Source organism: Garra rufa, chromosome 5 (assembly GCF_049309525.1).
Source record: "Garra rufa chromosome 5, GarRuf1.0, whole genome shotgun sequence".
NCBI classification, from domain to species: Eukaryota; Metazoa; Chordata; class Actinopteri; order Cypriniformes; family Cyprinidae; genus Garra; species Garra rufa.
In genome coordinates this window covers 24,985,336-25,225,335 of record NC_133365.1, presented here as the reverse complement: position 1 = coordinate 25,225,335, position 240,000 = coordinate 24,985,336, and the positions used below count along the sequence as shown (strand labels likewise).

At 36.7% G+C, this 240,000-nt stretch overlaps 7 protein-coding genes, 1 long non-coding RNA gene and 1 pseudogene across 9 annotated transcripts in view; 4 read left to right on the top strand and 5 right to left on the bottom strand.

Annotated features, from left to right (window-relative positions):
* ntrk2b (neurotrophic tyrosine kinase, receptor, type 2b) overlaps positions 1–12,377 on the top strand; it is a 37,422-nt gene extending 25,045 nt beyond the window's left edge. Inside the window, exons 16-18 of the mRNA XM_073840660.1 lie at positions 679–919; positions 6,964–7,122; positions 7,607–12,377. Of these exons, the coding sequence (XP_073696761.1) occupies positions 679–919; positions 6,964–7,122; positions 7,607–7,792 (586 nt within the window). The 3' untranslated portion in view covers positions 7,793–12,377. The remainder of the gene's footprint in view (positions 1–678; positions 920–6,963; positions 7,123–7,606) is intronic.
* An 8,568-nt stretch (positions 12,378–20,945) lies between these two features.
* On the bottom strand, positions 20,946–44,860 carry kcmf1 (potassium channel modulatory factor 1). Of its 2 annotated transcripts, XR_012355580.1 has the most exons (8): positions 44,665–44,860; positions 35,317–35,484; positions 31,403–31,542; positions 27,647–27,748; positions 24,365–24,542; positions 23,943–24,228; positions 21,488–21,803; positions 20,946–21,191 (listed from the first exon to the last, which is right to left on the bottom strand). XR_012355580.1 is itself a non-coding variant. In XM_073839771.1 (7 exons), exons 1-7 carry the CDS (start codon positions 44,678–44,680, stop codon positions 21,542–21,544), a joined length of 1,152 nt encoding a protein of 383 aa, XP_073695872.1. In that variant the 5' UTR covers positions 44,681–44,860; the 3' UTR covers positions 20,946–21,541. The 2 variants fall into 2 exon arrangements, 1 of the variants encoding a protein (XP_073695872.1); XM_073839771.1 differs by having other exon boundaries at positions 20,946–21,803.
* A 1,999-nt stretch (positions 44,861–46,859) lies between these two features.
* On the bottom strand, positions 46,860–119,262 carry camk4 (calcium/calmodulin-dependent protein kinase IV). Its single transcript, XM_073840670.1, has 12 exons — positions 119,104–119,262; positions 118,855–119,001; positions 95,422–95,500; positions 91,081–91,143; positions 90,753–90,835; positions 85,965–86,037; positions 58,365–58,455; positions 57,817–57,891; positions 57,569–57,644; positions 56,560–56,686; positions 51,694–51,846; positions 46,860–47,613 (listed from the first exon to the last, which is right to left on the bottom strand). Exons 2-12 carry the CDS (start codon positions 118,962–118,964, stop codon positions 47,449–47,451), a joined length of 1,095 nt encoding a protein of 364 aa, XP_073696771.1. The 5' UTR covers positions 118,965–119,001; positions 119,104–119,262; the 3' UTR covers positions 46,860–47,448.
* A 2,984-nt stretch (positions 119,263–122,246) lies between these two features.
* On the bottom strand, positions 122,247–143,019 carry wdr36 (WD repeat domain 36). The gene is made up of 23 exons (XM_073840355.1): positions 142,755–143,019; positions 140,797–140,824; positions 140,575–140,675; positions 140,092–140,209; positions 139,858–139,990; positions 138,857–138,911; positions 138,440–138,572; positions 138,173–138,348; positions 136,176–136,296; positions 136,009–136,074; positions 135,193–135,276; positions 132,674–132,828; positions 132,471–132,585; positions 132,214–132,379; positions 130,662–130,770; positions 130,455–130,534; positions 129,406–129,513; positions 128,257–128,354; positions 128,026–128,171; positions 127,799–127,915; positions 126,423–126,504; positions 126,132–126,319; positions 122,247–122,510 (listed from the first exon to the last, which is right to left on the bottom strand). The coding sequence occupies exons 1-23, from the start codon at positions 142,905–142,907 to the stop codon at positions 122,361–122,363; spliced, it is 2,682 nt and encodes an 893-aa protein (XP_073696456.1). The 5' UTR covers positions 142,908–143,019; the 3' UTR covers positions 122,247–122,360.
* Positions 143,020–150,761: 7,742 nt separating this feature from the next.
* Positions 150,762–162,149, bottom strand: slc25a46 (solute carrier family 25 member 46). Its single transcript, XM_073840315.1, has 8 exons — positions 161,707–162,149; positions 157,227–157,269; positions 157,052–157,109; positions 156,826–156,903; positions 155,347–155,447; positions 155,050–155,106; positions 154,652–154,709; positions 150,762–152,045 (listed from the first exon to the last, which is right to left on the bottom strand). Exons 1-8 carry the CDS (start codon positions 161,957–161,959, stop codon positions 151,458–151,460), a joined length of 1,236 nt encoding a protein of 411 aa, XP_073696416.1. The 5' UTR covers positions 161,960–162,149; the 3' UTR covers positions 150,762–151,457.
* A 968-nt stretch (positions 162,150–163,117) lies between these two features.
* On the top strand, positions 163,118–179,543 carry tmem150ab (transmembrane protein 150Ab). Its single transcript, XM_073840781.1, has 8 exons — positions 163,118–163,209; positions 163,956–164,204; positions 164,346–164,393; positions 166,069–166,155; positions 166,289–166,356; positions 174,193–174,320; positions 174,403–174,580; positions 176,218–179,543. The coding sequence occupies exons 2-8, from the start codon at positions 164,140–164,142 to the stop codon at positions 176,526–176,528; spliced, it is 885 nt and encodes a 294-aa protein (XP_073696882.1). The 5' UTR covers positions 163,118–163,209; positions 163,956–164,139; the 3' UTR covers positions 176,529–179,543.
* Positions 179,544–185,331: 5,788 nt separating this feature from the next.
* Positions 185,332–189,591, top strand: LOC141334797 (uncharacterized; annotated as a pseudogene).
* Positions 189,592–204,600: 15,009 nt separating this feature from the next.
* Positions 204,601–207,260, bottom strand: LOC141335889 (uncharacterized). Its single transcript, XR_012355640.1, has 3 exons — positions 207,133–207,260; positions 206,215–206,334; positions 204,601–205,945 (listed from the first exon to the last, which is right to left on the bottom strand). It is a non-coding gene; the product is annotated as an uncharacterized lncRNA (long non-coding RNA).
* A 1,532-nt stretch (positions 207,261–208,792) lies between these two features.
* Positions 208,793–217,550, top strand: fkbp6 (FKBP prolyl isomerase 6). The gene is made up of 8 exons (XM_073839332.1): positions 208,793–208,867; positions 209,647–209,764; positions 213,383–213,472; positions 214,131–214,333; positions 214,412–214,531; positions 214,629–214,826; positions 217,272–217,381; positions 217,472–217,550. The coding sequence occupies exons 1-8, from the start codon at positions 208,793–208,795 to the stop codon at positions 217,548–217,550; spliced, it is 993 nt and encodes a 330-aa protein (XP_073695433.1).
* Positions 217,551–240,000: the final 22,450 nt, after the last annotated feature.

Below are 240,000 nucleotides of genomic sequence, written 5' to 3'. Positions count from 1 at the left end.
AACTAGTAAAGTAATGCATTACTTTTTTTATTTACAAGAAATACCTGAGTTACTTTTTCAAAAAAGTAAAAACTTACTTCAGATTAACTAACATTTGTGCTTTATTTTTCTCATTGCTGAAGAGTGTTGAACTTCCTTTTCCTTTTCCTAAAAGGGCTTTTACGTTTGCTAAAAATGAACTTTTTGTATTAAAAACAAACAAGCAAGCCCTGCCCAGATTTAAAAAGTAAGGCAAAAGTAATGTAACACATAAAAACTTTAGCATTTACTCTCATGTCCTTCCAAACCTGTTTGACTTTTGTCCTTAAAGTTTAAGTTAGTGGTGTCCAAAACAAATCTCCTCAAAATGTCATCTTTTGTGTTCTGAAAGGTTTTTTGGAAAAAAATGCAGGTTTTTAAAAGTAGTGCACATTTTAATGTGAAGCTCTTATTTTTAAAAAGCTTGCATAGATTATTTAAATAAAGAAATTTTCATTTGATCTGTGAAGTCTAAGCTGTACGTTGTGTAAGACTGAATATAGCTTTACATAGTTAAATGATGATTATGTCACACTTAACCCATAAAAAGTCTTTTAGCTATACTTTTTAAATGCGAAGCAAAGTGTGTTTGTGTGTTGTCTGCTTCCTGATCTCTAAATTTATTAAATTTTACGTGTTTTCTCATACTCTCTCTTGCAGGGCTCATGGTCCAGATGCGGTGCTGATGGCAGACGGACAGCAGAGTTTGCTGGTGGAGTTAACTCAGCCTCAGATGCTCCACATTGCTCAGCAGATAGCAGCAGGCATGGTGTATCTGGCCTCACAGCATTTTGTGCACAGAGACCTGGCCACGCGCAACTGCCTGGTGGGAGAGAACCTGCTTGTCAAGATAGGAGACTTCGGCATGTCCAGAGATGTGTACAGCACCGACTACTATAGGGTAAGTGTGGGTCACCTTGGAAATGTTCATATTACAGTGGTCCCTAAAATGTACTACATATGTCTTCATTTGAAATATTTCATTTGAAATCTAAATGAATAACTACATTATACAGTATATGGTTTTATTAAAATGATATATCATACAGTAATCAAACAATTATATAATATGAAATAGTACATGTACATTGAGGGGACAGATTATTTGCTAATATGAGTAGTTCAACGATTTGCTCTTAAATTATTACATTTGTTCGTAATACATCTTCCAAAATCCTGAATATTACAGATTAGATTAAGTAAATCTCATAAATTCAGTAGAGTTACTGAAATGTGTTTATTGTGTGTTTGCTTATAAATATACATTTTAGGTCTTTTCTTTCAGTAAATTAAAATATCTTGATTATTACCGAACAGAAAAGCAAAAGGAAAGACAATGTTGCAATGTCATGCAGCTATAATAAACATACTGGAGTTGCATTTGTTGTCACTAATAGCACAAAAAGATAACCACTAGGGCTTTATGTGTTCAGAATCAGTAATGATATATTACAGATATGTATGATATATTTTCATTGGTTGCTCAAAGTCACTGAAGGGTGTAAACACAGGAAATCTCAGAGAAACCACAGAATACAATCCAGGGCCATGTCAAATTCTTTTCAGAGATCACACTCTCTGGAGAAAATATGAATGCAAACATGGCATTTATTTGATCCAAAGTACAGCAAAAACTGTCAAATTATGAAAAAGTTAAAAATAACTTTTTCTGTTTGACTATATTTTAAAATGTAATTTATTCCTGTGATTTCAAAGCTAAATTTTTAGCATCATTACTCCAGTCACATGATCCTTCATTCAATTATATAATAATTATTTATTAACATTTATTATTATTGTTATTATGTTGAAAACAGCTGGGTAGAATTCTTTTAGGTTTCTTTGATGAATAGAAAGTTCAGAACAACAATATCTGAAATAGAAATCTTTTGTAACATTCTAAATGTCTTTATCATCACTTTTGAACAAATTAAAGCATCCTTGCTAAATAAAAGCATGGATTTAATATTTTAGAAATTAATAATTTCTTTTCCAAAAAGAAGATTATACTGACTTCAAGCTTTTGAATGGTATGGTGTAAAAAATGTTTCTTAAACAGCAAATCAGCATATTAGAATGATTTCTGAAGGATCATGTGACACTGAAGACTGGAGTAATGATGCTGAAAATGTAGCTTTTGATCACAGGAATAAATTACATTTTAAAATACATTCAAATAGAAAGCAGTCATTTTAATTATTAAAAATATTTCAACTGTTTTTGCTGTGTTTTGGATTAAATAAATGCAGGCTTGGTGAGCAGAAGAGACATTTTTTTAAAACTTACTGTTCAAAAACTTTTGTCTGGTAGTGTATGATTTTATTAAAATGATATATCACACAGTAATCAAACAATTGTATAATATGAAATGCAATTATGCCTTTAAACAAATATTATGACAACATTTCCCACCATGTACGTTGAGGGGACATATATACACAGTATTTACAATATATACATACATACAATTACTTACACCCCTGACAAATTCTGATTTAAAGTTACTTTTAGTCAACCAGCAAGTTTTTTTGACTGGAAATGACACAGGCTTCTCCCAAAAGATAAGTTGATGTACAAGAGGCATCATTGTGGAAAAAAATATTTCTCAGCTTTTATTTACATTTGGACAAAAAGTGGCATGTCCAAAATTATTCATATCAAACTGTCACAGTCTATGGGAAAATCTAAAGTTCTATACCGTTCCAAATAGTCCAAGCTGTTCTAAGCCATCCTAATTACCCTGATTCATTGGGAACAGCTGTTTTAATCAACTCAACAGGTAAAAAACAGAAGCTCTCTGCTGTTGGTTTGTGGACAGTCATGGCTAAGACAAAGGAGCTCACTGAGGACCTGCGGCTGCGCATTGTGGCTGCTCACAAGTCAGGAAAGGGCTATAAGACCATATCTAAATGTTTTGAAGTTCCAGTGGCTACAGTGCAAAGTATTATTTAAAAATATAAGACGTTCCACACTGTGAAAAATCTCAGAGGACGTGGTCGGACGCCAAAAGTGACACCTGTGCTGGCCAGGAGGATAGTGAGAGAGGTAAAAAAAGAATCCAAGGATCACCACCAAGGCCATCCTGATAAATTTGGGCTCTGCTGGTGGGAACATCTCAAGGCAGACAGTCCAACAGACACTGCACACCGCTGGGTTCCACGGACGCAGACCAAGGAGGACACAACTTGTCCAGATAAGGCACACAAAAGCCCGCTTGGCCTTTGCAAAATGCTTATCTGGACAAAGAAAGATGACTTCTGGTCTTCTGTTTTATGGTCAGATGAAACAAATTTAATTGTTTGGCCACAATGATGTAGCCATCATTTGACATAAAGAAAGGAGAAGCCTTCAATCCTAAGAACACTATCCCCACTGTCAAACATGGTGGTGGGAACCTAATGTTTTGGGGGTGTTTTTCAGCCAGTGGACCAGGGACGTAATCACGGTAAACAGCACCATGAAAAAGGAGCAATACATGAAAATTCCCAACAACAACATCAGGCAGTCTTGCAGAGAAACTTGGCCTTGGGCACCAGTGGACATTTCAGCACGACAACAACCCAAAACACACAGCAAAAGTGGTGAAGAAATGGTTAGCAGACAAAAACATTAACGTTTTGCAGTGGCCCAGCCAGAGTCCTGACTTAAATCCAATTGAGAATCTGTGGAGGGAGCTAAAGATCAGGGTGATGGCAAGGAGACCCTCCAACCTGAAAGAGTTGGAGCTCATCGCTAAAGATGAATGGGCAAAAATACCAGTGGAGACATGCAAAAAGCTGATCAGCAATTTTTTCTGGTTGTTGCCACCAAACAGAAATGCAAAAGGAAAGACTGTTTTCAAAGAAAACTTTTGTTTGAGATAATGTTTCAATGTCATGCAGCTAAAATAAACATACTGCATTTGCATTTGTTGCCACTAATAGCACAAAAAGATAACCACTACAGTCAAGTCAAGTCAAGTCAAGTTTATTTATACAGCGCTTTTTACAATACAAGTTGTGTCAAAGCAACCTTACAGTATTAAAATAATAAGATAAAATGTCAATAAAAGTGCAAAAGTTCCATATTGCAGCAAAGTCAAATTGGAGAGGACTCATCTGGTTCCCATGGCTACAGCTTTATGTGTTCAAAATCAGATCAAAAAGGATTACAAATATGTAAAGATATTACAGATATATATGCTAGATTTTCATTGGTTAATCAAACAAAGCCACTGAAGAGTTTAACACAGGAAATATCAGAGAATTTCACACTCTGCAGGAAGAAATGTGATCATTTCCTGATCCCAACCTCTTCCTTCTGTTTCCTGACTTTTTCAGTCTGTTGAAGGCAAATAAATAAAACTAAAGAAAGAAACAAAGAAAGAAAAGAAGGAATTAAAAGTAGTCTGTGACCTAATATTATCTGTTAAACCTCCATTGAATCTAATCTGTATGAATCTGACAAATTCATATGGAAAGAATGAACACACATTCTTAAAAATAAAGGTTCTTAATTGGCATCAGTTGTTCTATGAAGAACCTTGACCATCTATGGAATCTTTCAAATGCAGAAAAGGTTCTTTATAGTCAAATAAGGTTCTTTAGATTTTAAAAATGTTCTTCAAAATGGTTCTTTTAATGGAACTGTTCACTGAATGTTCTTTGGGGAACCAACGGTTTTTCTATAGCATCACTGCAAAAACACCCTTTTTAAACCTTTATTTTTAAGAGTGCATGAAAGCAAAAGGCAGTTTGTGTATATGCATAATACATAATCTAACTGATATACTCTTATTATTATGACTAATGACTATTTAAATGTATGCATCTGAGCAGCTGATTAAATACTGTAAATATGAAAGTGCCTCAAAACCAACAGTTCCCCACAGTGAGTTCTTCCAGAAAAAGCCCAGACCATCTGACACTCAAGGGCTCTCCCAAACCTGCATCCTGCCAACACAGCCGGAAACACTCTGCTGTGTCAGCAGCCATGTGTGTGTATGAGATGAAGGACTATCAGCTCCCTCTGCTGTATAATAATAGAAAAAAATAGATTTTGTCATTGCGTGATCACCAGGAATCCCGCAATGCAATGTCATGATAATGAGAGGTCATAAACATGCATCGGTTTTATGTAGTTTTATGCTGTAAAAAACTCCATATGCTTAATCTGAAGTGTCTCACATTTAAACAAGATGGATACACCGATTTACAGTATCACAATTTCTATTCTTCTGGTACTGAATAGGTGGAAAGTTCATTCTAATTCATCTAATAAACTATTGAGCAACGCATTTTGCAACAGAAAAATTCCATATTCTAAGTCTTCTGAGGCCAAACAGTAGCTTTGAGTAAGAAAGACCCAAAATCATAGAAAATCTCATTTAGACTTCTGCACATTCAGTCCTGCTGACATCTGGCACTTGAGAGGTGTGATAGAGGGGAAGATTAATAATGAATTCATCCTGTTCCTTGCAAAGCTTTTCTATGTCTTGAAGCAACACAAGCGTGATTACATGACAATTTTTCTTTTTTGGAGCTATTCTGGTTGCACTATAAGTGTGTAAAGTAACTACTTGGGTTTACAGTTTGGTTCTAATTATTATACAGTTATTGTAATTAATTAGTAAGTAGGCCTACATGGTATTTACACTACCGTTCACTACCGTTACATTGCAGTACATACGATTTCACTTACCACATAAACAGAGTAAGGAGAGATGACGGCGAATGATTTACAGATCCTGATCACTGCTGACAGCATCTAAACTTGTCAAATGTGGTAAGTACTGCCTGTAGTATAACGTTACACAGAGCACATGCAATCACCGACCTCAAAAGTGAAACTAAAAAGTTATCGTGGATTCAAAGCAGTTTCAATGCCCCGCATATTAATAGCGGCTCGAGCTCCGTAATTAAATATATATTTTCTCCATGTATTTCCGTACAGCTGTGTTAGAGCGAGCTGCACTGTGAGACAGCCAATCAGAACAAAGCTGCTCATTTAATATTCACGGACCTTCCAAATAAGGCAATAACAGAGCATTTAATTCTAGGGACAAATCCTAGGGTTGTAATTAGACCTGTAAAACCATTTCTGGAGAATTTTAACCCTTTTCTATGCCATATACCTTCTATGTAGATCTCAGAGAACAATTTAAAATATTCTCTCAATGCATTCTATGGCACCTTTAAGGATTGTTTACGTACACTGTACAATGCTGCAATTCATCAGTGCTTGATCTGCATGGAAAGTCTGAAAAGTGATGTACTGGCTGTCAATTGGTAGTGTATATGCAGAACATGATTGCAAAATAGACTGTGAAAGTCTTTAGTCTGCAAAATAATACTGTTTGAAAAAAAATCTATTATGAATGTATTAATAGATATTGGTGAAGAAACATTGCGATACTGTAATATACCTAAAAAAGAAGAAGAAAAAAAAAAACAAATACCAAAGTAACCTTGAGACCAGACAATGAACACTGAACTGAAACCAACTTATAAAGACAGGATAATGATACAAGGACAGGTGATGGTGATTAACTAATAATGACTTAACTAGGACAGCGGAAATAACCAAATATGGGCAATGGAGGGAGAAACCAACATGAACAGTCCAAAGGGGTGTGACAATGGACACATGAGGGAAAAAACAACAAAACAGTCCAAAGAGGGTTAGACAGTATGGATATTCAATTTGAAATATATTAAAATATGTTAAAGATTATATTTACCAATGTAATTAAATCATTAGTGTTTTTAAAAATAAATATTAAGAGTATTAGTATTAGATAACGGCCGAGGTAAACTAAATGTAAAAATGCGCATGCACACAAGTAAAACTTTTTTTTTTTTTTTTTTGTGCATTATGGAGACTGAAGATGGAACTGAAATGGGAGGAGACTGATTTAACAGACATATGCTTCTACCAATCACTGTTAATCTGTATCTCTTATCTCAGGTGGGTGGTCACACCATGCTGCCCATCCGTTGGATGCCACCAGAGAGCATCATGTACAGGAGATTCACCACAGAGAGTGACGTGTGGAGTTTGGGTGTGGTCCTCTGGGAAATATTCACATATGGCAAGCAACCCTGGTACCAGCTCTCAAACAACGAGGTAAGACAGTCATAATCAGTCGTACCTAACGTGTATCTCATAAACTCAGAAATGTGACCCTGGACCACAAGTAATTTCCTACAGAATTTCCTACTGTAAATATATCAAAACATTTTTTGATTAGTAAAATGCATTGCCAAGATCTTTATTTGGACAATTTTCTCAGTATTTCGATTTTTTTGCACCCTCAGATTCTCGTACAAATATTGTCCTATTCTAACAAACCATACATCAGTTGAAAGCATATTTATTCAGTATAAAAACAAATTAAACCATTATGACTAGTTTAGTGGTCCAGGGTCACAAATAGGGATGGAAGTCTCCAAGTAATATATACAAATTATTCACTTAGTGATTAGTTTTTACTCAAAAGTACTCACTGTATCAACCTTCTAAAAAGGCTGTTTCTAGGCAGACTGATGCACCCTTAGTGAAGCCTGTGTTCAGTTATCATTCGGGACTGTGTTTCTGCTGCCTCCTGCAGGTGATCGAGTGTATCACACAGGGTCGGGTGTTGCAGAGACCTCGTACTTGCCCCAAAGAGGTGTATGACCTGATGCTGGGCTGCTGGCAGAGGGAGCCCTACATGAGACTCAACATCAAAGAAATCCACAACCTGCTCCAGAGCCTGGCCAAGGCCTCGCCTGTTTACTTGGACATCCTGGGCTGATCCGTTTGCCAGTATGGGTGTGTAATTGTTAGTAAGAAAAAGTGTGAATGCGTGGTATGAGTAAGGGATGGTTTCGATTAGAATGAGTGATTGAATATAGATGTGTGTGTGTGTGTGTGTCTCTGTGTGTGTTCATAAAAATGGCTTGTGCTTCAGCCTTCTCACCACATAGACTAAAGGCCTTAAAGTTGACTGTGTGCATTGCTTTGAGTTTTCCCACATTCGGACATGTCCGTATCTGTCATGCATCATGTTTTCTAAAAAGCCCAAACGGTCTACAAACAGAAATATCTGATTGTTGTAAATATGCGTCAGAGACAATGTAGACCTTTTGTTTAACAGCCTTTTTGAAAAAGGTCATTCGGTTTAGGAACTTTTACATTTCTGTTACTATTCGTTTTATCGAGATGGACAAAATTCGGACTTGATGAGGACCCAGTCATTAGCACAACTGGCGACATTCTGGCAGACATTACGCAGATCGCAATACTATTCATACCGCAAACTACCGAGTAACAATCACGGAACTGCCAGAGTCATGTTTCATTTGAATTGAATTTTTTTTAACACACCTGATCTAATTTTAGACTATTCTGTGCCAAGTTTTGATGTCTAATGCTGAGATCGATGAAAGGTGTTTTTGGACATCTCGGTGCGCCCCATCCTTACTCAGTGCGAACTTTGTAATAGAAGCACAGCGACAAAGACGCCTCCGTTTTTTCTTTTTTTTCTTCTTTTTTTTTTTCTTCGGAAGAGGCTTGAAGTTGGACAGAATGTTTGGAGTGAGCACAGAGGCAAAGTCACCAGCAGTGGCACTGAAGTATTTCCTCAGACTTTGTTTGGCTCCCTGGCCGTATGCGCTGAAGTTCTGATTCAAAGGGCACTTGTCTCTCTAACTGAGGTTCCAAGAACAATAAGAGAGATGCTGTTCTTGTGTCAGTCAATGGTAACAGTCTAATTTTTTTAACGTTAGGGTGCTTACACACTAGAAACATTTTGACAGAGCGTTTGATGGATTGATTGAAGGTGTTGAAAGACCCAGACTGGCCTGAGAGGCTGGGATAGGTTCCAGCAACCCTACGACCCTACATCGGACAAGCGGTTTTGGATTATGGATGAACGGACAGAGCCAGGGCTGTTTTGAAGCAAAGCAGAAATACAGCCAATTGGATTTCTGAAAGCACAACTGGACCCACCTCTTTGGGATTCATTACAGCCAAAGTACAAATTCCCTACTTTCGGTCGCATAACTGTGCATCAAAATCAACAAATTCTCTGAAGTGTCGCAAACTAGTGTGTAAGCACCCTTAATCGTCGTCAAGTTGCAATTTGATGGACTTTGCCTTTGCGAAGACTGAAGATTTCTTTCTTACCTGTTCCTGGGGAGTATATCCATAGATGTTGTCCATAACGCAACAGACCCGCCTAAGCAGCTGGATTTGATTTGCTCTCGGATTATTCATTAGTATCTGTTTATGTATCAACTGCGAAATAACTGCTAAATAATATGTGTATGTGATACTCTATGATCGATTTGTTTTCGATGTATTGTGGGCCGTTTCAAAGCGATGGGCTTGGTGGGCACTGTGAAGTGAATGTTCGTGTGAGAATGACACGAGTCGGACTGTCCCTGAGGTCACGACATGAAGACCCTATGAAGGGACCGTCCCGATTCAACCTGTGTGTTTCAACCCCACCAAACATGTTACCAGAGGAGGACGACTGACAACCGACAGGCTTAAATAGACCACAACGGACCGAATGGCAACTCAAAATGTCATTATCCTATGACATTATACAGTGCATTCAGAGAGTATACAGATCCCTTCATTTTTTGTAGTGCTGGGCATCGATTAATCACAATTTTTGTGTACATTATATATATGTGTGTGTGTGTGTGTGTGTGTGTATATTTATTATGTATACATAAATAAACACATGCATGTATGTATTTAAGAATAATGTTTATATATTGAATATATTTGTATATAATATAAATTATATGAATATAAATATATACAATACTGTATGTGTGTATTTTTGAATGCGATTAATCGTTGCCCAGCGCAATTTTTTTTTACATTTATATTCTAGCCCTACGCTAAAATGTATTTTTCATCAGTTTACACGCCTTATGCCATAACGACAAAGCAAAAACAGATCTGTGGAAACTGCAAATTTATTAAAAGAAAAAAAATCACAACTTAAGTACTCAGTACTTAGTTAAAGCATCCAATTACCTCCTCAAGTCTATTTGGATTCAATGTGGCAAGTTTTTCACCTGATATGGAGATTTTCCACCATTCTCTGTCAGATTGGTTGACAGAGATTTTTATGTTTGGGTTCAAGTCTGAGCATTGGCTTGGACACTTGAGGACATTCATAGAGTAATCCCAAAACTACTCACAATTATTTTGGCTGTGTGCTGTTTTAAGTGACTTAACAAAGAATATGAATAATGTTCATGTGATATTTGGTTTTTGCTTCATTATGAGGCAAGGCCCAGCATGTTTAAAGTCCACATGAAAGAACTAGTGGACGAAATTTACTCTGTTGTTGCCTGTGTTTGGGTCAAAATTTGAACAACACAAAGACTACAGCCAATGGCCAACTAGCAGGTAGTCTACTTTTGTCATTCAGAAAGGGAAAATGAAACTAGGACTGCGGATACACAAAAAAAGTAAACAAAGCAGAACTTGCTTACCGTTTAGAATATGAATCCTGTTGATCAATTAATCAGTCGTCATTTTCTTCATTCTAAACAGCCATGTCAAAGCCATGGCTCTGAGAAGCTTTGCAAAACCCATGTGACAGTTGTTTGTTTGTGATTTCAAGCTGAGCTTTTTTTGACCGTGAAAACTTTGCTTATGTGACTGCACCTAAACGGTGAAACAAAAACTGAAGGAGTCTGGGTGCTTTCTGAATCCACTGTAATCATTTCCTTAATCACAATTACTGTTGTTCATACTTAGGGCTTACTTGAATATTCCACGCAGTACTTATTTGATTCAGTCAAAACTAAATCTGCATTAGACTATCTTTACTGTTGACTAACTCCAGGGCCACAGTATTCGGACTTGTCCTCCTCTGCAGGAGTAAATGTTTTTCTCGATTCAGATGGACGGGGCTCTTCGGGGACCCCAGCAACACACGTTGCACCGACTGACTGATTCTTCGGGGTGTGAAGTACCGGAGACGTGTTGCTTTGAAAGCATCTGTATATATGCAATTAGACTGTAAATATACATGAGCAGGATCAATCATTCTTTGTACACTGATGTCAAATTCTTTCCAAACAGTACATTGGCAGGACCTACTTTTAACAGCCGACTTTCATGAGTTGTCGAACAGCGTCCAATCGAGTCAAGTGTCGGTCATTACGGTCATGATCTTTTGAGCAGTGACTTATGACCTCTTAGAGCTTTGCACTTTCTTTATAGATGTACTGCTCATATTTTTGTAGTTTTCACCCTACAATTGTAAGCACTGCAAAAAAAAAAAAAAAAAAAGAAAACAAAAGGAAAAAGAAAATGCACTGAAAGAGGTTATTTACATTTGCTAATGTTACTGATATCAAAGAAATGTATTCAGTCAGTTACGCTAAACAATTTTTCTTGTGTTGTGGCAAACTGACTATGTGAAGACTTTATTGAACAAACATGGCATTTTCTTGTTTTTTAATTTTTTTTTTTTTTGCTATACAGATTTCTGTGTGTTCTAATAGCCAGCCTGTACTTTATAATCCATTCTGTACAGTTCTAATAGATGTCTATATAAATAGTATGTTCTCTCTATATATTCTGTTTCAAACAGGCATCATGTCAAATGTGTGACATTATAAAGGGAAGAAAAACATGTCTAATGGGCCTCCGGCAATATGTGAGTGTAAATACAGTTTAATTTGCGTGACAATGTACAATTTTTTTCCCTGTGGTTGTTCATAATAAAAATATGATTCTTTTTTTTAAATATCTGTAATTGATCAACTAGCCTTTTCCCCTGTGTAGTAAACAATTTGATGTTACCGACGCTTACTGCGCCCTTTTTTTTTTTTTTTTTTAATACTGAGGGTTGATTCACGCCCAGGGGGAAAGAGCCAAGACAACCCCCATCCTCATTTGATTTCTTGGAAAGCTCTTAACATTGTATATGAATGAAGAACTGTGACTGAGTACTGGAACACTGTTTATGCATTATTTTGTAAGCCAAGATTTTATGCTCCATTGGGTTACACTTAAAGTGTTGAGAAATGTCCCGGTCAGCCCAAATTTAAAAAAAGAAAGAATACATGAAATTTTTTTGGGATTAACCTGGACATTTCTTTGTGAAATGCACCTGTTTAGGCAACTGGAATTAGACATTTATGTTCCCCTTTTTTTCTTGTTTAGCTGGATCACTAGTTGTGAGTGAATGTGTGTGTGTGTTCTGATGTGTGTGTGTGAGCGCGTGCTCCCGGCAGACTCAATCTCTCACGGCTTTAGGTGTCAGTACTCTATGCTTGTGCATCCTGTGAGAAGCTTCTCTGCAGTCAGTGGAAATGTTCCTTGTAATACTGTGCATTTAATAAAAGTGGTATGTCTTACTACATTGTTTATAATGTTGCAAATTATATTCATAACTATACATATGTGACCATGGACACCAAAACCAGTCTTAATTAGCACGGATATATTTGTACAATAGCCAAAAATACATTGTACGGGACATAATTATCAATTTTTATTTTATGCCAAAAATCATTAGGATATTAAGTAAAAATCATGTTCCATTAAAATATTTGTAATTTTCCTACTGTAAATGACTCTTACTCCTACTCTTAATTTTTGATTAGTAATATGCATTGCTAAGAACTTTATTTAGACAACTTTAAAGGTCAGGTTTTTTGCACCCTCCAGATTTTCAAGCTTTATCTCAATCAAATATCCTATCCTTACAAACCATACATCAATGGAAAGCTTACTTATTCAGTTTTCAGATGATGCAATAATTGACCCTTATGACTAGTTTTGTGGTCAGTATATATATATATATATATATATATATATATATATATATATATATATCAGTAAGATTTTTAAAGAAGTCTCTTATGCTTATCAAAGCTGCATTTATTTGATAGAAAATACTGAAAAAACAGTAATATTCTGAAATATTATTACAATTTAAAATACCAGTTTTCTATTTTAATGTACTTTAAAATATAATTCATTCCTGTATCATTACTCTAGTCTTTAGTGTCACATGATCCTTCAGAAATCATTCTAATATGCTGATTTATCATCAATGTTGGAAACGTTTTCATATTTTTTTGACCCTGTGATACTTTTTTCAGGAATTTTTGATGAATAAAAAGTTCAAAATAACAGCATCTCTTTTCTGACAATATAGTATTTACTATCTATTTGTATCTATTTAATGTAACAAACCCTTGCTGAATAAAAGTATTAATTTCTTTTAAAAAAGAAAGAAAAAAATACTTTTTGAATAGTAGTGTATATTGTTACAAAAGCTTTTTTTTTTTTTTTACTTTTTATTCATCAAGGAATCCTGAAACAAATATCACAGGTTACAAAAATAAAAACTGTTTCCAACATTTTTAATAAATCAGCATATTAGAATGATTTCTGAAGGATCATGTGACAATGATACTAAAAATGTATCTTTGCATCACAAACAAATTATATTTTAAAGTATATTTAAAACAGAAAACAATTATTTTAATTCCAATATTATTTCACAATATTAAAATTTTTTTCTGAATTTTTGATCAAATAAATGCAGCCTTGGTGTGCAGAAAAGACTTCTTAAAAAATAAATAAACATTATAAATCTTGTATACACACATTATTAATATATATATATATATATATATATATATATACACATACACATACAAAAAAGGTAACTTAAAAAACTTAAAAAGGCTGGATTTATTTAATCAAAAATACAGTAAAACAATGACATTTACCCCTGGTTTCGCAGACATGGTGACATGGCTTAAGCCTAGTCCTACACTAAAATGTAAGTCTGAGCTATTTCAACTGAAAGAAACTTGCACTGACTGATATGAATATATATTAGTGCCTTTGTTTTGTCTCAAGATGCACACCAGTAATGTTTTTTTCTGAGACACGTTTATAAAAATGACTTAAATGTCTTCATTGAACTATGGCCTAATCCTGGCTTAAACTAAACTCTGTCTATGAAACCGGGCCTTAAAGTTTTTATTTATTCCTGTGATGGCAAGGCTGATTTTTTAGCATTCTTTACTCCAGTCTTCAGTGTCACATGATTTTAAATCTTTACTGTTGATTTTGATCAATTAAATGCATCCTCGTTGTATAAAAGTATTAACAAAAAAAACCAAAACAAAAAAAAAACACTGCAGTTAAGTTTTTGGGTACATTAAAAACAAAAATATTAATCCTCCATGTTTAAGGACCAGTGATTCATCCTGTGGCTATAAAATAGCAGTATACATTCTTACTCTGTCATATCAGTGCAGCAAAATAAACTTTTTTTTTCTCCATTCTATTTTTATGTCTGTGAACAAAACACAGTTTTGAATTATGTTTATGTAGTTACTCACAAAGGGTTATTTTGGTAGAAAGGCCACTTCATGAAAGGCATGGAAGGCATCCCAAGGCTAATATTTAGGTCTAACAATAGCCGGTGAAGTGACAGGCCCAGCTGCTCCAAACCGATACATAGACAACCCATAGTAGTTGGCACTAAATTTCTTGTGGCAAAACACCCAAGCCTTGCAGGTAAAATGGCATCAGGTATCTTGAGGCTTGAGGCTTGAAGTATTAGCTGTGTTAGCCGTGATACTGTATTGCCTGTGGTGGACACTCAGCTGAGAAGTCAAGCTTTCTTGTAGTTGTTTTGATTTGTTTTAAAGCAGCAGCTTAATAAAGCGACCTAAATAAAGTTGACTTGTTTATATAAAGCTTACAGGAGGAGTGTGAATTGTTTTGACATTAAAGCAATAGTTCAGCCAAAAATGAAAAATGACTAAACACATACTCAACTTTAGGTAATGCAAGATGTCAATGAGTTTCAAACTTTGATAAATCTAAAATTGCATCACTTGCTCACCAGTGGATCCTCTGCAGCAAATGGGTGCCGTCAGAATGAGAGTCCAAACAGCTGATCAAGGCATCACAATAAACAAGTACAAAAAACCCACCGGCATATTTGTTTTGGACTGTTTTCACTACAGAAATATTATAGATGGTTTTGGGTAGTAACTGATTACATGTAATGTGGATACAGTAATTAGATTACATTACATTTTAAAATATTTGGAATGAGACTACCTACTTTTTTATTAATTACATAAAATTATTTACACAATAGCAATAAATTATTCATAAATTATCACTAATTCTTCTAAAAAAAATAGCCATGGTGCCTAAAATTTGTGTTTTCTCAACATTTTAGTACTGCATCAACTACTGATTAACACATTATGTTTAACTGAATTATTACTCAGTGGGTTACTTAAAAATGTATTACTATGTCTTTGAAAGGCTTTTGTTATTCAAACGCATTAAAATGCAGAAATTCATGTTATATCTTATAAGTACATGTAACGCAGGGATTCACAAACTTTTTTGTCAGCTGAAATTCCTTCATGGCAGTTTGGGAATACTTGATGTAATGTTTAAAAGAAAAAGTCACTTCCAGAACAAAAATTTGCAGATAATTTACTCACCCCCTTGTCATCAAAGATGTTCATGTCTTTCTTTCTTCAGTCGTAAAGAAATTATGTGTTTTGAGGAAAACATTTCAGGATTTCTCTCCATATAGTTGACTTCAATGGAAGTTTGAACTTCTAAAATGCAGTTTAAATGCAGCTTCAAGGGGCTCTAAACGATCCCAGCCAAGGAAGAAGGGTCTTATCTAGCAAAACGACCAGCTATTTTCTAAAAAAAAAAATTGACAATTTATATACTTTTTAACCTCAAATGCTCTTCTTGTCTAGCTCTGTGTCAACTCCGCCTATTCCGGTTCATAAAAGTTAGGGTATGTCAAAAATCTCATTTTCTCTCATGTCCTACATCGCTGTTTTACCTTTTTTGTTTAGGGCGTTTGATCTTCTTTGCACGTTCACTCTGGAAACACTGAGTAGGTACTTCTTCAGCGATGTAGGACGATTTTGAAGTCTTGAGCTGGAATACAGAGTTGACGCAGAGCTCTTTCTCAAATCGATTCTGAGCTTGAGTTTTGAACAGCAGATGGCACTGCTTGCTTTAGAAACAGGCATGCCTTTCTTGTTATCAAATCCTTACACGCACTTGAACCTAAAATAACCACTCATACAATTCGAAAAAGTTTAAGCGAATTACCATGGTGTTTACAGTGGGCTGTTGTTTACATTAAGCTAGCGTCATAAAAGCATTCTGAGGCGAGGTAAAATAACAGCCAAAGCACTTTTCTTCGTGAGCGTTTGTGTGCGCATAAAACTAGATTAGAGCGCCATCTGCTGCTCAGAATCGATTCCAAAGAGAAACGCGATGCATTCGGAAGATCTCGAATCGATTTATTGTCTTATCCCTAGTTAAAATGTAAATAAATTGTCAATTTTATTTTTCCGTTTCGCTAGATAAGACAATTTTTCCTCAGCTGGGATCGTTTAGAGCATTTTGAAGCTGCTTTTAAACTGCATTTTGGAAGATCAAACTCAGGGGCACCGTTAAAGTCCACTATATGGAGAGAAATCCTGAAATGTTTTCCTCAAAAAACAATTTGACTGAAAGAAGATAAACATCTTGGATGACAAAGGGTGGGTAAACTATCTGTAAATTCTTGTTCTGGAAGTGAACTTCTTTAATGCATTTCATGTTGTTAAGAACGACGAATATATTTTCTTTCTCTTAGTATTTTTATATCAGTATGATACAAGATTATTCTATTTAAATCAATGTGATAGCAAGTACCCATCACTGATTATCGATAGAGGACTTTATACTTACTTACATTGTAGCTGGAAGCAACAGCTTAAAGTTAAACATGTCTTGATGGATTTATTACAAACAACTTTTTCTTTCACAAGACATTAATTGACTGGAGTTGTGTAGATTGCATGTGGATTATTGTCATGTTTTTATCAGCTCTGATTCTGACGGCACCCATTCACTGTAGAGGATCCACAGGTGAGCAAACAATTTGATGCTAGATTTCGACTAATTTGTTCTGAAGAAACAAACTCATCTACATCTTGGATGGCCTCAGGGTGAGTACATTTTCATTTTTGGGAAAACTAATCTTTAGAATACTTCTCACTATTCAGTTCAATATGTCAGCTTCTGGTTCAACCAATGATGTGAGTTTAGGACAGGACTACCTGCTTGTCTAAAAAGGAAGACAGGAAGTACATCCCAATTTGCACACTATTTTGCCATTTTGTAGTATGAGAAGTGAGAGTGCGAAAAGTTCCAATGGGAAGAGTCCATAAAATACTGTGATGAATTTACTTGATTTACTTATTTAACAAACAAACAAAAAAAGTGTAGAAACCCCTTATAGCACCTTTGCAAACACACTGCAACACTGTAGTAGTAAATTGTGTGCAGGCAAGCATTTAGAATCTAGTTTTCATTCCATTTATGTCACAGACTCACCTGAGAACCTTGTGTGTGTAACAATATTTCTGGCTGAATAGGAAGTACGTAAAGTTTCTAAACAGGTTCATGTGACTAGTATTCAGACCACAGTCACAGAGAGTAAGAGGATGGGGTTTGGTTTTCATCAAAAGCTGTGCGCCGTTTTTATTGTAGTATTCTAAATTTACATTAAAAAAGAAAGTCTGCCCATGTCCTAGATCCATTATGAAAGTTAACGCACAAATTCCATATACATCTCATTGTATTTTACATAGAGGATAAGAGTATAGGCATGGAGGTGGCATGATCAATCACAAAGGTTAAAAGAATCAAAAGAGATTAAAAAAAAAAAAACCCTGAATAAATAGAAGGTGCTGTCTATTAGCAGAGAGTATGTAAGCATGTCACTCTTTTGAGAAGTTCAACATAAAGCCAGTAGCGTGGAAAATCTCGCGCCCTCCATTTACGGATGAAGAGAGAGGGGTTCCAAGCGTACTAAAGCAGAAATGTGAGGAGTAGAGCGAGATGACAATGGAGAGCCTAACTTGTCTGTACAGGTGCATAAGTTAGAGAGTACATCTGGTGGTTACACAGACACTAAGACATTGACGTCTAGTTAAAATGGTAAAAAGCAGGTTATCTTTTGCCGATACCTGTATTTTCTTTTTCTCGTAGGCAACAAGACATTAAGGTGTAAATTTGCCTCGGCCAATCAGGGCAGACCATTTGAACGTCCAATAGAGCGCAACAGTGGTGTTTCGGATGTAGAAAATCCCATTTAAATTCTCGATAAGGAATTGATTTCTAACAAAATCATGAAAACTTTTAAACAGATGAGAAACCACATGCTTAGTTCGATTTGAATATAAAAACTAAATAAATAAAAAAGCACTAAAAATGCTGTATTTACTGTGAGAAACTACACTACCCATAATCCTGAAGAGAGCTCCACCAATCAGAGGCTGTGCTGCTACACTCTTAAAAATAAAGGTTCTTTAATGGTTCTATGAAAAATCATGAACAGTCATGGAACCTTTCAAATGCAGAAAAGGTTCTTTATAGTCAAAAAAGGTTCTTTAGATTTTCAAAATGATCTTCAAAGTGGTCCTTTTAGAAGGCTCTTTGGGGAACCAAAAATTCTTCTATGGCATCACTGCAAAAACACTCATTTGGAACCTTTGTTTTTAAGAGCGTACAATGGCAAAAAAAAAGGCAAAAAGAGTTCAGTAATGACTACTTACTCCCATTAAGCATTGCAAATTACAACCAAGTAAATGCATGTTCACGTCAAAATAAATATATTTGTTTGGTACGGTAAAATTTTACACTTTAATCAACAGCTGTTAATGTGTCTGTTCCCAGATAGCACGCAAACATCTGCAAGATGTCTGTTAAAGATCTCTTGATCTGGAAAGCATCTGCTGTGTACAAATATCTGTAAGATGTCAGTTTTACATACATTTTAACATCTAGTAGACGTCTATTTGACATCTGAAAGGAAATGTCCAATACACGTATTGCAGATGAGCAAACTATGTCTTGCAGATGTAAATGCAGACGTCAAATAGACATTTCTGCGATGTACGTGTGCTATCAGGGTTCACACCATTATAGAAGGACATTCCAGACTATTTTCAAAAGGAACTGCAAATTGCATTTTCACCTGCGTTTTCCATATGTGGATGCATAAACAGTAGGTGCATTTCCATTACAGATTTGCGCAAAACTTTTGCGATATTTCATAAATGTTGATAAAAAAAAACATTTGCGAAATGACGGCGTTTCCATTAACCGATGTTTTGCGACTAAAACGTAATTTTTTCCTCTCGCTATAAGTCATGACGATGGATGTGGGTAGGTTTATGTACATACCAGCCCCCGCACTAGCCATTATTTTTAATCGTTAGTGACGTAGGTGTCTATAGTAGTAATAAATAGTAATGCTCCAAAGACTTGTGCAGTGTAAATAAGGGGTTATCCCAGTTTTAATGGCAAGGAAAGCCCCTACGTACGTAACATGACCTGTAAATGCTAAATATTCCTTTTCAAATTGCCTATTGCAATATATGGGAGTTTTTGCAAAATTGACGTGTTTCCATTAGGCATGTTTTCAATTCGCAATTTCAGTTTGTGCAAATTGAAAGGTAATGGAAATGCAGGTACTGATATAATTCAAACAACTGCAAAGCTTGTGTTACTGTTTGCATTGCGTTTTGCACAGTGCCAAATGTACAGTGCCAAACCTCAAGTTTGAATTCCATTGGCTTACATGGAAACCTGTCAAACAGTGTCAGGGGCGGGACTGTACTATGGGGTGTGTTTGTATTGGGAGGAGATGGATCATGCTGAATGAATGCTATTAACAAAGGAGATAATCGGCAAAGGCACCGCAAAGGCAGCTACCAGTCAGCCGATAAACACGTGTTAACGAACAGGTCTTTTTTTAACAAACAGACTCTGTTCTTAATATCATTGTTTTTCTGATTTACAGGCTTCCGTGTAAGGGATTGGAAATTCAAATGCTAAAGGAATTTCATTTTCATTTGAGATTTGGCAGGTTACAGATTATACGCGACGGAGCGAAAGTGAAAAAGCAGCCGTGGTAATTGATATTGCCATTTAAATATGACTCGTAACACTCGGAGAATAAAGTGGCAAATGGGCTTTGCTTTTCTATTTAAAATCTGGCAGTCACTCTGCATTCGCGAAAATTGAGTTTGGATCATCTCACAATTTATGCATCCACATATGGATAACGTAATATAAAATACAATTTGCAATTCCTTTTGAAAACTGTCTGGAATATTCTTTCATACACCAACCATGTGAATGGACTTTTTAACAGAAAGGTCTCTTTTCCACTGCACTGCAAAGAAAACTGGCCAAAAATTAAGATTATCATTTGCGGCCACATGTCAGAGCCACTGCTGTTACAATTCGAATTTGCATTATTCAGCCTGTCCTCCAATGTTTTACACATTGGTCTGAACAGACAATTTCATATTTCAATTCAAATCGAACCAAATTTGTAGCGAACACTTGATGTGAATAGGGTATAAATCTCCCTAAATCTTCAAACTACTATATATTCAATATATATTACATTATGTTGAAATTTACAAATATACAATTAAATGTTTTTATCCTATACTGACAAAAAAGTCAGTAATTGTAGCTTATTCGATTATTTAATTCACAATGCTAACGGGTAAAATGGTTCAATCTATCAATGAACGCATGCAACCTTGTGCCTATTTTGAAACTGGTCAGTTTAATTTTTGGCTTATGGAGAAAATGAATGGGAAAAACACTGTCACTCATAAAGTAGGCAGTCACTGTTGCACTCTATAACGTCGTAGATGAGGATTGGAGCCGAGTGACAAAAGCATTTAGCAGTTTTTCTCGCAAAGCTACTGCAGGTTCCAATTTTGCGGTCGATTTCCATATTAAAGAAAAAAGAAAAAGAAAATCCTAAATTTGTAGATATTTCACCCATTTCAAGTGGGCTCTGTTCAAGTAACCCTGGGAAAAAAGTTAAAGAAAGCTTTGGGATATTTTGCCTTTTTAATGACAAGGTCATTAAAAATCATGCACGCTGCAAATAACCTCATGCAGTAGTTATGGTAAACCATCCAAGCACTTTTTATTCATTAATATTCATAAATACACACAGCAGCTTCATTAGAGAAGGTCTCTTGTTTCCTCTTCAGTTTTTGAATGTGGAGTATTTATAAGGAGAGCCTTTTGCAAGACACAGGAAGCAGAGGTCTGCCACAGATACCTACGCTCACCTGCTAAAGGAAAAAAATTAGTTATGTGGAATTGATTATCAACTTATATATATTTATTTATATATTTATATTTCTTATTTTCTCTCTCTCGTTCCGTTTATCTGTCTCTCGGTTTCGCTCACTCTCTCACACGCCTGTTCTGATGTATTTTGATTTTTTTTCCTCTCGCTCTCCTTTCATGGATTTATACAATGTAACAAAGGTGACAGACCTGAAATTACAATCACCAAAAAAAAAAAGAAAAGAAAAAAAAAAAAGAAAAAAAAAAATTAGAGAGAGCTGTGTTTTTTGCCCACCGTCATTGGCAGTTACAGCACAGAGGACATTGTCTGCGTTGTGGTGGGATATCATCAAAGAGGAGGTGGTGGAGGCTCCTTGCCTGTGGAGCTCTCCTTCAGGTTGAGGCTCTCCAGAGCCACATCTAAAGGCATGATGTCCACGCAGCCCATGGCGCCGAAGTCAGCAAAGTCTCGCCTTTCGTCCTCGTCGGAAGACGAGCTCTCTTCTCGCATTAGTGTGGACAGCAGCAGCTCCTGCACGAACAGGCTGCGGTCCGCGCGCTCGCTCTCCAGCGCCTGCCGTTCTGCCTCTGACATTTTCGGCTCGTTCAACCTGGTGAAATTACATGGACAAATACAAAACTCAAACTGTAAATCTATGAAAATCCATAAAATTCTGAATTTTCTGTTGTAATTTCCCTAGAACCTGCTTAAATGGTTTAATTAAATGTTATTTATAAAAGAGCAAGGCTAATCAATTAAATTCATAAAATTTCAACAATTACAACAGTTATCTTTTCCGAAATTCTGTGTAATGTTTATTTTTTCTGGATTCTGTGTTTAATTTATCTTTAAAAATGTAATAAAAGGACAATAACACCATTACTTTTTTGGCAAACAAAGGTTTTATGTTAAATTATAACATTAACAAAAAATATTTATAATTCCTTATAAAAAATGTTTTAAATTGTATTATTGTTATCACTTTGCAAAACGCATGTACTGTACAAAATAAAGTAACATATTTTTTTTGCCATAATTGTAATAAAATCCAAACTTAAAAGACTTAAATTTGGAGTTTGAATTTGAAGTTCACACATTCATTTTCTTTTTTAAGCCGACTTTATGAGATTTTCCTCATAATTACATTTTTATTTCACCTTCATTAGGAAATCAGAACAGTTTTAGGACGTTAACATATTTGACTATGTACCAAAAAATATCTGAGTTGTAATGTAAAAAAAAAAAAATCTGAAATATTAAAGTCTGTATTCTAATTCAGGAACTAAAACATGCTTGTACTTATTTTTAACTAAATTAATAAATGAGATGGAAAAAAGCTTAAATTTGACAAATTGACTGACAAATTGACTAGGGGTATGCGATGACAAGAAATTATATTGTGATATTTTCTGGAATTTTGACGATAACGATAAATTACACAATATTTTGCTGAGCGTGTTAATTGTGTTGGTATTTTGGCAGATTTAGGACTGTCGTGGACAGCTGACTGCCAAAGCTTTTGATATTCTTCATATTCTGTGTGGTAGAAATTACCTTTTCCAATAAGTTTAAACAGATTTTTATCTCTTATAGGCATTTTTACCTTTATAAGACCAATTTTTCGAACCAAATTAAACGTATGCATCATTTTTTGTTAAATTCTTAGATTCTTAGATTTAATCAATAAATTAATAGTGTGAATAAATTGCAAGAAATTGCAGGGCTGTTAAAATTAAATGAAATCAGTATCAACAAACTATGTGTTTGCAATGCAGAGGTGGCACAGAATCTGCATCCGAAGTGCATTCACACAGACTGTTTACATGTCTTTACTGTTGACATGAATGCAATTAACCTGCATTTACAAATGCATAAAAATATTGTTTTGATGTTTAAAAGGAAATGTTGAATACTGACATATGAAATGATTTGGGGGGAAAAGGGAAAATATACTTTACATATAAACCTAAAATCACTAATAGGTGGCGGCAAAGCACTGCACAAGTAAGTCATTGAGTCATTTATTTCAACGATTCGTTTAAACGGCCAAATCATTCAGTCAGAAAACTTTTTTGTGTGTTGCTCAGAGACGCAAAGCAGTTCTGCTGTGGCTTTGTTTGGAACCACTTTCATTGAAGAAACAGAGCAAAAGCAGTTAACCTGGATCTAAAATGTAAGTCAATTAATATTAACTTCTTGTTTACTGAACTGTTTTATAAAATCAATATCACATTTTTGCTGATATTTTGAGAAAAACTGTACTCTTAAAGTGATATTAACTATAGCAGATGCTATAAATATATGTATATTATATATATTTTGCTCCCTTATCTGGAATTTTGTGGGGAAATCTAAATGTGTTTTAATAGACTATATCACGCAGTGAAAGCATGAAATAAATATGCTCGCACAGAAATATAACCAACATTTCATAGTGTATGCGTACAGTCTCTAGGTTTGTTTTTGGCGATATACTTGATAATGTCAAATCGCATATGATTTAATCGTAGATGATATATCACACACCCCTAAAATTGACTAATTTCATTAGGTCATTAAGTGTCAAAGCCGCAACTACCAAACACTTCTTTTTACTTGTATGGAAAAGAGTGGGTTTGACATTCTGCTAAATAACTCAAATTGTGTTCTATGGGGAAAAAAATAACAGAAGTCAACAGAGCTGATAATGTAAGAAAAATCGCTTTAACTCTTCAACAATCCTGAGTGTATGGTTCTATCTGACCCGTACCGTGTGAGAAGAAACTGGGAGCTGTGGGAGGCCAGTGGGTTGCTCTCAGTCATGGCTGTGTTTGTGGCGGTGCTGGGCGGCGGGATGCTGGCGCTGATGTTGCTAGGGTTGCTGCGTTGGCGTGTAGCGTTACGGGCCGTCTCCAGCTGCTGGCGCGCCGCCTGCGCCTGCTGGCGCTCCAGCTGAAGCTGCATTTGCAGCTGCTGCAGCTGCGAGGCCGAGGGGCCAGAAGAGTTTAGCTGTCCTCCCGCAGAGCGCCGCACACCCGACAGCTGAGAGAGCAACTCTGGTGATGTAGACACAAGGGGAAAAGAGAAAGACGGTATAAAAAGTGTGAAAAGACACTTAAAATGTCACTTGAATCAAGAAAATTACTGTATTGTGTAGATGCTCCCTACTTCCTGTTCTTAGACATTACACACCTGCGATGGGGTCCATGGCTTCCCTATTGCTTGGAGAGTAGGAGGAGCTTTGTGAAGAGGAGAGCCCACCAGTGGAGCTGCTGGTAAAGTGCATGTTAGTCCGGCGTGCCCGCGGACCGCCCAGTCCCCGTCCAGGGTGGAACATCCGACGCACGTGCCGCACGCCGCTGCTCTCATCGTGCACAGGCTGGTTAAGGAGCAACTTGTTAAAAATGTGTCACCACAAACCCAGTGCAGAAGATACATCACATCTTATCCTGAATCTCCTAACAATAGTCATTAAAATACTGAACGCATATGGCACAATGAGAACTGGCGTTCACGCAGAAAAATTAAGGTTTGAGTCGTAATTTTATTACCTTTTTTGCTCCACACTTTTTTTTGTCACTTTATCACTTAACTTTGTCAGGAAAAAAGGCAAAAGCCTGAAAATAATCATTAATTTTTAAACCTAAAAAGTATAAATATGCCTTACTAAATATGCCTGCTGGAATGATGAAATTTAAAAAAGTTCAATTCCAGAACAAATATATACAGATTATTTACTTATCCCCTTGTCATCAAAGATGTAATCATAAAGAAATGATGTTTCTTGAGGAAAACATTTCAGGATTTATCTCCATATAGTGATCCCAGTCAAGGAAGAAGGGTCTAATCTAACGAAATGATCTGTTATTTTCTGAAAAAAAAAAAAAAAAAAATTACATATTGTATTCTGGTTCAAGACAGTTAGGCTATGTCGAAAAGCTTCCAATCTACTTTATCCTTCAACTTCATAATTGCCCTACATCTTTGTTTTACCTTTTTTTGTAAAGGGAGTTTAATCTTCTTTGCATGTTAACTTTGTAAACACAGGTTTGGTACTTTTGCAACAATGGACAATTTTGAAGTTGGAGGAGAAAATGAGATTGGAGTTTTTTGACCTGTTTTTGACTCTTCTTTCTTGGCTGGGATCATTTAGAGCCCTTTGAAGCTGCATTTAAACTGCATTTTGGACGTTCAAACTCACGGGCACCATTGAAGTCCACTATACGGAGAGAATTCCTGAAATGCTTCCCTCTTTACGACTGAAGAAAGAAAGACATGAAAATCTTGGATGACTTGGATGAGTAAATTATCTGTAAATTTTTGTTCTGGAAGTGAATTTATCCTTTAATAAAACTTTGCTGTCTATGGGGGCCTTTGCATTGAAGGAACCTTTTCATACATTCTAAAATAAAATGGTGGAAGTTCCTGGTCTTTGGTGTGTTTACACCACAGGAAACTTGGAGCAAATTTTGTTCTAGGAATGTCTTTTGATGAAACTAAATTAGCTCCTACTTCAAAAGAGGTTCTAACCTAGAACAACACAAACAATCAGTTACATAAGTGTACTGTACGTTGATTTAGGGCTGTACTTTCATATTAGGGAGTTCCTCGAGCATCATAAATTATATTACTTCCAGTGTTGGGGGTAACGCATTACAAGTAACACGAGTTACGTAATCAGATTAATTTTTTTTTTTTCAAGTAACTAGTAACGCATAACTTTTAAATTTACAGGAAAATATCGAAGTTACTTTTTTACCCATCCAACATTTCCGGATAGATATGTGTTACCCATTCTCAATGGAGAAAGTGCCTAAGTAACATTGCTCAAAAAAAGTTTCACCACTTATCATCAGCCTAACTTTTGATGTGAAAAGGCTTTTAGTAGGGCTGGGCGATTTGGCCTAAAATCAAAATCTCGATTAATTGAACATTTTAACTCAATTACGATTAATGAACGATTATTTTATTTATTAATAAAATTATATTTATATAATATTTATATAGTATTTATTTTTTTGCCCTCGTAGTTCTACAAGTTTTGTACAGTAAATATGTTTACATTTTTACAAGTGAGAGATTTTTGAATGAAGGGTGCATTACTTGATTTTAAAATAATTGAAGGAAACACACACTATCTACTATCTATGATTATTTATTGAACATCAGTGTTGAACAACTGAAATTAAAGCACATGTTGCTTAAAACGAAAAGTCAATTTTTTCTAAAATTAGTGAAAATAAATAACTTGCTCTTTTGGAAACAAAATGAATTATTTTCAATGTTTTTATATTAAAAGTAGAAAATAAGCAGTATTTGTTCTAGATAAAATTACTCTTGTATATTCTGTAAATACTTTTTACTGTATTAATACTGTTTAAGCTCTACATGGACATGTCGGCGGAATAATGTAACTTATCGGAGCAGGGTCACGTGACTCCACACGCGGTAGTGTTTTTAAAGGGAAAGTAATTGAAATAATCGACCTGGCAAAATTTGACCGATTACAGGTTCTAAATGTCGATTTCGATTACTTTTCGATTAATCGCCCAGCCCTAGCTTTTAGTTTTGCTGATTTTATTAAAAAATAAACAACCAAGCCCAGCCCAGAAGAGAAAAAGTAATGCAAAAGTAACACAACACATTACTTTCCATAAAAAGTATCTAAGCAATGCAATCAGTTACGTAACGCAATACTTCTATACTATAGTTCAATTTGTAGTTTTAACAAAATCCCTGGAGCTGTCAAATGTTCACCAGATGATGCAAAGTGACAATTTTGTTGTTCACTCACACTCATGTCAATTCAAACTTGTATGTCCTTACTTTCAGGGAACACACTTGCCAGTCTTTTTAATGAATTTACGATGAACGGTGACTTAATTGTTTAAGATTCAAATTTGACACAAAGGCACCATTAAGGTTTTATAATAATTGTCTGAAATTCATATTTATATTCACAGAGAATCTTCAGTTCCAGTGAGCTTTTATATCCTGCAACCAGATCAAGTTGAGTGAACTGATCCAAAATCTGATCCTAAGGATACAATTCAAAATATCTTTTATATTTCATAAATCAGACATTGGCATTCCTTTTTGAAGCTTGAAAGCTTTTACTCTACTTGCACAGAAAAGAGCTAACAGAAGTATTTTTGAAATATTTTTTGTAATACATATAATTAAAACCATGAAGGTTTGGAGTGACATGAGGGTGAGTAAACAGAGTTTTTGGGTTCTGTGAGAAGAACCTTTACATTTTCTTAAAGATGTACAGACACAAAACCTCAATAAACCTTTGTAAGATTTTCTCTGAAATGACCCGAACATACACACACAGGCCTCGGTCAGTATACATGAGCAGAACCAATGTGTGTAAACTGTAAAATCGTTCTTACGTAAAGAATAAATTGAACACTGAATGGAAGTTCATTATATACTAGTACATATACACGTTAGGTTAAGATAAAAGGATATTAAATCTCTAGGTGCTCTGTGTTCAAGTGTGAGATGAGCAGCAAAGTCATCTGTCACATGATTGGGGTCGCCACCAGGCAAAGCTGCACAGATTGGGCAAATCTGAAACAGAGAATATGCACATGTTAAAATACACATGCTTATTCATGCTTAGGTTATTTTCATTAAAATCAAAGCTAATATTTATTCCATAGAAGAGGAACTGTTGATATTGTTATAATTATGTCATATCAGCGAGCAGATTCAAAAGATGTGATATAAAAATAACTGCAGATTATTATTACTATCGGAAGGCAACTATTACCATTATATTCCTACAATATATTCATATATCTCTCTATCAAATGATCCATTATCCATTTCAGGAAAGTAAGAACCTATATTTAACATTTTTAAAGTGATTCTGTCTGATTAGCTTCATTTTGCATTAAAAGCACATGAATGATTAGTTCAGGAATTTGACCTTTTCTCTCAGTGGTTGGTGAAAATTCACATCATGTTCTGTGTACATAGTTTTGGTGTAAATTCCTGCAGATGATCTGTGTTTGCTGTGAACAGACTTTATTTGAAGTACTACATCAAACTTGGATGATAAAGGTCTTGAGAAAACCTGACATTGCTGTACAATAGGGCTGGGTTATATAAAAAAAACAAAAAAAACAAAAAAAAAACACAATTCCTTGATTTTAATTTTATTCTTATTTTAATGAACAAACATTGATACTTAAATCCCAAGAATCGAACTATGCTGTTTCAGTCGATGTGCGAACAAAACTGTGGGAAACATTATTAGGGGTGCTCCGATTGATCGGCTACTGATCACTATTGGTCGATAATCGTTTTGGGATGTTTGATCGGCGGTCAAAACAGAAAGCTGTTCTGGGTTCATGCAAGTTTGTTTGCATTGCGGTCCAAGCTGATAAACGGTCAGCGCTGAGCAGCTCAAACATAGCGCCTTAGTTTCACTTGCCGTTTGATGTTTCTCATCTGAAACAGAAATGGCAGTGCTTATGAGTTGAACAATGTGGTGGTCGCGGCAGAAAAAAAATGGTCGCAGTCTGGAGCCCTGTAATATTACCGCAAGTGTCATGCGCGCTTCAGAACGAGTAGTAACCATTCAGTAACACAGAGACACAGAATTCATATTTAAACAGTCGTTTTGCGGCTTAATATTATGCTGCCTTCATGTGCTATCGTAATTATGGTAAATACCAAAATCCGACATCTAAATTGCACATGAACACCCACTCACGTTGTAATTTCCACTGGAAAGCTCAAAATTTTTTATGATACCCGAGTTGCCGAGATGGGATAAACTTTGACCTTTCAACATGGTGGACAGCAACGAATCTATACTGAATGATAAGCATTGCATGATGTTAAAAGTTCTCTGCTGTTTAGTTGGTTAGCTTGTAGCCCCCATAATGCTGGGGCATAAAGGATTTTAATAACGTCGCTATTTAAACGTAGTGTTGTCTTTAAAAATACCGTTAAGAGAAGATGCTAGCTTGTCGTGGCTCGCCTCCAGTAGGGTGCTGTGCGGTACAGTGTTCTGAAGGAGGCAATTTTCTCATGTTATTTTATTTGGGCTGTTTTACCAAAGTAGCATGTGAGGACAAATTCCGAGTCCACCATGTTTCTCTAGACTACGACAAAAAAAGCACCTGAACACGACACACTGGTAATTTCCATTTCACAAGTGGAAAGCATCATCTTTCCCATATCACATGAAGGCAGCATGAGTCCATATCATGATTTGATTTAAGTGTAATGACCTACTTTTGATTAATGCATCCAAACTTTGACAAATTCTGTGACATTCCGCGTTAAACTGTAAATTCCATTTTATGACTGAATTCCGCAATTCCGAAATCATAAGGCCCTACATATGAGACATGTCGCTGTTTTACTGAAATACTGCCAAACAGCAGACATACTGCTAGAACGTTTATATTTTTTCTTTGTGTTATAGATGCTAGAATTTTTTGTGGTAACGGTGGCATTTCCGAAACTAGTATTGTAATCGGAACAACCCTAATTGTTTGTGGTAAATATGAACAAGGATTGATACGAAAATGTCATAGTTCCACCATGAATGCATATAATTAAAGTCTACTGTGTTTCACAGTCAATGCATATGGGTTTTTGGCTAGGTTTAAAGGAAACAAGCATTTATAGATAAACAAGGCAATAATATATGGCACTTGTGGAGGTAGGAAAACAAAGCTCTTTATTAACAACAGGATTGCTTGTAATAAAGATTTAAATGCAAAAGAAAAGGCAGTAGAACTGATTGTTTCTGTTAATAGTAATTTTTACATTTAGAATGTTTGTGATCACATAAGCAGTTTAAATGTTTTGACGCTTGCTTGAGCAACTTAATATATAAATCTAGAAGTAAATGCAAAAGTAAAAAGCATTAAAAAATGTGTTGCTTGTATTTATTATGTTTAAACTAGTCTATGAAAGATTATTATACTGTGTAAAAAAAATGATCAAACATTTAGGTGAGATAAATATATATTTTTGAAAAATTCCTAAAAAATGCTCTGCTTCACCTCTCAAATTCAAAAACTGATTAAATGCCTAAAATCCTGATTGGAGTTTCACTATAAATTTTCACATGATAAAAAGAAGACTTCAAACAGATCGGTATCGGTGAACGGGTCAGCAGATACTGCTTCCTGTGATGGAAAATCGGTGATCAGTCTCAAAAATCCTGATCGGAGCACCCCTAAACATTATTTGTAGCGAGTCTACCATCCAATAAATCGGAAAAGGCTCTGTTACTTTTAATTTGAAAAAGTCTCATCTTTCAAATTCTGTCAATTTTTTTATTCAGTTTTGGCACTCCTTAAGCATGAAACATGTTCACTTATCTCTGAAATTTTACTAGTAGTTATAGCACAAAATAAACATCAGAAGGTATGTTGAAAGAAACCGAAATGTATAACATCTCATTACTCAAAGTTTCAACCACAGAAAGACAATGAAACAATTTGTAAACAATGTCATGTCACCTCAGTAAATCTGTTTAATGTAAAAAAAAAAAAAAAAAGAAGAAGAAGAAGAAGATTGAATCAAATCGAGATTAAAACGGAATTAAATCCTAAAATTCAGTGTCTCAGTACCCAGCCTTACTGCACAATAGTCATCATGGGATAAAACCATGTCCTAACCAGACACGACGCGACTCTGCAATGTGCAATTAAAGATTTCTTTATCCTGTTATCAAAGTTTTGGCCCTAACCAATTGAAACAGTGATACACTGCGCACAATAGGGACTCTATTTCTGAAACGTTTTCTATTATCTCACATATGGATTGTGATTTGTATAATCTTAAAATGATTTCATTTAATTTTTAGTTTATTTATCATTACAACAACATTTTTTAATGTGACTTTAAAAGTCAATCGTGACAATAGATTATTTACTTCAGATCTTAAAGGAAATTAAAAGGGACAAGTCAAAGCTGTGAACTCTATGTGAACAAACAAACTAGTGTAATATATGACAAAGATTGTATTAGTCAATGTGAATGTAGTTTTAATGTTTAAATGATTTAATTTAATTGATTTATGTATTTTTTGCTAGTGTAATACAGCAAACAGTCTTCTGATTGGCTTTTGCGGTTGATATCGTTATGTTTAATTTGGAGAGTTAATTTGCTTGTCACTGGAATCGTATTGCATCCCGTTTAGTTAGGACTCTGTCTAAAACACATGATTTCAACAAAGACAGCATGTGTACTCACCACCTCTGTAGAGGTCTCTGCATGCTCTGAGGTCACGTGCTCCTGTAGAGATGTTTCCGTGTAGCCCATTTTACCACAGTAAGGACAAGTAAACGATTGAGGCTGCTCTACTGAGAATGCCTCCCCCCCATAATACAAGTCTGCAGAGAGTTCAGATATAAGTCAAACACAGTCTCTTTATTTATCATCACCATCATTGCTAAGACCAGGGCTCAACAGTCTGGATGATCTGTTCACAGTCTGTAATGTTTTGAACAATACAATAAAGTTTTTTTTTTAGAAACAGATTTTCTTGTGAAACTGTACAATATAAAAAAAACTGACATAACTTAATTTTTCTGAAATATACACTGTTATATGAAAAAATACAGGATTGTTCACTAGATTTTGTTCTTTAGTGCAAAATACAAATTTGTACAAGTAAATTACTTTTATACAAAAAACCAACTAAAACACTAAACCATAAAGCAAACAGTTTAAAAAAAATATCTCCAACAAGTTTTTTTACAGGGCACATTCCTACTCAGGGTTCGTACAGATACTGTAAAATGAAATTCCAGGACTTTCAAGGACTTTCCAAGCACTACTTTTTTGTTTTCAAAGTCTTCAGAGATCTCATTTATGTCTTCTATTTCAAATTCTAAAAAAATATATAAATTTTGAAGCACATGCAAAGTATTACTACTTAAGTATTACTAAAGTATATTACACTTTTACTGTAGTAAAACTATGGTTAATTTTCTTAAGGGATCTGTATTTGTATATTTTCTTTTTTTCTTTGTTTTGTTTTTAAAACTGTATTGCCTTAAGAAAAAAAATAAAAATCAGAAAAAAGATTCGCGAAATCACTCCGAAATCCTGATATGAAACAAATGATTTGTGAACCTGCACTGAAGTCCCGATCTGAATCAAATGTTTTGCAATCCACTCCACGAAGATCCGATCCAAAGCAAAAGATTCGCAAACACACTCTGAAGTTCCGATCAAAAGCAAAAGATTCACGCCCCGCTCCGAAGTTCCGATCTAAAGCAAATGATTCATGATCCAAGCTCTGAAGTTCCAATTTAAATCAAAAGATTTGCGATCCACGTTCTGAAGTTCAAATCTAAAGCAAAAGATTTGCGATCCACGTTCTGAAGTTCCAATCTAAAGCAAAAGATTTGCGATCCACGCTCTGAAGTTCCAATCTAAAGAAAAAGATTTGCGATCCACGTTCTGAAGTTCCAATCTAAAGCAAAAGATTTGTGATCCGCACTCCAAAGTTCCATTTTAAAGCAAAAGATTCATGATCCACGCTCTGAAGTTCCGATCTAAAGGAAAAGATTTGTGAACCTGCTCCGTAATTCCGATCTAAATCAAATGATTCGTAATCCATGCTCTGATGTTCCAATCTAAAGTAAAAGATTCACGATCCACACTCTGAAGTTCCAATCTAAATCAAAAGATTCACGATCCACGCTCTAAAGTTCCAATCTAAAGTAAAAGATTCACGATCCACGCCCTAAAGTTCCAATCTAAATCAAAAGATTCACGATCCACGCTCTAAAGTTCCAATCTAAAGTAAAAGATTCGCAATCCATGCTCTAAAGTTCCAATCTAAATCAAAAGATTCACGATCCATGCGCTAAAGTTCCAATCTAAATCAAAAGATTCACGATCCACGCTCTAAAGTTCCAATCTAAAGTAAAAGATTCACGATCCACACTCTAAAGTTCCAATCTAAAGTAAAAGATTCACGATCCACGCTCTAAAGTTCCAATCTAAAGTAAAAGATTCACGATCCACGCTCTAAAGTTCCAATCTAAAGTAAAAGATTCACGATCCACGCTCTAAAGTTCCAATCTAAAGTAAAAGATTCACGATCCACGCTCTAAAGTTCCAATCTAAAGTAAAAGATTCACGATCCACGCCCTAAAGTTCCAATCTAAATCAAAAGATTCACGATCCACGCTCTAAAGTTCCAATCTAAAGTAAAAGATTCGCAATCCATGCTCTAAAGTTCCAATCTAAATCAAATGATTCGCAATCCATGCTCTAAAGTTCCAATCTAAATAAAAAGATTCACGATCCACGCTCTAAAGTTCCAATCTAAAGTAAAAGATTCACGATCCACGCTCTAAAGTTCCAATCTAAAGTAAAAGATTCACGATCCACGCTCTAAAGTTCCAATCTAAAGTAAAAGATTCACGATCCACGCTCTAAAGTTCCAATCTAAATCAAATGATTCGCAATCCACGCTCTAAAGTTCCAATCTAAATCAAAAGATTCACGATCCATGCGCCGAAGTTCTGAACTAAAGCAAAAGATTTGTGATCCATGCTCCAGATCGCTAATCATTTGACTTAGATTGGAACTTTGAGTATTGCGAATAATTTGACTTAGATCTAGACTTCAAATCGTGTATCGCGAATCATTTGACCTGAAAATCATTCAATTCATGTAATGATTCATGAACCCGTTACGATCTAAATCAAAAGATTTGCGATAACCGATTTGAAGTCCCGTTCTAAAACAAATGATTTGATTTACGCAAACTTCAGACCTAAATCAAATAATTAGCAATTTGCGAAGTTCCAATCTAAATCAAATGATTCGCAATACGTTATTTGAATTCCTGATATGAAACAAATGATTTACAATACGCAACACGATTGGAGTTTCGAAAAGCTTTAGAGTCTTGCAAAGCGCCGTTCCACCCATCACTATGTCTGGTTTTTGCTAGTGAACCGTTTGAATCAATTGGAGTGGTTCCAGAGTAAATGTATCAATTCATTTGGTTCATCTGTTCCTATTTTTGCATCTTCAGCCATGTTTACACAGCACTGTCAGTTCTACCACTTGTACCTTTGTACCCTATTGTTTTTCAACATTAACTGTAATAAGCAAAAAAAAAAGTATGTTGTTTTTTGAATTGTGTGAATTTTGCAAGAAAAGATGCATTTATTGACAAAATTAAACACTTAGATACATTATCTTTCAATAATTCAAGCACTTTCCAAATACCTCATCAGTAATATTGTTATTTTCAAGAGTTTTCCAGACCATAAATTTCAAAGCAGTTTAAGCACTTTAATCACCTTGTACGAACCCTGCATGTTTTTGATCAACCCTACAAAATAATAGAACTATAACATAGTAATAATAATAATAATAATAATAATAATAATAATAATAATAATAATAATGTGATTATTACTAGGGATGCACCGAATATTCGGCCACCGAAAATTTTCGGCCCAAAATGGCCCAAAAGTGCATTTTCGGTTGTTTTTTGAAGACTTAAATAAAACTCTTAATTTTCATTGTTGACTGCAGTGTTATTAGGGGTTAAGAAAGTCTTAATTATGATTTCAGGTGGTCTTAAATGTGGGGACTGAAAGACAAGAATTGCGATGAAACTTCAAAAGGCTATCCATTGAATAAATATTCTTTGAAACTTTAATATTAATTTATGCAATTGCAATGCCTTGATTTTAGTAAGATTAGTACACAGTCATAGCCATAAATGCAATGGTACTAATAATTGGCATAATTCTTTCGGTGTTTCGGTTTTCGGCCTTGGTTTCCTCTTTTTCGGTTTCGGCCAAGAATTTTCATTTCGGTGCATCCCTAATTATTACTACATAATTAGTTAAACAGAATAAAAATATATATTATAACACCGTAACTTCTGTAATGTAAAGAGTTTTAAAAAATAAGTCACTAAGTTTTTTACTTTTTTTGTTACATACAATAACATGCATCACATACAGATGTCTTAATTTTATCGTTTTTTAAAACATCAAGATTTTATTTTAACAGGTTATCTGCCAAGCATAATAACATACAAACATACATAGAGCAGTCGAGCCACATAAGAAATTATTATATGAAAAAGAGTAAAAGGTATTGCATTACTGGGCATTCCAACTTACCAAAGTCTACCCTGGTTAGTATGCACTGCATTGGGTGCTCCGTGGTGTGTCTAGTTGTTGTGGCTCCACTTTCGTAGCAAGATGCACAAAGGTCGTAGTCGTAGCAAATTAAACACTTGTATCGGCGCCCTCTGAAGTTCCCTTTTAAACACGCATCACAGCTCACACCTGCGGGAGAACACGGAGGCATTTAACACAGAACAACAGCAGAAGTCCTATGAAGACCCCGATCGCACTTATCACAGACAGTGCTCGCCTGGTTAGCTTCTATCCATTCTAAATAAATACAACATCAACATTTCACATGACTCACGGCAGACACCAGGGCAGAAAACTCATTCAAAGCAGTTTTGCCTTGTTATGGGTGGCGTGCAAAGCAGGAGGGAATCATATCACAGCACTGACCACTGGATTTTTTTGACATTTGCACAGTGGACTAAAAGAGGGTCAAATTTACACTGTCAAAACAAATGATTAAGGACATGGCATATGTTGTAACTCTCTCTCTCTCTCTTTCTCATTGAGGGAGAAATAATCATATATTCATAATATTTAGTAAAACTGGTCCAGTGTAAAAGTGAACCAGAGCTGAACTTCCTAAACCTCTGGATTCAAATTATGGGACAACATCAGCGAAACCTCTGAATACTCTGCAGTAACCATCCATATTAGCCCGAAGCAAAACACAGTAGAGCTGATCAAAGCTCAGATGATCCAAGTTCCACTGTGGTCTTCTGACCATCATCAACAGTGGTGAGGAGAAAACCAGACCGCTGCTAAATACACACTGAATCATTTAAACAAATATTCCCATCAGGCATAAACCTACTCCAATTGATTAAAGCCAAATGAAAAGAACGTCTCTTTATAATAACCAACAAAATTTCCAAAAAGACAGTGGAACTAGAAGATCCTGCAAAGCAACAATGAATCTTTTTGTAACCAGAAACTTATATTAGACCTCAGTGTTGACTGGGAAAAGCCTCTACAGTAAAGTCAAAGTGTTTCATGATGTAACGTCATACTGGATGTTTGCAAATGAAGTCTTGGACTGCATCACAATTTGCATATGTTTACTAAGCACACTGACTGTTTGGTAGCTCCACCCCGTTTTGGTTACTGATGTTCAAACAACTATACAGAACATCATGAACAATGTGAGTCTTTATTTATTTTGTCAAATGCAACTGTGTCTACTAACTCTTGTAGCTAGTGGTTCTCAACCAGGGGGTTGGGGCCCAAAAGGGGGCCTCAGCAAACATCTATGGTGCCTAAAAGATGACTTAAGTCAAAAATCAAAAAGCTAAATAAAAAAAAAATATTACTAGGGTTGGGTATTGTTTAAATTTTATCAATTCCAATTCTGCTTATCGATTCCTAGTTTTGATTCCAATGACAAAAAAAGTCAATTTTTATTCTGCGTTTTTACAAAGCTTTCTGTTGCAGCTGAATAACATGAGCAAAAATCAGCAACCTACAGAACACTAAAGCCCCGTTCACACTAGACGCGACTTCTGTCGCTGCATGTAGCCAGAGGCTGGCGATGAGGTCGCGAGTGGGCGTTCTCATTACTGGTTGCTTAGTAACGTCATTTAACAGACGTTTTTTATCCAAAGCAACTTTGGAAACAAAGACAAGCAGGTTACAATTCATTTTAATGCAGTTAACATTATTTTTGTATGTGGGCATGGACATGTCATATGAAACAGGACAATCACTGCTGGAGCTGAAAGGAGAATGATCAAAAGCACTATCGTCTTCTTTCCTATTGGCTGTCGCTCCCGAAAGTCGCTCTTCATTTGCATAAAGTTTAGAGATTCTGAACTTTGCCGCGTCGCTGGACATCCGGTCGCCAACGGTCGCTGACGGCCGCTGTCGCTCTCGTCGCCGGAAATCGCCGGCTCTCCATTGAAATGAATGGGATCGCGTCGCTTAGTCGCTGCATGTCGCGTGTAGTGTGAATGGGGCTTTAGGCCTAAGAGGAATTTATGCCTATGGTTTTAACAAAAATACCACAGCAAAAACAACTAGACCAATATAAATTGCAAACATTAAATTGTAAAAGCCAAGTAAACAGTCAGAAACAAAATAGGAACAAGCAAATAAATTAGCAATAGCTTAAATAAATACAACAGAACAAATTGCAGGTACAAAAATTTAAATCAAAAGCTTAAAAACACTGCATAGTTTTCATTAGTTCTCATAGTTTCATAACTAAAATATAGATTAATCCTCATCAGAGGCAGACAGTAGTGAAGTATTTTTACTTTACTGAAGTAACTGTAGTTTATCAGTGTTTTTATTTAGAAAACTTTACTTCACAACATTCCAAAGCATAATATTGTACTTTTTACTGCACTGCATTTCATATTAAATATGATTTAATACCAAATTTCATTAGAAATCTATTACTTTTTTTTAGTTTTACTGAAGTAAAAGCAATTCAGATTTACTTCAGTACAAGAAAGTACTACATTTTTAATGTTCATAAGTATTAAAGGTAAAACAAACAACAACTTTTATTTATGAAATGTAGTGCAGTAAAACGGTTGCATGCGTTTTATCGAATACCCTGTTCTTGGAAATTTGGAACTGGTTCTAAAATAAAGTCGTTTCTCGATGCTCAACCCTAATTATAACTGAATTACTAAAAATGTAAAAAAAATAAAATAAAAGAACAACTTTTATTTATTTAACGGGCCAATATATCAGTCCATCACTACTATTATGTATGGGTCACAATGGTCGACTAGATATCCAATAACTGACTAGTTAATTAGTAATGCTGTCTAATTTTCTCTTACATTTTAATTAGAGTTTAGGCATAGTTGTTAAAGGGATAACAACATTTCAAACAATTTTGGTAAGCAAACTGTTGCTGGTAGCCATTGACTTGCATCACTTCTTTTTTCCTTACTATGGAAGCCAATGGCTACTGTCAGTTTTTTAGTTAACAACATTGTTAAAAATATACTTTTGTTTTTGTTGTCAAGCTGTTCAAGTCTTACATACACAACCCTCAAGAAATGTTCTGATCAATTCTGAACAAAGCCCAAAACCCAAATTATACAGGGCTTTTTAAGACTAATTAGTTAAGGTATGTGAATTAGGATGCAGCCTCGATGAGACAAAGCAGACAAAAGCTTCTGACAATAATCTACACAGAAAAACTGCCGCCATGGACCGCTGGGAGGAATTAACACAGAGAACTAATTCCAGAATCAAATAATGAAATGTTTGCTTGTAAAATTGAATCAGATAGCCTCTTAAGTTCCCGAGAGGAAAAATGTAGCCTGAGAGATTTTCAATGTTGACTACTGGCCACACTTTTAGTCTGATATTGTGGTTCCACATATCTTTGGGTTAAAATGAGGTTTGGTGAGTTATAACTAGCATTTTCCTTTCTGACCTGCCAAATGACCTCTGCGGTCTTTTCACAGCAGAGTCCTGCAAACAAACCAAACTACACATTCAAACCAAACCACAAGAGGAAGATCTACATTTGCTCCAAATGAAAAATGCCCAGCTTTCTATGCATTTCAGTTTCCCTTTTTCATTGAGAACATCAAAGTTCTCAGTGTTTTTGACTCCAAGGTCCTCCATTGCCCACCATAATATCTTAAGGCTTGACACTACCAGTTTCGGTAAAATTTAACTTCAGGATTACAAAAGTTTTAGGAGCTCAATGTTTTTGCAAATAAATTTACAGTAGTTACTCGTGATTTACTGGATAATGATTAAAGCTAATGATTTTTAGAAATAGTTTTACTCAATTTCTACCTGATAAAGTATTTTAGAGCTTGGCATAACTAGGAATGTTTTATATATTCATTCAACATGTTTTAAGATTTTTCAATTAAAATGACTTTTTCAAAGAAAAAGAAAAAGTTCCTATAGGGAAAGAACTGAAATAGCAAAAGTAGTCACCATTTGAAGTGGATCAAAACCTTTCATCAAAGTTGTCTTAAAACCAAAACAATACCCGTTTTTGTCTTAGGACAACTTTGATGAACTTTGATCCACTTCAAATGTTGACTACTGTAGATTTTAGTTGTTACAGTTTAATGCCATTAATGTTTATTTTGTCCTACTTCAAACCATCTTCCGCCCCCTTAGGAAGTCTGAGGTCTCCTAGAATTCATCCTGCCATCACAAACTTTTGAAACCTGAAATTGTTAACCAAGTGCCATTTTAATAGCCTGGGTACTCGTAGTAATGGGTTGTCCGCCAATGAATAAAAAAAAATACAAGTAATTGTGACTTTTTATTTCACAATTCAGACTTTTGTTACAATTGCTAGTTTACATCTCACAATTCTGACTCAAATTCAAGAAATAAAGTCAGATGTGCAAGATATAAACTGAACTCACAATTCTGAATTCTTTGTAATGCAAGGAAAGTCTGAATTATGAGAAAATTTCGACAATATTGTCTCGCAATTCTGACTCAATTTCTCGGTCAGAACTGCAAGTTTATGTCTCTCAATTTAGACTTTATTTCTCAGAACTGTTAAAAAGTTTGTGATAGCCTACCTCTTAAAGGCTAAAGACTATGCTTCAATACTTTGCCACTTGCTTGAGCAATTAAATATATAAATCTACATAGAAGTAAAATAATTTGAATAATAAATTGTGTATATTTACTGTTTAAACATGAAAAGGTCTATGAAATATGGAACTACAGTACTGTGCAAAAAGACAATCTTAATGCTGAAAAAGCATTTCCAGTACCAATAATAGGACCTGAAATCAAAATAATGGACATGTTGTGTTTGTGGTATACAGGCATAGCAGCCCATCCTGCTTCTGCACTGTATGAGTACTGCACACGCACTGCAGATGCACAGCAAACAGTTTCTGAAACGGCCGTTAGAAATGAAAAGACAAAAATAGAAGTAAAACAGAAACATTCACTGATCAACATTTAAACCCTTTCCTTCAGATGCTGAAACCAAGTTTCTGTGACCATACGAAGTATGAATATTGAATGAGGCAAGCATTGTGCATGATTGGTTGGCTGTTACCCTTTAACCTTACAGATCTGCTTTACACTGTTAGCATGGTAAACTCTCAGAGATACTATGTCTCTAAATTCATTCTCTTAAAAGAATTACAGCTAGCATCAAAGCACGGACGTCTCTGGCCACTGCAACGTGCGGCAACAGCGCTGCGATTCATAGACAGCACGTCAAGTCAAAAATAGTTAACTTCTAAAAACATGTCACACAACCCACACTGGCTAGGTGATTATGAAAAGATGCCGTTTTAAACATTCATTGTCTGCCGTCTTGTTGTCTTATAGACTAGTGTGCTAACTTCAATATAGTAGTAACACTTTACAATAAGGGTCTTTTTTAAATATTAGTTAACTATTAAAAAAATACAGCATTTGTTAATCTTAGTTCATGTTCATTTCAACATTTACGAATACATAAAATCAAAAGATGTATTTTCACTTTATTTAATGCAGCTGAGCTAATATTAGCTAACAAAACAAAAAAAGATTTCTCATTGCTAGAATCAGAATGTTAACTAATAGGACTGTATTGTAACATGTTACCAAAACTGCCAGTACAATCACCAATACAGCAGTATTATGAACTTCAACTAATATTTTCTAAGTACAACGCAGACACTCAGCCCTGCCATCCACGTTTGCTTGCCTTTCAATTATAATGGCAAGTTACATGGCACGTTGGCAGAAGCTGCATCTGTCTCACCTGTTTGTGTCATTTTCCAGATCACATTTGATCTAGATGTAATTAAATCACCAAAAACGCATCATAGCAACTTGCCCCATAAAGCAAAAAAAAAAAACTAACTAAGAGTAACAGTGCAAAAATAATAAGAACCTGCCTGCGCTGTAGTGGACACGTCTCCTAAGAGAATCAAAACAGCACCATGGCTACAGGTGAGCTCGAGGGCCTTCCTTCATTTACTTGCTTATTTCCCAGTACAGCGTTGTGAGTTCAGTTCTCACTCAGAGCAAAAAGCAGCGTCTAACATTGGTGCCATGACCCAGATGAGGCACTGTGATGAGCATGGGAACCGGGTAATGGATCCTAACTAGTTTATCATATTCTGTGCACCGAACAGAGCAAGACACTTGTTTCATTGGGTATTATCTCAGCCTCGCATACCACAAATCCAAATTTTGCTTAATGCAAAAGTAAGGTCAGTCACATAAGGCATGACATCATCTCTTTAGACTTTCAGTGATCTAAATTATTCATGAAACACACAATTTAAATTCTGTTTTAATTTGATTCTGTATTAATGTGTTAAGTTTCTATAGCTGATTTAGTTGAACATAGTGCTAGCAGTGCCAAATGTCAATTCTCAGAAAATGGATAAACTGACAAAACTTTCAATTCAAAATTTGGATAAAAGCATCTGACAAATGTATAGCCTAAGTGGTGTCTTGGTATCCATAGACAGTCCACACTAAATAGTGTAACATAACCTGGTCATAAGGGTACTTTTTTTTTTTAATTAAGCTTTATACATCATCTGAAATAATAATAAATAAGCTTTCCATTAATGTATGGTTTGTTAGAATAGGACAACATCTGGTTGAGATACAACTATTTGAAAATCTGGAATCTGAGGGTGCAAAAAATCTAAATATTGAGAAAATCACCTTTGAAGTTGTCCAAAAATTAAGTTTTGATATATTTAGGGTAGAAAATACCTTCATGGAACATGACCTTTACTTAATATCCTAATGATTTTTGGCATAAAAGAAAAATCAATCATTTTGACCCATACAACGCATTTTTGGTTATTGATACAAATATACCCGTGCTACTTAAAAAATGCAATCATTTTGTGTAATAAAACATTTTTTTTTTATCAAATTGCTGGTGTTGCTGTCATTATAAAAGTAACAAGGTTCTAACAAGGCCTGATACAACCACATATGGCATCTAGGTTGTGGTTCTCAACCAGGGGCCACTAGGGGGCCTTAGCAAACTTCCAAGATGGGTTATATATATATTATTATTAATATATCACATTAATGAAACTGCAATCTAAAGTCAAGATCTTAATTAAAATATTTACTTTTCCCACTCAAAAACTAGTTTTTATTTAAGAACATACAGTTTGTGAAACTTATGAAATCATGAAATTGCATTACACCGTTCTTATTTTCACATATAACATTTAGTTTCTGTTACTAAAAAGTTTGAAAAGTTTTCATAATTACAGCAGAAATCATGGAAATGTATGTATACAGCCTGTATAGAAGAGTCTTCAAATATTGTGAGATGACTGAATCAAAACCATTGGTCTTGAGTAGAGAGTGAGCAAAAATTGAATATTAGTAATTATTAAGCATGCTGGGTTGGCAAAGGGACAAAAACATGTGTAAATAAGCTGCAAATAATTGATCAAATCAAAACAAATCTGTCTTATTTTCATGTAATAAAGAATAAATGATAAAATTTGTCATTTATTTTTGTATTTCATAACCCTATTTGCTATAATGATAATTGTTATATTTTTGCTTTTAACTACCTATTCTCCAACATCTGTTTCTCAAATCTGAACAAAAATTGATGTCTTTTGTAAAATAATCGCTCCAAAGAAGAAAAAACTGTAAATTTCTTGGCAGCTGACATGTGTTAATAACCCAAGGGGACTCCTTAAGTATGGACTTGTCTAGTCATATCTTAAATATCTACTGTATAAAACACCTTCGCTCTATGAGCAAATGTTAAGCATTAATTACAGAATCCAGATCCTCTATTCATACGTCAAAGCGAATCTGCCGTTGAGATTGTATCAAAGAATTGAGCAGCTGCCAAACGATCACCAATCCAGATATTATAACAATAATTATCTGAGGTGTTGCGCAGCACTAGAATCCTTTGATGGAAAGCTACTCTCAAGCACCATGTGCTGTTCGCAGAAACTAGACGCATATGTAAGCAGTCTTCATTCACAGGCAGGTGACAGCCGCCGTCTTGAAATCTAGTGAGCTGCAAACCCAGACAGCATATTTGGGAATCACAAGCACATATGATGCCTCACTAAGATTTGAGACGGACATCAAAAGCAAGCACTTAACAAATGCATTAACAAATTATACCTTTAATAGCCCAAAATGAGTTATTAGGAATTTGGTTTGATTTAAACATATATAAAGTAATATAACTATTACAACATCCCATGATTAGATACGCAAGGCATACTATGGTGTTTTTTTGGACATTCTTTGCAGTGTCATTAATACTATGGTACATGAATATCAAAATGTATAGTATTATTAGCACCTAACATACATAGGATTTTTAATAAGTGAAAAACAAAGGGAGAAACGCACAACGCTACTGAGGAAACCAAACGTACTGAGGAAATACCATGTTAAAACTCTAAAATTCCACAGTAAAACATAGTATTACCATTGTCCCATGTCCAAAAGATTATGGCAAAACAGAGGTAATGACTTACATTAAAGACAAAACTATGACAGACTGAAACCGATGTTTCAACGCAATGTCAGTGACACTTTATTAATTTGTTAAGCATTTCTAGCTTATTGGTTTTAAACTGACAGTCCTTACTGAGGTTCTGCCGAATTTTAAGTGCACTTAAGTGCACCCAAAGTGACTTTTAACAGGACAAATGTGTCTGAAGCCACATGATCAAGCCAAGAACTTGAATGCTGAATCTCTTCCTTGTATCCAAACATACTGGTTTGTCTAAATACTGAATGTCTTCACAAAGGAAGCTAAAAATATAAACGCGTTTCCAGAAATAATTGAGTAAGATTCGCAAGCAATCACAGCTATGGCTTCACTGACACCAGCTAATGCTAAATCCAGACGTGCAAGTCATTCACTTGTGCTGGCCTGAAACATGACATGACTCAAGACGGCTCTCACACACAGAGACACACTAACATGAGCTCCAGAGCGGTCAGACTGAGCTCTATGAGCGCTTAACCGACTGAGTTCATGCCTTCGGTCGTCATTCTAGCAGGGCAGGGTAACTTGAAGCAGAAAGCTTTAAAAATAAGTGTCTTAAATCAGGCCCAAGCGAAGCCCTGACCTCTCCACGGGCTACCTGCGGGAACACACTCGCACTCAGTCCCGCGGCCGAGCAAGCCGCAGCAGGCCCGGCCTAGCACACAGGCCCAGTTCAATATCACACTAAGCGGCTCCCAGAAAACGCCCTGTGCGCTAGCAATGCGGTGTAAGTACATAAAAGGTTGCAAAATTCACGGCGGCCGCCATGATGAGTCTTTCCCAGTGCATTTGAATTGAAAACATGGCAACCCCGCGGGTCAGCACTGGCCTACAATTCAAGGCAACGACGCAGCGATCGGCGGTTTTTTCGCACCTACCTTCATGTCGGGACATCCTACAGACAGTGACACAGCCCCTCCTCGGGCTCCCTAACGTCTATGAGTCGGAAAGGTGCCGCTAAAAACGAAATAAAAGTGGGACGCGGTCTTTCTTTCCTATTTTCTCTCTTGAAGATGGATCCGGGGCTTACTTCTCTCCGCTTCCCCCTCCCCGTCTGTCATCAAGCGACTGTGTGTGTGTGAGATGGACCGGGTGCATACGCGGACTGCCGCCAGGGGGCGCAGGACTCATCTACTTCTTCTTCTGTGGTGTTTGAAGGGCGGTAAACTCGTGGAGCTCTTGAATGGGGTTTCTGGTAGTGTTGACATCGCCATCTACTGTAGCTAAAGGATTTTTGTTTATTATTCACAAGAAGAAATACAGTGGAGCCAAACGTATGTGGAATTCATAAACGCGTAAATTTACTAAACAATAAAAAATAATACCTAATATAATCTGAAACCAGGTGGCATTTAAGTAAGCACAAACATACTAATTTCCTCAAAGAGGTTTGTTAGGTTTTACATTTAAAAACAAAACAAATCAATAAAAATAAAGCATTTGGACACATTGTGAGTTTGAGAGGTACTTACAATTGTGACCCTGGACCACAAAACAAGTCAAAAGGGTAATTTTTTAAACACCTTTTTTCTCAAAGCTGATTCTCAATAAGCTTTCCACTGATGTATAATATTTGGCCGCGATACAACTATTTGAAAATCTGGAATTTGAAGATACAAAAAGATGTAAATATTTAAAGTTATCCAAATGAAGTTCTTAGCAATGCATATTATTAAACAAAAAATACTTTTGATATATTTACAGTAGGACATTGACAAAATATCTTCATGGAACATGATCTTTACTTAATACCCTAACGATTTTTGGCATAAAAGAAAAATCAATAATTTTGACCCATACAATGAACTTTTGAATATTGCTACAAATAGACTGGTTTTGTGGACCAGGGCCACAATTAAAAAACACACAACTGATATTTCTAGTTCTGAGAAATAAGTCTAGCATTGTTTATTTAGAGATGGTTTGATATTTTATTGCAATGACTCAGACATTTGTCATCTCTTTAGGCTTAAACTTAAAAGACATAAACATTTGGGGCCACTGTAGATTGAAACTACAATATAGAAAATTAGTCATCACAATTAGTAAAAACAGGTCTTCCAAGTATACATTCATGGATGATAGGTAGGCCTATTTGGATTTATTTATTTTTGTTATGAGTATGTTTAAATGTATATGGAAACATGGAAAATCAATTTTAGTTTTTAACTACAAAAATGTATAGTTTTAACCTGCTATTTCAAAAAAAAAAAAAAAATGCTGGATAGAGTATTATATCAACCAGCTCCATATACACTCCAAAAAAATGCTGGATTAAAAAAAAACAGTGCTGGGTGAAGGTTGGGTTAAACATTTACCTCAACCACTGAGTCAAAACAACCCATTTGTTGGGTTTTTCCATATTTCACCCAGCATTTTTAGAGTGTACATACCATTCAGAGCGTACACAGTGATCCAAAAACAGTGATTTTTTTTTGCATTCTTTATTTCTGCAAGTAATATTTAGTGCTATCGTATTGGCATTTTTGAGTCCTTAGACATAGAAACAGGCAGATAAACAAAGTTGACACTCATGTACAAAGTGTCATGTACAAAGTGACCGTCAAATGGCCTCCAATATCATACTGTTAATTAGACAGCGAGATTTATCTGTAAAATACAGTGCATTTAAAAAGACAATTGCAGCAGTTAAGATAAACATTCCTACATGCAAAACATGAACCCCTGTATATCCACATTACATTCCTTACATGTGATTATCAGATTATCAAACAGCATTCCCTCATACCATACATTACAAGCATGCTTTAAAGAATATTAAATAGGTTAAAAAAACTCCTACATGTTCTTCTATGTGTTTAAATCACAGACTTCTTGGTAAAGCACTGAATTTCGAGATGAATTATATTGCCAGTAAATCTTTTAGATAAAAACCTGATAGTTTTGAATTATTTTAAAGGGAAAATCCTTCAAATGAAAAACATTTTGGCACAAGGGAGTGTTTTTCATTGCACTTTATGTGTGTTAGATAGGCCTAATATCTTGTTCTTAACACAAAATGAGATGAAAGATGAAATTACCACATCTGTTTAAACAAAGCACAATATATAAATACTTGTACTCTAAGTTTTCAACAAATATTTTAGTAGTATTTCTAAAATGTTAATTTTGACTCAAGTATAAAACATGGTATATGATAAGGCAATCTCAGTTGAAGCTTATGTAAAGGTTTAGTTCAATGTCCACATCTTTCTCTACCAGCGACCAATATTATGTAAAAAACCTTAATGGATAAAATTATTTTAATAAAAAGCAGCACAAATGTGATTTACCCAGCTAAAAAGCGAAATATGTCCTTTAATGTACTATGATAATTTGGTGATTATCTTAAAAAAAGCATGATAACATAAATATTAACTGCCATAGATGTAATGATCATCTGAAGACATTTGGTTCTTCTCATTACCATCCAATGATGTTCATTCACTGTACAAAATCCGAAGTTACGGACTTATCAGATGTTGGCATGGCATGGCAACTGGCTGAGTCACAATGTGGGACGTTTCTATAGACAAACAAGTCTGCATGCAGAAGAACCAAACAAAGCCCATCAGTTCTGTCCTTTATGAGGCCCACTGCAAAAAGCAACGTTCCTTTCATGAAGGGAAGAAGTCTGAGTTCCAGTGAGGCTCTGTGGAGATCTAAGAGCCTTCATTCTGAATCTGAGGCTGTTCAGTGTCTGGCTGATCCTCTGCTGTCTTCTCTTTGATAGAGGAGGGGCTGCTGTCGGTTTTGTTGCTGTCTGGGTTGCCGTGGCTTCCTGCACTGCCCAATCGAGACGAAGCTACCACAGCTTTGACCGCCGCCTTCGGAAACATAAACATAAACATAGGGGTGTGCATTGTTTAGAATTTCATAACATTATTATTCAAGCACATTTTGCTGTGTTGATTATTATTTGTTAATGTTTGGTTAAAGCCCTCAATGGTTTAGCTCCTCAGTACTTGAGCAAGCTCTTATCATATTATAGTCCCTCACGTCCGCTGCGTTCTCAAAATTCCGGCAATTTGATAGTACCTAGAATATCAAAATCAACTGCGGGCGGCAGATCTTTTTCACATTTAGCGCCCAAACTCTGGAACAATCTACCTAACACTGTTCGGGAGGCAGACACACTCTGTCAGTTTAAATCTAGATTAAAGACCCATCTCTTTAACCTGGCCTACACTTAATACATTTCATAATCCAAATCCGTTAAAGGATTGTTAGGCTGCATTATTTAGGTCAACCGGAACCAGGAACACTTCCTATAACACCTGATGTACTCGTTGCATCAGAAGAAGAATGGCATCTACGCTAATATTAGTATCTTTCCTTCTTATTCCGAGGTCACCGTAGCCACCTGTATCCAGATCAGACGGTCACTGCAGTCCCCCGGATCTAGTCCGTGCCCATCAGCACCCAGAGATATCCTCTACAGCCCTGAATGTCAGCAGAGACCACATCAAAGACAGATCATTAGTGAAGACCTCATCACCTAGACGGCCATTGACGCAAGACAGCGAAAACCAGATGAGTCCTCTCCAATCTGATTTTGTGGCAACTTGGAACTCTTGCATCTACATTAATATTAGTCTGTTTGTTTCTTATTCCCAGGTCACCATAGCCACCAGATCCAGTCCGTATCCAGATCAGATGGTCACTGCAGTCCCCCGGATCCAGTCCAAACCTAGAGCAGATGGTGGATCAACACCTACAGCCGAATGTCAGCGGATACCGTGTCAACTAAATGAGCCCCAGAGACAGATCATCAAGAAAGAACTCCTACCCTAAACGGCCACCGGCACAAGGCCATGGGAACCAGATGAGTCCTGCCCAATTTGACTTTGTTGCAATATGGAACTCTTGCATTATTATTGACATTTTATTTTATTATTTTAATACTGTAAGGTTGCTTTGACACAACTTGTATTGTAAAAAGCGCTGTATAAATAATCTTGACTTGACTTGACTTTTAACTGATGTTCAAGGAATAGTTTGCCCAAAAATGGAAAGTTGCTGAAAATGTACTTATCCTCTTTTTAAGATGTTAATAAGTTTGTTTCTTCAGTCATTTTTTTGTATCAGTCCAAACAGCTGATAAAAACCATTACAGTAATCCACATGTAATCCAAAAACATCAGTACATCAATTAATGTCTTGAGAAGAGACGAAGCTCATGACCTCAATGATAGATTATTGTAATGCTTTTTTGGGTGGTTGTTCTGCACGTTTAATAAACTAACTCCAGCTGGTCAAAAAAACAGCAACTAGAGTTCTTACTAGAACCAGAAAGTATGACCATATTAGCCTGGTTCTGTCAACACTGCACTGGCTCCCTATTAAACATTGTATAGATTTTAAAATCTTGCTAATTACTTATAAAGCCCTCAATGGTTCAGCTCCTCAGTACTTGAGCGAGCTCTTATCACATTATAGTCCCTCATGTCTGCTGCGTTCTCAAAACTCTGGCAATTTGATAATTCCTAGAATATCAAAATCAACTGCGGGCGGCAGATCATTTTCTTATTTAGCGCCTAAACTCTGGAACAATCTACCTAATACTGTTCGGGAGGCAGACAAACTCTGTCAGTTTAAATCTTTAACCTGGCCTACACTTAACACATTTCTATAATCCAAATCCATTAAAGGATTGTTAGGCTGCATTGATTAGGTCAACCGGAACCGGGAACACCTCCCATAACACCTGATGTACTTGTTGCACTGTAAGAAGAATGGCATCTACGCTAATATTAGTCTGTTTTGTTCTTATTCCGAGGTCATTGTAGCCACCAGATCATGCATCCAGATCAGATGGTCACTGCAGTCCCCTGGATCCAGTCCGTACCCAGCCCAGATGGTGGTTCAACACCTAGTGGATCGACCTCTACAGCTCTGAATGTCAGTGGAGACCACACATTAACTAGATGAGCCCGGGAGACGGATCATCATTAAAGAACTCCTCACCTAGACGTCCTTTGCAAATCTGATTTTGCTGCAACATAGAACTTTTGCACTATTGACACTATTGTCCTATTGACACAACCCGTATTGTTTAAACCGCTGTATAAATAAATGTGATTGGTTGATTGATGAAGCTGTGTTTGTGTTAAATAAATCCATTAAGGCATTTTAATTGTAAAATAATGCTTCTGATGAAAATATGACTCCATAATCTATAATAATGCTTCCTCCAGTGAAAAAGTCCATCCCCTGTTATCCTTTCACATTAAATAAGTCCATTGACATGTTTGTTTAGAACTGTTTTCGCCTGCAAACAGTGCATATTTCTCACCTGATTAAGACAAGATGACTTTTTCACTACAGAAAGCAATATTATGGATAGAGAACTCGTATTTTTGTAAGTTAAAAATGTCTTAAAGGAGAAAATCACTTCCAGAACAAAATGTCAGTCATAAAGAAATTATGTTTTTTGATGAAAACATTTCAGAATTTCTCTCCATATAGTGGACTTCTATGGTGCCCCTCAGTTTAAACTTCCAAAATGCAGTTTAAATGCAGCTTCAAGGGTAAGAGGAAGAAGGGTCTTATACAGCAAAACAATTGGTTATTTTCTAAAAACAACTGACAATTTCTATACTTTTTAACCTCAAATGCTAGTCTTGTCTAGCTCTGTGTCAACTGTGTGCATTCTGGTTCATGACAGTTAGAGTAGGTCGAAAAACTCCCATCCATTTTCTTCTCCAATTTCAAAATCATTCTACATCGCTGTTTTACCTTTTTTTGTAACCTTCCAAACCTTGAGTTTTTCAACCTACCCTAATTGTCTTGAACTGGAATACACAGAGTACACGCAGAGCTAGACAAGATGAGGATTTGAGGTTAAAAGGTATATAAATAGTAATTTACCGATCATTTCCCTAGATAAGATCCTTCTTCCTCGGCTGGGATCATTTAGAGCCCTTTGAAGCTGCATTTAAACTGTATTTTGAGAAGTTCAAACTTGGTGGCACCATAGAAGTCAACTATATAGAGAAATCCTGAAATGTTTTCCTCAAAAAACATATTTTTTTTTACGACTGAAGAAAGAAAGAAAATCTTTGATGACAAGGGGGTAAGTAAATTATCTATAAATTTTTGTTCTGAAAGCGAACTTCTCATTTAATGATGAATTTATTACAAACATGCAGATTTTCACTTCACAACAATTCATGGACTCGAGTGTTGTGGATTACATGTGGATTATTGTAATGTTTTTATCAGCTGTTTGGACTCTCATTCCGATGGCACCCATTTACTGCAGATGATCCATTGGTGATTGGTGTACAAAGATCCAAGTGATGTAATGCTAAATTTCTCCAAATATGTTCTGATGAAGAAACAAACGAATCTACTTGGATGGCCTGAGGGTGAGTACATTTTCAGCAAATTTTATTTTTTGGGTGAACTATTCCTTTAAGGCAGGGGTTCTCAATTCTGAAAAAACACTTTCATGCAGAGTTTAGCTCCAACCCCAAATCAAACACACTTGAATAAGCTAATCAAGTTTTTCGGGATTACTAGAAAGTTACCAGCAGGTGAGTTTGGTCAAGGTTTGAGGTCAACTCTGCAGGAAAGTGGACCTTGAGGGCCTGAGTTTAGAACTCCTGCATTAAGAAGAGGTGTGTTATTTCTAAGCCACAAGTGGCAACAAGCGCAATAAAATAACTCAATTTTTTACATTTTCTGAAGATGTGTGAGTGGTGTTTTAGGTTTTTTTTTTATTATAGTGATATGTGGCTACCTGGGTATTCTGGGTGGTTGCAGTCAATTACAATGACAGTCAAAACAGCTCATTTCTATGATATTCTCATCTCTTTTTAGTATAAGTTGTAAGGATGTTTGCAGAGCAACACATTGAGGTTTTTTTATGCATATTTAAGTGAACATATTTAGAGGCCTCAAACCTTGAGTTTTCTTCGAGCATTGAACTCCAGGAGTTTCTTCTGAGCCGTGTCCATATGGGTGAAGTTAACAGCCTTTCCAGTCACCCAGGGGTGCTGCAGTGCCTGCTGTGTCGTCAGCCGTTTCTTTGGATCCTGGACAATCAGTTTCTTCACCTGTGGAGAAAGATGAGTAATACTTTCACTAACACTTTCAGCATACAAATGTACAAACTGATGTACAACATCAGCATTCCTGAACATGCAAAATGACTGACAGGCAGAGATGTTTTTGATTGGCTAAATTTTTTATAAAGATGTGTTTTTGGTGATGAAATGGTCAGCTCTAAATACAGAGTGGGTTTTGTCATCTTTTTGTGTGTCAACTACTCTTTGTTGTTGCTGTTAAAACAATGTGTCTTTATTTGCATCTGTGGTACCATGAAAAACCTTTAACATCCATGGAACCTTTCCATTGCATAACATTTTATTTTTAAATTTAAAAAATCTTAAAATGCAACATTTAACATTTAAGTATACGCCGATCAAGCATAACATTATGACCACTGACAGGTGAAGTGAATAACACTGATTATCTCTTCATTAAGGCACCTGTTATTGGATGGTATATACTGGGCAGCAAGTAAACATATCGCCCTCAAACTTGATGTGTTATAAGCAGGAAAATGGGCAAGCGTAAGGATTTGAGCGAGTTTGACAAGGGTATCTCCAAAACTACAGCTCTTGTGGGGTATTCCTAGTCTGCAGTGGTCAGTATCTATCAAAAGTTGTCAGAGGAAGGAACAGTGGTGAACCAGCGACAGGATCATGGGCGACCATGGCTCAATGATGCACATAAGGAGCAAAGGCTGGCCCGTGTGGTCAGATCCAACAGACAAGCTACTGTGGCTCAAATTGCTTGAGAAGTTAATGCTGGATCTGATTTAAAGGTGTCAGAATACACATTGCATCACAGTTTGTTGCGTATGGGGCTGCATAGCCGCAGACCAGTCAGGGTGCCCATGCTGACCCCTGTCCACCGCCGAAAAGCACCAACAATGGGCACATGTGCACCAGAAGGTGGCCTGGTCTGAGGAATCACATTTTCTTTTACATCACGTGGATAGTCGGATGTGTGTGCATCACTTACCTGGGGAAAACATGGTACCAGAATGCACTATGGGAAGACGACAAGCCGGCGGAGGCAGTGTGATGCTTTGGGCAATGTTCTGCTGGGAAACCTTGGGTCCTGCCATCCATATTGATGTTACTTTGACACATACCACCTACCGAAGCATTGTTGCAGACCATGTCCACCCTTTTTTTATGGAAACGATAAGCCCTGGTGGCTGTGACTTTTTTCAGCAGGATAATGCGCCCTGCCACAAAGCAAAAATGGTTCAGGAATGGTTTGAGGAGCACAACAACGAGGTTTGAGGTATTGACTTGGCCTCCAAATTCCTCAGATCTCAACCTAATCGAGCATCTGTGGGATGTACTGAACAAATAAATCCAATCCATGGAGGCCCCACCTCACAACTTAAAGGACTTAAAGGATCTCCTGCTAACATCTTGGTGCCAGATACCACAGCAGGGGTCACGGCTGTTTTGGCAGCAAAAGGGGGACCAACACAATATTAGGAAGGTGGTCATAATGTTATGCTTGACTGGTGTAACACAGTATAGCAATATTTGATACAGAAAATTATAAAACCAATGTTAAACTATATATATATATATACAGTATCTCACAAAAGTGAGTACACCCCTCACATTTCAGTAACCATTTTAGTATATCTTCTCAAGAGACAATACTATAGAAATTAAACTTGGATATATTTTTGAGTAGTCAATGTGCAGCTTGTATAGCAGTATTGATGGACTGTCCTCTAAAAATAACTCAACATACAGCCATTATTGTCCATAGCTGGCAACAAATGTGAGTACACCCTAAGTGATAACAGCAGTATGTTGTTTAACCATGCAAAGCCACTGTCACAGCCGGTGCTGGATTGACGAGGCGAAAGTCAAAGTCAAATAACGAATACTTTTAATCTTGATTTCCAAGGAAGAGACAGGGGATTTCCACACACACACTGAACACATTTGACATCAAAATAACATCCAGGAACATTAAGGAGCATTGACATTAAATGACCGACAAAGGACTGAACTCAAAGACTGACTTATAAAGCAAACTAATCAAGACACACAGGTGAAAACGATAATCACTTAACAAGGGCTAAACCAAATCATACAAACTGACAGGGGGAGACAGAGGGAGAAACCAAATTTCAACAGTGCAAACATAAGGCAAAAGACAGGAAACATAAGGAGACATGTGACAGCCACATGTCCTACTCATCATGTTTATGTTTTTGTCTGCTTGACAGGACCATACAAAGTTTTGTATCTTGTATTAGAGCAGTTAAAAGTAGGTGCTTTAAGTACAATTCTCTCATACTGACCACTGGATGTTCAACATGACATCTCATGGCAAAGAATTCTCTGAGGATTTGAGAATTAGAATTGTTGCTCTCCACAAAGATGGCCAAGTCTATTAGAGGTTCAGTAACACTACAGTGGTCAGGGTCATACAGAGGTTTTCCAAGATGGGTTCCATTCGGAACAGGCCTTGCAAGGGTATATCAATGAAGTTGAGTACTCATTCTGTGCGTCAGGTGCAGAACCTGGCTTCAAAAAAACAGATGCATGAGTGCTGCCAGCATTGCTTTAAAGGTTGCAGAAGTAGAAGGTCAGGTTGTCAGTGCTCAAACCATCCGCTGCACCCCGCAACAAGTCGGTTTGCATAGGTGTCGTCCCAGAAGGAAGCCTCATCTGAAGCTGGCTCACAAGAAAGCCTGCAAACAGTTTGCCGAAGACAACCTGTCCAAGAGCATGAATTACTGGAACCATGTCCTGTGGTCTGATGAGACTATAACATAAACTTTGCTCAGATGGTGTCCAGCATGTGTGGCGATGCCCTGGTGCACAGAAAATTGTGTCTTGCCTACAGCCAATCATGGTGGTGGTAGCATCATGGTCTGGAGCTGCATGAGTGCTGCTGGTACTGGGGAGCTGCAGTTCATTGAGGGAAACATGGATTCCATTAAGTACTATACATTCTGAAGCAGAACATGATGCCTTCCCTCCAGAAACTAGGCCGAACGGCAGTGTTCCAACATGATAACAATCCCAAACACACCACTAAGATGACAATTGCCTTGCTGAGGAAGCTGAAGGTGAAGGTAATGGGGTGGCCAAGTATGTCTCCAGACCTGAACCCTCAAGTGTAAGATGGAGAAGAAGAAGAGGAAAAGGAAGTGGAAGAGGATCACAGCAACATCCTGCGCAGCTCTGGTCAATTTCATGCCCAGGATGATTAAGGCAGTGCCAGATAACAATGGTGCTAACACAATATATTGACACTTTGGACAAGTTCTCTTAGGGTGTACTCACTTTTGTTGCCAGCTATTTTGACAATAATAGCTGTATGTTGAGTTATTTTCAGAGGACAGTAAATCTATACTGCTATACAAGCTGCACTAAAATATATCCAAGTTTCATTTCTATACTATTGTGCCTTGAGAAGATATACTAAAATGGTTGCTGAAATGTGAAGGGTGTACTCACTTTTGTGAGATACTGTATATAAACCTCTAAATAATTATTCTACCAAGTTATGTAGTTCATTAGCATAACTGTAGGCAGTTTACTGTTGCCAAGCAATGTAGCGACTTGGTGTTCTGAAATAGAACTGAACTGATGTAAGCTCACAGGTGAGCTTTTATTTTACAGCAGTGAACACAGATCATCCAATTAGAAGTTAGAACTCAACTCATTTTTAACTATTTTAAAGTATAAAACATAATATACAGCAGAGAACAAAGTGACATAAAACACATAAAAAAAGGTTCTTCTGTCACTGTGTGTGTTCTGATATATATGTTTATATATCACAAATAGGACAAATGTGTATAATGACACGGGTATTAAAACGTAAACACTTTCATTGTCCTCGTAATCCAAATGGCTTAAAAAACATTCTAAACAATGTTTTTTGTTTGTTTGTTTGAAAAACTAAAAATGCAGAACATTTTGCGTGAGGGGTAGGTTTATGTGAAGGGTTAGAGTAAGGGGATAGAAAATACAATTTGTACAGTATAACTATTCCATAAACCCTTACACCTATGTAAACCACATATGCAAGATTGTGTAAAGAAATTATGTTTTTTTTTTTTAGGAAAACATTTCAGGATTTCTCTCCTTATAATAGAGATGTATGGTGGCCCCAAGTTTAAATTTCCAAAATGCAGTTTAAATGCAGCCGAGGAAGAAGGGTCTTATTTAGTGAAAGAATTGTATATTTTCTAAACAAATTGACAATTTATATACTTTTTAACTTCAAGTGCTCATCTTGTCTCGTCTCGGAAATCTCGTTTTCTTCCCCATCTTCAACTTTTTCGACATATCCTAACTGTATTGACCCGGATTACACAAACTACACATGCGAATCGCAGAGAAGAGACGAAATGAGCATTTAAGGTTAAAAAAAGTATATAAACAGTCAATTTGTTTCGAAAATAACTGATCGTTTCACTAGATAAGACCCTTCTTCCTCAGCTGGGGTCGTTTAGAGCCCTTTGAAGCTGCGTTTAAACTGCATTTTGGAAGTTCAAACTTGGGGGCACCATACATATCCATTATATGGAGAGAAATCCTGAAATCTTTTCCTCAAAAAACATAATTTCTTTACGACTGAAGAAAGAAAGACATGAGCATCTTGGGTGAAAAAGGGGGTGAGTACATTATATGTCAATTTTTGTTCTGGAAGTGTACGAATCCTTTCTAATTTAGGAATTTCTACTGTATCTATAAAGATTTACTCACAAGGTCCTTGGCATTGAGAGACACATTGTCCCACCAGGGGGAGACAAATTCATATTCACAGTTCAGGATGCGTTTAAACATGTACTGGTCCCCTCTGTCATCAAAAAAGGGCTCAAAACCACATAACCTGTAAAGAGAACGGAAACAAACACAGTGCTAGTTTTAACATCACATCTACAAATTGACATTAAACTAATTTCCAAAGCCAATGCAAATTACAAATACATGCAGCAGTAATACATGCAGCTAAATACTAAATATTAGTATATTATTATTATATACAAAAAGTATTAATATTACATATATTAAGGAAATTACTTTAGAGTTACTGCAAGCTACTAATCGCCTACAAGAGGGGTTTGCGTCTTATGACCATGTGCTCTTAATAGTAAAGATTTACAGCATCACTAAGATGTTTTCTGTTTTTAATTTGTGCGACGTTTCTTTTAAGATGATTTATATTTTTAATGTTTTTTTAAGTCTCCTATGCTTACCAAAGCTGCATTTATTTGATAAAAAATTCAGTAAAAAGTCATATTGTGACATATTATTACAATTTAAGAGCTTTTTAAACATTTTAAAATGTCATTTACTTCTGTGCTGAAAAGCTGATTTTTCATTATTACTTCAGTCTTTAATGTCACATAATTCTTCAGATATCATTCTAATATGCTATAATATCATTTAATATTATCATCTGTAGTCTGAAAGTGCAAAAATACAGACATAACTACCTAAATTTCAGTTAGTCCAGTTTCAGTTAGTTTTGAACAGAGTTTTAGTTTTGTTTTTTGTCAAACTTCCTTAGAATTTTTGTTTTTGTAAAAGAAACTACATCCAATTCCTGGAATTATACTTAAAAGTTCAAAACGTGCTTTACACTTTTCACCAGTGAGGCTGATCTGAGACAAAACCAGCATTTTGCGTTTGATACGACAGAGAGACTGAATGACTAAGCACAGCATTCTTGTGAAAGAATAACTTTAGACAAGTATGTTGTGTCACTCACAAAATGTACGTGATAACTCCCACAGACCACATGTCAACCTCAGGGCCATAGGCACATCCCCGCAAAATCTCAGGAGCTGAGGGAGAGAAAGACAAAACATCAGAAGAAAAGAATAAAAAGGGGAGGCGATGCTCTGCTGCACTGATGCTGTAAAAAGACTACATCTTTTCTGTAATTCTCTTTGTGCAACTGATGGCCACAGATGGTGCTCTGTAAAAAAAAAAAAAATCTTTAATGAACTCACTCACCACAATAGCCAGGAGTCCCACACACAGTCTTCATTGTTACCTGATCGTCTACAATTTTCGACAAACCAAAATCCGCTGTAATGATAAATCACACCATAAAGAGTTTTTACATTATCTGAGAAGGTGCTTGCTAATACAAAACTTAGACGTAGTAGAGCATCATTAAGCAGCTGATGGGGTGTACTGGGTGGTTGCTAGGTGTTTGCTCAAGTCTCTATGATATTCTGGTCCCCAGATAAGACTTTAGTCCCTTCTTCAGTGGAAGTCTATGGGGGTGTCGAGGGCAGTTAATATTTTACAGCAAAAAAGAAGTGTAATGAATTATTTTATGCTGATTTAAATCAAAATAGAGTATAAGATTAATATAAAACACTGTTTTAGTTTTTTTTATATTATTTATTATTATTATTATCCATTCTTTAAAGATGAAAGTGAAAGTTATTGTATAGGATCATGTTACTTTTTTTTTTTTTCAAATTAATTTGCCAAAAAGAGAAGTTAAGCTAAACTGTAGTTCCCATAACAGGTGAATGAAAAGCCAGCCTTACCTATTTTGAGCGGAGCATCTGGCGCTGAGGTGGCGTACAGCAGGTTCTCAGGTTTCAGGTCTCTGTGCACTACACCATGCTCATGCAGGTACTGCAAACAGACATGTAGACACAAGGGGTTGCCTCTGATTAATCTGAGGTGTACACAGACATGTTTGACTGTACAATATAGTGACACTAATTAACACGTGTTTCTTTCACCATTATATGTGTAATAATGTTTATAGTTTTCAAATTCATATGGGAATCTTCTCTGTGGAGATAATTAGGGCTGCATGATGAGCAAAATTAAAGTAAAGACCAAGATGTATTAAATAGGTTCCATAGGCCATTTTCATTTTACAATGCTTACAAGGCATCACCGTAGTGATATTCCTCAAACATATGTTTCTTTGATGTGCTTATTGTATTGTTAGTAGTATGTGTGCTGTTTTTGATGTTTTTGTTTTTATTGTTCATTTGTTTTTATTGTTCAACAGTATGTCACAAAAGTGAGTACACCCCTCACATTTCAGCAACCATTTAAGTATATCTTCTCAAGGGACAATACTATAGAAATTAAACTTGGATATATGGATATATATTGGCAATGCCTTAATCATCCTGGGCCTGGAATTGACCAGAGCTGCACAGGTTGTTGCTGGGATCCTCTTCCACTCCTCATGGAGCTGCTGGATGTTAGACACATGATGCTTCTCCACCCTACACTTGAGGATGCCCCACAGGTGCTTAACAGGGTTCTAGTCTGGAGACATACTTGGCCACCCCATCACCTTCAGCTTCCTCGGCAAGGCAGGTGTCATCTTGGTGGTGTGTTTGAGATTGTAATCATGTTGGAAAACTGCTGTTCTGCCTAGTTTCTGGAGGGAAGGCATTATGTTCTGTTTCAGAATGTACAGTACTTAATGGAATCCATGTTTCCCTCAATTAACTGCAGCTCCCCAGTACCAGCAGCACTCATGCAGGCCCAGACCATGATGCTACCACCACCATGATTGACTGTAGGCAAGAGACAATTTTCTTGGTACTCCTCACCAGGGCATCGTCACACATGCTGGACATTATCTGAGCTAAACGAGTTTATCTTAAAGTATCATCAGACCACAGGACATGGTTCCAGTACTTCATGCTCTTGGACAGGTTGTCTTCAGCAAACTGTTTGCAGGTTTTCTTGTGAGCCAGCTCAAGATGAGGCAGATATTCTTAATGAGAAGTTTCCTGACACAAGATTCAAGCCAGAACAACAACCACGAGGAGCTGGTCAAAATCACCAGCTCCCTAAGCTATGCCTTCACAACCCAGCTGAAACTGAGCGACAAGCACATCACCCACCTCCAAGAGGAGCTGTCTCGTGCTCAATGCCACATAGACAAGCTGGAAGTGAAAGTTCAAGATCAACTCAAAGCACCCAACGAGAGGGAGCAGGAAACAACGGAACAAGTTAGGAAGCAGCAGCTCAACTTGACCAACAGCAAGCAAAGGCTGCCCAGAGAGACCTGGTAAACAGACTAGAGAAAGCCAAGAATGACATCAGCGACAAGAATGCTGAAATCAGTGCCTTAGAAGACCGCCTTGAAAGGTAGAGCACTGAAATAGACAATCTGACCCAACATCTACATGATGCCAACGATGAGCTCTACATGGTCAGAAAAGAACTCAAATATGCTTATGAACCAAGAGAGGAGAAGCATACTTCAGCCTCACCACTGCTGAGCAGAGCTGAGTCTCACATCCAAGAATTGGCATCCAACGAAAGAAGCGAAGGGCCACCACCCCGAAACCTCACTGGCCTTCGCCACACAACTCTTTCCTGTCACTGAAAGCAGAGACCCCATCCAAGCAGATCTTGGAGCTGCACATGGGTTGACCATCAAAGACCTCAACAAGCTGTCTAAAAGCATCAGCCAGTTCAACCCGAACTCCAAAGAGGGCCACGACATCCAGGCCCACCTGCACGATATTGATTTTCATTTAGAAATGAGACCTCATGTGACTGACAGAGACAGGTTGTACCTCCTAAGAGCAACGTCAAGTGTCGAGGTACGAAACTTCATAGATCGACAACTCAGTCACACAAAGTCAAACTACCAGCTTCGTGAGGTCCTGATCATAGAGTTTACAGACCATGAGTCTGAATATGGACTGTTAACTGCCTTGGAGATCAAACAAGGTCAACAAGAGACTCCACAAGCCTACTTCAGCTGACTCCGAAAAGCCTACTTTGGTGCACACAACAAACCTGACCTTGAAGAAGAGGTTAAAGGAGAACTCCGGTGTGATATTGACCTAAAGTGTATTGAATCATGGTACCGAGTGTGAACGTACCTTGCATATTTCATCTCGGTTTGTGTCCAGCTGTCCGAAATCTGGGGTCAGTTAGCCGATGCTCACAACAGGTTGTCAATGAAAGTCAATCGGGCATCGAAGGAGCCATGTAAATAAATCACTGTTTTACGCCATTTACGAGGCACAAAGTAGCTCCACACTTCATCGGTAGACTTCCTAGGGCCCTGACATTTAAAACGAGACATTGAGAACTCAGAAAAAGCACCGGTAGTTTATTTACAAGAAGATTTATACAGACATCTTCCACCAGGAACAGAGCAGTCGCCGCCATCTTAAATGTAGTCACGACAAATCGAGTGTCGAGCACCAATGAATTTATCAGGTTATCAACGTATCAGGTTGTAGTTTCCTTCGTGCTCGACACTCGACTTATCGCGACTACATTTAAGATGGCGGCTACTGCTCTGTTCATGGTGGAAGATGTCTGTATAAATCTTCTTGTAAATAAACTACCGGTGCTTTTTCTGAGTTCTCAATGTCTCGTTTTAAATGTCAGGGCCCTAGGAAGTCTACCGATGAAGTGTGGAGCTACTTTGTGCCTCGTAAATGGCGTAAAACAGTGATTTATTTACATGGCTTTTCCGATGCCCTGTTCACTCTCATAGACAGCCTGTTGTGAGCATCGGCTAACTGACCCCAGATTTCGGACAGCTGGACACAAACCGAGATGAAATATGCAAGGTACGTTCACACTCGGTATCATGATTCAATACACTTTAGGTCAATATCACACCGGAGTTCTCCTTTAACTTCAAAACCTTTTTCCTAAAAAATCTTCACCCTGGAGTCAGTCGTCATCTCGGCGTCATGGCCTGTCCGCGCTCCATGACCATCCAACAGTTGCGCGATCTAATACAGAAGGCCTACACCAAGCAAAAGTTGGCCTCAAAGTAAGGTAACAAAACATCCACACTCTTGAACTCTGTCACCAAAGACTCAAGCCATGCACTGGACGACACCCAGTGGCATCACAACACCCGAGTCTTCCATCAAGAGCACAGGGAACGTGAGCCTCATGTCCACAACAGCTATCAGCCCAACTGCTGGGAAAAGCCATGGGACCAGCCAAACTTCTCAAGAAAACCAAAAGAAAGAATTAGCTGGAAACCTAACTGGACACGCAAAGCCAATCGACCGGCTCATCCAACAGCAACTAGAGTGGGTAAGCAAAGACAAAACCCACATCAGCACCACTCAAACATCCACAGCGCTAAGTTTGCACAAGAACAAGACTGTTCACCCTCAGAAGGCATGGAACCAGTCATGAAACAACTGAAAGAGTTCCTTGAAAACCAGCTAACCATGAATGACTAGAAACAGATGTCATGCTAGCTGTGACCAGCGACAGAACGGAAGGCCGGCGATCACCTGATACGCCACCATCTCAGAGATGACAAGCACCTGTTCAACAAACACCCAGAATTAACAAGTCTCTCATGGCCATCCGCTGACGAAAACTCTGAGGTACCAAAGAACATCACCTCAGTCACCCATCACTTACAAAGAAACTGTCAAATGAACTTCAACTCCAAGAACCACATTCATGTCTGTGCAACAGCAACCACCAAAGTCAGAAAGTCTGCCACAACCAGAAGGCATCACAAGTGGAATGCAACATAGGAGACAAAGTTTTGCACCCCAGCTTCACACAGCCATGCCAAACTACCTCCGACTGTCTGCAAAAGAACTTCCTGCCTAGCTGGACTGACCCCCATCTGGACACACCCTCATCTAAGCCAAGGATGCAGAGAGCATCTTCACTGACATACAAGAACAGGGGGGAGCCAAAACAGACTGAAACAGTTCTGACCATACATACACTACACAATTAACACTCACAACATTACCTACACCCAGAGGTAACCACACCCACTGATAACACATTCGACAAACATATTCTTCCCACGAGTAGAATTTTCAAATCTTAGCTTAACATAGTTTTACATCCACCATGAAGGAACCTATCCCTTTCCTTCCCCTCTTGCTTTAGCAGGTAAAACTCCTAGACACCCTACAAGGGTCAAAGGTCTGATATTAGGATTTACTTGCCACACCTAATATCCGCAAACCACTCTAAACTGAATGAGAGCCAGAGAGCTCCATGCAAGATAGGTCAAATCATTTTACCACAAATAATGTCACCAGAAACCAAGGTGAACGTCTCTAAATTTAAACTTAGAAGAAAGAAACAAATTTAATCACAAAATTTGATCAAAGAATCGTTATACCGAAACAAATTTGAACAACAATTTCTAGGTGAATTCGACCATTTTACCCGAATAACGTAATGCCCTGCACCAGTACAGTAACTGTCCTGGAAGTGTTGTCTTGTTTTTTGCTGTGTTTGTGTCTGCTTCTTCTGCCTTTGTTTCTCCAGCGCTCGTCGATGTCTTCTGCCAACAACACATCGCCTAGCGAAGGGGGGAAATATGTAGGATTTCAGCGCGAATCAGACAATTTAGCCGATTTGGTTAGAAGTTTTGAAACACTTCTACAGACCCAAATTTCACAAGAGACCCAGCATGACTAGACTCCTGTCGTAAAATTTGTCATTTGACACCCTGGCGCCAGCCAGCTTGAAGCAAACCTAACCAACTAGGAACTTGCAACATTAACACAAAAGGACACTTGTTGATCATTCCAAGGAAGGAGATTGTCAAATTTGGGGCAAGTAACCAAGATTAATGGTCAAAGACATGCACATCTTGAACATCACATGAGAATCATTAGAGATTTCGGTTAGTGAGCTCCCCCACACAGGGGACACAGACTGAAATTCCTTCTACACCCTTTTGACCTTTTTGACTCCTCACAGAACACATCCTTACGTTCACAGTATGGCACAGGAAACTGCCTTTTCACACATACACCCAAAGTGATGCTAAAAGGGACTCATGAGCAACTCATCATTTCTATGCACAACTAATGAAACATTTATGTAACCCACACATTTGCCTATTATGTTTTAATCACTTATTGTGTATGTCCTTTTTAATAACTATTGAATAGCTTAATGGTTTATATTGGTGTTTGGTATGCCTGAGCTCGAAATTGCATTCTCGAAATGTTTCTGTAATTCAATCCTTTGTAAAATGTATTATAGTCTTGTTATAGATATCACATCCAAATTTGACTCTACAAAGAGCAGGAAATTGGGACCACGGGACTGATCAGATAACATTGTGATTTATGGTTCGGGTGGAGAAACCAGCAGTACCCCGACTTAGGACAATGATTTAATTGGTCAGGACACCATTTGGGATGTGTCCAAAAGCTGAATTTAAATACTCAGGACACCATCAAATCTCTCTCTTACTCTCTTACTCTCTTCTATGATGAACGCTCCCTGGCCAGCATGCCAGCCGCTCCTCTAAAGGAAACATGAGGAGATTGTTACACTTCTGTCTTTTACTTTAATTCTTTTATTTCTTTCCGTTTAGAGTTTCGTGTTCTAGTTAAGTTTTGCCTCAAGCCGCGACCCAAACGTCTGTGCTGACCTGTACGTTAACCAGCACACAACTCCGCATCCTCAGCCAACGCCCAAGAAGACATCACATCGAACAACCACCAACCAATCAGCAACCTCGGGAAACCCCTTTCTGGAACGACGCGACGAAAGGAATTCCCTTAACACAAAGGCAACGTAAGTACAACCTCCAGATTCTAGCTGAACTGGTGCATCTGATATAAAGTTTAATAACCTCTTTGAGAGACTCAATACGAGGGTTAATTAAGTGATTGATGGTTGTTCAGGTCTAAGCAATTGCACATATTGCTAGAAACTTGTGACTTCATATTTTCATTCCTTTAAACTCATTCTTTCCTCACTTTCTCTTTCTGCAACCTATGTGAATGCGCGTGTTTATGTGTTAGATTAGTCTGTATGTCTTAGGTTCATCCAATAAATCTTATTTTAATAGAAAAGAGAAGTATCTTGTGTTTTGTGCTTACAAGTTAATGCCTTAAACTGCCGATTTTTGCTACTGTGCTAACACATAGTGTTTTCACTGTATTCTGGATTGTAATATCCATTGCAGAGTCATGTTACACGGCTGGTTCCATGAATCACGAGTCGACTCTGAACAGCCGTAAAACAGTGACTCTGTTCAAATTCCCTTTTGAATCATAATCGATTCCCTTTGAGCTAAATTAAATGTACATTATCACTACAAGCACCTAAGTGTAACTGCTCTAATACAACATACACATACTTTGTATGGTCCTGTCAAGAAGACAAAAACATAAACATGATGAATAGGAATGTGGCTTTGCATGGTTAAACAACATACTGCTGTTATCACTTAGGGTGTTCTCACTTTTGTTGCCAGCTATTTTGACAATAATGGCTGTATGTTGAGTTATTTTCAGAGGACAGTAAATCTATACTGCTATACAAGCTGCACACTGACTACTCTAAAATATATCCAAGTTTCACTTCTATAGTATTTTCCCTTGAGAAGACATACTAAAATGGTTGCTGAAATGTGAGGGTTGAGTTATTTTCAGGGGACAGTAAATGACAACATAGAAAAAATAATATTGTGTTTTTGTTTTTTTAATTTCAATAAGTTATGCATTAAGGGGTTGAAAATCTTAAAATGTGTACCATTTACAGTTTTGATGACACCCATGTACATTTGCTATTATATAATATCTATTTATATAATATTTGCTTAATATTACATGACATTTGTCTTCTTTCTTGTAAACTGTTAAAAAGATTTTTTGAAATTGCAAATAAAACTGATTATTGTGCGTTTGTACATTTTACAACACCATATGATTTTTACAAGACAAATACTTTAGATCTAAAGTGGTAATTTAAATTAGGGAACACATTTTCACTAACACATTTAACTAATAGTTTTACCTTAATAAACTTCTTATTTGCTGCTTATTAATAGTTAGTATCGTTAGTGTCATGAATGGTCGTGAGACGGTCGGATCCAAGTGCGAGCTTTTATTATCGAAAGGCATAGACATGGTCAAAAAACAGGCAGAAGGTCGATCAATAGCGAACAGGAACAACAAGGGCAAAACACAGAGTAAATCCTAAGAGCAGGCAGGGTCAAAAGGCAGGCAGCAATCAATCATAAAACGAGGTAGACAGTCCAGGTGAACAAACAGGGAAAATAAACAAGGAAAACACGTGACAGGACAGGCAGAGAGTTCATTGACGGCCCCCAAAGCCGTGACATGTCGAGCAGAGAGTTCATTGAATGAGGAAGTGTGACAGGGCGCTACCACCGTGCATGGAGCAAACGCAGCCGTCCCCATTTCACGAGGTTCCGCAGCCTCAGCTGCCACCTCTGGGGAAACTGCAGCGACCCTCAAAGTCGTGGAGGGAGCTGCAGCAAACGAAGCTGCCTCCAGAGGTTCTGCAGTGTGAGCCGCCACCTCTGGAGACTCGGTGGTGGTATATGCGGCCCAGACACATAGTAGAGTAATTCCCATGATGGGAAATTTTGTGGACGGAGGAATCAGTTCGTGGTTAGGGAGCGTGAGGTGAGTTGGCTCCGGGCGAACAGATGAGACGTGACTCAGCTCCAGAAGCCCAGCTGTGACGTGGCAGGACTCTGGGCAGTCAGCCGTGACGTGACTTGGCTCCGAACTCTCGGACGAGCCGTGGCTTGGTTCTGGATGCTCGGGCGAGACGTGACTTGGCTCTGGACGCTCGGGCGAGATGTGACATAACCTTGAGAGGCTGGTTGTGACCTGACCTGACTTTGAGGGGACGGCTGTGCTATGACTTGGCTTTGCTGGAACAGTTGTGGCGTGACTTGGGTTTGCTGGCACGGCTGTGACTTGACTTGACTTCGACGGAACAGCTGTGACTTGACCTGGCTTCGAAGGAGCAGCCGTGGCTTGACCTGACCTGGCTGGAACAGCTGCGACTTCACTTGGCTTTGCTGGATCATTTGTGACTTGGTTTGATTTTGCTAGAGTGGCTGCGATTTGATGTACATCAGGAGATGCTGCTATGTCTTGACATGACTGTGGAAGTGCTGCGGTGTCCTGACTTAGCTTAAGATGTGAAGCTGTGTCTTAGCTTGACTCAGGATGTGATGCTGTGTATTGGTTTGACTCAGGATGAGATGCTGTGTCTTGGCTTGAGTCAGGATGTGAAGCTGTGTCTTTGCTTGACTCAGGATGTGAAGCAGTGTCTTTGCTTGACTCAGGGTGTGAAGCTGTGTCTTTGCTTGACTCAGGATGTGAAGCAGTGTCTTTGCTTGACTCAGGGTGTGAAGCTGTGTCTTTGCTTGACTCAGGGTGTGTAGCTGTGTCTTTGCCCGACTCAGGATGTGAAGCTGTGTCTTGACCTGACTCAGGAAGTACCGCTGTGTCTTGACTTGACTCAGGAAGTGCCACTGTGTCTTGACTTGACTCAGGAAGTGCTGCTGTGTCTTGACTGGACTCAGGGAGTGCCGCTGTGTCTTGAATTAGTGTTGTGGTAGTAGCCACTTTGTGAACGGGCTCATCTTGTGAACTGACACTGGTGTCACAGCCATCTTGTGAACTGACACTGGTGTGGCGGCCATCTTGTGAACTGGCACTGGGATGGCGGCCATGACAGGTGCAAACTCTGGAAGTTCAGCTGCAGCTTGACGTGGCTCTGGAAGTTCAGCTGTAGCTTGACTTGGCTCTGGAAGTTCAGCTGTAGCTTGACTTGGCTCTGGAACCATAGCTAGCGGGCGCTGGCCTTGAGAGATTGGCTGCTCGAGCTGATCGCAGCAGTGGGTCCTCTAGGCTGGCTATTCGTCTCTGATGCGTATAAACTGATGTGACGTGAGGGAGCGGCACTGTAACCTCCATTTTGTAAACGTGCTCCGGTACGTCCGGCAAACAGTTCAATAGATTGGTATGTCCTGCGGCCACTGTTGCTGCGATGTAGCATTCCTCCTCCGCGACACCCACAGTAAACGACGAGCCGACACACAGTAAAGCATAGTCCATAAAATTGCAGAGTGATGAACGGGGACCCTCACGTCTCAACTTAGTCCTTAATGGTTTGTTTATGCCATCACAAAAAAATTTGATTAGTAAACAGTCCTCTAAGTCTGAGTAATTAGCGTAAGTATTCCCGAACATAGCCCTCAAGCGACCATGTGCCCTGCTTGAGGGCTAATAACTGTCTTGCAATGTCCATACCTGGTTCAGATTCATAGTAAGAGTCGCTGGATCCTGGTAAGGCCGAGTATTCTGTCATGAATGGTCGTGAGACGGTCGGATCCAAGTGCGAGCTTTTATTATCGAAAGGCATAGACATGGTCAAAAAAGAGGCAGAAGGTCGATCAATAGCGAACAGGAACAACGAGGGCAAAACACAGAGTAAATCCTAAGAGCAGGCAGGGTCAAAAGGCAGGCAGCGATCAATCATAAAACAAGGTAGATAGTCCAGGTGAACAAACAGGGAAAATAAACTAGAAAAATGCTTCGTAAGTCCGCTAGGCAAAACGATACTCGGCAGTTTGAAACCAGGAAGTCCCAGGCTTAAATAGTGTCTCTGATTGGTGGCAGATGTGAGGTGTAATTAGTGCAAAGGATACTGGGAGATGTAGTTCAGAAATGACATGTGAGAGTCAGTGTGGTGTGAGAGTCCATGTGATGAGAGAGTGACCTCATGTGGTGAACGAACGAAAGGCAACAGACCAGATTCGTAACAGTTAGTTGTTAAGTTTAGGTATTGGGTAAAATTAAGGGATCTATAATATGGTCATGGAGAACAAGACATTAATATGTGTTTTATAACTACTAATAAACAGCCAATGTGCTAGTAATATGCATGCTAATAAGAAAACAGTGAGAACTGGTCCTTAAAATAAAGTGTTACCAATACAGTCTTCTTCATTTCATGTTAAATTCAATGCATCATCAATACAGTGCTGTTTTCTTTGTAATTACTTGTGAAATTTACTAGCATTTTTAGTGAACATTGTTCCTACACCATGAGTACCATTTGCATAGCAGAAATGTGTTTGGTGCACAGAAGCCAGGTAATATGTTTGTTATCATGCACAGCCAAAAGAAACATTAAAAAGTAACACTTATTACTTATTGCTTTACTTAGTAATTCATTTTACTTAATAGTTATGAGTGGCTCTGATGTTGTCAGGCATTCACAGCAGCCACCACCACTTGTCACGAACACTGAAACTCCACCCACCAGATCATCATCACCCGAATTCTAAACACCTGTTCTCAATCACCTCACCTGTTTAAATAGACCATTCCTTCAGAGACTCTTTGTCTGGTCTACTGTTTACATACCCATGTCAACCACGGACGTCAGACCTCTCTTCCGGATATTCCTCTCTTCCAGCGAGATCGTTAAGGACTCATTTCCCAAGATTGCTAAAGGACCGTCAGATAAGCCTTACCTGCCTCCATTGACTTCTTTTCCTGTTCCCATACTCAGTCTGTTTAATAAAACACCATTACGTTTTACTTACCTCTGTTTCCAGTCTCATCTCTACGGATTCCTGACAGAAGACCAGACCGACTACAACAATGAGCACAGAGGAAACGGCTGTTCCAGATCAAACCTCGGAACTTGTGAATGCCTTAAGGGCGGCGTTTCCACCACCTCCACCGCCATCTGCCTCAGGAAGTCCCATGGCCATGCCGGCAATGTTTTCCGGCGAGGCGGCTGAGTGTAGCGGTTTTCTTCTACAAGTTGAATTATTCATCAAAATGCAACCTCATAAATTCACCACCGAGGATTCCAAAGTGGCGTTTCTCATCTCTCTCCTCTCCGGTAAGGCTCTACAATGGGCAAAATCCATATGGCAAGCCCTGAAGCAAGGTTTCATCCAACCCTCCACCTCACCAGCCGCTTCCAGCTTTTTCTTCGTGGGTAAGAAGGATGGAGGTCTCAGGCCCTGCATCGATTACAGACACCTAAACTCCCAAATCATCCAACAACCCTATCCGTTACCACTCGTTCCTGCCACCCTCGAAGAACTTCGTGGAGCCCAAGTCTTCACGAAGTTGGACCTGCGGAGTGCTTATAACCTCATTCGTATTCGGGCGGGAGACGAGTGGAAGACGGCCTTCATTACTCCGTCAGGGCACTACGAGTATCAGGTCATGCCCTATGGGTTATCCATCAGTCCCTCAGTCTTCCAAACGTTTATGAATGAGGTGTTCCGGGAATATCTCCATCGTTTTGTGGTGGTCTACATTGACGACATTTTGATCTATTCCCGGAACCAGGCCGAACATCGCCAGCACGTCCGACAGGTCCTCCAGAAACTCCGCCAACACCAGCTGTTCCTCAAACTTGAAAAGTGTGAATTCCATCAACCATCTGTACAATTCCTGGGATACAACATCAATGCCGAGGGTGTGCAGATGAATCAAGATAAAGTGAAAGCCATCCAGACTTGGCCCCAGCCCACTACTGTTAAGGAACTCCAACGTTTCCTCGGATTCTCCAATTTCTATAGACGGTTTATCCAGAACTACAGCTCCATCACCGCTCCTTTGACCTCCCTCCTGAAAGGTAAACCCAAACATCTAGCCTGGAACTCCTCTGCCCACGAAGCATTCCAACAACTTAAGAACATGTTCAGTACTGCTCCCTTATTACATCATCCTGATCCGGAACGTCCTTTCTTCCTGGAAGTCGATGCGTCAACGGTAGGAGTGGGAGCAGTACTCTCTCAAGCGGCTGGTGAATCCTCACTCCTCCGTCCCTGTGCCTACTTCTCGAAGAAACTTACTCCGGCGGAGCAAAATTATGATGTTGGCAACCGAGAGCTTCTAGCCATCAAACTGGCTCTGGAGGAGTGGCGACATTGGCTGGAAGGTGCAGTTCATCCATTCACCATAATCACTGATCACAAGAATCTGCAATATCTTCGTGAAGCCAAACGTCTTAACCCTCGACAGTCCAGATGGGCATTGTTCTTCACACGTTTCAACTTCAGAATTACCTACCGTCCTGGATCCAAGAACGTTCCAGCTGATGCACTCTCCCGACAGTTCACTACAGACTCTCCCTCCGAACCTGAATCCATTCTTCCTCCACAAGTCATTGTCAGTCCCCATCATCTGGAACCTGGATCAGGAGATTAGTCAAGCCACCCTCCAAGAGCCAGCTCCGCCGGAATGTCCAGAAGGAAGGATCTATGTTCCCAGTTCCCAACGTCCCTTCCTTCTGGACTCCATCCACCAGTCTCTGGGCTCTGGACACCCGGGCAGCAGAAGGACCCTCTCGCTTCTCCAACCTCGTTACTGGTGGCCGAGTATGCGCCGAGATACCATCAGGTACGTCCAAAGCTGTTCAGTCTGTGCCATGTCTAACTCCCCTCGACATCTCCCCACAGGAAAACTGGTGCCATTACCTATCCCACAGAGGCCCTGGTCCCACCTAGGAGTAGACTTTGTCACTGATTTACCCCTCTCCGACGGTAACACCTGCATCCTGGTTGTGGTGGACCGCTTCTCCAAATCCTGCAAATTCCATCCCCTGAAGGGTCTTCCCACAGCCATGGAGACGGCGGAAGCTTTATTCCACATCATCTTCCGTCATTTCGGTCTCCCGGAGGAGATTGTTTCGGACCGGGGTCCTCAATTCATCTCGCACGTCTGGAAATCCTTCTTCAAACTGTTGGGTATCTCTGTTAATCTCTCTTCTGGTTATCATCCACAGACGAATGGCCAGACTGAACGGAAGATCCAGGAGCTTGGACGCTACCTTCGGGCATACTGTTCCAACGATCAGCACAATTGGAGTAGGTTCCTCCCGTGGGCCGAGTACGCACAGAACTCCCTTCGCCAGGACACCACCGGATTAACACCATTTCAGTGCGTACTCGGGTACCAGCCTCCGCTGTTTCCCTGGACGGAGGAACCCTCCAATGTCCCCTCTGTAGACCACTGGTTTCGAGAAAGCGAGAGAGTGTGGGACTCAGCTCATCAACATCTCCAACGGGCTATACGACGACACAAGGGTTTCGCAGACGTCAGACGCCGAATCGCTCCTCCCTTTCGACCTGGAGACAAGGTTTGGTTATCCACCAGGGACATCCGTCTGCGATTACCCTGCCGCAAGCTGAGTCCCCGCTATATTGGTCCATTCAAAATCCTGAGGCAGATCAACGACGTTACCTTTCAGCTTCAGCTCCCTCCAAGGTACCGAATTCACCCCACGTTCCATGTCTCCCTTCTTAAACCTTTTTCTCCCTCTGCCACAGATCCCACACGAGCTGAAGCTGAACCTCCTCCATCCGAGATCTTAGACCAACCCTCCATCTACACAGTGCATGAGATCTTGGATTCACGACGTCGAGGTGGCCGCCTGCAATATCTCGTGGATTGGGAGGGGTATGGTCCTGAGGAACGTTCCTGGGTGGCAAGAGATGATGTTCTAGACCCCACTCTCCTACTGGATTTCCACCGTCGCCACCCGGATCGTCCTGCCCCTCGTGGTCGCGGCCGTCCTCGACGTCGTGTTGGGGCGTCGGGAGCCGCCCCTGGAGGAGGGGGTAATGTCAGGCATTCACAGCAGCCACCACCACTTGTCACGAACACTGAAACTCCACCCACCAGATCATCATCACCCGAATTCTAAACACCTGTTCTCAATCACCTCACCTGTTTAAATAGACCATTCCTTCAGAGACTCTTTGTCTGGTCTACTGTTTACATACCCATGTCAACCACGGACGTCAGACCTCTCTTCCGGATATTCCTCTCTTCCAGCGAGATCGTTAAGGACTCATTTCCCAAGATTGCTAAAGGACCGTCAGATAAGCCTTACCTGCCTCCATTGACTTCTTTTCCTGTTCCCATACTCAGTCTGTTTAATAAAACACCATTACGTTTTACTTACCTCTGTTTCCAGTCTCATCTCTACGGATTCCTGACAGATGTGGAATTTCATTCATGTAAAACCAAAGGTCAAAACCTGAACTTTTCATAATCTTAAATGCTATTTTTGCTGCCTTTCAAGCACTGCTATTTACTTTTGAAAATGCAAATATAGTTTATACACCCTGATTTGAAAGTCTAATTAAATTTACTTGTTAAAATCTCTAAAAGTTTCAAATGTCAAAGTATAACAGGGAGCACTCCAACAAAACCCATATCTCACACAAAACAATGCAAATCTCTTATCCGACAGAAAAAAAATGCTATTTTACTGCTTAAAGAATAGTTCACCCAAAAAAAACAATGTTCTGTCATCATTTACTCACCCTCATGTTGGTAACTACATTAGTTAACATGAACTTAGAATGAACAATACTTCAACAGCATTTATTAATGTTAGTTAATGTTAATATCAGCATTTACTAATGCATTATTAAAATCAAAGGTTGTGTTTGTTAACATTAGTAAATGCACTGTGAATTAACATGAACAAACAATGAACGACTGTTTTTATTAACTAACATTAACAAAGATGAATAAATAGTGTAATAAATGTACTGTTCATGGTTTATTCATGTAAGTTATTACATTAGTTAATGTTAACAAATTACGCCTTATTGTAAAGTGTTACCAATTTTTTCAATAACATTAGTAACTAAACAATTTCTGGTCACCTTTGACTTCCATTGTACTTCTTTTCTCATACTATGGGAAGTCAATGGGGACCAGCAACTGTTTCTTCCAAAACTAGAAGAAAGAAACATAGTTTGATTAAATGACAGTATTTTCATTTTTGAGAGAACCATCCCTTTAAGCATCATTTAAGTATTTTTCCCCAAAATACTTTGAAAACATTTGCATGATTATTGTGGGTGACAACCAAAGTCTTGCTATGCAGTTTCTAAAGTATCAAGAGTATTTTAGCACTATTAAATTGCTAAGGATTTCTGGGTATGAGGTTATTTCATATCCATAAAACATTGGAACAGTTGCGCCAAAGTTTAACACTTAGTGTTAGGACTTTGTTCAAAACGCTATTCTTCAGTATGAGTAATGCTAAAAGTGACGCTTTCCTTAGCAAACACCACTAATTAGACCAACATCCATCGTTCATAACAGATCTGTGTTTATAATCAGCCTAACGCACTTGCCAGTGCCTTGGTGAGTGTTACCACGGAAACTCATTAAACAGAGTAGCACGGGCCATAAGTCTGCCTGGTTACAGAGAAACAGCACGTGGCCACTATCTAACATGTGCTACTGAGTGAACTAATGAACGTGATAGAGAAGCAACCTGAGGAAGATGTGAGGAAGGTTTTTTAATTCCAGAAACAATAACAACAACAAAATCTTTTATTTATTAGCGAGTTCTGTTTAAGGCAAGTATCACTATTACGATTGGTCATATGTAATTGTTAAAGCAATTTTGACTTGGCCTGTAAGCAATTTCCTAGTAACCATGTAGAACAAGCAAGCAACTGTATGCTAGAGTTCAACAGTCTGATTCTGGAAGTACAAATCACATTCATTTTCATCATAGTAAAATATAAAGAATTGAGGCACACCTTCTGTGAGCTGTGAGGCTGTAAATGGAAACTTAAAGGTGCCATAGAATGCATTGATACAATATTTACATTGTTATCTACATAGAAGGTATATGGCTTAGGTAACGGTTTTACAAGTTCATTTACAACCCTAGGAATTGTCCCTAGAATTAAATGGTCTGTTCTTACCTTATTTGGAAGGTTCATGAATAATAATGATGAGCTCTGACATGCTCTGTGTATACTACAGTGGCAGTATACCACACATTATACAAGTTTAGATGCTTGTCACCGGTGCTCAGAATCTGCAAATCATTCGTCATCGTTCGCACAATCATCTCTTCTTAAGGTGCGTTCACACCGGACGCGAATGAAGCGGCAAGCGCGAGTGATTTACATGTTAAGTCAATGCAAAGACGCGAATAGCCATCCTGCGGCGCGAAAAGCGCGAATGAGGCGGCGCGAAACGCGCGAATAGCGCGAATGGCGCGGCGCGCATGAGCGTTTCAAGCGATTGCCGCGCGAAACGCGCGAGTTCAAAAATCTGAACTTCGGCGGAATTCCGCGCCGCGGTAACCAATCAGGAGCTTGCTCTAGTAGTGACGGAGGCAGAAATCCGAAACAACAATGGCGGACAAAATCACCGTTGCTGTCTGTGGTTCCTCGGAGCTGTACGATACATCTTTGGACTTTTGTAGAAACAGGAATAAAAGGGATCTTGCTAGGAATAAAGTGAGTGAAGAGGTCGGACAATCTGGTTAGTTTTAAAAAACGCTCTTTACTCAATTTGACCTACATATACATACATATTGAGACTACAAGCAAGCTAAAGCTGGCAAATTGAGCTCATTCACCTATTTTACAACTACTTTCCCGCTGACGAGTGGCAGAAGCCCCTCCCTTGACGCGAATTCGCGTCTGTTGTGAAGAAAATGTCACGCGCGAATGACGCGAATTTTACCGCGCGAATGGCGCGAGTAAACTCAAATGTTCAAGCGTTCAACCACGCGCGAATAGCGCGTTTTTTCCGCGCAAGTCGCGTCCGGTGTGAACGCACCATTACTCTGTTTATGTGGTAAGTGAAATCTTATGTACTGCAATGTAGCAGACTACCGCTAGCAAGAAGCTAACCATGTCCCTTTAGTGGCTCGTGTTATTTTATTAGAATGCATTATTTGTTTTCCGTGCCTTTCTGAGTACAGACACCAACCCATTTCTGCACTTAACATCCCTGCACAACCTGGAACATAACATTTATTCCCGTGATCTGCCATTTTCGCTATTGTCCTCGCTTTGTTTTTTCACAATAGCCTACCTGCAGAACTTCTGATGATTCAGCAATGTATATGTTGGGGGCGTAATTATTAATGATCCTGACTATAACGTCATAGTCGGTGTTATGTTAAGATTGGCTTCTTTTTTCAGTGGTCTTTTGCAAACACCAGATTTATATAAGAAGGAGGAAGTAATGGTTTTTGAGGCTCACTGTATGTCATGTCCATGAAGAGAACTGTTATTATTCAACTATGCCAAGTTGAATACAGTTTTCCACCTTTAAAAAGGTTTTGTTAAAGCATCAGCCCACAATATTGCAACTTTTGTTAAACAGTAGAATTCTAGCTAAAAGACTACATTACCCATGATTCTGCAGAGACTCTCCACCAGTCTGAGATTTGAAACAAGAAAATCACACCTTTAACTTCTACCCACACCTATGAAGCACTGCAAATGCAAATTTCAGGAAATTCCAGCAATATATGCCTTTTTGACACTCTTTGATATGGCATGAAAGATCGCTGTAGGTGCCTCAGTTTAAACTAGTGCAGAACACAAGTGAACGCAATCATCCCTTCCTTTTTACTACTAGTTATAGCACAAAATAAACATAAATTAACCTAAATAAATGACATAAATGAAGTCTAGGAAAGTTTATTTTGCTAAACATTAGTCTATTCATTATTCATAACCTGTTATTGATGTCTTAATGTTTTAATGCATGTTTAAAGTCTAGAAAACATGATAATATGTTAACAACAAATTAGATTTAGAAGTTAATGTAAAAATTTTCAATTTACATTTTTGCTTACAATTTGAGTGTTTATTATTATTCAACTTTTCCTCATTCTAGTTTAGTACACAGTCTTGTACTTTTGCATTTTTGTCCAAATGTAAAAAATAATGTTTTCTTAAATCAAAGTTTGTAATGTTGTGATTCATCTCATAGCTGGTTGATTTAGTTCATGCCTTAGTTCATTTTATGAAGATTTTTTATACCCTAATAGAAGTGCTCTATTAGCTACTCGGAACCAGTGTTGGTAACGCAAGTTACGTAATCAGATTACTTTGTAAGTAACTAGTAAAGTAACACATTACTTTTAAATTTACAACAAAAATATCTGTTACTTTGTTTTCCCATTTATTCACTACAGCTCTTCTGTCCTCTCAAGTGGCAGAGGCATTTCCTACTGCCTTACACTTATTAATTTCCCTTTTGTTGTGAAAGGGACTTTACAGTTGCCAAAAATATAACTTTGTTTTTTGTTTTTTGGTTGTTAAAAAAAATTAAACAAGCCCATCCCAGGTGACAAAAAGTAACATAAAAAACCAAATGCATTACTTTCCATAAAAGACTAAGTATTGCAATTGCAAAGTTACTTTTTATGGAGTAACACAATATTGAAATGCGCCACTTTTACAACTAACTTTCCCCAACACTGCTCTTAACATTCTAGCAACTACATACCAACACCCTGCCAGCCACTTACAACATTGTTGAAGTTCATATTACACACTTTTTTTAGTTTCAACATCTAGTTTTTTCATCATTATTTTGAGTATTTACTTTGATTTGCAATTAAACATGCTAAGCTAAAGCTTCTACAAGGCCCTGTCATCTCTAAACATGGATTGTCAAGTTCAAGTCCTCTCCCATATATCATTCACATGGGAAAAATCCAACTTTATACTGACAAATGCTTCTCTTAACTGTCAAACTAGTATGCACGACTGCCCATATAAAGGCAGAGTCACCACAGTCCCCAGTGTAAAAGCATTCCAACTGGTTTGTTTGCAATAGAGCCGCAGAATGATTCCTCAGAGGAGGAGCAGTACAGTGTGCCAGCTTCCCAACACCAATTATTATGGTGACATGAAGGAGTGTTATCTTTTACTGGGGTCCGAGGGGAATACATCCATCCTGTTCAAAACTCAGTGGAGCTGACACACATAAAGTACATCGTCTCTCTACTTCTCTTCCTCCTCTCATCTAACAAGAGCAGGAGGTCTGTAGCTCGCCACTGCTGCCATCTGTGTCCCCACGCCATGAAGATTATTTTAGCATCTAGCCTCATTATGTAGGTCCACACAGTTAAAGGTGAAGTGTATCATTTTTGTGCCACTAACGGCTTCAAATGAAATTGCAAAAGTAATGATTTTCAAAGTTAAGGTTTCTGGCTTTGTAAAGCCTATTTCACATTGCACCGACAGACGCTGACCAACGGCAACAGAAAAGTTTGGCGGGTTTTGTCTGAGCAATGTGTTACCCCTGTCTGCGCCTGTTAGCATTAGTCGTTGCTTGTTTTCACAGACTAAACAATTGCCGTTTGTCAGGTCGTGGAATGTGTGAGAAGTGAGGTACTATAATCTGGTGATTATTGGTGTTAGTTAGTGTCTGTCGGTGAAGTGTGAATTAGCCTTTATTCGTTTCAAATAACAGTTTTGCCAAAGGTGATTATCTCATTTCTGTGTGAATCTTTGTGAGTTTTGTGTAGGATGGTTGCTTTCTAGACACAACTGCTGGTTGGGACTGGGCGACAGTGTTTACACTTTTCAAGGGAATCACCTACAAATGGCTTACTTATAGGTAATAGTTTGAAAAATTACCAACACTATCAAGTGGTTCAAAGCTCAAGTGGACTTTCTTTCATTCATAGAACACAAAAAGAGATATCTAGCAGAATGTACAAACAGCTCTTTATTAAATAATGAAAGTGGATGTGGTCAAACAATATTGTCCCTATTACTTTTTTTGGTGCAAGACAAAATAAAGTCATATGGACATTGTTTGGAGTGACATGAGCGTGAGTAAATGATGGCAAAGAGGTCTGGTTTTCCAATTATAACATTTATTAAAAAATGCTCTTGACATGCTCATTAATAATGTAGATTAAAAAATGAGTTGTCACAAACCTGGTTTATTTGCAACTTTTTCTTAATTTCTTGCAATTGCAAGTTTACAGTGCCTTGCAAAAGTATTCATACCCCCCTTTTTTTTTACATTTTATTACATTGCTGCTTTAGGTTAAACTGTTTTAAATTGCTTTTTTCCTCACATCAGTCTACACTCTATACATCATAACGGCAAAGCAAAAAACAGGTTTTTAACATCTTTGCAAATTTATTAAAAAATAAAAAACTTAAATGATTTAATTGCACAAGTATTCATACCCTTATCTGAGAGAATTGAAATTTAGCTTAGGAGCATTCATATTGCTTGTAGATGTTACTACACTTCAAGTAAAGTTAACCTGTGGCAAATTCAATTGAATGGTCATGATTTGGAAAGGCACACTTGTCTTAAAGGTCTAACAGTTGAAAAGGCATATCAGAGCAAAAACCAAGCCCTGAGGTAAAAAAAGAAAAAGAAAAAGGAATGTCTGTAGAGCTCAGAAACTGGATTGCATCAACCCACACATCTGGAGAACAATTCAGAAAAAAATCTGCTCATGAAGCTTCACAGAAGCATGTAGTCTCCGTTACCCTTAATGGACGTAGTTTGAAACAACCAGGACTCTTCCTAGAGCTGGTCTCCTGGCCAAACTGAGCAAATCATGGAGAAAGCTAGAGTGGTGACCAAGAACCTCATGGTCACTCTAGATGAGGTCCATGATCATGGGCTGTTTTTCAGAGGCAGGGACTGAGGGACTTGTCAGAGTAGAAGAAAAGCTCAATGCACCAAAATATTGAGATAGCCTTAAAGAAAACCCATCCCAGAGCATTCAGAACCTCAGACTGCAAGTGTGGCTATAGACAACTCTGTGAATGTCCTTGAGTGGCCCAGCCACAGCCTGGGCCTGAACCCAATCAAACATTTCTGGAGAAACCTGAAAATGGCTCCCAGTCCCCATCCAAGTTGACAGAGCTTGAGAGGTGAAGAGATGAGGACAAGAATGGCAGATAATTGCCAAATGTTGATGTACAAATCTTGTTGCACCATACCCAAAAACACTTGAGGCTATTAAGATGTTTCAGCTAAGGGTATGAATACTTATGCAATGTACTTATTTCAGTTGTTTTATTTTTCATAAATGTATAAAGCTGTAACAATTCAGTTTTTGCTTTGTCATTATGGTGCATGAAGTGTAAATTGATGTGAGAAAAAGTAATTTAAAATAATTTACCAAAAGGCAGCAACATAATGTGAAAAATGGGTATGAATACTTTTGCAAGATGCTGTATTTCTCATAATTTTGAATTAACATCTCTAGTTATGACATATTTTTTATAGAATTGTCTCTCGCAATTCAGAGCGTTTTTCCAGAATATTGAGTTTACATATTGCAATCCCGACTTTTTTCTCAGAAATTTGAGTTCAACTTAAAAATGTGAGATACTCGTATTTAACTCATAAACTGAGATTACAAATTTTTTTTATTATAATAATCTTACAATTCTAGAAAAAAATATGAAATTGCAAATATAAACTGTCTGAATAGCAAGATGTTAACTTCAATTTGTGATATATAAACCTTTTTATAAATTTGTGTTATAAACTTGCAATTCTGAGGAACAAATTCTGAGATCTTCAGTTAAAAGTAAACTTGGACTTGTATTCTGTGAGTATTTTGAAGTCAAAATTCTGAGATAAACCTTTTTATCTTTTAATATGTGGTAGAAACAGGCTTCTGTAGTATAAAGTGTACGCTGCCTACAGTAATTTTAAGTAGTAAGTGAAACAGTGTGCACTATTCCAATACAACCATTTCAAACAGTAATATGTTACATGCTGCCACATGGCAAGGTACTATCATCTTAGAGGCATCAGCTAGTATCAAACCTTCTCAGCAGCAAAGATTCTCAATTCCAGCAATAAAAAAATACATCACCTTTGAGAGCTCCAGACTTCAAAAGAAAAACTGCAAAGATATTGCAAAGTCTCAAGCCACTGAGGACGTCCCAGCCAATCAGACTGGCAGAAATCTACAAAACACAGATCCAGAGGGATGCCACACAGCCAGCTGGCTTTGATGTGACAGACACACATATTCTGCTGTTGTGAGGGAAACTGTGAAACTCTTCACACAATAACACGTTAAAAAACGCTCCCTGAAAAGGCGGGTCACTTCAAAAGGTTCACGTTTCTGTTCCTCTGCTCCGTTTTATGCCCCGGTGGGAGCTGGAGAGTTGGCGTTCTCTTACTGCAGCCCACCAACTGAATCCAGCCCATAAGAAATTTGCCCACTTTCTTACTATCTCCTTGGCAACCGCCATCTTTGATGAAGTGAGAGCCAGTGGTGGAGAACACACTTTAAACGAAAATGCTTTTAAAATACATTCACACAGATGAAGAACAGGCCTACTTTCTAATTCAGGCACCCATATCACTAAGGCACATGGATACATGACAGATATAAACGGAAACTCTATGCACAAGATATACAGTAGGTGATAAAAATAAGCCTCATTATACATGAACTAACAAAAAACACAAGGAAGGGAGGGGGAGAGAGAGAGAGAGAGAGAGAGAGAGAGAGAGAGAGAGAGAGAGAGAGAGAGAGAGATATGGAGTGGCTTGCTCATTCCAGAAGAAAAAAACAATAAATGGTCTCCTGTGGTCTTTATATGCAATCTAGATCCACTTACGATGACTTCATACTGGAAAGAGGATTCTCTTTTCACTAATAATTCTTCACTGATGATCTAATATGTGCATATAAGGTCAATGGACACAACTATTAAAGCCTAAGATTTGCATGACATATACAGTATTACTAGGGTTTTCTGAGTGCTTTCAATATTCATGCATTCTAGCCCAAGTCAAACAAACCCACTACCCAAAAACCCAAAGTCTTCATGATTTTGGTCTCTAGAAAGAAATGACTCGCAGACTCGGGTATCCTAAGGTCTATTCACACCATAAAATAATTAACTCAGGGTTTTTCTAAACCCCAGGTAAATGGAATCCTAGGTTATCATGTTGCTCATAATTTACCCAGGGTTAACGATAAATCTCAGGTATTCATAAAGTGACGTTTCACACTGTACACTGTTCTGAAACCCTGGGTTAATATTCTTATTTGATTGGATGAATGCAGCATGTTTTCCATCACCATTTCACATTTTTCCTCTCAAACAATTGAACAGGCTGTTTATATAACGCACAGTGTTTCTGTAACTGTCCAAAAAACATATGAAAATGTGGACTGGGTGTATTTTGAATTTAACAGTAAAAATTCAACACTGTACAAGCTTGGCAAAAGTGGTTTCATAACCCTGGGTAAAAAGTGAAAATGTATGTGTGGTTATGTGTTACAAACATTTATTTTTGCATTATTTGCATTAATTTGCATTTTGTTTTAATTAGCCTTTTGTTTATATTTTAATTCTAATTTTAATTAAATTTTTTTTAAATCATTTTGGTATGTCACTTTTTCTGACCACTTTTTCCATATAACTCCTTACTAGGGATGCATCCGTCATCATCGTCTTCGCCAGTCTGGAAGTTTTTCGCGGTGGCAGAGGAGGACGATGCTATTGCTATTTGCAACACATGTTTAGCAAGGATTCTGAGAGGAGGTAAAAAGCCGTCAAGTTTTAACACAACAAATCTCACTTCAGAGGTCGTCATCGTGGTGAATCTGTTTTAGGGGCCGTTCACATGTCGCGCCTAAAAATGCGTGGAAAATGCTAGACGCACCGCTTTCTTTTTCTTTCCAAACCGCTCTGTAGCCTGCTCTGCTGTGGCATCTGCCGTTGCTAAGCAACCATGACCTGCGCTCTCCATAAAGACGCGGAAGTTTCAGCAAAGGATAAATGGATTTTCAGCATTAAAAATCGCTTGCAGTAGCTCTGTTATTAAATTTATTTAAAAATGGTTATTCCTGTACAGCTATGATAAGCTGTTTCTCCACCTTGGCAGTGCTTTCAATGTTATTAAGGGAACGGGTGAAGCTGATTGGTTGGTTCATGTCATATGACCTGCGTTGGGCTTGCGGCATTCTGAAAAGTTGATGTTTTTATCTCGATTCTGATGTTTTATTCCCCGCCTTGTACGATTTGGTTGCTGCACACATTCATAATATGATCAATAAGAAGCTTTAACGGACATTTGGACATCTGACCTTACTCCATGATGCACTTTTTTCCAGGTGATGCACTTTTTTCATTTTTTCCAGGTTGACAAATGTCAAAGCATTTTATTTATTTAGAATTGTGGTGCCTTACACAAAAAATAAAAACATTTTTGAAGAGTCAGGATGTTTGCTATGATTGTTAGACCCAGATATATACAGTAATATACATTTCATTAGTTTATCTCAGATTTTGTATTCTCCTGGGTGCACAAAATTATCATATAAATATATGAACGTATCGGTATCGGCCACAAGAAGGACTTAATTATCGGCTATCGGTATCGGTAAAAAATGTTCATATCGTGCATCCCTACTCCTTACGTTTACTTTATTTTTAGTTAATTTTTAGTTTACACTCAGGTAACATTTTTTTTTATTTCCATTTAGTAATTCAGTCTTAATTTAATTTAGTTTAATGTTTTTTTAATCCAATATTTGACTAATTTTCAGCTTTATTTTAATTAACAAAACTGTTTTAATACACTCCAAAATGCTGGGTTATTATTTTCTCAACCCAAATACTGGGTTTAGCCTTTTGGGTTAATTTATGGTGTTATTTTTAATATTTTTACCCTGGTGCTGGGTAGTTTTTCTGTAACTCAGCTGCTGGGTAATTTTTACTGTCAATACAAATGATACAAATACAAAAAAACCCTCACACACCTACCCAGCGCTGGGTGAGTGTAACCCAATGTTAGGTAGTCTGTGCCAAACTGGTTAAAACTGGACACATTTAGGTTTGTTATTAATTTTTTGTTTAAATGTACATTGCAGCTAACGTCTGCTTGGAACGCTAGCCTTCTACAAAAGCAGCATCCACTGGATCCACACTTGCAAATGACATGCTGACCCCACCATGGAAGTTACCTCCCGCCAAACAAATACGACGCGACATTTCGCTATTATATGTAACAAAGTTTCTGTGCACTCCACTGACTACAATAGGAGTGCTATTCTCACTTCTGCTGTAGGTGAAGCTGCATCATGAATGATTTGCGTAAACATAGCTGCATTGATGTAGATCGTCGGGCGCATTTCCTTCAAAATTGGAAGTAACGTTAATTCTCTGAGTCTTTAGTGGCTGAGAGGACAGTACAGCAGAACACCTCAATCGCTCAATCGGAGACATTCTTGTCTTTCCCTGCTTTGGGGTCGAAACAATGGCGGACAGTTCACAGCTCACTCAGAACGAGTCTAAGGTAAGACAGCTGTGTCAATCAACTATCGTAAGAGTGGCCTTGGTCTGTGTGATATCATACAGGAAAGATGCTTAGAATGGCTTGATTTGAAAAAAGGGGATAGTATTTAGTAAATATCACTGGGAGTATTTTTATCTATGTATTTGTGTGGTGTATTTTTATATTTTAGGGTGGTTGTGTACACATATTGCCAACACACAGTTATGTCCAAACATGTAAAAGTGAGTTTTGCAACCGATGACCCCTTTAACACTGAAAAAAAAAAATTGTATCTGAACTGTTCTTGTCCTATATATTAGAGTGCATTTCTATTATTATATATAAAAACCTTAAATAGGTTGACTGACCCAACATGTCAAAAAACAACCCAGCGAATGTAATTTAAAACTAATAATATAAATATAAAACCCAACAAGCTGGGTTAAAATAACCCAGAACCTACATGTGTTCTGCCCAATATTTAAACAGTGCTGTGTTGCCAAATAACCCAAAAATGGTTGATTTTACCCCGCATTTTGGGTAAGTGCGGTTTTAATTGTAGTTTACAATAAAAATATTGGTTACCAATTTCCTGGTGTCTTTGTAGTTTGGTCAAAGTACTAATACCAATATAAGTATTTAGTGGACATACATTTTGATTTTTCAAGGCTCTTTTTATTTATTAAATATTTGCCATATTTTTTTGTTGGTGAGGTCAAAGGTAGTGCATCCAATCAAACCCTACAGTATCATCTGTCACATGGTACAAGCTGGCCAAATTAGCCAGACGCCAACATGGACAGGTTGCATGGCATGCTCTGATCTTGAAAACCTTAAAAAAACTACACAAAAGAAAATATGAAAAATTGCAATAGGAATAAACACAGTTTAAAATAAACACAGACTGAAATCATCTTAATATGTTTGTGCTGTTAGCGGTTAAGCATTTCTCATGTTCAGAAGCGTAGCACAACATTTGGCCCAGTGTCTGTTTCATGTGTTAGGCTGGTAAATCACACCTCTGCTGTTGTTTATGCATTTACAAAACAGTCAGTTTTCTTATTTAGCTATGTCTTGTTAATAATTTTACACACAGTATAGTTCAGAGCAATATTATTGACAAACAATTTGTAACTTTGATGGGTTGCCGGTTGAGCCAGTTAAGGACCACTAGTGTCGTTACAAAGCAGTCACAAAGCTGCTAGTGTACAGGAAAAGCAAAAAAAGACCAGGGGCTGGATTCACGAATATCTTCTTAAGAAATAAATTAAGAAATTTCTTAAGATAAATTCTAAGAAGTTCGTAAGAATGTTCTTGTGCAATTCTTGAAAATATCTTAAGAAGTTCTCAAATATGTTCTTAAGAACATCTTAATTTTTTTCTTAAGAAAAAAAAATTATACATGAATACATGGCTGAAGACGCATTTATAAACACTTCAACGTCTTTTTTGACGTTTCGGCAGATTATCCTAATAATCATAAGCACGCACATTTTCATCACAACATTGACTGGCGCTCGGCTTTATGTTTTTAATGCGCCGTGTTTTTGAACCGTTACTTTTAAAGGGTCTGTCTTAAGCTTTGGTGATCAGTTTTATTCACTTTTGTGTTGTTTTTGTTCCCTCGTCCGAATGAACGCTTAAGGTATGTGTGTGCGCTGCTACAGCAAACGCGTCCTGCACATATGCGCTAAATACGGCCAAAGATTATGTCGTATTTATCGGCCAAGTAAAATAAAAAAATGTTTAATTAAATCTCCCTATCTGACTTGAATTTGTAGAGTTGCTACTAAGTTTTGATGTCGGCAAAAAGTAGGGTCATACACAGGCTAATCATGACCGATCATGGTTTACATTATCAGTCATTGCTGTCACTTCAGCGAACTCATGCTCATCTCTATTGATAGTCCTAATATGTATTATATGTAGCTAGTAGTGTTGCAATGCTTCAATATAACCGTTAATTTGAAATAACCCAATAAATTAATTAAATAATTATTACTATTTGGGATTTAAGACAAGTCTTGGGTTATCCTAACTTTAAGAAGTTATTTACGATGGTTTTAAGAAGATTCTTTTCAAGAATTAGAATTTTCTTAATTTTTGTCCTAAGAACAATCTTAAGTAAAAAGATAAGAATATTCTTAAGACAATTTGTTTGGGAATACAAAATATTCTTAACTTTTTTCTTATTTTAAAAATTAAGAAGAAAATGGCAGTTAAGAAGAAAATTCTTCTTAAGAATGTTTCGTGAATCTGGCCCCAGAAGTAGGAAATCTTTTCAGACAGAAAAAGTGAGACACTCACCGCGACTGCCTCAAGCACTTGTTTAACTGCATCAGCAGCGTCTCGTTCGCTGTAGTAGCCCTTCTCCACCACCCTGAAAAATTGAAGGCACCATTTGGTCTCCAGTGTAATTCCATATTGAGCGTACAAACACTGGTTGACTTTTTCCAAATTTCACTTCATTATTTTCCAGCCTTAGTGTGAGTCAACCACACCTCAGCACACAGGATGAATGGAGACGTTTCTATCGATTGTTCTTAAGAAGAGGCTTTCTTTTAAATGACTCATGTTGACACAACTGTATAGAAATAGGAAATAAGATAACCCTGAATGAGGATAAAATGGAGTGAATAACAGTAAAATAAGTGGGTTTCACAATAATAAGTGTTCCTCTATTAAAGCGTTGTTTTGCTTTGTGATTAGAATACCGAAAAGCACCGTTTATTCTGTAACAACTGATGAAGGTTAATTCAGGTCTTATCACTTTTACTAGATGTTTTTCACTAGACCAACATTTTGGAACATTTGATTGCCAGGATATGTTTGCTATGCGGTTACATGTGTTCTACACTGTAAAAACCTGCAGTTTTTGTTGCAACCTACAACAAAAATGAATGTTGTTGTTATAATATAATATAGGTTAATTCAGTAATGGTAAATAATGTTTTTGACTTGAATAAAACCAGTTAATTTAGGATTTAGATTACCATTTTTTCAATATGAGTGCTTCTTAGAATGCCATTATAGCAGGTTTAACTAAGGTTGCTTGCACAACTTTACTTATATTTCACTCAAAAATAAATAACTAAATAATAAGTCTATTTAATTTTGACAACCCTTGCTATATGTAATTTGCAATTAATCGCATCCTAAATAAAACGTTTTTCTTTACATAATATGTGTATGTGTACTGTGTATATTTATTATGTATATATAAATACACACGCATACATGTATATATTTTATATAATATTTATATATATATATATATATATATATATATATATATATATATATATATATATATATATATATATAACTATTATGTATATATACAGGTGTGCTCAAAAGTTTACATACCCCTTGCAGAATATGCAAATATGTTAATCATTTTATCAAAATAAAAGGAAATCATGAAAACTATTTTTTACTTAGTACTGTCCTGAATAAGCTATTTTACACAACAGATGTTTATATATACTCCACAAGACAAAATAACTGAATTTATAAAAAGTACCCTGTTCAAAAGTTTACATACCCTTATACCATATCCTTATACTGTGTGTCGTTTCCTGGACAATCCGCCAATGTTTTCATGTTTAGTGATTTTGAGATTCATCTTTTCACACTGAGAACATTTGAGGAACTACATAACTATTACAAAAGGTGAAAACATTTACTGATGCTTAAGAAGGCAACACAATGCATCAAGAGCCAGGGGGTGTAAACTTTTGAACAGGATGATGATGTGTCAATTTTTCTTTCATTTTGTTTAAAGATCATATTTTTTTCATTTAGTACTGCACCTCAGAAGCTACATAAATACTAACATGTTTCCCAGAAGACAATATGAGGATAATTTACTCTTATCATCCAATTCAAAAAGTTTTCACCCCCCAGCTCTTAATGCATTGTGTTGCCTTCTTAAGCAACAGTAAATGTTTTCACCTTTTGTAACAGTTGTGTAGAGTCCCTCAGTTGTCCTCAGTGTGAAATAATGGATTCTAAAATCATACATTCACTTTGGAATAGGTTCAAATATGCAGAAGATGCTAGAAAACCAAAGAATGTGCAAGAGCTGAATAACATGCCATTTTCATGATCCCTCTTACTTTGTTATAATATTAACATTTTGCATTTTCTGCAAGGGGTATGTAAACGTATGGGCACAACTGTATATATAAATATAACATATTTTAATTAAATATTTTCCTTAAATTTAGACAGTTCTCTTTCGTGTTTCAACTTACAAAAACACACAAAATTATGTTAAAATGCATCAGTTTTTACTGAGTGACCTCATAAATGCAGTCTTAAATGAGTTGAAAATGTCATGTGCATCAGGTTTTATAGAGACTGCTAGTGAGTCTTTGTCACTGATGTGAATCAAAAAACATAAAAAGAGTAATCACTCACTGATCTGCTCGCTAATTACCTTTTTTACTTAGAAAAAAACTTAAAGATTAATCTATATTCAGTTTATAGTTTATGCATATATATAATTTATAGTTTATGTGAAGATAGTTTCAAGTTCACTTAAATTAAAAGATGTTATATTTTTCGAAGCCTAACACATGTTAAAAACAATGGCTTTCAGTTATACTGTAATGTTGAATGGCTATAATTAATGGCTAAAAAGGGAAAATACATTCAATAGAGTCATCAGTAGCAGTATTAGGGCCTGTCCACACGGAGACGCGTTTCGCTGTATACGTATACATTTTTTATCGTATTGGCGTTTCATCCACACGGATCCGGCGTTTTAGGAGACTGAAACCGCTATTTTTTGAAACCGGGTCCCAAAGTGGATAAATCTGAAAACGACACCCTCGCGGTTTCGTGTGTACAGCCAATCCGTATATTTTGCGAAACGATGATGTCATCACATCACGTGTCGGCTGCGTCACACGTAACAGCAACAACAATATTGGCGGACTACATGATTGTGTGTTCGTGTTGCTACTAAGCCTACTAGCTTTATTACAGCAAAATCTATTGCTTCTATGCAACTGTTATGAGCAACAAGCGATAATGTTCGCATCTTCGTCTTCTTCTTCTTAGTTCGTATACAGCGCGCAAGGTTATGTGCATGCTCAAAGTCTTCTTCTCCATGTATAGTGTATCTCTATGGCAGAATTACAGCACCCCATACTGGTCTGGCATTTATACTACACCGTTTTCAGTGGTTTCGTGTTTACGGAACTTTTTTTAGAACGAGGGGAAAAAAATGATCGGATAGGGAACGCACCGGCTTCGTGTGGACGGAGCCTTAGTTGCAGTGATGCTGGCCTTCATTAATAATAGGCTACTTAGTAAAAAGATGCAATTAAACACATATTTAAAAACATTTATGTGACCCTGGACCACCAAAGCAGTCATAAGGGTCAGTTTTTTGATGTATCATCTGAAAGCTGAATAAATAAGTTTCCATTGATGTGTGGTTTGTTAGAATAGGGCAATATTTGAAAATCTGGAATCTGAGGTTGCAAAAAAAAAATATATTGGGAAAATCGCCTTTAAAGTTGTCCAAATGTTCTTAGCAATGCATTTTTATGGTAGGAAATTTACAAAATATCTTCATGGAACATGATATTTACTTAATATTCGAATGATTTTTGGCATAAAAGAGAAATCGATAATTTAGACTCATACAATGTATTGTTGGCTATTGCTACAAATATAACTGTGCTACTTTCAACTGGTTTTGTGGTCCAGGGTCACTTACAGTCAAGCCTGAAATTATGATGTACAAGAGGCATCATTGTGGAAAAAAATATTTCTCAGCTTTTATTTACATTTGAACAAAAAGTGGCATGTCCTAAATTATTCATACCCTTTGCAAACTGTCACAGTCCAGTGAAAATCCTAGAAAATCCAAAGTTCTATACCATTCCAAATATTCCAAGCTGGTGTTTTAGTGTAACGCTGTTTTAATCAACTCAACAGGTAAAAAACAGAAGCTCTCTGCTGTTGTTTTGTGGACAGTCATGGCTAAGATAAAGGAGCTCACTGAGGACCTGCGGCTGCGCATTGTGGCTGCTCACAAGTCAGGAAAGAGCTATTAGACCATATCCAAAATGTTTTGAAGTTCCAGTGGCTACAGTGAAAAGTATTATTAAAAAATACAAGACGTTCCACACTGTAAAAAATCTCAGAGGACATGGTCGGAAGCCAAAAGTGACACCTGTACTGGCCAGGAGGATAGGGAGAGAGGTAAAAAAGAATCCAAGGATCACCACCAAGGCCATCCTGATGAATCTGGGCTCTGCTGGTGGCAACATCTCAAGGCAGACAGTCCAACGAACACTGCACACCGCTGAGTTCCACGGACGCAGACCAGGGAGGACACCACTTCTCCAGATAAGGCACAAAAAAGCCCGCTTGGCCTTTGCAAATGCTCATGTGGACAAAAAAAGAAGACTTCTGGTCTTCTGTTTTATGGTCAGATGAAACAAAAATTGAATTGTTTGGCCACAATGATGTAGCCTTCATTTGGCATAAAAAAGGAGAAGCCTTCAACCCTAAGAACAACCCTTTTTTTCCATAATGATGCCTCTTGTACATCGTCTTATTATCTTTTGGGAGAAGCCTGTGTCATTTCCGGTCAAAAAAAACTTGCTGGTTGAGTAAAAGTAACTTAAAGTCAGAAATTGCCAGGGGTACGAATAATTTCGGGCTTGACTGTATACGTATACATTATATGATATGCGATTAATCGCAATTAATTACAGAAAAATGCGATAGCTGCTGTCGCATTAGCAAGGAATTAAATAAAATGTTTTCATTAGATTCACCATGAAAACTGAGTCAAGTAAGTGATTTTTTTCACCCATTTTTTTATCTAGTAAAAGTCAAAAAACTCTGTTTGCTTTGAAAAGTAATAACTTTGCTCTCCTCAACAAGGTATTATATCTGTAGCACAAACAAGTTAGGCCTCATGAGAAAGTGCTAACTCTAAGTATGAGCAGTTGAAATAGTGATTCTTGCCTTAGCAAACACTCTTAATTACAGTTCTGGGGAAAAGTGTCAATGCACAGCATGGAGTTCACAACTTAATCAGCCATTATTAGCATGTAGCACTGAACTGACCTGTCAAATAATTCTCCGCCGGTAACAAGTTCTAACACGAGACTAATCTCCGCAGGGGTCTCAAAGATCTCCTTCAGTTTGATCTGTCAGAAAACAGCATGAAAAAAAAGAGAGAGCATTTCACTGGAGGAATTCAAAAACATCATATGATTAATTATTGATGTTGACTATGGTAGCTATAATGTCTGACTAACATTTGCATAACTAGACCTTACTAAATCAAACACAGACAGCACTGCAGAGACAGGATGAACATCTAAGTGAGCGTTCTTGTAGATTTATGCATATTTTAGGCTATGAAACACTGTAACTGCCCCTTTAGACTTACTATATTTGGATGAGAGAGGCGCAGTAATACACCTATCTCCGTTCGTACAATCTTCTTGTCAACCTGCAAGAACAACCGAGTTATTGTATGAGTACAAAGTGAACAAGGTGCACAATTATAAAGCCATTACAATCAGGTAAAGTGTAATAGCAACATCAACTCATCGCAGAGGGAAAAACTTAAATTAAAAAAATGAAGTAAACCAAGCACTTTTCCACATTTGGAAGGGAATATTCTGTTCTGATTTTCTTTTATGGAACACAAAAGTTATTTTGCTGGATTTGCTATATATATTCAAACCAAAAATGATTCAGACACCAGATATAATTTTTTATTTAATAATTTTTTACAAGTTAGTGCAGGACACTATAGTAGTATGTAAGTGAGGATAGCAAAATAAAGTAAACTGTGACATATTATACCCAAAAATTCTTCATACAATGGACTACCAGTAAAATAGTTAAAAAATTTGGGACCAAAATTATTCAGACACTTTGACCTGACCATGTTTTGCTTAAGTGCTTTTTCTTTAATTGCTAATGCAACCTTTTTCACCATAGACTGAAGAAAATTAGGCACTGCTTGGTATCCACCAGTAACTAAAAAAGTGCATTACCATTTTCTAAACTATAGCAAAATAAACTGTGATAATGTGAGAAATGTTGAAGGTGTCTAAACAAATTTTGGTTTGACTGTATATGACATTAAAGGAGAAGTTCACTTCCAGAACAGATAATGTACTCACCCCCTTGGTCATCCAAGATGTTAATGTCTTTCTTTCGTCAGTCGTAAAGAAATTACATTTTTTGAGGAAAACATTTATGAATTTTTCTCCATATAGTACACTTCCATGTGCCCTGAGTTTGAACTTCCAAAATGCTGTTTAAATGCAGCTTCAAACTATCCCAAATGCAGCTGTAAACTATCCCAGCCAAGGAAGAAGGGTTTTATCTAGCAGTAAAAAAAACAAATACAATTTATATACTTTTTAACCTCAAACATTTGTCTTATCTTGCTCTGCCTGAACTGTTTTTTCCGTTTCAAGACAGTTAGGGTATGTCGAAAAACTCCCATCTCATGTTTTCCCTCAACTTCAATATCGTCCAACATTGCTGTTTTATCTTCTTTGCATGTTCACTGCAAACACTGGGTCGGTACTTCTGCAGCGATGTAGGATGATTTTGAAATGATTTTTGAAGTTGAAGGAGAAAATGAGAAGGGGGTTTTTCGACCTACCCTAACTGTTTTGAACCAGAGATGTACAGAGTACCCTATGCACTTTGCAGAAAGAGACAAGTATTTGAGGTTAAAAAGCATATTGTAATTTAAAAAAATATATAAATAACAGATCCTTTTGCTAGATAAGACCATTCTTCCTTGGCTGGAATCGTTTACAGACGCATTTGGGATTGTTTAAAGCTTCATTTAAACTGCATTTTGGAAGTTCAAACTTGGGGCACCATAGAAGTCCACTATATGGAGAAAAATCCTGAAATGTTTTCCTCAAAAAACAGAATTTCTTTAAACCTGAAGAAAGAAAGACATGGACATCTTGGATGACAAGGGGGTGAGTACATTATCTGTAAATGTTTGTTTTGGAAGTGAACTTCTCCTTTGACTTGTCAGTCACATGCCCGTTTAAATGATAAACTGCACTACTTGTGGTTGTTTTCAGAGATTGTAACAGATGTTTTATCCTTGTGCTACAATTGTATGGCTTGTGCTACAAAAATGATAACCTCTGTAGCACCAGTGCTATGTGCAAAAAAGGTTAACATACAGCCCTGCATTAAAGAATATTTTAGTTTACCATAACTGCTTACAGCACATAAAGATGTTTCAAGGACAATATAAGTTATTATGCAATTATATACAAATTTACTTATAAGTCTTACTCTAGTGGGTCAAAAGGCACTCTTAAGTTCACCTAAATGCTTTTAATATAAACATAAACTAAAATAAATTTTCATTTAATTTTAAATAACATGCAATTAAATATGTGAAAGTGTTACATTAAAGGGATAGTTCACTCAAAAATGATAATTTGATGTTTATCTGCTTAGTTTTTTAACTCAAATCACTGCAGTCTGTCAGTCATATAATGGCAGTCAATGGACTCCACGGCTTTGAGAGTCAAATAACATACACAGACAAAACCAAATTAAACCTTGTGGCTCATGACGATACATTAAGGTCTTAACATACGAAACAATCGGTCTATGCAAGAAACTGAACAGTATTTATATCATTTGTTACCTCTGATCCAGCACAATGTCCAACTGTTCTAAGCGCGTTCACAACAGATGGCGTGTGACGCGTCAACGTGCTCTGGCATAGTAGATGCATGCGCGGAAGCGATCTGTTGTGTGTATACGTCGCTCATTCTTTACACAGAGAGATTGTGGGTACGGCAGCTACTCAAACTGGTAATTATTTGTGCTTATCCTGATTTTTGCAACCGATTAAAAACGGAAAAGATTACGTTTGCGCAAACTCATCCGGGAAAGATTACTTTTTCAAGTAACTACCAAAGTAACGCATTACTTTTTAATTTACAAGAAAATTTTACTTTACCAAATAAGTAACACCAGTTACTTTTTCCCCAGTTATTGATTGAAAGATCTCCTGTCCCCATGTTGAGAGAAATTAGGAGTCAAATGATACTTTAGTTCTAGAATAAATGCGAACATGCATTAATTAATCTCACTCACAAAAAAAAACAGATTCAATATTCCCCAAAATGCATAAAAACCGTGAAATGCCACTCAGAATATGATGCAAACCTGCAATCATTTAATATGTTAAATAATACAAATATCTTTTATAGGGATGCATTCGGCAACCGAAATTATTCGGCCGAACATAGCAAAAAAAAGCTCTTTCGGTGTTCCTGTGAATAATGCCAAATAAATTATACCAAACAATGACGTGACGAAAACAAATAGAGGTGCGCACTAATGCAGCAACATGTCGGCAGTGTGGAAGCATTTAAAACTGTCTGAGAAAGACAAGCACAAGCACTGTTGTTTTGTAAAATAAAATAAAAATGTAAGACAAAAATAATGATAACAATCATTACAACAGCTTGATTAATACATTTATTATAACATTCTCCTTTGCTCAGCAAGGCTGCATTTATTTGTACAATCAAAAGCATATGCCTGATTCAAGAAGGGGGTCTGCAAAATGGCCAAAGAATATTATTTTACTAACTTGTTAATTTTAAGTTAAATTGTGCTTTGTTGGACGGCTATAATGTCTACTAGAATGTTAAAAAAGTTCAGTGTTAAGTAAATATTTTTTAAATTGTTGTTTTGTAATTGATTGACAAAACTTTAAAAAGCAAATATTGGCTATTTAATTTATGCAATGGTGAAATTTTTTTTGGCAAAATACATGGGGGATAAAACACGATAAACCTTGTTCGGTAATCGGCCTTTGGCCCAGTGTTTAATTTTATTTGGCTTCAGCCAAGAATTTTAATTTCGGTGCATCCCTAGTATTTTATGCACTCAATCCCATTTTATTAATCAGTGCTTTTGCTTCCGACCTTTGATGATCCAATGCAACCATACTAATAAGCAAAAACTAACATTTGTTTTTCTTTTTTTATTGATAGAACTTTTTATATTAAAAACAAACAAGCATTACTTTCCACAAAAAGTAACTAAGTAACGTAATTAGTTACTTTTTTAGGGAGTAACTCAATATTGTAATGCATTACTTTTAAAAGTAACTTTCCCCAACACTGGCACCATGTACGCTTCGTGACTTTTTTGATGTAAAATTTCCACTGAGTGGCACTAAAAGAGTTTTTTTTTTCCCCAGAACAGATTAATGTACATATGGTACGTTTTATGTGATGTTGGTTTTGTATGTGTCACCGCAGTTCTGACTAAAAAATCTGTTCATGTTGTTATTATTCTCATTCTATTTTTATCCTATCAGTCATCTTTACTAGTTCTTTCTTATATGCAGCACCTAACAATGTAATGCGTCATATAGTATAGCTCCTATAACATAATATAATTACACATGCATTACAGAGGCTTAAGATAGCCTTAGTATTCCCTACACAGGCACAAAAAGCACACATGACAGTGCAAATAGAAAGGTATACGGAGTACTGCTCTGCAACAGCTCTGGCTGACAGCAATTACAGTATTACCCATCATGCATTAGAGTGATGTAGAGAAATGGAAGACAACAACAGTGAGGTCTTTAAGATCTTAGCAGCTGGAAGGAAGTCCTGGCCAGAAACTCATTGGCTGTACGAGGCAGAACAAAGGCAAGAGAACAAAGCCTGGTAACATGTGGAGAGAAATGTGTCAGTGCACTTACTGTTTTTTTCAACATTTTCACAGCATAGTGCTTCTGGGTGCCTTTCTGACGACATCGGAACACCACTGATGTGGCTCCCCTGCAAGAGAGAAAAATACCAAATGACTCAGTTGTAAACAATTCAATTGTATTGCATGAATTATTAGGGCTCATTTATTCCCAATACACTACAGTTCAATCGGCTGGGGTTAGGTAAGATATTTTGATTTCTTTTTTAAAGAATTATTTTGTGCTTATGAAGGCACATTTAATTATTTGTTTAAAATACAGGAAAACAGAAATATTATTTCAATCTGAGACAAGCCTTTTCTATTTTATTATATTTTAATGCATAATTTATTTCTGTGATGGCAAAGCTAATTTTTTTGTGTTTTGGTGATCAAGAAACATTTCTTATTATCTAAGTTGTAAAGAACTGTGTTCAGGTTCTTTGATGAATAAAAAGTTTTGCCTCAATGTAAAAGTCTTTGATCAGTTTAATTTATCCTAATGCATTTCTTCAAAGTATAGGATAACTAGGTACAGTTACTAAAGTACTTTAGTGGCTTGTTTCCACTGAAAAAGTATGGTTCAGTACAGTACAGTGCACAATTATATCTGCTTTTGTGGTCAGAAGTTGTGTACATTTGATATATTTTACTCAAAAATAAACTGAATGCATCCTTGCTGAACAACACGAGTGTACATTGATATAAGTGCTGAAATATAAACTAAACCTTAAAATATTGTTTAAAAAAAGCTATGCATACAGCATACAGTATGTGACATTCTGTCAGGTACCAAAGACCGTGTCTGTTTTTAATTGTACAACAAAAACAAATATCAGCTCACATTTTTGTTAAAGCATTACAATCCTTTATCTCATACAAAAATGGTGTTTTAAGATGATGGAATAATTTGCTAAAGAAATGACAATATTAACAGTGCAAACAAGATTTTATATGTGACCCTGGGCCACAAAACCAGTCATAAGGGTCAATTTGAAATTGAGGTTTATACATCACATGAAAGCTGAATAAATAAACTTTACATTGATGGTTTGTTAGCACAATATTTGGCGGAGATACAACCAGTGGTGTAGTGGTGCCTGGAGAAGTGGGTATACGCTTTATTTTATGAACCCCCCCCCCCCCTTTTTTTTTACCGACGTTTTGGGGTAGGGGAGCGGCACAACCTAACACGATCCACGTGGGGTTTAGAGTACATTTTTATCCACATTATTTTCACACTGATCTAGTACAAATATGTGGCTTTGTTTTTCATATTTACAGTGTATACATTTTTCGTTATTTAGCTCAAAAGAAAGGAAGTGAAATGTGACAACATGCCCCGTAAGTGGGGTACATTGTAACATCCGAGGGGCACGTTGTAACACGACCATATGACAGCTTAAAATGTTATCTGATCGAATGAAAAAATGTACACAACAAACTAAAATATTTGTCAATAGAATAAATGCATTAACTTTTTCAAATAAAGTAATGACGTTTAATAAAAAAATCTAATTTTGGAGTTTGACAATGAACACATCGCAACCATGCTTGGAACGGCCCTGATTGCAACACACTGTACAGTAGTTCAAAACAATGTGGATAAATAGATGAAACACATTTAGACATTCAGAAAAACACTCCACACACAGCTCTCATGTATAAACAACCCGAACCCGACCGACGTTTTCAACTAACCCACCCGCAACTCGGATCGCAAAAAAAAAAAAAAAAATCATACCCGACCCGCGTGTTTAATATTTGCGACTGACACCAGCGATTATATGCGGCTATGCGGTGGAGATGCGTTCACTGTCAAACATCATTCGGCATTAATTAGGTAATTTTGTCCATTACAATCAATTGTTCTTGATTACAAGAAAAATACAGATTGTTCTTGTTGTGATTTAATTTGTCTTTCCTTTATACAGATTTAAATAGTTTCATTTTCGAAGTAAGGGCCTACTTCTAATTATGTCTGATTCTCTGATGTTAAATATGATCAAGAATTATTTTATTTCGATCTACAGTGTAATAAAAGTTAAGAAAAAGATTAGCCTATAGCCCTAAATATATAGACAAGCTAATTATTTTTTTCTTAACTTTTAACTTCTTCTAAAAATAATCAAGAATATTAAATCAACTTAAAAGGCTGGGTTAACGAATTTTCTTATACAAACATAATGAATGCACTTCAAAACGAACTTTTCATTTCTAAATTCAGTAATCACAAATATGACAAAATAATATTATTTTATAGGCCCTGTATATTAATTGTATAGCTAGTTGTATCAAATGAATAAGGAAATTATAGTGTCTTGAAATTATTAAGTAATGTTTAATTAGTTTTTAATCCGTGGTTTTAAACAAGCATATTCATGAGATAATTTATATATTATTGCTTGAATTAAACGTTTAAAAATAGTGCTAGAAATTTTATAATTAAGAAAATTAAACAGACCTAGGCATTTGAAAAGTCATAGTGAAATGTGTCTAATATTGTGTCTTTATTTCAAACGACCGCGACCCGAATATCATAAAAAAAATATTTTTGCATGACCCCTAACCGCGGGCACCTGCTCATTTTGGATCAACCCGCGCATCACTATACAGGTGACTGTCTTCTGATGGTTTGCGAAACTGATAAATAACAAATTGCAGATTAAAATAATAGCATATTTGTCTCATTTTAAATGAATACTTAAAACTGAATTGAAAAGTGTACTTTAGCCAGAAATTTAGGCTACTTTTTATTATGATAAAATAAATATTCAGCAATATCTTCAAAAGGCTTTTAAATTTTGGCGCACTCTTTTCTCTGCCTAGTGCTGCTATGGCAACTAGTAATTTTGGTTAAGCTAGCATGTGTGGAAATGTTTAAACCACGCATGTTACAACTAACCCCGCGTTAGTTTGTGCCCCGCGCTACTGGGGTGCGGCAGATGGAACGGGCGCAATCAAATATATTTCAAAGCAAGCCGACGCCACGGTCCTGACTGCAGCATTGCTGTCTTTATTGGGTGTTTTTAGCGAATATTTACATTTATTCACATATGACTGGATGTGGTGGACTCTCATGATTTTGGCTAATGCAGGACACTAATGGTGCGCATCAGAGGCGATTTAGAAGTGGGTATACGCAAATCCGCCTGATAAAGAAGTGGGTATACGCCGTATACCTGCGTATACCCTCCACTACACCACTGGATACAACTATTTGAAAATCTGGAATTTGAGGGTGCCAAAAAATCAAAAAATCTCTTTAAAATTGTCCAAATGAAATTCTTAGCAATGCATACTACTAATCAAAAATTACATTTTGATATATTTACAGTAGGAAATTTACAAAATATCTTCATGGAACATGATCTTTACTTTTGGCATAAAAAAAAAATCGATAATTTTGACCGATACAATGTATTTTTGGCTATTGCTACAAATATACCTGTGTTATCAACTGTATATTATCATTGTGCAAATTTTCATTGTGGTGCTATACATTTTCATTTTCATTCTTTATAATTCTACACGGACATCTTTAAATCATGATTAAAGTTAAGTATTGCTTTGGGTGGCATGGCCTGTCCTACTTAAACCTACAGAGCCGTGTTACACCTAGGCAACCATACATCTTGAATTACTTCCGTATTCCTTCCCTACAGACCCTAGACACTGAATAACTGATCCTCTGTAGAATATACATTACAAAATATACAGTGCCAAAACACAAATGATTCAACCATTCAAGCTACTTAGATGAGCATTACTTTCCAACTGGTAACTAGTGGCACACATTTAGCAGTGTTTGCTAACACAATTATTACTATTATTATTGCTCATACTTAGTATTATGTATATTGTTTATGACTAGTATACTAAGTAATAAACATGTAACCTATATTGCTTCACTACTGTTACAAGCACAACCTCACAGAACTGGAGATGGGCTCTTTTGACTTATCAGCAAGTAAGCAACTGCATAACAGCCTAGAAAACACACACACAACTCCTCAGCAATGAATTAACAAATAGTATAAACTGAAATAAGGAAACTGGAAACAGGCCCGGCTACAGAATCAAATCACTGAGAGTGCTTCTTAAATTAGTGTGGGTGCTCTAACCTCTAACCTAACCTGTGATTGTCTATATTGCTTAACGCTGCAAAAACACATTGAAAGCAATGTCCAGAGCACCAACCATAACGCACTGGATAGTTTGCCAAATCTGCAATGAAATGCCATTATTACAGTTTTAACTGAGGGTGCTATTGTTTTTGTTTGAGGGTGCTTAGCACCCTCTAGCACCCCGTAGTAATGGGCCTGACTGGAAAAACATCCTTCTATTAGGCCTGTGCAATAAATTGCATGCGATTGTCATGCGTATCTCATCAGTAAAGCCGGTTCTGTGATTAGTAGTAAATCTCCATCACCTGCGTTCAGATGGCGCGGTATTTAAAACACTAAGCCGTAGATCACTGAAAAGCAACGCAATATCGCGTTCAAAATCGAATGCGATTCATCCACGATTTTGAACGCGATATTGCGTAGCTTTTCAGTGATCGACGGCTCAGTATTTTAATTGCCGCGCCATCTGAACGCAGGTGATGGAGATTTACTACTAATCACAGAACCGGCTTTACTGATGAGATACGCATGACAATCACATGCGATTTATTGCACAGCCCTACCTTCTATCCACATACTGTCACAATCAGGCGGGGTTGAGGAGTGAAGATGGATGAGGAAAACCGGAGTAACTGAACAAAGAAAGTTTATTAAAACAAAACACTGAAACTGATACAAAAATAAACAAAACCGGGAGTAAGAAACGGGCATATGAAGCCAAACAAACAGAAGTAACATATACATTGACCGACAAACGGGGAGTGCAAACACAGACTCTTAAATATACTGAAACGGGGGCGTGGTCACAAACAAGATAACGAGGGGGAAATACAAATATGGGCAAGAACAAACCAAATGGACAAAACCAGGAGGGGGAGACAAAGACTAAACCAAAAGAACTGGAAACATAGGGGGGAAAACACTAGGAGAACAGAACAGAACAAGACATAATCCTGACACATACAATCAAACCAAAATTTATTCAGGCACCCTCAAAATTTCCCACATTATTACATTATTCGCTATAGTTTAGAAAATGGTAATAAAGTATGACAAGAACTCAAGAGTTAAACTGTGTCAGAACAAGTTTCATATTGATAATGTCAGATCACTTTGATAGAAAGGCATGTAACAAAACACAGTCAGGTAAAAGTGTCAAATTAAATTTTTGGTCTCAATTTTTTTTATCAATTTTACTGGTACACTCTTAAAAATAAAGGTGCTTTAAAGGGTTCTTCAAGTGATGCCATAGAAGAAACATTTTTGGTTCCACAAAGAACCATTCAGTCAAAGGTTCTTTAAAGAACCATCTCTTTCTTACCTTTTTATAATTTGAAGAACCTTCTTTCACACAAAGAACCTTTTGTGAAACAGAAAGGTTCTTCAGATGTTAAAGGTTCTTTATGGAACCATTTAGACAGAAAAGGTTCTTCTATGGCATCATGAACCTTTATTTTTAAGAGTGTAGTCTATTGTATGAAGAATTTTTGAGTATATGTCACAGTTTATTTTGCTATACTCACTTAGCAAACGCCCACGACATCCTAGCAAGACGTTAAAACTAGTTGTTGCTTAGCTTTGTGAGTTTTCAATCTCTTAATATCTGATTCATAATCAGATCACTTAATACGGTATTTCACTGGCACGGGACCAGTACAATATGTTGGAAGCAAGCGACAGCCAGCAGTTACAAACAAGCATCTCAGCTGGAAAGTGTCCAGTGTGCAAATAAATGAAATTTGGGAGGACAGCTTGGCTAATGCAATTAAAGCAGAGAGGCCACCTCAGTGTCCAAGAACTAGCATCTGGGTACTCATTAGGAGACCGGTGCCAGATCCACACAGCTATAGATCCCCTCCCTCTCTCCCTCTATGCTGACCGTAAACTCCCACTGACTCTACATGTGAATAGACATCAGGCGAGTGTAGGAACTGGCTTATGGCTCCAATCTGCTCCACATAATCCCCATGCAGGTCCCAAAAATATTGATTTCAGTTGGTTATATAACCACATTTGAAAGAATCCATATACCTGCCAACATCAGCTGGCAATCAGCAAAGTACCTCTGTGCATAGAGAACCGTGTTTAGACTTTCTCTAGATCCTTAGCAGAGACATAAAGTACTTGAGTAACTGCACTTAGCCTATACTTCGAAAAAAAAAAAAACAGCCTACTGTACTGTGTTAATATCAACAGAATTTTCCATATTTATTTTACAAAGGTGTTGCACCCATATTTAGAATTTTGCATTGTATTGTGTTTTGGTTTAGACTTGAAGGAAATGTCCATAAAATATATGGATTTCTTGTAGGATCACTTTGGCACATCAAAATTTTGCTATAATAGACTTTCAGAGGAGAGATAGAAAACATTGAAGCCTCTGATTCTTAGCCTGTGATTAGGACACATAATGCTTCAGTTCATTTAATCATTAAAAGTTCATAAATGGACATGGCAGAAGGATCTATATTAATGAGGATCCTCGGCCTGAGGGTGATGACAGGAAATGGACTGTCCACTTCCCCTCCTGATGCTAAGTGTCTGACATGGATTCATTCAAAACACAACACACATAACCTTAACACAAACATACAGATACAGCTGGATACCAGGTTTACAAACTAAGAATATCTTTGGTGACCAGTTGACGTTATACTCGTCCTTAAATTAACTGTACTTTACTGTGATAATATTACTCAGTACTTAAATGCAAAATTACACTGTAATAAGGACACCAGAAAGTTCTTCGGAAGTGAACAGGGCTAAGATTTTATTGAAAAATAAATAAGGAACTTACTATGCAAAATACTACCAGGAATGTGTTAAAAAAAAAAAAAAAAAACGTTAAATAGGGTCAATTTTGATTTCATTCTGTCAATGGCACAGCATTCAGGATTATTTTGACCCAGAGCATTTTTTATTATTATATTATATTATATTATATTATTATATATTTTTAACTTTTGAGAAAATGTTTTGAAAGCACAGTTAGTTTCAATTTCATGCAAAATTGTTTTATCTTTATCACAGGATAAATGATTAGTTGAGATCTTAATAAAATCTCCACAGATAAGTCACTCCATCTTTATTAATGTAGACAACCTCCTTCTATTGTAGCATTCACTCCTTGGAATGAGATGCTAGAGGGATTTCCATCTCATTACCTCCCAACTGGACTATTTAGCATTGTTTGATTAACCACTTGCATGTGATTAGAGGCATTTAATTGTAAGGTGATTAGGCAGTTTTGTAACACAGTTTTCCAGGAGCGATGGCTAATTTAGAAAATGCAGCTCACAACTAAATTATAAAAAATAAGGTATTTTGTGGCTGCCACTACTAGCACAAAACCTAGAGGAACAGAAACAGATGACAACTGACTATAGCTTTAGCTAAAAGGGGTCATATGATGCAGTTTCTTGTTTTCCTTTGTCTTTGGAGTGTTACAAGCTGTTTGTACATAAATAAGATCTGTAAAGTTGCAAAGCTTAAAGTCTCAAAACCAAAGAGATATTTATTTTAAAAGTTAAGACTCAGCCACACCTCCCTAAAACGGCTCGTTCAAACACGCCCCCACTGGTCCACGTCACGGGGTGAGTAAATTAGCATTACACCGCCCATATGTATATGGAAAGAAAGAAGGCATAACTTTTACCAGCTGTAGTAGTGTTGCAGCCGCCATGTTGTGGAGACGCAGTATGTTTCATTGCGAGAACGAAAGTAATTTGTTTTCATTCCAAACAAGGATACAACTAGAAATCAGTGGTTAAGTTATATTTACAACACTGTTCCGGAACAGTACAACACAAATATTTGTGTGGGTGATGCACATTTCACGGAGGACTGTTTCCTGAACCTGCAGCTTACAATGGCAGCTGTACACAAAGGGTTAAGGCTATAAAGTGGGGCAATTCCAATCCTGCAAGGACAGTCTGCGCTTCTGACTGACGGCCTGTAAGTACGTATTCATATTTAAAAAATTCAGTACTGACTATTCAAACGTGAGTTTTGAGCAGTGTAGAGTAGTGCTTGTTGTTTCTCGTTCTGCGGTCACAAATGCTGACATGGTGTTATGTTTACGCGGCATGACGCAAAGCAATGCATAAAAAGACAGTATGAGTCATTATAATCAGTAGTTATGTCCCTACTGGATTCAACAATTGCCTCGTTTATAATGGGTTTTATTGTTTCTGTCTCGTGAGAAATCATCACAACATGATAAGAAGCGTAACATTTCCTTCACACGCTTGAGGTTTTCGGCCAATCACAATGCACCGGATAGCTGGCCAATCAGAGAACACCTCGGTTTCCATCAACGATGAGTTTTGTAAAAATCGAACTGTTTTAGAAAGGCGGGGCAGAGAGGAGCAACAATAATGTACAGTATGTGGCAAATTATATGTTTTTTGAACCTCAAACTGCATAAACACATTGCATTACAACAAATACACAAAATAATGTTTTTTTAGCAACATCATATGACCCCTTTAATCTAAACTACCTAAATTAAAGGAGCACTATTATGCCCCTTTTTACAATATGTAATATAAATCTCAGGTGTCCTCAGAATGTCTCTGTAAAGTTTCAGCTCAAAACACCCCATATATAATTTATTATATCCTTTTGAAATGCCTATTTTGAGTGAAAGCAGAAACATCTGAGGTATGAGCTGTATTTTCATGCTTGTTTCTTTAAATGCAAATGAGCTGCTGCTCCCCGCCCCCTTTTCCAGAATAGGGCTGTGCCTTTACAGCTCATACCTCAGATATTCTGACAAAAATATCTGTTTGGTTTTGATTATCATGTCTATCACACTGAATTCATGCATTTTAAAGCCATATTAGTTTAATAGCCATCTGATATACGGTTTTCTAAACGCACATATCTGAAGCACGCACACAGAAAGCGGCTGTCACACGGCATGTGAGTACTAAACTTCTCTTTCATGTCTTATTACGCTTAAACTGTCAAATACACACAAGTGTATGTTAAAACACGAGTTACAAAAACAGTCGGTTATGTCTGTGAAGGTAAACAGCTGGGAAAAAAATTGCATGTTTATATTAGATATGTAGGGCAGCAATGTACTATACAGTAAATAAATCAATAAATCCACTGCTCTCATCTCCTCTGAGGCTGGGACTCCCAAATAGTGTTCTGTGCTCATCTGTGCAGCCAAAGACAGAACAGTTAGCATGCTTTGCTCAAACTGTTAGCACTGGTACACCACTGTCACTTGCGAAAACATAGTGGCGGCACCATGGGTGGAAACTTGTGGATTATAGGGCAGTAATATTATAATAAGATCCCCTTCCTAAATCATTAGGGGAGTGAAATCTGAATGGCTTTTTTTTCACAAGCTTGCAGAGAACAGAGAAAGGCCTACCAAAAAATTATGCACTGGGGAGCTTGTGTCACCTTTAAAATGTATTTAAATACATGACATACATAAGTTTTAATAGAAATGGCTTACTTTACCATAAATGCTTGTCAGTACTTTTGTTAGTACCATATTTTATATTTTATATTTTATATTCTAAGAAGTAATTATAAAATGACACATAAAGATGTATTTGTAAGTGGCTCAAAAAGTGGCACTCTAAAGTTTAACTAACTGCATTTCATATAAGTTTAAATTATAACACATTTTCATTTAATTGCAGTTAATATGCAATTAAGTGTCCAAAACATTTTATATATATATATATATATACATATATATATATATATATATATATATATATATATATATATATATATATATATATATGTATGTATGTATAGAATATTATTTTCATCATAATACCTCTTTTAAAAATCTCAAGGTCTTGCAGAAAAACTCTTGACTATCAGCATCAAGTCTGCCCCACATTCCAACATATTCTGGCCAAGAACCACCTACAAACCATAACAACTTGACAACTTGTTTTCCAGTTGGATAGATAAAAACTTTCGAGCTCTGATCTCCGGAAATTGCAAAAAATTAGACTGCAAATCAGATTTGAGCTTGCTGTTTTAAGAACATTTTTGCTATTTTTGTGTACAATATAGTCTATAAACTCTCTATGGATGAGCTATCCGAGGCTGAAAGTAGTTCAAATCCACCAAGCCTAAACTTTTTAAATCTTGTTCCAGGAAAAAGAAAATGAAATAACCTGTTGAATTGTAGTGCACTCCTTTTGAACGTAAATAAGATGGCAGATGGGAGTCCTTCCCATCATAAACCTCAATCACTATTAACAGCTCAAAATCAACCAATATTCATCAAGTTAATAATATCACATTGTGAATGGGGGAAAATGACTACATCCACCAGTTCCGGCAGATCATTATGAAACACGTATGAGGTGATGATGATTACTCTCAGGGGGCCTTAATTATCAAATCTGTCCACAGACTAGCACACTACAACACCATGTGTATGTGTCTGCCATGATTACCATTTTTAGATAATTTACAAAATGTAATAACATGAAGTGGTATGATTCGCACATGGAACTCGTACATGTCCAGGCAAAAAAAAAAAAATTAAATTAAAACAAAAAAAAAAAAAAAACCAGACGACCCATTTTATGCAAAGACAGTTCTGGTTTCACAAGTTCTGGTATCTTTGTCCTTTGAATTTAAATTCAATGGCCAAAAACTTCCCAAACAGTTTTTGTCATCTGAAACCCTTTGACAAACTTTGATGAACATTCAGATATTCATGGTTCACTGATATCAGTTAATGGTCACTTGACATGCAGGTAAAATATTTCAGAATTTGTAGTGTTTTATTTTGTCTGTTTCAATACACAGTGCCTTGCGAAAGTATTCACACACCCTCATTTTTTCATGTTTTGTTATGTTGCTGCCATATGTGAAACTGCTTTAAATTACCCCCCCCACACACACACACACACACCAATCTACATTCCATACATCATAATGAAAAAGCAAAAACGGAATTGTTACAACTTTGCAAATTTATTAAAAATAAAACACTGAAATAAGTCAATTGCATAAGTATTCATACCTTAACACCTTTACAGCCTCAAGTCTTTTTGTGTATGATGCCACAAGCTTTGCACATCAGCATTTGGCAATTATCTGCCATTGTTCTCCTCACCTTTTCACCTCTCAAGCTCTGTCAGGCTGGATGGGGACAGACCAGATTCAGGTTTCTCCAGAAATATTTGACTGGGTTCAAGCCCAGGCTCTGGCTTTACAGAGTTGTCTATAAGCCACTCTTGCTGTGTGCTTAGGGTCTTGTCCTGTCTGTCATTGTCCATCTCAATATTTTGGTGCACAGAGCTTTTTGGTGCACAGAGCTTTTTTTTTTCTACTCTGATGAGTCCCTCAGTCCCTGCCACTGAAAACAGCCCCACAGCATGAGGCTGCTACCAGCACACTTTACTGTTGAGATGGTACTGTGCCTGGTTTTCTCCAAACATGATGCTTGGAATTGACTATCAGACCAGAGAATTGTGTTTCTCACAGTCTGAGGGTCCTTTAGGTGTTTTATTTTTTGCAAATTCCAAGTGTGTGAAGAGGGGATTGAGTTTGACCACACCACTACAAAGCCCAGATTGGTGGAGTGTTGCAGTGATTTTTGTAGGTTTCGCCTATCTCCACATGTTATCATGGACCATCACGTTCTTGGTCACCACTTTAACCAAGGCCCTTCTCCATTTTTTTATGTGTAATAAATTTGCAAAGATGTTAAAACGCTGTTTTGTGCTTTACCATTTTAGTGTATGGAGTGTACACTGATGTGGAGAAAAAGTAATTGAAAGCAGTTTAACAAAAGGCAGCAACATAAATGTGAAAAAATTAATACTTTCGCAAGGCATTGTATTTAAAAATGGTGATAAAAAAGGTGATAATCCATGCATTTTTTACTCATTGATTGATCCTGAATAGTCAATGCTGTCATACAAAAATACACGACACAGCCAGAACTATATTCACAATATAGCAAAGCCTCTAATATCTTATTGCTTAAATAAGACTGTTTCAATTTCTTTAACTAAATTCAACTGCATCATGATTAAATTGAAACTATTTCATGCCAAAGGTTTGCAATCGTAAAGATACTGTGTGGATTAATGTAATCTTGATAGTGTATAACTGTAAATAATGTTTTGGATAAATGTGGCTCTCTCACTGAAACCGCATCCAACAAATGGATTCTTAACGGTAGCGTTCTTGTGCACTTAATGCACAGCTGAGTCAGTGTGGAAGTGTATGTTACACAAGCTGCTCCTGTTTCTGTTTTCTACTTTCCAAGCATTATATAATCACAGCAGAGAATGAGAGAGAGAGTGAGTGTGAGAGGGAGGAAGAGTAGCTCTCTGGGGAGTGTGGTAGGCTTCATTATTCAGCTCGCTCTGCCTTCTTCAGGACCTGGGCGGTTTGCATCTGGCCCCATTTTACAAGAGTCCAGCATCTATATTCACGCACTCCAACAAGATTGGCCAGCTATGAGCTGATAATGCTAATGTATGAACTTCTTTAAACCTCTATTCATGGCATTCTTTGTTTCAGATCCATTTTAGAGATTGATCTAAATCACAAATATTAGGAATAGTTCACCCAGAAATACAAATTCTAACATCATATAATCACCCTCATGTTGTTCTAACCATGTATACATTGCTTTATTTTTTTTAAATACAAAAATTTAAATAAATGGTTTGCAATGCAATGTTGCTAAGCTAAATTTATTAAAGGGATAATTCACCCAAAAATGAAAATGTGACGCTTATCTGCTTACCCCCAGGGCATCCAAGATGTAGGTGACTTTGTTTCTTCAGTAGAACACAAACAAAGATTTTTAGCTCAAACCAGTGCAGTCTGTCAGCCAAATAATGGCAGTGGATGGGCACCAAACCTTTAAAAGTAAAAAAAAAAAACATGCACAGACAAATCCAAATTACACCCTGTGGCTCGTGACGATACACTGATGTCCTAAGACAAGAAACGATCGTTTTTTGCGAGAAACTGAACAGTATTTAAATCCTTTTTTACCTTTGATACACAGCCACGTCCAACTGTCCTGAGCACGAGCTCATCATCCGGCTCGTTACATGTATACGCGCTCTGGCGTAGTATATGCAAATGCCGATCTGTCGAGTGTATACGACACTCGTTGTTTACACAGTGCACAGAGTTTGTGGCTATAGCAGCTATTCAAAATGGTAATTACTTGCGCTTATCCTGATTGTTCAAACCAATTTAATGCTAAAAGATTACATTTGCTTGTGCGAACTCATCCGGGACTGTTGACTTTTCACTGTTTTCCCCTTACGGCGTTTGCGTATACTACGCCAGAGCGCGTACACATGTAACGAGCCGGATGATGAGCTCTTGCTCAGCACATCTGGACGTGGCTGTGTATCAAAGGTAAAAAATGATATAAATACTGTTCAGTTTCTCTCAAAAAAACGATCGTTTCATGTCTTAGGACATCAGTGTATCGTCACGAGCCGCAGGGTCTAATTTGGATTTGTCTGTGCATGTTTTTTTTTTTTTACTTTTAAAGGTTTGGTGCCCATCCACTGCCATTATTTGGCTGACAGACTGCACCGGTTTGAGTTAAAAATCTTAATTTGTGTTCTGCTGAAGAAACAAAGTCACCTACATCTTGGATGCCCTTGGGGGTAAACAGATAAACATCAAATTTTCATTTTTGGGTGAACTATCCCTTTAACAATCATTTTCAGTCATTGAAATAAAGCTGAAAAAGAATTAAAATATAAATGTTATATCTAGAAAACACAAAAATTTGAATTGTGGCAACTAACTAAGATAAATAAGTTTAAGTTTAAGTATTTAAATTGTTAAAACTTGCAACGCTCTAACAACCATCCAGAACACCCTAGCAACCCCATAGAAATTGCTAAAAATGCCGAATACTTTGGCGTACACATACGAAAGGTCTCAAATACGACCATAATACTATGGTATTTTCAAAACCTTGAAGTACCATGCAAATATCATGGTACAATTATTTGAGTACCATGATCTGATACCATTACTGCTCTACTGTTTTGCCCTGGAAACCCCCACAGAACCGCTCACATTTTTTCAGCAAATGTAAAAATCTGCTTTCATTTGTAATGTTGTGCCTCAGCGCTGTCCGGTAAGTAATCACATCAACAGATATATTACACCCCCGTCAGCACAGATGCATGTGATTATTGTATTCCAAGATTAATTGCATTAACTGGATTTATCTTTAAGTGCCCGCAGATACGCATCACTCTCAGCTGAGCGGCTGGCAAAGTTGATTTGTCTTGCTTCCGCAGGCTGTACCAGCTCCATATGCGGGTGTTGTGCTCTAATTCGTTCATGCGCTGGGTTTCCGTTCCTCAAATTAGACACCTTGATTGCGATTGTTCAGCATCTGCCATAAAACCTCGGAAGATTGCAAACAGCTTTATAATTAGGCCTTGTTAATTTTCACCAAATGCCATTTTTACTTTTTAAAAAATTCATTCATTCATTTACCTTTATTTAACCAGGAAAGAAAACTCACTGAGATTAAAATCTCTTTTCCAGGGGCGTCCTGGCCAAGGTAGGCAGCCATTTAACAACAGAGTTGCAACAGACATTACAAAGAAAACAACTAACACATTAAAAACAATCACACACAATTTGGTTTCTCTCTAAATTACACAATAAAAACTTAAAATTATTATACGACACCAAGTTCTGTAACTTTATCTCCTTTTGGAGAAGATTCCAGTCTGAAGTGGCGGCATATTTAAAAGAAGTTTTACCAAGTTCAGTCCTGACAAAAGACACACACAGATTGTAATTTGATTGAGAACGTAGTGAGTAAATTCTAACCGAAGTCCTTTGTATAAGACAGCAGAGATAAATTGGTAAACAACCCAAAATTGCCTTATATATCAACAAATACCAATGCATTTTTCTGCGGATACTCAAAGAAGGCCATGCAACTCTTCTATATAATTCACAATGATGAGTTGAAAATTTACATCCAGTTATAAATCTTAGAGCTCCATGGTACAGAGCATCCAAAGATAGAAGAAGATAAGAAGGGGCATGCTGATAAACCACATCCCCATAATCAAGAAGAACCGGTAAAAACATAGCAGAAACTATTTCTTTCTTAACCTTAAATTAAAAACATGACTTATTTCTAAAATAAAAACCAAGCTGCTTCTTTAATTTTATTTGCAAATACTTAATATGTGAACCAAAACACAATGTGTTGTCAATAATAATGCCCAAATATTTGTATTCCAACACTGAGGTAACTTGACTCCCCTGATAAGTTTGGAGTACAATAGGGTTCTCTGAAGTTCTAGAATTTGAAAATAACATACACTTTGTTTCGTCAATATTTAAAACCAACTTCAAAGCACAGAATCTATTTTGAATAATGTCAAAATCAGACTGTAAAGAAGCCACAGATTGTTGGGAGCTGAGCAGTAAACAATAGTATCATCTGCATAGAAGTGGAACTTTGCATTGACAATATTAAAATCAAGGCAATTTATATATATATATATACTAAATAATAACGGCCCCAACACAGATCCTTGAGAGACTCCTTTAATAATCTCCAAAAAATCTGAACGAACACCTTCCACCTGAACACATTGGGTTCTACCCTGTAAATAGTTTGTGAACCATAAAATAACATTTTCTGATAACCCTACCTGTCGAAGCCTATCTAATAATATAATGTGATCCACGGTATCAAAGGCCTTTGATAGGCCAATAAAAACACAAGCACAATGTTGTTTATTATCTAAGGACTCCACGATATCATTCAGAACCTTTAAGACAGCTGTAGTGGTACTATGCCTTTTACGAAAACCAGATTGATTAATAGATAGAATATTATGACAATTTAGATACTAAGCCAACTGATTACTAACTAAATTTTCTAAAACTTTTGAAAGAATACAAAGTTTAGATATAGGTCTATAATTATCCATTAAGGAAGAATCTCCCCCTTTTGGCAAAGGAACAACAAATGCTGATTTCCAAATCCTAGGAATTATATTAGTTGATAATGAGAGATTAAATAAATATGTCAATGGAGGAGAAATCAATTCAGCCGCTAATTTTAAATACAGTGGGGCAATATGATCAGGACCTGATGATTTATTCACATCTAGTTCCTTTAAAGCCAAATAAACATCAGAGGAAGTAATCTGTTGAAAAGCAAACTCACTGGACCACAGATTATGTTCAGCTTTAAGGAAATCTAGGTCAAAAACTGTATTATTTGTTGGAAATATAGACCCTGATGCAATGAAATATCTGTTAAAACTATTAAGCATTTGTTTTTTTGTCTGTAATTTTGGTAGAATCTATTGTTAAACAAGAAGGAAACCCCGAATTGGATTTATTACCAGTTAACAGTTTGATATTCCTCCACAACTTCCAATTCCGTCAAATTTTCTGTGGTTTTATCAAGAAAGTAGTCAGATTTCGATTTTCTAATCGCAACTGTACATTTATTTCGGAGCTGCCTAAAATATAGCCAGTCAGAATTTAACTGTGTTTGTCTAGCCCTGGCCCATGCTGCATCCCGTTCTTGAATAAGTTTGCACAAGACAGTTGAGAACCATGGATTATCCCGACATTTAACTCTATATTTTCTCAAAGGTGCGTGCTTATTAATAATTGACATAAAACTATTATAAAAATATTCCCAAGCACACTCAACATCCGGTTATCCCAGTCAGGTTATCCCTGTCAGTTTGTGTGCAAGATCATTCAAGAATGCCTGCTCACTAAAATGTTTCATAGAAAGCTTAGTTATAATTCTCGGGTTCTGCTTGGGCAGCCGTGCATCTCTGACTACTGCCACAACACAGTGATCACTAATATTGTTTGCAAATACAGAAACTGAGGAATATTTATGTGGAACATTTGTAAGAACAAGATCTAATAATGTAGATTTTTCTTGAAATTTAGAATTTGGCCTGGTGGGTGTATCTACTAATTGAAAAAATTATGACTATCACAAATTTTTTTTAAATCATCGGATATTGCATGCATCCAATTCAGATTAAAATCACCCATTATGATCAATTCCTTATATTTTAAAGAGGTCAATGAATGCATTAGTGACTGTACAGCATTGCTAGTAGCCGAAGGAGGCTTATAACAACCAGCTATAGTAATCTGAAGGGTTTTGGACACAGAGAGATTCAAAGCTAATAGTTCATACTGTTTTGGTATTGAACCCGAAAGTAGCAATGATGCCTCTAGATGTTCTTTGACGTAGATTGCTACCCCCCCCCCCCCCCCACCCTTTTTTAATCTATCTGATCTAAAAACCTTATAACCAGTAATACTGATGTCTCTGTCTGAGATAGATTTGTTAAGCCAGGATTCAGATATAACTATCACATCCGCATTTGTATTTTTAGCCCAGATGTATACCATATCCAATTTAAACATTTAAATGTATAAAACCCAATCCAGATCTTGTTTTTAACTCAACTGGAGTAGTAAAACTTAAGGCAGTATAAGGTCCTGGATTTGGAGATACATTCCCAGACATTAACAACATTAGAACTATTAGAATCCTTCGTTTAACTGAATTACTCTACTTCCAGCCATAGACCCCAAACAAGTTACATTAGTCATACAATAATTTTCCTCCCTAGATAAAGTACATTTCATAAAATCCAAATACTTAAAATCCATGGGGTACAGCAATTCATAGTATTGTTCAAACATAACAGAGTTAGTAGATACTCCATATTGTGTCCGAATATCAAAATTTACAGTTGATGAATTGCATGCTGAAAATAAACCAGAGGCATACCTGCTGCCACTAATATGAACTTGAACTTGAACAAGATATCCAGAAGAATGAACTTAAAAATAACATGCATCCAAACGTTAAACACCACATGATGTACGCAAGCAATTTGTCGACCAAAGAGTCCAATATATAGGTCCATATAATAAAATAATGTCCAGGATCCCGGACACACAGTCAGATTCAGCTTGTAAACTGAATGCTTGTGCGCGATACAGCAAATGTGTGCAATGCAGCAAACCAGATTTAAATCCAGATTCCAATCTGAGGCTCAAACAGCGGCACACAATCACGCACACACAATGACTTGGACCGGATCACTTATAGTGCGGTGTAACAAGTCAAATTTAAGTCCTCAGTCAAATAAAAATAGAACTTCAGGATTCTAGCACTTATTGAACTTAAAACTCCAGAATTCCTGCTCCGACAACGACACACAATCACACTCATACGCAAGTACCTTGACCTTTAGACTTTGGTCCAGGTCTCTCTAAGCATCTAGAAAGTACAGACTGTAACTCTCATCTTGGCTGATATAGTAGTGTGGGGCAGCCATTGTTAGAGAGGCAAACAATTTATGGGCATTCAGCAGATCGATGAATGTTCCCCCTCCCACGCACCGTGCTGTGCCCAGTCCGGAGATGCTGAAACACCACAATCTGATTATCCAAGACAATTTAGGTTCAGCATGAACACAAAATCTTACATGTCAGATATTTTAAAACACCAAAACTTTGCTATATATCAACTAATATCATCACACTCACAAGGTTCTTTATCGGCATTGATGGTTCCATGAAGAACCTTAAACATCTATTCTTTCTAGTGGAAAAAGGTTCTTTAGATGTTCTTCAAAATGGTTATTTTACGAAGTGTTCACTGAAAGGTTCTTTGGGGAACCAGAATGGTTCTATGGCATCACCGCAAAAACACCACTTTGGAGCCTTTATTTTTAAGAGTGTAGTTCTAGGAACTAGCCAGAATGGTGGTTCCTAGAGAACTAATTTCTCCCATTTCCTGGTTGCATTCACACAGGCAGCAGGAACTCTGAAGTTGTTGATAGTGATGTCTTTATTTGCAGAATTTACAAACATCAAGAAACGATGAATGGAGGACAATGCGATCGGAGCTGTTTTTGTTGTGTGTCGTGGGTTTTGTGATAACAGAGATGGATTGTAACCACACAATTTACACGATTTAAAGAGCACGAAAATCTCTTATAACAACTTGAAGTGTTACTGTACATATCATTGAGGCTGAGAAAAGAGCACAGCTTTGCAGACAACAGGTAGCTAAATTCCATTATTATCGCTGTTTTCCATGTTCGTGGAGTAAATATTTTTACACAGCTTTTTAAAAATGCCAGATAGCTGGTGTTTCATATGCGTTTGGCCAATCAGCTACTTACGTCACTGGTACTTCCTATAGAACTGCTTTCGACCCTACTCTGAAGTAAGAGCTAATTTAGTTCCCCCCAAACGGAGTTTCTAGAACTAAATATGTTCCTAGTTTCTGCCGCGCCATTATACTTAAAGTATAAACTAACAGTGTATTATCAATACCTATAAACTAACATTTCCAAAATAGCTAGCCACTGTGATAGCAAAATTTTGGCTAAATCTTGTCAGTTGATTAAACAATTTTCAAGAATTTGGAAAAATGGTGTCTGAAAAGGCACACAAATCCCATATTCTTTGGATTGACAACTTAGATAGATTAGTACTAATGTAATCAATTTTACACACATTTTAGTGTTGATACGATTGTCAATCAAACCCTATTAGGTACCAAAATTAAACATTAATACTCTTTTTTTCTAGTAACTAATATTTATAAGAAACACAAACTAATCAATAACTATAAATCAACCGGCCACTACAGCGTGATAGCTTAATAATAGACGAAATCTGCAATCTTTATTCGAGGCATTTACAAACATCAACAATCGGTGAATGGAGGACACCGTGATCGCAGCTGTTTTTGTTGTGTGTCGTGGGTTTTATGATAACAGAGAGGAAATGTAAACACACAATTTGATTAAAAGAGCACTAAAATCTGACTAAATCTCTTATGAAACCTTGCAGTGTTACATATCATCGAGACTGAGAAAATAACACAACGCTGCATACAACAGGTAACGTTAGCTATTCATGTTCGTGGAGTAAATATTTTTACACAGCTTTTTAAAAATGCCAGCTAGCTGGTGTTTCATTTGTGCTTGGTCAATCAGCGTTATGGCACTGGTAGTTCTTATAGAACTATTTTAGACCCCACTCTGAAGTAGGAGTTAATTTAGTTCCTAGAACTAAAGACGTTCCTGCGATGCCAATAGTTCTAGGAAGGAACTATGAAAAAGTTCTTCCGGTGCGAAAAAGTTCGTAGAAGCATTTTTTTTTTTTTTGTCTTAGTGTGAAGAACATTTTAATAATCTAAGAATCTTTCGTTTTACTATGAAGAACCTTTTGTGATGTTAGATGTTAAAGTTTCTCCATGGAATCATCTAGGGATGCCCTCGACTAAAGATTTTTCTGGTCGAATAGTAGTCTTTCATTTTAAGCATTAGTCGACTATTAGTCACTCATTTATTAAAGCTGCAGTCTGTAAGTTTTGCCTCTTTGTTGCCATCTCTGTTTGAAAACCTGCAATTGCAACTGTGTGTGGAATTATTTCCTTGCGTGGATAGTGCGTTGACACAGCTCCAGCGCAGATGATACTGTTTTGAGGAGTATGTGTGGCAGTCATTCACCGTACCGGTGTGGGTACTGAATTTTCACGGTATATTGTCATCTAAACAAGTAAGTAATAAGTCTGCATTACAATACATCACAATAAATCGCGCTACCAATGGTGACTAAATCTAACGATCAGTTAGCTCATATCACATTAAACCCTGCAAATTATGATTATTGTTAAACTTTATTGTTATACTTTTCAGCATTGTGTGACTATGGGTATAGTGTGCATTAACATGTAGATTTCAATTTCTGTACAGTCTAATCTAATTGTCATACCATTCGAATTTCATATAAAGAAATTCTTTTAACCCAAAAAGCAAACTATGCACCCTTCAAACTGGCTCTCTTTAAAATGCAAGTCTTGCGTAATTTCCTGTGAAAACCTACCCGTGCCACTCAAATTAGAAAACATTACTATAAGGTAACCGTTGTGAATCGGACTAAAGTAAGTTAAAGTAAGGGATAGTTTTGAACTCTGGCCGATTATGTACTTGCTCAAATATTGATTTTGGATCATTTTTAACCAAAAAAAGTTATGGACTGCAGCTTTAATAAACCATATAAATCATAATAATGAGCCTTTAATTGCCTACATAGTCTACTAAGCGCTCAAGCTCACGCAAAAAAAAGCTTGCCACAGAACACCGGCAGATATAATAATTATAAATGTGTCAGGGAAAAACAGCAAGGAGACTGCGTTAACATTTTAATAACTTATTGATCAACTTATTGATGAAGTCAGTGACACTCATCATCTTCACAGTAGTGGATACAATTGTATGCATGTTTCATACGGATTATATAATCTGAGAATACTTGTTTTCCATTTAAATTGGTTGTAGAGATTTCGTTCTCTAATAGATATATTTTTCATGTCCGTAAGGCAAGTATACATTGAGTTTCGGAGTTTTACGCTCAAGTTCACAGAGACTGTGACGGCAGAAGGCGCATCTTGTTTGCTTCGATTATTTTACAAAAACTCAACGCACCTGTCATGCAATGAGCTATACTGTTCAGCATCCACACTCTGCACAGACACTTCAACAGCACATATTTGAGGTCGATGAATAAGTGTTTGGATGTCCTGCCCGATGTACTGTATTACTACACAGACCAGCCGTTACCAATCTGTCCGTCATGGACAGATTTTTTTCTGCAGCAAAACGACTGTTGAAATTTTGGTCGACCAAGCTTCTTCTTGTTGACTAATGGTTAGTTGACTATTAGGGGGCAGCCCTAGAATCATCAGTGTCAATAAAGAACCTTTATTTTTAAGAGTCTGAATACTGACATCTGTCACATACTGTATGTTGTTATTTAAACCTGTTTGCATAATCTTGCTAGCAAAAAAAAATGCATACATTATAAATAGATTTGTCTAATATCTGCCTAATATCTTAAAATTTCCAAAAAAATTGGAAATAAAAAACAAAACCTGGGTTTTTATTGCTAGGTTTAAGCAAATGGTTTCTGCATCCTGTCCTAGATTGCTTGCCAAACAAAGTGCACTATGAAGTTCTGCTGATTTAATGATACTGCCAAATGTTTCAGACTCTGTGTCCTGGAAACACTTTGTTCTATGAGGATGTCCTTTCCTATTACACATATTGCCTGGTGACAAATGACTAGGTGACAATGTAAACACCACTCAGGTTTAGACTAATGACACCTGTCTTAGACTAATGAGACTTTCTTCTAATTCCCATGACATTTCCCATGAGTTCCCATGAGAATATTTCAACAGACTGCAAATGTGTGACTCGTATATAGGAATTCATTATGACAACCAATAATTGGCCTGCCTAAGAAAGAAGGGAATTTGTGTTGAATCCAACTATACTAAATATCCTAATCCCTAACCAAATACAGAGCAAAAGCCTATATATAATAATATTATATATATTATATAATCATATAATATTCCTATTACAAATTTTAATATAGCACTTTCCAAGGTACAAATTGGTGTCCCAGTGTCCCAAATTAAAAAGGTACAAATTGAACTCGATTTTAAGAAAAATTGAGGTCCAGATCAACCCTGTTACCAAAAACAATTTTATAAAAACATATGCAAATTGATGTGGTTCACATTTTGAATTTAACACAAGTGTATCAAATAGCTAAAAAACAACATTTCTAAACTAACCGTGATGGCAAGAGACAGCATTTTTTTTTTTGCTAAATCATCCCATTTTTTAATCCACAAATATGGAACAAATTAGCAAAATTGTTGTCAACTGTATGCAAGCTCAATCCAAAGGAAAGTGTCAACACTTATAGTATTATTATTATTAACATTATAGGTGTATCATCAATACCTGAACTAGCATTTCCAGCAAGATTTTGGCTAAATCATCTCAGTTGATTAAATATTTCCAAAAATATGGAAAATCGGTGTCTGAATAAAGACAAAAATCCAATATTCTTTGTAGTGACAACTGTTAGATTAAGTACTAATGTCATCAATTTTACACATTTTAGTGTTTGCCAACTCTGTTACCAAAATTAAGCATTAATATACAAACTATTTTTCTAATAATTGATATTAAAAAAAAAACATAAGTTAATTGATAACTATAAACCAACATTAGGTCCCATACCACTTGGCCATAGCTTGATAGCTTAATAACAGGCGAAATCTGCAATCCTGTTACATATTCTGGTATATTTTCTTTGGGATCCCAGCAGTGAATATCGTCTTCAATAAGCGTGTGAAAGGTGCTTATTGACATTCACCACATCCACCCCCAAAACTCATCTGCACATACTGCTGCACTTCCACTTACCGTCCCAATTCAGACTCCAGCTCATAGAAGTCCGCCAGCGTCTCTTTCTTGGATCCATCGATCCAGTATTCAGGAGCGGCTCTAGAGGCGGGCATTGTCACTTTCAGCATCTCCAGCGCTTCAGTTCACTATCAGCGGAGCGCCGATCTATACACAGACAACAACATCAAGAAATGAGATGGAAGAAAACGAGCACACTGTCTGGAGGGGCAAATAATATACATGTTTGTCGAAAGAGTTTCATATTACCTGTAATGGGTGTTGGTGAGGTGCACTGGGTGGCCGTGAATGTGTAGCGTCAGTTGATCGCGGTTGTCATGTCGCTCTCTGAACGGGGAGCGCGGCTTCCACTGGGTCTTACTGTCGCCTATGTAGGGCGCTGATTTTCTGTGTGTGTGATTCACCTGGATTCAGTGGACGTCACATATTACATAACAGTACTTCGGTATATTTTTGACAGATGCATTACAATATTATTATTATTATGACAAATTTCAAGATATAGCTATTCCATTCGTTTTATTCATTTCCTTCACCCTTCTGGCTATATACAAAACTAACACATTACTGACACAGCAACGAGCTGGGTCTGTCTGTCATGGGTCTAATAATGGGTCATGACCACATTTCACAAAAAAATGGAGTTCGATTTATGGTTCAGGGTTTGATCTGCCTAATTATCACAAATGTAGTAAAAACAAACTATTTTTATCAAAAACAAAAATATTTTCATTGCTTATTTTTTTTCCCATTTATTATTTTATCGCATTTATTGATAATATAAAAACACGCTTAAAAATTGCTAACAGCTCTAGGAGCCCCAAACACGGGGCGTATAAATAAAAATAACACACGCTGCCGAAATAAAAGATTTAAAGGACTATTTAAGGATTGTATTGTTTTGTCATGGACATTAATTACGGTAAATAAATAAATACATACATAAATAAATGCACATTATGTATATTAATATTTGTATCCTTTTATTTAATATCTATCTACACACACACACACACACACACACACACACACATAGATAGATAGATAGATAGATAGATAGATAGATAGATAGATAGATAGATAGATAGATAGATAGATAGATAGATAGATAGATAGATAGATAGATACACGTACAGTCAAACATTTATATACACCTTGCAGAATCTGCAAAATGATAATTATTTTACCAAAATAAGAGGGAGCATACAACATGCATGTTATTTTTTATTAAGTACTGACCTGAATAAGATATTTCACATAAAAGAGGTCTAGTCCACAAGAGAAAATTATTATTATTATAATTTATAAAAATGAGCCCATTCAAAAGTTTACATACACTTGATTCTTCATACTTTTAGAATCAGAGTTATAATAAGTTCACACCCCTGACTTTTAATGCATGGTTTTTCCTTTTGGAGCATCAGTGAGCATTTGAACCTTCTGTAATAGTTGCATATGGTTGTCCCTCAGTTGTCCTCAGTGTGAAAAGATGGATCTCAAAATCATACAGTCATTGTTGGAAAGGGTTCAAATACACAAAAATGCTGAAAAACCAAAGAATCTGTGGGACCTGAAGAACAGCGGGCAGTTCAACTGTTCAGGACAAACAAGGAACTCATGAACAACTATCACTAAATAAAAGAAAAAAACAGCTGTGGATCATTCGGGTAACAACACAGTGTTAAGAATCAAGTGGATGTAAACTTTTGAACGGGGTAATTTATATAAATGAAACTATCATTGTCCCTTGTGGACTATATGTAAACGTCTTTTATGTGAAATATCTTATTCAAGTCAGAACTAAATAAAAAAATAACATGCATTTTGTATGATTCCTCTTATTTTGGTAAATTAACATTTTGCTGATTCTGCAAGGTGTATGTAAACTTTTGACTTCAACTGTATACACTTACACACACACACACACACACACACACACACACAGTCTCAGAATGATTTAAATGATTTAATTACATGGCATGTATGGTATATCCTTGATAGATTATATCAAAGTACCATGGCTTTACCATCTGATACCAAGTACTTTTTGAAGTTCTTCAGAAACACTGTTTTATTGAAACTTTACCCCCAGACATCTGAAGCATGCACATTTCTTTTAGTCTTCTTTCATTAGGATGACAGCAATTCCCTTACCAAGTTTGACTTAATGTGCATTATTGAGGAACTTTTTCTTTAATTTTTCAAATATGCCACTTTCAATGATGATTTGAATGCGCTAAGAGGAAGAAATCACCCACACTGAGTCCAAATCTGTACTGGCCTGCATGACTGGTCATCCTTTAAAGCTCAAGCAGTGCAGGAGTGTTCTGGGCTCCCACACAGAGAGACCCATCTGTTCAGTATCTGCTCAATGCAAAACAACCACAATCCCAGCTAACCACCAGCATCACTCTCATCTCACACATTCACTTCCTTGATGCTCAGTCAGACAAATAAGAACTGGGAGGCGATGTAGGATCATTTTTGTTGCATTTGTATGTAAAATAACAGAGGTGTGTCTATATATATATATATATTATGCACAGTGGTATGAATACTTTTTTAGTGAATAAACTATTAAATCAAACAAGGCCTACATTTGTTTCAAATGAATAGTTCACCCAATGTGTATGAGTTTGTTTCTTCATTGGAACAGATTTGGAAAAACGTAGCATTATATCACTTGCTCACCAATGAATCTGCAGTAAATGGGTGCCGTCAAAATCAGTCTAAAAACCAGATAAAAACATCACAATAATCCACAAGCAATCCAAACGACGAAGTGAAAATGCTGCATGTTTGTATTTAATACATAATAAATAACTGTTGCTTCCGACTAAAATACAACTCCTCTATTCATACTATAGTCATGTGGTCTGAACCAAAAGAGAAAAATGCACAAATCAAGCACAATTTACAAGCAAAAACTGTTCTAAACAGTCATGTTGGTGGATTTTGATATGACAGGACAACAGGGGATGAAAATTTTACGGACTAATATTTTGGCCAGAATCAATGGTTTTAAGTTAAAACATCCTAATGATGGATTTATTACAAACATGTGGCTTTTCACTTCACAAGACATTAATTGATGGACTGAAGTGGATTACTTGTGGATTGTAGTGATGTTTGCTTTCTTTTTTCATCTGTTTTCACTCTCTGATGGCACCCATTCACTGCAGAGAATCCATTTGTGTGCATGTGAAGTAATGTTAAAATTCTCCAAATCTGTTCTGATGAAGAAACAAATTCATTTACATAGCCTGAGTATATAGTAACTATCTTACTAACTATTAATAAGCAGGAATTAGGTGTTTTTTGAGTCATTGTTAATAGTGAGAATTGGACATTAAAATAAAGTGTGGCTAAAGAAAAATCACATAGAGTTGGTATACTTTTAATTTGTATTAACAAAATGGGACAAGAACATTTAGTCTGATACAAACATTCAACAACATCTCAGAAATGCAAATGAAGGTCTATGATGGAATGAGTGATGGACTACTTTACAGTAGTGCACTCTTGATATAAGACAACAGACAAATGTTCTGATTTAGGAGCGTCTGCATGGACATCCATGTCTCCTCCAGGTGTGCCGAGACACTCTGTGCCTCCTCCATCAGCTCGGGCTGGTCTGCGATGAACCGAAGATGGAGCTGAAACAGGAAGACAACGTTATTAGAGATAAAAATGCAAAAGATCTGCATCCTTACAGTCAAACGTCCCAAACTATGCTCTTACAAGATGTCATTAAACGACTGTATATAAAATGAATACTTTTAGTAGTAATGGAGACAGACCATGAAAGGTGCTGAACAAATGTTTTCATATACATTTGCTGCCATCTGCTGTTTAAAAACTAAATAAATCCAAAGCGTCCTATCCAGCAAAATTACAACTTTCATGCCTTATTTCTCCAGTGTTAGGGAAAGTTACTTTTTAAAAGTAATGCATTACAATATTGCGTTACTCCCTAAAAAAAGTAACTACTTACGTTACTTAGTTACTTTTTATGGAAAGTAATGTAGTGTTGTTACTTTTGCGTTACTTTTTTTTAAAATCTGGACAGGGCTTGCTTGTTTGTTTTTAATATATTTAATACAAGTTCTATTTTTGCCAAATGTAAAAGCCCTTTCACACCAAAAGCACCAGGCTGAAGGAAAAGAAAATTTATGTCTGTACAGTAGAATGCAAAAGAAGAAAGTTCAACACTCTTCAGCAATAAAAAAAAAAAAAATCTTGAGTAGCTTTTGTTTATTAGCATGGTTGAATTGGATCATTGACGGTCAGCAGCAAAGACACTGGTTAATAAAATGGGACTAAATACATAAATAATAGTTGTATTATTTAACTTTTAAATATTGCAGGTTTGTGTCATATTCTGTTTTAATTCATTTTGAGGAATACTGAATCTGAAGTGAATTAATGCATATTTATATTTATTCTTATTTCTCTCAAACATGAAGACTGGAGAGCTTTCATTCAATAAATGGGGGAAAAGGTAACTGGCGTAACATATTTGAAAAAGTAACTCAGTTATTTTCTTGTAAATTAAAAAGTAATGCATTACTTTACTAGCTAGCTACTAGAAAAATGTAATCTGATTATGTAACTCCCCGTTACCCCCAAAACTGTATTCATGTAAAAACAGTGACAAATTCATAATCAATCAAAACACATCACGTTTGTTGCAGCCCTTTTATAAATGTTAAAAAAGAGAATTTGTTAACATTATAAGAATAATGGCATTATTATACCTTATAAGTTCATACTGTATATTAAAAGATCACATTTTATATTTTTTAACAGCACATTTATTATATGGAACATATAATAATAACATATTGTGACGAGTCTCTCTGGGCTCATCAGCGTTGCCCTGGCAACAAACACACGGCCCCTGCACGTCCTCATCACGGGCTGATCGGTCACAGCTGCAGCTCATCATAAAGCGGCTTGAAAAGCCGCCACTGCTCTCATTTCAACAGACAACTGTCTCATGCTGAACGTGCTGGTACTAACCTTTTCTCTCTCGTCAAACAGAAGGCAGCAAGTGACCGACAGCCCGACTGAGCACGCCTGGACACCCACCTTCACGAGCACGAGGACTTCACAGGAGCACCAGCCACGAAGACAGCACTCACCTTATTTCTTCCCTCACCTTTTTAAAGTATTTAATAAATCCACCCTCCGGGGCTATTTCACTGAGCGACCTTGTTGTGTGATTTCTCACCCGTGACAATATTTAGATATTTCACTGGCACCAAAAGTTTAGTAATATTACAATTTTTAAATGTTTTAAAAAGAAGTCTATTATGCTCACCAAGGCTTTGACTTATTTGATCACAAATACAGTAAATACAGAAATATTGTGATGTAAATGACCGCAAGACCCTCCAGCGGACAGTGAACACAGCTGCAAAGATCATCGGTGCCCCTCTCCCCTCCATTCTGGACATTTTTCTTGCACGACGCTCCAGTAAAACCACCAGTATCGTGAAAGATCCCACCCATCCTTCCCACAGTCTCTTCCAGCCCTTGCCATCAGGAAGGCGGTACCGGAGTATTAGAGCCCGCTTTGCCAGACTACTAAACAGCTTTTTCCCCCAGGCTGTGAGAGCCCTAAATTCAAATCACCTCACCCCCCCTCTGAACTTTATCCACAACCCTGCCGACTGAACCCCCAACCCCCTCCCCACCCTCATAAACATTAGTGCAATTTTTGAGTGTGCTACACACAGGTGAGTGGGCTGAAAAAACCACCTGTAGAAAGCACACTCTAAATGCACCAGTGACTTTAATACAAACACGACATGTTTCAAAACACTGTGAAAATATATGCACCAGGCACTTTCTTACAAACACTCCATGTTATTAGGAATCAACAAGACAACACAAATGTTTACTTGTGAATACATACACCACCAGTCATATTGCACTACTTGCTCCTCAACCCGAATACCTCTTTTGCACAATATCTTGCACAAATATTGTATAGTATTATGTAAAGTACTTGTATAGTCTTGTCTTAGGTTACGTGTATAGTTAATTATTTATAGTTTATGTATAGTTAGATTACAGCTTCAGTAAGCTATATATAGGTTGAAAAATTGCTCTTCTTTAGTGTTGTATGTTTATATTTGTTTATTTATGTAGCACCGTGGTCCTGCAAGACACGACATTTCATTCCACTGTATGTCCACACATGTAGCGGAATGACAATAAAGCTCGACTTGACTTGACTTCACTTGTACATTTTTATGATCTTAAATAACTTATTTGAATATACTTTAAAATAGAATTTATTCCTGTGATAGCAAAGCTGAATTTTAGCAGCCATTACTTCAGTCTTCAGTGTCACATGATCCTTGAGAATCATTCTAATATGCTGATTTGGTGCTCAGTTGTTATTGGTGCTTAATTATTAATAATGGGTCTTACTATTATTAATGTTGAAAACCATTTTTGCTGCACAGTATTTGTGTAAAAACTGTGATACATTTTTTCCAGGATTCTTTGATGAATAGAAAGTTTGTTTGAAATAAAGTATTTTTGTGACACTGTAAGTGTCTTTACTGTCAATTTCAATTTAATCAATTTAACACATCTTGCTGAATAAAATAAATATTTTTTTTTTATTGTACATACCCCATACGTTATATGGTAGTGCTTTATGGTAAAAAAATTAAAAGCACAAAATTAGCATATATTAGAATGATTTCTAAAGGATCATGTGACATTTTGAAATATATTGAATTACAAATAGTTATATAAAATTGTAATGACATTTCTATTTACTGCATTTCTGATCAAATAAATGCAGCCTTGCTTTCAACAATTTCCAATTTTTACCATTTTTGGCCCTTCGCAATACATTGTCATTATATCCGAAACTGAATGATCAAATATGTTTGAATTTGCATCATAAATATTATATTACAAATATTTACAAGGAAAGCCATCTGGTGAAATTGGTGAAGTCCAAACCTAAAATTATTATTTGGAATGTGGATGCATGATTAATATGAAACAGGATTTTTAGATTAATGATGTTTGACGCTGAACAGGGGCTTCCCAGCATGTTTAGAAAGAAACAGAAACCAAGCAACCAACAACAGTCTTGTCATGGCTGGTTAGAGCAGAAACTAGCAGTTCTTAAAAGCTTTGTACTGGAATGAAAAGCCATAGCTATTGTGTTATAAAGTATATCTGAAAATGCTATGTGCAATTGTATGGCAATGTGAAAAATAAACATTGTGAGATTGCTCATATCGTACCTTAAGGAACAATGCTAGGTAGGCTTGAGCCAGGTCGAAATCTCTTTTGGACTGAAGAATGCTGCTGATCAGCTTGAGGAAGCTCTGCATAACTCTGACATCTCCACCCATATCTGGTGACAGGCTTCGAAGTTCTGTTTCAATGGCAGAAGGGCCCAACTCTCTCAACAGCTTTATTGGCTCTTCATCTATCATGAGAAAACAGACGATTAACACAGCGATCAATCACATCACAGCTATTGCAAATTCAATAGTACAGCCTCACTTCAAATAAAAGCATAAAGGGCTTACATGAGTTGTTGTCTGAAGCATTCTCAAGCTGAAGGTAAAAGGTGGACTTCTGTGCCAACACTCCCAAGTTGACAACTTTAGACTACAAAAGAAAAATACGCTTGTTATATAAGTACACAGTATTTATATATACACTGCAAGTCATAAGTTTTGAACAGTAATATTTGTAATTTTTATAAAGAAGTCTCTTCTGCTCACCAAGCCTGCATTTATTTGATCCAAAGTACAGCAAAATACTGAAATATTTGTACTATTTAAAATATCTGTGTTCTATTTGAATATATTTTAAAAATGTAATTTATTCCTGTGATTTCAAAAGCTGATCATGTGACTCCAGTCACATGATCCTTCAGAAATCATTCTAATATTCTGACTTGCTGCTCAAAAAACATTTATTATTACTATTATGCTGAAAACAGCCAAGTAGAATTTTTTCAGGTTTCTTTGATGAATAGAAAGTTCAGAAGAACAGCATTTATTTAAAATAGAAATCCTTTGTAAAATTATAAATGTCTTTATTATTACTTTGTATTAATTTAAAGCATCTTTGCTACGTAAAAGTATTAATTATAATAAAAGTATTAGTGTATAATGTTACAAAAGCTTTTTATTTCAGATAAATGATGATCTTTGAATCTTTCTGACTCAACTGTTTTAAATATTGATGATAATAGTAAAAAAATGTTTCTTGAACAGCAAATCAGCATATTAGGGGAAAAAAAAGCTTTTCTATTTTAATATGTTTTAAAATGTAATTTATTCCTGCGATGTAAAGTCAAAATTTAAGCAGCCATTACATATTAGGTGTCACACAGTCCTTCAGAAAGTATTCTAATATCCTGATTTGGGACTCAAGAAACATTTCTTATTATTATGAACACTGAGCATTTATTTTTGTAACATTTTGTAAACATTTTTGTAACAATGTAAAAGTCTTTACTGTCACTTTCTGTCTAGACTGTCTTTTTTCTAATGAAGCGTTACATAAAAAATATAAAGAAAGTTTTTTAAATAAATAAATGTGTTCTTAGTTTTCCAGTCAATATTTTAGATAAACTTAAAGCTGCTGTCCATAACTTTATGTTTAAAATGGACAAAATGTATATAAGGAAGTACATCATGAATCCATTTTTTGGGCTTATCCTGAATCACTATGATACACTTATAATAAGTTTTTATATTCTACATATTTTAGACTGGAGAGAAGTAGCTGCGGCTGCAATGTTCTACAAGATGCATGCCATTCTGTTAACTGCTAGAGCACCAAAAGTTATAGACTGCAGTTTTAATAATACATATATGTAATCTTAAAACTGACAAATAAATTCCCAACAACAATTAATACTATACCAAACTCAACAATCAAGAGTGTTTACCTTTTCCTCTGAAGGTGTGCTGGGTAGAGCAAACTGGGGCACCAGCCCTGGAATGGTGGGAATGAAGAAGGGTGCAGCTTTGGGTAGTTTTGGAGGTTCTTTGGGTTTATTCTTTTTCTGAAGATGAAGATTTTTCAAAATTTTAAAAGGGTTTGTAATGCCATTTCAAACACATCACTGTTAAGCACAGAAGAGAGTTTATTTTTCTCATTTTTACATGCACATACCTTGATGATGTCCAGATGCAGCAGGTTCTTCCAGCGTGAGTCAGGAAGCAGAGAGAGTGTGACCAGATGTTCATCCAGCTGTGCTGGTGAAATGTACTCAGCCATCTCAGAGCTTTCAGAATCTGAAATTTCTTCCTCTTCAGTATCTGTTCACAAACATACATTCAACAGGACTTAGTCTCAAGGTAAATGATTTTACAATTATAAATCAATATGATAACGTGCTTGCACCTTTGCTTGGGCAGCTGCCTGGCAGCATGATCACAGCCGGCTCATAGTCTGCAGGTAGAGGGCGCAATGATACCAAACTGCACAGTGTGTTATTGGACCTGGGAAAAAAAACAGACAGACAGCAAGGCTCAACATACAATATTATATAAAGCAACTTCTTTAAATTGTGACACTATAAACCAAAGGTCTGGCAGGCTATTCCTGGAACAGCATACTAATTAAATGCAATGAAGACTGAAAACCTAACCTGATTTAGTCAAGTAAGTGTTCATCTTGAATTGTAACTAACAATAAAAAATTATTCTTATGTGTGCTTCATAAAAATATCACAGCAAAAAGACCCTAAAAATACATTGTATAGGTCAAAATGATCAATTTTTCTTTTTATGCCAAAAATCATTAGGATATTAAGATCATGTTCCATGAAGATATTTTGTAAATTTCCTACCATAAATATATCAAAACTTAATTTTTGATAAGTAATATGCATTGCTAAGAACTTAGAACTTGCTTAGACAACTTTAAAGGCAATTTTCTCAATATTTTGATTCCAGATTTTCAAATAGTTGCAGTCTCGGCCAAATATTGTCCTATCCTAACAAATCATCCATCAATGGAGAGCTTGTTTATTAAATCTCAATTTCAAAATTTTTCTACAATATAAAGTATGTATAACACACAATGCACTTAACTCAACTCAAACTTGCATTTCAAGCATGTCATATACATTAATATAACATATTAACATATATAACATATATTTTCACAATTTACAGACTGCACTTTGTTTTCGTTTTCATCAGCCCCTGGTCACTGTTTTCCTTAGCAAGAAAAAGAGCAGCCTGAACATTTCTCAAAGCATCTGATTTTGTGCTGTATGGAAATAAGATCATGGTTTGGAAACAACATTAAAATGAGTAAATTAACTAAAACTCTTCCTTTAAAAAAACTTCATCTGCATTCATCTGCAGATTAAAGTTGCAAGAACTCAACCCACAATACCTTTTCTCTGTTCATGCAATGTCATAATGAATAAGATCATTGTACACAATTCTATTGTTCTAATCTTAATCTTAAGTGTGTGAAATAACTAATTGTAAAGTAAAAACAAGAGTTGACAGACACAGTATCTGCAAGGCAATCTCTTACCATAAGTAAATACCTAGGCCATCAACGTGCGACGAGGCCAGGAAGTTCCCGGTAGGGGACATACTGAGACTGACGGCTGCCGCTTCTACCAGGAAACAGTCAACCAAACTATAAAAGACAGTAAGAGAATGTAGAAGGGTATGAAAGTGCGAAAGGAAATCATTCAATCACTCAACTGGGCCAGAGGGGACTTCATCGCCTAGAGGAATCCCCGTTAAACAAACAAAAATATATCCGACATACTAAATGTCACTACGGCCACATCTTTGAAAGATAATAATTATCTCTGAATTTGGTTTTACTGGTTACTTTGAAAACTATCGGTGACTGAGTAAACAGAAAAGGTCATCACAAATATCTAACCAGTAAATAATATAGAAAGTGGAAAAGGTGTCACTGGACTGGCCTGGTCTTTCCCTCCTTCAAAAGGCTACTTTTGTGGGTTGTAGTAGAACAATGATGCAATCTCACTTAGCACTTTAAGCATTACCTGTGACATACATGTTGCAAGACACAAACGCAAAGATTTTAGGGTTATGCCTGAGTTCTACAGTTACTTCTTTTTGCCCAGGGCCAGACTGTCCAAAAAAAATATATAATCAAAAGGGACATTTTATTAGATCTTAGCCGCTTAGTAAACTTACACAAAAGTTAAATTAATATAGAAAAAAAGCAAGAATAATACAAAAGTATAAAACAAACATAAATTACAGTGGGATTCATTGCAAACAACATCCTAAACAAATTTCTTAAAAAAGTGAAAACGAAACAACTGCCGTGTATTTAACACGATATACAAATAAACACAAGCTGAAGTACCTCTGTGCTTTGTGTTTGTTCTGAGGACACTGTTGATTAGTGTAAACAATCAGTTATGTCTTAAGGACAGGACGAAACATCTGATATTTTTAAAACAGATCTGTGCATTAGTGTGAATGCAGCTTATCAATAGAGAAGATATCAGGCAGCTCAGCGATTTCCTCCCAATTATATGGCTAATTTTTGGCATACCAGCTGAACAGCTTTGGTTTATGCTCTAAACTTTATACCTGCCAGATGGAAGATCCCATGTTCTGATGGTGCAGTCCATAGATGCTGTAATCAGCCAGCGTCCATCTGGACTAAATGTCTGGACAGAAAGCATGAAGCGCATTTCATAAACACTTACTTACACACTTAGGTTCAACTTAATCTTAAAGATGTCAAAGAAATGTTTAAATCTCAAATGGAATTGGAAAATTGTCTCTTAAACCCACCATGTCGTTGATCTGCCCACGGTGTCCAGAGAATCTGCGGACAGTCCTCCTTGTCTCCATGTCCAGAATATGAATGGTAAAATCATCCAGGGCGATGGCGAGCATTCCGCTGTTTAAAGAGATCATTCAAACAATGTAATCTCTGAAATTTCCCTTCTCATAAACCTAGTGTAGTCAGGTAGATCCAAAATGATTTAGATTTCAATAAAATCTATTTAAGATAAACTAAAATCCAGTAAAAATCTAGGTGAAAATAAGCTTTTGTTTTGTCATATGATGTCAAGAATCACCAGTTGCTAAAAATACATTCAGAAAGAAGCTTCCAAATTTTGACACTGTTAGTGTCATCTGCTATAATAAAAATGTCATCTGTAACCAATAATCATGAGTAAAATGGTACGCCTTTAATCATCATATTCATTTATGCTGAAGAGCTCAGCCAAAGCTCAACTCCCATACACAATGTTCCTCTCAACCGGTAATCTTACATACAGTGAAAAAACGTTTTTAAAGTTTTTAAAACCTATAGTCATGCAAGGGATTTACCAAAATTCATTTATTACTGAAAACAAAATGTAAGTTTGGACGCACCGAAATGAAAATTCGTGGCCAAAGCCAAACAAAATTAAACACTGGGCCGAAGGCCGATTACCGAACATGGTCTTTCGCGTTTTTTCCTCCATGTATTTTGCCGATTTGTTTCACCATTGCATAAATTAAATAGCCAAAATGTGCATTTTACAGTTTTGTCTTGCTTTTCAAAAAATTAAATCAATTACAAAACAACAATTTAAAACTATTTACTTAACAATGAACATTTTTAACATTCTAGTAGACATTATAGCCTACTAACAAAGCACAATTTAACTTAAAATTAGTAAGTTAGTAAAATAAAATTCTTTGGCCCCCTCTTGAATCAGGCATGTGCTTTTTAATGTACAAATAAATGCAGCCTTGCTGAGCAAAGGAGAATGTTAAAATACATTTATTAATAGAGCTGTTGTAAGGATTGTTATCATTATTTTTGTTGTACTTTTTTATTTTACTTTACAGAACAACAGTAAAATTATAATGCTAACATTTATGAATGTTGACTTTTATTTTGGCGGAAACCCACAAGAAGACCTCAGTACTACTTTTTGCTGACAGCAGCAGATTTATGAATGATTCTCATTACTCTGTTTTAGCGCTAACAAGCTTGTGCAGCGCTGACAGAATGCATTAGACAAGATGCGTGCATTAGACAACATAGACAACAGGCCATTTCTAAAAAAAAAAAAAAAAAATAATAATAATAATAATTTTTTTCCGTCTTCGCCGAACACCGGAAGAGCTTTTTTTTTGCTATTTTGCTATTTTCGGCCGAATAATTTCGGTTGCCAAACATTCGGTGCATCCCTACCAAAAACCAAATGATGTAATAATTAAACGTCACCATTTCGGTCAATAATTTTAGCCCTCCGAAACCATTTCAGCCAAAACTAAAATTCATTTTTGGTCACCAATTCACACTGCATTTCAAATTAAAACTAGGGGGAAATGTCTCTAATACCTTTCCCTGTGAAGCTGAGATGACGCCGGGGCAGCTGGCAGGCTGTGTGTATGTAACAGCTCCTTGGATTTGAACCTCCATATTTTCAGAAGCCGATCTGCTCCCACACTAACTGTCAACTGGTTCAGCGCATCCACAGAGACGCCGCGCACAGGCCCTGCATGTGCTGTGCACACATACATGCAAAAAATAACACCACTGAGATCAGACTGGAAATGGCATGTATTTCACCCCTCATGTTCATTATGTTAACTCACCCTTGTCTTGTCCATACTGCCCTCGATGAAAACCAGACTGCATGTTGTACACGTCAATGTGTCCCGAAGACAGTGCAATCACTGCAAAGTTTCCGCAGGATGTGATATCAACAGCCTGGGCAACAAATGGTTAAATGGAATTTGAAATCATCTGTTATAAATCTAAATGATCATGTGAACACACACATTATTCGCAAACTTACAGTTGCATGGACATTGAGGCCACGGTTCTTGTTAAAGCGTTCAGGCTCCAGCTTGTGAGCACCAATCGAACCTTTCTGGTAGTTCCATGACGTAGTCACAAGAAAACCGCGGTGGCATGCAATAATGCCATCCCAGTCACTCTGACGAGCAGTTTCTATACATAAAAACATCAGTAGGTTTAAATGCACATTAGCAGCATTACACAGTTACAGCTTTTAGTGTATTTATTTTATTTACAGAGGTGAGCAAAATTATTAGAACACTAGTATTTTCATCAGTTAAAAATGGTTTTAAGTCAGTTATTCCTATCTTTTGCTGTAGTGTGTCAGTAGGAAATATCAGTTTACATTTCCAAACATTCATTTTGTCATTAATTGTAATAATCCAGTGAGATTGAGAGTCTGAAAACAGACAGTGGTCCAAAATTAGATCTGATCTCATCATCATCCAATCTCTCTGGAATGACATGAAGAAACCGAACAAACTGAGACGGACTAAATCCAGAAGAACTGTGGCAACATCTCCAAGATGCTTCAAGAAACCTACCTGCAAAGCTACAGTACTGTTAAAAGTTTTAGGCACTTTGTGGAAAAATGCTGTAAAATGAGGATGCTGTCAAAAATAATGTCATAAATACATTTTCTTTATCAATTAACTTCTAAATCAACTTTTTAACTAAATCAACAATTGGTGTGACCATTCTTTGCATTTAAAGCAGCTTTTGCCCTAGGTGCACTTGCGCATAGTTTTTCAGGTAGCCTTGCAGGTACACTATATTGCCAAATGTTTTGGTATACCCCCTTCTAATGAACAGGTTTGACTACTTTAGTAATTTCCACGAGTACAAATCTTAATATTTAAGCATATAATGATATTCCAGGGGATTGTGCGCTTCTAATTTTATAGCAACAGTTTGGACAGGAGCCTTTTCTATTCTAGCTTTGTACAAGGCAAAGTTCAAATCGAAATGATTAATTTAGCCAGTGTGGAAGAACTTGACTTGTCTGCATAAAGCCAAGTAATAAAAACCCAGCTAAACACCTCTGGTGTGTCTTTAAATGCAGACCTTGAGCCAAAAATCACGTATGGGTACAGTCATTTTAGACAAATCCAAAACTGTTGCAACAGAGATGGAAATACAATTTTTAAATACATTACTTATGTTTCCATATTTGTTGCCACAGTTTTGGAAGTGCCTTTTTCTGTTCTAAAGAAGGGGCTGTCCCTATACTTTTGTCCATGTAGTGCATGTACAAGTCATTGGTGTTTGGTGATGAGTTTTTGGCTCAAGGTCTGCATTTAAAGTCACTCCAGAGGTGTTCAGCTGGACTTGGCTTTCTGCAGACCAGTCAAGTTCTTCCATACTGACTGAATCAATCATTTCTATTTGAATTTTGCCTTATACACAGAGGCATTGTCATGTTAGAATAGAAAAGGGTCCTGTCCAAACTGTTGCTATAAAAATTAGAAGCACACAATTCCCTAGAATAACATTATATGCTTAAACTTTAAGATTTGTACTCATGGAAATGACTACAGTAGTCAAACCTGTTTATTAGAAGGGGGTGTCCCAATACTTTTGGCAGTATAGTGTAGGTCACTTGAAACATCTTGAGACATTGCCACAGTTCTTCTGGATTTAGTCTGTCTCAGTGTATCTCAGTTCTGTTTCTTCATGTCATTCCAGACAGACTGAATGATGATGAAATCAGATCTCTGTGTGGAGCACTGGCTGTTGTCAGACTTGTTGTGCAAACAAAAACCTCACTGGATTATTACAATAAATGGAAAAATTAATGTTTGGAAATGTAAACTGGTATTTCCTACTGACACAATACAGCAAAAGATAGAAATAACCAACTTAAAAAAAAAATTAGCTGGTGAACACTAGTGTTCTAATAATTTTGGCCACCACTGTAGTTATTTATATGGTAATATTAACACCATCTTGGCTAAACAAGCTATCTACAAGCTCAGTTTAAAACCATAAAGGAATAATTCATCGAAAAAATTTAAATTTAGTCATCATTCCAAACACATAATACTTTTGTTCAACTTCTAAACACAAATAAAGAATTTAAGAAGTTCAATATATTTAGGAAACCTAAACATGTGCACTGGAAGCACTAAGGTTTGTCCTTGTGTGTCATGCACGTTTATCCGCTTATCATATTTAATATGCTCTTTGTATGTGGGTTGTTTAACGTTTATATGTGAATAAAAGGCTAAATTCAAAGCCACCCTATATATTGAGATTTAGAATACATTTCTCAATTCAGATGGATTACTTTTACAATGTCTTTCTGTGCTTTTTGAAGATTGAAAATTTAGCTTGTGTGGACTTTCAAAGGACGAACAAAACTGACGAAATAATATTAAATAATATCTTCATTTGTTCTACAAACATGAACAAAAGTTTAATACGTTAGAAACAAAATAAGGGTTATGAGTTAATGATGACAGAATTTTAATTCTGAGGTGAACCAATTTAAAAATACGTTATAAAAAATAATCACACCTGAGGCAAAAGTTGTGATGGCTGGAAGTTTTGCTGTGTCATACATCACTGCTTTCTTTTTAGCCTTTGCTTTGTTGAGGGTGCCTGTTGGTAAAAATGAACAGAAATATTACATGTAACAAGAAATTGATTAGGTAGATTAAATGATGGAAATCTCAGGCAATCATCGTTATTACTAATAAACTGAACAACCTTTCAGTAATATACTGGAAAAAATAACACCCTAGCAAAGTATTAACCCTCTAATGCCTACTGAAACAAATTTGTCTCAAGATTATCAAAACAGTTTTTCAAAAGTATAAAAGTTATACACAATGAAGTACATGCTGTATAACATGCATTATGTCATCTGACATTTATACTTTTTTAACAAGTAAAAGGCATTTAGCCTATTTCAAAAATGGTCAGGTTGTGGTATACATGTCTTTTAGCTGTGAAATCTTTCATGATTTTTATAAAGTAAATGTAAGAATAACCTTTATATTGTTAGTAATACTTCAAGATGAACATTTACTGGACTAAAGCAGCCTAAATGTGCTTGATTATCTATACATCATTTTAGATCCATAATACAAAAAGCCTGATGTATCAAATATGATACTTAACAAAAACCTTTTTTACATATATATAATTTAGATTTTGCCTAGAGATTTAATTCTAACCAAATACATCATATATTAGGCTTTACAGTGTTAAAACCAATTTCAGAAAATGTAAAAAAAAAAATCGAATCCTTTTTTGATTCAATTCTGTTTGGGGCTGCTAATCACCTTTACATGCACTACCAACAACATGCCAAGTAGTTCTAGTTATTACCGTGCCCCAAACTCTTGTTGAATCTTTCATGAACAGTTGAAAATGACTGCAAAGTACCATCTTGACCTATTGTGAGAAGAAAACAAATTATGATCATTACACTTGAACACATTTATCTACAATGATTTCCCTTGTCCTCAATCTTCATAACTGACTTATAACAGTACCTGCACTAAGAATGTTTAAGCCGCTCTTGTCGTGGTGTTGAACCTTTGTTGGTGGGGCACTGTGACCATTTCGCTGTCTTAGCAGACGTCCTTCTCCTCCGGCAACATCAAAAATCCAAACCTAAATCACACAAGCCATTGTTTACTGCCATAATACACATTGGTATTCTATTTAGGGCTGAGAGATAAGTGATATTATATCAAGAACATGATCAAATTTATGTTGATAGTGATGATGAGCGCTGAGTATTTTTACTATCACACAGCAGACATAAACATGACAACAGCCAGTCAGTGCATGATGATAATAAGTTTGCATGTCTCTGTGAGAATGAATGTTTCGTTTTTCACGGTTTCTTCTGATACACAAAACAAACGCATGTGACGCTCACTGCATTTTCAGTGTTTGTCTCAATATATGAGGAATGAACAGATGAACCTTATCTCCAAAGTTGTTCTGAGAGTCACTTTACCAGCTTTACACAGCTTCATTTGAGAAAAAAAACTAGAGTCAAATATTGAGTCTGAAACTAAAGTAAAAAAAAAAAAAAATTCACAACAATCTGACAAAATAAATGTTTGGTTTAACCTGAAGAAGTTATGACAGAAACATATTACTATTGTATATTAAAATGTAATTCTTAAAGTAATAATATTATTTTTTAACCCCTTAACTGTCACCGTCCCCTCTGTGTGACGCCCAAGTTTACTTCACCATTTTACAAATAAATCCTAATCTAAGCATGACAAACTATATATTGTTGGAAAGGTCTAAGGCTTCTAAATAGATATTTAATTTTTTTGTTACAAATTATGTAGGAAAAATTATAATTTATGACAAGAGTGCACCTCAAAAATCTACTTCATAACAGGAGTTCTGACCTTTGTCACAAACAGACTAATTTGTTGCCTTTTTCCCTATTTCACTTTAGAAATCATAAGAAATTATATGAAATGAAGAAGACATTTTAAAATCAGACATTGCATTAACTTGAGAAATCTACATCAAAATCATATTAAAATGTTTTCGTTCATGAATTATAAAAATGTAAGTTTGAATTCTTAATTTTCTCATCTCTGTTCAAAAATGGGACAGTTAAGGAGTTAAAGAAATATAACTTACAATCAAGGTATTTTTCATGAATTTATACAGTTATCTTATACAGCATCTTATCTTTAAAAAAATACACATTTCCATACTAAAAAAAACTGTTTTCATTTGATTCTGTTTTAAAAGATTGTGTTATAGTTTTATTAATTAATTTTATTAGACACTATTTTTATAATAAATATGTATTGAATCATAAAACTAAAAATAAAATAGAAAACAGAATTTAGGGGAAAATAAAATGGTATTCCTGAGTCCCTAAATTAAAAGGCATCTTACTTTGTGGAGTTTAAATGTGAACAAATAAATTATTCTCATGGCCTAAAACACATTTGTGACCCTGGACCACAAAACCAGTCTTAAGTCGCTGGGGTATATTTGTAGCAATAGCCAAAAATACATTGTATGGGTCAAAATTATTGATTTTTCTTTTATGTCAAAAATCGTTAGGAAATTAAGTAAAGATCATGTTCCATGAAGATTTTTTGTAAAATTCCTACTGTAAACCTATCCAAATGTAATTTTTGATTAGTAATATGCATTGTTAAGAACTTAATTTGGACAACTTTAAAGGTGATTTTCTCAGTATTTTGATTTTTTTCACCCTTAGATTTCAGATTTTCAAATAGATGTATCTCAGCCGAATATTGTCCTATCCTAACAAACCATACACCAATAGAAAGCTTATTTATTGAGCTTTCATATGATGTATATCTCTCAGTTTTGTAAAATTTAACCTTATGACTGGTTTTGTGGTCCAGGGTCACATTTGGAAAGCATTTTCTTCCCTATTAATTGTAAATGAATATTGTGATAAATAGTAATATGGAAAAAATAGTGTGTTAATAATTCATATCATGAAAAACAAGCCTCAGCAAACAACACAAACCCGTATGGAATTGTCTGCTGCGTTGGTGATCAGGAGAGGTTCGCTTTGAAGAAACGTGAGGCCAGCGATGGCTGTTGAATGAGCATCCCGCATTTGACTGACTAGTTTCTTCTCTTCTAAATCCCACAGTCCTATGTGTCCGATAGGACTGCCAGATGCCATTATTGGATGTCCATCTGCATGGCAAGGACAAAGTAAGTGCAACACAATGGGTCAAAAAGTATAGTATACACTTGATGTGACGTGAATCTTGGGTAACAACATTACCTGTCCTAAAGGATAAAGCTGTGACTGGACCCCAGTCTTGCTGGAACTTCATCAGTGTTTCATCAAATTTGATATTGTGAATGATAATCTGCCCAGACGCTAAACCCACACCCACAACATCTACAGCCGGAGTCTGAAAAGAAACATTATGACAGAACACATTACACACTAGTTACTAGTGATCTGTTAAAGCAGGGACGGTTGATGGGTCATCCACCAACTAACTAGCAAGGCTGGAAAATGGATGAGGACATTCCTGCAAATGGGACGCAACATCTTGGGGAGAATTTTAGCATCTTTAAAAGTTTTGTGCAAATGATTTTCAGAGTATTTATTTGTTGAATATCTGTCAGTTACCATTTGAATGTACACAGGGTAATGAATAAATTAGGACTGAAATAAATTTATGAGACCAACCTGCTGAAGAACAGTAACAGCAGATGCCCAGCCAGGGAAAGTGAACAGGAGTTTGCTGAAATAAGAAAAGCAAAATCTGGTTTCAATTTTTGATTATCAACTAACATTGACTTTACTGCAATACACGTAACGCTACATAGTTAACGTAAAGGTTATTTCTCAAGAAGTCTGTTAAGAAATGCCCAGGTCATTTTCACCTAATCAAAAGATAAAATATAATTTATATTTGGCGTGAAGAAGATATAATGCCGACGTGGTTTTCATGATGATTATGATGATTAACATTTTCATGTTAATTCTCAATACTGTCATGTGGGAAAAAAATATAAATTAAGTCAAACTTTCATTATACACTACTGCTCAAATGTTTAATTAAAAAAAACAAACAAAAAAAAAAAACATTTTTTAAATGCACATTTTTTATATATTTTTTGTATTGTAAACATAAATGCTTTCTATTTTTAATTTAATTTAAAATATTTTAATAAAACATTTACAAAATATTTTCAGTTATAATTTAAACATCTTAAGATTTTAAATAAGTTATTTAAAATGCAATTATTTCTGTGATGGCAGAGCAGAATTTTTAGCAGCCATTACTTCAGTCTTCATCAATATACTTTGATGAGTAGAAAGTTCAAAACAACAGCATTTATTTGAAATAGAAATCTTTTGTAACATTACAAATGGCTTTACTGTCACTTTTAATCAATTAAACCATGATTATTGATAATTACATACAAAAAAAAAATCTCAAAATGAATAGAAAATAATGTGAATTTTACTGAAAAATAAAAGTATTTTTGTCTTTAACATTTTAAATGGAATATGAGTTGCATAGCATGTTTTAGTGAGATTAAACCCTTAAATAACACTACGGTTATACCAGTGCCAAAATGTTTTTAAAAAAGAACCTTCATAACATAATTCTATAATTTAACTGTTCATGCACAAACTTTAAATGTCACCAAGTATATTCAGAATCCATTAGAACTGCATACTTTGATTTGACGTTCCATAACTGAAGACTCCCTTGACTGCTTCCAAACAGGATTTTGTTCAGGTAGGTGCTCGGATGCATCAAAGCAGAGACTTCAAATGATGCTTTGTCATATGAAATCTGAAGGTATGTGTCTGCAGTGAGATTGACAGAATATATTACACACACTGTGAAGACATCCTTGATTCTGCTGCAAGAAATAAATGTAAACTAGCAAAAATCATTATAAACCGACCTTCAGACTCCACATCCCAAATAATGACAACATTGTCCTTGTCAACAGAAACCAGATGATCTCCGAAAGGCAACAGCAAGTGCACATCAGCTTGATGGCCTGTGTATGTGTGAACAACCTGAATGAAAGAGACAAAAACACATTATTACTTCTATATAATTCTTATTTAAAGCATTAGTTCTGAAATCTGTTGAAATCGTTTCGAGCACTCTGAAGCTGCATTTAGGCCTAAACTGCATTTTAAAACTCGTGAGCACCATAGAGAGTCTCTACATCACTATATAGAGAAAATTCCTGAAATGTTTTTTTTTTTTTCAAAAAATAATTTCTTTACGACTGAAGAAAGAAAGACATGAACACCTTGAATGACAAGGGGGTGAGTAAATTATCTGTTCTGAAAGTGAATTAATCCTTAAATGTAAGTCTCTTCAGAGTGATGCCCCTTTAAGAGCACAGTATAACTGTGGACACTTTATGCTTTACCTCTTTGTTTTTTGCAAAAGCAGAGATAAGTTTTCCATATGCGGCATAGACAAGCATACGATCTGCTGCCAGGGATGAAATGTCTTCTGGGAGGGCATTACCTGTACAGGAAGTTATTACAACTGTTTTAATCAAATGCATATGGAAACTATAATTGTTTGATCATGGATTTGCACAAAATGCACTTTAGTCACTGTAACAAATGCACTGAATCCTACTTACTGACTGCAACGATTCCAAGTTTCTTCACCTGCCAGAAAAAAAAGATGGGTTGATTTTATACTGCACAGAAAGAATTAACAAATTAATAAACCCCAACATTTTATCACTTATTATTGTTAATCACATGTTATTATATTATTATTACAACTACTAAGCACATAGTCTAATTTTAACACCTTCATATTTAGCTTAGATTAGTTTAGAGCAGGGGTCATCAAACTTGATCCTGGAGGGCCGGATTCCTGCAGAGTTTAGCTCCAAATTGCCTCAACACACCTGCCTAGAAGTTTCAAGTATACCTATCAAGACCTTGACAAGCTGGTTCAGGTGTGTTTGATCAGGGTTGGAGCTAAACTCTGTAGGACACCGGCCCTCCAGGACTGAGTGTGGTGACCCCTGGTTTAGAGTTTATTAATGCCCATGGGGCAATTAATTCAGGCTTCTGTGGTGCACCAATACACCAAATAGGAAAAAACAAAACAAATAAAAAAATAAAAAAAGTAAGTACATAAGTTGGTTATGTACTGTATTTGAAGTATGGGTTATACTTTTTTTTTAATAGGTCCTGATAAAGTTTAATTACAGAGTAATAATAATTAGCATCATGTACTTAGTAAAGGGTTACATTTTTTAATTTACTACAGTAAGTAATAATAATGCATAAAATGTGTAAAATAAAGTGTCACCAAAGTAGGCAAAGTTGCCAGTGGTGGTCCAGTGATGGACTCACATTAAAATACTATGGTATTTTCAAATGTTTGTTAAATCGCTTGTTTACATGGTACTCCCTTGCATTGGAACAGGTCCAAAGTATTACCTTGTATGTGGTATTATGGTACTACTACCAACATGTTCTGAAAAATTACAATGGTGGTGCATGCCATGGTGTTCTTGGACATATCATGATACATAAGCCTCCATACCACCACTGTACCAAGGTTGCCACCACAGTACTTTTTTAATAGAGGCATTTTAATACATACTACTGGTCAAAAGTTTTTTTTTGTTTGTTTGTTTGTTTGTTTGTTTTTTTGTTTTTAAAGTCTCTTCTGCTACCGGTCAAAAGTTGTTGTTGTTTTTTTAAAGACTCTTCTGCTCACCATGCCTGCATTTATTTGATGGTGCCACCACAGTACTTTTTTTAATAGTGGCATTTTAATATATACTAATATAATATTGTTCAAGAAATATTTTATTATTATTATTATTATTATTATTATTATTATTATTATAGGTTATTATAGGTTCATAGGTTTTAATTTATAGAAAGTACAAAAGAACAGCATTTATTGGAAATAAATATATTTTGTAACATTATTGATTTTTGACTTTTGATTCATTTAAAGCATCCTTGCTACATAAAAGTATTAATTTCTATCATTTCTTTCCCAAAAATAAAAAAAATATTCTAACTCCAAGATTTTGAATGGTATAGTGTGTAATGTTACAAAAGCTTTTTATTTCAGATAAATGCTGATCTTTGGATCTTTCTAATAATCAAAGAATCTTTAAAAATGTACTCAGCTGTTTGATATAGTGATATTAATAATAAAAATAATAATAACAATAATAAAATGTTTCTTTAACAGCAAATCGGCATATTAGGCTATAATGATTTTTGAAGCATCATGTGACACTGAATATACTTAAAATATATTCAAATAGAAAGCAGTTATTTTGAATATTAAAAAATATTTCACAATATTACTGTTTTTACTGTATTTTGGATCAAATAAATGCAGGCAAGAGAATAAAAACATTAAATATCTTACTGTTCAAATACTTTTGACTGCTAGAGTAAACAGAAATTTACCTACACTGTATTCCATGGTACGATCAAGAAAACACACGGTACGCTACCGAAACACATGGTACGCTGCGACGTTTTGGTAAGTTATGTACCATGGTTTTCAAAAGGTTCACTCAAGTACTTCGCCATTCATTTATTCTGCACTTACATTGAACGTGTGGAAACACTGTCCGACTGAAGTGATCACATAGAACTCTCTGTGTTTCTTATGGAAGCGAAGCACGTGTGCCAGATGATTAGAGTAAAGTCCCAGCGCCCTGAATCCAGAGAAGATCACGCTTCCTTTCTTTCCCGCCGACATACTGCTCTTGTACTTTCACCCGTGGAATCTTAAACTTCACTGACTGTAAATGGAATCCTGATAAATGTTTAATACCGTTTCCTCCACATTTCTGTACCAGCAGCCGCTGTTGTCAAACAGTGTTACACTAAACACGGCTCGTGTGGAAACTCTTTACAGTAGGTTCCTACTTACTTCTTCTTAGGTTTTAGCCGGTTGACAAGCCAGTTTAATCATCACATTTTTGTTTTTTTCTTTTGATTTTTCAAAAGGCGTTGTTGAATAAAATGAAATCTTTTATTGTCAAACTTTGTATAACATAGAGTCTGTTAATATAAAAATAAACACAATGACACAGTGCATTTACCAAAAGACAAAATATTTTAAATATTTAATTGTTTAACAAATAGTTGAAAATACAACATTGTACAATCATCCATCTATCCATCCATCCATTTTCCAAACTGTTTGTCATAGGATTGTGGGTATCCTAGAGTACATAGCCAACAATCAGCTTAGATTTTTAATAGGTTCGAATAACAGCTTTTTTTGGTTTGAATTTCTAAGATTTCTATTAATAAATCCACACCAGCATCTCAGGAAGGATATCTCAGTGCAGTTCCTAGGGGATTGTGGTTTATAGGCACACTTTTTCTAAAAAGAAAAGTGCATGCATATAATTACTTGACAGTTACAATTCTGCATTGTAATAACAGCATTATTTAAAAAAGAATGATAAAAAAAAAGCTTTTATTCGTAATGTTAATATTAGTAATCGTAATGTAACACATTTGTTCTTACACTGCTTTCTCTTATCATCGTTTGTATTTCCTGCAACTTTTCCGGTAAACAGTTACCAGTTAAAGTCCAGTTAAAGATGCATGTAGGATTTGTTATTTTATGCTTCTGGAAAACAAAAGATAAATGCAGTATAGAAAATATTATAATTTCTGCATTTTTTTTTTTACAATATTTATTTATTTAGTACTATGTACATAATATTTGTTTTTTCAGTGCTTCTGAGGGAAAAAAAGGCAATATTACATTTCTATTATCTCTTTTTTCAATAGTTTTTAGAGGAAAACATTAACGTAAACAGGTAAATAACTTACTATTTTGGCACAAGACAATCCATGTTTCTGGCAAAAAAATCATTTAAAGTCATTAAACAAGATTTCCAAAAATGTTAAACATTAAAATGACTTGCATAAGAAATATTAAAATTACCAGCATAAAGACATACCTGCAAATGAGGTCCTATTAAGTAAATGGCATCCTTCTGAAGAGCCTTGAGGCATTCTGTTTCTTGCCCAAGGAGATTTGACCTGACAAAGTGTAATGTGAGAACTACAAGCAAAAACTCTGTGAAAAAAAAAAATGTCAAAGAGATAAGAAAAAATTACGACACATGCTTAGTAGAATAATGCAAAGGAAATAGATCTTACCATAGAGCTTTCTGTTGTGCATCTTTGAACACTAGTGTAAAATCACAAAAGACACCTCTTTTTAAATCCTCAATGCCTCAAGCAAGTTCATGTGAGTGACATAAATGCTTACACGGACAAGAACTTATTATACACGATGACTCAGATCATTGGTTGTCTTCACCCCACACATTTTCGTAGGAATTCCACAGATGTGACAAAAATCATGTAGAAAGTGCAAAGCAGGTATATATGGATCTGTTTAATACAGTTTATATCAGTTACATCAAAGCATTTACTGAAGAACAAATACTCCAATGCAAATTTTTGGTCATGTATGGTTGTGGTGTTTCAAATCAGGTTTGATAAAGATCACCACAAAATAGATAAGAGTTGATACATTCTCATAAAAAACTTTTTTTTTTTTTTTTTAAGAAACACAAAATACTACTCAGGTGGGAAACTCTGACCCAAATGTTTAATGGCAGGTTCACGTAATAGTAACTTCACTGTGTGTGTGTTCAATCAGCTAGATCCTTTTCCTGGACGATAATTGTGCAATACTCAAAAATGCGTTAGGTAACCTTAACCGTAGGTATTGCGAGCCAATATACAGAGAGAAAGAAACTAAATAAAAATAAAAAAAACTCTGATAAGATACACTATTAAGTTAAGAGATACAACTTGTCCCAGTCGTTCCCAAACCTTTGAAATAATAATAATGGCAACAAACATTGGTAGGTCTGCTTTACACATTTGCTTCAAAATAATCACATTACAAAATAGACAAACAAATGACTGAATTAGAGGAATGTTATAAGATCAATTATTGTTCAAATACTTCAAAGAAAATAGTAACATTGAGAAGTGAATATAATTCTATTCTTGCTAAAAAAACATTGCTAAACAACTTAATCAAAGTCATTTTGAATTAGGTGAAAAACCTCACAAACTTCTAGCTCGACAGCTTAAACAATCCCAAGCATCTAGAGCCATTCATAAGATTAAGATAGAGAGTGGGGAAATAAAAACAGATCCAAAACGAATAAATAAATGTTTTGTGGACTTTTATAAAGTATACACATCCAAAGGAAATATAGATATAAATGAGATAAATACATTTTTATCTAATATTGATCTTCCTCGAATAAGTGAAGACGCTTAAAGGAGGTAAATGAACCTTAAAGGAGGTAAATGCAGTTGTTAATAACCTCCCTAATAATAAATGTGCAAAATTCTGGGAGCTTTTTGCCTCAGTGTTTCTTCGTATGATCAATCATTCATTCTCTCAATTGAAACTCCCACCAACACTGTATAATGCCAACATAGTATTAATACCTAAGCCCGGACGGGATAAAATGGAGTTGTCATCGTATCGTCCAGTCTCTCTTATTCCAATAGAGGCAAAAATCATTAGCAAGGTCCTAGCTAATAGACTGAAACAATATATATGTACAATCATAAATCAGGATCAGACAGGATTTATGCCAAATCGGCACATACAATCAAACTTGAGAAGACTTTATAATATAATATATACGAAACATAGAACAAAAGCATGTTTGATTTCCTTAGATGCACAACGTGTATTCGATCAAATTGAATGGCCTTATATATTAACAACTCTAAAAAGATTTGGATTTGGGGACAAGTTCATTCAGTGGATTCAAATTTTGTACGCTAATCCAAAAGCTGCGGTCCTTACAAATTTTACACTTTCAACCTCATTTCCACTATACAGAGGAACACGCCAAGGCTGTCCTCTCTCCCCCTATCTATTTGCATTAGCAATGGAACCTTTGGCAGAGAGTGTCAGGCAGAATGGTGAAATTGCCCCTATTTTAATAAATGATAGACCCCAGTATATATCTTTATATGCAGATGATGTACTTTTGTATATAGCAAAGCCAGACTTGTCTATTCCACCTCTTTTGAAACTTTTAGAATCATTTAATAACCTGTCGGGTTTTACAATAAATTGGGATAAAAGTGAGTTAATGCCCTTAACCCGAGGATGTTGACAAATTTTTTAAAAGTTCTATACCTTTTAAAATTTCTCATAATTCATTTAAGCATTTAGGAATCATAATTACAAGAAAACCAGATGCACTTCTAAAGGTGAACTGGCAGGCGAAAGTGAATCAGTTAAAAGATAATCTAAAATTTTGGAGGACTCTATGGCAGGAAAGATCAATGCAATTAAAATGGAAACGTTTCCTAGATTTCTATATTTATTTATTTCCATTCCAGTTCTGATACCAGCGAAACTATTTACAAAGTTAGAGTCTATAATTACTTATTTTATATGGAATTATAAAGCTGTCAGAATATCTAAAAAACACCTACACTCAAAAAAATGATTCTACCACACTGTACAGTTAATTTAAAAAAATCTTTTTAGGTTTCCCATTTAAACAATTGCATTGTGTTAAACTGATTTGAAACAGTTTCGTTTTGGTTCAACTCAATAATTTCAATTAAGTAGAGTTGAGAGTAGATAAATTATTTTACTTGTGTAACTAGGAAGTGGATTTCCCCTTCCCATTATGCTTTGCACACGGCTGGATAAGGAGAGTAAATGTTGAAATAAAATTTTATTTTATGCATTTTTTTTAATAAAACAATAAAATTGGGAGACTTGTTAATGTTTAATGTTCTTTTATGTTTGTATTTAAAACAGTTTCTGGTATGGTAGTGTTTTTGGGGGTTACCATTGTGGTGAATGCATAGAGCATGTGCTTGGGTTGAGGACCTGATAACATAAGTTAAAGTTGTTTTAATAATAAAATAAACAACTACTTTGGGCATGCCATGGATGCCATCCAATGACTTATTTTTTTGAGTGTATGCAAGCCAAAAGCACAAGGAGGATTCAGTCTTCCTTCTTTCAGATGTTACTACTGGGCTGCTAATTTAAAGTTCCTTTCTTGGTGGAGACAAACTCCAGAGAATAAAGTGGAACCTCTTGTAAGATGAAATCTTTAAAGGCTTTACTGAATAGTCCAATAAAAATTGAGACAAAGTTTTATAATGGAAATATAGTAATAAATAACTCTCTAAAGATTTGGAAACAGATCAAATCATTTTTGGATCTTCCACATATATTTTTGGACATCCCAATTAGTAAAAACCACGCCTTTACCCCTGGTTTGCAAGATAAGGTTTTCTCTCAGTGGAAGCAAAAGGGTTTAATTTCTATAAGAGATCTATATATTGATAATAAATTTTGCTCTTTAGTCAACTTAAATTAAAATATGACCTTTTATCTACAGATTTTTTTTTCGGTACTTACAAATGAGAGATTTTACTAGGAAACTTTTCACTGGTTTTGAAAACATGACTACACATCCAACTCTGGAAATTCGCAGTCCAATAGAGAGAGGAGCTGTTTCTTTCTTTTATGCTTTACTATTGGAAAAGGTGAATGTAAACACTGATCATATTAAGAAAGAATGGGAAAAGGAACTTGGTATAGAATTGTCTAGCGAGTCATAGGAAAATTGTCTCAATGAAATTCATGAATGCTTTATTAATGCAAGGCATAGTGTGATCCAATTTAAAGTTATTCATAGACTTCATTATTCGAAAACCAAACTACATAAGATTTTCCCAAACGTATCCTGAATATGTAACAAATGTAGAATCTTAGACGGAACGTTGTCTCATCTATTTTGGACATGTCATAAAATCAGACCATTCTGGCAAAGTATATTCAGATTTATTTCAGAAGCATATAAAATTGATTTGCCACCTGAACCAAAATTGGGCATTTTTGGAGACACCTCAGATATAGGAAGCAAATATGTGTCACAAGCTGTTTCTTTATGCTTGATCTTAGCAAAAAAGGCAATTTTACAGAAATGGATGTATGAAATTGTGCCTGTATTTGAAGTTTGGCTAAGAGACTTAAGTTATGTGTTACCGAAGAGCTGAGATATAATATAACAGATAGACAAAAAATATTTACAAGAATTTGGAATCCAATAAGATCCTTAATTAACAATTTTGAAATATAACTTCGTATCAGCATAGGGGTCAAGATTAGGGGTGCACTCTGAGTGTTTTAAATAATTTTATATATTGTTAGTTATTTTTCAACAAAGAATTGTAAGATATCTGACAATTAGGTTATTGAATTACCGCCTTTGTTTAGTTTTTAGTTAGTTGCCTATGTTAATGTTAAGGAATAAGAGACATATTTGGGTTGTAATCAACGCCTTCAAGAAGTTGTGGGTATACGTGATTGGTGTGGACATGTAAAAAGGGTATGTGTAAGAGGTTTGGAGGCAGATGTACCTTTATTGGTATGTTTATAATGTGGGAGTATGTGTATGTATGTATGTATGTATGTATGTATGTATGTATGTATGTATGTATGGGTATGTGTGTTAGAATGTGCGTGTATGGGGATGTACATGCACCTACATGTCAGCTGATTACTTTATACAATATTGTCAAAAAAAAAAAAAAAATCACATTACATCAAAGAATAATGAAAACAAAAAACAATGGTAGATCTTTCTAAACACTGGTTAACACTTAGCAAGTACAGTATAGATATACACCACCCTCTCAGAAAAAAGGTACAAAAGCCATTAAGGTGGTATCTTTTTAAGATAAGCCTTTGCACATTATTTACCCCTAAATATTGCATATAAGTACCTGGAAGGTATATATTTGTACCTAAAGTGCATATTACTACCTAAATAGTACAAGTTTTTAAAAAGGTACTGTCCCAGCAGTCTTACGCATTCTTACCCAAATGCCATAAAGCATACCTCTTACTTCCGGATGGTGTTATCCTTTAATGGCGAAAGTTACCGTATGACAACAATTAATTTCTACCTATTTCCTTGTTACTCTGAAAAAAAATACAACACATTTCAACATAGTAATCGAAAGGGTCAGCCTCAAGTCAGATGTCATTTGTCACCTAATTTCTGAACATCTCTTCTCAAGGGGAATTTTTTTTGGCATCATCTTTGGTTATTAAATTACATATTTTTATTCACAAATCAACATTGTCTATCACAGTTTTACTGTAAATTGAGAAAATATCAATGTTGCCATATGGCAACGCACTACCAGTGTACACAGTGGAATTGAAATAATGTATTTTCCCATTTGGGATTTTGTATAGATGGTAACATCAATAATATTTATTTATTTGAAGTAAAGCATGTAATTATGAGTGTGTTTGTGCATGTGCATATATGTCTGTATGTGAGTGTGGCAGATTTTGATGGAAATTACAATTGGATGCATCGATTTCTAAAAGAAATGTGCATTTGAACTGAACAGAAAAACTATGCTTTTGGACATTTTCCATTGTGGTACTCTGTTGCCATAATATTTGTATAATCAAAGCTATTCCATGTAATAAAAACTTATTCGAAAAAAATATATATTTTGCATACCATACATGTAATTAATCTGAGAGATCACCTGGGTTGTCCCTAAAATCTTGCTTGTACATTTGTATCATGAGATCTTCTTGACTAAAAATCATCAGTGTTCATAACCACCAAAGTTGACATCACATTATCTTTTTATACTTCCATGTAAACAGTTTGGAAAAATGGCATAATTCCTACAGCCAATTTGAAAAAGCTAGTCAAGAAAAAACTGATTTATTTGAAAATAAAACATTCATGCTGTGCATATTTTACCATCATCCTTCATCCATCCATCCATCATCCAAACGGGTTGTTGGTTGTGGGAATTCTAGAATATATAGCCACTTTAGACATATTTGTGAAGGTCCCTTACATAAAATTAACAAATATATTAGTATATTACAATTAATATTTGTATTATTAATATTAATGATGCATTTTCATTTAAATGTAATACATTTCTTCTAACACGACTGTCTCTTTTTATCTCTGCAAAGTTTCAGCTAAAGTTGAGTCAATATCTTTCTTTTTTCAAGATTTACAACACTACAGGAAAAATGGCAATACTGTGAAATATTCTATTTTAATATAATTCTATTTATTCCTGAGCTAATTTTTCAACATTGATTACCCCAGTCTTCAGTGTCACATGCTCTTATAGAAATTCTTCTGAGATGCTGATTTCAAGAAGCATTTCTTATTGATATCAATGTTGAAAACAGTTGTGCTGCTTAATATTTTTGTATATGACTCCTGTGATGCATTTTCTTACGATTCTTTAATAGAAAGTTTAAAATAACAGTGTTTATTTGAAAAAGAAATATTTTATGAAATCTTTATTGTCACTTTTGATTAATTATATGCATCCTTGCTATTCATGATTATTTATTAAAAAAAAGCTAAATAATAATCATAAACAAACAAACAAACTGACAGCATATTTCTGAACAGTAGTGTATATGATACAATATCTAGCAAATTCATCATCTTTTTTTATTTTATGCATTTCACAATAATAATGTATTATTTAATAATAACACAAGGTTTACACAAAACAGATTTTAGACATTTATTTTAAAGCATGGTGCCCAATAAATTAGAACTTGCTTATTTACTCACCCAGAAACCAGAGGTACATTAGTTCTACACATGCATTCTTGTGTATATAATGGCTTCCAATTCAATGAACTGAATTTGAATCTTTTATATCATGTTAAACCTGGCAAATAGAAACATTTTCACTGTTTGAAACACTGGCACAAGTTTCACTAAGGTGCAAATAATAAGTGAATGACATTATTTCTTTAAGAACTTGACACAGGTTTTAAAGCAATGTTGCCAAATGAAAAATCACATTCACACACCACATTATGAAACCTAGTGGCCACTGACGAAATGGAGAAAACAGTGTGGGAATATACTTACAAAGGTCGACGTTTCAGAAATATGATACCAGGTTTGGCGCTGGTGGATAGTCAGGGGTCACCATCATAATAATTTAAATCCAGTGCTAATGTGAAAGCATATTGACTATTTTGCATAAATGAGTCGTGCAATCAACAAGACAACCAGTGCTTTATGAAACAACGTACGCAAGTACACTGACACATCACAGGAGGAGGTAAAAAAAAACCCTCAAATATCTGCAATTATTAATTCATATTAGGACACATTTTTGGAATGTCCAACTCAACCAAAAAAGGACCTTTCAGTGAATTAGGAAGGAATCTGTGTTTTCCCAATCATTCTACTTAAGCGTTTCGCAGCAGCGTTGAGTAGATAATCTTGGTGATCTGCAGAACTGCGGCATGAAGTGAGTACTGCACCACGATGGAGCCAAAGCCTTTGTAGAAGCCCAAGGTGCCCTCCTCACGCCGAATAGCGTTAATACAGTCCCTCATGCCTTCGTATTGCGTGTTAATGGGCAACACTTCGAAACCCAGGTCAGTGTTGTCGATGATAGTGCGTGTTCCCTGGATATGCAGCCTGTGCAACACTGTTTCCAATGGAAACAGCAGCACATCTGCACACAGGCTGGCAGCAAAGCTGGCCATGAGCTCAGGGAAGTATGCATCCAGCATAGACTGGACCGCGTCCGATTGCGAGTCAGGGGACGAGTGCTTTGGTGAGCCGTTATTCCTACGCCGCAACAGATAAAGAACCAGCCGCTGCACGCTGGAACTAATAACATAGTGGAGGATGCCGTGGAGGACCGTGGGGAACACCAGGTTCCAGAGGGGAAGGAGACGCTTGCTGTGAGGCACTCCCATTCCCATTACACGCCCAATACCCTCTTTCACACAGTCAAGGATGCCGGGGTTGTCACGGATTATTTCACTCTGGTGAGGGAACAGAAAGAGGAAACAATAAATGAAGTTGGGCTGGGCGATATAACAAAAAAATATAAAAGATCTTTGACAGGATCTCAATAAATTTGTGTATATGCTAAAATGCATATATTAAAGGGGTCCTATTATGCTTTTTCACTTGTTGAATTTTAGCCAGTGTGTGGTGTGTATGTTTGGAAATTCGAATCGTTGGCGGGTGGGGAGGGACGAGGTGCGGGATTCACCTAAATGTATGTTATAGCATGGATAGCCGCTTCTGGGATGCTTTAGCAAGCCGCAGGGCCGCTTGTATAAACACAAACAATGACTAAAGTGTCTGCAAACTGCTCCGGTAACCATGCTGGTGTGTGCGGTATTGAGGGGCGAAACACAGTCAATGTAAACAGTCAAAGGTGATGTAAACATAAGCATTGACTAGAGTGATGGTCATCGAACCACGCCGTGTGTGGGGTGTGTTAAGAGATTTATTCATCATGCAGTATAGATAGCTTCACTAGCCTTATGCTGGAGCTAGTTTCGGGCATGTAAATAATTAAATAAATTAGCACAATAATGATAACCCTGCTGGAAAAAAAAACAGCTAAAACCAGACTAGGCTGGTTGGCTGGTCTTAACTGGTTTAAGCTGGAAGTTAGCTGGTGGTCTCCCATCCTGAACGTGGAAAGTGGCCAAAACCCCTCTAAAATCAGCCTGCTGACCAGCTATGACCAACTAAAACCAGCCTGGTTGACCAGCTGAAACCAGCCAACCAGCCTAGGCTGGTTTTAGCTGTCTTTTTCAGCAGAGAATATCATGTACCGGCGATCTTGCAGGCTGACGATAGGACCATCACCCTCCATGCATCCTAGGTGTAACTGACTTCCTTCTTTTAGTTGAATGCAATCAGAGTTATTTTAAAAATTATCCTGCACTCCCAAGCTTTAGAACAGCATAGACTCAACGGCATAGACAAGTGCTTTTCTCCATCAGTCCAAAAGTTGATCCATAATAAAAAAAGTGCCTCGCATAGCTTCAGAGGGGTCAGTATAAGCCTCCTTTAGCAATCCGATGTGTTTTTGTAAGAAAAATATCTATATTTAAAACGTAAGAATCACTTAAATCAGTTGTACATGGAACTTGCTGCTTTGAGAAGGGCGTGACAGTAAGTTGTTCGCCAATTGCAACTTAGTGAGACAGAAAACCAATCACACATTTCGTGTTTCGGAAGGCCGACCTTCATCAAACCTGGAACTAATCAAGCCATTTGTGCCAGCCTGGGGAGAAAGCTATTGTAATAATATGTAGTAAATTATGTAAAAAATAATGTGTTTTTTCTAAACACCAAGCATGAGAGCATGTTCTAGTGCACCCCCAAAACAAAATAAAGACTTTGTAAAAGAGCATAATAGGACCCCTTTAATATAACAATACATTTATGTAACCAACTGAAAACTCCAGGAAAGTCTTGCCATAACAGGAATAACTTCCTGTAATAATATTTCACAGCATTTTTGGTTTGACTGTATTTTGATTAAATAAATGCTCTTTTCATAAACATTCATAAATGTTAAATTATTAATAATTTGTCAGTAATACAGTCACAATAATCACAATATTACAGTTGTTTTTATTTAAAAAATACAGCCTTTGTGAGACTTCATTCTAAAACTTTTTTTTTGTTTTTAAATATCTCATCAACCTCAAATTTTTGAATGATGTAGGATTTTAGTAATCCACACAATATGATGTACCACCCGGCCCTAAATTCATTTTCTTGTACAAATGTCACAAAATCTTCTTGACTAAAAATACATACATTTTTATAGACAACTATCAAAATTAACTTAATTTTAAAATGTACAACCTCCTCTCTTTATACCTTCATACAAATGGTTTGTAATGTGCACAATAGTACAATTCCTACAGCAAATTCCAAACAGATAAAGTCAAAACAAAAGCAAAACAAATGCTGTTATCAGACTTTCCAACTGCAAGCAAATACAAACCCTCAGATTTTCCAATAATCATTAGACGTAAAATTGCATCAGAAACCTACATATTGGAGAGTTAGTCAGCCAAAACTGGTTTGCACATTTACCACAAGATTTAATCAAACTGCATTTCCTAAAGCTTGAATCTGATTGCAGTGCAAGGACTAAGATGTTGTCACAGGAAACTTTTTTTTTATCGTTGTTGGGAAATATATTTGTAATATTTCATTTTTAAGATGTATTATTCAACTTTATTTATACTTCAAAAAGTATATTTATAATCAAAGTTCTGTTTCCTGTAAAATTATCGAAACATTCTTAAACAAGACACATGTACATGAGATCAAAACTGCTACAGACAATTTATATTTTCCAAAGAATACACAAATATAAGAGTATTTTTTCTTGTTCTACTGGCAGATATTTTCACTTGATTTTAAGCATAAAATTCACTAAATTTATTATTTTATTCCTTATTTTTATTTCTGTATATAAAGGCCAAGACCATGAAAAAATAATGTTTAAACACACACACACACACACACACACACACACACACACACACACACACACACACACACACACACACACAATGCAAGCCAAAAATAGTGTATAAAAATCCATTACCTGTACAGTCTCTATGAGACTTGCTGAGTAAAATGGCATTGCAACCACATACGTCAAACTGGAAAAAAAAAAAGACACAATGATTTCACAAGATCAAAAGACCGCAGAAAAAGAGATAAGGAGAAGATCGATAGTTTAAATGTCAAGCCTATGGAATTCCCTTTCCGTATTCTTTGTGGGACTGTGTTGTATAAACAACGACCTGCATATTAAGCTTAGTCAGAAGCTTATTCAAATAGATCCCAGATATGGAAGAGCAAGGTAAAATTATGACTCATAAAAGAATCAAGAGATAAACAACTTTTTTCCTAACAATACAAAAAATGCAAGTCAATTTACTGCGCTTTCTACAAGAAACATAGCACTGTTAACTAAATTAGGCACATGTCTTAACTTACCCTTTGAGTACTAAGTGTCCCACAACTTGTTTAGGGTTCCACTTGTGTGATAGCTCCCTGTGAATATACATGACAATATAAGACAGACATAATTTACTTTCATGAGAACTGATCAAATAAATTCCAATCATGCAAAGTGCATGCTGCCATCATTTATGAAATAATTCAGACCTAAATGTAGAGGTTATTCTTGCTCTGTGTATTATAAGGCTTAGACTGTAAAACTGATTCCTCTTTAAAGAGGGCCTTGTCAAGGACACTTATCATCGATTGCTTACACTGTTTATGTTTCTATACCTTGGTAAAGGTGTGCATTCACTGATGATGCCCTCTGTTCCCAGCGTGACTCCCTGTACCACAAAAGTGCTGCCCATTCCTTTCCATAAAGCCTTTGGACCCTGTGAGACAGAGAGAGAGAGAAAGAAAGAAAGAAACATGCTTCAATGGACAAGTGACAAGCAAATATTAAAAATAGCACATGTATTAAACTAATTGTTTTTAATGGGATTCTTCCAGAGGTTTTCTGTTCTGAACTACAGTGGATTAGGGTAGTTTCAATTAGGGCTGCGGCTGCCCTGATATTAATATCAATTAATCTATTGACAAATTTATCGATGAATCTAAATTAATAATTTCCCACACAAAAAAATCCAACAATTTTACTTCAGAATATTTTATTTTTTGGTTAAATCCATTAATTAGAGATGTTTTCGATGATTAAAATTTAAATGGAATCTAGAAAAGTAATGAAAAAGAATTTGGTAAAAAAATAAAACTGTAAAACTCAATAAATTAGACAGGCTTTTTGATTAAAAATTTTAATTTAACCATTAAAAAAGTTAAAACAGGAAAAAAAAAAATTTGGAAATGAAACGGATTTAATCTTTTTTGTGGTAATAAAAATAGATGTAAGTGAACAATAGCCTTTAAAATTACTTAAAATACATATATAATAGCAATGAGGCAATATTAAATTAAGAAGAAATCATATGGTTTTATTAAACAAAACTGTTGAAATACATAATGTATCTCTATAAACAATAGAGATAATGTACGCATAGCAACAAAGGCCTGGCGATTGTTTTTACACTTCACTGCGCGACTAAACATTCAAGTCAATGTCCACTTAATCTTTAATATTTGGCCATATCTTTACCCCAGAAATGCTATAGCCACAGTAATTTAACGAATATGTGGACATGGAAATGTGTAATCTCAGAGTGAGGGTTTAAAGTTTTATTTTGAAATTACGATGAACACTGGCATAATAAAGATATTGATGTATTCTCCTGAGTTTGCATAGGTTTATAAATGATTTACCTTACAAATCTGATGAAATGGTGCACGTTGCATTCCCAGATAAATGTTATAATAAACCGAAACTCACAACGACAGAGAAAAGGTTTGAGACTCTCATGGATTCTCGTCTGTGGAATGTGCCACTTGGTATTTTGCGGGTTACTCGACGCAGGCAAAATGAAACCGAGGATTTAAAAACAAAAAAAAACAAACTAATAGTCAATTAGAATCGACAAATCACGACAGCCCTAGTTTCAATGGGACTTTGATTCTATATTCTATCTACTAGAATCTATACATAACAACATCTGGGTAACATCTGAGGCTAAATAACATCTCCAGCCACTTGTGAACGGATTTTAAGAAGAGGGAATGGACAAGAGAAGAGGTCCTGACACCGACCCTTGAGGTACCCCATGGCCCCGCATTTAAACCCTTCTTTAAAACAACAAAGCAAACATATCTGATAGGTAATACCTGAGTTTTGGTGACATTGTACATCACGCTGATGGCAGTCAGTGGAGACAAATGGTAACACCTGGCATGGTAATTCACCTGAAACACACAGTTCATTTTAAATGATGCATCATTTGTTTACCATCATGCAATGATGTTTCAGTAACACTTAAGTATTTACAATATAAGCATCTAAAAGGTTGTAGGATGTGCGTATTCAATGTTGTTCTGCCTGGGTTCAGCCTACCTGACACTGACGTCGAAACACAATGCAGGGATGGGCCAGGACATTTTCTGTGAAGAGGCTAATTCAAACCACACAAAAATGATTAGAAGTCTGCAAACATTATTTCGTACATCTTAATATAACTCTGCTTTCAACAGAACTCTACTTTAAGCTGTAATTACTAAGGGTTTATTACCTTGCAAGACCTATTCCAAACCCAGCAAATCTGTTTAGTTGTTCTGAAAGACAGAATTAAGAGAAGTCATTTTGGGAAGGAAAAGAAAAATACTTTATTTTAAAGGTCACTGGATGAGCCATTTGTTTGCTTACACCCAGTTCAAGTAAATAACTTGGAGTTTTTGCATGTGTGATACAATTTCATAAGTGCCTGCTTCATCAGAAGAGTTTATTAACACTGGCGTATAAACTGTAATGTTGACTCAGAATTAGTCACATGAAAAAAAAGACACTTGCATACTAATGTTAAACATCTATAAATAACCTTATAACTAGGGTTGGGTCGATAGACGATGCCATCGTCCATCGCCGATGGCCAAAAGACATCACGATGCTGAGCCGGCATCGCGATCCTCCACCCCGCCCCCGCAGCGCCAAGCCCCGCCCCCGCCGCAGCAGCAACCCGCTCACGGAAAACACACACTAAATCCCTATATAGCCAAATGAAATGCATGCTTTCAATTTCTGCATCTTTACTTATTTTATTATTATTATTATGAGGAAATAATAACAAGGAAGTTGTTAGTGATCACAATACAAATACAAAAAGCCTAGTTGGAACACTTGGATTTGTGCCGAAAAACAGAGGTGCGTGAGCCCAACGCGCTATTTTTAGTTTCGCTTTGTTTTAGTTTCTTAACTTTATATATTTTGTTTCATTTCTGTTCTGTTCTAAATACCTCTACATTTAAATAATTCGTTTTGGAGTCAGGGTAACTAACTTATAGCTATGTTTATAGTGTTTATAATGTTAATACATAATATTTCGCTTGATTTGGTATTATTTCTGATATTAAGCTTTCTCTCTAAACATTCCGCTGCTCATTAAATGCGTTTTGAGAGAGTGTGTTAAGCAGTAAGCAAATAATGAGAGCGTTATTGAACTTAAAAAAGCTGACTGGTCGAAAATATGTTAAGGACCAACACACATCCTCTAAATGCATTTATATAAACCCGCGCTTGATCTTGTCTCGTCTGCACGCATGCACTGTCATGATCTAATGCACTTGTTAATTCCGGATCTTTAAAAACAAATACCGGAACGCAAAAATCCAAAATCGGACATTTTCCAGAGCAGAATCCGGCTCAAATTAAGCACTCGTGGACATGGTAGGCTACAATTAATTAATTCGTTATGAATAAATTATTTAACAACAACCATCCCTCACCCCCGCCCCCCGCAGACGATGCCATCGTCCATCGCGATGTTTCACATTAGACATCGTACGATGCCAAATTGGTCGACATCGCCCAACCCTACTTATAACCTCACAACTGCGAATTTACGGTTTGTTTTGTGCAATTCTGTATTTATATAGTGCAAGCAGGAGTGTCAGAAAAACAAATTCATTAAAAACATACTAGTTCATTCATACGATTCACTTGATCACTTCAATGAGCCACTCAAAAAACAGCTTGAGTTAGTAATGTTACGTTAGAACCCTTAGCTTTGATACTACTTCTTTTTGTTTTATTAAATAGATATTTGGTGGTTATGACAGTCTCAATTAGACTGTATAGAGTGAGCTGTGTAATACCCAAGTCCTAAACAAAATAATAATACTATCAAATATGAAATATGTGACCCTGGACCACAAACCCAGTCATTACCAGCACAGGCATATGTGTAGCTATAGCCAAAATTACATGAATGGGTCAAAATTATTATTTTTTTTCTTTTGTCAAAAATCAAAGATCATGTTCCATGCAGATATTTTGTACATTTCTTACCATATCAAAACATTATTTTTCATTAGTAATATGCATTGCTAAGAACTTAATTTGGACAACTTTAAAGGCGATTTTCTCAATATTTAGATTTTTTGCACCCTCAGATTCCAGATTTTCAAATAGTTGTATCTCTGCCAAATATTGTCCTTTCCTAACATATGGCAATGGCAAGCTTATTCATTCAGCTTTCAGATGATGTATAAACCTCAATTTAGAAAAAAAAAAATCGACCCTTATGACAGGTTTTGTAGTCCAGGATCACATATAAGGCCTAATAACATAAAATACCAAAGTAACACCATATACAGGTCCTTTTCAAAAAATTAGCATATTGTGATAAAGTTCATTATTTTCTGTAATGTACTGATAAACATTAGACTTTCATATATTTTAGATTCATTACACACAACTGAAGTAGTTCAAGCCTTTTATTGTTTTAATATTGATGATTTTGGCATACAGCGCATATTTCATCCGGTTCATACTTGGTCGGGAATCCTTTTGCAGAAATGACTGCTTCAATGCGGCGTGGCATGGAGGCAATCAGCCTGTGGCACTGCTGAGGTGTTATGGAGGCCCAGGATGCTTCGATAGCGGCCTTAAGCTCATCCAGAGTGTTGGGTCTTGCGTCTCTCAACTTTCTCTTCACAATATCCCACAGATTCTCTATGGCAGCCTTTCTCAAACTGTGGTACGCGTACCCCTCTAGTGGTACGCAAAATAATACTTATACTAAAATAAAATAAAATACATTTAAAAGGTGAAACACGATTTAATATATGAGAATGTATGAAAAAAAAAAACTATCAACCGATGACAAAAAATGGAAGGAAATTAAGACAATAAATAAGTTAATAATTTTAAAAATCCGCAAGTGTTTCTGGGTAACGTTAGCTGAGAAACAAGAACTGCAGTTAGGCATAGCCTGTTTTGATTTTTGTGTTTTGTTTTTTGAAGTCAAGTACAGTAACATTTCAGCACAGCACAGTTTTATTTAAATTTTAAGTACAGTTTCAAATAACATTGAAGATTTGTTTTATATTTATTTTATTACAATGATTAATTTTCATATGCAGTGCATTTTAATTGATTTTTTTATTTAAGTTTATGATTTTCCAATTTTAAACACAGTGTTCCATCTGTGTATGATTGTTACCGTGGCCAACAATATTAAATAAACTTGTTAAATAAAACTTTTAAAATGTTTTTCATGAAAACTTTGGCCTACTCCGCTACTGTACTTTAATGTTGGTCATTAGGTGGTACTTGGAGAGCCAAGTATTTTCTCAGGTGGTACCAAGTGTAAAAAGTTTGAGAACCACTGCTCTATGGGGTTCAGGTCAGGAGAGTTGGCAGGCCAACTGAGCACAGTAATACCATGGTCAGTAAACCATTTACTAGTAGTTTTGGCACTGTGAGCAGGTGCCAGGTCGTGCTGAAAAATGAAATCATCTCCATAAAGCTTTTCAGCAGATGGAAGCATGAAGTGCTCCAATCTCCTGATAGCTAGCTGCATTGACCCTGCCCTTGATAAAACACAGTGGACCAACACCAGCAGCTGATATGGCACCCCAGACCCATCACTGACTGTGGGTACTTGACACTGGACTTCAGGCATTTTGGCATTTCTCCCCAGTCTTCCTCCAGACTCTGGCACCTTGATTTCCGAATGACATGCAAAATTAGCTTTCATCCAAAAAAAGTACTTTGGACCACTGAGCGACAGTCCAGTGCTGCTTCTCTGTAGCCCAGGTCAGGCGCTTCTGCCGCTGTTTCTGGTTCAAAAGTGGCTTGACTTGGCGCCTGTACACGGTGGCTCTGGATGTTTCTACTCCAGACTCATTCCACTGCTTCCGCAGGTCCCCAAAGGTCTGGAATCGGTCCTTCTCCACAATCTTCCTCATGGTCCGGTCACCTCTTCTCGTTGTGCAGCGTTTTCGGCCACACTTTTTCCTTCCCACAGACTTCAATGATGTGCAGTGTCAATGATGGCCTTCTGGACAGCAGTCAGGTCGGCGGTCTTACCCATGATTGCGGTGTTGAGTAATGAACCAGGCTGGGAGTTTTTAAAAGCCTCCGGAATCTTTTGCAGGTGTTTAGAGTTAATTAGTTGATTCAGATGATTAGGTTAATAGCTCGCTTAGAGAACCTTTTCATGATATGCAAATTTTTTGAGATAGGAATTTTGGGTTTTCATGAGCTGTATGCCAAAATCATCAATATTAAAACAATAAAAGGCTTGAACTACTTCAGTTGTGTGTAATGAATCTAAAATATATTAAAGTCTAATGTTTATCAGTACATTACAGAAAATAATGAACTTTATCATAATATGCTAATTTTTTGAAAAGGACCCGTATATAACGTCTTTGGTAATGCTTTGGTGATTTAGTTGGATGCCATTATGCTACTTGTCTTTGAAACCTTAATTGTTTTAATATTTACAGACTTACTAGATTTTCTATGAAAAAAACTGAACCGAATCGGTTCAACTGAATCAATAAATGATTCAAAAGAGTGATTCTTTATCTTATCGAATATCATTAGCTGGACCCACCTACCTCCTAGCTACTAAAAGTAGAGGCGGGTCTTGTCTAATATAAAGCTCATGACAGACATAATGATAGTTATTCGAATAATATTCCTTTCAGTAATAACATCTCACTTCAAGCACACTGATTATAAATTGTAACGTTACTCAGTTTTACCAGACGGTGGAGGCGCTGACTGCGCTTCGTCTGCTGCTCCAGGTGGGGCAGGTGCCGTCTCAAATTGGGGTGTGCGATCGCCAAAATGCAGGTTTCTGCTGCCAGGTATATCTGGAGGTGTGGTGACCCAGTGCTGGAGGTCAGAACTGGATGAATTATTGAATGACCTGCCCGAATAGCCCCCGCTGAATGACGGATCCTCTCTGCCCCTGTAACCCAAACCCTCAAAGCTGTCAGGCCGACGAGAAGTCATGTTGGGAATCGCTAGGACAACTACACTCAAATGACAAGCTATCTCAGTCTGACTTCCTACGACTTATAACCTATGTGATGTGATACGAGTTCATTGAAAATTATAAGCAATCGAAAAACGCGAGAATTAATTTCTGGTTGACCGAAGCTGCTAGCAAGGATAGTGCTTTAGCAAAACAACCCAGCACCCTCTTGGGTGACTTTTGTCAGTTGACAGTTTACTTCCGGTTTGAATGTGGACTTATGGGTTATGCAGTTTCTTGCATTTACAAACGAATAAAAACCCATACTGCGAAATGCAAAACGACTAGATACAATGCAACTTAATTTATTTACACTAAACTATTTATTTTGGGGCCTACATTATGTCAGAGTCAGTCTCACAGTTAAGAAATGAATAACAACCACCGTGTTCATTTGTACTCTATTGTGATGTGAAAGATAAGACAGAAATATTTTACATAAAATAACATTCAATATAACACAATACAAAGATAAAGATATACGCCAATAACAGATAAATACAAAGCCTGTAAAATAATAATAATATAAAACAAAAACATCAGGAATTATAAAATCTGTTAGTTTCTCCCAATGCTATAATACAATGTATTTATGTTTCGTTAATTCAAGTTTTTAACATATATGGTGTGCTGGCAAATACTTCATCCTGCAAAGTAGGGTTGAAATCACGAACCGATTCTTTTACATAAAGTTAATCTAGAACCGCAAACCATCTGAACGAATAAATGATTCTTATGAGCTGGTTCTTTTCAGTGAATCAAAAGTATCGCTTAACCTGTGTAGTCTGTTTCTGCAATTAATGATTCTTACGAGCCGGTTCTTTTCAGTAAACCAAAAGCATCCTGCTTAACCTGTGTAATCCGATTCTGCAATTAATGACTCTTATAAGCCGGTCAAACAAGCAGGTTCGTTTTAGTGAATATGATAAATCAGATAATATGATGAATCAGTTCGGTTGCTGAATTAATCTGTATATACTTCGAAGTCTTATTTTTGTTGATTGACTTACTGATTGAAATAAACCAGAAGGACGTTGTTTTGTAAATAAATAAATAAATATTTAAGAACTAAATACATAATGTTCTGAATTTAACCCTATAGAAATCCTCTATCCATTCCATTCAGACGCAAACGGAGATAAGGGCGCCCTCTGTTGATGAAAACTGTCCCTACAGGAGGTTGAGATGCAGCAGAAGCAGCATCCGCTCAGGAGCCGCGGGGCCTGCGGTAGGATAACGCTTTTACCTATCGAAACACAATATCTTAACAATGACACGCTAATTGTAGGGTAGTTCAAATGCTGTAGAAACACATATGTTGCGTATGTAGCTAGGCAAATACGCAGATAAGGAGATCTTTGCCGTCTTAAAAAGTTGTTTACTTGCAGTAGCATCTGCTGGATAGCTTGCAAGCTACACGATGTTGAGTTTTATCTTTAGAAATAATACCTTTTATTATTATTTACTGTCATTTTCGTGTAATTGTTATGTATCTTAAAGTTATAATTGTAAACAATCGTATGGTCAGTTTTGTCGTACTGTGTTTGCTGGTGTGACATTGAGGCTGATCTGGGCTGAAGGGGACATTATTAGTACGTGCGGCTGTCAGGTTGTTGATCTGACTTTGTGCTTCACAGGATCTTTCATCTCTTAGATTAACCGATTACAAATCTACCAGACATCTTTTGGTAGGCGTACCATTAACACATTTACATTGAGAAAGACTGGACCATAATATTAAATTCAATATATGAAGTCAGTGTAACTTAAATAAGAATTCACCCCACTAGGATTACATTATATAGCTTTAAATTGAGTTTAAAGCATTAATTAATTTATGCCTTTATTCTGTATACATTAAAAGCAAAAAAAAAAAAAATAAATAAATAGTGTTGCGTGTTAAGTCTTTTTTACTAAAATATTTTGTTGTGTCTTGGTAAACATCTATTAACAGTGTCTCTGTTTTTTCACTAGATATTGTTGGTTGTTGGTAATCGGCGAGTCTCCAGATGTAGTCGAAGGAGCATCACGTTGCCCCCACTGGTCCACATACCCCCCCACTGCATGGCTTCACTTGCTGGTGTCCTACACCGTGTCTCCATAGCCCCAGTCCTTCACACCCTCATGCTGGGGTCTCAGGCCTCTCACAGACTGACCAATGACTGCCTGGATTGTTCTGCCTGTCAGCCTGTCCGCCTTCTCCATCACGGGGATATGGATCGTGTGAGTGTTTATGTTACAGGGGTAGATCAAGTCAGAAGTTTTACGTTAAATTTTATATAGCTCTCCATCGTTTTTGTTTAACTATAAACAGACAAGTCATGTACTTATTAACAAATAACCATAAAATAATTTGTTCTATAGTTACGCCATGGCAGTAATGAACCACCATGTCTGTCCTGTTGAGAACTGGTAAGTTAACATTTACATTACATTTATCCAAAGCGACTTTCAAATGACGACAATAGATGCAATCAAAACCAACAAAAGAACAATAATATGCAAGTGCTATGACAAGTCTCAGTTAGCCTAACACAGTATGCATAGTAAGTTTTTTTTTTCACACTAAATAATTAGAAAACAAATACTGTATATAGAAAAAAGAACAAGGAACGCTAGTATTAGAGGGTCTTTTTTTACATAAAAATAAAACAAGTCAAATAAATAGAAAACAAATAGAGAATGTTAGCGTTAGAGGGTCATTTGTTATAATAAATAAAATGAAAGCAAGTATATAATATAGAAAAACAATAGGGAACTCTACTGTTAGAGGGTCTATTTCTTATAAAAAATAAAACAAGTCAAAAGAATAGAAAAACAAATAGAGAATTCTAGCATTAGAGGGTAATTTTTTTTAATAAATAAAATGAAAACAAGTAGACAGAATAGAAAAATAATGGGGAACTCTAGTGTTAGAGGGTCTTTCTTATAAAAATAAAAAGAGTCAAAAGACATTTTTGTACACTAAATAATTAGAAAACAAGTATATATATGTGTACACATATATATATATATATATACACTGTATATATAAAAAATAGGGAACGCTAGTGTTAGAGTGTCTTTTTTTATAAAAAAAAATACAAGTCAAATAAATAGAAAACAAATAGAGAATGCTAGCGTTAGAGGGACATTTGTTATTATAAATAAAATGAAGGCAAGTATATAATATAGAAAAAGAATAGGGAACTCTACTGTTAGAGGGTCTATTTATTTTATAAAAATAAAACGAGTCAAAAAAATAGAAAAAGAATAGAGAATGCTAGTGTTAGAGGGTCATTTTTTTATAATAAATACAATCTCTATAAAACTGTAACTCCATAAAGTCTACTGTATTATATTTCTTGCACAAATTTCTACAGCTATTCAATAATCACTATGATCAAAACTTTGCTGAGAAATGTGTTGCACACTATCCACTTCATGTCTTCTGTCATCTGATTGAGATTATACTTTTTTAACAGGTAAATTACATTTTAGTATTATTCTAAATGCATTGCATTTTCAGGTCAGGGTACACGCCTCTATTTGCTGTAAAAAAATTAAATTGTACTGATTTTTAAGTAAAAGTAAGAGTAACTTTTACATTGTTAGTATTATTTCTAGGTGAACACTTATTGGACTGAAGCATACATTATCCATACATTATTTCTAGAGAAATTATGTAAAAAATGTGAGCATTAAATATGATACATCAGGCTGTTGAGGATTTGTACATCTCTCAGTCATTAATTGTATTGCATTATAAACTTTACCCCCACAGTAAAAACAACAGGATTTTGATAAATGTAAAAGTATTTAATATCATCTTACTGAGACGTATTATAGGGAGCTATAGGGTGACAGCTGATATTTATATGCACTTTATGTAAGTAGCATGCTATACTGTTATAACAATTTCATTGACATACATTTACAAGCTATCAGAATTGACTTTTTGGCCATTTAAATATCAGCACCTGGACCAAGAAAAAACTCTATTAATTCATAATTCACACTTTACAGGGTTAAATCCTAAATTCCAAATCCAAAAAACCCACATACTGTTTAGGCTCTTCTTTCACGCTTGATTCTTTTTTTATCATAGGTCATACAATTTGACATGTACAGAGGAAACGGCTAAGAGGGGCTTCCCAAAGACCTGCTGTACTCTTCAAGACATCCCCCTCATCAGGTGAAAATTACTTTGAATTTATCTGGAAAACCACAAGATAACCACATTTTGGAGATGCCTCCTTTTACTATTACTGTTTTGCACCAATGTCTGAAAAGGTTGTCCAATATCTGATTTTCTGCTCTTTTAACAGTAAATGTGGTTGCTATCCACCAGAGAGCTGTCTCTTCAGTTTGATTGGCAATGTTGGGGCATTTATGGGTAAGAACTGCAGTTTGAAATGTAATAATAAAAAAAAAACTCCACAAAGAAGTTGATTACATAATCTGTTGCTTTAAGGTGTGTGATTTTTATTATTATTTTTTTACAATATTAAAATACTTATAGGGCTGCCCACGACTAAAGATTTTTATGGTCGACTAGTAGTCATTCAGTTTAAGCGATTAGTCGACTAATCGCACATTAATTAATAAACTATTTAAATCATAATAATTAGCCTTTAATTGCCTACATAGCCTAATGAGTGCTCAAGAAAGCACATAAAGCTTGCTACAGCACACCAGCAGAATTAATGATTATGAATAAATGATTAACAATGTAATAATTTATTGATAAACTGGTGCTTTTTTTGTTTGTTTTTGGTTTAAGAGATGAAGTTGATGACACTGACTCGTCATCTTCACAGTAGTTTTATATGGATTACATAATCTGAGAATATTTGTTTGCCATTTGAATTAGTTCATTTAAAAAGTAGACATTTCGCTCTCTATAGATATTTTTGATATCTGCAAGGCAAGTGTCAATTTTTTTGACATTCTCATGTTCACAGAGACCGAGACAGCAGAAAGCACATCCTGTTTCCTTTCATTATTTTACAAAAGCGCAATGTTTTGTTGTTATTGTGAGTGCACACAAATAAACGTAGAGTCTTTACATATTCAAAAGATGTATTACTTTTATCTGCATGACCAAAAATGATGGAGTATTTTAAGATGAATTTAGGCAAGGCAAGGCAAGTATATTTATATAGCACATTTCATACACAATGGTAATTCAAAGTGCTGTACATAAGAGGAGTTAAAATCACAATAGCATAAAAATCATAGTCATAAAAATTTAAAATAATAATCACACAAACAGATTTAAGAACATATCGAAACTCGTGACCCACACTTTCACTTTTAGTTTACTTCAGCGCGCTCTCTCAGTCTTGCTGAGAAAATTGCGGCAGCCTTCAGATAGGCAAACTGTACTTCGCCTTACCTGGTCTGCGCAATGTCTAGATAGACAAACTATACTTCGTCGTATCTACTTCAACAAATATTTAGACCGATAAACTATACTTCATCTTGTCTATTCACAACGAACAGTAATGTCACTAATCAGATAGACAAACTATACTTTGTCTTACCTGATCAGAGACATCACGCCGTGGTCACCAAATTGTAAGAACATTTTAAATGATTTTAAAATTGATTTAAAAATTAATTAAAACAGTAGAAATGGTTATCACACTAACAACAATAAAAACAGAGAATTTAAGAACATTTAAGATGATTTGAAAAATAGATTTTAAAATTAATTTGCACAGTAAAATGTTTATACATAAAATAATGCAGTCTGTTCGGACGTAGCACAGTGCTCATTCAATAAATGCACAACTAAACAGGTGAGTTTTGAGTCTGCATTTAAATGTGTCTAATGTATTAGCACATCTGATCTCTTCTGGAAGCTGATTCCAACTGCGGGCGGCATAATAGCTAAAAGCGGATTCCCCTTGTTTTGTGTGAACCCTTGATATTACTAACTGACTCGATCCTAGTGATCTGAGTTGTCTGTTAGGTTTGTATACAGTGAGCATATCTGCAATGTATGTTGGTCCTAGGCCATTGAGTGCTTTATAAACAAGTAAAAGTACTTTAAAATCTATCCTAAACATAACTGGTAGCCAGTGTAAGGACCTGAGGACTGGTGTGATATGCTCTGATTTTTTGGTTCTAGTCAGAATCCTGGCAGCAGCGTTCTGTATGAGCTGCAGCTGTCTAATGGTCTTCTTGGGAAGGCCAGTGAGGAGACCATTACAATAGTCCACCCTGCTGGTGATAAAGGCATGAACAAGTTTCTCCAAATCTTGACGGGAAACAAAACATCTAATTCTTGCAATGTTTTTGAGATGGTAGTATGCTGATTTAGTTACTGCTTTGACATGGCTACTGAAACTGAGGTCTGACTCAAGAATCACACCCAGATTCTTGACTTGATTTTTTGTTTTTTGACCCCTAGCGTCAAGGTACGCATTTACCTTATGAACTTCATCTTTGTTTCCAAATGCAATGACTTCCGTTTTCTCCTTGTTTAACTGTAAAAAGTTTTGGCACATCCAACTGTTAATTTCATCAATGCATTGGCAGAGAGAGTCAATGGGGCTGTAGTCATTTGGCGATAAGGCTAGGTAAATCTGGGTATCATCTGCATAGCTGTGATATGCAATTTGGTTCTTTCTCATTATTTGACTTAGTGGGAGCATATACAGGCTGAACAACAGCGGCACTAGAATTGAGCCTTGTGGGACTCCGCATGTCATGGATGTCCACTTAGACTTATGTTCTCCTAGACTCACATAATAGCCTCTCCCTTCTAAGTATGACCTGAACCAATTTAGAACCATCCCAGAAAGCCCGACCCAGTTTTCCAGTCTATCTAAAAGAATGTTATGATCGACTGTGTCGAACGCAGCACTGAGATCTAGTAGTACCAGCACTGATATTTTGCCAGAATCTGAATTTAGGCGAATATCATTTATTATCTTTATGAGCGCTGTCTCTGTGCTATGATGTTGTCTGAAGCCAGATTGGAGATGGTCCAGGTATCCATTTGAGTTTATGTAGTGATTCAGCTGATTGAAAACAACCTTTTCAATAATCTTGCTTATGAAAGGAAGATTTGATATTGGTCTATAGTTGCTCAGTATGGTGTTATCAAGATTTTTCTTTTTCAGAAGGGGCTTAACAACTGCAGTTTTCAGGGAGTTTGGAAAAGTCCCAGAAAGAAGTGAGGTGTTCACCACTTCTAAAAGATCTGCTTCTAAACAGTTAAGCACACTTTTGAAAAAAGATGTGGGAAGTGTGTCAAGGTGGCATGTTGACGATTTGAGGTGCTGTACTGTTTCTTCCAAAATGTTGCTATCGATTTCTTCAAAAGTAGACATAATGACTTCTTTTTGAAATTGTGGTCGAATCTGTCTGACCTCTGCATAACTTGAGGGTGTGCTAATTGTCTTTCTGATATTATTGATCTTCTCAGAAAAGAAGGAAGCAAACTCATCGCACTTGCTGTCAGAGAGCAGTTCACTAGGGATCTGACTAGGGGGGTTTGTTAGTCTCTCAACGGTAGCAAAAAGAGTGCGAGTGTTGTTTAAGTTGCTGTTTATAAGGTTCGAGAAGAATGTTTGTCTAGCTTTACCTAGTTCAACATTGAAAGCATGAAGGCTGTCTTTATAGATGCTATAGTGAATTTCAAGTTTTGTCTTCCGCCACATCCGCTCAGCTTTCCTGCATTGTCTTTTCATACTCTGTACTGCTGTTGATTTTCTCCATGGTGATTTCTTGCCAGTCATCTGTCTGACCTTCACAGGTGCAATGTCATCAATGACATTCTTAACTTTTGAGTTAAAGGACTCCAGGAGAAAATCAACAGAGTCTGCAGAAATGCTTGGCATTGAAGACATAGCCTTCATAAATAGCACACTAGTGTTATCGTTAATGCATCTCTTTCTGACAGAGACTGATCTAGATTCAGTGGTAGCAGAGATCAATATATCAAAGAAAATACAGAAGTGATCAGATAGTGCTACATCCTTGATAACAGTGGATGAAATGTTTAGACCCTTACTGATGAGTAAATCAAGAGTGTGTCCACGATTGTGTGTAGGCCCATGCACATGCTGAATCAGGTCAAACGTGTTCAAAACCGTTATAATTTCTTTTGTAGTTTTGCTTTCTGCATTGTCTATGTGAACATTAAAATCCCCTGCAATAGCAAAACAGTCAAACTCTGAACAAATCATTGATAGCAGTTCTGTGAACTCTTCAACAAAGGCTGGAGAGTATTTTGGGGGCCTGTAAATAATGATAAACAGAATGCGTGGAGCACCTTTCAGTGCAATCCCTAGATATTCAAAAGACAAGTACTGACCAAATGACATTTGTTTGCATTCATAGACATCTTTAAATAGGGCAGCTACACCACCTCCCCTTTTGACAGCTCTGCAGACATTCATGAAAGTAAAGTTAGGAGGGACTGCTTCATTTAGGACTGTTGCACTAGAGCTGTCTTCTAACCATGTTTCATTTAAAAACATAAAATCCAGGTTGTTTGTGGTTATAAAATCATTTATCAGAAGTGATTTATTTTTTAGTGAGCGAACATTTAAAAATGCTAGCTTGATGGCATCACTTTTTGTCTCTAGAGCAATCTTAGTTTGATGCCTAATAAGCCTCAGATTATGGCGCTTTTCCACTACACAGTACCAGCTCGCCTCGGCTCGGCTCGACTCGACTCGGCTCTGTTTGGTTTTCCACTGTGTAAAAGTTGTACCTGTACCGGCTTCCAGGTACTTTTTTCCATACCACCTCCGGCGAGGTTCCAAGCGAGCTGAGGCGAGCTGAGGCGATACTAAAATGTGACGTGAAAACACAGCAGACTGCTGATTGGTCAGAGAGAATCGTCACTATTCACTGCATCATCATTGCACGCGCCAGCAATAGTATCCAGAATAACCCCACCAATTTTAAAAAGTTTGGCCAGAGTAGGGATGTTAACCGATGACCGTTTGACCGGTGGTTGGTGCGTCTTTTACGCATTCTGAAGGTGCCTGTTTTATCCATTGGTTTTATCATGTTGCAGTCTATTAGGCAACATTCCGCATAAGATGGGCTTAGATTTGGAAATACATTACATCTACATTTCAGTGGTAACCGATAAGGTGATGATGATCATCATCTTTCTTTATTATGGTTAGCACTGTTACCTCAACTAAAGCGGCGTCTCTTCGGAGCTGTCATTTTCTTAAATGAGCCGTGGCAATGTTTCAAATGAGCTTCTAACCTAGACAAACGCCTTTATTTTCAAAGCGATCACCTTGTACCCAAACCATTTGAAACTAAGGAGCCATTTGTCCTACGATTACATACAACAAGCTCTTCGGCGCCGCGTTTGCGGGACTCATGTTTCGCGCTGTCGGGGATTTTAAAAAAGTGACGTGAGTGGCAGTGTGTGCGTGTGTGTGCGGGAGGCAGAGCGGCAGAGAGATGCGACAGAGTTGCGAAATTGCAGGCGCGGCTCGAAATGGCTGTTATTTCAAATAGCGTACCATATTTTAAACTAATCGGTTAACCGGTTTCAACCGGCTAATGAGGCTCGGTGGTCGGTCAAGAAATTTTTTAGTTTTCGCCATCCCTAGGCCAGAGATTGCGTGACATATCCAATCCATTACATATTATGGCAACTCGGAAGAATACGCCGTGGTCAAACGAGGAGGTGCAGACAGCGGGTGTGTGTCGCGTAGAAGATTACATCACGGCAGTTTCTTGCAGCGTCGCTATGACAACCAGGTACTATTGTGGAGGTACAGGTACAACTTTTACACAGTGGAAAACCAAACAGAGCCGAGTCGAGTCGAGCCGAGGCGAGCTGGTACTGTGTAGTGGAAAAGCGCCATTAGATGTGTGAACTGTACGATTTGAAAGGGCCTTAGACTTTCTATCACATATTAAAACAGAAATAGGGAAAGCTACAGTCACACTGGGTTACTGCTTGTTTTATAAACATTCCTGATTGTTGCTGCTACCGTAGCGGGGACCCCACACATATCACTGAGAGCTGTTATCAGTTGTTTTTGGTTCACTCACAGCAGATGCAGGAGGGTTTGAGCCCTGGCGTTGTGGCAACGGCCGGAGAGCTCTCACAGGAGGAGGAGGGTGAGCTGGGCCCACAGGCTTTGGTGGTTGTGGTGCCTGCCGTTTTTTAGTTGATAACTGGGGGCTTGCAGCAAAAGAGTGGGAGAGTCTGGTTCCAGCATATACCAGTTCCTCCATTTTCTGTGAGAAGCTTAGAAGTGGAGATGCTGGAGAGAGGGATAATGTGTCTGGTGAATGGAGCTCTGGCTCTGGTGTTTCCGGTGGCTGGAATATGTTGTTGTCCTGGCTTCCCTGACTGTTTACCAGAAAGTCATCCTTCGGTGCTGAGTCTTGGAGCTGTTGTAATACGTCACAGTCTGTCTGTGATAAGCTCTGTGAGCAGGGCTCAGCCAGGAAAGTGTCCATAAGCAGTGCTTGTTGTGGCTGCGTGGCGTTGTCAGTGTCCTTGTTGGTTGTGTTGGCCACATGATGACTCTGAAGCTGATAAGATGTCCTGTCGTCACTTTGTCCAAGTGTGTGTGTGCCATTCATGTTGGGTGGACTGGCACATTCTACTGAAGGATGCCGGAGTGAAAAATAGATATTGTCCTTAAGCACTCTCGCACCAAGTTTGTTTGGGTGAAGGCCGTCCAGTTTGAACAGTTGTCTATGGCCCCAGAAAAGATTGAAGTTGTCAATGAAGTTGACTCCTTTTAGACTGCAGGTTCTTTGTAGCCAGGTATTCAGTCCGAGCAACCGTGAAAACATGTTAATTCCCCTTGCTGGGAGTGGTCCACTGATGAACGACTGAATTTCAAGTCTTCGAAGTGTTTCAATGAGTTCACCGAAATCCTTCTTTAGGAGTTCTGACTGCTCTTTCCGAATATCGTTCTTTCCCACATGGATGATGATTCGATTTGCAGTCTTGTGCTTCATTAGAATGTTCCGAAGTTCCATGTTCACATCAGAGACGGTTGCTTGAGGACAGCAGCATGTAGTTGTAGTTCTGCTACTGATATTTCTGATAATGGAGTCACCCACTATCAGAGTCCTGGGCTCGGGTGCGCTCTGAGCTGAGTGCCGCTGTCTGCTCGACCTTGCGCGCCTGTTTATAGCAATGTTAGCAGTTGGCTGACATGATACATGTTCAGTCACATTTGGGGATTCCTCACCCACATTCATTAATGCTTCAAATCTGTTTTCTAGCTGTATAGGGGGTGGTAAAACACCAGTTTTTGCAAGCCTTGTCATAGCCATATCTGGGGTAGAGGATGCTACCGCAGCAATACGAGATACTCTTGACAGTCTGATGTCTCGAGTGCCTTTGGGTCTCGCTCCCTGTTTTTGCCATCGATTTGTGTGTCGATCAGTTTTGGCTTGTTCCTCTACATTTCTAAACTGTCGATATTGACTAGATTCACAGGACTCACCGGCTGTATGCTGAGGGGGTCCGTGATGATGATTCTCTGTGTGTTCCGCCTGTTTTGGAAGTCCAGCAAGTAACTTTGTTTCTAAAACCACAATCCTTTGTAAAAGTCTGTGGCAGTTTGTGCAGCAAGTAGATTCCAGAAGAGGCATTTTCTTTCTTGTCTGTTGAAAGTAGGCAGCTGTGTTTTCCCGTCTCCGGAATGTAAACTGCTGGCAGTGGGAGGCAAAAAGTCTCCTTTTTTCGTGATGTTTGTATCAAAAATGTGTTGTCTGAGCACTGTGCTGATCTGCTGAAGTTAAATATTAGAAAAATCGGAGAAAAGTTCAAAAGCAGGGAGCAAAGCGCGGAGCAGTAAGCAAAAGCGTCCGAACAGTAGCAAAGCCGGAAATCGAAGATGAATTTACTTCATCTGTCATGCAGTAAGCACGCTACTATTCAGCTTCCACACTTAGTCACTTGACATTTTTCTAGGTTAACATTAGATTGAGCTGCCATGTAAAGTTGCTATTACTTACAGCCATGTTTAAGGGCGATGAATGATAGGTGAGTGTTTGGATGTCCTGCCCGATATACTGTTTTACCACGTAGATCAGCTGTTAATGATCTGTCTATCACAGACCCCACTGTTTGTGGAATTTTAGCGACTAATGAAATTTTGGTCAACCAAGCCTCTTCTCATTGTCTAACAGTCAGTCAACTATTAAGGGTCAGCCCTAAATACTTGTATCCATCCAGTAATTTTGTCTGTGTGTGTCTGATGTATTCCTGCAGTGGTTATGGTGTGCATGCTGCGTTATGCCCAAGTGATTGAACACAGCCACCATTGCTGGACCAACACAAGTGCTTTGGTGTCTGGTTGCATTAATGCCCTGGGTTTGGTCATGGTGGGCAACTTTCAGGTGAGCAGGCAAGACTGGACTTGTCTCTTCAGCTCATTAATTAAATCTAGACTAACTTGTATTCCTTTGTCTTTTTTTGTAGGTTGATCATGCCAAGACGCTTCATTATGTAGGAGCGGGTGTAGCTTTCCCTGCCGGCTTGCTGTTTGTGTGTCTGCAGTGTGTTCTGACCTACCGTATAGCAGAGACAGCACTGGACTACTGGATGGCTCATGTCCGTGTGGCTCTCTCAGCTGGAGCTCTGGTATCGCTTGTCCTGAGTATCCTTACCAAGAGCTCATGAATGTTTCTGTACTTTGTGTTCGACCTGAAGGAAGACACTGGAAATCAGTCATAATCTGATAGATAAAAATCTAATTTAGACGGATATGTTTGAACATGGAGCCAAAAGCCAAAAACACTTTATTGTATAGTATCATAGTGGAGAACAGCATTGATTGGCTAGTAACAGTGGATGATGAAAGACACAGTGTCCAGTAAATAAGTATATTAATAGGGTTTACACAATACAAACATTCCAGCGCTCTGTAGTACCAATGCCAGAAAAAACATGCCATTGTGAACATGCAATATATAACCAGCATGAGTATATTTGTAGCAATAGCCTAAAATAAAATAAGAATTTTATTTTATGCCAAAAATCATTAGGATATTACGTAAATATCATGTTCCATAAGGATATTTTGTAAATTTCCTACCGCAAAAATTTAAAAACCTAATTTTGATTTAGTAATACGCATTGCTAAGAACTTCATTTGGATAACTTTAAAGGCCAGATATTTGCCAAATATTTCCCTAACAAACCACACATTAACGGAAAGCTCATTTATTCAGCTTTCAAAAAATGTACCCTTATGACTGGTTTTGTGGTCCAGGGTCACATATTTAAAAATATAAATATTAGTATAAACAAATTAAATTAAAACAGCATGTAGTCTTCAAGTACAGCATGTTTTTTTTTTATATATAATTATTTAAGTAAATGTTCTGAAATGAAATTAAGAGCATAAGTAAAAGAACAAAGAAAGAAAATAAACAGCATTAGAAGTCACTGTTAGAAGTTTAAAGTGATTTTTCAACAGTAAACAGTGTAAGTAAACAGTGCTAGAAGTTTTTAAGCAGACAGTCCAAAATAAAAAACAAAGAAAATAAAACAACTACAAAGAAAAAAAACAGTGCTTGATATTTTGAAAGTCTTTTTAAAATATGCAAGTAAAGAGTGTGCAATAAAATAAAGAACAAAGAAACAAACAGAACAGGCAATAGAATCGTTTGAAAACGGGAACAAAGAAAAACCAACATTGATTGGCAAGTGTCCAGTATCTAATAGCAGTAGACATTAAGTAAATGGAGAGACATGTAAACAAAATACAAGTTATTAAATGTAAAAAAAAGTAAAAAAAAAATTGTTCAAAATCATGCTGCTATTATACAACATGGTAAATGCAGAAAATTATAAAAACGTATCACTGTAATTGCCGTAATGTAGTCCTATGAAAATGTACAGCAAATAATTTTCCATGGGTTATATCACAAATTAATTAATTAAATTCTTTAATAATACACTAACTGTGCAAAAAGATCAATTACGGTAAAAAAGAAAGAATAGTTACAGTACATCACCAAAGGTCATGTTAAATAATGGGTAACACTTAATTTTAAGATGTCCTTGTTACGCGTTACACGTACTTACTATTATAATAACAATGAATTATGCATAATTACATGCAAGTAACCCAAATCCTGTCCCTAACCATGTAGTTAATTAATATTACTCAGTACTTAAATGTATAATTACACTTTAACAAGGACACCATAAAATAAAGTGTAACCAAATAATGGTATTAATGCTACAGTTCCGTGTACCCATTCCTTAACATCACCCTTTCTATTCAAGGTGGTATCTTCTTCGTCCATGAGAGTTTTGTATTGCAGCACGCCGCAGCCATCTGTGAATGGGTCTTCACGGTCTTGGTCCTGGTATACTATGGCACCTTCACCTATGAGTTTGGCACTGTCAACAGCGATACCATGATGGCGGCCTTAATGAAACGCAGTCAACATCATCATCCAGGGTCAGCGGTCATCATGGGGGGTATCGGGAAAGGTGTTGCAATGGGATGTGGTGCCCGCAGTCTCAAGTCACCAGGAGGCAGCAGCACTTCCACACACCTCAACTGTACACCTGAAAGCATTGCCATGCTTTAGGGGTTAACCGCTGCGCATTCTCTCAGACCTCAGCACATAGACTCTTCATCTGGCTCATGGAATTGTGAAACACTGGTACAAGCAATACACAATAACTTGTGAGGTTACAGTAGGTTTACAGACTTGTTGATTTGAATCCAATGACCGGTAAGGTATTTTGCATGATATTTTGCATTCATGTGTAAGATAACTCAAAGTACAGCCCTAATAACCAGCATAGACAATTCCTTCCCACGATTCATGGGGCCTCTGATAGAAATGTTTTAATTTTACTATGCCAAAACTGCAATAACCCATTTTTAAAGGCACATTCACATTGACAATAAATTGTTTAGGGTCAACAAGTGGATTGTTGGCTGATAGTAGGATTTCTGCATCAGGATCAGTCCTGCAGGGATTATGTATTATGTAGGCCTGGAAATTCGGAGTTAGCATTTTAACACTTCCTGTTCTATTGTCCCAAATCAATAGGTTTTTGGTTAAATGCCTGAAATAAGATACTGTATGTACACTCTTAAAGATAAAGATGCTTTAAATGGTTCTTCACAGCGATGCCACAGAAGAACCATTCAGTCAAAGGTTCTTTAAAGAACCATCTCTTTCTTACCTTTTTATAATCTGAATACCTTCTTTCGCCACAAAGAACCTTTTGTGAAACAGAAAGATTCTTCAATGTTAAATGTTCTTTATGGATCCATTTAGACAAAAAAGGTTATTTTATGACATTGTGAAGCACCTTTATTTTTAAGAGTGTAGTGAGCAAGCTCCAGATATTTTTATGTTTTATTTTACAACGTAAAATACATCAATAATACCCCCTTGTGATTTATTTATTTATTTATTTATACGTTTTACTTAAGGCAGTTGTTAACAAGTGGCTAAATGGGACTAAAGAGGTTGTCAGGAATAATAAACGCCATCCCGCCAAACAGGAAAACTCATCTACTCACTAGTCCACTTTTACTGCTTCGTTGTTTTTTTAATAACTAAGAAATTATTCTTACTCTGACTTTCAAGCAAAATGTTTTTTTTTAAAAAAGCTTTACTGTTTTTCTAATGATTACATTTAGGCTTTAACATTCATGAAAGTTGTGTTGATTTTTTAAAATATTAACATGATGACCAAAACGTTTAAGGATTATGAACTTTTGTTGGTCACAGGCAGTGTTGCCAAGTCCACGGTTTTCCAGCGGAATGTGCTGCTTCAACACTGTTGCTGCTTCTTGTTCGCTGTTTGAAGTGACCCCAGTGATGTGATATTTAGCACCTGGAATTTGAATTTTACGACCTGATCTCATGACGAAAACATACCTGTAGGATCTTTCATCTTTCAGCTCTTTCATCATGAGTCATGTTTTTCACGGGATTCGTACCCAAGGATTCCTTATCCGAAGTCCAGTTCCGTGCCGGCTGAGCTACCGAGCAAACTTGTTACGTGCGGTGTTGTGCCCATTTTGGACCCTCTTCCAAATTATTACCCCCTTTCAATGAAATTGCTTGAAATCGGATTTTACAACCTGTTCTCATGACGACAACGTACCTGTGAGAAATTTTTCGCAAGACACGAAATACGTAGTGCCATGTACGTTTCATGACATATTCGATGTGAAATGTCCACTGAGTGGTGTTAAAAGTGTTCTTTTTTCCCCTGGAACAGATGAACCGACATATGGTACGTTTTATGTGACATTGGTTTTGTATGTGTCACTGCAGTTCTGACTTAAAAAAAGGTCTGTTGAGTGGTGCTATAACTCTAATGCTTCATAGCCTACCTGATAGTATGAACAAAAAAGAATGTGGCGTAAAAACGCAGTCGCAAGCATGTTGTTTTAGCTTGTTTTTCGCTCTCTTATCTTTCATGTCTTTCATTGTAAGTAATGTTTTTCACGGGATTTGTACCCAAGGATTCCGCATCCTAAGTCCAATTCTGTGCCGGCTGAGCTACCGAGCAAGCTTGTTATGTACAGGGTTTATTGAAATCGCTACATGATTGCCTAATCCTAACCCCACACCTAACCTTAAACCTACCAATACTAGGCGGATAGTAAATCGGCACAGCACCGGAAAGCGAAACATATGGAGCAATAATCATAACTGTGTACGAAAATGCCTACAAGTGCTTGCTGTTTTACAGCCTCTAGTGTTCATTTCTGTTAGAAACTGCAGTGATATGAACTTTTTTTTTTTGTACGTATTTAGCATCTTGCGAAAATGTCATGAGATCAGGTAGGAATTTAACCAGGGGAACCCTGCCAAAAAACATGCCTTTGACCCCCTGGAATATGATTGGGATAGTTTTGAATAGCAATTAGGCGGATTTTGTTGTGAAAACCTGGCAATTCTGGTCACCGAGATTATTTTATGCAGTAATCCAAAAGCTTGAAAAAAGAATCCTGTTGGGCTATGTCGAGGAAACCAGGGTGATGCTAACTTCCAGAAATTCTGGCCTACACAAATACGTCATCGCTGCATTTCTATATTGGTGGTTGGTGCACTGTATCTCTGAAGGTGATTTGTCGTAAAACTCATTTGTCACTCATGTTGCCCTAAATCGCTATCTCCCATAGAAAACCATGTGACTTTGATCACTTCGTCAGTGTGAATCTGTTACACAACTGCCAGCAATACCAAGACACACGTTTAGACAAAGAAGATAATTGGCTAAACCGATCCAACCTTCCGTAACCTGTTTAATCTGTAGAAACTGTGATTACACAACAGGTCAAGCCATCACTGTAGCAATGAAGATGTTAAGTTGGTTGCACCAGCCATTGCTGCCACTAGTTGGGTTGCAATAAGGTTGAGGTTTAGTCACTTTAGTCAAACAGCGATACTTTTTATTCATACCTGAGATGCAGGTGGTCCATATTTATGTATTCATTCCAGGTGTTCACAGCTTAGTTTGATCTGTGGCACTGTTTTGGCATGATATCCGGTGCTGTGGACTTTCTGTCCTATAGCTCTAGATAAAATGTGGCTGTATTGAATAAGAACATCTCTGTGCAACCTTTTGAACATTTTGGTGCTTTGCCAAGTTTTTGCCATCACTTAATCTGAAAACTGCCTGTATTGATCAGTGGCATCCCAGGTATATTGCAAACAAGTTCCTAATATTTCAGGATGACAAGAAACAGGATTTTGTGTCCATTATTATATTTTGTTTTAAGCACAGTTGTTTTTCATTCATTTTTCACATTTAGAAATATAAGATGATATTAATTTGACTTTTTCAAGAGACGTTTTAATGGTGCTCTTGTTCCGTCATAACTATGATTAATTGAAAAAGCAAATAAGCTGTCTGTACTTGAGTTTCTTATTTTTATTAGCTCATATTGTACACGTGACCAAGGAAAAAATGATTCTAGTTGGGTATAGATTCATATTAATGTAACATTCGTATTGAAACCTACAGATTCACTAAAGGGACATGGTGAGGGGGAAACATTTTATTTCAATAATTTATATTTGCAAAATTCTCGCAGTCCCTCAAAAATTGGTCACAAAGTAAGTTTGTGCGGGAATCACAATACTTTTGAAAAATACACAAAAGCATTGAAAAAAAAATATATAACACTTTTTTGTGAGAATGCAAAAGTATTTTGCACGCAAAAGCACTGAAATAACATTTTTCCTCCTGTCCTGTATTTTTTTTCGTCTTTAAGTTCTAGACTTGATAAATGTATCTGCACAGTCTCAAAACAGGAAATGCTTTTCCAGGCAGGCTCGTATATATCTGCATTTGACGTGAATGTTTAGATGGAGAAGCAAACAACTGGTAGTCACACTAAGGTCTCAAACTAAATTAGATTATTTTAACTTTTTGGAAGTTGGAGATAGTGTATTAACAAAGACATCCATGTTATTTTTCCAACATTCTTTAATTTTAATCTAGCATTAAGAGAGAATCAGAGGTCTTAACCCGTTTTTTTGTTTTAGTGTATTGTTTTAAAACTTATACTATTTATGATATGCATTTGTTACGCAGAGCTGCTTGTAAATGAATGCCTTTAGCTGAGCATAATATTGCATAGAATATGAGTACTGCAATGAGACTGGGGTCTAGTCAATAATTCTGAAACGAAGAAAGCTTCCTTATCAGCATCACACCTTCGTTATAACCTCAGTTCCTTCACATGTCATTTTGTAATATATAGAACACTCTGAAGAAATTCTTTTTTGAGTAATTCATATATTGGAAATGATGTCGTGCACTAAAGGGGAAACCTGAGTATTTTTTTTTATGTGTTTAGTGGACCCAAAATGTGAAATCCTCCATAATAAGCTGTATTTTGACTACACAGTATTTTAGTTTTTAGATATTGCTCATTTGAAAGCAATATATTGAGAGTTATTATAGAAACCAATGAGAGTTGGTTATGTGTTGTATCTGTTCGTTTATAATTTATTCTTTGTAATGCCAGACAATGAAACCATGCAATATTCAACTTCTATTCACGTACTTGCAAACAAGTATACCTCTATGAAAATCCTACTGTGGTGAGATGTTCAGAGTTTCCTAAAGGAGCTGCTAAGACGTATGTTACTTGAGCTATTTATGTTGTTTCTGTTTTGTGTGAAAGGCCAAAATCAAACATCTGCAGATGTCCTGATGTCTCATGAAGCTCAGTCAAATCAATGCTATGTTCCCTTTGAATATTCATATGCATCCAATGAGACCATCATTGTAGCAGTTTGAATGAGGCCCTGGTCACCTTTTAGGCTACAATAATTCAGTTACTTTTTTGTTAAATGGAAAATTCTTAAATTGTTACCTGTCAAAAGGGAAAGAATTTGTAAAAACGGATTTTTTTCAGTGGACAGATTATCTGATAAACTTGTGAAATGGAAACTGAAATCCATTTTATCGACTTGTTACAGTTCATACTGCAACTTTCTGTTGAATTATGAGCCATTCTGCACGTTTCCTTATCTTTCACAAGGGTTTTGTTTTGTGAAATAAAATGTACCTTAATTTGAGAGACACTATTCACTGAGAAGGTTGTTTGCTGCCAGGAACAAACTGTTTACAGCAGTTATGTCATGTTTAATATAGAATTTAGGTGACAAATAAAACAGCTTAATGCAAAATAAATGAAATTTCACACACCATGAAAGTAATATTCATTCAAGTATACTCATTCAAAGGTTTGAAATGGGTCAGGGTAGAGACAAGGGGTTTGATGGTATATGATCCTATAAATCAGGGTATTGATATACAGTATGGTCAGTTTTGTGTAAAATGGATTATGCAAAATGGAATTTTATTCCAGTTTGTGGGTGCCTTGAAAGAGAATGCATATAATCCGCAATTATATGAAATATCAAACAAATATTGGAAAGAAAGAAAGAAAAAAAAGAAAAGAACAAACAATAAATGTGAAATATAAACGTCCATCGTGTGAGTTCTGTGGCTTTTGCCATTTTACACAAATGCTGCACTTGATAGGCTATCAGGGGAAGGAAGGAACATAACACTCAGAAAAAAAGATAAAGCTGTCACTGTTGCAGTATTTTTTCAGAATGTACACTTTTGCATCTTTTAGGTACTAATATGCAAGGACATAGGTTTGCTTTTGACATTAGTGGGGACATAAACCCAAGAACCGAAAACTGTGTATCTTTCCGCACAACCTTTTTTCTGTCCGTATGCTTTATAGGGAGCTAATAATAGCCATAGATTGAGCTTTCTGTTTTCTGTCTTTTGTCAAACACTGTGCTTCAAACTCATCAATGCAACTTTGTTAATTCTGGAAGTGAACTTCTATATTAACTGTTTTGGATTGCTGTCTTGAATTGGGTGCTATATCTTTGAGTTATTCTAAATGCAGCACTGCGCTTCTTGTCCGGTGTGCGATTACATTCCACCCATGTATTAATCGCGCGCTCTTGAAAGCGTGCAGTTTTCTAACATAGCCTATTTACTTTAACTTCCTAGGTAATATCAATGTTATGACGTTTTAGATGTGTTCGAAATTATGAAAACATTTACAAAAACACAAATTTAGTTGTATCTAATTTAAGGCCATAAAAAGTCGTACATTGTACAAGAACGTCTTAATTATGATTTTAAGAGGTCTTAAATTTGGGGAAGGAAAGACCAGAATTGCAAAATGGCTTAATGTGATGATTAAACTTCAGAAGGCTATGATTTAATTTAATAAACATGCCCTTACAGGGGAAACTGTTATATAACTGCCAAAAGCGTCACCTGCTGGCAGAGAATGAATGTGGATTTTCAATAAGCCTGATGTTTTTGTTCAGAGTTCAGACAAATAATTTTTTTTTACCCTGCCAACACACTTCCTGAATGAATCAACCACTTAAATGTTTCGATTTAATCGCAGTGACTCGCTTAACAGTGACTTGCTGCCACCTACTGGCGGTTTTAATTTCACATTTCGAGTATCCTTTCATTTTTTAAATAATTTCAAACATCAGTTTTCAACGTTTTTTTTTTTTTCTTTAAAATATTAAAACATTATTTATGCATTTGTAACTGCAGGTTAAAGCATTCCATGTCCCTCTGAACTGCATTAAACAGTGTGTAAATACATCTAAATGCCACAAAGATGAATTTTGTTGATACTAATTTAATTTGCTTGGTTTAAAAATTGCTTTATAAAGGTAATAATGCCCATAAAACTTATTGGAAAAGATTATTTTCTATCACTGCTGTGAATTGACCACACAGAATATGAAGAATATCAAAAAATTCAGGAGTCAGCTGTCCACGGTCAAAGTCTTTGCCACATTAGTCCTTAAGATATCAGTACAATAACACACTAAATATAATACATACGTTTGGTTCATCCAAAACTTGTATCTGACCTGTAAATACAGTTTTTACAGTCATTTTACAGTTTAATATTTGCCCTTTCTCACTCATATAGCTACGGTATTAGTTTTATTTGTGCAGGTCTTTAAAAGTCTTAAATTTGAGCTTAAAAATACCGCAGAATCCCTGATTTAGGTGGTGTATAGGCTAAACAATTCAGAATTTAGTCTCTTCGTGTTCAGCTGTTTACATCTTACATGGTTCTTCGAGTGTTACAAAGCGGAGCAATGGAACAGGAAACCCATCCTTCTCTGATTTGATATTTGGCCAAACCTTTTGCGCTGTTAGAGCAGCAGGTTGCGTTTCTATTCTAAATTAGTCTATAATGCCACCTAGTGGTGATGACTAAATTAAGTGAACATATTGTTCTTCATTTCCACACATGGATATTTTTAGACTCATTTGGCGTCTTTAATTCTTTAAACATGAACAAACAGCAGTAGCTATAGGCTGTAAATGAGCATTTCACTGGATGTATTTACTGAATCATTAATCTTATTCAACAAGGTCCTAAAATCGTAAACAGTAACAAAGCAAGCAATGGTTAAATATCCGTTTTTTTATTTGTTTCAAAATAACTGCATATATGTCATATAAAATATATTATGTATCACACATATAAATTGCATGCAAATTATGACACTAATCTGTTGACATGTGCAGATAATCCTTATTCTGGTCAGACTGTGTTGCCTTTAATTCTCCCTCATGTTTCTGAAAAAAAAAAAAAACTATAAGATTTGCATAGTGCTTGTTCAATTAAAAAATTCAATTGCACAGACTATTATTATTGCAAAAGCTTTGTTATTAAGTCTATAATATAGCCTACTGAATGAATCAGTTACAGCCTGTTCAACCTGTTTTGCGGCGGAAGAGTGGATGAGGAAGAGCTGTGAAAGGAGGAGGGATGAAAGTTTGCTGCTAAATGTATGCCTAATGAAGCCGGAACCGGATATGTGTAAATAATGAACGCACAGGGGGCTTCTCAATACTCAAATTGATGCTTCCTCGTTTTCTCGCTCCTTATTAGTCCTCGAGCTTATGACCCGGAAACCGATCAAAGTTAGCCTGGCTTGATATTAACAATCTTAAAAGGCATCTCAAAAAGTGATCAAGAATATTCCAATGTTCCTCCGTCCTCATTCCCTCGCATCCCAGGGGGCTAAAACGCGGGGAAAAGGAAGCAAGGATGCACAAATAAGAAATGAGAAGCAGCACTCTTCACAGACTAATGTGTATGAATAAATATTTGCATAGTTTAATATCAAATTTCTTTTCTGAAATGGTTTGAAAGACCATTATTCCTCTCACACATATAAAGTTGTTTAAATCAAGAAAAATGTCTTAGGCCTTAAAGAGGCCTAATGTTGTATGTGTGTGAGAGAAATAAAATAGATCATTTTATTTGCAAATAAATATTCAATAAATATGCACATGCACTTTTATTTGTATGCCTAATGTGTCAAAAATGTATTTGAGCCACATCTGGGAAAAAAAATGTAGAGTAGTGAATAAATGAATAAATAAATACATTACTCTCTGTTTAGCAGATAACTGAAGAGTTGTGAATGTTTTCTGTGTGATGGATACATGGATGAATTCAAGGTGAGATAAAATGTATGTTTGCTCTTATGTTTAGAGTAAATATTTTACTGCAATTAACGATTTTAAAATAATACATGTTGATTAATTGATATTATTAAGTGCATTGCTTATCTACTTGGTAGTAAATTGGTAATTCTGTAATAAGAGCAAAGAGATTGCTGGCTGCACACAAAATTAAATACAGAACGGTGAGCTAAATAAATAATTGATCAAGAATCTCAGAATGTAATATTTTGCTCATAGTTGTATTATATGATAATCTAAATATATGCAAACATAGAATGCATTGTTTTCTTAATCACAGCAACAATGTCATCAATTATTCAGCCCCACCGGCGAAACAGCAAGGATGTTCCTCCCAAAATGGCGTAAGTGATTGTTGTTATTCATTTACTCATCTGATACAGAGAATCAAAATAATTAGGTGTATAAACCAAAATGTGAAATATTTCACTTAAAATATGAATTCAATATTGTTCTCAGTATATGTATTCAACTTTGTTTAGAACTGAAACAACAATAACAGTCATAAACAACCATGATTCTGTCACTGCAAATCATCTTGACCCTAAAGACTATTATATAACTGACTGAGATCAAAAAATGTTGATGCTAAATCAATTCACTCTATTGTAGATCACATCATGAAGCCACCCTCATGTATGCAGGTCCTCCAGCACTTTACCAACTGAACACAGAAAGAAAATATATTGATGAGAATCAGAAAAAGGTCAGACGATGGACATATGGAAAAAGAGACAGAAACAAGCAGAACAAAGTCATCCTGATGGTGGGAGAAACTGGCGCTGGGAAAACCACCATCATTAACACCATGATCAACTACTTAATGGGAGTGAAGTTTGAGGATGAAAAGTTTAATCAAATCACTGAAGAAGAAAAAGAAGATATAGAGCAGTCATTAACCCAGACATCTGACATCACTGTTTATGAGGTGTTTGTTGAAGAAAACTCAACATCTCTGACCATCACTGACACTCCAGGACATGGAAATACTGATGGATACAAGAAAGACAAAGAGAATTCTGAGAATCTGCTCAAATTATTTTCAGATAAGGATGGGATTCATTATATTGATACAGTGTGTTTTGTGATGAAGGCGTCTCAGAATCGACTCTCTGAAAAAGACCTATACATATTTCATTTAGTTTGGTCTCTGTTTGGTAGAGATATAGAGAACAACATAGTGTTTCTACTCACACAGTCAGATGGACGTCATCCAAGAGATGCCATCAATGGCATTAAGAAAGCCCAGATTCCCTGCAGAAGAGACGGGAAAAAACAACCTATTCACTTCTTATTCAACAACCAGCAGAAAGAGAAAAGAGAAAAACTGTGTGAAAGTGTTTTGAAATCAGCCTGGGAATTGGGAGATGAAAGCATGACTGAGTTCTTCACACTCCTGGAAGAAAAGAACAGAAAAAGTGTTCAGATGACATTAGATGTTCTGAAAGAGCGAAGACAACTTGAGGCCTGTGTCTCTAATCTGAAGGAGCAAATCACTGAGAGGGAGTTAAAGATGAAAGAACTGACTGAGATTCAGGAAGCCATTAGAGAGCATAAAGACAAGATTGAGAAATGTGAACAATTTCAGTTTACAGTCAAAACAGCTGCCAAAGAGGAAGTCTCCACAGATGATGAATGGTGCGGTGGAGCAGAAACCAAATGTGCTGCAATCTCTGTGAGGAAAACTGTCATAAGAGCTGCTGGGAAGATCCTTCAAGCTGTCAAGTCATGAAAAACGAACACTGCACTGTGTGTACAGGAAAGTGTCATTACAGTAAACATGTCAGAGAGAATACAAAATATAAGGTGAAGACAAAGACCTTCACTATGCCATTTCTTGAGCTTATGATGGAGTATAAACGCACTGGTGAAAAGCCTAAAACCCACTTTGATAAAACAATATATGAAAACATTGCAAACGAACATGAAAGAAATACGAAAGAAACTGAGAATAAAACAGAAACAGAAAAAAAATCTGATCAGTGATCTGGAGAAGATTAAAATTGAAAAGTCCAAATGGCTGCAGGAAGCTTATATGAACATCATGAGTCTGTCTGAAATCGCATTAAAACCAGACAGCGTTTTCACTCTTCAGCATCTGGATTTCTTGATTTCCAGACTGAAGGAGGAGGGAGAAAATGAATGTGTGAAGAACCTGGAGGATCTGAGGAAATCTGGAGAAGAGCTGAAAAACAAGGGGGCTTTACAACTTGTGATGGATTTCACTGGGAAAAAAATAAACCAGTTTGACATTCGTGTAACAGGTAAAAATTTGTAAATATACAAGATGAAAAAAGCTGAACAGATTTAGATACAGTTGAGGTCAGAAGTCTACATACACCTTGCAGAATCTGCAAAATGTTAATTATTCTACCAAAATAAGAGGGATCATACAAATTGCATGTTATTTTTTATTTAGTAGCCTACTGACCTAAATAAGATAAAAAGATGTATAGTCTACACAAGAAAATAATAGTTGAATTTAGGAAAATTACCCCATTCAAAAGTTTACATACACTTGATTCTTAATATTGTGTTGTTACCTGAATGACCCACAGCTGTGCTGAAAAATGCTGGAAAACGCTGAAAAACCAACAAATTTGTGTTGGCATGGGCGTAAATTTCATTTAACAGTAGGGGGGGGACAAGAAATATAAAATTTCTCATGAGCAATTTTTGAAGGGGACACGAAATAATACAGTCAAATTGTACTTAAAGATACACAACAATAAAAACAAGGAATTAAAAAAGGTTTAAAATTTTATTTAAAATGAATTAAGACACTTAAGAACAGAATAGAAATTAATTATACAAAAAAAATTGGTATTGGCAACCGCGACGAGCGGGTCTCGAACACGGGTTTCTGGCACGGGAGGCGGATGCACTAACAAAGAGGCTAAAGGCTGCAACCACAAATGTCAGTCGCTAGTGCATCTCTTGAGATCAGGGGAGTGAGGCTTACCTGCACAGCACCTATAGCTGGCCTCTGTTACATAAACAATATGCTAATTGTGGCCATTAATGTTAAGTTAACAGTATGCCAAGTCGTCACAAATAAAACAATGCATGGGAAACGGCTTTGGCTTGTTAGTTGCAGTGCATTATGCAACAAGCTATGGTAAACAAGCTAACGTTAATTAGATAAGTAATATTTTAATCGCTAATATAGCAAATTCATGGAAAATTACATCGGTAATCAGCATTTTTGCCGCAACTAATTTATGAATGAGTCTGCATCAACTACATTAAAGAAAATCACTTTATCTTAAAGTGAATAAAATACCCTAATTACATTAAAGGTGCCATAGAATGCATTGAGAGAATATTTAAAATTGTTCTCTGATATCTACATAGAAGGTATATGGCATAGGAAAGGGCAAAAAATATCCAGAAATGGTTTTACAGGTCCATTTACAACCCTAGGATTTGCCCCTAGAATGAAAGGCTCTGTTTTTGCCTTATTTGGAAGCTTCATGAATATTAATGAGCTCTGCTCTAATTGGCTGTTTCACAGAGCTCAATAGCTCGCACATGGATAAAAATATATATTTAATTAGGAGCTCTAGCCGCTTTTAATATGTGGTTTGTTGAATCTGCCGACATTTTAGTCTCATGATGCTCATACTGTGATGCATGTGCTCTGTGTAAAGTTACAATGCAGAGACACAAGTACTTACCACACAAGTTGAGCTGCTCGTCAGTGATTCTCAAGATCTGTAAATCATTCGCCATCATCAGGCAGTTATTTCTCCATCATTCACCATCATCAGCGCAGTAATCCGTCTGTTTATGTGGTAAGTGAAATCCTATGTATTGCAATGTAACAGGCTAGCGCTAGCATTAAGCTAACCGTGTCCCAACCCGTTTATATTATTACTGTGTGACGATTCTCTTTTGAATCTCTCTAAGCTACAAAAAACTGTTTGGCTGGCCGGCTTAACTTCTGCAAAAAAACTGTTAGCGCAACACTGGCTTCCACCACATAGCCTGGATATGTATAAATGGTTGATACAACTTCAGGACATTATAATGCTTGAAATATCCACAGCTCGGGTGAACCTGGCACAAATGTCTACATTAAAGATCTGGACTATAGCGGCTGAGAAGATCTCCAAGTACATTGCAAAAAACATTGATCAGGGCTCAGTATGAATGTTTTTTATTTTTATTTTTTGCATTTGTAATGCTGGATTTTGTTTCATGATTCCTGTGGCTTTGATTTGCTGTTAACTTTTCTATTCATTAAATACCCCATTTACAGAGACCGCAAGGGAAGGGTGGGTGGGTGGGTGGGGGGAAAAAAAAAAAAAAAAAAAAAGCTAACCGTGTCCCTTCAGTGACTCGCCTTGTTTAACTGATGTGCTGACATTACCGATGATTGGGCGATGCAAATGTTGGAGGCGTAACTATTAACGATCTCGGCTGTAACAGTCGGTGTTATGTTGGAATTGACCTATTTTTCGGTGGTCTTTTGCAAATACTAGATTTATATAATAAGGAGGAAATGATGGTGTTTGAGACTCATGGTATGTCATGTCCATGTACTTGTCACACTCAGGCGGGTTGAGGAGTGTAGATGGAGCAGGAGAACCGAAGTAAATGAATATAATGAAGTTTATTAAATAAAACACTGAATATGAAACAAATAAACAAAAACCAGGAGCATCAAACGAGAACATGTAACGTTAACGACGGACACTGGGGTGTGATCAGACACAGACTAAATACACAGAAAACAAGGCGTGGTTACAAACGAGATAACAGGATGACGAGGGGGAAAATACAAATATGGGCATGACTAAACCAAAAGAACATGAACCAAAAGGGGGAGACAAGGACTAAACCAATAGAACTGGAAACAGAGGGGGAAAAACACTGGGAAAACAGAACAGAACAGAGACAAAATACTGACATTACACCCCCCTCCCCAAAAGGCGCGTCTCGCGCCATCTAACATCCATTGGGGAGGGAGGGTGGGCGCCAGTGTTGCCAGACGTACGATAATTATCGTATTTGTACCATAATTTTGACCTTTGTACGATGTACGATCAATAATACCACAATGTATGATAATTTCAGAATTTTGTGACACCATGGTCGTTGTAATTATAGAGCTTCTATTCTCAAAGATCTAGCTGTGTGGATCCTACGTCTACCTTCATGATTGTGAGGAGACGTGAACGTGGCATTACGCATGTCTTTCATCCAATCTTACGTCTTCTCAACCAATATCATCGTGGAGAATGGCTCTCTCTCACGAGCACAAGTTAACGTTCCTGTCGCACTTAGGTCAGTTTCAAAACTGAGGTTGTTAGTTTAACAATAAAGTATAGAAAATGAGTGCTGAAAAGGATAAATCGCTGTAACATCTAGATTATTAGCTGTATTTTGAACGTTTGACTCAGGTAAGATAATTAGTTTAGCATTGCAATAAAGTATAGAAAATGAGTGCTGAAAAGGATAAATAGCTGTAACATCTAGATAAATATCTTTATTTTGAACGTTTGACTCAAATACCATAATTTTCTCCCAAATACGATAATTTTGAGCTTCTGGTACGATAATTGGACATTTCCAATCTGGCAACACTGGTGGGCGCCCTGGAGACCACTAGACAGGGATACAGGGAACACAGGATACAGGGGCGGTCTCCAGGGCATACAGTCCAATAGGCCATGGCGGATCTGGGGGCTCAGGAAGCCATGGCCGGGTAAATAGTTCAGGAAGCCATGGCCGGGTCAATAGTTCAGGAGGCCATGGCGGATCTGGGGGCTCAGGAAGCCATGGCCGGGTCAATAGTTCAGGAGGCCATGGCGGATCTGGGGGCTCAGGAAGCCATGGCCGAGTAAACAGTCCAGGTGGCCATGGCCGAGTAAACAGTCCAGGTGGCCATGGCCGAGTAAACAGTCCAGGTGGCCATGGCCGGGTAAACAGTCCAGGTGGCCATGGCTGATCAGGGGAGCAGCCCCCCCCCCCCAAAAAAATTTTCTTGGGGGAACCTAGGGCATAGTCCACCCAGGAGAGCACGGAAGGGCGCGCAGGAGAGAGCTCCGGCTCTGGAGGGCACGCTGGCTCTTGAGGAGCGGGCTCTGGATGGCGCTCTTGAGGAGCGGGCTCTGGCCGGCTGGACGACCCCAGCGGAGATTCAGGAGGGCTGGGCGTCTCCAACGGAGACTCTGAAGGAGCAAGCTCTGGGCGAGCGGTCACTGGAGGGCACTCTGGCGGCGCGGTCACTGGAGGGCGCTCTGGCGGCGCGGTCACTGGAGGGCTGGGCGGAACCAGTGGAGACTCTGGGAGGCTGGGCGGAACCAGCAGAGACTCTGGGAGGCTGGGCGGAACCAGTGGAGACTCTGGGAGGCTGGGCGGAACCAGCAGAGACTCTGGGAGGCTGGGCGGAACCAGCGGAGTCTCTGACTTGGCGGTAGCCATCTTGGGTGCAGACTCAGGCTTGGTGGCCATCTCGGCCGGGAACTCAGGCTTGGCGGCCATCTCGGCCGGGGACTCAGGCTCGGCGGCCATCTTGGACAGGGATTCAGGCTTGGCGGCCATCTTGGCCGGGAACTCAGGAACGGAGGCCATCTTACGTGCAGACTCAGGAGAGGCAGCCATCTTGCTTGTAGACTCTGGCGTGGTAGCCATCTTGCTTGCAGACTCTAGCGTGACAGCCATCTTGCTAGCAGACTCTGGCGTGACAGCCATCTTGCTAGCAGCCTCTGGTATGGCAGCCATCTTGCTTACAGACTTTAGCGTGGCAGCCATCTTGCTTGCAGACTCTGGCGTGGCAGCCATCTTGCTTGCAGACTCTGGCGTGGCAGCCATCTTGCTTGCAGACTCTGGCGTGGCAGCCATCTTGCTTACAGATTCAGGCGTGGCAGCCATCTTGCGTGCAGAATGTGGCGTGGCAGCCATATTGCTTGTAGACTCTAGCATGGCGGCCATCTTGCGAGCTGACGCTGGCCTGGCGGCTAACGGGCTTGAGCGTGGAGAGGAAGCCGGCAGGCTTGAGCGCTGGGCGGAGGCCGGCAGACTAGAGCACGGGGAGGAGGCCGGTCGCATCGGGCTGAGGACAGCAGCGGAACTTTGGAGGATGACTGGAGATTTGGGACTGGGCTGGCGGTACGAACTGTTGGCACGGTATGTGGGGGGTCCCGGCTTATGGCAGGCCGGCGCGACGTGCTGTGTTTGTGAGGGGACTGGAAGATGAGACTGAAATGTATTTGGAATTTCTTCCACTTCAAAATCAGACACATTTAGAAACAGAATGAGATTGACCAGCTCGATCAAGGGGAATTTACTGGCTGGAAGATTGCAGTGGATAATCTCATCATCCAGTCCCAAAACAAACACAGCGGCAAGTGAAGCATCGTGCCAGCCTACCTGATGAGAAAGCTCGAGGAACTCCTCCACATATCGCTCCAACGATCGACCGCCTTGCCGCAGTCTCCTCAATGCTGCCTCAGCCCGACTCATCCTTTGTCTTGGTCCGTTGTTCTGTCACACTCAGGCGGGTTGAGGAGTGTAGATGGAGCAGGAGAACCGAAGCAAATGAATATAATGAAGTTTATTAAATAAAACACTGAATATGAAACAAATAAACAAAAACCAGGAGCATCAAACGAGAACATGTAACGTTAACGACGGACACTGGGGTGTGATCAGACAGACTAAATACACAGAAAACAAGGCGTGGTTACAAACGAGATAACAGAATGACGAGGGGGAAATACAAATATGGGCATGACTAAACCAAAAGAACATGAACCAAAAGGGGGAGACAAGGACTAAACCAATAGAACTGGAAACTGTCACGTGTGAGGGAAGGATGAGGTCAGGGTCCAAAAGCAGGTGAAGATTTTTTAATAAAGCAAACAAAACAGCCAACACGGCACAAACACGACTTGAATTACAAAATAAACCGAACTGAAACACGAGCTAGGAGACAGACTTCCAGAGACACGAGGACAGACATCTGAATACAATGAGACCAGGATGAGTAGTGGGAGATGGGAGACTAAATAGTCCATTAGTGATGAGAGACAGCTGTGGGTGAAATGAGAGTGATTAACACAGACAGGTGTGTACAATAAAGGAAGTGGAGTGAGAAGGAAGGGAAACAGTGACCTCTGGTGGGGAAGGGAAAAGTCCGCAGCCCAGAGTCATGACAGAAACAGAGGGGGAAAAACACTGGGAAAACAGAACAGAACAGAGACAAAATACTGACAAAAAATACTGAACTGTTATTATTTAACTATTCCAAGGTAAATTCAGTTTTCCATTCTATGGCACCTTTAATTGAGACTCGGGTGTGTAGAGCAGGTAGTGAGCCAAACCACTGTGAGGAAGGGGAGGGGGAACTCAACTGTTTGTAAATGCATTTTTTGAGTTTGTTTGTTTTTTTCTACTTACACAAGTATTTTAGGTATACATACATATATTTTTTTCACAATAGAGAGTGTGATTTTTTTTGTATATATATATTTTTTTGGGTGGGGGGGGGATTTGCAGATTCTGAAAGGTGTATGTAAACGTATGACCAGGGGTGCCGCTCGCAATTTTGAGCCCTATGAAAAAATATGAGGTTGGGCCCCCCTACCACACCAAAGCAGATCTCTGGGGGCCCCTAAAGGACATGGGCCCTTAGAATTGTCTTAACATTGTTATGCATTGATTCAGCAAAATTGGGTTGTTTTTAACAAAAAAATACATTAATATATTTTGGTGCAGTATTATTAAAATATCTTTTGAACTTACTTAACTTGAACTTACTTGATACACTGCCTACCAAATTGTAACATATAATTATAAGCTCTTAACATTTCTTTTTTCTAGAGCTGGAGTTATTCGTCTGAAAGATGAATTTATTGAATTCTATAAGAGAGATCACCCTCAGCTCCAGCAGTGCACAGAGAGACTGCGTCATATCATCAAAACATTTGAAAATGGTTACAAATGTGCTACTGAATTCTCTAGATTTGCAGGATGGGCTGGAATATTTGGAGGTGCTGCTATAGTGGTAGGATTAGCTTTAGCTCCATTTAGCTCATTTACTCTGGGAGTTTTTTGCTGTTGTTGTTGTTGTTGTTGTTGTTCTTGCTTTTGCTTTATGGACATTCCTAAGTGCTCGATCCATAAGTGTAAGCTGCAGCTCTGATAAAAGGAACCAGGTGACACAATTAAGAAAAGGCATTGAATCAGAACGGAAGGAATTTCTGGATAAAATCACCCCTATGGCTGCAAAGATGAAAGACATTTATGAGCAGTCTGAGAAAATATTGGGAGAGCAAGATGCCATACCGATAGAAGACGTTGCTGAACTGACTAAGCAGATGTCTGAAAATATGCTTTTAATTTCAGATGTTCATGGTGGGTTCAGCTTTGTGTATAACATGATCTCAGCTGAAAATACCAGGATGCTCAATGACATGGAAGAACTAGCAGAAACACCCATAGATGTAGAAATAGATGAAAGTGAGATGAACACAAAGGTCGGGAAAATCATTGTTAAAATAAGGAACTTGATTAATCAGTTACAGAACATTGTTGATAAACTTGAGAAAACAAAAAACAAACTAGCAGTTTATTAGGATATAAACTGAAAACTGCTAAGACACAGGTCGTTGCTTAATCCATCTGAATGAACAATTCAGTGTTGGTTCAAAATATAATGCTTTTAAACATTTAATTCATTGTACTACAAGAAAATTAGAATTATTATAATTTTTTGATATTTTGTTAATTAAATTCAATTGTAAAAATACATTGCTGTTGCTCTGCATTATTGATCCAAATAAGTAGCAACTGTTGCTTTCTGTTATTTTGTGAATTTACTATGGTATGTATTTCATGTCTTTCACATGTACTAATTATTAAGTCAAATTTTTTCAGGCCCAACCATTGCTAACAGGAGTTTAATAAGGATCAGTGTATATTAATGCCTATGCAAATCTTTACATTGACAGAAAAAAACAAAAAACAATACAGTCTACCCCCACCTGGTAACACTTTATAATAACTACACACTATGAGTCATTAGTTAAGCATTGGTAAATAGTTAATTAATCATTTATAAAGCATTATTCCTACATTAATAGACATTTGTAAGCAGTTTATAAATACAGCTATAAATGCTTTATTCTTGTTTTATAAGCATTTGTATAATATGCTTAATAATTGTATTTTCATACTTTATTAAGGATCAGTTAATCAATTCTAAATTAATCATTACATTATTTACAATCCAGTTAGTTAGTAGTTGTAAGTGGTTCATGAGATAATTTAGAAAGTGTTAATAAATGATTCATAAACCATTTGAATGCACATTTATACATCTTATTATTTGGACATATATTAACAGTTAGTGTGTTAATAAATGCTTTAATAACACATATTCCTACTGTAACTCATAATTACATCAGGCAGTTATAAAACATTTACTAGCTGCCAGTTAATGGTTTTTGTGAGCTCATCTAAAGTGAGGACTATTTATGCCTTGTAATGGGAGAAACCAACATGAAAGTCCGGGGGTGTGACATTACCTCCCCCTCCCGGAAGGCACGTCCTCGTGCCGACAAACAGACAAAAGGAAACAGTACAAAGTCTTAGGAGGGGGCTTAGGTGGAGGACGGACTCCCGGGAGGAGGGCACAAGATGGAGTCCAGGGTGGTGACGGAGGGAGGAGCCAAGGTGACAGGAAGGGGCTGGAGCAGGAGGAGCCAGGTGGGACCCAGAACTCAGCCATGATGGGATTCCAAGGTGGAGCTGATGGAGGGAGGAGCCATGGTGGAGGAGAGGCTGACGACTCCATGGGGCCGACCGACGGAGGCGGAGCAGGTGGTGGGAGAGCCCGAGGCGGAGACGGAAAGCCGAAGATCAAGGCTCTGGCGACCAAGGCGGAGATGGAGATCCGGAGGTCCGCGGCGGGCCGAGGCTGTGCTCACGGGAGGGAGGAGGTCCACCAAGCCGGTGGGACGGAGCGACAAGGCACAGACGGAGGAGTATAGTCCAGAGGCGATGGTGGGGCGACGACTGACCAGGGCGGAGCCGGAGGGACGATGGAGCCCGGTGGAGCTGGTGGACCGACGGGCGACAGCGGAGATGAGGGAGCAGAGAGCCGGGGTGGAGCCGCAGGGTCGGAGGGCCGAGGCGGAGTCCAGGACTCTGAGGCTGGAGGCGATGGTGAGGGATCCTTCAGCCATGACACCGATGGAGATTGGCAGACCCGCGGCGAACCCACCGCACAGATGGTGGGCTGAGGGTGAGCAAGGGGACAGACAGCAGACAACAGGGATTCATGAAGGCTGGGCGGAACCAGCGGTGACTCTGGACGGCTGGGCGGAACCAGCAGAGATTCAGGCTTAGGCAGAGGGAGGGTGGGAGGGAAATCCAGGCAGATGGGTATTTCCGTGAAACAGTCAATTAAGTCCCCAGAGTTGTGCTCTTGCTCACCCCCAGTGGCGGTGCAGTGGATGGGGCTCTCTACAGCCCTCTCTTGCTCCACGAAGCACTCCACTGTTGCGGATGTAATGGCCGGCTCACGCACCTGATCAGCCATACTGCTGTCGCTCCGGGCTCGGGCTTTCCATCTATGAAGGGCTCATAATCCGCGGTTTGGGGTGGCTGGCTGGGCTCTGGGTCCAGAGTGGCACTGGCGAGCTGCTCCTTGGAACAGGCGGGGAACGCGGGTCTGTTTCTCACCAGTGTCCACTCCACAAATGCGGCGAAATCCGCTCGAGGGCCATCCTCGGACGACAGCGCTCTGCACGACGCGTTGAGGCTAGCGTCATAGAACGAGCATAGAACAGAGCGCGTCGTCCGGGTAGCTGGTGGTGTTTGCTACAAGCTGGAACATGAGAGTGTAACCCTCAGGCGGTAAATCCCCCCGCTTCAGCCGGAGGAGGATGAATTCTGGACGTAGGAAGGAATCCATGGGGGAAACACAACGGAAACAAAAAGACTGGGAAAAACGAACGAGAAACAAAACAGAGGAGAACACGCCAAAAAAAATAAACTGTATCGGTCGGTCTTTCTGTCACGGATCAGACAGGAGCACACGAACAATGACGTAATAAAAAGACGTACATTTAATAAATCCAATGGGAAACAGGCAGACACAGGAACACGGAGTGGTAACATTAAAGACCGACCGCATTGAGGGGAAAACACACACACTAAATAGACAGACTGATTACACATCCAGGTGGAGACAATGAGGGAGAAACCAAAAACACTCTGAACTGCGGGGGAGAATGGGAGAAACCAACATGAAAGTCCGGGGGTGTGACACAAGCATACTTGGCAATAAAGCTCTTTCTGATTCTGATAAGCTTTTAATGAAGCAACTCAACGTTCCTTCATTACTAGTTCTAAAGTGACAGAGGCTTGGGCTCAGCTGTGAAACTGTCAACTTTAGATAGGAAGGAAGTAGTTCTGTACAAAAGAGGGCTTTTAAGACACTCCGTTGTTATTTTTAATAGTATTTACACCCTTTTGCCACAATATCACACTGGCAGCAGCTGGTACAGGAATCGCTGCAGGTGTTGTTAAAACTGCAGCTCTTGCAAGAGCGAATGGGGGAGGAATCACAGGATACAAAGCAGCAGAAGAAGCTGATTCTGTGCTTGATTCCATTGTAAATTCAACCAAAGTCAACTATAAGAACACAAAAATGGTTGTTTTAAGGGCAGAACAACTGCCACTTAATGTAAGAAGTTTAAATAGAATTCATTGTAATTCAAAATAAAACACTGCAAATTGAATGCACAAATCAATACTTTTCATGATTAATTATTTGCAATAAATAACCGTAACCCCTATCATGTTTTGTATGCAGCCTCATGAGTATAGTTACATTATACTGTTAAATAGACATTTTTACTTTTAATTGATATAAAGTATTGAGTAAATGATGGCACAATTGTGACTGGAAGTTTAGGGAAGTAATGGAATCCTCTACTACAACAAGTTGAATATTTAATGTCAGATTTAGTTGCTACCGGCACACTTAAAGGGGTCATCGGATACAAAACTCACTTTTACATGTTGTCTGACATTAATGTGTGTTGGCATTTTGAGTACACACCCACCTACAATGATAAAAATCCACCCAGTGGTATTTTTTTAATCTTTAAAATCTTTAATCTTTTTAAAATCAGGTCATTCTCAGGCCGCTCCTATGATAGTTGATTGACATGAGTGCCTTACCTCAGACCCGCCCTCACTGAGCTGAAACAGTCCGACTCCGATCGCCATTGTGTCGACTCAGGTGCAGGGGAAGACAAAAATGTCTCAGATTGAGCGATTGAGGTGTTTTGTTGTTGGATGTAATAATGAAAATAGCAGTAGTCATTAACTTCCGACATCTGAGACGCTGAAGACACAGAGGATACCGTTACTTTTGTTTTTTAAAAAGGAAAGTGCCGATCCCGATCTACATATGCATCTATTCGTGCGAATTGTTCCTGATGCAGCTTCACCCACAGCAGAAGTGAGTATAATTTTTGTTAATGCATCTTTGCAAACGGACTTTCTTAATTATGTGCTTGTTGGCAAGTTTCGCAACTAAACGTGGCTAAATGCGGCTAAATGCGCCTAAAGTAAACATTACGGCTCATAATCCCACATCAGAGAGGGGCGGGGCGAGCAGAGCTCATTTGTATTTAAAGCGACCATGCAATAAAATTAGTTTTTGCAGAGCTGATTTTGACAAGGTAAAAGGGTGTTTTTTTTTAAACTACTATTGAGAACTTTTTAACCAAAGTATATTATAGACTTTTCATTAAGACCCTAAGGAATCATATGAATTTGTGGAAAATGGGCATCCGATGACCCCTTTAAGTATTATTGTGATGTGAAGGATAAAAGCAAGCTATTTAAAAAATGAATCAAGATTTTTTTTTTTTCCTGCCATCTACTAAAGGCGCCCCAGAGTAAAACCAACTTTAATATTGTTTTCTAAACCAATAGATGGATTTTCAAAATACACCTGCAATTTTGGCTGACCCTTGATGCGATCCCGGGCAGCTGCGCAAAGTCGATTCTGTGGTTACATGATTAATATTTGACATTTTAAAAAATTTTGTAGATTTAAGTAGAAAATGAGAATCGCTAAAATTCTTCCTAATGATTTTCAGTTCTGTTTAAGATAATTAAAGCAACCGTTTTTAAATAACGAAAGAATATATAAAAGTATGGTATTTGGGGTTAAAAAGCACCCCTGATGTTGGGGCTAGAAGGCACAATAATTAACATGATAATTAATAGAAGGCTGACTTTTCTATTTTTTGACCTGACATTGTTAGATTCAGATGGTAAATATCATATATTATGTTGGGTGTCCATCTTAAAGATAATAACCATGTTCAGAATGAACCCATCATATTTAAAACATGCTATTAATCATATCATATAATAAAATAATTTGTTGTAACTACTGTAAATCTATATTAAACAACTGTGGGATCTTCTTGAATGCTTTCAGAATCTTTACATTTTAAAATGATTTTGTTTCTGTATTTTAAAATATATGTTTTATTTTAATGACAGTATATTTACTGAACAAAAATTAATTATTTTATTTATCAAAATAATCATACAAAAATAGTACAAGCTAGAAAATTGTACAAACTTTCCTAAAGTGATTGTTTTGACTAAGTATTAACTCAGACATTATTTAAAAAAAACATTTTATGTTTAACATTTTATTTTATTTTAGCTAAGGTATTTGTATCAATACTGTGTGCATTTTACCCCATGCTGGTGAGCCTTTTACCCCCTGTGTGGGGTAAAAGGCCCCCATTGCCACCTCATACATTTGTAAGATTTTTAAACAAAATAAACAACTTGTATGATTTATATTTGCACAAAATCTGTTGCTCCATAAATGTTCACAGTAAAAAAAGCAAATTTTTTTCTTAGCGTGTGCCTTTAACCCCGTTGTATCCTATATCCTGCACAAAGCTGCTATACTGTGCTACTTGTAGCACATGCGCTTCAACTGCACACACAATGCAACAGCGCACGATGAAACCTTTATTATTTCATATTAAACCACTTTAATATGGTTTAATATGGCCAACAGTAAGAAAAAACGGCTCCAACTCCTGACATGAAAAAGGACACGATAAATAATGTTTATGTTGCTGCTGCTGTTAACAAGTGAAAACATCTTAAAATATCTCCTCTTTGCGTAAAACAGAAATAATATACTAACCTTTTTGTCGAGTTATTGGTACATACAGTAGTGACTTTATTTTCCCATAATACTTTGCTGTTTACAGTAAAAAACTGTATACACATTTTATATCTTACTGTACACATGCAGTAAAATACTGTTCAAATTACAAAAATTGGTTACAGTGTACCTTTTTGAAAATGTACTGCCCCAGTGACAGCTTTTTTTTTTTTTTTTTTAAGAATAAAGTAGACCCTAGGGTGATTTAGGGTAATCAAATCAAATCAAATCAAATCAAATCAAATCAAATCAAATAAAATCAAATCAAATCATATAGAATCAAATAAATAATAAATCAACTAAACAAACAAATACATAAATATAGGCTGGATATAGCCTACTCTAGTGCCTACTGGACTGAACATGCTATCTCTTTTAGAGTGCTTTAGCTGAAAATATTTGTTTTTTTTTTGTCCACTTTTGACAATATGGGAAAGTTCACTTAAAAATCTGGTGTTTTTGCATAGGCTAATAAATTCATGCAGGCCATGAATCTGAAACAAGTTCACAGATTAGATGGTGCCATCTGCTGTTCATTCATGCTTTTTACATGTGCAGTTTTTTACAAATAGAAAATAAATTCTGCAAATTAAAAGGCATTTCAATTAAAGAAAGTTTCAAACAATATTTGTGATTTTGCATCGTTTTGAAGGCATTAAAAATTTTATTCATTTAGCCTAATACAGCTTTCAACCATGTTTTGCATTTCATCCAGCCATTCATTCATTTTCCATACTGCATTATCCTTCACAGGGAAACACTGAACGGATGGCCATTTCTCTATCTCTGTTTCTCACACACACACACACACACACACACACACACACACACACACACACACACACACACACACACACACACACACACACACACATGTTGGGTTTACATGTTTTATGGGGACATTCCATAGGCGTAATGGTTTTTATACTGTACAAACCGTATTTTCTATGGCCCTACACCTACCCTACACCTAAACCTAGCCCTCACAGGAGATTGTGCATACTTTTACTTCCTCAAAAAAACTCATTGTGTATGATTTATAAGCCTGTTTCCTCATGGGGACCTGAGAAATGTCCCCACAAGGTCAAAATCTACTGGTATTCCTATCCTTGTGGGGACATTTGGTCCCCATAATGTGATGAATACCAGGTACGCACATACACACACACACACACACACACACACACACACACACACACACACACACACACACACACACACACACACACAGTCTGGTTTGCTATCCTTGTGGGGACTTTCCATAGGAGTAATAGCTTTTCTACTCACACACACACACACACACACACACCTTTACTTAGGTATCTAAATGGGGACATTACATAGACTTCTATTGCTTTATATACAGATAGTTATACATTTTCTAACCTAAACCTACCTAAAACTTTCTGCATTTTTACAATTTAATAAAAACTTAGTTTACTTTATTTTTATACCAAACAAGGACATCCCCAAAGGGAGGTTTTTGGAGATTTTGTCAACCTTTGCTCACTTTTGGGTAAATCTGAACCCCAAAATATAGTTACGTACACTGTAAAAAGTTTTCACCAGATTCAACTTAAGAACTTAAGTTCAGCAGATGCTTTAAAATTTTAAGTTAAATCAGCTTAAAACTACAAGTCATTTTAACTCAAATAAAATAAAATGTGTTGATTTACCTTGAGTTGAAATGACTTAAGTTGATTCAACTTAAAATTAAGGCAGCTGCTAAACGTTTTTAAGTTGAAACTGGTAAAAACTTTTTACAGTGTAGGTACACACACAAACACACACACACACACACACACACACACACACACACACACACACACACACACACACACACACACACACACACACACACACACACACACACACACACACACACACGTTGGGTTTACATGTTTTATGGGGACATTCCATAGGCGTAATGGTTTTTATACTGTACAAACCGTACTTTCTATCGCCCTACACCTACCCTACACCTAAACCTAGCCCTCACAGGAGATTGTGCACACTTTTACTTCATCAAAAAAACTCATTGTGCATGATTTATAAACCTGTTTCCTCATGGGGACCTGAGAAATGTCCCCACAAGGTCAAAATCTACTGGTATTCCTATCCTTTGGTCCCCACAACGTGATGAATACCAGGTACACACACACACACACACACACACACACACACCTTTGAACAGTTTTTATAGTGTCCTGTTCACCTGTGTTGCCTGTTTTTGGACTGTGGGGGAAAGCAGAGCACCCAGAGGAAACCCACGCAGACATGGGGAGAACATGCAAACTCCACAGACTCCATGCAGTCTAAGCTGAGAATCGAACCAGGAACCTCCTTGCTGTGATCGAGGTGCTACCCGACAATGAGCTACCCTTAGCTTTTGTTGTCATCATTAAAAAAAACGTTGTATCTTTTATGTGTGGATATGAAAATAAAATAAAAACAATACATTAGTGGTTTCCACTACAAATACCATTACAAACCATCAACATTTATCTATTAAAACCATTAAAAAAATACTGTCCTGTGGTGTGTTTTGGGAGATATTTCATTAGGATTTAGTGGTTTTAACAAGTCACCAATAGAAGGCAGGGATACCAATAGAGACCAATAGGCACCATTACAGTTTCCATTAAAACAAGTACAATTCCTATTATAACCAGTTAAACCATTACAAATTATGTGATGGTGTCTAAAAAGTGAACAGTTGGATCAACTTAAAAAAATTACTTTTTCAACTTTTTCTTTAGTTTTTTCAACTTATTTTATTACATTTTATTAACTTAATTTTCCTAGGTCAATCACACTTACATAATTTTAGTTCATTTAACCCTAATATTTACATTAGACTAACTTAATTCAACTGCATGAGTGAACAGTTCGATCAACTTATTTTTTTTAGGTGTTACCAATTGAAGTATTTTTTTTCTCAAAGTTTCAAAGTTTTTTCAACTTAAGTACATTTTATCAACTTAATTCTCCTAAGTCCACTTGCATTCTTAACTTAATTGAACTTAAATAGAATTTATCATTGAACCTGAATGTATTCATTTTCCCTAACCATATTATTAAATTACCTGCAAATAAAAAATTTAAAACTTCCTGAAAATGCAATAGATTTGTCACCAAAGACTCAAATTGCTTTAGAAAATATTTGTTAACTTTAATTCATTTGCAAAACAAAGTTTCCAATGTAAATTCATTCACTTAAACTTAAACCAATCCATTCTACTGTTTTCTTACAGCCTTTTTGCAATGTACTTTGTCTTTGCACTGCACCAAACGTTTTATACCCAAAACTGAGCCACTAATATAATAATAAAAAAATAAAAACAGATCATTGAACTGAGGCAGGAAAAAAATTAACATATATGTTTTTTCAGTAGGGTTCTACCGAATGAGAAAAAGACTGTTGTCTTTTTTGCTGTCTATTATATTCTAGTGACTGTGACGTATTATCCATCATTTTATAAAGGATATATCTTAATTAGCCACAGTCTGTATAGCACATATGTAATATTATGGAAAAACAATGGAAAAGCATAGCAGTGGAGTACAAAAACTTGTTCTGGGTAAACAGCCCCTGTTGGTTATTCTCCTACTCCATTCTGCTTACTCAGAAAGGTGATTAAAATAGAGCTGAATGTTTGTTTTGAGTATTTTCCTCAACATAAATTGAAAATAATTTCAGAGCAGGACAATTCTATGTAGATTTATTGCATGGTTTGTATCAATATTTTGACCACTAATATCACAGTTTATTTACACAACATTCCAGTAGAAAATGACATGATTTTTCACAGGTGTTTTTCCCATATTTTGAATTGTGTTATGTATTAGGGTTGAAGAAAGTGTGCATAAATAGAACATTTTCAATGCATTTCTTTTATTACAGTGTACTAAAAAAGTTAAGTTGAATTATAAGAATAACATTTACATGGGATCATAAAATATGTTAATGCATGTTAATGTATGTTAAAGACAATGGAAACAGTGGCTATAAACAAATCACTTTTTCATTCTTTAGGAAGTCAAGTCATCTTTATTTGTATAGTGTTTATCACAATACATATTATGTCAAAGCAGCTTCACAGTAACTGGGTAAAATAGTAAAATCAGTAATGAAAACTCAGCTATGGAGATAGATTCTGCTGTAAAGCAGCTCTAAAAGACAACAGTGTCTCACTGTAAAAAGTTTTCACCAGTTTCAACTTAAAAACTTAAGTTTAGCAGCTGCCTTAAGATTTTAAGTTAAATCAACTTAAGTCATTTAAACTCACAAGTTATATCAACTCATTTTTATTGTAATAAGTTAAAATGACTTGTAGTTTTAAGCTAATTTAACTTAAAATCTTAAGGCAGCGGCTGAACTTAGGTTTTGAAAACTTTTTACAGTCTTTTTACAGTCAGTTTAGAGCTGGTTCAGTTCAAATCAATAACTGTAAATTTCATCACATTTTAAAGTGAGTTCAGTTCAGCTATAAGCAATTCTACAAAAGCTCATTACTTAGCTTTAGTCAGTTCAGTGTTTATATGATTCAGCTGTAGAGCAGCTCCACAGAAGACAATAGTTGAGCTTGATTCAATGCATGTATAGAAAGCGATGATTGGGCCGCCTGACTTCCTAAGAGCACCAATTTTTTCATTTAAGTAATTTAATGAAACTGATTTGTCAACACTTTGCTCAAGAGAACATAACGCACTGAAGCTGACTCGGTGATAATAGCTTTATATTAGATTTCCGCATTTATTTTTTGAGGTTCATCAGAATTTACATACAATTTTTGAACAAAACATTATGACAGCTTGAATTGGTTTCCAACATACAAAATCTGTTTGTGAACAAGAAACATTGTTAATGCTGATAACAGCTGTGTATATAAACTCTTTAGCCTAAAAAATGTATTTGTCACACAGTAGAATAACAAGGATTATGTGCACTTGACCTCAGAAAATGCCCTTGCTTTTAATCACATCTCCTTATGTTTACATACCAAACTATCAGCACAGTTTTTATGGGGAATGTGTTTCTTGATAGTCTTTCCTGCCAAGTCATGTTTATATGACAAAGTGAAACGAATGAACTTTAGTGAACAACCTTCATCGACTGGTTGTATACAACTGTAGATTGCTACAGTAACATTGAGTTAAAAACGTGTTCTTCAAGGGATAGATTACATTAAAAAGGCCCTAAGACTCACCTCACCTCACCAAGCCATTCCAAACCTGTAGGACTTTCTGTTATTTTGTCAGTACGGCTCAGTGTTGTTTTGGACAAAAGCTTTCTTCAGAATATAGAAAATCATACAGGTTTGAAACAACATGAGAGTGAGTAAATTCTGATAACCTGTATTTTGATTATGTTAGAAAAGGTAATGTCATATTAGATCAGAAAATATGATCTGTCTGAGAAACGGTCTAAAATGAAAAGATAGTTTTTATAAATAATCTTCATAAAGAAAATAAGTGCTGGTCAAACTGATTTATCCCACTAGTCTGCTGCAGTTGTTGTTATGGCATTTCTGTGACATTGTGCCCATGCGCAATGTGTTTTGCCTTGTGTGATGAATGACTGTGCCCATCTTCACTGGCAAGCATGGCAACAACAATAGCGAATATAATAACAGCTGAAATCAATACAGTAGCTACGAGTCCTTTATTAGCTCGCAGAAACTCCATCTTCTTGATCAATAGAGATTTTTTGCATTTTGCCCTCTGAAATTAAAAAGAAAATATGTATCAAGTGTATCAGTACTGTATCAGTTTCTCATTCCACAATAAGGCTTTGTTGATATTACAAATCTGAGGCAGAAGTCAAAATAAGGTTTCAAAGAATACTGTGAGTAATAATGTTTATATGTTCAATTTATAGTAATGAATAATATGACTGTCACGTGAATGAACACAAACAGACATCAGTTGTTTAGACTTTCTCAAAGCAAGCTTACATGAATCATGATACATTAAGAAGACAATTTACTTACTGTGCACTGAGGGTTTTCAGGTTTTTGATTGACAGCTTTGGGTTCTTCTACTTTATTTGCATTTTCCAGCATAGCAACTTTCACCTCCTCTGCCTCACTTTTAACGTTCTGAATATTATCCTAAAAGAGGGACAGAGAGTTATCAGCAAAATTTAGGGTGACATTCTTCTTTAGTGTATACAATATGCCTCTCTGGTGCTTTAAATACATTAAAACTATTAGAAACATAACTTGATTTATATATGACTGAATGAAGTTACATAATACAAAACAACTAATTAAACGCTATAGTTATAGTTAGTTATATTAACTACATTAACATCATATTAACTATAAACGTGATCCGCTAACATCTGACAACCATACAGAAACACAATCATTTTTCAATAATACATTTTTTTTTTGTATAGTGTGCTTTTGCAATCATTGTTTAAAATAAATTACTTCTGGTTTAATATTTTAATAGTTTAAAATATTAAAAAATATTTTAATATTTAATAGTTTCTAATTCAATGATATTCATATTGTTTAAGTGTCGCTTAAGCATCAAATTTGGGCCACTGTAATTCCATAAATGGTAGATGTATATTTTACTGTCTTAGGGTTCAAATGGTCAAATAATGCATTCGGTAATCTGTAATCTGTCAGCTGGTAATTGTATAACTTTATTGCACTGATAACATAATGTCTGGCCTACATATGAACAAAAATGAAAGCATATTGTCATCGCATATGCAGATAAACTGCATAAGGTTACCAGACTGTTTGCATATATCTGGTTGCATAACATGACATACTTACATTTCAAAACATTGTACAGTTTACTAGAATGTTAGACAAATGATCTATTCCTTAAACTGTATTCAACAAACTATACGCTGAATACTGTCGTTTTTATATTTGCAGGAATAAACTCACCATATTGTAGCAGTATCAGAGTCAGAGCCTGTATTTGTGCTTGATTCCGAAGATGCAGAAAGAGTGAATGAAAACAGATGAAATGAGAGCAAAGTACGAATATGGCACGTCAAGAAGGTATGCAGCTCCTCCTCCTTGCTCTACTTTAGCAGTGCTTCCTCCTTTATTTTCTTCAGTGTTTCCACTTCCACCAATCACTAGGTGATTCGCTGAAACAGACAGGCCATAAATAACAGTGTCATTCTCAGGAAACAGTGTCATTCTATTTATCTATTTACCATTTCATTTGAAAATGTTCCTGTTAGATTTTCAAGAAGTCATATGTTCCCACCTCAGGCCCAAATACACTCTGGTTGCTATAAATGATTTTTCCCAGACATGTTTTGTGCCATAGTTATTTAGCTATATCATATACAGATTATTCCGAGATTTAAGATCAATGGAAATAATAATGGTCTAGACTTATTGCACCCCAACACACTGTACACACTTAATGATTTTCCTCCATGACTAAAATATAGCCATTCACATATATAATATACTGAAATTACTGAAACAAACTTACCTCTGGTTAAATAAACGTGGATAAAGTCTTTATCTCAAACATTACATCATAAGCAAGTCACTTTGTCAGAATGAGGTCCTAAACAGTATCAAAACAGTAGGCCTGGAATATTATCTGGATTTTATCCAGATAATAATAAGAGTAAAATAATAATAAAAAAAACCTCAAACCATTCCATAAGAAAACGAATGTAAAGAATTTCTCGACTAAAAATTGCAGCTGCTCTATAGAAAATTTTAGAAAATCTTACCAAAAACGTATTTTCACCCACTAATGTGGTTCACCAAAACAAAAAAGATGATTCACAAAAAAATATCACTATAGGTTGTGGGATATCAAGAAATATTAGGCCTATACTTTTCCCTGAATTAATATAGCAGTGATTTCCAAAGCGTATTCTTTGATTCTTTCCATTGCATTACATTACTGTAACCTGTAGATTTCCTTAGCATGTAATGGTACAATTTATCAAATTAGTGATGAGAAGTGAACATATTTCATCGAATCGTCTCTTTCGAACATGACTAACTACGTCAGAAATTTTAGCGTGGCGTTTTATTAAGGTTTATAATGTAGTGTGACATAATTTGCATTAACATTAAACAACACTAATAATTATTTAAATAGCCGATTTTCTATTAATTAAACGTTTGCTTAATTTTTTATTCAGTCAAGTCATAACCATATTTGTCTAGCCTACGTTTTATTTGTAACATTTCTGATATTGGTTAACTTTTCAGCAGTCAAATCCTCTGTTCGAGTACAATCGTGCAGTCCATTTGGATAACACTTCCGGACAGGTTAGGTTAGGTAAACCAATTCAATCAGTTAAGATATTATTCACTAACGAAGCCTCTTTTCTCCAATCCACTTAGAACAGTTTTTGTAAAGTAGTGTAAATATATATTTACGCATGTGACCTAACAACACCTCTTGGTAAAAACCACATGCGTCTTGTGGCTTATTGCCAACAGTAATTGTAATATTATTAAAATGACGGCCACTAGTTGGCGCAGGTGTCGCCCACACTGGCAGAGACAGGTTAACCTACAGATTAACCGCTTCAAAAAGTTTGTGTCGCCCTAAAAACGTACAATGTCAACAAACGGCAAGACCTCGAGAATATTACAGTTCATGGCCCCAGATGAGCGCCGTCAATTTGGAATCGAGGTAACTGCACTGCAGTAAATGAGCTGGTTAATTTTCTAATGATGCATGATCTGTTTACAATAAAACGCGCCAGCAATAACATAATTGCTTCTTTTTATGTTTTAAATGAGGTCTATATTAACGTTAGTTGTCTACAATGTCACTACGACAACACATTCATGAACATGTAAAACAAACAAGAGCTTATTAACCTCCACATGTGATGTATTTGTGGTGGCCACAGGCTTGCAGTTGGCCTTGAGTTGATATTAGTTTATCCTCAAAATTTTAGCATGTTGGCTACCAGGGTACTACAAACCTGACCATGAAATAGGCATTCAGTATTTTCAGTGGTGTCTCCTCAGTCTGCATAAGATAACAAATTCCCTTTACAACAAAAAAGTACTGCTCAGATGGTAATTCCATGGTGTTTTTATAATGTAAATAATAATACAGAACAATCACATTTTCATGTGCCATCTGTTTATCTGCTTCACCAAGATACTTACCAAGGTTTTAACATGGTCCAACGTGGTACTGCATCAAAGTATTCTCACGTTACAGTTGTACCTCTTGGTGTTTTTTGGTAGTGGGGGTTCATGTTAAATGAAATATAATACTTAATACAGTTTAACTGTTTGTTGTGGGGGTTTCATGTTCAGGCAATTTGTCTTATGAACTGTCTTTTATACTGTATAAAATGAAATAAAAAAACCTTTATTATCAAATAAATTAGCTTTAACATGAATTCAGTCATTTGAATCAATTTTGTATTTATTTTTATGTATTTTTTGTTGTAGACTCCGTTCCAGCGTCTGGCTTGGCAAATGCAAGACATATTAGGGGATGGAGGAATTCTCAAAGAAGTTGTCCATTCAGGGGAAGGTCCACCCATACCCAAGCATGCCTCTGTATCAAGTAAATGACTCAATTTAACATGGTTTTATTGAGTTCTAGCTTCTCTCTTAATTATTACTAGAATACAAACACATTATCGTTTAAAAGGTTGGAGATGAGATTTTCTTTTTATGTTTTTAAAAGAAGTCTCATTGCTAACCAAGGATGCATTTATTTTATCAAAAATACAGAAAAAGTAGTAATATTGTGAAAATATTTTTACAATTTTGAATATCTGTTTTCTATTTTAATTAGGGCTGTCAATCGATTATTATTTTTTTTTTAATCGCGATTAATCGCATGGTTGTCATGAGTTAACTCGCGATTAATCACATATTTTTATCTGTTGTAAATGTTTCTTAAATTAATACTTTTTAAAGTGTTTAATACTCTAATCAACATTGGCATGGACAAATATGGATGCTTTAAGCAAATATGTGTTTATTATTAGTGAAACTACTGTTTACATTATTTGCAGGACAGGGCAGCTCTCTTCTTCTGAACATGCAAAATGTACATTAATTATTACATTTGTTTGCCTCTAGGTGCCCACATACTGTCATTTGATGAGGCCAAGTTCTCAACAAAACTGTTTCTATTGTTATAATTTAGTATTTCTGTTATCAGACAACCAAAGTAATATGAAATAATAACTGAAAAAAATCCTGAATTATGATCGTGATTCAATCGCTGAAAAGAATAATTTACAGGCATCTGGACATAAGTCACCATTCTCTGCATTATTATCGTTGTTTTTAACTTCCCGTTTGAATGCCTTCACAATCCTTTGACTTTTTAGGAGTTTACCCGTTAAAAGTTATGTGATCCCAAAAACCTGCTTCTTTTATTTTTTTTAAGGTATTGTTTTCGTTATAATGTACTGATTTGAGAGCCTGGTCTCATGAAAATGCGCACTAGCACGATTTTCTGTTTCTATTTGCCGTGCTATTAATAAGCTGAAATTAACTTTGGCGTGCATATGATATGCAATTATGCATGTGTTTGACGTGCATTTAATACGCCGTTTTCGCGTGCATACTCGTATGTGGCTTTACGCATCAACCCCACAGCACCAATCCTAACGTAGACCGACTCCGCTTGCATTCATTAAATATGGCAGAAGTGCCGGTACGCAAGTACGCAAAAGGATAAAATACAGACGTGCCTGCGTACCGGCCCACTTCAAGCACTGGAAGCAACAGAATATCTGGTTTAACTGAAAGCGCTGCTCCACTGCCGCTCGCTGAACAGAGCAGACACAGATATAAAGAGAGGGAGGTGTGCGCGCATTGGGAGACCTCGCGCTCATTCGGCAAAACTGGAGAGCCTCAGAAACTATATTAGGTTTGTCCAATTATGTGTTTATGTATTGTTGCTAGACACTTTTCGCTAGGTTGGCAACATTGTGCATCCATATCTTTAACTGCTAGGTAATGGGTCAAACAGAAAATGCGTGCTGCGTTAATCGCGCGTTAATAAAATTAGTGCCGTTAAAATGAATTTGTGTTAACGAGTTATTAACGCGTTAATTTTGACAGCCCTAATTTTAATATATTTTAAATGTAATTAAATAAAGCTGAATTTTCAGTCTAACACAATCTTTCAGAAATCATTGTAATATGCCGATTTGGTGCTTTAAGGGTCAGTTCACCCAAAAATGAAAATTAGCCCATGAATTACTCACCCTCACAGTGTCCTAGGCGTATATGACTTCCTTCTTTCAGGAAGCCGATGTCCTAGGGCAGGGGTCCCCAAACTTTTTTCTGAGAGGGCCACATAATTTTCTTTTTTTTAATGTGGGGCCGGGTCGGTTTATAAAAGAAAATGGCTACTAGTATTATTATTTTTTTATTATGATTTTACCTGCGTTTATTCTACCTTTTTAATGCTAGAATAGTTTATTTTGTTATGCACCACACAGACAAATTATAATTTCTTTTTTAAAAGATATACAGGTGCATCTCAATAAATTAGATAGTTTATATATTTCAGTAATTCAACTCAAATTGTGAAACTTGTGTATTAAATGAATTTTATGCACACAGACTGAAGTAGTTTAAGTCTTTGGTTCTTTTAATTGTGATGATTCGGCTTAAATTTAACAAAAAAACACCAATTCAACTCAACAAGTTAGAATATGGTGACATGCTAATCAGATTATCAACTCAAAACGCCTGCAAAGGTTTCCTGAGCCGTCAAAATGGTCTCTCAGTTTGGTTCACTTGGCTACACAATCACGGGGAAGACTGCTGATCTGACAGTTGTCCAGAAGACAAGCATTGACACCCTTCACAAGGAGGGTAAGCCACAAACATTCATGGCCAAAGAAGCTGGCTGTTCACAGAGTGCTGTATCCAAGCATGTTAACAGAAAGTTAAGTAGAAGGAAAAAGTGTAGAAGAAAAAGATGCACAACCAACCGAGAGAACCACAGCCTTAAGAGGCTTGTCAAGCAAAATCGATTCAAGTATCCACTGTGTTTTTTCAATCACACGTCAAACTCTGCCTTCATCCTTTTCAGCGCTTCCACAGACTTTTCAACTGGGAATGGGGCCACTGGTTTCTCCTGAAAAACTTTGGGCAACTGGGAGATGAATGAAGTTTTGCTTTTGCACCTGTCCCACAAGCAGTGCTAGTTTCACCTCAAATGCTATTGAGTCATTTTGTCATCGCTCTGAATTTTCTAGCTGGCTCACACATCACCTGTTCGATTGCGATGACACATTACATTGAATGTACCATTCTGTTGGTGAATTTAACAAATAATTAGGCTATGTTAATAACTAAGGGAAATTTTAGTTTGAAAGCCAACTTTATTATCAAATACCAATATGATAGAAGTAAAACACATATTTAAAATTTTTCATTTTTCATTTTCAAAATATGTCTCTGGCATTGTTCAGAGGGCCGGTCCAAATGTGGGGGCGGGCCGCATTCGGCCCGCGGGCCTTAGTTTGGGGACCCCTGTCCTAGGTCATCTGCCTGGAGATGCTTCCTTGTGTAACAGTGAGTGCAAGCTAGAGTAAAGTGATTATTGCATCTTAAATATGGATATTTTCTTACAATAGCAGGCATAGAATCGCTACAGGAGGCCTTTATTCACTATTTATTATGGATGGATGCACTTTATTTTGACCTGTTGATGAGAAACACCCACCTATTGCAATAATAAAACTTAAAAGAGCCAGGACATTTTGAGAAATAACTCTGATTGAATTTGTCTGAAGTCATATACACCTAGGATGCCTGGAGTGTGGGTAAATTATGGGCTATTTTCATTTTTGGGTGAACTAACTTTTTAAGAAACATTTTTTATTAACATTTCTTATTATCAATTTTGAAAAAAGTTGTGGTGCTCAATAAAAAGAAAAACAGATTTTTTTTAAAGATTCATTGATGATGAGAAAGTTCTAGAAGGTTTATTTTAAATTAATTTAAATTTATTTTAAATGAATAATCTTTTGTAACTACACTTTTCTTTGTGGTTACTTTTAAACAGTTTAATGCGTCTTTGCTGAATAACAGTATAAATTTCTTAACAACAACAACAAAAAAAACCCCTTTGATCAGTATTGTATATACTTTTATGTCATACATTCTCTTTGGTTTTTCGCTTCTCATAAGCTAATTTCATCCACAGTTCATTTCTCTGGTTTCATTGAGTACTCTGAAGCACCATTTGAGACAACCAGCCACCTTAAGTATCCACGAATGATGAAGCTTGGTAGAGGTAGGATGGAAACTGAATTCTCCCATTAGAATAATAATCAGCAATTTTTACTTGTTTACTCTTCTTTGTCTTCTTTGAGCAGAGTTGGAGGTAACATATTACAAGTAATGCAAGTTATGTAATCAGATGACTTTTTTCAAGTAACTAGTAACAATACTTTTTAATTTAAAAGAAAAGAGCTGAGTTTGTTTTTCAAATAAGTAACAACAGTTACTTTGTTTTCCCATTTATTGACTGACAGTCGGGGAGAAATCGTGAGTAGGCCGATTAGTGCATTGTGTGCTGTGTGTAAACATGATGTTACTGTAATTTTAAATGTGAACATGCATTTACTCATCTCATTTTCACAAAAACAGATTCAGTATTCCTCAAAATAAATAAAATATGTGAAATGCAAACTCAGATTATGACATTTCCCATTTTATTAACCAGTGTCTTTTTTTTAAACATGTCTTTCAACCTAAAGCTTATTAATTTCACTTTTTATATTTAAAAAAAAAAACATAACAAGCCCAGATGAGAAAAAAGTACTGCAAAAGTAACGTAACACATTACTTTCAATAAAAAGTAACTATGTAACATAATTGGTTACTTTTTAGTGACTAATGCAGATTTCTCCAACACTGTCTGTGAAACACTCTAACCTCTTTCCCCATAGATGTTACTTTGTATGGCCTGGAGCTAGGCCTTCTTACTATGAAGAAAGGCGAGTTCTCTCGTTTTCTCTTCAAGCCCAAATATGCCTATGGGGACCTTGGGTGCCCCCCGCACATACCTCCATTAGCTACAGTTCTCTATGAGGTGCAAGTTCTCGATTTCCTGGACTCAGCACAAGTGGATGAATTCTTGGATTTGAGTATGGTAAGAATTAATGCTATTAGCTTGTTCATTTAATTAATTTGTGGTGTCTGAGATATTAATTTCAACATTGTTCCATAGGAAGAGCAAAACAATGTTCCTCTGTCCACATTTATGAATGTACTGGAGACACAGAGGAGCTTTGGCAACCTCTGCTTTAATAAGAAGCGTTATGAAGATGCTCGAGAGAGATATAAGCAGGTTCTGTGCTCGAAAATGTCTTGAAACCTTGTAGTTTTCCCTAATAATACAGTGTGTTGTAGCATTTGTTTAACACTACTGTTGGTCCTCGGTACAGGCCATGATACTTTTGGAGAATCGTGAGCCGGTGGATAACGAAGAGAAGAAGTGTCTTGAGGACATGAAATTGCCTTTCCTGCTCAACCTATCACTCACATACCTCAAACTGGAGAAACCCCAGAAGGCCCTTTGCTACGGTCAGAAAGCGCTGGAATTCAGCCCTCAGAACACTAAAGCGCTCTTCCGTTGCGGCCAGGTTAGGCAACGTTTTGTCACTTTTATATCCATTTTTGAAAACCTGATCATTATTAACATGTTGCTCTATCAAATCTAAGGCTGTCAATTAAGTTAAAATTGTTAGTAAAATAAAGATGATGAATGAATTGAATTAATCACATTTATCAATATTTGCTGAGCAAATCACCCAAATCAAGAGTGGTTTCATATGATAATTTGCTTTGTTCCTTAAACAGGGGCTTAAATATTATAATGTTGTATTTTCTTCGTGGATTGGTTTACTTTTACCAGACAACTTTTCAAAGCATAACAAAATGCATTTATGCAAGTCACATGTGGGTAAAACTGTCCTCTCATTGGCAGGGGCGGAGCCAGACGATGTAAACATTCGGGGCTTAGCCCAAACCTAGGGGGGTCCGGGGGCATGCTCCCCCGTGTAGATTTTTTCCCAATTACGTCAGCTAAATGCACTATTTTTCAGGCTGTTTGAGATGATAGAATGCCTGAAAATCTATACACTATCTGGGAAAATGATGATAGTTAGGGTACTCAGTAAAAAAATAAAAAAATTCACCCAGTAGAGCCTACAAGAGGAAATGAAACAAAGTTGTTTTAAACAAGTAATAAAAACTCAGTGAGTGTTTTAGCGCAATTTTCTCACGTCATGGGATCACAACACTAAGAGATAGTAAATGTTTTCCTGGATTTTTTTTGTGCGTTCCCGAGATTAGACCTTCCTTAACATAATGCCGAAAACCCGAAGTCTCTAGGTGGTCTGGTTGAGGAGTAGATAGAAGTGCAAGATTGGTGCGCACAGACAGAACAGAAATCATGAGTTAACAATCGCAATTTTGTCCGGTGGAAATTTGCGCTAAAAACCTAAAAGATTCGGGGCTTTTGACAAAACATTCGGGGCTTAAGCCCAATTAGCCACCCCCCCGCTCCGCCCCTGCTCATTGGTCAGAGTGCTGCTGTTTATATTCTGGGATTCTGCCACTCACACGGTCATCCATCTGTTGGGTCAGATTGTCTGTTGAGCACATTGCAACCTGAAATTGAAAAAAATCTGTGAGGAACTCCAGATTGCACAGATTCCTATTTCAATGACTGGATTTTTCCCTCAAAATTTTGGTGAATGACAGTAAATCTGACCACACTATTAGGGGCTGTTCACATAGGATATGTTTAATTCTTTTTCATTTTTATTAGAGGTTTGAGCGAGTAGTGCGTTATTGTTAAAGTGGCCAAGGGTTGGCAATCTCCACATAAAACTGATCAGGCAGACCAAACCGTTAAGTCGTATAGTCTTGAAACTTTGAAGGTTGGTAGTACTCCCACCGTCTGCACAGTGTCACCAAGTCTCACCCCAATCTGCCTGACGGGGCGCTACATTGATCAAAAGTTCGAAATCGGTCATAACTCCTTAACCGTTTGTCGTAGGGAACCGCTGGTCGCAAAAGGAGCGCCAAAACTTTCGAAAGGGGCAGGGCCTTTACTAAAACGGCTATAACTTTTCTTCACTAAACTCACAATGTATATGTAAGAGCAGAATCTGAAGTCACATGAAAAAAGTCGAGGAGCTTGGCCACTTTGGTGGTGCTATAAGAGGGATAAAAAAAAAAAAAACATAACTATGCGACCGTTTTTCCTATCAACATGATGGTAACATGATCTTAGTCCAACGTGCCACAAGTGTCTAAGGACATTTGTGTATCTCAAATAACATGGCCGCCATAGGCCGATCAACTCTGACTCACGGCCCTAAAGGTCTGTGAGAAATTTGAAAGAAATCGGCCACTGGGGGGTGATATTGCATTTTTCAAGGGCGTAAATGATCGTATATGGCACGGTTTTTCACACATATGCGCGATATTCATATCATATGATAGACCTTCTCGTTCTGAGCAACTTTGCCGTTCTGAGCAACCACTGCTGTCAATCAAACTGTTTTTTAAATGCTTGAGAAGATGCCTACTTTTGCAAACTAGTCCTAGGTTTTTGCTTAATCTGGAAAAAAAAAATTCTTTGGGCTCAATAATTATATAAAAAAAATGTTTAAATTACCCTTTGGAAAGCTATAACGGGTTGTTTAGAAAAGGGGCCTGTCCAAATATACCTTAAAGCCTAAACGAAAACTCAAAAATTCACGAAACCTGGTGAGCACATGAGACGGGTGATTCTAAACAAGCATGCAAAGTTTAAGGGACATCAGACCACAGCTGCCGCTATAACGGTTATAAATAATAAAAACACCATATTTCAATGGCAAATTTGGCAAAAAACACTTTGTTAAATCATTGATTTATGTGGTTACAGGCTCACACTAAATTAGTTTATTTAGTGCAAATTAACAGGTTAAATTGACAGCCTAGGTTTTTATTTGTGTTTACTACTAAAGTAGAAGAATGTATGGTATGACTAAGATGATATTATTTTATTTATTTATTTATTTATTTTAAATGAGGCCTGTTTGGAGATGAGCGACTATGAGAAGGCACAAGATTACCTTACACTCGCTCAAACCAAAAAGCCATTTGACCCTGACATCAACACCTTGCTGAAAAAGCTTGCTCTGTAAGTTTTCCTTATTTGACAGTTTTGTAAAGTTTCCCTACAGTACATGTGTAAATGTGAAAGCTTAACAAATCTACTTATCGTCTACAGCTGCAACAAGGACTATTTGGACAGAGAGAGAGAGATGTGCTCCAAAATGTTCTCAGGTTTTAAGCAGAGGGAAAAGTGAAGCTTGCAGTGTCCATGGTGGTGGTCTTTACCATTTATCCATTTTTCACACCCTCCAGATTGACCACAAGTGGGCAGTATAAACCCAACAAATTGTAATTTTGGTTTGAGTGGCCAACATTGCTTTAAATGTTGTCATACTTTTAATTGATTATAGTTCACTTTTACTTTGCATTATTTTCAGTTTGCCAACACAATATGCATTTTTTTTTGTATTATGTTCTGTATGTTGACACAGTCAAGATTTTGCAGTGTTATGTTCAGTACTCTATATGGAGCATCAGGATTTCTTCCAAGTGTGTGGCTGGGGTTTCAGAAGTTATATAGAGTTGCTCATTATTTTTCAGGCACTTTGGACATTTCTTGTATTTACTTATAATTCTCCACACAAAATCCAGTCATCACTGGCAAGCTATTTTGTGTGTTAAATTTTGAAGTTAACATGTAAACAATAATTTGTTGTGCCCTCCTCAAAGTTTAGAATTTTCCTTAGATTTATATGGAAATGAATAATACTGTAAAAGATTAAAAATACACATACATTTTGTTTACTCTAATAAAAAGTGAACAAAAATGTCAATATATACTGTATATATAAAGTTTACTTTCATATCCTTATACGAGTCTTGTCATCTTGCTATGTTGTCTTGGTACATTTTACTGCCTAGACTGTACTCACAGTGCTGGACACTTATGCTCTCTGTCTTAGAACTAATTTCATTGATGTATGAAGTACACAGAGGTGTTTAGCAGAGTAACCACAGGTGTAGCTCATCACATTTACTGTTAAAAAAAATCTAGCTTGTTTCCCATCTAGGTTTTTACTAAATGTAGTGTTGCATATTGTGAGTTCCTTTGGATAAAAGCATCTGCTAAATGAATAAATGTTGGGGCCGGTTATCAACACAGCTTTGAATTTTTGTTAAAGGTTGTGCTTGAACTTTCCATGTGGATTAACTGAGCTCGCCTCAGTGTGGAGTTGTAAGGATGCCCTCTTTCAAGAGAGCCAGGCTTTTGACCACACTGACCTACAATATTTTAGAAAACCCCCACAATGATTTGTAGAGTGACATTCCACTACTGTTATATGTTATAACTGTTATGAAAAGCCTTTTTGTGCCTGGATGAACAGTGCAAACACAGTTAATCTTAAAGCAAACAACAGGTCTGTAAATCCTTGGACTACAGATAAAGCCATTGCTCAGTTTGGTTTCTCCATCCTCTGTAACTTCATTTCAGTGCTGTCCAACCTTTCTTGTTTTTGTTTCTTTTGAGTGTTGCTCTGCTGACATTTACCAGATGTGAAGATGTAATTATATGTGTACAAAGTTAAGTTTATTATTCTTGACCCAGACCTGTCCAGGTTCTTTGGGTTTTCTCCTGAATTAAACTCCTGGAGATTGGCAAGTTATTTTTTTTTTTAAAAAAAGGTCTTAAACTGTTTTTTTCCAAAGCAACATGAATAATATTCTCTAGATGTCTGGAATCCTGTCAAAAGTAGCCTTAAAGGGAAAGTTAACCCAAAAATTATGTCATAATTTACTCACGATTATACTACCAGTTAAGATTTGTAATGTTTTTAGATAAGTCTCTTCTGCTCACCAAACATTCATTTATTTGATCTAAAATGCAGCAAAAGCAGTAATATTGTGAAATATTTTGACTATTTAAAATGACTGCTTTATATTTGAATATATTTAAAAATGTAATTTATTCCTGTTAGCAAATCTAAATTTTCAGCATCATCATTACTCTAGTCTTCAATGTCACGTGATCCTTCAGAAAGTAAAGTATGAAAGGGGCGGGTTCAAGCATATAATAAAAGTCCAGCATACGCCTTTAGAGACAAGTCTGTTGTTTCACTAAAACATTGATTGAAAATTACCATGTATAAAAAATATTTAGGCATGCATGCCTGAATCGTTCACAAAAAAATCAATAACATGGATTATTAAAAAAAAAAAATAATAATAATAATAATGTGAATTTTCATTTCATACTGACTTTAGAGATGAAGTATGCATTTTTAGCACTAAATGCAGGAATATTGCTTATTTTCAAACAGATTTTCAATGCACTCCTACCACTGGAGTCATTCTACCAAACGGGTGCCGTTTGGGTCCGCAACGTTTGATGAGATGCTTAAGGCACAAAAAATGTCCTAAAGTGTGTTTTCAAAGCTTAAAGTTATTAATTCAAGTGTTCTTGCTAACATGATATATGATAGAACACTATTCTTAAAAAATAACATAGTGTTTTTTAATCATTTTTCATTATTACATAGCCAATTTTACATGTCCGTGTTGACCAACATGATATTTTGATCTAAAATATCACCAAATAAGTTATATATTTTATCAAACTTTTATTATTTTCAACATTATATGTGTGTCCCTGTTTACATAAGATATATTATTCAAAATAAAATATAATTTTTTTGTAAATATTTTATGATTTGTGTGTGTCCCTCAGTTTAACTTACCACCCCGTCACGCTAACTTGTTTTTTCTATAATTAATGTACTGTTGCTTTAAATGACATCACAAAGAGGAAGTGACATCATTTGAGCCTTACAGACACCAAGAACAAAAGCAGGAAAATACATTCTTTTACATTGTTTATTTGATGTTTATTTCATGTTAGACAGGGTCCGTCAAGCTTAACCCTACCACCCCGTCACGCAAAGTAGATAGGGAAAACTGTTTTATATTAATTCTTTTACATTATTAATGTAAAGAAAATCAAATTTCAGATTAAATGCATGCATGCTAGGTAAGAAACTTGACCACATGGGAGATCTGTGGCCATTTTGGGATGAAATTTACCACCCCGTCACGTTTTTTATTGTGACGGGGTGGTAATGGATGTGATGGGGTGGTCCTGCTTCCTGTTTGAATGAGAAAATGTGTGAAACTACTCTAATATAGGATTCTAATATAGGTATAGGGTGACCATACTGATGTTTGTTTTATTGGTTCGCAGCAATGCTTCAAATCAACTGAACAAACAGGTGCATTTGCATTGCTTTGATCGTTCTCTGTAGATCTCACCTGCTCACGTGCAACGCCACGATTGGTCGATTCTGCGCAATAACTTTATGTTATTGGTCAAATTACTTCAGGTGTTTTAGGCAATATTTAAACTGTGGCCAGGACGTGTCCCGTATGACCGGCACATATGGCCACCCTAAATATAGGCTAATCAATTTTTAATCAGTATTTTCTGTTAACATAAACATGTTTGGGTCATTTTTTCACTAACTATATCACTCACACACGTATTACTCACTCTTTTACTCATTCTATTTACTCATCTCTTTCACTCACCATCTCACTCACTATGTCACTTTCTCACAATCTCTTTCACTCTCTCATTCACTCTTAACAAGACTGCCCAAAAGGTGCCAACTGAACCAATTGATTGGGAAAGTGGAAATCTAATTGGAAAGTAGTGTGTGATTTAAATATGACAATGACCTTTATCCTGGGATCATCATGGATACAGATGAAACACATGCCCTTGTGAAATGTATGCACAAAATTTAAAACCAGCTGTTCATATACAGTAGAGAAACACTTTGTCCATACCACCCCGTCACAGGGTCATTTTGTAAAAGTTTATATAAATAAAATAAAATGTTACTTGATTTAATGCTGTATATGATATTCTTATTGTGTGGACTAATTAAATAAATGCCACTTTATTTGTATTTTTTGAGTGAATTTGTTTTTTCACAAACGGTGAGGCCATTGAAATATCAAATTAATTTTTCAAGATTAAAAATCTAACAATTAAAATTGTTATTAAATTACAGACTCTCTATTGGTGGTTTGCAAAAAAGAGACAATTCATTGTTAGGAAAACTAAAAATGTATTTCATGTTTTACTACTCTAATGGCATACATATCGTCCGTAATGGGGTGGTATAAGCAAGGTGCCCTTGCCTGAAGTAAAAGGATAATTATTACGTCCGCTAGGGGTAAGACGCAATAAAAATAGACTCTCATCAAGCCGTCAGACCAAACACACGAAAAACAACATTAATTGATTATTTGATTTATTTAAAAGATGAGAAAAAACATTTAGTTTAGTGGTTCTTATGGACTTCAGAGAGACCCAAGGCCCAAAACAACGAACAAAATCAAACTAAAAATAAATCACACTAAATAACCTTCAAAAGAAGATAAGAAAAATAAATTACAAAAACCTTACCTAACTACACTTACAAAAACATAAAGAACGAATTCAAACAAAAGAGCAGGTCTCTCCTACAAAGACCACATAATTGGAACATAAGTAAAGGATGAACAATGATCTTTGGTCTGGCGGCTGACGGAGTCTGGAACAGCGCGACCGGCCCGAAGTCACAACCGCTCCCTTCTGGATAAGCGGAAGAGGCGTTTTAAAAGGACCGCCGATTGACGTCCAATAACCGCTGATAGGCGATGCCACAACTGGCAAATCAGCGGCGATCTAACACAAAACAAGAATGAATAAGAAAAACATAACAAATACAGAATACAACAACATAAAAACACATAACGTAACACCCCCACCGCTAAAAATCAACCCCCGGTTGATTACATCCTACATTACACGAGATAGAGCGTCCGCCAAAACATTATCTTTTCCTTTTTTATAACAAATTTCCAAGTTGAATTCTTGGATAATTAGTGCCCAACGCATTATGCATTGATTCGAATTTCGCATGCGGGACAGAAAAACCAGTGGGTTATGATCTGTAAAGATCACTACAGGAAGTGAACTTGACCCCACATACACCTCAAAATACTGTAGGGCAAACAGCAACGCCAAAGCCTCTTTTTCAATCGTGCTGTAGTTTAACTGAGGTTTTGAGAACTTTCTCGAAAAATAACAAACGGGATGGTCAATTCCGTACACATCCTCTTGCAGAAGGACCGCACCAGCTCCAGTAGAGCTAGCATCCACGTCGAGTTTGAACGGCAGAGAGAAATTGGGAGCAGACAGTATTGGCGTGCTACACAGAAGAGCTTTAGCGGACTCAAAGGCTGTCTGACATTCGTCAGACCATACGTAATCTTGATTCTGGCGGAGCAAGTTAGTTAAGGGCAACACCACATCAGAGAAGTTTTTGCAGAAACCTCGATAGTATCCAGCCATACCAAGGAAACGTCTCAACTGCCGTCGCGTACTTGGAACCGGAAACTGTTCGATAGCTTGCACTTTGGCTGCCACAGGACGAACTTCACCTTGGCCCACCTGTTTGCCTAAGTAAGTTACAGTTGCTCTTCCAAAGTCACATTTTGCCAGATTTAAAGTAAGCGAAGCAGCATGTAAACGGTCAAATACGACCCCAAGCGAGTTCATGTGTTCACCCCATTCAGAGGAGTAAATTACGATATCGTCCAAATATGCGTCACAGTTAGGAATACCCGCCAACACTTTGTTCATTAAACGTTGAAAAGAAGATGGCGCGTTCCGTAAGCCGAACCCCATGACAGTATATTGAAGTAGGTCGTCAGGAGTAACAAACGCTGATATTTCAGCTGCACGGGGAGTTAATGGCACTTGCCAATAGCCCTTGAGTAAATCAAGCTTCGTAACGAAAGCAGCAGCCCCCACTCGGTCAACACAGTCCTCCATACGAGGCAACGGGAAAGAGTCAGGCTTCGTTATCGAATTGACCTTCCTGTAGTCAGTGCAGAAACGAGCCGATCCATCGCTCTTCGGGACTATAAGGCAAGGCGAACTCCAGGAGCTGGTACTTGGCACAGCCAATCCGTTCTCAAGCAGATATTCGACTTCGTGCTGCATAACCTGACGCTTCGTCGGGTTCACTCGATAAGGATGTTGCTTGATCGGTGGATGATCCCCTACATCAATATCATGGTACATAACAGTTGTTCTAGAAGGCACATCAGAGAACAAAGACAAATAGGACTGAATAAGACCAGAAATATCCTCACGACAGCTTTCAGACAGATATGACAGATATGACTTCAAATCTTTAAGGATTTCTGAATTTTGCAATCTGGCACCAGCAACAGAGGCATTCCGGATTGTCAGGCCATCGATATCTGGGTCGTAAGAAGCAGACATAACAGATACAGGCGCAGCTGAAGCCGTAGAACTTTTAAACTCGGTGTCTCTCGAAACATAAGATTTTATCATGTTTATATGACATACACGAGTTTTTTTTCCCCGATCAGGCGTGCGAATTACATAGTCTGTTTCACTAAGTTTGGCATCAACAACATACGGGCCCGAAAATTTGGCCTGTAAAGCTGAACCAGGAATGGGCAAAAACACCAACACCATGTCACCCGGTTCAAAAGAACGGGAGACAGCTTTCTTATCAAATCGAGTTTTCATTTTCGTTTGAACGGATGCCAAAGCAGCACGGGCTAAATTACACACACGATGCAAACGTTCACGAAATGAACTAACGTAATCCAAAATGTTGGTAGCATTACTCGTCTGGTCACCCATCATCTTTTCTTGCAACAACTTCAACGGACCTCTCACTGTGTGCCCGAAAACTAATTCAGCAGGGCTGAAGCCAAGCGATTCCTGCTGAGTCTCACGTGCGGCAAATAACAATAAAGGTAAACCCTCGTCCCATTCTTTCTCCGACTCCACACAAAATGTTTTTATCATAGTTTTCAAAGTTTGGTGAAAACGTTCTAACGACCCTTGTGATTCCGGATGATGTGAACTAGAAGTCTCATGTCTAATATTGAGCTGTGATAAGACTTGCTTAAATAGCCGCGACATAAAATTAGTACCCTGATCGGTCTGTACCACTTTTGGTAACCCGAAAGTTGAAAAAAACTTGATCAAGGCTCTCAGGACCGTTTTAGTCTTTATGGTACGCAGCGGCACAGCTTCCGGGAAACGAGTGTTAACGCACATCATCGTCAGTATAAATTTGTGTCCAGACTTTGTCCGTGGCAAAGGACCGACACAATCTAAAATCACACGCTCGAACGGTTCACCTTTGGCTGGGATAGGACAAAGAGGAGCGGGAGGAATCGATTGATTTGGTTTACCTACAGTTTGACAGGTATGGCATGATCGGCAATATTTCACAACGTCTGATCTCAAACCAGGCCAAAAGAAATAACGCAAAATCCGATGATGTGTTTTTGTAATGCCCAAATGACCTGAAAAACTGTGATCGTGAGCTAAAGCCAACACGTGAGAACGGAACTGAATGGGCACAACTATTTGAAAAACTGCATCAGCTTCGCAGTCGGAAGTAACCGGTGCTCTTTTCCGCATCAGCAAATCGTTTTCCCAAAAATACGCAACAGGATTTTTAAAAACATCCTTTTTCTCCACTGCGGCAATTCTACACCGAGAAAGAGAGGTGTCCTGTTTTTGCGCGCTAGCTAAAGTAACCCTGTCGATAGGTAATGACAGGTCAATTTCAGTTAATAAGGAGTTTGTGCCTGAGGTGGGAAAATATGTTTTTTTGGAGGTTTAACTTGTCTTTCAAGTTGTAGTCTTTTTTTTATAGAAAGTTTGTTCTTAATGAATTTTTTGACAATTGCAAAGTGGAAATGGCACCCGTTTCGTAGAATGACTCACTGCTTTTGCCCCATCTGTTATTGTGTAGTCAAAAAGGTAGTCCTTTTCTAAACTTTCCCCGAAGTTCTCATTTAGCTACTAAAACCATAGTGTTAAATATCAGACAGTAAGTGTGTATATTAAGATTGTGTGCGGTGCAAGAGAATCAGTGGTATGTCTGGATGGTGACCATGATTTTGCCAAGTGGAACATATTCCTGGAGCAGACTCCTGTTGGTCCTGAAACAACATTCCTATCAACCAGTTAGAGCTTAAGGCTCAGGTCAGGGCTTGAACGACATTCGTATCAACCTACAGTGCCATTTCCCTCTCATTTCAGATGAATTAATGATTAGAAGTAGAACTGAGGTTGTGATTTTGTGACAGGAATGTTGTACCAGGACCAAGAAAAGACACTGACCAGGAACACGTCCTACTTGCAAAATCACGGTCACCACGCTGCAATCTGTGACTGTGATGTTGCCAAGTAGGATGTATTTCTGGATCATAACTCTTAGTGGATAGGGTTAGGATGATGATTGGATGAACCTTCCTGGGTTTGTATACAGACACCTGCGTGCAAACGCGAAGCAGATCCAGATCTTGTCTCTTCCAGTCCATACATGTTTGGAGAGCTTGTGTGTATTCAGTCTGATGAGGATCCAAAGGATGAGCTGCGCTGATAAGATGTTCTGATGGCCACCCATCACTGCAGATACTATCACAGAAAGAATTCCATTGACAAAGTCTGAATGCCACAGACCGTCTTTTCCAGACAGGTTCATGCTGGAAGCAGGAAAAGTCCATATTATGTTTAATATCATGGCAATTGGTCTTTCACAGTCTTTAAAGTGATGATGGCACTCAAACCCTGGTCCAACAGATCATCAGATTAGCGCTCGTGGAGTTCTTCCAGCCTAAGAAGCACTTGAGCAGCTGTTGCATATAGTCCAATCTGGCAGTCGTGCAGACACGTCTGGCCTCTGTCTGAAAGGCCACAGTGTTCTTTAGTGAACGGCATCCAGGTGCTCAAGTCAGTGGTCGAGTGACAGTCAAGTCAATGAGGGATATATTCAGTACAGGATGGTTAAAATGGTATTAAAATCTGCTTATTAAATCAGTTTTAGTACAGTGAGTCTTGATTTACATGCTAAGATAAAAAACTATGAATTACCATATAATGTATAGTTAAAGTGCCCCTATTATGCCTTTTCAAATATGATATTTCATGTAGTGTGTCATGTAGCTGTATGTGAACATAAACTATCTGCAAAGTTGTGACGCGGACAGTGCACTATAAATGAAGTTTTTGTCTAACAAAAAAAAGAGTCGGCTCACATTCGCCTAAACGAGTCGTCAGCAATTCGAATCTTTTTTCTGTAACGGCCACACGTCACGAGCTACACATTTGCGTAATGTCCGCCCACGTTCAATTTCGCGAACAGCTTGCCCGCCCACAAACAGTAGGCCTACCATACCATTTTCACGTGGATTAACGTTACATCATGTCAAGAAGACGCCCTGCGCTGTGAGAGTGAATTTGTTTTATATGCCCTTCCGAAAGATGAAACTACCAAGAATGAGTGGTTAACATTAATTTTTTCATCAACACCTCAGCTGTCCAATTCCAATCTTGTGTTGTGTTCGCGTCATTTTACTGATGACTGCTTTTCCAATCTTGGGGAGTATCGTTACAACGCGAGATTCACCAAACGCTTGGTTTTAAAAAATGGATCAGTGCCCAGTTTATTTGGACCGGCTTGCTCCTCTGAACTTCTACCTGTAAGTATGATTAATAATTGATGATTGTATTTTCTAGCGATCGTTCAAAATACGTCTTTGTGTACGTTATGGTGTGTAACAACCCCGCACATGTCTTGGTAAGCGGCTAACTTGCGTTTCTGTAGTTCTGTTGTTCAGCTGTGAGTGCAATGTAGTCTAAAAATTGTGATTGATGCAGCTTGACTGTCTGTCTGCCTTATTAGTTTAAGTAATGATAATGATAAACGATGGCTTAACGCAGTGTTATGGGTTGTACGTTACAGTGTTGAAGTTCACAACGTAGAGGTGTGCCCGGTTCGCTTACAAAAGCAAATTGCAAGCACTTTCCACAGTTATAATATGACACCCACTGAGAAACGTCCTGCTCCAGTCGTGCTTGCAAAACAGTTTCTTGTCGATGTGACACTTCAACCGTTTCATCGTCAGACTCCGGCTCGAATTGATAGGGTAAAATCGAGGCTATCTTTTCTATGCATTAACAGGTCTCCACAGCTGTCATTCAGTTATGCCAATGGGCGTTTCGTTTTGCGCTGAAGCGGTAGACCAATCCAAAAGGACTGCACCATCTGACCAATCACAGCAGTGAGGGCTCACGGAAAGGAGGGGTTTAGAGAGACTGATTCTTCGAACTGCTTCACACGAGTCGTTTACGAATCATTTAGAAACGGGGTAAAATTAAATCTAATTTTTGAAAAAAATAAAGTGTTTTTTGAACTTGCATACATGTAAACCTGTTTTAAGAGACTATTACAACAATATTAACTACCTTTAACATGGCATAATAGGGGCACTTTAAAAAACTGTAAAAGAACATTCCGTAAGTCCCTGCATTACACACTGCTGCATATATTTTATTTAAATTAGTTTTGTGTTACTTTTTCAGTTATTTAATTAATGTTTTAGGGTAGAACGCAGTGCAATGTACAATGTACTGTACAAGCACCAACATTTCATTCTGTGAAACACTGTCATTGTTTATTTTATGGTAAATTACATTATTTAACATGATTTTCCTTTTATGGTGACCTGACTAAAGACTGGGTCTCAGCACTGTGTTAACAGTATCTAGTTTTGATGAACTGGATAGAAAAGCAGCACATGGCTATTTTAAGAAAGTGCTACATACTCAATAATAAGGTTAACTGCATACAGAAACCATAATGCTCAAGGAGCCAATCATCTTTTTTCATCTGAACGAACTTTAAATCACCACTAATCATCATACACTTGCTAACTTTATAAATGGTTACAGTGAAAAACTGTAACCAACTGAGGATCACATATTACTTTCAGGTTGTTCAAAAAACAACAAACACAGACACATGCACCTCATTGCTAAGAGATACATGACAAATGACTGCCCAACTTTGCCTGCTCAAAATCTGCATGATGGCTATGGCAACCAGCGTGGACTTGTCCAGACTGCAAACTGGGAGAAAAATCTGTTCTAAAACCATGTAGTGTACTGCAACCTTTAGCTGGACCAGCCTGAAAAAATATAGGTTTGATTCAAGCTTGATTTAAGCACAATTTATAATACCATTACCACCAGATTTGATTTGTTATTTGAAAGATTAAAACATTTATTGACAAGGGTTTACCAAGAATGGCTTACCTTAAAATGAACTTTGGTTTTAATTTTATGTTCATAACAGCGTTTGGCATACAGTAAACAAAATTTCTTAACTTTTGACAATGAATAGTCAAGAAAGAGATGTTATCACTCACAACTGATATTACTTCCTGTTCATCACACTAGAAATAAAAGGTCAGACTGAGTGCCTTGCATAGTGAGATACAATACCCAGCACGTAAATTCTGTTCAGAATAGCATACAGTATCTAGACTAGACCTTACGTGTCAGAGAAACAAGTGGGCAGCCATCTTTAGAATTTTGCGGTATCTCTATAGCTTCTCTGTTGATAAGTATTGACTTAGCTGGTGAAGTGGATTTAACAAAATTGATCATGTACAGTTGAAGTTGAAAGTTTACATACACCTTGAAGAATCTGCAAAATGTTATTTTACCAAAATAAGAGAGATCATACAAAATGCATGTTATTTTTTATTTAGTGCTGACCTGAATAAGATATTTCACATAAAAGATGTTTACATATAGTCCACAATACAAAATAAGAGCTGAATTTATAAAAATGACCCTGTTCAAAATTTAGTGATAGTTGTTCATGAGTCCCGTTTGTCCTGAACAATTAAACTGTCGCTGTTCTTCAGAAAAATCCTGCAGGTCCCACAGATTATTTGGTTTTTCAGTGTTTTTGTGTATTTGAACCTTTTCCAACAATGACTGTATGATTTTGAGATCCATCTTTTCACACTGAGGAGACTGAGAGACTCATGCAACTATTACAGAAGGTTCAAACACTCACTGATGCTTCAAAAGGAACACAATACATTAAGAGCCAGGGGTGTAAACTTTTGATCAGAATGAGGATGTTTACATTTTTCTTATTTTGTTTAAATATATTTTTTTTCATTAGGTACTGTCCTTCAGAAACTACAGAATATATTTACATGTTTACTAGAAGACCAAATAAGTTAAAAACAGCTGTGGATCATTCAGGTAAAAACACAGTATGAAGAATTAAGTGTATGAGTGTATGTAAACTTTTGAAAGGGGTCATTTTAATAAATTCAACTATAATTTTCTCTTGTTGACTATATGTAAATGTCTTTTATGTGAAATATCATATTCAGGTCAGTACTAAATAAAAAAAATAAAACATTTTTTTCTATGATCCCTCTTATTTTGGTAAAATAATTAACATTTTGCAGATTCTGCAAGGTGTATGTAAACTTTTGACTTCAACTGTACATTATAAAGTTAGAAGTGGATGTCATAACAAATGTCAGTAGACAAGGAATATTTTAATTTTCAAATGAGCAGGTCATTCATAAATTTGTACGACTTTCACTGCGTGGAAATACAAAAGACAATGGGGACAGCACTAAAAAAAGGGAGCAGAGCTGTATAAAATCGATAGATAAGGCAGAAATAATAAGAGTAATATGCTATTCTAAACAATGTTATTGTTGTCTGTAACTATGTGGCAAAATATAAAATAATGTTACTACAAAAAAAATAAATAATAATAAATAAATATATTGCCCATATAAAAATATAGGCTGCAAATATAAGTAAAAAATAGCATATTAGTATGAAATCCAAACATACCTTTTTTGTAACTTGATGGCCCCTTAATAAAATGAGTTATTGTTTATATAAGTGAGTAGAGGGGTCCTCCTGCCCCCTATTCTTGAGTGAGACTGCCAAACTATGTAATATACAAACAGTACTGTTATTGTTGTTAAGCTTCATGCATATAAAGCTTCCTTTTTTAAGTGTACCTCAGCCACTTTATAATTAGTTACAGAACTCACTGCCTTTCCCAATGTTTTAATTCAAGTATGTTTCATATACATGTATAGGCCTATTTGTTACACAAATAATTAGTTATTGCACAATAAAGACCATTTTTATCTTGGATGATAATATTTTTTGAAGCTGGAATGTTTTGGGTTATCAGGGCATGCTGGGAAGCTGTGCTGGGCACAGTAACTCCATTTAGTACTAGACTGCAAGACTAGTTGGGCACTGTTTGTCCTGGCTCAGGGCTAAGGAGGTGGTACGATGCACCATGGTGCCTACAGACAAGTTGGCGCCTTTAGATATTGAACATGAAAAGCCAAAGGGTGAGTTTTTTTGTGTCAGGTATAAATGCATGGTCAGAGTAGTACTTTCAGCTCATTTCTCTTAATTTAATAGCAATGCTGAAAAACAACATAACAAATTTGATTTCCCTCTTGTTTAAATAAAACTTGAATAGCCTTTGATGCATGTAGAGAAAATATGCCAGCGCTACAATATATTAGGCTATATGTTATGTAAGTTATTTTTTGCACTCTATAGTTTCATACAATAGTCTTTGTATCAAATGTGAGTTGGCCAGCTAAACAGTTTGGCAACAAAACCCACAACCATCCTGCATAGTTTTAACAGGCCAATAGAGACTATTATCTATTGCCTCCAAATGGACACGTCGTACTGCAAAACACCAGTTTACTCAAAGCTGCACACAGTGAGCCTGTGCCTCAGGTCTGTTTCCTTCATTTTGCACATTTTGTGCTCTTTATACCACATCAGTGTTATTATTGGTCCTTAGCGTTGCAATGGTTAGAAATAGATTGTGGATTTGTTTCAAAAGAACATATATCTGGCTTCTAATCAATATATTTTTGTCTACAGTTTAGCCATGAAAATTATAAGTAATTCTGATTTAAAATCAGTATGATTAAGAACAGACTCTGAAAAACTCTGATAAGACTTGTGTGAGCTGTAGTATGTTTTACATTTAACATTAAAGAATGCAGATAGTTCACCCAAAAATGAAAATTTTGTCATTAAGTACTCAAGCTTATATTGTTCCAAACCCGTAAGAACTTTGTTTATTTTCGGAGCACAAATTAAGAAATTTTTGATGAAATACGAAAGCTTTCTGACCCTGCATAGACAGCAACACAACTACCACGTTCATGGCCCAGAAAGGTAGTAAGGAAATCTTTAAAATAGCCCATGTAACATCAGTGGTTCAACCATAATTTTATGAAGCTACGAGAATACTTTTTGTATGCAAAGAAAACAAAAACAACAACTTTATTATACAATTTCTTCTCTTTCATGTCAGTATTTGCCACATGTTCATGAGAGTATCACAATGTATGTGTGTGTGGTGCTGCTGACGCAGGAGCCAGCGTTCTGACGTAGAACGTCCATCTCTCTTAGTTCATTGTCTGTATATTCTGGTTCAAATAAGTAAGGCTGGGCAAAAAATTGCAAGTCATCCTCTCTGTCGAAATCTTCAGACATGTTTACGAAGACTGTTTTATATACAGCGTGCATCTTCTTCTGATTGTTAGATATTGCATTGTTAACCAGGATGTCAGAACGCCAGCTCCTGCGTCAGAGTGGTACTCTCAAGAAATTTTCTTGAAGACTGACACGGAAAAGAAGAAATTGTTGAAAAAAGTAATTATTTTTGTTTTCTTTGCACATAGAAAGTATTCTCGTAGCTTCATAAAATTAAGACTGAACCACTGATGTCATGTGGACTAACAATGTCCTTACTACCTTTCTGGCTTCTAAACATGCAGTTTTGGGTGAACTAACCCTTTAAGTGTTGTAGTACCATTCTTTTTCTATATTGTATTGTGTTAGAGTGGAGTCTGTATGTGCATGATGCCATTTTCAGATAGTGGTGAGGTATCGGTGCCATCTAAGGCTTGTTCAGGCAGGGAATACAGGTTTAGGATTTCTTTTACAAATTTGTCATTGTGTATCATGTGTATCACACAGAGGAAAAATGAACATATTACCCTCTAACAAATAAGTTCATGTAGTTCATTTGATCACATTCTCTTTATTTACAGTTTAAATACTCCTTGCAGAATCTGCAAAATGTTAATTATTTTACCAAAAAAAGAGGGATCATACGAAATGCATGTCATTTCTTGTTTAGTACTGACCTGAATAAGATATTTCACACAAAAGACATTTACATATAGTTCACAAGAGAAAATAATAGTTGAATTTAGAAAAAAATGACCCTGTTCAAAGGTTTACATACACTTAATTCTTAATACTGTGTTGTTACCTGAATGATCCACAGCTGTTTTTTTTTTTTTTTTTGGTTAATAATAGTTGTTCATAAGTCCCTTGTTTGTCCTGAACAGTTAAACTGCCTGCTGTTCTTCAGAAAAGTCCTTCAGGTCTCACAGATTATTTGGTTTTTCAGCATTTTTGTGTATTTACTGTAAACGCTTTCCAACAATGACTGTATAATTTTGAGATCCATCTTTTCACGCTGAGGACAACTGAGGGACTCATATGCAACTATTACAGAATGTTCAAACGTTCACTGATGCTCTAGATGGAAACAGTACAGTACTGCCCTTCAGAAGATAAATAAGATAGTTACAAGTTCCTCGCATAAGATAAAATATGTCAAATTTACCCAGATCTTCAAATTCAACATTTTCACCCAGTAAACAGTGAACTTCTCCTTTAATGCATCATTTTTATCTTCTGAAGCATCAGTGACCGTTTGGACCTTCTGTAATAGTTGCATATGAGTCCCTCAGTTGTCCTCATTGTGAAAAGATGGATCTCAAAATCATACAGTCACTGTTGGAAAGGGTTCAAATACAAAAAATGGTGAAAATCAAAGAATTTGTGGGACCTGAAGGATTTTTCTGAAGAACAGTGGGCAGTTTAACATGAACAACTATCACTAAACAAAAAAGAATCAAGTGTATGTAACTTGTACAACAGAACCATTAGCTTGTTTAAATCAAGACATGCATGAAGAATTCTTATGCTACAGTTTAAAGCTGATTTTTTTCATGTTACTTTATGGGGGAAAAACTATTCTCAAGACATAAATCAATTAATTAATTAAAGCTGCAAGCAGCGATGAATGGGCCCTCGCCATCTGCGCAGTCGCCATCCCGATGGCATCAGGAAAACGGTGCCCAGTTGGCACATGCATTCACAGTAACCCTCTGCCAGTTTGGATTTTTCTTGCTTGTTATTATTAGCTATACTTCTACAATATATCATTTTGCACACTACTAAATGATCCTAAAACACCATGATATAAAACTTTTATGCATAGCTTCTGCACTTTGAGCATGCATTTTTTCTTTTTGTTTTAAGGGCATTTTACGATGATGAAGAATACTTTTTACCTTTACACCTTTCATTACTACATAAGATAAAAAAGAAGTTGTATTTTATGCAGGACTGCTTTATCTAAGCCAAACATTCATATAATGTATCTCATAACCTTGTACTTTAGTTACATCTGATCAAATGCACAAGACTGACTGAAATGTTATGAACAGCAGCTATGCTAATTATTCTCCTTTTGATTTTCTATTTGTACCTCAGGATACCAATTCTGAGCTAACTTGATATTACTCGAGCACCGGTTTAAATCTAGCCTTTTAGAAAGATCTTTGATGACTCCAATTTGAAGATATAAACCTAACCCCTGCAAGGTCTTCAGATAATGCCAACTGTGAACCATAATATAAAACTGCTACATTTTCCCTATATTCTGATGATGATGATAAGAACATGTAATTCATGATGATAACAAAATGTTATTATTGCTTGCATTACGTCCACCATTTCTGCTTAAATGTCATCATTACCTATCTGTACAATTTGTATGTGGATATTGCTTTGCTGGTGACTCCTGTTATAAGACATCACTCTTAAGCGCTACATAACTAAGAATCAATTAGGAAAACGGTGCCCAGTTGGCACATGCATTCACAGTAACCCTCTGCCAGTTTGGATTTAAAGTTTACAGAATTGAAAGGGTTACAGTTTAAAATCAACACACAGACACATACACACAATATATAAAATTTTGCCATCCAGTTTCATTTGTTAACATTAACTATATTAGTTAACATGAACAATAATTAAATAGCATTTATTAATGTTAATTAATATTAAGCTAAAATAAGTATTCATACATTATTAAAATGTAAATTTGTATCTTTTAACATTAGTTTATGTACTGTGAATTAACATGAACATACAAATATTTTTAATATATATATATATATATATATATATGTATATGTATGTATGTATGTATATACACCGCGTTCCAAATTATTATGCAAATTGGATGTAAGTGTCATAAACATACATTTTTTTGTTTTTCAATTAAACTCATGGATGGTATTGTGTCTCATGGCTCTTTGGATCACTGAAACGAATCTCAGACACCTGTGATAAATAGTTTGCCAAGTGAGCCCAATTAAAGGAAAAGTACTTAAGAAGGATGTTCCACATTATTAAGCAGGCCACAGGTTTCAAGCAATATGGGAAAGAAAAAGGTCTCTCTGCTGCCGAAAAGCGTCAAATAGTGCAATGCCTTGGACAAGGTATGAAAACATTAGATATTTCACGAAAACGTAAGCGTGATCATTGTACTGTGAAGAGATTTAAGGCTGATTCAGAGCACAGACAGGTTCGTGCAGGTAAAGGCAGAATGAGGAAGGTTTCTGCCAGACAAATTAATCAGATTAAGAGAGCAGCTACTAAAATGCCATTACAAAGTAGCAAACAGGTTTTTGAAGCTGCTGGTGCCTCTGGAGTCCCGCAAACATCAAGGTGTAGGATCCTCCAGAGGCTTGCAGTTGTGCATAAACCTACTATTTGGCCACTCCTAACCAATGCTCACAAGCAGAAACGGTTGCAGTGGGCCCAGACATACATGAAGACTAATTTTCAAACAGTCTTGTTTACTGATGAGTGTTGTGCATCTTTGGATGGTCCAGATAGATGGAGTAGTGGATGGAACATGTCCCAACAAGGCTGCGACCACAAGAAGGAGGTGGCGTTTTTGGCCGGAATCATAGGGAGAAAGCTGGTTGGCGCCTTTAGGGTTCCTAAAGGTATAAAAATGACCTCGGCAAAGTATGTATAGTTTTTGACTGACCACTTTTTTCATGGTACAAAAAGAAGAACTGTGCCTTCCATAGCAAAATCATCTTCATGCATGACAATGCACCATCTCATGCTGCAAATAATACCTCTGTGTCATTGGCTGCTATCTGCATAAAAGATGAGAAACTCATGGTGTGGCCACCATCCTCCCCTGACCTCAACCAGATTAAGAACCTTTGGAGCATCCTCAAGCAAAAGATCTATGAGGGTGGGAGGCAGTTCACATCAAAACAGCAGCTCTGGGAGGCTATTCTGGCATCCTGCAAACAAATTCAATCAGAAACTCTCCAAAAACTCACAAATTCAATGGATGCAAGAATTGTGATAGCGATATCAAAGAAGGGGTCCTATGGTAAGATGTAACTTGCCCAGTTAGGATGTTTTTGATTGAAATAGCTTTTGATTTCAGTAAATATGACCACCTAATGCTGCAAATTCAGCAAATGCCCATTTTCAGTTCTTTACAACCTATACAATGTTTTAACTCTGTTGTGCATAATAATGTGGAACAGTGCATTTCAGTCAGTTTTTTATTTTTGAAATAAATACTGTTATCATTAGGAGGTTTGTTCAATAAAATTAGAATTATACCCTAATGGTTGATGACTTAAAAATTATACTGACTGTCATTTGCATTGACTAATTATGAAAACCAGAGAAAGATATCATTTGCATAATAATTTGGAACGCGGTGTATATATATATATATATATATATATATATATATATATATATATATATATATATATATAAAATGGTATAATTGTCAGATGTTTTGAACAGATAACAGCAACTTTGTTGTCAAAGTTTGTCTTGAAATTGTTAATTATAATTTTATGTTCAATAAATAACACTATGAAAATAAATGTCTATCAATATAGATAAATCGCTTATGTTAAAAAGTATTTTTTCTTAATATTTTGCTATGTGACTGCATAGGACAAGTTCATGGTACAGTTCAGTATATAAAAAAATGCAAAATACAAACAATGAGTTAGTGACCCTTTATATTTTCTCAAAGATCAGACTGTCAAAGATCAGACATATTTATGTAGATTACACTACATCAATGTGCATTTCTTCCACAAAGATGGTCTGCAAGACAGCATGTGTCACTGCTCTCTCACCCTCTCTCCCTTTCACCCCTCCCCCCTACACTCACTCTAGACTCAACACACACACATAGAAATACAGTCAGTCAGTCTGACACTCAACACACACACATACTTAGAGGCAGGCAGAGTGAGAGGAGATTTCTGATTTCTTTTTTAAATTTTCTTTAATTCATAGAAGCTTGCATACTTGTGAAAATAACAGCGTTTGCTCAGAATGACTAGTTCTCTGTGTGAAAAAAGTTTTAAAGAGTTTGGATGCTGCACTTTAAAGATATAAAAAAATATGGTTACCTTTTTACTATCACTTTAAAAAATCACCACATCAACACCGTTCAAGATATCCCAAATCCGCCCGCAATTTAGCATCTTCAGAATATTCTCTTCATGATAAAAAAGTTTGGTGTGAACAGCATGTTGCTCTTATGAGCAGTATGAATTTGTTTACAGCCTGATTTTTCTAAAAATCCACATTTAAATCAAAATAGCCAGCTTCCTGTTGGTCGTAGCTAATGAGTTTAATTTAGAAAGTTGTCCAGATTGATGAGAACGATATATGTACAGAGTTTGGTGACTGTAAGAAAAACTAACCCCCCAACTTGTGTCTAACTATCATTAATATTGATGTGTGTGTTGAGTTTCATGAAATTCTAAGCATGTTATCTGCCTCGAAAAGACAGGAACCTAATTTTAAAGTTTGACACGTTGCCATGGCAACAGCATTTGATTTATCATTGACCCCTTTACATATTCTCATCGGCCGTGTTTTGACATTATTATGATGAAGTTTGAAGAAAATCGAGTAAAATAAAGAGGCTGATTTCAATGCATTTTGGAAATGACACACTTCCTGCTGCCAGTTATAACTTTGACTCAAAATAGTCACGTTTATGTAATCGGCATCATAAAACGAACAAACTGGTGAAGTTTAATCAGAATCAGGCAATGTGTGCAACAGTTATTAGCCACTTTCTGTTTCTCATTTCTCGCCATAACTTTGTTGCCTTGCCACGGTCAAACCGTTCGAGATATCAAAAATCCCCTCGCAATTTTGCATCCCCAATGTCTTGAGATTATGCTGACCGAGTTTGGTGACAATCCTATGGAAATCCTGGGAGGAGTATTTCAAATTCCAGATCATGAGCTTTTTACATTGCCCTAAATATCTCACTTCCTGTTGGGTGGAGCCTATGACATAGAGTACAAAAGTTGTTTGGCTCAGTGAGATCTATGTGTACTGAGTATGTGTGCGCAAGTATGTGTGCGCAGTACATCAAATTTTCTAACTGTGTTCCAGGGGGCACTGTAGAGACCCTGAACCACGCCCGGGTCCCAGCCTCTGTGGCGTCCGGATGACGGCAGATTCCAACGTGTGTGCAAATTTTCAAGAGTTTTTGAGCATGTTAAGGCCCCCATAAGTGCCCGGAAGGTTGAAAAAAAATAAATAAATAAGAACCCTTAGAAGAACAATAGTGCCTTCGCCCTTTTGGGCTCTAATTAGAAATTAATACATTTATTCAGCAATGGCACATCAACATTAATTAAAAGTGGCAGTGAAAGTAAAGTAAAAGTAAAGACATTCATAAAGTTATAAAAGATCTCTGTTAAAAAAAAAAATTACATATATATGTGTGTATATATATATATATATATACGGTCAAGTCCAAAATTATTCATACCCCTGGCAAAAAAAAAATATATATATATTACTCATCTTTTATTTACATTTGAACAAAAAGTAGCATGTCCAAAATTATTCATACCCTTCTCAATAATCAATAGAAAAGCCTTTATTGGCAATTACAGCAATCAAACGCTTCCTATAATTGCTGACCAGCCTTTTGCATGTCTCCACTAGTATTTTTGCCCATTCATCTTTAGTGATGAGCTCCAACTCTTTTAGGTTGGAGGGTCTCCTTACCATCACCCTGATCTTTAGCTCCCTCCACAGATTCTCAATTGGATTTAAGTCAGGACTCTGGCTGGGCCACTGCAAAACGTTAATGTTTTTGTCTGCTGACCATTTCTTTACCACTTTTGGGTCGTTATCGTGCTGAAATGTCCACTGGTGCCCAAGGCTCCTTTTTCATGGTGCCGTTTACTGTGATTAGGTTTCCTGGTCCACCGGCTGAAAAACACCCCCAAAACATTAGGTTCCCACCAGTGATGGGCAAGCTACTTGGAAAATGTAGTGAGCTAAGCTAACAGTTACTCTTCATTAAATGAAGCTTAACTACACTAAAGCTACAGCCTTGGGTAATGTAGCAAGCTAAGCTACAGCATCATGGCAAAAGTAGTTCACTACATCTAAGCTATTTTTTAAAATTTCATTTTTCTATTGAACCAACATCATACCAAGTCAATGCTCTCTCAGTGATCAATTAAAGTGTCAGTCATATAGGCATACAAGTTCAGTTTAATGGTTTATTTAACCACTCTTCCAAACCAATTTGGCAAAAAAAAAAAAAAATCTGTATCATGTACAGGCCTGGATTTATCTCATATTTTGGGGGGTTGAATTCTTTCTTGAAAAAAATAAAAACAAAAAAAGCAATGGCACCAGTTTCACAATATTAAACAAATAAAACGGGGAAAACACACAATTTGTAAATAAAATAATTGTATACATATTATTGAATAATATAGTCTATATATGAATGGGTGTTCGTCAACTGACTGCATGTCGTCAGAGTTTACAGTGTTGACAGCTTCGTAAAAAACAGCCTAATGGAAGCGCTGTAGATTTGTTGTATATAGCTACTAAAATATGACAGACCGCACAAAAACAGCACTTTAATTTACTGCCGTGTTTGAACAAAGATAGTGATTGATTTCATGAATACAGGAGCCTGTTTTTTTTAATTGTCAGAATCTATAGTACATAACAAATACAAAAATAAAAACAAATCACAAACTTTTGCAGTCAAGACTGTGAATAAAAGACAAGTGTGGAATGTAAGTCAGATTTGGCCCAGACCCTGTTACTATCTGGGAAGCAAAGCTAAATTCTATTGTAAATTTGTTAACTGACAGTAAGAATATATAACCGAGTCAAGTGGCTATTTTCGTTTGCAGAAGTTAAAACACATTAACATAAATTGTAAGTCTTTGAGAGGAAAAATTAAACCGACAGGTCACAGCGGCAAGGCCTATAAGTCACATTTTATTATATTCTGAAATAAACAGGCCTACAGCATAATGTTATGACATTATTTCCCTCACTCCACAACAAATCCTTTAACTTTAATCTTATTCAGAACAGAACAATGATGAAATAAATAAATAAATAAATTTGCCAAAACAATCCAAAACAAATTAAATGTGAAACTGAAAGTAGTTGGGCTTATGTAGACTACCTCTCTTGCCACAAATACAAATGTTTCCATATCTGCAATGTATTTGAAGCAAAATTATTATGCATTGGGTAAGCTTTGTACTTCATGCACGTCGATGGAAAATATCATG

Bases quoted from the DNA above. Each gene is read 5' to 3' on its own strand.
- kcmf1 (XM_073839771.1), bottom strand. The intron at 24,229-24,364 runs GTGTGTAATGTC...CTACATCACCAG, and splicing joins AGCCATGGACCCCATCGCAG to AGTTGCTCTCTCAGCTGTCG. The intron at 21,804-23,942 runs GTACGGGTCAGA...TAATTTCACCAG, and splicing joins TCCCAGTTTCTTCTCACACG to GTTGAACGAGCCGAAAATGT.
- camk4 (XM_073840670.1), bottom strand. From the start codon at position 118,964: ATGCTGAAAGTGACAATGCCCGCCTCTAGAGCCGCTCCTGAATACTGG. The intron at 90,836-91,080 runs GTAAGTCTAAAG...GTTTTCTGACAG, and splicing joins GCCTCTCTCATCCAAATATA to ATCAAACTGAAGGAGATCTT. The intron at 56,687-57,568 runs GTGAGTGACACA...TTCTCTTTACAG, and splicing joins GGAGTTATCACGTACATTTT to GTTATGTGGTTTTGAGCCCT.
- wdr36 (XM_073840355.1), bottom strand. From the start codon at position 142,907: ATGTCGGCGGGAAAGAAAGGAAGCGTGATCTTCTCTGGATTCAGGGCG. The intron at 130,535-130,661 runs GTGGGTTTAAGA...CTTTCTGTCCAG, and splicing joins GTGGGCAGATCAACGACATG to ACATTTAGTCCAGATGGACG. The intron at 128,355-129,405 runs GTAAGAGATTGC...TTTTTTTCCCAG, and splicing joins GGCCTAGGTATTTACTTATG to GTCCAATAACACACTGTGCA.
- slc25a46 (XM_073840315.1), bottom strand. From the start codon at position 161,959: ATGACTTCTCGTCGGCCTGACAGCTTTGAGGGTTTGGGTTACAGGGGC. The intron at 157,110-157,226 runs GTAATAAACCCT...GGTTTGAATTAG, and splicing joins TTTGGAATAGGTCTTGCAAG to CCTCTTCACAGAAAATGTCC. The intron at 155,107-155,346 runs GTATAGAAACAT...GTATATTCACAG, and splicing joins GAATGCACACCTTTACCAAG to GGAGCTATCACACAAGTGGA.
- tmem150ab (XM_073840781.1), top strand. From the start codon at position 164,140: ATGACTGCCTGGATTGTTCTGCCTGTCAGCCTGTCCGCCTTCTCCATC. The intron at 164,205-164,345 runs GTGAGTGTTTAT...TTTGTTCTATAG, and splicing joins ATCACGGGGATATGGATCGT to TTACGCCATGGCAGTAATGA. The intron at 164,394-166,068 runs GTAAGTTAACAT...TTTTTATCATAG, and splicing joins GTCTGTCCTGTTGAGAACTG to GTCATACAATTTGACATGTA.
- fkbp6 (XM_073839332.1), top strand. From the start codon at position 208,793: ATGTCAACAAACGGCAAGACCTCGAGAATATTACAGTTCATGGCCCCA. The intron at 209,765-213,382 runs GTAAATGACTCA...TTTCATCCACAG, and splicing joins CAAGCATGCCTCTGTATCAA to TTCATTTCTCTGGTTTCATT. The intron at 214,827-217,271 runs GTTAGGCAACGT...ATTTTAAATGAG, and splicing joins CGCTCTTCCGTTGCGGCCAG to GCCTGTTTGGAGATGAGCGA.